General features: G+C 49.4%; 7 protein-coding genes and 1 non-coding gene across 27 annotated transcripts; 4 read left to right on the top strand and 4 right to left on the bottom strand.

The window, feature by feature from the left end:
• ZNF287 (zinc finger protein 287) lies at positions 10,579-28,821 on the bottom strand. 2 transcript variants are annotated; one of them, XM_003132027.5, is made up of 6 exons: positions 28,572-28,821; positions 27,157-27,734; positions 26,466-26,566; positions 24,959-25,085; positions 24,430-24,516; positions 10,579-19,021 (listed from the first exon to the last, which is right to left on the bottom strand). In XM_003132027.5, exons 2-6 carry the CDS (start codon positions 27,557-27,559, stop codon positions 17,457-17,459), a joined length of 2,283 nt encoding a protein of 760 aa, XP_003132075.2. In that variant the 5' UTR covers positions 27,560-27,734; positions 28,572-28,821; the 3' UTR covers positions 10,579-17,456. The 2 variants fall into 2 exon arrangements, with proteins under 2 accessions (XP_003132075.2, XP_013835769.1); XM_013980315.2 differs by lacking the exons at positions 24,959-25,085; positions 26,466-26,566; positions 27,157-27,734; positions 28,572-28,821 and adding an exon at positions 24,660-24,804.
• TRNAW-CCA lies at positions 39,737-39,808 on the bottom strand. Its single transcript has one exon. It is a non-coding gene; the product is annotated as a tRNA-Trp (tRNA).
• On the bottom strand, positions 60,600-81,110 carry ZNF624 (zinc finger protein 624). 2 transcript variants are annotated; one of them, XM_005653995.3, is made up of 6 exons: positions 80,978-81,110; positions 76,510-76,598; positions 74,249-74,314; positions 69,629-69,755; positions 68,805-68,900; positions 60,600-64,331 (listed from the first exon to the last, which is right to left on the bottom strand). In XM_005653995.3, exons 2-6 carry the CDS (start codon positions 76,540-76,542, stop codon positions 62,107-62,109), a joined length of 2,547 nt encoding a protein of 848 aa, XP_005654052.1. In that variant the 5' UTR covers positions 76,543-76,598; positions 80,978-81,110; the 3' UTR covers positions 60,600-62,106. The 2 variants fall into 2 exon arrangements, with proteins under 2 accessions (XP_005654052.1, XP_020923570.1); XM_021067911.1 differs by lacking the exon at positions 80,978-81,110 and adding an exon at positions 80,743-80,961.
• Positions 85,989-103,145, bottom strand: ZNF286A (zinc finger protein 286A). 5 transcript variants are annotated; one of them, XM_021067912.1, is made up of 7 exons: positions 103,023-103,145; positions 102,529-102,730; positions 101,513-101,601; positions 96,616-96,730; positions 95,256-95,348; positions 87,186-88,440; positions 86,182-86,320 (listed from the first exon to the last, which is right to left on the bottom strand). In XM_021067912.1, the coding sequence occupies exons 2-6, from the start codon at positions 102,554-102,556 to the stop codon at positions 87,209-87,211; spliced, it is 1,557 nt and encodes a 518-aa protein (XP_020923571.1). In that variant the 5' UTR covers positions 102,557-102,730; positions 103,023-103,145; the 3' UTR covers positions 86,182-86,320; positions 87,186-87,208. The 5 variants fall into 5 exon arrangements, with proteins under 5 accessions (XP_020923575.1, XP_020923571.1, XP_020923573.1 ...); XM_021067914.1 differs by lacking the exon at positions 101,513-101,601; XM_021067913.1 differs by lacking the exon at positions 86,182-86,320 and having other exon boundaries at positions 86,451-88,440.
• TRIM16 (tripartite motif containing 16) lies at positions 126,916-141,475 on the top strand. Its single transcript, XM_021067910.1, has 6 exons — positions 126,916-128,776; positions 133,847-133,942; positions 134,300-134,533; positions 137,585-137,750; positions 138,187-138,282; positions 140,356-141,475. Exons 1-6 carry the CDS (start codon positions 128,204-128,206, stop codon positions 140,937-140,939), a joined length of 1,749 nt encoding a protein of 582 aa, XP_020923569.1. The 5' UTR covers positions 126,916-128,203; the 3' UTR covers positions 140,940-141,475.
• Positions 143,034-171,374, top strand: CDRT1 (CMT1A duplicated region transcript 1). 12 transcript variants are annotated; one of them, XM_021067899.1, is made up of 16 exons: positions 143,557-143,977; positions 144,371-145,174; positions 146,946-147,122; positions 148,204-148,404; positions 148,492-148,619; positions 149,292-149,414; positions 150,509-150,618; positions 151,371-151,571; positions 152,062-152,183; positions 156,201-156,349; positions 157,028-157,147; positions 157,284-157,426; positions 164,299-164,619; positions 166,372-166,631; positions 167,297-167,434; positions 170,185-171,374. In XM_021067899.1, exons 2-16 carry the CDS (start codon positions 144,670-144,672, stop codon positions 171,003-171,005), a joined length of 3,519 nt encoding a protein of 1,172 aa, XP_020923558.1. In that variant the 5' UTR covers positions 143,557-143,977; positions 144,371-144,669; the 3' UTR covers positions 171,006-171,374. The 12 variants fall into 12 exon arrangements, with proteins under 12 accessions (XP_020923559.1, XP_020923557.1, XP_020923560.1 ...); XM_021067900.1 differs by having other exon boundaries at positions 143,034-145,174; positions 167,300-167,434; XM_021067898.1 differs by having other exon boundaries at positions 143,034-145,174.
• TVP23B (trans-golgi network vesicle protein 23 homolog B) lies at positions 173,518-188,360 on the top strand. Of its 3 annotated transcripts, none has more exons than NM_001281832.1 (7): positions 173,518-173,552; positions 175,708-175,790; positions 176,939-177,083; positions 179,149-179,238; positions 180,950-181,081; positions 183,199-183,327; positions 184,134-185,293. In NM_001281832.1, the coding sequence occupies exons 1-7, from the start codon at positions 173,541-173,543 to the stop codon at positions 184,158-184,160; spliced, it is 618 nt and encodes a 205-aa protein (NP_001268761.1). In that variant the 5' UTR covers positions 173,518-173,540; the 3' UTR covers positions 184,161-185,293. The 3 variants fall into 3 exon arrangements, with proteins under 3 accessions (NP_001268761.1, XP_020921785.1, XP_005654038.1); XM_021066126.1 differs by having other exon boundaries at positions 173,547-173,662; positions 184,134-188,360; XM_005653981.3 differs by lacking the exon at positions 173,518-173,552 and adding an exon at positions 173,804-175,392 and having other exon boundaries at positions 184,134-188,360.
• Positions 185,947-251,222, top strand: CDRT4 (CMT1A duplicated region transcript 4). Its single transcript, XM_013980267.2, has 6 exons — positions 185,947-187,358; positions 194,081-194,123; positions 198,468-198,661; positions 234,786-234,867; positions 246,292-246,366; positions 248,072-251,222. Exons 4-6 carry the CDS (start codon positions 234,798-234,800, stop codon positions 248,509-248,511), a joined length of 585 nt encoding a protein of 194 aa, XP_013835721.1. The 5' UTR covers positions 185,947-187,358; positions 194,081-194,123; positions 198,468-198,661; positions 234,786-234,797; the 3' UTR covers positions 248,512-251,222.

The raw sequence follows: 282,825 nt of genomic DNA, 5'->3' as shown, positions 1-282,825 counted from the left end.
TTCATTAGGCTTTCTCCCCTACAAATCCTCTGATGTTCAAAAAAGATTTTGTAATTGTGCAAAGACACCTACATTCCTGCTATTCAAAGACGTTCCCTAGTGTGGACACTCTGATGGGCGGTAAGCGACGACCTTTCACTAGACAGTAAGTGATCGGTACACAGGTCGCCTCTCTCCATTAGAATTCTGAGTCCGTGGAAGGTGTCAACTCTCCACACGTCCTCTGGAGTCGTGTCTTCCAGGTGAATTTTCTGATGATGCTTGCAAGATGAGCTTCTGCTGAGAGCACACCCTCATTCCTTACCTCGAAGGGTTCCCTGCCTGTCTGAATTCTGTGGGGTGGAATAAGATGTGTATTCTGCTTGAGATGTTTCTGCATATTTTGCACTGAAAATATTTCTCTGCAGAGGGAATTTCCTGATGTTGAATAAAACATGAATACAAGCACCTTCCACATTCATTACCATGATAGGATTTGAAGATTTGCTAGAACAGCTCACAGGGAAGCCCTCACTGATGCTTACCAGTTTATTAGAGGTTACAACTCAGGAAGAGCCCATGCAGGAGGTGGGTGGGGCAGGGCCCTGGAGAGGGTGCAAATCTCCCTCTCTGGACACACCCTGCTCCCAGCACCTCAGTGCGTTTGCCTACCAGAAAGACCCCTTTTAGAGCTCCCGTAGGAGTTCCCAATGTGGCTCAGCAGGTTAAGAACCTGAAGAAGTGTCTGTGAGGATGCAGGTTCCATGCTTAGCCTTGCTCAACGGGTTAAAGGTCCGGTGTGGCTGTGGCTGTCGTATAGGCCAGCAGTTGCAGCTCTGATTTGACCCCTAGCCTGGGAACTGCCATATGCTGTAGGTATGACCATAAAAAGAAAAAAAAAAGGACCCCGGTTGTTTAGGATTTTTATAGAGGCTTCCTGACTTTGAGATAATAGGAAAATACATATATTTGTCTCTGCCCCCAGTTCCTGAAATAGAGCTCTTAAAACTCCGGTAAATCCCTAAGTGATAAGAGCACCGGGAACACATCTTGTTCCAATGAGGTGACACTGCGTGGGCTCCTGGTGGGCCCTGGATGGGGGCTGGTCACCAGGAAGACTGAGCCATGACTAGAAGCTTGGACCTTTCAGCCCCATCTTCTTTCCTCCAGAGAGGGGCTGGGAATGGAGTCAGTAACTGGCAAGGCCTACGTGAGGGAGCCTCCATAAAACTTCAGCATTAAGGGTTCAGAGTGTTTTCAGATGGCTGAGCACATCCACATTGGAAGGTGATGCACCCTAACTCCATGGGGACAGAAGCTCCATTGCTCAGGACACTCCCAGACCTCGCCCTGTGTATCTTCATCTGGCTGATCATCTGTATCCTTTTTTCTTTTATTTTGCTTTTTAGGGCTGCACCTGCTGCACATGGAGGTTCCCAGGCTAGGGGTCCAATTGGAGCTGTAGCTGCCGGCCTACACCACAGCCACAGCAACACCAGATCTGAGCCACGTGTGCGACCTACACCACAGCTCACAGCAACACCGGATCCTTAACCCACTGAATGAGGCCAGGGATCAAACCCGAGTCCTCGTGGATACTAATCTGGTTTGTTACCACTGAGCCACAATGGGAACTCCCATCTGTATCCTTTACGTATCTGTTTATCCTATCCTTTCATAAGTGTGTAAAAGTATGTACAGACATTCGCCACTTCCACACCCAAGAACTCAACCAACCAAAGATAGAAATTTTTTTTTTTTTGTCTTTTTGAGGGCCACACCTGTAGCATATGGAGGTTCCCAGGCTAGGGGTCCAATCGGAGCTGTTGCCGCCAGCCTAAACCACAGCCACAGCAACACGGGATCCGAGCCACATCTGCGACCTACACCACAGCTCATGGCAACGCCAGATCCTTAATCCACTGAGCAAGGCCAGGGATCAAACCCACAACCTCATGGTTCCTAGTCGGATGCGTTTCCACTGTGCCATGATGGGAACTCCCAAAGATGGAAAATGTTTGGAAAAAAAATTACAGAAATTTCCAAAAAGGAAAGCTTGAATTTGCCCTGCACTGGCAATTACTTATATAACCTTTACATTGTCTGGGCAACAATTTACATAGCAGTGACACTGCAGTAGGTGCTGTACTGATAGGGTTCAGGAGGATGTGCAGACATCAAATGCAAATACCAGGCCATTTTATACAAGGGACTTGAGCATTGACAATTTTGGTATCCTGGAGAGGGGGTCCTGGAACCGACCCCCAGCAGATAATGAGGGACCACCGTATTTCTCTGAGTTCTGTGAGCTGCTCCAGCAAAAAATCAAACCCAAGGCAGAGGGTGACTGGACCCTCCCATCTATAGCAGTTGATCAGAAGCACAGGTGACAATCTGGCATCTGAAGTGTGTATGTTTGTGGTGGGCAGTCTTTTGGGGCTGAGCCCTGAATCTGTGCGATCTGACACTACTTCCGGGTAGCTGGTGTCAGAATTAAGTTGTAGGACACCCAGCTTGTGTCATGGAGAATTGCTTGATTAGAGAAAGGCCTCCACCAAAACACATTTGGTGGCCAGTAGCGAAGTGTGTGGTGTGACTCACAGGAAAGAAAGATGTAATAGAGAAGAATTGGGTTTTTCCCTACACAGGAAGCACAAAACTGAATTTTTCCTTACAACTACATAGGCATGATTGACTACATCATTGGGCTTTGGTGACTAAATAGGTCCATCTGCAATCCTCTCCCCTCCCCGGAGGTCCCCTCTGGTTGAAATTCCCAACCCTCTAATCACAGGATTGGTTCCCCTGGCAACCAGCCCCCAGTCCTTAGGCGACTCTCCTGAAGTCAACGCTTTAATATAAACTCAAGTGTGGAAGTTGCCTTGTGGTAAAGCGGGTTAAGAATCCAGCAATGCTGCAGCTCTGGCACGGGTTTGGTCTTTGGCCTGGGAACTTCCCCATGCCCTGGGTGTGGCCAAAACCAAAACCAAACAAAACTCAAGTGTTGTCATGAATAACAAAAGATGCTCTTTTCACATTTACCACTCACAGAATCCAAATGTAACAAATGACGGTCTTTTATTACTTAGGAAATTATAAGCACATCAGGAGCTCTGACAGGGAGCTTGGGGTGAAGCCCCACATATGTATTTCTTATTATATTCCAAGATCACAGATCTGTACTCTTGCATCTGGCCAACAGCCCCATCAGAGCAACAACTCTGCCACTGACACCAGGCCACTGTGGGCGGACCCATCCCTGCGACACCGTTACTGAGGGCAGGAAAGACACAGCTGCCAGGACATCAGAGAAGCCAGAAGCTGCTCTTTTTGGGGCTAGACTTTCCCACTAGAGGTGATGATACCGAAACTGACTAAAGGGTACAAAGGCCCCTCCTTGTCCCTTGTTTCTTTCTTTTTAAAAATAATTTTTAAAAATTGTAGTTGATTTACATTATTCTCTTGGCATACGGAGGTTTCCAGGCTAGGGGTCGAATCAGAGCTACAGGTGCCAGCCTACACCACAGCCACAGCAATGAGAGATCCAAGCCGCATCTGCGACCTATACCACAGCTCATGGCAATGCCAGATCCTTAACCCAATGAGCGAGGCCAGGGATGGAACACGCATCCTCATGGATACTAGTGAGGTTCACAACCCTCTGAGCCACAACGGGAACTCCTTCCCCTGCCCTTCACCCTACCCCACAATTTCTTGTTTGTAGAAAAAGATGTTAGTCTCCCAGGCCTTCCCTGAATTCCAAAGAGTGGGCACAAGCAGTCGCTAATTAGGGAAGTGAGGGAATACAGAAACCGAGGAAAAGCAGTTAAACCAGGAAAGTAATGATAATAATAGTTCAGTGATAAAACAGTCTGAGTTCCTCCCAACAATGCAACACGTATCTGAGTTTTCTGCAGGAACTAAGACCCCCCCCCCCAACAACCTCCACCCAGGACGACACTCACGGAGCCCGGGCTCACTTCCACCCAGGCTCACCTCCACCCAGGACAACGCTCAGGGAGCCCAGGCTCACCTCCACCCAGGATGATGCACACAGAGCCCAGACTTGCCTCCACCCAGACAGTGCACAGAGACCCCAGAATGACTGGAACCTGAAGCTTGATGATTAAGATTCCTAAAACACCAGCCTGCTCCCTCACCACCAACCAATCAGAAGAAAGTCACGCACGTTGAAGCCCTCACCCCACTTGCTGCCTTTAAAAATCCTTCTCTGAGAGCCACTGAGGAATTTGGGTCTCTTGAGCACAAGCCAATAGCACTCCTTGCTTGGTGCTTGCAAACAAGCACTGGATTTTCCTTCACCACAAGCCAGTGCCAGTAAATTGGCTTTGCTGTGTGGCAGGTGAGCAGACCCAAGTTCAGTTCAGTAACAATATTCACAAGTCCTGGAAATGTGGCAAAATGAAATTTCTAAGTCGATAATAAAATTAACTGTATTCTCTACTTTTTTACAATTAGCATTAGCATTAGAGCTCAGCCTAAAAGATGTGAGGAAAGCTGCTCCTTTGAACACTGCTGATTTTTACTTGCTCTTTATTCATCTATTTATTTTGGCCACCCCCACAGCATAAAGAAGTTCCAGGGCCAGGGATCAACCCTCGCCACAGCAGTGACAACACCAGACCCTTAACCCACTGAGCCACCAGGGAACTCTGCTTTTTAAGGTTGTCAGGGACACCTACCCTGAATGTCCTATACTTAACTTGGTAAAAAGACTTCCACAGACTTAAAGACAACACTTTTCTCTTAGATGAGGAGTGACTGGTTAAGCAGTGATTCCACTCCACTTCAATTCTCCAGGATATAACCATTTTCACAAGACCAACAATGCATTTTAAACATTCTCTTTGTTTTCTTAGAAGCCTAAGATCTTTTATGTGAAAAATGGCAAGTCCCTACATCCATTGCACATCATAAATATGTTGCTACTCCTTAGACTCTTCATTTCTCTGATCCTCAGGAGAAAAATACAAGGAGCATAGGGTAGCATAAATAGAAGGTTTAACCAAATTTCAATTATTTGCTTTATTTCCCTTTCAATCTCCTGGCACCCAGGAGACAGCTTCAGGCTCACTGTGTTTTCGTTTCCTGCAAACCTGCTGGCTACCAGCCTCTGGTTCATCTCCTGAAGCCTTTTGCTCACAAACCCCCTCTCCCCCCCAGTCTCAGCTTTCTGCCCAGTCAAGTCAGTGTCCACAGGATGACCAACTCCTGCTGTTTGAGCATCTCCCAGCCACCCACATGGGCCCTCACGCTGAGGCTGCGTCCAAAGACCCACCACCACCACAAAACCGCTGCCCTGGAACACCCATTTCAGGAATACGCCCCCCATTCCCTCCCCCCACCACCACCACAAGCTGGTCACGTGGTTCTTAACTACACTGACATCCTTGCAATGCCCCCAGCTGCCTAACAAAACCCACAATGCACGGGAGTTCACACTCATGGCATCCTTCTCCAGACCCACATTCGAGTGTCTGCTTGTTTCAAAGAAAACTTACACAGTCATGATAACTTGCCTCACTTGAGGAGTTTCCATTGTGGCTCAGTGGTTAATGAGGATGCAGGTTCAATCCCTGGCCTCGCTCAGTGGGTTAAGGATCCGGTGTTGCCATAAGCGGTGGTGTAGGTCACAGACACGGCTCAGATCCTGTGTTGTTGTGTGTAGGCCCGGTAGCTCCAGCTCCGATTCAACCCCTAGCCTGGGAATCTCCATATGCTTCGGGTTCGGCCCTAAAAAGACAACAAAAAACTTGCCTTACTTGAAATTCATGATCCAAAGGCTCAAACTACAGTGCCCTGAAATCCTGCTGTTTCCCTGAACTTGGCCTTAGCCACTCTCAGATACCTCTACTTCCAGGACCCACCTTTCATGTAGCAAGGGCCTTGCGGGCTTTTGTACCAAGGTACTAAACAGCACCCACACAACAGCACATCAAAAGCAGAGTAGACTTTTAAAATGGCATTTTTTTTTTTTACCTGACATATGAACATACCTTTATTTCCTTATGTACAAATTACACATTGACCAAAAAGAAAAAAGGCTGAGAACTACATAAAATGACATTTTTAAGGACACCGAGGTGAGATGTGGCTCTGAAGAAGCCTAGAGAGATTGGATGCTAGAGAGCCAGGAGCCCTCCCCAGCTGGGCAGTGACAGGCCTTCCTCCCTGGGGACATCCTCACAGGATGGCGCTTGCTGGGGTGGGTGGAGGGCCTCTGCTCGCCAAGGAGTCGTCAGTGGAGGATTTTCTTTAAAGTATGTGGTTGGCACATTGGACTGAATTCTGCAGGTGGGGGTGGGGGCTGGAGCCTGGCATGATGTGGGCAGACAGGAAAGATGGGGTGGGGGGACTGGGGTCAGCCTGGTCACACTGCAGAGAGCGCCAGCCACTTGTGGACACTCACCTCCCATGCCAGCCAACAGTGTGCTGCCAGGAAACTGTTTGCCAGCACGGAAGCCCCACCAACTTCCCACTTCTGACCTGACTGGGCTTTGATTCACAGGCTGCCTCCCTACAGGTGGAGATGCTCTGGACGGTTCAACATTTTGAGTCAGTGGGAAGCAAGGGTCTAAGGCCCCAGGCCACTCCTTTAATCTTTAAAATTTTTTTTAAAAAATTGGAGTTCCCATCATGGTGCAGCGGAAATGAATCTGACTAGGAAATATGAGGTTGCGGGTTCAATCCCTGGCCTCACTCAGTGGGTTAAGGATCCGGCGTTGCTGTGAGCTGCGGTAGATTATAGACGTGGCTCACATCTGGTGTCACTGTGGTGTAGGCTGGCAGCTGTAGCTCCAATTAGACCCCTAGCCTGGAAACCTCCATATGCCGTGAGTACAGCCTTAGAAAGACAAAAAGAATTTTTTTTTTTTTTTTAAATAAAGTGTGGTTGAGGAATTCCTGCTGTTGGGCAACGGGATCGGCAGCAACTCTGGAGCACTGGGAGGCAAGTTCCATCTCCTGCCCAGCACAGTGGGTTAAGGATCCGGCGTTGCTGAAGCTGCAGCTTAGGCTGCAACTGTGGCTTGGATCTGATCCCTGGCCAAGAACTCCATGTGCTGAGTGGAGGCCAAAAAAGAAAAAAAAAAAAAAAGCAGGAAAAAGGAAAAAAAGTGTAGTTGAATTTACCATGTTGTCAATTTCTGCTGTAGGGCGAAGTGGCCCACTCATACACACACACATACTTTTTCTCATATTACCTTCCATCATGTTCTAGCCCAAGTGATCGGATCTAGCTCCCCGCGCTGCACAGCACTGTGCTCATTGCACTCCTTTATCTGAACGGCAGCCGAGGTCCAGCTGAGACCTTTGTCACCATCCTTAAAAGAAAAGCTATTGCTGCTCCTGCTCTTCTTGGGTGAGAGGGGGAGTTCTCACCCACCGGGGTTGGGGGGTGGGTGGGAGTCACTCTGGCTTAGACACGATTTACAGCGAATTGTACGGTAATTCAAACAGCCTGTGTGTAGCCAACACACACTGTCCAGCTGCTTTAATCGCTAAAGAGAAGGGCACGCTGACCAGAAGTACAGAAGGTCCGGGTTCGAAGTAAAGGTGCAGTGCTCCCTCCCTGGGACAAGACTCCTTCCCCGGCGCCCAGGCCACGCCGACACCCCCCACCCCAAAGGGGTGCTGTGCCTCTTTCTCTTTCTTTCCTTCCTTTCTTTCTTCTTTCTTTCTTTTTGGCTTTTTAGGGCCACACCCGCAGCATACGGAGGTTCCCAGACTAGGGGAATCAGAGCGTAGCCGCCGGCCAACACCACAGCCACAGCCACTTGGGATCCGAGCCGCGTCTGCCACCCACACCACCGCTCACGGCAACGCTGGATCCCTGACCCGCTCAGCGAGCCCGGGAATTGAACCCACAACCTCATGGATGCTAGTCGGGTTCATTACCTGCTGAGTGATGACGGGAACTCCTGCTCTGCCTATTCTGACACCAGGGGAGACGCACCTCTGTGGCCTCCGACCTTTGTTCTGACGCAAAAACTGCGCTAAAAGCCCTCTTCTCGGAGCAGATCCCCAGAGCCACCGAGACACTATCTCTCGGGCCCCAGGCCTCCCTTCGGCTCCAATGAAACTCTTCCGTTCCCATTACCGATTGGTTATTGATCACCCGCATTGACAAAGGTGTGTCTCCACCCCCGGCAAAGCTTTGTGTCACCCGCAAAGCCCATGAACAACTCTCGAGAGATAAAAGCAGAATCTAGGTAATAAAATAAAGTCTAACCTTTCTTTTCCTCTGTGCTTAGTCTAGTCTCACTTGCTCCCAGGAGGCTGCGAGAAGAGGCCTCACACCTGGCCCTTCAGACCAGGTTCCCGGCGGGGAATCGCCGCGACGGCACCTCAGCTCTGCATGCGCACGACGCTCCGCCCAAGATGGCGCCGCCCTGCAGGCCGTGTGCAGAAGCGGCTCCAGCGGTGACACTCAGTCCAATATGGCTGCCGGGGGGCCGTGTGCAGAAGCTGCACGTGCTCCGGCGCGTGCACAGCGCAGCTCTGCCTTGAGAACCCTGCCCGCTCCGTGCTCTCCAGACCCCGCGAAGCAGCCCTGCCCTGCCGTGGCCAGGACGGCTGGTCCTGTCCATCCCCTGGTCATAGAATTAAAAGCCTTCCTTTGCTTCTGAACAAAGCAGAGTCTCATGCTGGCTCGAGTGACGCTGGGCAGGAGGATGCTTGTTGGGGGCCAACTCGGGAAGGTCAGGAACAGTGGGACAATCCTGCTGCCTTCCGGTTCTCTTGTCGTGGGCTGCTCAGTCCCCAAAACTTGGAAGAGGAGTCACATTGGCTGCCAGCCTGGAAATCAGTGGGCAGAGAGAGCCCACTGCTAATGTTATATTTCCTAACAACCAAATAAGAAACCAGGCAAATCCGGCAGGTTAAGAATGGACAAGACCAAGTGAACATTGGTGTTGGTTAAATGACTTTACCTTCAATACGGTTGAGATTTTTTAAATTAAAATAATGCAGAAGAGAATATAATGTTAAAAGGTGTGTGTGTGTGTGTTTGGCAGGGAAAGCTAGGAGAACCCACTCCCTCAGGTTAGAACCGTGAAGGTGGAACAGAGAAGCTGTTGAGGTGGGGGAAATCGTTGTTTAACCAAAAGGAGAGCTAAAAGTGAACTCAGGAATTTATTTACTTTTTTTTTTTTTTAATTTCAGTTTTTTACTTTTTCAGGCTGCACCTATGGTATATGGAGGTTCCCAGGCTAGGGATCGAGTCAGAGCTACAGCAGCCGGCCTACACCATAGCCACAGCAAGGTGGATTCCAAGCCATGTTTGTGACCTACACCACAGTTCAGGCAACACTGGATCCTTAACCCACTGAGCGAGGCGGGGGATCCAACCCGAATCTTCATGGATCCTAGTTGGGTTCGTTAACCACTGAGCCACGAAGGGAAGGCTCACTTTTTTTTTTTTTTTTTTAATAAAAGAAATACACTGTAAACCAGCTATAATGGGAAAAAATAAAAAATCATTAAATGAAAAAAATACATATTTCCATGGAACTGAAAATTCCAACTGCTTAGAAGTATTTAAATGAAAGCAAATCATGCAATTGCTGGAGCAGTAAAATCAGTCTTAAGTTGTCAATATCACTACTGATTGTTTATCTTCTTATTTTTACCAGTTACTGACAGGCATATGTTACATTGTCACATCATGCTTGAGAATTGTACTTCTCTTTTCAGTTTTGACACTTTTTGCAGTATATATTTTGAGATTGTTATTAAGTGAATTTCTAATTCAGAATTTTTATATCTTCCTGGTGAAATACTCCTTTTATCATTATGAAATTTTGCTCTTCATTTCTAGTAATGCTTCCTGTCTTAGAGTCTCTTTTGTCTGATATTAATATAATATCAACTTTTGATTAACGTTTGCATGGTATATCTTTTTCCATATTCTTTCTTTTTTGGGTCCTTACATTTAAAGTGTGTCTCCTTTTTTTTTTTATTAAAAAAATTTTTTTTTTTTTGTCCTTACTTTAGGGCCACATCCGCAGCATATGGAGGTTCCTAGGCTAGGGGTGAATCAGAACTGTAGCGGCCTGGCCTACGCCACAACCACAGCAACACAGGATCCAAGCCGCGTCTGCAACCTACACCACAGCTCATGGCAACGCTGGATCCTTAACCCACTGAGTGAGGCCAGGGATAGAACCCGCAACCTCATGGTTCCTAGTCAGATTTGTTTCTGCTGCACCACTACGGGAACTCCCAAAGTGTGTCTCTTTTAAACAGAATAATTTCTTGGCGTTCCCATCAGGGCTCAGTGGTTAACGAACCCGACTAGAAACCATGAGGTTTTAGGTTTGATCCCTGGCCTCGATCAGTGGGTTAAGGATCTGGTGTTGCCTTGAGCTGTGGGGTAGGTCTCAGACTCGCCTCAGATCCCAAGTTGCTGTGGCTGTGGCACAGGCCAGGCAGCTACAGCTCCGATTTGACCCCTAGCCTGGGAACCTCCATATGCCGCAGGCTCAGCCCTACAAAAAAAAAAAAAAAAAAAAAAAAAAAAGACACCCCCCCCCACAATAAACAGTAATTTCTTAAAAATCCGGTCTGACAATCTTTGAATTTGACTGGAGGTATTTATTCCGTTTATCTCCTGTGATTATAGATGTACTTGGGTTCAAATATTCCTTCTTGCCATGTTTTCTACTTGTCTCACCTGATCTATACTTCTCCTTTCTTGCCTCCTTTGAGAAACAACCTGAATGTCTTTCATTAAAGGACTAGTGGAATATGCTATCTTACATCCAAATGCAGTAATATGCAGCAGTGAAAAAAGAACTGAGGGCCATCTCTGTGATCTCCAGGGTATATTTTTTATGTGGAAGAGGTGAAGAGATGTGTATACAGGTTACAGTCTTTCTAAGAAAGGGTGGAAGGAACATACAGCTGATCCTTGAACAACACTGGTTTGAACTGTGTGTCCACCTATGTGTGGACTTTTTTTTTCAATAAATGTGTACTACAACACTACAATGGATGGGTGCTGAACTGAGGGGAGGAAGGAACTATTACAAAGTTATATGTGGCTTTGCCTGGAAGGGTTGCTGCCCCAAACCCGTTGTCCAAGAGTTGACTATGTGTGCATACATTTTCTCATATTTAAAAAATTTTAAGAATAAACTGTAAATTTTTAAAATGGTTAGCTTTGGGGAAAGAGGAAACTGTGTAGACCCTACAGGGATAGAAGTTGGATTTCTCTGCTTTGTTTTGTAGATTTTACCTTGCTGGCATGAAAAAAACTTTACTTCATTATAACGCCAAAATGCAGTAAAAGCAATCCCTGAATTTTATAAAGCAAAATGAAAAAAAAAAAAATGAAACTGCTGTATTAGTATCTTAAGACCACTGTATGGACTGAGAAACACTACCAGACAAAAGACACAGTTTCTCCAAGAAATACATTGAAAGAAAAAAAGAGAAATGTCAGAGAACTTACAGACTGAAAAAGAGATTTCGTTACGTATCAATTAATTTCAAAGGGTGCAACTTTGTTGAATCCTGAATCAAATAAACAGACTGTAAGAAACGCAAGAAGAAATTACATCAAGCAGGGGAATCTAAACATTCAGTTGATAATATTAAGGAATTGTTTTAATGCAAAAGGTATATTTAAAAAGTCTCTAAGTTCCCACTGTGGCACAACTGGATCAGCGGCGTCTTGGGAACGCTGGGATGCAGGTTCGCTCCCTGGTACCGCACCGTGGGTGGGTTAAGGACCGCCGTTGTTGCAGCTGCGGTTAGTTTGCACCTGTGGCTTGGACCTGATTCCTGGCTCTGGAACTCCATATGCCGCGGGCGGCGAAAAAAACAGAAAGTCTCCATCTTTAGCCGCGTCAACAAACCCCTCGGTCCCTGAAGGCTGAGCTCGGAAGAGGTGTCGCGGGGAAAACGTGCCTGGGTGCAGCCTGGGGCTGCGCGGGAACATCCCGCTCCCTCCCGCCGCCAGGTCCCGCCTAGAGCGCGCGAGGAAGTACGCAGGCCCTAGGCGGGGGGGCGCCGGCGGAGCCACGACAATGGCCGGTGCGCCTGCGCAGGTGGGCGCGTCGGCCTTTCCCAGGAGCGCCTGCGTGCCCGGCCCCGCCCAGCATCCCAGAATTCCCTTTACCCGGAAGCTGGCCGTGAGCCTGCAACTGTTGGGATGCCGGGGTCCCTGAGCTCTGGGTCCGGAGAGGCGCGGCGATGGTCTGAAACCCTCCCTGAAGGAGGCGAACTTGGGCTTTGGCCGTCGCCTCCACCCAGCTCGATGGCGGGCCGTCCCTGGGCGGGCGAGAGCACTGCGCGCGGGCGGACGTGCGGACTCTTGATGGGGAAGGGGCTTCCTGAGAGCTTCACGGTTAGAGTGGAAAGACTTCCTGCCGAGAAGCCACTCTCCCTGCCCGTATTTGTGAGTTTTCATTTCACAGGATTTTACAGAAAGAACCCATGGATCCAGCCCTTATTCCGTCGCTGTGTATATGACTTCAGGCATCCTGGGCTTGACTTCCCCATCCACAGAGCACCCAGTGCTTCTGACGAGGTTACACACACATTTATACACATCACTGTAGTGCACATGCTTGCCATTTTTAATGGCTGTAGTGTCCTAAGGGGGTAATAATTAAAGTGAAATAGAGCCATGAAAACAGAGAAAGGGCAAAATCTCAGTTACAGGCACATGCAAGTGAATTGATACCAGAAGACAAGAGTCAAAGAATGAATGGTTTTAAGTTTTAAAGACCAAATAAAATTCAGCAAGAAAACCTAGTACTTTGCATGAAACAGATCCTCAGAATTGAAATTTAGATCCAGACCTGCCTTAAGGAAGGTGATGGAAAGGAGGGTGATGAGCCTCTCTATACAGAAAATTAGGACATGTCAGTGTTCACACACAACATAGTAGGTGTCATACAGCTAGCTGCTAATACTCTCTGCTTAGCACATTTGCGTGGTTAACTGACAGGCTCCCTTCCTCTGGAAACGCAGTGCTGATGGCCTCAGCTCAAGACCTCTCGTGTTTAAGCTTGCGGTCTTCCTAGTCTACCTAACACTTGGGTTCTCTACAATTGAGTTGTACGCTCAACAAGACTTAGTTGTTTGCTTTCAGTCATTTGTCCGGGTGTGTAATTATGGCTCCCATTACATAATTAGACATTAGGTAACTGATGAACGGAGGGTAGAGTTGCCTTGCTGCAGACTCAGGTGAATGGCGGAAGGGCTCAGCCCACTTGCTAAGCATGTCCAGTAGCAGTGAGCATGCCTACTGCCCAGATCCTGTCTCATAAGTTTCGGCCTATCAACAAGAGCCAGAGATTCCTAGAGAAATAGCTCATCCCATCTCTGGGCATTCATAGTGCAAGGTGACTCTAAGATAGCTTTGTCAGAAGGCAGTTAAGTGCCCTAGATTAGAAGGAATGCCAAAGGGCAGAAGAGCTCCTTGAAGGGTCCAACTGGCCAAACTTGGGATAATGAGAGCATCAGAAACAAGGAACCTAATTGTTCGAGACACACTGACTCATGTGTCATCACTGCCGGTGACTCCATACTCTGAAAACTGGTAATATAAGGAAAAAGACAAGCATGCCCCTGCCTCTAGTGCATTTCCAGTTGATGAAGGAAAGTTATTTCTTACACAATGCCAGTCAATAAGTGTAGGAAAAAACAAAAGAATTACAAAGTCGCCAGTTTGCAAAACTTGAAGAAATGACTGATTCCAGCAAAGATCATCACTGGGTACCAAAATCACCAGGTAAAAGGTTCCTGGTAAACTAGCTATCTGTGCACTGCCCGTGTCAGTGCACAGCTTACCTATTAACCATTATGTTGGGAAGGCATGATCAAATTTGCCATCACAAATAGTGAGTCAACCAGATATTAACATGATGCAATATGAACTACATCTGGCGAAGCGTTAATGTCAAAAATATCTAACCTGAATACACCAAGCCTTTGGCCATAACTGCTAATTTATAGAAACTACAGGAACAAGATAAAGCACATTTAACAATCAGTTATATTCTACAACTGACTTGCGCTATTAAAAAAAAATAAAGTCCTGGAAAAAAAATCAAAGGCAGGAAGCTGCTCTGGATAGATGAGACAATCACATAGAACGTGTGCAATGTGAACAGATCAACATGGAAAATGGAAACATGGACTGAGGATTGGATACTGGGAATAAATGTTCATTTTTGAGATGTGTAAATGGTAACTGTTGTTGTTTTTATGAGATGCATGCTTAAGTGTTTTGGGGTGAAATGTCATGTCTGTAAATTACTTTCCAACTGTTCAGTTAAAAAGTATGGCAAATGTTAATTTTAAAATCTAGGTGGCAGATATATAGTTTGTTTTATTCTTTAACCTTTCTGTATATTTGAACATTTTCATAGTAAAAAGTTGTGGAAAATAAGACCATCTGTTAAAAAACATGAAAGTGTCGATCAGACAACTGTAAAAGTGGGAAAAGCACAAAGATCTAGGATTCTCCACTATTATTATATTTTATAAGGGCATCAATTGCCTCAGTGTTTCAGTGGAAGACCTTATAAATGCATTATTTACATAAAACACACAAAGGTAGGAAATACAAAGTAATGCAAAGAAAGGCGCTAAGGACTGTAATACTCCACACATTCATTCCAGGAGAAAAGTGTTGTGTAAGGTATGAAGTGGTATTATAAAAATTGCATCCTAAATACAATAGTTATTTTTTAACATGATATATGGCAGAAGCATAATTTGAGTATTATGCAACCTGGAGATAACCAGCGCTTTGTGAAGGATGATTCCATGCCATCAAGGATTAACTATTTTGAGGACAAGAGAAAAGCAACTTCCTGAAGAAGACACTCAACAACAAAGCCTTGAAGATGCCAGCACACCAGGTCCTTCGCCACCTGCCTCAGGTCTCTCCAACATCCAAATGAAGCTGCACGGTCACTAAATGCTTACATTGGCATTTATGGCACCAGAACTTATACCAGTTTTTCCTCATCTAGCTCAGAAAAACTTCCTGTGCAAAGATGTCTCATGATTTCTTTAGGAACATCCCCACTGTAAGATTTGGGGACTCGAATTCTTCACTTTTTTTTTTCCCTTTGGCCGAGCCCACAGCATATGGAAGTTCCCTGGCCAGGGATTAACTGGTGCTGCAGTTGCAACCTGTGCCACAGCTGTGGCAAAGCCAGATCTTTAACAAGGGAACTTCCAGATTATTTGTTTAGAACTTCCTATTACCAACAAATGACAAATATTTGTTAAGTATTTCTTGCACATATGCATAAAAAGTATTTTAGATTTTGTCAATTTTACTCCATGTCAGTCACTTCCACCTTACTACTCAAGTCTAACTTAACTACTTATTTATTCTTTAATTCAGCCAACACCTATTGACCACCCACCACAGGCAAGGCACTAAAGAAACAAGAGCAAGATAGGAGTTCCTGTTGTGGCTCAGCGGAAACGAATCTGACTAGCATCTATGAGGACACAGCTTTGATTCCTGGCCTCACTCAGTGGGTTGAGGATCCTGCGTTGCTGTGAGCTGTGGTGCAGTTTGCAGATGCGGCTCAGATCCTGAGTTGCTGTGGCTGTGGTGTAGGCCAATGGCTACAGCTCCAATTCGACCTCTAGCCTAGGAACCTCCATATGCCTCGGGTTCAGCCCTAAAAAAAGACACACCACACACACACACACACACACACAAGAATCAAGAAAGAATCAAGAGCTAGATAAAAAACGCCAACTCTCAGAACATGGTCTTAAAGTCTGATAGTGGGATGCTGTGGATAGTAAATACAATGGTATTTCTACCTGTTTGCCTTTCGGCCAGTTTTTTTTTAGGCTCTTTGGGACCCCACAAACTCAGTTATTACTGTTTAATAATCACTGCACCAATGATGACTTCTGCATCAATAATTTTTCCAATGAAACTTTTCTCCTGTTATTTTAAGAGTAATCTCTATTTTACTTAAACGTATGAGGAGTACCAATTTCAACTATTCTTTTGAAATCAGTCATTTTAGTTTTAGTTCTTATAAACAGGCTGAATTTTGCCTTTCTATTCAATTCGTCACTCTTATTTTCTTAGGTAAACCACATCCAGTAATTTCAGTTCTAACACTCACCTCTGTATTTTCTTTCCTCATCCTTAAGTCTTCAGTTTTTTTCCTGATTCACTTTCTGCACTAAACTTAAGCCTATTTTCCACTAATTTTCTCATGCTATTTAAACAGCTTCTTTCATTAACTTCCTTGTCTAAGATAATGTGGTTGCACTGGGCAACCTATCTTAGCAGGTTTCTTATGTTCATTCCATCACACGTGAGACTTAAGACCATGTCTTTCCCTTTGTTATCTTTCATTACTTCAGAAAGCTTTCTGTCGCTTAAATTATGTGTGGTTTTCAGCACAGTAAGTCCTGAAAGGATCCCATTAGGAAGTCTGGGCCCTAAGCATAGCAAGTACTCAAGAAATGTGTTTCCATGGAAGAAATGGACTTTCTACAGAAAGTCAGTCACAGGGGAACACTTAAGGTTATGAATTTAGGAGACAGGTGGGGAAAAAAGATTTTTTTTTCTTTTTAGGGCCACACCCACAGCATAGGGAAGTTTCCAGGCTAGGGGTCGAATCAGAACTGCAGCCAAAAAAAAAAAAAAAAAAAAAAAAAAAAGCAAAAGCAATTGTGTTTTTTGCTTCCAGATGACAGTTGTCAAAACCTAGTGAAACTAAGGCTAGTGTGGTTTTTTAAAGATTAAGATTGGGTGTTTAATTTTTGACTGTTTAACTAAATCTGTACATATGTTTAAGGGTTATATACACATTAGTTTCTCTATCCTTACAGATCATCATTAAGCGTCTCTTCCTTTAATACTTAAATACTTCCTTTCAGCATTTGAGGAAAAGTGTAATTAAACAGTGGTCACAGAGAAACCTTTAAGATACTCTGATCTATTTTTTTTTTTTTTTAACCTACTGGCTCCACATGGTGGTTATGGCATAATAGAAAAGGGAAGTAAAAAGGGGGGAGGGGACCCTTTCAATATTTAAGGCTTCAAAGCTGGGAAGAACCAAAGGCTTGAAAGCAGCTTTTTCATTCCTGTTGCCCTGGGATTACTCCTGGTGTGAAATCTCTGCTGGATGGACGCTTTCCCAAGTTACACACATAAGGCCTCATTAAGAAGTACTTCAAGCACAGAGTTGAGTTACAAATTTTTGAGTACTCTTACTTTCCTAAGCTTTCCTTCTGGAATGAACCGAACTGGTATCAAATAAAGGTTAGGAAGTGAATGTTTTCTTCTTAAATTTCACAATAAATTTAAATAGGTTATACCCACATTACTAATTCTGATGCTTCTTCTGAGTGATAGCTAACCTATATTGCACCTCTTTTGAGTAATGTTTTAAACACACAGAATACAAAAGAAAATTTAAGGTTTAAAACCTAAGTGGAGTCTCCTGTGTGCATTAATTACGGTGTCTGCCACCTGTATGGACACGCTGATGCTGAATGAGGTTTGTACTCTGGGTGAAGGTTTTACCACATACACGGCATGCGTAGGGCTTCTCTCCCGTGTGAATTCTCTGGTGTTGAATAAGGCATGTTCTCTGGCTAAAATCTTTGTCACATTCGTTACATTTATAGGGTCTTTCTCCAGTATGAGTCCTCTGATGTTGGTTAAGTGATGAAGAATAAATAAATGCTTTCCCACATTCATTGCATTTATAGGGCTTCTCTCCGGTGTGAATCCTCTGATGTTGAGTAAGGTTTGCACCCTGCCTATACGCTTTCCCACATATATTGCATTTAAAGGGTTTTTCTCCATTATGGATCCTCTGATGCTGAGTAAGGTGTACACTCTGGCTGAAGGCTTTCCCACACACACTGCACTTATAGGGTTTCTCTCCAGTGTGTGTTCTATGATGTTGGGTGAGATTTGCACTCTGGCTGAAGGCTTTCCCACATATATTGCATATATAGGACTTCTCTCCAGTGTGAGTAGTCTGATGCTGAATAAGAGTTGAGGAATGAGCAAAGGCTTTCCCACACTCATTGCATTTGTAACACTTCTCTCCAGAATGAATCCTCTGATGTCGAATCAGGTAAGTACTCTGACTAAACACCTTCCAGCACTCATTGCATTTATATGGTTTCTTTCCCGTGTGTATCTTTTGATGTTGAAGGAGGTGTGTGCTCTGACTGAATGTTTTCCCACATTCATTGCATATGTAAGGTTTTTCTCCAGTGTGGACTCTCTGGTGGTTAATCAGCGATGAGCTGTGGCTGAAGGTTTTTCCACACTCCAAGCACCTGTAGGGTTTCTCGCCAGTGTGTGTCCTCTGATGGATGGTGAGGTGGGCACGCTGGCTGAAGTCCTTCCCACAGTCATCACACCTGTAGGGCTTCTCTCCCGTGTGGATCCTCTGGTGGATGGTGAGGTGTGCACGCTGGCTGAAGGCTTTCCCACACTGGTGGCACTCGTACGGCTTCTCTCCCGTGTGCATCCTCTGATGTGCAATGAGGGATGAGACGTGTCTAAACTCTTTCCCACACTCTTCACATTCATAAGACTTCTCTTTGGCATGGCTGCTTTGGTGCTTGATGAGGGATGGGTATTTCCTAAACTTCTTTCCACACACGTTACACTTATAAGGCTTCTCTCCAGGATATATTTTTCTGTGTACGATCCCATAGGAGACATGATTGAAGGCTGCCCTTTCATCGTACACAAAAGTTTTATCATCCGACTGGGTACCAAACTGTATAATTAGGTTTGGATGCTTTTCAAAATTACTTGTATATATACTGTATTTACTAAAATACTCTTCTGTAGGATCATCTTCTTGTGAAAGGACTGACTTCAAATTGAAATCTCTCTTGGTGGGAATCCTCCTGAAGGTCCCTGTTGCCTGTCCCTCCATTGTGTTCTCATAATCATAGGGTTCTTCCAGCTTGATGGGCTTGGTTTCATCCTTTGTGAGTTTAGAAATATTTTCTGCTGGAGGACCCTCTTGGGCTTCTGTTTCCCATTCTGAAATTTAAAAAAATATACAAAGTTTTGCTCTGTTTGGAGAGAAGAAGGTGCCAAAGCAGAAACAAAATAATGAACATGAATAAAATGCCTAAAAAGGTTATAGTTCTGTCCTTATGGCATGGGAGAGGAGGGTAAAGGGCAGAGAACAGGACTAAATCGTTGAAGTGGGGGACTCCTCACCACTCAATAGGGGCAGAGAGTTAACAGGATAGGTTAGGTCAGAGCTAAGATGGGGAAATAGGAAACAAGACTGTGGGACAAGGTGGGGTGACATTTATCACACAATTATTTATACTTTTGTACACTATAACTTACATGACGGGTCATAAAGCAGGCAGGCTGTCATCACCCCTCCTTCTGATGTATTCCCCACACCCTATAAAATATTCTGAAGGCAGTTCCAAAGAGTGTGTTCCAGGCTTAAACACATCTGGGTATCTCCTGCAGCCTAAAGCAATGGTTCTTAGGGATACAGACCCCAGACCAGTGGTGTAAGCACCACTGTCACCTGGAATATACCAGGTGACAGGGCCCCTCCCAGATGTACTGAATCAGAAAACTTGGGGGTGGGCTAAGCCCTCTGGGAGGCTTTGAAGCACACTGAAGTTTTAGAATCAATGGCTTAAAGGATAAAAGAGAAAGAAAATTCAAAAATACCTCCACTCAGTATTCAGTCCCCAAATCATCTAGCTTTTTCTATTCTACCTTCTACCAAACACTTTATGTTCAGCTTAAAGTTCAAAGTTACCCACATGACACAACTACATCCTCCTACTCTTCTAATGGTGCCCCTGATCCCAGACTCCAGGCCTTCTCTTGTGACACCTTGTCAACCTACTGAAAAAGATGCTTGTGACCCATAATCCTAAATTAGGATTAGGTTGAGTCATATGAAATTGTTTCTTCTGTATGTCAATATGGCTGAATATCAAGAGTCTGATATGGTCCAACCTACTATAATATTGGGCCGATGGGAAGACCTGCCCTCACATTATTATTTCACAATTTTGTGTGTTGCTTATATTTCCAACTCAGATACAAACTCTGGAAATAGCTTATGCTTCTTTTATGTTTCCTTCAGAAATGGCCCATTACAACAGAAATTAGTGCAACATTGTAAATAAACTATACTTTAATAAAAATTTTTTTTTACATGGCCGAAGGCTCTATGGAGGCTATCTAACTGAATTGGTAAAATAAATGACAATATGTTGCAGCAAAAAGGTCAACTCAAATGAAAGTGTGTGTATGTATGTGTGCAAGCACAGGCGCTCATGTGCACACACACACCAAGAAAAACTTGGATGCCCAAACATGGCTAAAAAGCAATCATATGAGGATTTGTTGATGACTATTATGTTTCCATTATGGTTGTTTAAAACAAAATTAACTTACAATACCTTTCTCCTTTGAAATTAGGTAAGAAAGATATGACTTGCAAATATTCTGAATTATATCATGGGAGTTTCCGTGTGGCTCAGTGGGTTAAGAACCCAACTAGTATCCATGAGGATGCAGGTTCGATCCCTAACCTCACTCAATAGGTTAAAGATCTGGTGTTGCTGCAAGCTGTGGCATAGGTGGAGGATGTGGCTCAGACCTGACAATGCTGTGGCTGTGGTGCAGGCTGGCAGCCAGGAACTTTCATACGCCACAGGTACAGCTCTAAAAAGACCAAAAAAAAAGAATTACATGATGAAATGTAATCAGATATGGAGTGTATATTATAGCAAAGACAGTACTTGGACAGTTCAAAAACTTTTTAAGATGCAAATTAAAGGATAATAACTTTACAAATATATCCATTCAACAGACTCATCCATCAATAAAATTCTAGCTAGAACAGGAGAGGATGGAATATTGGTAACTGATAAAAATAACGAGGTTAAGTATATTGATAGAAAAAGGACATAGTAAGTGGGGAAAAAAAGAGGCAAAAAATGACATATAGAGAGGCCCCACATGTGTAAAGATATGCGTCTCCCTCTTCTCATCCCAAACAAGGGGCTTCTGCAGTGTCAGGCCTTCTGCAGTGGATCAGCAGTGTCTGCAGGTGTGTGTCTATATGTAAGTAAGGGAGGAAGACACATTTCTTCATGCTTCCCTGTGCTGCTTGAATTTACAAACTATTTTTATTACTTTGATTCAAATACAAAATTCAGATATTAGAAAATGCTTAGTAGTAATGTTAATTGAAAAAAAGCAGTATCATAACTAGCATAGAACTAGATATATGTTACCAAAACACTAACTGAGATTTTAGATTCAAAAAAATTTTCTGATTTTCAATAAATTGGCTATATTTCTTTTATTGTTATTTAGTACTAGAAATTACTTTTTCTGGAGGAAAAAAATTTAAAAACAACTTTCTCAAACCACGATTTATCACTTCCCCCCTTAAAAAAAACAAAATGAGAATGGTGACAGACTACATGGGAGGCATGTATATACATCCATAATATATGATCATCAGAAATGATGAGATAATAAAAAAAAATGGTTTATTTTAGAACACATAAAAAAAAAAGAAAGAGAGATATCAACTGCCTTCTTAGGTCCTACCCAGAGTTCTTTCCTTCAGCTGCAAACTGCTCTCAGCATTAAAATGACAATCAAAATGAAGTTTAATAAAAGTAACTGCATAAAAAAAAAAAAAAGAAATGATGAGATAGTACTAGAGGCTGAGTTTAGCTTCTATGTAATCAGAATCAGTCTCTGAAAGACTGTTTCATACACCTGAGAAGGAAGCACTAAAGTTATAAATAACAATTAACAAGCTCAGCGGTTTCCCATTGTGGCTCAGTGTAATAAACCTGACTAGTATCCATGAGGTTGCTGGTTAGATTTCTAGCCCCGCTCAATGGGTTAAAGACCCAGCACTGTTGTGAGCTGCGGTCTACGTCGCAGACATGGCTTGGACCTGGCATGGCTGTGGCCGTGTGGTGTAGGCTGGCAGCTGCAGCTCTGATTCCAACCTCTAGCCTGGGAACTTCCATATGCCGCCAGTGAGGCCCTAAAAGACAAAACAAACAAGCAAAAAAAGCTTAAAGTAATAAGCCTGAGCGATGCCATAAAGAAATTGCTAGTATAAGTGTACTTTTTTTTTTTTGGCTGCCCCACAGCATATGAAGTTTCCCGGGCCAGGGATCAGATCCAAGCCACAGTTGCTACTTATGCTGCAGCTGCAGCAACACTGGCTCCTTTAACCCACTGTGTTGGGCCTTGTATTGAACCTGCATCTTGGCGCTGCAGAGACACTGCTGTTCCCATTATGCCACAGTGGGAACACCACAGCCAATTTCTGCTGTACAGCTAAGTGACCCAATCAGACATATACAGACATTCCTTTTATCTTTAGTGGAATATATTCTAAGGACATGAGGAAATTCTGAACTCTACCTGAGCAGTTTGTTATTTCAATGATAACGATATGATCCTGAAATCATTTTTGTGTGTATTTTATGAAAGAGCAAATGAGTAACTATACTGATATTGGGAAGCAGGTGACTCACTGTGTGGGAAAGGAGACAGAAAATGGGTGTGGGGGAGTTCCTGTCGTGGCTCAGGGGTAACGAACTCGACTTGTATCCATGAGGACACGAGTTTGATCCCTGGCTTTGCTCAGTGGGTTAAGGATCTGGCGTTGCCGTGAGCTGTGGTGTAGGTCACAGACAAGGCTTGGATCCCATGTTGCTGTGGCTGTGGTGTAGGCTGGAAGCTGCTGCTCTGATTCAACCCCTAGCCTGGGAGCTTCCATATGCTCCCTTGTGGTGTTGGATCTGAATTACAGCTGTCAGTGTGAGGCAGGATCAGAGAGATCTTCACAAACACAGAGTTCGATCTACTGCACAGATGGAGAAGCAATGGTACCCAGAGGACTAATGCTGCCCAGATCCTGGTTTATCATCCCTAATCACCATTAAAATGACCCTTGTTCCTTAGAGAAGTCCCAGGTCGAGAGGCACAAGCGAGCCTACAGATCATCAGCCAGGAAATGCTCAAAGACTGGGGACCTCTCAAAAGGACAGTGGACTTGGTCTGAAAGGCTGCCACTGCCCAAATTTGGGATGACTGAGCATCAAAAACAAACACCCCTCCCCCCACAACTGGAATTAATGGGCTAGTAACACAATAAATTTTTAAAAATTCCATTACTCCGGAGTTCCCGTCGTGGCGCAGTGGTTAACGAATCCGACTAGGAACCATGAGGTTGCGGGTTCGGTCCCTGCCCTTGCTCAGTGGGTTAACGATCCGGCGTTGCCGTGAGCTGTGGTGTAGGTTGCAGACGCGGCTCGGATCCCGCGTTGCTGTGCCTCTGGCGTAGGCCGGTGGCTACAGTTCCGATTCAACCCCTAGCCTGGGAACCTCCATATGCCGCGGGAGCGGCCCAAGAAATAGCAACAACAACAACAAAAGACAAAAAAAAGACAAAGGCAAAAAAAAAAAAAAAAAAAAATTCCATTACTCCATAGTGACACATACATATAAAAATGGGGTGGGAAGAGACACCACGATTCTTTACAGATTATCATTAAGAAGGGACAGCAGAGTCAGAAAATCACCATCTTGCAACCAGAAAAGTAACAAAGCAAGGATCCTCAATGGACGCTAATGTCCTTAAATGAAAGGTCACCAGGGAACAGAATAGTCATGTGGCCTCTAAGCATCAATCCACAGACTGATGACATAGAGGGAGGAACTGGGTGAACATGGCACACAGGTGGGAGACTTCTGTCTGCAGAGATCTGGCTTTATATATTTTTACAATTTTTGATCTTGTGAATACACTATCTTTTAAAATAATTAGAAAATAAAAAGGAAAAGAATGAGGAGAGTGAAGGCAGGGGGCTACAGAGTTTTGTCAATAAACAGAAAAGAAAGTCAAAAACAAGTTGAGAAGGTTCAAAATTTGGGATTTTAGGGGACATTCATGTGTGTTTAAAAATGGAAGGAGGAGTTCCCTGGTGGCCTAGTAGTTAAGGAAGCAGCATTGGCACTGTTGTGGCTTAGTCTACTGCAGGGGTACAGGCTGATCATCCCTGGCCTGGGAGCTTCTGCATGCTGTGGGTGCAGCCAAAAAAAAAAAAAAAAAAAAAAAAAAAAGGAGGGAACATAAGGAAAGCCAAAGACAAAGCTCTAAGGGACAGAACAAAGGGTCATGGAGAAGCACAAAATGAGACGTTGGCGGGGGTGGGGAGTAGGGGAGGGTGTAAAAATGACATCTGAAAAATCTCTTCCTGAAGACGGCTTCTGTAAGGAAGCAATGCACAGCAGCTCAGAGTCCTCCACAGGCTGGGATGTCTCTGTGTGAAGTGACTTGGCCATATTTAAAATCATATCTCACCGCCCTCAGGACAGTAAGGCTCCTGAGCACAAAGAACGCCATCCGCTGGTGGTTCTCTCACCTGGACTAGGGCCTTCTAAAATTTCTTTGATCACCATCCACGGCTCTTCCAATATGGGAATCACAGTTGGTCTGTACACTGTAAGTCCTGTTCAGGAGGAACAGATGGAGTATTATCCTAGAGAAAAAAGGTTGTTCAAATTTTACTGCCTGACTTCTTCTTGCCAATGAGGACAGACCTCCAACAGAAAAATGGTTTGTGGATACGACCTAGTGAATGAGGTCACTGACCTTTGCGGAGCTGGGACAAAAATTTCCTGCCATGCTGTAGGACGCATGCGTAGAGATCCTGGGGGAAGTGGGCAACGAGCAAGGCCTGGTGCTGGATGGTGGCTCTGGGAGGCTGTGCACCCTAGTTTCTGATGACCTCTCACCTAGAAACCTTTCATTCGGGAAAAGGGAGTAGAACTTGGCCGTTTCTGTGCCTGACCAGGATGAGCATGCTCACCTCTAGGCCTGAGCCATTTTTAACAGCTGGTGGGTAGGCTGTTGGGGGGGGTGGGCAGGGGCCGCAGGTGACACTTGCTCACCCAGAGAAACCATGTTCCAGTAGTTCTGCAGCGTCACAGTCTTGTACAACTCCTTCTGCACAGGACGCATGAGCTCCCAGTCCTCCTGGGTGATGTCCACAGCCACGTCTTTGAACGTCATGGATTCCTGAAATATCAAACGTGACATCACTTGATTCAGGAACTAGCAGGAAGGGGCAAGTCCGTGTGTGATGGGGGAACCACAGTCTTTTTTTAGGGCCATTCCTGTGGCATATGGAAGTTCCCAGGTTAGGGGTAGAATCAGAGTTATAGCTGCCAGCCTACGCCACAGCCACAGCCACAGCAACGCGGGATTCAAGCCACGTTTGCAACATACACCACAGCTCACAGCAACACCAGATCCTTAAGCTACTGAGCAAGGCCAGGGATCGAACCAGCGTCCTCATGGATACTGGTTGGGTTTGTTACCACTCAGCCATGAAGGGAACTCAGGAACCACAGTCTTGAGCTGGTTTCAATTTTGGACCATGTATATTTTTATAGTAAACCTTTCTTGTAAGATGACCTGAGCTGCTCTTCCTTAAAATAGCAGACTCATGATAAAGCGTAACACCATGTAATTTGAGGCCTTTAATTACTTGTTAATGAAGAAAAATAATATTGTAACTATTGTTTGATTTTTTTTCTTTTTGGAATGCACCCATAGCATATGGAAGTTCGGGCGCCAGGGACTGAATCTGAGTTGCAGCTGTGGCAATACAGGATCCTTTAACCATTGCACAAGCCTGGGGATGGAACCCACACCTCTGCAGCAACCTGAGGCATTGCCGCTGGATTTTTTTTTTTTTGCCTTTTCTAGGGCCGCTCCTGCTGCATATGGAGGTTCCCAGGCTAGGGGTCTAATCGGAGCTGTAGCCGCCGGCCTACACCAGAGCCACAGCAATGCCAGATCCGAGCCGCATCTGCGAACCACACCATAGCTCACGGCAACAACAGATCCTTAACCCACTGAGCAAGGCCAGGGAACAAACCTGCAACCTCATGGTTCCCAGTCAGATTCGTTAATCACTGGGCACTATGGGAACTCCTGGATTCCCTCTTCTTTTTTTTTTTTTTTTTTTTGCTATTTCTTGGGCCGCTCCCACGGCATATGGAGATTCCCAGGCTAGGGGTTGAATCGGAGCTGTAGCCATCAGCCTACGCCAGAGCCACAGCAGTGCCAGATCCGAGCCACCTCTGCAGCCTACACCACAGCTCATGGCAACACCAGATCCTTAACCCACTGAGCAAGGGCAGGGACCAAACCCGCAACCTCATGGTTCCTAGTCGGATTCGTTAACTACTGCGCCACGACGGGAACTCCAGGATCCCCCTTCTGATATGAGGCATTCACCTACCTTAACAGGCCAAGGTGACTAAAGGAGAAAAACTGAGGCTTAGGTCCGTGATAGGACTTTCAGAGTCAAAGCAGTGAGAGGGCCAGGTTAGACAAGGTTCTCACACTCCAGGATTGCATTTTAAAATCACAGAAGAAACTGACACTCACTTTGGTCACCAAGTCATTTAGCCACCCTGCCTGGAAAGCTTGTCTTCCTTTGGAGTCTTCCTCTGGGGTTTCTTGAGAAAGGGCAGAGTTCTGAGAAGCAGCTAGGGAAGACAAAGACCATGTGGAGGTCAGTCCTGTGTGCACAGCCCAGGAAACGCTTCACCAGCAGAGGCCTACATTTCCTCAAAGTGAGGAGTCAGAAGGAAACCAAAAACAGCGTATGCCCACTTCAAAGAACCAAAGGGAAGAGGCAATGACTTATCCTAGGACATCAGCACAGGCTTCAAAACCAAGTCTGCTCTGGGCGTCTAATGAACATGTCCCAAATACACAATTTTCTACTAAATCCTCATGTGATATGAGTTTTGTGAGCTGTTGTTTTACTTAGTAAAGAGATGTTCTCGGGGCACTTTTACAGAATGGTTCAAACTCTTTAGGGAAATGTCCTGAGGGCTCCCATGGGGGTAATTTGTTTGTGTCTGGTCACTGTTTTATGACACATGTCCTCTGGGTGTGTTGGGTTCTGAGGGGGGCAAGCTGAGGGGGGCGCCATGCAGAGTGGGGCTCACGTGAAGCCGGTATCACTCGCTAACCTCTGTTCTCCTAATCACCTCCAAGGGCTGCTCCAGGACGGACGGCTGTTTTCTCCGACCACCCAGGACTCCTCCCCTCTTTGCCCCACAAGTCTCACCTTCCTCCTCTAGAATCTGAGTCAAATCCTCCACCAGAGTCACCACCTCCTCGCTGCTCCTTGGGTACTGGGACTTCACCCAAGTCCTAACCTCCCCAGGCAGGATGGTCAGGAACTGTTCCAGAATCAGCAGCTCCAGGATCTGTTCCTTAGAGTGAATCTCGGGTCTTAGCCACTTAAGGCAGAGCTCTCGGAGCTGATTCAATGCCTTCCGAGGACCAGCCAGGTCTGGGTACGGAAAGTTCCTAAAGTTCTGCCGACAGGTCTCAGTGTCACGCAAGAGTCTTGCGGCGAGGATTTCCTTCTCAGCATTTCGGGGTCCACCCTGAGCCTTGTCTGGTTTCCACGTTAGAAGGACCTGGGCACGGGAAGAACTGGCTGTCCTCTTGCCCGGGGAGAACATTGCTACAGACAGGAGAGCCAACCTGGCAACAGCCTTTATTTCTCCAGGAGTGAGCCAACTGTTTGGAGTCGAATGCTAGAGCCACAAAGACATTTATCCAGGGCTGCTGCAGCCAGGGGCAGAACAGAGTCAAGGCAGAGTTAGCAGTCTTACTTTTAGGGATGGTTAAGAGATCCTGAAACACAAGAACAGACCACAAGGTCAAGAATCCCTGGTGCTCTCTGCCATTTGCACAAACAGAAATGGACCATCCGGAGTGTACAAATATACCCGTGGTCTCCCCGCCTTATAGTCTTAGACTTGCAAGATGGATTCAATCTGCCCTTGGCACATGTTGGGACTGCCATAACAAGGTGAGGACAGAAGCAAAGACTTGAATCCTGAGCAAAATGACAGGTCAAACATTTACCTTGTTTTAACAAAGTTTTTTTTCTTTTTTTTTTACAGAAAGAAAGCTGCCGTACTTTAGTCACAGATGTAACAGAAGTTGTATCGACTGAACTGGCTCTCTAAATAACAGAGCAAACCTTACTTAAAACAAACTAGGAGGAGAGCTTCCTCCTCAAGTGCCCAGGGTTGCCAAGGGAATGGTCAGGGGAAAAGGGCGAGCCATTTACCTGCCTGCATGTTACTACCAGCCTGTTCCAGCCCATCACCATCTGAGGGCTGGGGACTGGAAAGCAGATGAGATTAGCGTAGCTTGAAGCCCGTTAAGAGCTTCCACAGGACACCATTCCTTAGGAATACATTTGAAATCAGGACTCCTGCAGAAAACCTCCTTGCAGGCCTGACCTGGAGGAGAACCAACACCACCTGTCCACGGCTACAACTCTGAGCCCTCCTCAACCCCGTCGTGTCCCCCAAAGTCTGCTGCTCACCAGGCCTGCAAGGCAGAGGCTCCCCTCGCCTCTCCTCCCCAACTGGATCCCCTAACTCCGCAGCAGGAGGGTCGCGAGCGGTTGTGCGGGGACCGCCCTGCAGCCTCCACCCGGCAGGCCGCCCGCATCCTTACCTGTGGCCGAACCCGCGGACACGCAGCGGAGCGGCCCGAGAGGCCCGGGGCAACAATGGCGGCGGCCGCGGCGCCTGCGTGGCGGGCTCGGCCCCGCGCTGCGGAGGGGCCTTGGCCCCGCCACGTCCGGTGCCAGAGAGCACCGCGCCTCGGCCGGAGCCGCCTGTCCAGCTCGGTCCTGGGAAGCCCGGCCCGGAACCCGCCGCGCCCCGGCTCTGCCGCGACCTCGCCTCGGCGCCACCGCGCATGTGCGCAGGGAGAACGCTGCGCGCCCGCCGAGCCAATCGGAAGCCGCTCCCGGCCCTCCGCACCCGAGCCGCGGACCACGGACCCGTCTCCATGGCAACCTCCTCCACCCAAAGAGGGGCCTTGCTTGTTGGCCGGCGAGGTTCCGAGGGAACTTTAAAGTTTCTCTGGGCTGGGGCAGGTCTGGCAGACGCGTGGGACGGAGGTCGGGGAGCAGTATCAGGGAGAGGGGGAGAACGGTGGAGTGGTGGTGAGAGACCCGCGCTAATCAACCAGAGCAAAACTGGTGCCAGAGTGGCTAGAGGAAGGATGGGCAGGGAAGACATGGGTTTTAACTGTTCAAGATTCTGAGCATCTCCTTAGTAATCTGTTTCTGAGACTCTCATATTGGAAAAAAGAGCAACATCCAGCATCAAGTTGTTTATAAGACACTCAAAACCTATATAAAATGCTTGAAAATAAAAGGATAGAAAACGTATTCCAGAGTTCCCATGATTTAATGCTGTGCTGTCAAACCACACCGAAGCTTAATGGTGTTAGAGAACAAGCACTTTATTATGCTCATGAATTCTGTGGATCAGGAATTTGGAAGGGGAACAGTGGATGTGGCTCTTCTCTGCTCCATTGTGTCAGGAGTCTCAGTTGAGATGATTTGATGGCAAATCAAATCAAATCCTGATTCCACTTCCAAGATGTATTTTCTACTCACATGTTGCCAGGTTGGGCTGAGGTGGTTTAAGGATGAACTCAGCTTGGATATGATCACAGTGCCTGTAGAGGCCTTTTTGGGATGAAGGACTCAGTTGGCAGCTGAAAATAGCAGCTCTGGGCTTTAAGAGCAGGTGTTCTTGGAGTTCCCTAGAAGCTTAGGGGTTAACGACGTGGCGCTGTCACTGCTGTGGTGCCACAGCTAAATCCCTGGCTTAGGAAACTCTGTATGTGGTGGGTGTGGCCAAAAAAAAAAAAAAAAAAAGAGCAAGTGTTCTAGTGAACTATAGAGAAGCTCCATGGCTGATTATGACACAGCCTTGGAAGTCACGAAGTACCACTCCCACTGTCCTCTGAAGGAGCAAAGCTTAACTTCAGGTAAGTTGAATTCTTGATCCCAGGAACTTTGCTATGCCTACATCAGGACCTTGTTTGGAGGGAGGAAACCCCGAGACTTGGGATGGGGATATTTAGATTGATGCCAAACCCTGTAAACACGTCTGACTTCTTTGGGAGGTCAAACGGGACCCGATCCTCCCAAGTCTAGTTTGAAGATGAAGCAGACGAGGCTTCTACTTTGTGATAAAACCTGTGCCCCTCTCACAATTTACTCTTTCCCCACCTCCTGATCACTAGACCAATAACTAGGGTCAAGTCACCACAAAACCCTGCAGGGGAAACATTGGGCTTGATAAGCAAGGAAGAGAACTATTCAGTTGCTGCAGGCGTGGCCAGCGTGTGCCTGTAGGAACCAGGATAGTGTGGGTCTAGATGCTGAGGATGCTGGACCAGAGTGCAGAACATACAGCTGAGTGCTGGACGGTTTACTGAAAAGGAACGCTCTCCTGTGGTAAGGATTTAAACACTCTGGTGAGGATGCCAGGAGGGGGTGCCGACCCACTGCCAGAGAGGGCTCTGGAGCCCCTGAGGAATAGGTGGCTTGGCACTAAGCAGACATGCCAGACCTGCCTGGCAAACGGTGAAAGGGGAGGTTAAAAGGCTCAGAGAAGTGGGCAATCCAGAACAGGCAGGGGGCGTAAGGCTGGAAAATGTTCCAGTTCTGTGGGCTGTCCTTCACAGGCTGAGGCTGATCTAGGGGGGTTGTTGGAAACCGGGGCTCCCTTAACACAAGGCGTCCTCAATGATTACTGAGTGAGCAGTAAGGCCAAATTGGAACGAGGTGGGAGAGCCGAAGGGAGCGCTTTACCTTCCGAGAGCGATGGAGGCAACAGAACAAGGCGGCTCGGCAGGCTTGACGCGGGTGGTGCTCAGTGTATACATTCCAGTGAGATGAAGGCTAGATGATGGAGAGTGGAGGTGAAACCTTCCCTTTACTATCAAGAAAAAGAGGAAGAACACAAACTAATCAAATGAAAATGGAAAGTGGAGACATTGTTATACACCGCAGGTAAAGAAAAGGTATTATAAGGGAGTGCTGCGGACAAGGTACGCCCACAAATTCAGGTAATTTAGATGAAACCGAAAATTTAGTTTCTGCTATTGGGTAGGCGGCCAGCCTCTCTGCGCTGCCCCATACTGGCCACAAGAGGGCGGGCGCGCGAACCCGGCCTTTCCGACCCCGCCGGAGCGCATGCGTGTTTATCCGCGGAGGGGGGCGCCGCAGCCACGTGGAGAAAAGTGCTTAGGGTCTGCTCCCATCCCTCTCCAGGGCAAGCATTCCTTTTCTGGAATGTTCCTGTGTCTTTCAGCCTGTACCTTCTCGTGTAGTATTTTATCAGGGTTTATATTCCAACAGTAGCAGCTCATCCAGGCGTTCGAACGTTGTACTCACAACATGCGGGGGTATTTTGTAACATTCAGAGACATGAGAAACGCAGACCAGGATGAAGGAAGGGACAGAATCTCCGTTCCTAACATCCTCGTGTGAGCTGGAAGGGAAAGGGGGAAACGAGCGCTCCCCTGGATGTGCTTGTGTTAATTTTTTAATGATTCATTTTCAGTATAAGTTAAAACTAGTTGAAAACAGATTGAAAAACTGGGAAGTAGGAGTGGTAAAAAAACCCCAAAACATTAAGTTTAATTTATACCAAGAGAAAACTTATTATAAATATACTTGCCTGGCTTTCTTGGAAGCAAACTCAGTAACTTTTGTTGTTGTTTTTAGGACCACCTGTGGCATATGGAGGTTCCCAAGCTAGGGGTCTAATTGGAGCTATAGCCGCTGGCCTATGCCAGAGCCACAGCAATGTGGGATCGGAACCGCGTCTGTGACCTACACCACAGCTCATGGCAACACCAGATCTTTAACCCACTGAGCGAGGCCAGGGATTGAACCCACAACCTCATGGTTCCTAGTTGGATTCGTTTGCACTGTGACACTATGGGAACTCCAAACTCAATAATATTTTAAAAAATATATTTCTTACCTTATCTAGTTTTCTCTTGAGATAATTGACATGTTTATCAGTTGTTCATGACCCAGTGACAATCTTAAACAATTGTTCATTAATTTCGGTGTTTTCTCTGGAAGGACCGCGTTGTGACATCAGTGGGCTATTTATCTGCAAAGACAAATTGAGAAACTTTCTTCATTATTCTGGGTAGACTGCCCACGTTGTCAAATGTCTGTATTAGATTTTTCAAATAATGAAAATGAGCTCTCCAGTTCACTGCAAGATGGGAAGCATGCTTATTCAAGTCCCTTCATAAGGAGTAACCCTGAGCCCAGTAGGTTGGGGGCAGGGAGGGCAGGGTGCAGGCTTGGCAGTTCCAGGGGACAGGCCCAAAGAGCCAGTCTGGGGTCCGGCCGCACTCTGAGACAGCTTTCCCAGTAGTACATCCTTGGATTGTTTCCAGTGGAACAATGATGCCCCATTGGGCCAAAGAGCAATTTTTGTGGCTTTTGCACAGAAAAGAAAGAGGTGCTCTTCACACATCTCCCAGCTTCTCAGCTGGGGTTAGGGAGCTGCGGGTGTGTGTGTCTTTCCGGATTTAGTTTATTAATCCAGCGTTTCTCTTGTAGCCTCGTCATTTGTTTGTTTGTTTGTTTGTTTGTTTTTGGTCTTTTTAGGGCTGCACCCACGGCATATGGAAGTTCCCAGCTTAGGGGTCTAGTAGCTGCCGGCCTTTGCCATAGCCACAGCAGCATGGGATCCAAGCCGTGTCTGTGACCTACACTACAGCTCATGGCAATGCCAGATCCTTAATCCACTGAGCGAGGCCAGGGATTGAACCCCTGTTCTTGTGGGTACTAGTTGAGTTCTTTATCAGTGAGTCACGACAGGAACTCCTAGCCTTGTCATTTTAAAAATTATTCTTGAATATAGAGGCAGAATGGGCTTGCATAAAAACTACAAAACCATCCCTTTACTAGATACAAAATTATCCTTAAACATTTGAAAACGCCCTGAAAAAACTGTCAGAATCCCATACTTGCGTTTCACGTGGGCAATCTTCCTGTTCGTATCAGCTATGTTTTCCTACCACATGGTTCTGAGCTGTGCGGGGAAAATACCTCCGCATCTGTTCTGGTTGACTCTGTATAAGAGGAGAGGTAAAACCGTATCCAGTTGTCTCCATGTCTCTTCTCAGGAGTAGTGATCATGAGAAGACAATACATTAAAGAATATATGATCAGGGATTTCAAGGGCCATTGTAATTGTCTGCATTTGGGAGTGAAGAATTCTGCAGACTTGGGGCAGATTGAATGAATGTTACAAGGTGTTGGGATGAGCATGTGTCACCTGTCTTTGCCTTTGAGTTCCCACTGCTCTCTTCAGCTAAATCACAATATTGACTACAATCCTAAATACTCTGCCCATGTTCCCATTTCCCTAACAGCTACACCCTGATGAGTGAGACTCTTATAAACCAAGGAAAAAGAAATAAAACAGTGACAGAATTACTACTGTACGGCAGTTCTATTTAAATGTCATGGTTATTCAAGCTCTCATATTGCTGAATGACACTGGCCAAGCATTTAATTTAATTAAAAATGTGCTAAGTGATGTCGATCATACCTCAGTGAAGCTGGAGGAAACATAAATTTTAAACCCTTGTTAAATGTGCCATCAGTGTGTTCTATATTAAGGTAGAGCAAAATCATGTTTTAAGTAACCATCTGGCAATGGTGAACGTCCAGGTGTTTTTCCAACAAAGGACTTGCCCCCCGAACATCCCCGTGTGTCCTGAACATGATCCCCGTAGATGAGGTGAAGCCTTGAATTACCTCTGAGCCTAAGTGTGGCTTGTACCAGCCTCCCTTACTTAGGATTCCTGAAGTGCCTAGTCCCAAACTCGAGGGTCCTCTGGATAAAGGGGGGTGCGGGCTGCAAGGGTCAGCAGATACCCTATCTTACCAGCCATGTTGGGATACTTAAACAGTCCTGCGGACTGCTGTCTACACCAGGCGGAGCCTCCAACCGGAGCACCACCAGCCCTGGTTGGAGCTGGGCAAGGTCCCCCTGTGAAACTCCCTGGCTGCCAGGCAGGACCCATGCCCAGCCCCCTGAGGGCCAGCTGCAGGCTCCCTGGGATGCCCTCTCAAACCCCTCTCCTCAACCACAACCCGCCTACCTCCCTTGCCTGGTCCCACACTGATCCTTTACAGTGCCTAAGGAGGTGGCAGGTCCTGTGTGGAGCTGGGCAGTCCAGCGGAGCCTATCTGGCTGCTCATTCTGTCTTCCGATTGGCCCTTCTTTTCTGAACGGCCACAGTCCCTTCGTCGTGATTCTGCAACATCCAGATTCTGCAAAACTTTCAGAGGGACCGTCCCATCTACACCCTCAAGGATGTCATTAGAGATGCCCGTGAGCCTCTCCTCGCCTGGATTGGGTACAAGGGATGCGAATGTCCACACAGCTAGGAGTCGCCCAGACTATACCGGGACATGTCTTTAATGCATCGAATGTGGGTGCAGGGAATTCAGGGATCTTCTTGAGGCCGATAGAAGGGGATATGTTCCTAGAGAGTGGGAGGGGCTCCCTCGGGGCCAGCCCCCGACTCACAACTCTTAGGAAAGGTCTGAGCCAGTGGTGAAGACGCCGGATATGCGTGTCTTCTTCCCCGTTCCCGGGAAGTGGACTGGGACTTCCTCCCTTTCTCACCCCGAGTCTCTGGACAAGCCATTGGCCCTCTCTGAGCCCCCTTAGGGAAGATCGGACCTCCTGAGGAGATGCTGGTTCAAAGGCGTGGTGGTTCGTGGTTGGAAGGGCTGAGGCAGCGGAGCATCGCTGTGGATTATTAAGCCCTCGAGGCCAGGGTCTGGGGTATGGGCAGGGCGGGTGGAGGCTGCTGCAGGCAGAGCCTTCGCCTCCTTCAAGGGCAAAGAGAACCGAGGTGCTTCAGCACTGAGGTCTGGACAGTGCCCCCCGCAAGGGTCAGAGGCACCCTAAGAAGAGTTGTCCCCATCACCTCCACCAGGCTTGAGTCTGGAGGCAACAGGCGGGGCGGGGGGCGGGGGGGAGGAGCTGGCCAGACAGGGACAGAAGGGAGACACTTGGAGATGGCGAACAAGTTACCATCCTGGTAGAGCCATCCCAGAGCAGCATGCCAGGTGGGACCCCTCGGCCCCCCAACTCCTGTGCAGATAAGAGCTCTGCTCCCCCCGCCCCCACTCCAGTCCTTCCCTCTATTGCTTACATGCAACACAGTGCTAAATGAGAATTTCTGCTAAGAATATAAGACAGTAGACAGCAGATGCCATGGTGAGAGAGGCCACCGTGCAGAATTGACTATATACATATATATATTTGTAGTGGCAGAGAACCCAGGACAGGACTGTTAGGCCCCTCAGACTGAGTGTATCAGAGGGATCCAAGAAGGGACTGAAGAGGATTTCTAAACTTTTGGAAAGAACTTCATAGAGGAAACATGATTGGGGGGAGGTTTGCTTGTTCCGTAGTTCAAACCTAGTAAGAGGTTTTAACAGGCCACCTGGACAGCCTGGTATGTGTTCCCTGGGTTTTGGGAACTCCGTGTCCTGATATATGTCTTTGTTTAATAAAACTAAGTGGGGAGTTCTTCTGCGGCACAGCAGGTTAAGGATCTGGTGTTGCCACACTGAAGCAGCTTGGGTCACTTCTGTGGCATGGGTTTGTTCCCTGGCCCGGGAACTTCTACATGCCTGTGGGTATGGCCAAAAAAAAAAAAACACCGAAAAAACTTAAGGGGCAAGAGACAGTCTGACTAGCTGTTCACCGTCAAGTTGACAGAAGGTGTCCGCACATTTTTTAAAGCACAAATTTGGGGGCCGAAGATGCGTGGATGCTTCCTATGGGCTAGACATGACCTGTGTGCATAGTGTGTGTGTGGGGGGGTTCCTCTTAGGTACTAAGGACAGAGCTGCCTGGAGGGCTGATCACATCTGGAAGAGTCTTAAATGTTGCTCCAACAGAGGGCAACCTGGTGAAATAAGAGTGTTCTCACCAGGGCTGATCGAAGTTCAGGAGAGGGAGCCTTGGCATGGGGGGATCTCTCAAAATCCCACCAAGTTCCGCAGAGTAGGCCACCTGCTGATAACACTACAGACCAGGAAGGCTTTCCCTGCACCCTTGTTTATCCTCTACCCCTGCTCTGACTCTGCAGGGGTCAGAGACACAGCTGGCAAGTTGTGGGTGGGGACCAGAAGTGCAAGGCCAGGAAGGAAGGGGCCCCAAGTTTAATTCATGTTCAGAGACTTAACTACGACATGGCATGTTTGTTGTAGTCACAGCCTGGGGAAGCGTTTCTTCCTGAAAAGAGACCAGAAAAGTCATGAAGTGTTCCTCACTCTCTTCCCTCCCCTTTGCTCCCTCATCCATGAGAAGAACTGGAAACTGAAGAGCTTTTTAAGGGACGATAGCAAAAACAAAGTCACTTTATGATCTTAGCTCACCATTGTTATACCCGATCAGAACACTCTCTGAAACAAACTTCGGGTCTCATGTGCTTCCAATCCGCATTCCTCGGAGACCATGCGGTTGGCTCAGCATCTGACAGGAGAGCCTCTCTCTCTGGTCAGGTGATGTGTCTGCAGCCTGCTTGGCTGGAGCTGAGGAAGCATCCTCAGTGGGAGAGACAATGGGCCAAGACGTTATCAAGCACTGTGTCTGTGGCAAGGCTGGACACAAAATAGAATACAAAATACAATAAAATAGAATTAAATTTCTATTTTATTGTATTTTAAAATTTAATTTAATTTTATTGGCTGCACCTGCGGCATGTGGCAGTTCCCAGGCCAGGCATCAAACCCTGGCTTGTGCCACAGGGAAACTTCCTATCTTCCTTTTTAAATAAAGCGATGCAACCAGTTTGGTGTGGGGCAGGAATGTACAAACAGATGAATGGAACAGAATAATCTATAGGAATTTTTAAAAATTAAAAATATCTGGGAATTCCCGTCTTGGCGCAGTGGTTAACGAATCTGGCTAGAAACCATGAGGTCGTGGGTTCGATCCCTGCCCTTGCTCGGTGGGTTAATGATCCGCCATTGCTGTGAGCTGTGGAGTAGGTCGCAGACTCGGCTCGGATCCCGCGTTGCTGTGGCTCTGGCGTAGGCTGGCGGCTACAGCTCAGATTAGACCCCTAGCTTGGGAACCTCCATATGCTGCAGGAGTGGCCCAAGAAATGGCGAAAAGACAAAAAAAAAAAAAAAACAAAACAAAAAATCGGATGCATTGCTGCAGGTAGAACAAAACTTTGAAATTAAATATAAGGCAGTTTTTCTATTTTTTCCTTTTTTTAAGGGCCATACCCGCAGCATATGGAAGTTCCCAGGCTAGGGATCTAACCAGAGCTACAGCGGCTGGCCTACACCACAGCCTCAGCAATGCTGGATCTGAGCCACGTCTGTGACCTACACCACAGCTCACAGCAGCACCAGATCCTTAACCCACCAAGCTAGGCCAGGGATCAAACCAGCATTCTCAGGGATACTAGCTGGATTCATTTCCGCTGCACCACAACAGGAACTCGCTCTATCTTTTTCTTTCTCTTCATCCCTGCTTTTTCTTTCAGAGAAGTGATACTTTGCCCACAAAAAAATATTCTTGCCCCAGTTTTTCTAAAAATGTATGCTGCTTTTATTTTTTCAATGTTGCGGGGGGCAAATGCTGAAACAATGAACTGAGGGTTAAACATGATGGCCGAAACTCTACTTTTATGATAAAAAGGAGATTGTAATGATAAAATATTATCTGACAATTTTATAACCTCCTTCATAATTAGGATCATGAATATATGAGAAGACAATTTTACCAATTCACATAAGAACTTGAAGGACACCACAAAAACTTTAAAATTATGGCGTTCCCGTTGGGGCTCAGCAGTAACAAACCCAACTAGTACCCTTGAGGCCTCAGGTTCGATTTCTGGCCTCAATCAGTGGGTTAAGTATTTGGCGTTGCCATGAGCTGTGGTGTAGGTAGTGGATGCCACTCGGATCTGGTGTTGCTGTGGCTGTGGTATAAGCTGGCAGCTACAGCTCCAATTTGATTCCTAGCCTGGGAACTTCCATATGCAGCGGGTCCAGCCCTAAAAACACAAAAACAAACAAACAAAACCAAAAAACTCTAAAGTTAATAAGTTTGCATAGAAATAATACTTAGACTAGAATATCTACAAAACAGACTCTTTGAATAAAATTCTCAAAAATTTCTGCCTTAGTCAAGGAGGCAAGACCCATTTAAGACATTTAAGTTGTGACCCATGCTGAAATGTAGGATCTCCGGGGTTAAGTACCGCTTTCCCAGGTTCACAGTAGTAAGGGAACCTGACAGGAGAGGAGGAGAAAGTGCCACTGCCACGAAGCCCTGGGGGACAGCCTCCAGACACTGGGAATGCGGTGGGCCCTGAGCCCCCAGCCAGTGGATCTGAGAAGGGATCTGACCCCCACCAGTGAGCAGGGAGCAGGACCATGCATTAGCACAGCCCTATCTTTGCCTCAACTGAGTCCGAACAGATTTTAGATGAGCCACAGTAATTTCAGAGCATGAAGAAGAGATAAAAGCAAGTTTAAAAAAAAATTCTGTGGAATGAGGAAAAGTGAGTAGTTAGTTCCTGACAGGAGCAAAACATACCACCAAAGATGACGAAAAGGTTCAGAATCCCCCACCACCACCACCACCAGAAAAACTGTATGAAGCTTCCTCCGAGATGTGGCCTCTTTGAAATGAGGTGTGAAAAGCCTTATGGAGCAACAGATTGTATTTAAAAGAGACACTGGGAGTTCCCATCGTGGCTCAGTGGTTAATGAATCCAACTAGGAACCATGAGGTTTCGGGTTCGATCCCTGGCCTTGCTCAGTGGGTTAAGGATCTGGCGTTGCTGTGAGCTGTGGTGTAGGCTCAGAGCAGACGTGGCTCTGATCCCTCATTGCTGTGGCTCTGGCGTCGGCCAGTGGCTACAGCTTTGATTCGACTCCTAGCCTGGGAACTTCCATATGCCCCAGGAGCAGCCCTAGAAAAGGCAAAAAGACCAAAAAAAAAAAAAAAAAAAAAAAGAAAAAAGAGAGAGGAGTCTAAATCAAGGGACACCCCATGGAAACGGAAATGACAAGAGTAGGGTCCCAGTGGTTCTGTTTAAAGAGCAGGACTGGAGTTGCAGCTTATGGAATTCCAGAAGGCAGATGGCCTGAGACAGCCCACAGAGCAGAGAAAATGTGAAAACAGGAAGCATTTTGAGAGGCGATTACAGATGGAGAGGATAGAGAAGTATTATTGTCCATCTGTTTGGTGGTATTATATGGAAGGGTGAATGCTTTCCTGGGAAAAGTGTAGAAGAAAAGCGTAGAAGAAAAAGAACAGAGGCAATACAGAGGCACACTAGAAAACTTTCTAAACTGGTTGAAAAGTATTTTTTATCATTATTTTAAATATCTTTGGCCCCAGGCTATGTTCTTGTTCTCATAGCTTTAAAGATGTGAGCAATGCTATTTAATATAAGCTTTGTGATCATAGGTTAGCCAATCTCACAGGTTACAACTCACTGGATTTTAATTTGGATTTAACTTATTATGAAAGAAGTTATTTTCATAGTTAAAAAGTTTACATTTCATTTTCCAATAGTCCTATTTTCTATTGTGCTGTCTTTTTTTTTTTTTTAATAAATAATTTTTTGGGTAACAGAGAGAAGACAGGTCCGAGAAGAGAAGTTTCCCAGCCCATCTCCCACCAGATAGGGAAATAACTCTGGAGTTTTGCTGCATTTGAGGCCGGAAATACAGAATTAAGTATTAAGCCAGCTGCGCGGTTTGCAGAGAAAATGACCAATCATGACGCCGACACGATGTGAACATGCAACCTTCTGATCTGGAGTCAGATGCGCTACCATTGCGCTACGAAGTCGCAGGGTCTGTATGACTTTTGATCTCTTAAGGCTTTTTCGTCCTGCGCATCCAGATTGCATCCCCACTATAGATCCTTCGTTTTTCGGGCGACCTTCAGGTCAAACAGAAAAGGAGCGAGAGGCCGGCGGAGGGCGCGGCTGTGAGGGTCCCTGGACCCCCGGCCCAACCCGGCTACTTTGGGTCCAGGCTAGGAAGCGGCTCCAAAACCCGAATCCCCGGCCAGGCCAGCGCAGAAGAGCAGGGAGTGGGGAGGGTGCAGGATGGAGTTCCGGCCCCGGGAAATGGCTAAAGGAGACACCTGGGAAGTGACTTTGGAACTTAGCATAAAAATAGATGCTCATGTGTCCACCCCCGTTATAAAGTTAAAACTCATTTCGAAAATTCGAACATTATGGAAGAGTGTAGATTAAAAGATTAAAATCAATGATCCCACCATTAACTGTAAACTATTTTGACGTATTTCCTTCCAGATTTCCTTACCCCTAGACACACAATTGTCCACCTGTGTTTGCTAGGCCGTCTTTACTGTAAAGTCTAGCACCATTAGGACAGCAGCCAGAGCTGACTGAAGGATCACAAACCCGGGCGGCCACCAGATTCGCCAGTCCCTGCGGAGCCCAGCACCTGTCTTCCCACCCCGCCAGCAACCAATCGCGACGTTTATGCAAATGACTTCCTTGCTTTTCTTTACATCTTTTTCTCACCCGAATGGGCATCAACAAACTCAGGAGTGGCGTACTGTCTGCTGAATATGTCATTTTTAATCCATCCCTTTCCCCTCACTTCCTCCCACTGCCACCCCAACTAAATGACGCTGCGACCCTCTTAGCACACGGTTTCAGGACGTTGGCGTTGTGTCTTGTTACTGGGGGATGTTAACTTAGATCATTTAGTTGACGTGCTTTCTGTTGTCGTCCTCCACTCTATGCTACTCCCTGACCCCCTTGGTAATAAACAAATGTTGGGGGGTGAAACTTCCGGAGTATGCACATATCCTGTTTCTCTTCAGACTTGCACACACGGATTTTAACGTCCATCTTGACCACAACTATTACCAGCGGTGTTTTCCTCGTGGTTCCTTTCTATTTCCCATTTTCCTTCTACATTTTTCATCACATTTCTCCGTGAGAAAGAACAGGTTATTCTCTCCCATTTACTTACATGTTATATATCCAATTATTTACTTGCATCAATACAGATTTTTACATTAGATGGGTTTAATCCATAGAACATCATTTAAAAATAGTTTCCAAAAATGTGTCCTTTTGACATCTGCCATCCTGATTTTAGCACTTTCTGTTTCTGGCATAAGATGTTCCAGGATTATTTTGTACTTTCCTTGCATCAGCCCCTGGAATCAATCATTTCTCCAAGGAGACTTGGCTTCTGTGGTTGGAGAATGCTGTATAGAAATCTAGATCTGGGAGCTCCTGTCGTGACTCAGTGGTTCAGGAACCCAAGTAGCATCCATGAGGATGCGGGTTTGATCCCTGGCCTCGCTCAGTGGGTTAAGGATCTGGTGTTGATTGGACCCCTAGCCTGGGAACCTCCAAATGCCCTGAGTGTGGCCCTAAAAAGACAAAAAAGACAAAAAAAAAAAATCCAGAACTGGCTGTTAGACTGTTAGGTGTGCACACGGCACATGCTATCATGACTCTTTTTCATTATTTATAACTTCTCTGAGAAACCCAGCTCTCTTTAGCTGTATACACTTATGCACATACATGTGTATATACATATACACATATGTATAATAAGTGCTTCAGAATTACTAACTTGTACCTTTGTAAGAAAATATTTACTAAGAGGATTACCTTTCATGTGCACAGTTCTTTTTTTTAGCTTTACAGTTAAAGTATTGTTTTGCAAAGTTATTTAGTTTTTCTCTTCCTCAAGCTCTTCACTCTTCGTTGTATTATTCAATAGTACAGTTATGTTGTTACTTTTATATTCCATTTCAGATTCATGCAGGCACACATTTCCTGATTAGTTTTCACTATTTTCTTTAAAGTATTGCTTGTGTAAAATATTACCATAGCTTTAAGTCCCAGAGCTATATAAAAGGGTATATTAAAAACTATGCCACTTCCTTGTCATCTCCAGTACCCAGACCCATTGTTCCCTTTTTTCTACCCCTTCACCGACCACTCCTATTGGTAAAAAATTTTTTCAGTTTCTTTCTTTTTTTTTTTTTGGTCCTTTTGCCATTTTCTTGGGCCGCTCTCGCGGCATATGGAGGTTCCCAGGCTAGGGGTTGAATTGGAGATGTAGCCACTGGCCTACGCCAGAGCCACAGCAACGCTGGATCCGAGCTGCGTCTGCAACCTACACCACAGCTCACGACAACGCCGGATCGTTAACCCACTGAGCAAGGCCAGGGATCGAACCCGCAACCTCATGGTTCCTAGTCGGATTTGTTAACCACTGCGCCATGACGGGAACTCCCCAATTTTTTCAGTTTCTGATTGATCCCTCCTGCATTCTTTTGCACAAATGAGCAGGTATATGTTTATTACATCTACTTCTTTCTTAGATAAAAGATAGCATTCTATAACTACTATTTTATACTTAGCTTTTATAGCTCAGCAGTTTATACTGGAAATCACTCCATGTCAGCTCACTGAGGTCTTCCTCTATTTTACAGCTATACAGTATATCCTCAAGTGGATGCAAGCATAGATTATTCAATCACTTTCTTGTAGTATTTGTACAGTATTTCCAAGCTCCATCCATGTTGCAGCATGTATCGACATTTAAAAAAAATTTTTTATTTTTAGGACAGCACCTGTGGCATATGATAGTTGCCAGGCTAGACGTCGAATCAGAGCTGCAGCTGTTGGCCTACACCACAGCTCACCACTGCTGGGGATCCTTAACCCACAGAGCGAGGCTAGGGATTGAATCTGCATCCTCATGGATACTAGTTGGGTTTGTAACCTGTTGAGCCATGACGTGAACTCCGATATTTCATTCTTTTAATTGCTGAATAATATTCCATTGTATGGATATACCAAGTTTTGTTAATTGACCCGTAGAATTAAAATCTCCAAAAAAATCAAATGGAGACTTTTTCAAATCAAGTGGAAATTAGATTCTCCCCCTTCACAGGTTTTGCTTTTTTTTTTTTAATTGTTTAAAGCTGTAGTAGTACATTTATTCACTGACTTTCACAAAGTATTTTTGCAAAGGCTGTATTCCTTGTTGCCTGTGGTTACTGAAGTGTCTCTGTTTCTTAGCTTCTTTATAGCTAGTTTTTTATTTTCTTTTTATGGCCACATCTGTGGAATATGGAAGTTCCTGGGCCAGGGGTTGAACCAGAGCTGCAGCTGGGGCCTATGCCACAGGCGCAGCAACACTGGATCTGAGCCACATCTTCGACCTTTGCCCCAGCTTGCAGTAATGCTGCATCCTTAATTCACTAAGTGAGGTCAGGGATCAAACCGAATCCTCACAGAGGCAATGGTGGGTCCTTAACCTGCTGAGCCACAAGGGAATTCCCTTAGCTAATTTTTTTGACAGGGATTTCCTTGAATTCCAGGTGCTTTTATTAAAAAAAAAAAAAAACAAAACCCACAAAACATCCCCACAACAAAACTTTTTTTTTTTCCTCCCTCAGATTGGCTCTGTGTTGCCCCCCACACCCTTTTTAAGGGCTGCACCTAAGTTCCCAGCCTAAACCACAGCAATGCTGGATCCAAGCCACATCTGCAACCTACACCACAGCTCAAGGCAATGCCAGATCCTTAACCCACTGAGCGAGGCCAGGGATCAAACCTGTGTCCTCATGGATCCAAATCAGGTTTGTTAATGGCTGAACCAAGAAAGGAACTCTGACCCTTCTTTAACATTTAGCCTGGCTTGTGCTAAGCCTAGGGATAGCCTGAGGTGAAATCTTAGTGTCTTCTTAAATTTGTCCTGAGTTTGTGTCTTTCTCTCAGCATGCATGAAGCTTTGTAAACTCCCCAATATATACAGTACCTTGGAATGCCATAATTTCCCAAAGGAACTCTTCCCAGCTTTTGCTCCTGGACCTTGGTCCAGGAATGGGATGGGGCAAAGGCAAGTAAAAATGCCACTGCTTTGAAGTCATCCCTTTCTTGATCCAATGTTCACTTGGTCTTGCAAACTTTTGACTGCTTTTTTTCAGTTTCTGCCATATTTGGTTCTGGCAGTTCCTGCTTGTGTTTTTGATGTTTCTGTGTGGGGATGAAAGCTTGGCGCTTCAAACTCTGCCATTTGGCTGATGTTACTCACCTGCGTTTAATTTTTTTCTCTGTCTATAGAATGCTGGTTTGACAGTTTTTTAATCTTTTACATTTTAAAGTTGTCTCCTACCTTTCTCAGTTTTTAGTTCATAACATAATGTGCCTTTTTACTTTTTATTTTCAGCAGATCACTATGTGCCAAGAATATTGACCTTTCAATTAACCTTTGGTGGGATGGCTGAACTTGTTGCCTTATACTCTGTCCCATATTTTTAAAATCAGTTATAATCCTCTTTTCTTCTACTTTTTGAAACATGTGAATCATAGCAATTTTGACTGCTCACTCCTAGTCTAGGTCATTTCTGGTCTTGTTTCTATTGACTGTTCATTCTGTTATGGCTCACCTATTTTTCCCTTTTGTGCATGTTGATTTAATTTTTTTTTTCTGGTCAATGGGGATGAAAAATATAACTTTTAGCAGTTCCAACTTGATTACACTTTCTTTCCTCTGACTTGTAAAGCCATGAGCACTGGCCCCAAAGAGAAGCCACTGTGAGGGAGACAACAGCTTTTCCCTTTGAAAACCTGAGTCCTGAGGGGAGTTTCCCACTAAAGGAAAAGGGCAGTGATGCTGTCACACCAATTCTCTTCTCACATCTCTAGATACACCTAGGTTTCCTGGCGTATCTACTGCCTGGGGATGTGGAACATCAGGATTTTCTATGGTGCTCTGTTCACATGAAGGGTTTGGAGAAATTCTTGGTGCAGGTGGAACAGCAGGAGTTGAAAGTTTTCTCTCAAAGATTTGGATCCTGCTCTCCTCAATTATTTTGCTATTCTCAAAAGCTCATTTCCTTCTTCTAGAGATTTTATGCGAGAAGAATAAGGCTTCTTTTCCGATTTGTATGGGATGACTTAGTGGAGCAAGGTCAGAAGAGCAATTAGGGAAAAGGAGGTGATGTCCAAAGTTGACAAAGATGTGGGGGCAGGAGGCACTTTCATGTGCGACTCGTGAGAGTCCAGAGCTTTTGAAGGGCCTTTGGCATGTGTACTGAAAGGCCTTACCAGTATGTGTACTTGGCCCCAGAAAGGCCATGTTTATGACCCCATGGAAAACAAGTAGGGATGTTTGCAAAGATTTTTTCCAATAGGGGTATGAAAATTCTGTTTATAATAGTGAACAATTAGAAGCATGTTTAGCTGCTCTGTTCCATAAGCAGAGTCTAGATTTTTAAAATACAAGAGGAGGAAGGAGACTCTTTCAGGTTGGGCTCTCCAGGAAGTCGACTCTGAGACGGACATTTGCGTGGAGGCTTTTGGGATCACAAGGTGTGGAGGAGAAAAGAAGGAAGCAGGACTGGGTAGAGAAAGAGAGGGGGGCTATTACGCAGTCTCAGTACAGGCATCAGCAGACCACACGATGAGCTCCAAAGTCACAGCTGCTCCAGCATTAAGTGGAAGGGCCAAATCTTTGCTTTTGTGTCAACCAGTTATTGGACGTGGGCTGTCTCAGGAACGGGGGCTGCTTGGGGGCAAGGTGACTCTCTTAAGTGGAGGACTGCCTGCCCGTGGCAGCACTTCCAGGGGCTGGAAAGTAAACTCTTCCATCCTGAGTGGGGGGCCTGGTGGGCTTGGCAGCATCCACTGCAGCCCATGACTTCATCACCTGGATTCACTTCTTCCTGAGTTTTGGCAGAGGTAACACCAGGATCCTGGTGGGCCCGTTTTCCTGGAAGAAACTTAGGAGAGGGATGAACTACAGTCTCCCTTCCCCCTGCTGTTGGTCTTAGGGCCACACCTGCATTCACTGGTGCCCTCTTCAACCTCAGTTAGCTCCTTCGCTAGCCTTGGCTTCGCTGGTGGCAAGACTCAAACACTCGTCCCTAAGGCCCTGGTCTCCATGTGCTTCTCAGGCTATGGCTGCTGTGCTTATAATTTACCACCAAATGGGCAAGAAAATAGCAAGAGATATCCTAGAATTATGGGGAATTACCTGGGTGCCAAACCTATGTCTCCCTTCTCGCATTGTGTGATATTAGCTCTGCCTTCTCCCAGTAATCAGGGTCAAAAACCCCTGTCTCAATATAGATACCTCTTGCTGCTGGCTGGCCCCTTAGCAGCAGCTCTAGTTTCTATCTCAAAAGGGCTATTGATGTGATTCCTGAATGACTTGTCTGCCTTGGGAATCAAGCCTGTAAACCTGCAGCACCTAGGTTTGCGGGATGGAGAAATACATATTCCTGAGTCAGCAAATCTCTCCCACTTCTGCTCCTTGGTTCCTAGTCTGTACATTCCATTCCCAGGAACACAGCTTCTATAGAGCTGACTTACGGCATAAGCTGCTCCCTGAGGATGGTGCCCATCCTTGTAAAGTACTGCCTTCATGCTGGCACTTAGGGTGTGCCTTCGACAGGCTGTTCCACCTCCAACATCTATCAGCCGAGCAGCTTCCGAGGATGTGGTATGTGACATGACCAGTGGAGGCCATGATAATATGCACGCTCCTTTACCCCCTCTGCTATAAAGTGTGACAGCATATGGATGAATCATTCCATAAACCCCAAGACAGTGAGTGGTTTTGTCTGAGGCCTTGCAAGCAGGAAGGGCAAATACCTAGAGTACGGGTTGATCCAGTCATATGAACTGCTGTTGCTTCCAGAACAGAAGGGGTCCAGGGTAGCCCACTTGCCATCAAAGGTCTGGCTGGTCACCTAGCAGGATGGTAACCACACTGGGGACTTAGCACTGGAGAGCTTGTTGTGAAAAGGTTGGACATTCAGCAGTTGCGGAAGATAAATGAGGCTTGGGAAGGGACAGCCCGTGAAGCTGGGCATATGCAGAGCTTCTACCTCTGCCAGCAGGGCCCCTCCATTCATGTTTGTATGGCCCGCACTGAGAGACTGAACAGAAGCTGACTGACATCCACTGAGATCTTTGACAGAAATGAAGTGTAAGAGTTGAACTTACATTTACCTGGCTTTTCCTTTGTTTATGGAGCCCAGGCAGAAAATAACACTCTTATTGTCAGAGTTGGGGTGTAGCTGGCAGGTAAGGGGCGATATCCTACAGGAGACAGCCCTGCAATTTGCATTAAAAATTCCCTCAAAACTTTAGCTGACTCCTAAGCTATAAACAGTGAAAATAAGAGCTCTGTAAAAAGCAGCACCTGAGCGGCTAAATGGATGAGCAGATTTCAGCAGCTGCCTAGTACTGGAGGAGAGACATTATAAAGACCAAGACCGATCAAGTTAGAAGCAGCATGCTGGAGAGTAAAGACCAAAAACAGACCAGCTGTAACTCAGCCTCCCGTCAATGACAAATGGGATCAGGGTGACCCACTTGTACTGTAGCTCTTTGCTAAAATAAAACTTGATCCTCCTTAGAGGAAGATAAACCAGGGGCTTCCAGAATTTTTTCACCTATAATATCTGGCATCAAATGAAACATTAGAAAGCATGCTAAAAAAAAAAAATCAGCTGACCAAATAGCAAGAAAAATAACAGATTTAGGAACAGGCCCAGAAGTGATTCAGCTACTATATAGTTAACTATCAAGAAATTCTAAATAACTATTATCAATATATTCAAGAGAGGAGAATGGAGAATTTCAACAAATACCTAGAATCCATATAAAGACAGGACAAAAATTCCAGAAATAAAAAATCTCACTAAAATTAAGACTCCAAAATGTGGGTTGAATAACAGATTAAAAACAGCAGAAGAGGTATTAGTTAATGGAATGGCAGGTCAGGGGAAAGTATCAAGTCTGATGGACAGAGAGAAAAAAGGATGGGAAATAACAGAAAAACTTAAGAGAGACCTGGACCACCATGAAAGGTCTAACCTGCATATAATTAGAATCCTAGAATAAGGGAGGGAGGAAATGGGGCAGAGGCAATATTTAAAGAAACACTGGCGGAGGATTTCCACAGCACAGTCTCAAGAAGCTCTACACGTTCAAACATGATTTAAAAACAAATAAGAGGAATTCCCCTTGTGGCTCAGTGGGTTAAGAATCTGACTAGTATCCATGAGGAGGCAGCTTTGATCCCTGGCATCGCTCTGTGGATTAAAGGATCCAGTGTTGCCCAAAGCTGTGGTGTAGGACCTGGCATTGCTGTGGCTGTGGTGTAGGCCAGCAGCTGCAACTCTGATTCAACCCCTAGCCTGGGAACTTTCATATGACCCGGGTGCAGTCCTAAAAAGAAAAAGAAAACAAACAGGAAACTCCAATGCCTAGGTACATCACATTAAAACTTATGAAAACCAAGGGCAAATATAACATCTTAAAATTAGGAGTTCCTGTCGTGGCTCAGTGGTTAACGAATCCAACTAGGAACCATGAGGTTGTGGGTTCTATTCCTAGCCTCACTCAGTGGGTTAAGGATCCGGCATTGCTGTGAGCTGTGGTGTAGGTGGCAGATGTGGCTCATCCTGCATTGCTGTGGCTGTGGTGTAAGCTGGCGGCTACAGCTCCGATTGGACCCCTAGCCTGGGAACCTTTGTATGCTGCAGGTGCAGCCCTAGGGGGGAAAAAGAATCTTAAAAGTAGCTGCAGAAAAAATAAAAATAAGTACAGAATACATAACTGACTTTTAATGGAAACTTTGGAAGCCAGAAGACAATTGAATGCTATTTTATTTTGGAACGTGAAAGAAAAAAACAGCCACAACAATGGAACACAAACGCCAAACTAGAACCCTTAGCCAGGTGAAAATATCCTTCCTAAATGAAAACAAAATAAAGACGTTCTGACAAAAGCTGAGGTAAGCCACTGAAATGTTATGATAAATACTAAAAGGAATTAACCAGGCAAAGGGAAAATGATCCTGCTGGAACAGGAACTTCAGGGAAGAATGAATCACACCAGGACGGGAATATATGGGAGTAAGTATAATAAAGGTTGCTTAAAACAATAATAGTAATATCCACTTGAGTTTAAAATATGTATAAACGAAATATATGACAACAATGGAACAAAGGGCAAAGAGTAAATGGAATTAAACTATTTGTTTTTTCATTGCTTTGAAATGTTGAAATACTAATTTTAATAGAGTTCCAATGAGCCAAAGAAAATTTAAAGGCAACAATTTTCAGACATTTCAGTATCAGGGCAACTTTCAATTTTAAAAACTATTGAGGAAACCAAAGAATTTTTATTTATGCATTTTATATCTATTGATATTTATTGCATTTGAAATTAACATTGGAAAAAATTTTAATGTTTATTAATTTATTAAAAATAACAGTATTAAACTATATATTGAAAAACCTTTTAAATAAAAACATCTACAAAACAAAAAATTAGTGCAAAGACTGATACTGTTTTAAGTTTTTTGCAAATCTCTTTAATGTCTGACTATTAATTTGCTAGGGCTGCCATGACAAAAATCCCACAGACCAGGTGGCTTAATCAACAGGAATTTTGGGAGTTCCCGTCATGGTGCAGCAGAAACGAATCAGACTAGGAGCCATGGGGTTGCGGGTTCGATCCCTGGCCTTGCTCAGCGGGTCAAGGATCCGGCGTTGCTGTGAGCTGTGGTGTAGGTGGCAGACACAGCTCAGATCACATTGTTGTGGCTGTGGCGTAGGTTGGCAGCTGAGGCTCCAGTGGAACCCCTAGCCTGGGAATCTTCATATGCCGTGGGTGCAACCCTAGAAAGACAAAAAGGAAAAAACCCCAAAACGGGAGTTTGTTTACTTACAGTTCTGGAAATGGAGGTTCAAGGTCAAGGTGTCTGCAAGGGCGATTTCTCCTGAGGCTTCTCTCCTTGGCTTGCTGGCAGTCACCCTCTTGCTGCCTCTGCACATAGTTGTCCCTTTGTGTGTGCACTGCTGGTAACTCTGTGCATGTAAGTTTTCTCTTCTTATAAGGACACCAGATTTGTATTAGGATACTCCCTAACAGCCTCATTTTAACTTATCACCTCTTTAAACGTCCTATTTCCTAAAACAGTCATATTCTAGGGCACTGGAAATTAGGGTTTCAACACATGGAAAAAACTCCAATTTATACTTATGGGAAAAATGGGAATGAAAAAGGTAAATAATATCTTAGAGTTATTAAGAAATAGTTCTGCTGCTCTAGGGTAACAAGCAAAACAATAAATGAATGTATAATTAAACCGAATAAAGTAGAAAATGAGATGATGAAACATATTTGATTAATCCAACAAAAGCAAGAAAGAAGAAACAGGTACACAAACAGGCAGAATTACACCCGGATATATTGGTAATTACATTAGATGAAAATGGATTATACCCATAAATTAAAATATAAATATTATCAGACTACATAAAGATAAGACCCAAAATATATGCTTCTTACAGGAGACACATTTTACATATAAACACACAGATTAAGTTAAAAGTTAAAGAACAGGAGAAAGACACATACCATGTATATTTGCATAAAACATTAATGTAAACAGCAGCTTAATTACTATCATTAGCCCAGAGTTCTGTAGGTCAGAAGTCCAAGCATGGCCCAGGTGTTGACTCCTGTCTGAAGGCTGAGGAAGAAGCCACTTCTAAGCTAAGAGTTCTAAGCTAACTGTTTAGCACAATTCAGTTCCTTGAAGTTACAGGACTGAGGTTCCTGCATCCTTGCTGGCCATCAGGCACAAACTGCTCTCAGTTCCGAAGGGATGCCTACGTTCCTTGTCACATAGCCTTTTATCTTCCAAGTCAGCAATGAGGAATGCCACTCCCACTGAGTCTCCCCATATTCCAAAGCTCTTTCACCAGGAAGAGCTCCCCGCTTTTAAAGGTCTCAACTGATTTGGCCTAACCAATGAAGGTTAATTTCACTTTTTTGTGTTAACTGATTTGGGGCCTTATTTATATTTACAAATCCCTTCACAAAAGCATCTATGTTAGTTGCTTTGAATAACTGGGAACTGCTTGTATATCAGGGGCTAGGTATCCAGCAACTAATTTAGAATTCTGCCCATCATGCCATGCAGACACTAACCAAAATAAAATTGTTTTGGCTATATTAACATCAGAAAAAGTAATACTTATGGCAAAAACATTACTAGAGACAGAGAAGGATATTTCATATTGATAAAAGGGTCAACTCAGTAAGAAGGTATAACAATTCTAAATTTAAATGGCTGAATAATGTACTCTCAAGCAAACATTAACAGAAATAAAAGAAAAAGATAAATTCACAATCACAGTTCAAGATATGAAGACATCATCTTTGTAGCTTATAGCTCAAGCAGAAAAATAAATCAGTAAAAATATAGAAAAATTTAAGAATAGTATTAATCAACTGGGTCTAATTACTTATAGGACAGCACATCTAACTGCGGAAATTTCAAGTGAAAAGAAATACTTTTTTTTTTTGGTCTTTTTGCCTTTTCTAGGGCCGCTCCTGCAGCATATGGAGGTTCCCAGGCTAGGGGTCTAATCAGAGCTGTAGCCACTGGCCTACGCCAGAGCCACAGCAATGTGGGATCTGAGCCTGTGTCTGCGACCTACACCACAGCTCATGGCAACGCCAGATCCTTAACCCACTGAGCAAGGCCAGGGATGGAACCCACAACCTCATGGTTCCTAGTTGGATTCGTTAACCACTGAGTCATGATGGGAACTCCTCAAGTGAAAATTCTTATTTCTATGCTATTTTCATGTGAACATGGAGCACTTACCAAAATAAGCCACAGGATGGGCCACAAAGCAAATACCAACAAATTTCAAATGACTGAAATAATATCGTGTGTTCTTTGACCACAGTGGAACTAAACTAGAAACCATTAATAAATAAACAGAAAATTCACAAATTCATTAAAATTAAGCAACATGCTTATAAATAACCCAAGGGTCAAGGCAAAAATAACAAAGGAGCTTAGAAAGTATTTTTATATGAATGACAATAAAAATACAACATATCAAAACCTTGGTCAGAAAATTTAATTAAAATGGATCAGAGACCTATACATAAAATGAAAAACAATGCAACTTTTAGAAAGAGACATAAGAGGGAGTTCCCATCGTGGCGCAGTGGTTAACGAATCCGACTAGGAACCATGAGGTTGCGGGTTCGGTCCCTGCCCTTGCTCAGTGGGTTGACGATCCGGCGTTGCCGTGAGCTGTGGTGTAGGTTGCAGACGCGGCTCGGATCCTGTGTTGCTGTGGCTCTGGCCTAGGCCGGTGGCTACAGCTCCGATTAGACCCCTAGCCTGGGAACCTCCATATGCCGCGGAAGCAACCCAAAGAAATAGCAAAAAGACAAAAAAAAAAAAAAAAAAAAAAAAAGAAAGAGACATAAGAGAAAAAAGTTCAGGACCTTAGGGAAAGTGAATATTTCTTAGGTAGGACCTAACAAGCATAAGAAAGAAATATTAAACTGATATCCTTCAAAATAAAAAGTCTGCTCTTCAAAAGATACCAGTAATAAAAGTTAAAAGGGAAGCCAAATTCTGGGAGAAAATATTTACAACACGTATCTGACAAAGGACTTTTATCTAGACTATATAATGGTCATCATCATCATCACCTAATTTAAATGGGCAAAAAACTTAGATACTTCACAAAGGTGAGATATAAGTGGCCATTAAACACATTAAAAATGTTCACCATTAATCATCAGAGAAATGCAAACTAAAACCACCATGAAGTACTACCCCACTGATTAGAAAAACTAAAGACTGACTTTTTATCTGAAAGCAACATAATATTGTAAATCTATACTTTAATAAAATAAAAAAAATTAAAGACCGACAATACCATGGGTTGACAAGCCTAGGAGTAACTGGAAAACTCATACACAGTTGGTGGGTTGCAAAATGTATTCTTTGGAAAACAACTTGACAGTTTCTTATAAAGTTATACATACATTTATCATATGACCCAGCAATTCCAAAGCGAGGTATTTATATAAATGAAAATACTTTTACACAAAACTTGTGCTTGAATGTTCACAGTTGGTTTATTCATAATAGACCTAAAGTGGAAACAATCCAAATGCCTGCCAATGCTGAATGAATAAATTATGGTATATTAATAAACGGGAATAAGGTACACAACATGAATGAATTTCCAAATTCATGGGTGAAAAATGGTAGAGAGAGAACAGTAAACACTATATAATTCCATCTCTATGAAACTCTAGAAAAGATACCTCTAATATATATTGACAGAAAGCAGATTAATGGCTTCTTGGAACCACAGAAAATGAAATTAAGATGAGAGCCTTTATAATAACATCAAAACATCAAATACATAAACTAACAAAGTGTTCAAAACTTCGATATGGAAAAAATACAAAAGTTATTGAAATTAAAAGATGTGTATAAATGAAAAGGTATGGCATGCTCACAGATTGGCTGTTTCAGTATTGTCAAGGTGTCTATTCTTCCTAAAATTAACCTCTACATTTGATGTAATACCCATTGAAACCCTAATTTTTAATGTGGAGCGATGGAAAAAATCATCACCAAAAAGTGCATATAAAAATGCCAAGAGGGAGTTCCCGTCGTGGCGCAGTGGTTAACGAATCCGACTAGGAACCATGAGGTTGTGGGTTCGGTCCCTGCCCTTGCTCAGTGGGTTGACGATCCGGCGTTGCCGTGAGCTGTGGTGTAGGTTGCAGACGCGGCTCGGATCCCGGCTCGGATCCCGCGTTGCTGTGGCTCTGGCGTAGGCCGGTGGCTACAGCTCCAATCCAACCCCTAGCCTGGGAACCTCCATATGCCGCGGGAGCGGCCCAAGAAATAGCAACAATAACAACAACAACGACAAAAAGACAAAAGACAAAAAAAAAAAAAAAAAAATGCCAAGGACCTAAAATTGCCATGACAATTTTGAATAAAAATAAAATTAGACGACATCTACCACTAGATGCTAAGATTTACTATAAATTTATTTATAGAACAATGGAACAAAATAGACAACCTAGAAAAAGACCCTCACATAATCTGATCTCTTATTTATTGCAAGGGTACAACTGCTAACCAAAGAGGAGGGGCAGGAGTTCCTGTCATAGCTCGGTGGTTAATGAAACTGACTAGTATTCATGAGGACGTGGGTACCATCCCTGGCCCTGCTCAGTAGGCTAAGGATCCAGCGTTGCCATGAGATGTGGTATAGGCCGGTAGCTACAGCTCCAACTCAACCCTAGCCTGGGAACCTTTATATGCCTTGGGTGTGGCCCTGAAAAGACAAAAGACAACAAAACAAAACAAAAACAAAGAGGAGGGGAAAAGATGGTCTTTTCAATAAATGATGTTGAATAAATTACATATTTGCATGGAAAATATCAACTTTGATCTCTACCCCACACCACACATAAATACAAATTCAGATGGATTGCAACCTAAAAGTGAAAGGAAAATAGTAGCTATGCAGAACTAAATGTAGGAAAATATCCTTATGACTTTGAGTTTGGAAAAGATTTCTTAAACTGGGCACAAGAAAGCAGTAACCAGAAAAGATTGATAAATTATTCATAATAGTTAGAGTTCAGAGATGGGATTAAGATGGTGGAGTAGAAGGACTGGAGCTCACCTTCTCTCATAAAAACCACAAAATTACAACCAACTACTGAACAACCTTCAACCAAATAGACTGCAAACTAAGAAAAAAAGATATCCTACTCCAGAAGGAAAAGAAGATGCCACATCGAGATGGGAGGAGGGGTGATTATGTGATGTAAGCAACCCCATACCCACTGGGTGGGCAGCCCACAGACTGGAAAGTAACTATCACAGAGACTCACCTACAGGAGAGTTCTGAGCCCCACATGAGGTCCCCATGCCTGGGGATCTGGCATTGGGAGAAGGAGTGCCTGAGCATTTGGCATTGAAAGTTAGTTGGGCTTGTGTGCAGGAGCTCCACAGGACTGGGGGAAACAGCAACCCCACTTTTGAAAGGTGCACAAAAGCTTTCATGTGCATTGGGTCCCAGGGCAAAACAGAGACTCCATAGGAATCTGGGTCAGACCTGACTGCAGTTCTTGGAGGATCTTCTTGGGAAAACCAGGGGTGACTGTGGCTCATTGTGGGGGAAAGATATTGGAGACAAAGGTCCAGGAATATTCATCAGCATATGCTCCTCTAGAGGTGGCCATTTTGGGAAAATCTGGCCCCACTCATCAGGGCTAAGAAGCCCTAGGCCAAACAATAATCCAGGTCGGATCATAGCCCTATCCATCAGCAAACAGGCTGCCTAAAGACACCCCAGGATCACAGCCATCTCTAATCTCACCCAGAGACAAAGCCCCACCAACCAGAGGGATAAGAATCAGCTTCACCTACCAGTGGACAGTCACTAGTTCCTCCCATCAGGAAGTCTATAGCAAACTCCTGTACCAACTTCAGCCACAAGGACAGTGAACATCAGAAGCAAGAGAGGCTACAACTCCATTGTCTGCAAAAAGGAGACCACACTAAAAATCTACACAAAATGAAAAGGCAGAGAATTATGACTCAGATAAGAAAGCAAGAAAATGAAGAAGAACCCTATGACCTTCTCAATAGATGCAGGAAAAAACCTCTGACAAAATCAAACACCCATTTTTGATAGAAGCCCTCCAGCAAGTGGGCATAGAGGGAAACTACCTCAACATAATAAAGGCCATATATGACAAACCCACTGCTAACATCATTCTCAATGGTGAAAAGCTAAAAGAACTCCTGCTGAGATCAGGAACAAGACAAGGATGTACACTCTCGCCATTACTATTCAACATAGATTTGGAAGTCCTAGCCACAGCAATCAGAGAAGTAAAAGAAACCTAAATTGAAAAGGAAGAAGTAAAACTATCACTGTTTCCAGATGACATGATACTATACCTGGAAAATCCTAAAGATGCTACCAGAAAACTGTTGGAGCTCATCAATGAATTTGGTAAAGTTGCAGGATACAAAATTAACACACAGAAATCGCCTCCATTTCTGTATGCTAACAATGAAAGATCAGAAAGAGAAATTAGGGAAACAATCCTATTTATCACCACATCAAAAAGAATAAAATACCTAGAAATAAACCTAACTAAAGAGACAAATACCTGTTACTCTGAAAACTATAAGATGATGAAAGAAATCAAAAAGACACAAAGAGATGGAAAGACATACCATGCTCTTATATTGGAAAGAATCAATATTGTCAAAATGATTACACTACCCAAAGCAATCTAGAGACTCAATGCAATCCCTATCAAATTACCAAGGACTTTTTTCACATAACTAGAACAAAATATTTTAAAGTTTGTTTGGAGGCACAAAAGACCCAGAATAGCCAAAGCCATCCTAAGAAAGAAAAATGGAGCTGGAGGAATCAGGCTTCGTGACTTCAGACTATACTACAAAGCTACAGTCATCAAAACAGTGTGGTACTGGCATAAAAACAAAATATAGATCAGTAGAACAGGAGAGAAAGCCCAGAATTAAACTCATACACACTTATAGTCAACTAATATATGACAAAGGAGGCAAGAATGTACAATGGAGAAAAGACAGTCCCTTAAATAATTGGTGCTGGGAAAACTGAACAGCCATATGTAAAGGAATGAAAGTAGAACACTTCCTAAGACCATACACAAAAATAAACTCAAAATGGATGAAAGATCTAAATATAATATCGGGTAGTATAAAACTCATAGAGGAACACATAGGCCGAACACTCTCTGACATAAACCACAGTAATATCTTCTCAGATCCACCTCCTAGAGTAATGACAACAAAAACAAATAAATGGGATCTAATTAAACTTAAAAGTTTCTGCATGGCAAATGAAACCCTACACAAATTGAAAAGACAACCCTCAGAATGTGAGAAAATATTTGCAAATGAAGTGACTGACAAGGGATTAATCTCCAAAATTTATAAACACCTCCTGTAGCTCAGTAACAAAAAAACAAACAAGCCGATGAAAAAGTGGGCAGAAGATCTAAACAGACAATTCTCCAAAGACATACAGATGGACAAAAAACACATGAAAAGATGTTCAACATCACTCATTATTAGAGAAATGCAAATCAAAACTACTGTGAGGTACAACCTTATACCAACCAGAATGGTCATCATCAAAAAGTCTACAAACAATAAATGCTAGAGGGTGTGGAGAAAAGGGAGCCCTGTTACACTACTGGTGGGAATGTAAATTGGTACAACCATCATGGGAAACAGTATGGAGATTCCTCAAAAAAACTAAAAATAGAATTATCATTTTATCCAGCAATTCCACTCCTGAGCATTTATTCAGAGAAAACCATGACTCAAAAACAGACACATACTCCAGTGTTCATTGCAGCACTATATATAATAGCTAAGACATGGAAGCAACCTAACTGTCCATCAACAGAGGAGTGGATAAAGAAGATGTGGTACATATACACAATGGAATATTACTTGGCCATTAAAAGGAAGGAAATAATGGCATTTGCAGCAACATGGATGGACTTAGAAACTATCATGCTAAGTGCAGTTAGTTAGACAGTGAGACACCAACGTCATATGCTATCACTTATGTGTGGAATCTAAAAAAAAAAAAAAAAAAAAAAAAAAAGGGATACGATGAACTTCTCTGCAGAACAGATACTGAGTCACAGACTTTGTAAAACTTAAGGTTTCCAAAGGAAACAGTTTGGAGGGTGGGCATGATGGGCTGGGGGTTTGGGAGGGAAATGTTATAAAACTGGGATGTGATGATTGTTGTACAACAATAAATGTAATAGAATTCATCAAGTTAAAAAATAATAAAAGTAAAAAAAAGTTGAAGAGTTTGATTCAAAAGACACCATTTAAAGAGTAAAAAGACGCTGATGGAGAAGTGATATTTATAACACAAATATCTAAAAATATTTATTCTTGGATCTAAAATACTTAAAGAATACTGTAAATGAATAGTTATCAATTTAAAAATGGGCAAGTCTTGAGCAGGCATTTCTCCAAAAAAATATTAAAAAAGCCAATAATGGAGTTCCCGTTGTGGCTCAGGGGCTAACGAATTCGACTAGGAACCATGAGGTTGCGGGTTCAGTCCCTGGCGCCTTGCTCAGTGGGTCAAGGATCCGGCGTTGCTCTGAGCTGTGGTGTAGGTTGCAGATGAGGCTCAGATCCTATGTTGCTGTGGCTCTGGTGTGGGCCGGCAGCTACAGCTCCGATTTGACCCCTAGCCTGGGAACCTCCATATGCCGCAGGAGTGGCCCAAGAAATGGCAAAAAGACAAAAATAAATAAATAAATAAATAAATAAAAACAAAAAAGCCAATAAACACCTAAAAGGGGACTCAACATCATTAGTAAGGAAATGCAAATTAATCCTAAAATGAGATGACATTGCACACTGGAACTAGGTTTTAGCACCTTCCCAGTCCATGGGAATTGCTCTAGTAAAGAAGCCCTGGGTCATCTCCATACCCTAACCCAATGTCCACTTCAGTTCTTATGTTATTTGAACCTGCTGACCATATTCCTTCTCCTTTCTAAGGCAAGGATGGGAGATAGGGTTTAGTTGTGGTGAGGGCTTGAAGGTACAAAGGAGCAGCCAATAGAGCTGGCATCAAGTCATGTTTCAGACCCTCAAACTTTCCAGTCAGAAAGTGGTATATTTTATCAAAAGCAGTCATATCTCTTGGTAATTGTTAATAAATTTCATTATTAAAATTCAATCAGGACCTGAATAGACATTTCTCCATAGATCTATAGATGGCCAACAGGCACAAGAAAAAAATGCTCAGCATCACTAATTATTAGAGAAATGCAAATCAAAACTACAATGAGGTACCACCTCACACTGGACAGAATGGCCATCATTAACAAATCAACAAATCACAAATGTTCAAGAGGGTGTGGAGAAAAGGGAACCTTCCTACACTGTTGGTGGAAATGTAAATTGGTACAACCACTATGGAAAATAGTATGGAGGTACCTCAGAACACTAAATATAGAACTACCATATGACCCAGCAATTCCACTCTTGGGCATAATATCAGGACAAAACTTTCATTGTAAAAGACACATGCACCCGTTATGTTCATTGCAGCACTATTCACAATAGCCAGGACATGTAAACAACCTAAATGTTCTAACTTGATCAATGAATGTTTTAAGAAGATGTGGTATACACAATGGAATACTACTCAGCCATAAAAAAGAACAAAATAATGCCATTTGCAGCAGCATGGATGCAACTAGAGACTCTCATACTAAGTGAAGTAAGTCAGAAAGAGAAAGACAAATACCATATATCACTTATATCTGGAACCTAATATATGGCACAAATGAAACTTTCCACAGAAATGAAACTCATGGACTTGGAGAACAGACTTGTGGTTGGCAAGGGGGAGTGGGATGGAGTGGATGGACTGGCAGTTTGGGGTTAACAGATGCAAACTCTTGTATTTGGAGTGGATATGCAATGAGATCCTACTGTATAGCACAGGGAACTATATCTAGTCACTTCTTTTCTTTTCTTTTCTTTTTGTCCTTTTAGGGCCACACCAGTGGCATATGGAGGTTCCCAGGCTAGGGGTCTAATAGGAGCTGTAGCTGACGGCTTACACCAGAGCAACAGCAATGTCAAATACAAGCTGCATCTGCAAACTACACCACAGCTCATGGCAATGCCAGTTCCTTAACCCACTGAGTGAGGCTAGGGATTGAACCTGCAACCTTATGGTTCCTAGTCCGATTCGTTTCCACTGCTCCACGACAGGAACTCCCTATATCTAGTCACTCGTGATGGAACATGATGAAGGATAATGTGATAAAGAGTATATATGTGTGTGTGTGTGTGTGTGTGTGTGTGTACACACATGTATACATATATATACATATGTATAGACTGACTCACTTTACTTTGCTGTACAGTAGAAATTGACAGAACATTGTAAATCAAGTATAATGGGAAAAATAAAAATCTAAAAAAACCCCAAATATATACATGTCAAAAAATTCAATCAGAAATAGTAATTTCAACTGCAACGTCAAACTATTCATTTAAAGACTGGAGACAGCTCACATCATTCATCCAACATCCACTTCCCAATGTTAAATACTTATCCTAGCATTGTGGGAGAGGTATTTGATTTTCTTCTTCATTGTCCATTGAAGTGTAATTCTATGTGCCTTGTCCTTTTTGTATATCAGGCCCACAGTCTGTTAGGGCCTTCTGGTGTCAGGATCACAGCCTCTGGGTTCCGTTTTTGAGTCCAGGACTCTTAGTATTTCCAGAACTTCCAAGCTTTTATACACGGACTTGGGAGTCTGTGGCTATTTCCGTCTCTATACTCCCATCAAACAATGTTCTGTGGGGCTGTACCTAGAAACTTTTCAGCATTGTGATCTTTCCTTTGTGCCATGTTGAAAGTGGAACTTGTCTCTGAGGATTCCTGGACACAAGTTCCAGATATTCTCGGATATGTTTTTCATTTACCTGAAATTTCTATTACCTCCTCCAAATGAAACTGAGAGAGTGGGGGGTGCCAAGATGCTGGATGACTTATTTGGGATCTAGGTGACATTGAAACCAATTTCCATGCTCTTACATCTATGACCACTCCTGCCCCGTCAATGTATATCCAGCATCTAGCATAATTCACATAACAGGTGTCCAATGAATTAGCTTCGCAAGAGAAATAGGTTTTTCATGTTTATATAAATGTTACATGCTCACGGCAAAGAAAAATTTTAAACTACACAAAAGCACAGAAAATAAACAAAACCCACTGGATTCTCCAAGTCGGAAATAATGGTTGTTCTTTTTAGAGACTGTCCCTTCATTCATGGCTTTCTAAAGTTCATACAAATGCAGTTTATACCATACATACTACATTTACACTTTTCTATTTTCCTAGTCTTTCCCCGACTCACCTCACTACTTTTCCTTTTCTCTCTTCCTCCAAGGTAACCAGTATTAACAGCCTGGTATATATTCTTCCATACTTGTTTCCATGGTCATCTATCACATAATGCATATATGCATAAATGGGCATGATCATTATCGTAACAAAAACAAAAACTTCTACATATACTTCATTTCTGTAATAAAGCAATTATTGATAAAAAATTATGGAAGTACCTTGAAACCAAGTAGTATAGATATAACTCATTTAAAAAATTACTCTCATGCTGTTCTATGGTATGGATACATCACAATTTATTGACCCATTGCCCTATTAGTTGGCATTCACTTTGTTCCAGTTGGATCTTTTGTCTTTACAAACAATAGTTTTATAAATATCCTCATTCATGCATATTCTTTTGCACTGATGCTATCATTTCTGTGGGACCAATTCCCAAAAATAGAGATGGCTGGGTCAAAGTGCTCTTATTTAAGGTTTGTAAGTAAAAACTGAAATATATATTGCTGGATTGCCGGTGGAAATATAAGCTGATATAATCGCTTCGTAAGAGTACATGCAGTTTTCCAAACTCCACTAGCAAAAGTTCTCTTAATTTTTCTTAACTTCATGAAGTGGAAGTACCATCTCACTGGTTGTTTTAATTAGCATTTCCCTGAGTATTATTTACTTACGTTCATAATTTTCATAGGTTAATGCATCTGGAGTTGTTCTAAATAGTCATCTAGTTCATGTGGATTAAAACTTAAATGTAAAAAAATAAAATTATCAAAATCTTAGAAACAAATTTTGGATCCTATATATAACCTGTAAATTAAGGGAGATCTTTTTAACAAAAAGTGAAAATCAAGAATATAAAAAGGAAAAGATGAAAATACTTCACTGTTAAAAAAGGCTTAAAATCTTACACGATATAAAAAAGTATAAAGAAATACCAGGTTAAGAAAAACATTTAAAGACACATGACAAAGGATTATATTTCAAGTATATTAAGAGCACCTCCAGATTTTAAGAAATAGACAAACGAATAGGAAAACAGGCAAAAATATATGTAGGCAATTCATTGAAGATAATTTGTTAAACGAATAAAATATGAAATTTGGATGAAGCTTCCATTTACCCTTTTTATTATGAATTTTCTTATAACTTCTATGACCAATAGCTTTTCTACATTCTTAAGTGTCTCCTCGGTGTGTATTTTCTGGCAACTTGCTCCTGAAAAATTCCATTCATAAAATATAGTTTATAAGATTTTTAACATCTGGATGATAATTTACTGTTCCCTAATGTAACTGAATTTCTCTCTGATGTATTCTCTGATGTACAGTAAGGCTTGAGCTACTCCTAAAGGCTTTTCCACATTCATTACATTTATAGGGTTTTTCTCCAGTGTGCATCCTCAGATGTACAGTAAAGTCTGAGTTAGTTCTAAAGGCTTTCCCACATTCTTCACATCTATAGGGCCTCTCTCCAGTATGGATTCTCTGATGTAGAGTTAGCTGTGATAGTGTAATACAACCTTTCCCACATTCCTTACATGTATAGGGTTTTTCTCCAGTATGTGTTCTCCAATGCACTGTAAGGTATGAACCCCTCCTAAAGGCTTTTCCACAGACATCACATTTATAGGGTTTCTCTCCACTATGGATTTTCTGATGTTCTGTGACATGTACCATCTGGCTAAATGCTTTACCACAGTAATTACATTTAAAGGGTTTTTCCCCAGTATGTGTCCTTTGATGAGTATTAAAGCCTGAGTTACTTGTGAAAACTTTCCCACATTCATTACATTTATAGGGTTTTTCTCCAGTATGCCTTCTTTGATGCACAGTAAGCTGTGATGTATTAGTGAAAGCTTTCTCACATTCATTACATTTATATGGTTTTTCTCCAGTATGAGTCCTTTGATGTACAATAAGGTATGACTTAGTTCTGAAGGACTTTCCACAATCATAGCACTTGTAGGGTTTTAGGCCAGTATGAATTTTCTGGTGCTCCTTGAGATTTACCATCTTGGTAAACGCCCTCTCACAGTCAGGACATTTATATGGTTTCTCTCCAGTATGAATTCTCTGATGTACAGTTAAGTGTGATTTTATTCTGAAAGATTCCCCACATTCATTACAGAGGTAAGGTTTCTCTTCAGTATGAATCCGCTGATGTATAATTAGAGATGAAGAACGCATGAAGGCCTTTCCACATTCATTACATTTATAAGGTTTTTCTCCTGTATGCATTCTGTGGTGTACAGTAAGGCATGAATAATTAATGAATGCTTTCCCACATTCATTACATTTATAGGGTTTTTCTCCTGTATGAATCCTCTGATGTTCTGTGAAATTTGCTATACGATTGAATGCTTTCCCGCATTTGTTACATTCATATGGTTTTTCCCCAGTATGAGTTCTTATATGTACAATTAGGCTTGAGTTACTTCTATAGGCTTTCCCACATTCATTACATCTAAAGGGTTTCTCTCCGGTATGAATCCTCTGATGAACATTAAAGATTGTTGTATTTTTGAAAGATTTCCCACACTCATTGCATTTATATGGTTTCTCTTCATTATGGGTCTTCTGATGTACACTAAGATAAGACTTATTCCTAAAGGCTTTCCCACAATCATTACATCTGTAGGGTTTCTCACCATTGTGAGTTTCCTGATGTCTTGCAAGTTTTGATTTATCACTAAAAGCTTTTCCACATTCACTACATTTATAGGGCTTCTCTCCAGTTTGAATTCTCTGGTGCTGATTAAGGCGGGCACACTGGCTAAAAGATTTTCCACAGACATTGCACTGATAAGGTTTCTCCTTAGTATGAATTCTCTGGTGTACCATAAGTGATGAAGAAGCAATGAAGGCCTTTCCACATTCACTACATTTATAGGGTTTTTCTCCAGTGTGAATTTTTTTATGTTGACTAAGATATGAAGGTTGGCTGAACATTTTCCCACATTCATTACATTCGTAAGGTTTTTCTTTAGTGTGAGTTCTCTGATGTTGAATGAGTAACGACCTATAACGGAAGGCCTTTTCACACGTACTACATTTATAAGGTTTTTCTTTATTATTGTTTTTTTCCCCTAAAGTGAGTTCTGAAGCAGGGCTTATGATTTTGCTGCCTTTTGTATCCTTGGAAATTTTCTTCCCCAAACAGGTATCTGTAATCAAATCTAAATTCTCTGTGAAAATTTCCTCATGTGTTTGGTATTTGCTGTGGGACTCTTCTGTGATAACTCCCGGTTCTAGAAAAGGAATAAATCCAAACCTAAAGCCTTTTTGAATCATGGGAATTTTCTTGTGTGTAACTATTCCTTGACTCAAATGACTCTCCTCACTATTGTGCAATCTCAATATCCTGTCACTCCATTTCCATAATTCTCCCATTCTGGTGTCCCAGAGGTCATTTTCTGTGAGTTTCTCTACTACGGTATCATGTGGAAAATGTTCTTCAAAAATATTCTCTGGTAGTATAGTATTCTTGGTTGTAGATTTGGTCCCCAACTCTGGGAGGAAAAAAGAGAAAAATCAAGTGACCCCTACTTTCTAAGTTGAGATCATACTAAATAGGACAACAAAAGGAAAGCTTGAGTTGATAATGAATATATGTTTTCAACTGCTTGCAAATTGGCGTTTTCTAGGAATAAGGAAGGTAAGGTTAAGGAATGCTGATTGAGCAGAGAACCAAAGTAGTAAATTCAAGGAGTTTTTCTCCTATTAAAAAGTTCTTTAGTGGTAAACTCTCTATAATCCAAATTTCTTAAATATTTCCTCCTTTTGCCATTCCTTTTAGAGTCAAATTCTTTAGAGAGCATTCTTTATTTAGAGAGCCTTGTTTCTCATTTACTCCACAAACCAGACATTTGTCCTCAATAATACTTTTGTTCTCATTCTTTGTTCACTAGCTTTTTTGTGAAGGTTTTCTCGAATTTCCCTGTCACAGTAGTTTTTTCAAGTCTTTGTATGTACCTTTTTATAGCACATTTATGGAAGAGGACACTCTGATTTTTCAGAAAGTAGGTTGAATAAGTTGGTCAAAATTAATATAGCTTTGAATATTACAAACAATGATTATTGTTTTGCAAACTTTTTATGGATCTTAACATTTCTGACAGCTTCAAAATTTTCTTAAAAAATATATTGTGGGGTGGTGGTCTTACAATTTGCATATGAAGCTCAACATTATTATTATTATTTGGCCTTTTAGGGCTGCACCCTCAGCACATGGAGGTTCCCAGGCTAAGGGTCGAATCAGAGCTACAGCCGCCAGCCTACACCACAGCCACAGCAACACAGGATCCAAGTCGAGTCTGTGATCCACACTACAGCTCACAGCAACACCAGATCCTTAATTAACTGAGTGAGACCAGGGATCGAACCCCCATCCTCATGGATGCTAGTCAACTTTGTTAACTGCTGAGCCACAATGGGAATGTCACATTTTACTTTTTAAAACATTTTTAAACTTCTTAAACACTTCTAATTTATTTCTGGGTAATTAATTATACCTAAATGTTTAGGAAAACTGACTAAAAATCTTGTGTGGTTAGTAAAATGGTTTTATAACTTTAAAACTCAAGGTAAGTAGAACTTTCAGTGGGTTCACAGGGCTAGACAAAGATCTGAATTCAGGGTCATCCAAAAAGACAACTCTAGATGTTCCCCTATGGCTCAGTGGGTTAGGGATTTGATATAATCTCCGTGAATATACAGGTTCAATCGCTGGCCTCACTCAGTGGGTTAATGATCTGACATTACTGCAAGCTGTGGCACTGGTAAGATGCAGCTTGGATCTAGTGTTGCTGTGGTATAGGCTGGTGCTGTAGCCCTGATTCAACCTCTAGCCTGTAAACATCCACATGTTGCAGTGCGGCCATAAAAAGCAAAACAAAACAAAATCCAACAACAACTCCAGAAAGCAAACTAAAAAATTCAGCTCATTTAAATATCTAACTAAAGAGACAGGATTTTTTTCACAAAAAGAAAACTGGAGAGGAGTTCTTGCTGTGGCACAATGGGACTGGTGGTGTCGCTGGACCACTGGGACTCAGGTTTGAGCCTGAGCCCAGTGCAGTGGTTGAGGACCTGGTGTTGCTGCAGCTGTGGCTTGCATCTGATCCCTGGCTCAGGAACTCCATATGCTGTGGAGTGGCCAAAAAAGAAAAAAAATTGGAGAGAATATGACACTAGCAGATCTGAATAAAAGAAAATACTGAAAGGTATTCTTTTGAAAATAATCCTAGGTAAAAGCTCAGAAATGAAGAAAAATGATGAGGAAAAGAAGGTAAACAGATAAATCTGAATCTATAATATTGACCGTATGAAACATTAATAATAAGAAATTTGACATATATATCATTAAAACACATAACCTCAGTATTCAGGCTAAACTGAAAAAGCTAGTCTAAGATTCTTGTATTGTGTGGGAAGAGGGAAAATTTGTATTAGTCTGCTGAATTAAGAATGCATGCTTTTTTTTTTTTTTGTCTTTTCTAGGGCCGCTCCCACAGCATATGGAGTTCCCAGGCTAGGGGTCTAATTGGAGCTGTAGCCACTGGCCTACACCAGAGCCACAGTAATGTGGGATTCCGAGCCACGTCTTCCACCAACACCACAGCTCACAGCAACACAGGATCATTAACCCACTGAGCAAGGCCAGGGATTGAACCTGCAATCTCATAGTTCCTATTTGGATTTGTTAACCACTGTGCACGATGGGAACTCCAAGAATGTATGCTTTTATCTCAAGATTAATTACTAAAAAAATAACTTAAAAATTTGTAATTACCAAGTGATTAGAGGAAGAAATAGAAAAATATAAGATGACAAATCTAAAAGGCATGAATGAGGAGAAAAAGAATATAGAACAGGCAAGAAGGTAGATTTAAAATAGACTTTAAGGAATTCCCGTTGTGACTCAGTGGTTAACGAATCCAACTAGTAGCCATGAGGATGTGGGGCTGATCCCTGGCATCGCTCAATGGGTTAAGGATCTGGCGTTGCTATGAGCTGTGGTGTAGGTCACAGATTCGGCTTGGATCCCATGTTGCTATGGCTGTGATGTAGGCTGGCAGCTACAGCTCCAATTTGACCCCTAGCCTGGGAACGTCCATATCCCACAGCTGTGGTCCTAAAAAGAAAAATAAATAAGTAAATAAATAAATAAATAAAATAGACTTTAAGGTAGAAACAACAGAGATAAAGAAGACACTTCATAATGAAAAATAAAAGGGTTTTTTTTTTTTTTTTAAATTCCTTAATTTCTTCCAACCACTGCCTCGTTTCTCGTTTCTCTTTCCCTCTTCATATGGAGGGGGATCGTTCTCTAAAGAGTCATTAAAACCATCTCCAATGTCTACCTTTCATTCACTCTCTCACATATACACATATATAATATTTGAAATATAAAAACATGTAACACATGTGCAAGTCTCCAATGGCATAATAAAATGAATGTGCAAATGATCTAGAATCCATTATTCCTTTCCATCTACAGCATCACCCTAATCAAAGTTACTATCATCTCTTGCCTACACTATTTTAATAATCTCTTTACTAAATTTCTGCTTCATGCCCTACATTCAATTTCCATCAACAGTGTTATTTGCTAGCCACTCCGCTCCCCGCTTTTTTTTTTTGCCTTTTAAGGATGCATGTGTGGCATATGGAAGTTTCCAGGCTAGGGGTCAAACTGGAGCTGCAACTGTGAGCCTATGCCACAGCCACACAGGATCTAAGCCGTGTCTGCAACCTATACCACAGCTCAAGACAATGCTGGATACTTAACCCATTGAGCAGGACCAGGGATCGAACCCTCATCCTCATGGACACTAGTCAGGTTTGTTACCACTGAGCCAAAAGGGGAATTCCTTAAAAACCCTTGATCAAAACTTCTCAGAGCATTCATGCTCACTTTGGCTAAAATTCATGGTCTACAGAGCCCTATTAGTCTATCTCCTATATGACTCTGTATCTTAAGTCTATACCAGTCTCCTCCTTATGCTTCAGTCAGGCAGCTTCCTTAGGTTTTTAGAACACATTACATTCTTTTTTTTTACTGCTTGGAATGTTCCCCTTCTCTTCCCTTGGCTGGCTTCCTCTGACCCTTCAGGTTTCACCCTCAACGTTACCTCCTCAGAAGCCTTCCCTGACTATACTCTCTGAAGGAGGCCTCTCCATCTCCATTCCCATTACTCTTTCACTTCCTCTTAGCCAAGTTATTATAACCATTATTTATCTTGCTTTTATTTACTTGTTAATTACCTATTTCTAAAATTTAATCTTCATGAGAGCAGGGACCAGGCCATCTTACTTATTGCTGTAGACACAGTACCTAATCCAGTTCAGAGTATATGGCTAAATATTAAATGTTGATTATTTAATATTAATAAATACTGGTTAAATAGATAAATATTGTATTTTGATTCTCAACTGATTCACTGTCTGTATTCTCAGTTGGTTAAGATCTTCGAGGAGAGGAAGGTTACCCTAAAATTTCAGCAGGCTTGCCAGTGAAGAAAATTAAATAATCTGTCAATAGGTTTAGCCTAAAAGAAATCAGTGGTGATCCCTAAGAAAGCAATTTTAGGAAAATTGTGAAGGCAGAGGTATCAGATAATGGTTAAACAAATACGAAAAATGTAAAGTTAACTGGAGAGGATAGAACTTAAAGGGTTATTTTATTCATGTTTGAATGAAGAAGGAATGAAGGAATGATTATTAAAATCATATTCCCAAGAAAGTAAAATAGGATGGATGGGAACTCAAAGTAGAGGACAGAGAAAGGGTGAGAGGAAAAAGGTGAGGGAAACAGAGGGAGAGAGGGAGGGAGGTGTGAAGAGAGAGAGGAAGTGGGGGGGAAACTTTTCCTCTGAGGTAGCTTTGAGCAGAGATACTCCCCAAATATTTCAGAGATTCTGCTCCATCCATGTCCTTTTAACTTCAGATAAACCCTATCCTCTTGGTTCTTACTAACTCACCTGGATTGGAGGTTCTTGATATCTCTCTCACTACCACCCACGGTCCTTTCCCATCTTCCAAATGAGATATCATGTCTGGTTTGGAAACTGCAAGCCCTGTTCAGAGAAAAATGACTAAGATTTGACTGTGCACATGAGCAAGAATTAGAGCCAAATTTAGTCTCAGATCTTGATTTTCTGTGCAGAGTGGCTACTATAAGAAGTTCTAGAGGTGTGGTGTCCAATATAGCTGCCAATAGCCACACGTGGCTATTTAATTTTGAATTGAAATTAGTTAAAATTATATAAAATTTAAAATTCAGTTGTTCAGTTGGATTAGCTAGATTTCAAGTTCTCAATAGCCACAGTGGTGGTGCCTGCTACAAGGGAGAGCACAGATCTAGACCATTCCCATCACAGCAGACCATGCTACCGCACAGCAGTGGTAGAGAGAACCACAGGAATCTCAAAGAAGTTCAACACTATGACCTGTTAGGATCTAGATCATGGGAATAATCTCAGTTTAGAAGGAACATAAACATATTTTTTCCTTTCTTTCTAGAGGCACTGATAACTCATTTATGAAAGTGAAAAAACTTTAGTCCTAAATCTGAGGGACTGTCAACAATTCACAAGATTCCAATGAAATATGTATTTCTTACTCTACAATGGACATACCATTTAGTTAAGAGCCAGAAATAGCATAACTTCCAACAACATGTCCCTAAGATTATGACATTTTGCTGCTTAAAACTAACCCCAAATTCAATTAAATACTTTAGAGGGTCTATATCTTCAGTAAATCTCATTCAATACGCAGATACATGATCAGAAGTTATCCTTACCCAAGGAGACAAGATTCCTATAATTCTCTAGCATTACATCCTTGTGTAGGTTCCTCTGTGTGGGGTCCATCAACCTCCACTCTTCCAATGTGAAGTCTATAGCCACATCTTTAAATGTCACCAATTCCTACAATAAATACAGAGATCACCTAGGGACTGTACAATTACCTGTTAGGCAGATTAATACATACAAAACTGGGAAAGAAAACTAGAAAACTAGGAGTTTCCACTGAAACCATCTTTTCTCCCTCAAAATCCTGCCTAAACTTTGTATCAACTTTTTCAGTTCTACTTTATAAAATTATGGCTTAAAAATGACATAGTTTATCATTCAGATTATAGATACAGAATATTATAAACTCTATTTGAGAAAGAAAAATGAGAACTTATGGGACTTTGGGGATCTTCTTCAGTCAGGCTATAAAATACATCTGCTCATATAAAAAAAAATCAAAGAATGAGCCATAAAATTTTCGTAATGGTTACTTATTGGAGGAAGCATGGAAGAGAGCAAAGAGGACTGGAATAGAAGCTAGACTCCTCTGAATATTTCTTATTTGTAGATTTAGCTTTTGAAAAATGTAAAAAATTTACATTATTATTAAGGAATAGTTAAATTTAAAAAGCAACTCCTGGAGTTCCCATTATGGTGCAGCAGAATGAATCCGACTAGGAACCATGAGGTTGCAGGTTTGATCCCTGGCCTCATTCAGTGGGTTAAGGATCCGATTTTGTTGTGAGCTATGGTGTAGGTCACAGATGCAGCTCAGATCTGGTGTTGCTGTGGCTGTGGTGTAGGCCGGCAGCTGCAGCTCTGATTAGACCCCTAGACTGGGAACTGCCATATGCTGCGGGTGCAGCCTTAAAAAGCAAGATAAAAATAAAAGTAAAAAATTAAAAATAAAAAAAGCAATTCCTAAAAATTAAAAGTAAAATGGTACCAGTTGACAGCATACACATTCATCAGAGAGAAACTATTCTGAGTATCTTTAAAACACAGTAATTTTCTGTATATCCCTTGTGAGATACATTCTGAGGAGAAAAAGAATTGCAAAAAAAAAAAGCAAGGAGTTCCCGTCATGGCGCGGTGGTTAACGAATCCGACTAGGAACCATGAGGTCGCGGGTTCGGTCCCTGCCCTTGCTCAGTGGGTTAACGATCCGGCGTTGCCGTGAGCTGTGGTGTAGGTTGCAGACGCGGCTCGGATCCCGCGTTGCTGTGGCTCTGGCGTAGGCCGGTGGCTACAGCTCCGATTCAACCCCTAGCCTGGGAACCTCCATATGCCGTGGAAGCGGCCCAAGAGATAGCAACAACAACAACAACAAACAACAACAACAAAAGACAAAAAAAAAAAAAAAAAAAAAAAAAGCAATACATTTTCAGTAAATAATCATATTGTTGGTGGCAGTGATAGAAATGCTATTTTGGAACTGTTGTGTATGTACTATTAGATAAAGCAAATTAGTATATTGATATCCTTGAGAGCTAATAAATTTTACACAGAAGAAAGAAGGTATGAGATTTTATAAACTTCACAGATTCAAAACTGAATTAGAAATACCCATATAAAATTATGAAGTATCTTATTTTTAAGGAAAGCACCTCACATACTTCCTAGCTTTGCTCGCTCAAAAGTCTAGAAACAATAACCAAAAGGTAGCACCATGCAGTCTTGGCTGTGGTTTCTCCATATTACTTTGCACTAAAAAGAAACCAGGGCCTGGAGCTTTCTGTACTAAAAAGCAAGGAAACCATCCAAGACTACTGGGATCACACCTAAGAATTAGAGACAACTTGAAGAGACTCCCACCGGCCAATGATGGGACAACCTGAGCATCAATAAGAATAGTAACTGAAATAAATAAATAGTAACTGAAATATATGTAATACAATTAAAACTATGATTTCATTATAAAACCATAAGGATACTCATTCATCATCTTTGGAGGATGCCTGGAAACTGGTAAATTAAGAGGAACAATCAACCCTTTGCCCTTCTTTTCCTATGCAAAATATATGTAGTCTGTACAGTATTACAAGGTAATCAGATAGTTGATAAGCAGAGGTTTCTCTTTATGGAAGTACTCCAGCTAATACCTCTAATGAATTAAAGGATCATCAGTGGTACTAACACACTGAAATGGCTTCAACTAGGCACTATGTAATTTCTGGTGGTAGATATCAGAACTATGAAATACCAGCGCCAAAAACATTTTTAAAAGTCAAAATCTGAATCTGATCAAGCCTCTAGACTTAACTAACAATATAAAGGGAATACGGGAGAGAGAGAAGCATGTTAAAAAACCCCATGGGACTCCTTGAGAATCAGAGACCTTTTATATGTGTAGGAGAATGGGGTGACATGGAAAGCAGGAGACCGAGAAATTCCCAGAGAGGGAAAATTCCCAGAGTGGAAAACTGCTCGAGGTTGGCTGGGATTTCAACTTCTAGGCTAAAATAGCCCTCCTGCAATTGAGATGGATGTTCTCTAGTCCACTGCGGTCCAATTAGAAATATGTGTGAGTTGAAGTTCCCATTGTGGCTCAAAGGGTTAAGAAACCGACATAGTTCCCTAGCCTGGAAACTGCCATATGCCCCAGGTGAGGCCCTCAAAAAAAAAAAGAAATATGAGTCATGTAATTTTTCAGCAGTCAATAACGTGAAATTAATTAATCTTTATTAAGATTAATTTAATAAATTTTAACCTAGTTATCTAAAACTATCATTTCAATATATAATCAACAAAATTCATTAAGGAGCAAAAAAAAAAAAAAAAAAAAAACCACACAAATATGGGGATGCAATCATTAAAATCCACATTGTGTGAAATTCCAAATCAGTGCTGTCAAATAGAAATATAATGCAATTTTAAATTTTCTAGTAGTCACATTAAAAATAAACAGGTGAAAGTAATTTAAATGTATTTTATTTAGTCTAATACACAAAATATTATAATTTCAACATGCAATCAATACAAAAGTTATTAATGAGATAATTTACATTATTTTTGCATTAAGTCTTTGAAATATGATGTGTACTTTAAAGTTTACAGCACATCTCGATATCAACTAGTCACACTGAAGGTGCTCAACAGCATGTAGCTAGTGGCTTCAGTACTGGACAACACAGATCTAAAATACAAACAACTTGGCTTCTTCAATAAACTATTACAAAGGGAAAAAAAGAGGGAAGGGGAAACTTTTAAATTATAAGTGACCTAAGAGACAATATTAGTTAATTATAACACATGAATCAACTGGGGAAACAAATGCCAACTCAATAATTGATAATATTAAGGCTTACTGTTAGTTTTTAATTTTAATTATGGTATTACACATATCACTAAAATCTGTTATAGATATGTAATAATATATTTAGATAAAATTATATAATATCTTGGATTTGCTTCAAAATAATTAGCAAGGGAGGGTAGTATTATATATGCCATATGACTGTCACAGGTTGGTAACTGTTGAAGGTTCAGTGGGGTTCATCACAAACCACTCTCTCTACTTTTTTATTAATATATTGCATTGTATTTTTTGGGTATTGATATGAAGGCTTTTAATGTAATGACTGAATCCTCACAATAAGGAAAGTGCTATTTATAGACAAGGAAATTGAGCCATGGACAGGTTAGGTGCCTTGCCTAAGCTTGCAGAAGATACCAAGCCTAGATTCAAATCTAGGCAGTTTGGTTCCAGAATGCAAACTCATAAGCACTATACTCTAAGATCTGGTAAAGCGGGAGTCCTAATCAGCTAACTAATCAGTAAAGGTCTCAAGTTAGATCATATTTGGTGAAGGTCTGCTCTGTATCAGAAGAAACAGATTTCCTCTGGAGTGTTTTTCTGCCGTACAAACACATATGCTTGTCAAACTGTTTAAATTTATTTGGACCTCAAAGTTAGTGATGCATGTTTTACATAATTCTGTAAAAATAAAACATGGCTAATGTGGGAGATGACAGTTCATACATTTTATTGTTAATCACATCACACATAACTCATATATATATATATATATATATATATATATATATATATATATATATACACTTTTTTTTGGTCTTTTTGCCATTTCTTGGGCTGCTCCCGCGGCATATGGAAGTTCCCAGGCTAGGGGTCCAATCGGAGCTGTAGCCGCAGGCCTACACCACAGCCACAGCAATGCAGGATCCTTAACCCACTGAGCAAGGCCAGGGATCAAACCCGCAACCTCATGGTTCCTAGTTGGATTCGTCACACATAACTCATATTACAATGAACTTACTGAGTTTATTTTTTTTTTTTGTATTTGGAGCTAAGCCCTGGGAAAAATCTAAAAAGGCCCTCAGCTCTCACCTTTGGCTATCTTGAGGCTGTGCAAGCAAGAAGTGAAATATGTGATACAGGATATTGTACCAATAGGAACTGCAATATTATCTTCTGTCAAATTAGGGCTGCCACCCTTGAGAGAAATGAAATCTGTCAAATTGATGCTACTAGCTCTTGGGTTACCACACCTATCAAGCAATATGGTATTCACTGTGAACCTACAATGTACTGGAAAATTATGAATTAGGGACAGTAAAAGAGGTACTTTCTCCTTCTCCCAATTAGATACAATGCCAAGTATTACCTTTACCAATTCTGGTTCTTCTGCTTGAAGGTGATGGCCTTCATCTGGCTGGAAAACTTCAGGACTCTGAGGGGATACAGGGTAAGATCACTCAGTGACAGGCTGCCTGTTACCTACAGCATGGCCTCAGCAAAAACCACCAGTCCACTGTGGATGCAGTGTTTATGAGATAACCTCTTTTAATGTTCTATTTAAGGTCCCACAGCAATATTCAATCATAATCTTCTTTCACCTTGTTTGAGACAATGTCAAATACACACAAGCTTCAGATTATTAACTGCAGAGTTTTTTAAAGGGGGCTTTTAATAAAGAACCTAGCAAAACAAACAAAAAACTTATAAAAGGTCTTAGATACTACATAATTTTTTTTTCATATGAAGATGAAATCTGTTTCTCAGAAATTATCTGTATTGCTCAAGAATCATATTCAAAACCTACTGACACCACTGGTTTTCTACAGTTGTGAGTTCATTACTGTGGATGGGGGTGGTGGGAGCAACTTTCAGCACTTATTCAGGAAATATTTCAGGGACCTCTCACAACACTGCTTTTTCCAAAATCTTAGATACCATATGCCTACAATGGCCTGATTGTAACCACAAAATGAAAATTTTACTATACCTTCTAGTAGTACTTATTGATTTTAGATTTTGTGCTATTTTTTAAAGTTACGGGTTATAGAAATATTAAATTTCACTGAGAAAAACATTACCTTAGCTCTTCCTTCTCAAGTTCTTATCTCAAAAAACACAAATATTCAGCTTCCAGAAAATGAACCATGATGTGAACCTCAACCTTAGATAGAGACAGGTTTGATCAAGCCAAAACTAGACAAATGGTTTAGATCCACTGATCAAGTGCAACATTTTAGTTTTCATTTATCTTTTCAAGGGTAATGTCTTAAGGACTATTTACACATTATATATTCTTGCTATAAAGAATAAAAGACTACTACTACAGGTTATATGGATAGTTACTATAATGAATTATATTTGTTGGTACTACCCTTTCTTCTGAATCTATTTCAAAATCACTGCTAAAACAGCTTTAATCACATTACTATATCCACTTCGACACACTCAAACACTTAAATGTCTTCAGGGAAACATTACAAGATTCAGATCAAACATCTAAATTTCCAGTCATATCTTTCACAAATTTCCATCTTGAATCACTAACTCACTCACTGTTTCCTGTCTCAGAGCTTTGCTTTCTCACCTGAAGTACCCTCGCAAATAATTTATGACAATTTAAATCCTACTTGCAATTGAGTACCAGCTTAAATCTAACCATCCTCCTGAGCTTTCCATCATCAATTTAGCCCACACTAACATCCATTTCTTTCTTTACATAGCACTCACCAACTTTATCACACTGCTCAGCAACTGTCAATCACCTAAATTAACTAATTCTTTTGTATGCCTTACCTCAATGAGTGTGTAAGCTGCCTACAGCCAAGCATATGTCTTAAACATCTTCTTTCTCTCCATGTCATGTATTAAGCTTGATCACTTCTTAATGGGCAGAAAAGAGAACACTAAGAGTGGGCACAAGGGGAATGGTCTCTATGATTTCAGAGTATGTATGGGAAAAAAAAAAAAAAGGAGTTCCCATCATGGCACAGCGGAAATGAATCCGACTAGGAACCATGGGGTTGAGGGTTCAATCCCTGGCCTCGCTCTGTGGGTTAAGGATCCGGCGTTGCTGTGAGCTGTGGTGTAGGTCGCAGATGCGGCTCAGATCTGGCGCTGCTGTGGCTCTGGCGTAGGCCGGCAGCAACAGCTCTGATTGGACCACTGGCCTGGGAACCTCCATATGCCGAGGGTGCGGCCCTATAAAAGACAAAAAAAAAGAGTATGTATGGATATACATGTGTTTGTGTACATGTATTTTTTCAAAATTTCCTAAACAAAATTGTAGAATTGGAAAATATTCCATTCTACTAACCTATAAATAACAGAAATTTCCTGGGAACATTACAAAGTTAACATTGTAAGTAACTTTCCCAGACTGCCTATTATATCTAAAGATAGTCAAAATATTTTTGTAAGATCATGTTTTTTGACATTTGGTTCAATATGCATAGTGAATCTTCCTATAGATTATGAGCTTTACTATGATGAACCTGATTTCCATGGTTCAAACAACTGGATTCAGTTACCAAAAGGGGTGTGGCTCAGGTAGGCAAGTCACATGACTCCAGGAAAAGTAGACATCTCAAACAGGACAACAGGGCACAACCAGAGGAAATCCCAACTTACCAGAGGTCCAGCTGAAAAAACCATAGTAGCCATAATCTCTCACTCTGGGCTACCCTCTCTGGAATGAGTGGAGTCCTGGAAAGATATACCTAAGAAGAGAAATAAGCCATGAAAATCAATACTGCCTTGGAAATCTCAGACTCATCAAGTTGGAATCTTGCTTGACATTACAGATGAGTATGACCTCTCTGAAGAACAAAAGATTAGCCCCCAATATCAGTGAGGGAACAGATTCTTACTCGTGTGGGTCTTGAGATTTCAATAACATTAAATGTAGTCACAGCTAGCCGGTCAGACATTGTACAAGGAGGTTTTAAACTACTTTCTCACTTGACCTGCACATCACCCAGTGGAAACTGTATTTCCATTCCACAGATGAAGAAACTGAGGCTTAGAAAAATTATTTACCCAAGGTCCTGTATGATTCCAAATCAGTCTAATTCCAATGCCCTCACCTTTTTCACTACATTGACTTGCTGTACGAAAGAAAAGTCTTTCCTTACAATAACCTCCTCATCTAACAATGAAATAATCTACTAATTTCTTTTTCTTTGTCTTTCCTATGAAGAGTCGATTTGCTAAAACTTTCATAGACCGCAGCTTCATGTAAAGAGAACACCATAACTTCCAAACTTAAAAGATATTAGAAACCTTGACATGCCTCTCTCAATCTCATATTCAAATAGATCTTTATCTATCCTTTCTCTTTCAGGCAAACCCAAATAGAAGGGAGGTAGGGATAACAATAACAATATAATAGAAAGTGGAATTCTATGCACAAAGCACTGACGGAGTAATTCTTTTACATTGAAAAAAGTTATATGTCTAATAAAGGTTTTAACACTGTGAAGAATCAGTGGCAGAGATCTTGTTCAGATACCCCTGGGCACTGATTCTGCTTTTCTATCTTTGTTAAAGATATGGCCTTGCTGATGCTGAGTTTGTTTTGAAAACAAGAATCTGAGGTTTGTGAACATTCTCTTAACAAGTGCATAGTTGTAGAATGATGTTGCAAGGGCATATAAAAGAGCAGTGACACAGTGAGCCTTGAACTTTCCAGATCTTGAGAAATTTTACTTTTTAATAGGAGTTTCTCTAAGGAGTTTGACAGTCTCACCACCCAGCAGGGCTACGGGGGGCCCAAAGGAATCTATGCTGAATCTGTCCCTGCCTTATATGGACAATCTGCCTCCATTAAGAATCCACATCCAAGTGCTTTGTGTTCCAAAGTGCAGCCTAAGAGCAGCAGCGTCAATGCCACCAGAGAGTTTAGGAGAAATGCAAAATCTCATGTCCACCTCCAGAATCTACTGAATCAGAACCAGCTTTTTGTTTAGAAATCCCTAGGTGATTCATATGCACACACTAAAGTTTAAGAAACACCAATCTAAAACACATCATTCCAACAAACAGAACAACCTAGAAGAAATGGACAATTTACTAGAAAGTGATGACCTGCCAAGACTCAATCATGAAGAAACAAAATCTAACAGACTGATCACTAGTAGGGAGATTGAATCAGTAATCAAAACTCTCAGGAGTTTCCTGGTGCCCTAATAGGTTAAGGACTTGGCACTGTCACTGCTGTGGCACAGGTTTAATCCATGGTCTGGGAGCCTCCACATGCTGTGAGTGTGGCCAAAAAAACAAAACTGTAACTTTATGCAATGACATGGTTTTATATACAGAATTACCTAAAAGACCATGCCAAAACTTTAAGAATTAGTAAATAAATTCCATAAAGTTGCAGGACATAAAATCAATATGCAAAAGTTTGTTGTGTTTCTAAACACTAATAGTGAACTATCACAAATAGAAATTAAGAAATCAATCTCATTTATGATTGTTTAAAAAGGAATAAAATACATAGGAATAGTTTTTTTTGTTTTTTTTTTTTGGTCTTTTTAGGGCTGCACCTGCAGCATATAGAAGTTTCCAGGCTGGGGGTCCAACCGGCACTGTAGTTGCCAGCCTATACCACAGCAACACTGGATCCTGAGCTGCATCTGTGACCAACACGATAGCTCATGCAATGCCGGATCCTTAACCCACTGATGGATGCCAAAGATTGAACCTGTGTCCTCATGGATGCTAGTCGGGTTCCTTAACCACTGAGCCATGACCAGAACTCCACATAACAATAAATTTAACTAAGGAAGTGATAGACCTATACATTGAAAACCTTAAGACATTAAATGGAAAGATATTCTGTGTTCATAGATTGGGAGAATTAATGTTACAATGTTCAAACTACCCAAAAGCAATCTACAGATTCAATCCACTATCCACCAAAACTCCTAAAGGCATTTTTCACAGACAAATAATCCTAAAATCTGTACAGAATCACAAAAGACCCCAAATTGCTAAAGCAATATTGAAAAAGAATGAGGCTGGGGGCATCATGCTTCCTGATTTCAAACTATATTACAAAGCTATAGTAATAAACACAGTAAGGTATCAGAAAAAGATGATACAGATCAATGGAACAGAATACAAAAATAAAGCCACATATTTATGGGCAATTAATTTACAACAAAGGAGCCAGGAATATATAATAGGGAAAGAATAGTCTCTTCCATAAATGGTGTGGGGAAAACTCTACAGTCACTTGAAGAAGAATGAAACTGGACCACTTATACCGTACACAAAAATTAACTCAAAATAGATTAAAGGTTTAAATGTGGACCTGAAACCATGAAACTCCTAGAAACAAAACAAAAGCAGTAAGCCGCCTGACATTGGTCTTGGTGATTAATTCTTGGGCGCCAAAAGCAAAGGTAACAAAAGCAAAAATAAACAAATGGAGAAGTTCCCTGGTCCCCTAGTGGTTAAGGATCCTGCGCTGTCACTGCTATGGCTCAGGTTTTATCCCTGGCCTGGGAACTTCCACATGCCATGGGTGCAGCCAAAAACAAAACATACAAACAAAAACTCAAACCACAACAAAAAACCAAATGGGACTACATCAAACTAAAGCTTTCACACAGCAAAGAATAATCGACAAAAACAAAAAGGCAACCTGTGGAATAGGAGAAAATATTTGCAAATCATATATTGGATAAGGGGCTAATATTCAAAACATAAAAAACTCACACAAACAGCCAAAAACAAAAAACAATCTGAGGTAAAAATTGGGCAGAGATGAATAGAAATTTTTCCACAGAAGACATACAGATGGCAAACAGGTATGTGAACAAGTGCTCAACATCACTAATCATCAGGGAAATGCAAATCGAAACCACAATGAGATACATCTCACATCTGTCAAAATGGCTATTATCAAAAAGTCAAGAAATAACAAGTGCTGGCAAAAACGTGGAGAAAAGGGAACACCTGCAACCCTGGTGAGAATGTGAACTGGTGCAGACACTGTGAAAAACAGTATGGAGGTTACTTCAAAACTTAAAACTATAATGACCATATTTTCCAGTAATTCCACTTCTGGGTATTTATCAGAGGAAAAGAAAACACTAACTCCAAAACATATCTGCACGCCCATGTTCAGTGCAGCATTGTTTACAGCAGCCAAGACATGGAAACAATCCAGGTGTCCAATGATGCATGAATGCAGAAGACGTGATGTATGCCTTTCACGGAAAAGAAGCCACAAAAAGGGAGGAAATCCTGCCATTTGTGACAAGGGTGGACTTTAAAGGCAATGTTAGGTGAAACAAGTCAGAGAAAGACAAATACCACAGATCTCACTTACATGTGGGAATCTCCAAACAAAACACCCTACCAGACTCACAGAGAACAGATTAGTGATTGGGTTGGGGGGTTGGGGATGGGGGCCTAGCGGTGGCGAAAAGGGTGAAGGTCGTCCAAAGGTACAAACTCTCCCTTTTGCAATAAGTCAGGGAGTCCCTGATGGCTCAGCGGCTTAAGCAGCCCGTGTTGTCACTGCTGTGGCTCTGGTGACCGCTGTGGCGAGGGTTCAATCCCTGCCCTGGGGAACTTTCGCACGCCGGGGGCAGCCAGGGGAAAAAAAAAGATCAGTCTTGGGGATGTGATGTACAGCACGGTGACTGCAGTTAGTGACGCCCGCTGCGTCGGGAAGCTGAGCCGGCGGGAAAAGAGGCTCCGTCGCCGAAGGCCGAGGAAGGGGCACCTGTCAGGTCCCGGCTATTGAAATCTAGCTCCCTCCGTGTCGGGTCGGAGCCCAGCACCGAGGTTCTCGCCCTCCAGGCCGCCCGTTTCCCTCGCCGCCCTCTGCCCACCCGGACCCGCTCCAACCTCCGTCCAGCCGCGTCCCCGCCCCGAACCCGCGGGCGGACCCAGCACCCAGCACCCAGCGCCGCCCGGCCGCCGTCCTCTGAGGGAGGCCGCCTGCTCGCCTCTGAGGTGGGCGGGTCCGCCTGGGAAAAGGGCCCTGCCGGGGGCGGCCCCGCCCGACGCCGCCGGAAGCCGAGTGCCCGGCGCCAACGGTGGGGCGGCGGGAACAGGGACCGGCGCCCGGGGCCCCAACTACCTGACGGCGACTGAGGAGAGGGCGCTCGCGGAGCAGGGCGGGAACGCTTCCAGCAATGGCGCCGGCGGCGGGCCGGACGCAGATGCGCAGTGCGCCTGCGCAGCGGCGGGGACTACGGAGACCAGAATCCTCCGCGCCTCCGCGGGGCTCTTTTACCTCCTCTTTGTCCGCGTTGATGCTGGAGTTGTTTGTAGACACATTGGGGGACCTCGCAAGTTCAGTCGGTTTGAGTGGGCACGACTGTGTGTCAGTCACTAGCGCTAGGCATACAAAGAAGAATGACACAGGCCTTGTCTCGGAGCACTTCCGTGTGACTAAAGTAATAAAGACTTTCAGAGAACAGAGAGCCACCTGCAACTAATTAAAACCCCGGAAGCGCGGGGACCTGCACGTCCAGGCTTCGGCCTCTCATTCAGGTTCCGTTAGGAAAAATCGTAACGCCTTCATTATAATTTCCGGGTATTTGAGCTTATTTCCTTAGTTCATCATCATCATAATACATTAAATATTAGCCTTTTTTTTTTTGGTCTTTTTGCCTTTTCGAGGGCCGCTTCCTGCCGCATATGGAGGTTCCCAGGCTAGGGGTCGAATCAGAGCTGTAGTCACCGACCTACGCCAGAGCCACAGCAACGCGGGATCCGAGCTGCGTCTGCGACCTACACCACAGCTCACGGCAACGCCGGATCCTTAACCTGCTGAGCACCGCGAGGGACCGAGCCCGCAACGTCATGGTTCCTAGTCGGATTCATTGACCACTGCGCCACGACGGGAACTCCAATATTAGCTTTTTAAAAGGTGTGTTTTCCTTTGTCTCAGTTTCAGTTTTAATGCCAAAAGGCCATAGTCTTCATATTCAGTCAAATGATTCAATGATGAGGCTTTCTCCTCTCTCATCCACTTTTTTTTCATTTTAATGGCCGAAACTGCTGCATATGGAAGTTCCGGGGCCAGGAATTGAACCCACCTCTCTGTGACCCGAGATTTGTAGTCGGATTCCTAACCCACTTTACCACAGTGGGAACTCCTCTCACCAATTCTTTTCTTGTGTGCCTTGGATTCTCTGCTGCTGATTGTGTATGAGATGGAGATCTGCAGGGAGACATAAAGTGAAACTGAACTCAGTGCTAAACTGAGCTCTTGAGCTCTCAGAGCCAATGAATACCATCTAAAGCATGCTCTAACCCAGTGACCCTTGAACTATCACAGGAGAAATGCAAGTGGGAAATCTAACTCCTGGCAGTAACAAACATATCTGAAATGGAAAATACACTGTTTAGGATGAAGAGCAGATTAGATGCTGCAAAAGAAAAGGTTAGTGAATTTGGTGACCTAGAAACACGTGGAGAAAAAAGTGGAGAATTAATGGAACCAGTGAGCTACACAGCAAGACCACGTAGGCCGTGTGATTCGAAACTGAGGAGGGATCTGTTGTGGGGCAGTGGAAACGAATCCAACTAGTATCCACGAGGACATGTATTTGATCCCTGGCCTTGCTCAATGGGTTAAGGATCCGATGTTGCCTTGAGCTGTGGTGAAGGTCTCAGATGTGGCTCTGATCTGGCGTTGCTGTGGCTGTGGTGTAGGTCAGCAGCTATAGCTCTGATTCAACCCCCTAGCCTGGGAACTTCCATATGCCACAGGTGTGGTCCTAAAAAGAAAAATAAATAGTAATAATCCTAGAAGGAGAAGAGAGTGTGAGGATGTAGAAAAATATTTAAAGAAATAATGGCTGGATAGTTTCAAAATTTGATGAAAATTACAAACCCACAGATCCAGGAAACTCTATGAAATTCAAAGAAAAGACATGAAGAAAACCACACAAAGGCACACCATAATCAAATTTCTACAAACCAGTAATAAACAGAAACCTTAAACACAGCTAAAGAATATGATGTCACTTATATATGGGATCTGAACTATGACACAAATGAACTTATTTACAAAAGAGAAACAGACTCACGAAGAAAACAAACTTATGGTTACCAAAGGGGAAAGTAGGGGAGGGATAAATTAGGAGTTTGGGGTAAAAAGATAGAAACTACTATATAAAACAGATAAACAAGTTTCTACTGTCACAGGGAATTATATTCAGTATCCAGTAATAATCCCTAATGGAAAAGAATATGAAAAAGAGTATGTATGTATATATGTACAATTGAATCACTTGGCTGTACACCAGAATCTAATCCAAAATTGTAAATCAACTATAATTCAATTGAAAAAAAAATCTGCATGAAAAGAACAAAGATAATTACTTCTTACCAGAAAAACAAAACAAAACAAAAAAAGCAAGCCAGAGATAATAAAGAAACACCTTTAAAGTACTGGGGGAAAAAAGCCCAGGGAGTTTCCTGGCTGTCTAGTGGCCCTTTCACCACTGCAGCCCAGTTCAATCCCTGGCCTAGGAACTGAGATCCCACATCAAGCCACTAAAGACAAAGACCCCTAGAAGCAACAAGAAAGTAAGGACACCATACCTCCACAGAAAAATAATTCTAATCATGGTGGATTTCTCATCAGAAACCTCAGAGTCCAGAAGGAGGTGGGACAATAGCTTTCAAGTGCTGAAAGATAAGTTAACTGTTAACCCAGAAAGATTTTGAGCTTGATCAGTGACAATGCAGCAAATATTCTTCCCCTCCTGTTTCTGCCCTTGTGCTGCAATTTAAAGGTAAGAAAAGAAAATACATTGCAATTTAATAATATTATTAATTAATTAAATATTAATTAATAATAATTAATTATTATTAATTAAAATTATTAATTAATAATAAAAATAAAATACATTACAATTTAAAGGTAAGAAAATAAAATAAGGTCTGCTAAAATTCTTCCTAGAGATGAACCAGAAACTATTTAATGATAACACTAAATGATGTAAAGCAGAGAAACTGGAAGAGAAACTAAAAGTGAAAGAACAAGAGGAAGCATGGGTTAAAATAGATGATCTAGCAGAAAAGGTCCCCCAGTTTTGTAGTCAAGCAAGTGCCTTCTTGGGTTGATGACATATGGGTCATTTTTTGTTTGTTTTTTAGGGCTGCACCCACAGAGGGGGTTTCCAGGCTAGGGTTCTAATCAGAGCCTACACCACAGCCACAGCAATGCAGGATCCGAGCCGCATCTGTAACCTACACCACAGCTCACGGCAATGCCGGATCCTTAACCCACTGAGTGAGGCCAGGGATCGAACCCACAATCTTATGGTTCCTAGTTGGATTCGTTTCCGCTGCGCCACCACAGGAACTCTGACTAATAATGACTCATGGGTCATTATTAGACAACTGACAGATGGTAAGGCAGTGCATGAAGGGGTTCTTCAGGCAAAGAAGTGGCCAAAAAAGAAAAGAAAAATTGTTTCCGCATGATTGTTGCCAGCATTAAAAAAAAAAATCTTAAGAGGAGTTCCTGTCATGGCCCAGTGGTTAACAAACCCGACTAGTATCCATGAGGACATGGGTTTGATCCCTGGCCTCGATCAGTGGGTTAAGGATCCAGCGCTACCCTGAGCTGTGGTGTAGGCCAGCAGCTACAGCTCCAATTCGACCCCTAGCCTGGGAACTTAAATATGCCTCAGGTGTGGCCCTAAAAAGACAAAAACAAACAAACAACGAAAAAAAAAAAACCAAACTTACAGATATTATTCTTTGCTTTCATGTTCTAACATAACTCACAGAAAAAAGTGTCTCAGTAATGACCAGCCACGTTATTTCTATTTCCTGTGCTCTTTACTTTTGTTAATGACATGTATACTGTGTCCTACTTCTTTTATGTACCTCCACAGCCAGATTTCCGTCTTTTGTATAGCACCAAGATTCTTGGAGTAAGTTAGTGGGATAAATTTATTTTCAAAAGATCTTTCTCTACTTTGACTGGAATTAGAATTTGAAAACTGTATTTTTATTTGCAGAGTTAATTTATTCAGACATTATTGCCCTTTAACAAGACTCTAGCTTAATAAAAAATCTCTAAGAATTTCATATTTTGCGTAAGGTTAGAATGAGATCATCTTAAGTTGTATCAGATTTTGCCTAATGCAAACTGCAGCTGCCTTTAGCAATAATTTAATGCAAACAGCTTGTTGTGCTGCGCATGACTGTGACATTCAGCTGCTTCAGTTTAGAACTTCATATGGTTCTAAGAGTTTAGGAGAATAATGATTTTTAAAAACCCTTTTTTCATTTTTAGAAAACACATTATAAACACATAAGTGAAATACAGTATTTAAGTTTTCATCACTGTTCAAATGAGGCTTATATCTCACAATGTTGCATGTATTAAGCTTTTATTTTAGATGGAATATCAGGAAAAAAACTTTGAACTTAATGCTTCATCTATTTTCCTGAGGATGGCCGCTATTTTGACTTATTTATCATGCTTGAAAGCTATCTGAGATGTTTATTGCTATTCTAAACAAGTGGTTCTGATTTCTTTTGTTTCTGGTATAAAGGTATATAACTTAATGTTAAATGTCTTGATGCATAAAAGATAAAATGTGGCTTAAGATCTGTTTTTTAAATCTAGATCTCCCATATCCATTAAAATATTGTGAAAAGTAGAGAAAGTTCCTTATGCAGCTATTGTGTCTGCTGCCAGTTGGTTTCCTTTTAAATCCATTGCCGATGTTTATTTCCTTGTGTTTTGGAGGAAGTCATTTTAGGGGGTGGTCTTATTGTGTCACAGAGCAAGAGGAAGTACTAAATTAAAATGTTGCCGCAGCTTACAGTGGAAAAGCACACCTGTGTGAAGATTCTCACACCTGAGAATATCGACAAGTACTTATTCACTTTGCAATCACTAAATCTATAATTCTAAAGTGGTTAGACGCCTTCTTCTTTGGGAAGAAAAAGAGCGTTTTTTTATTGTTACATAAAGCAGTGTCTCATGTATATTGAAATGCCATTGTCTGAACTTCCAGCTTTAGCTGATATTTGATATCTCAAGTACCTTGATCTTGGATGTTCTGGATGCTCAAAAGATTTCTGGAAAGGACATTGTTCTCCCCTAAGGAATAGTGTTTTGCTAAATATTTATTGGAACTTTTGCTTTTGTTCCCAATCCCACTACATGGGTCTTTGGCTAGCCACATAACTTATGTCCATAGATCACTGTGGCTTCATGCCTTTTCTACTTTCTTTGGGGCTCTGGGATACAGCAAAGACCAACCAACATACAGAAGAACAACAACAAATGTGGGTCAACGTGAGGCTGAGAAATGGCAACTTCTTCCGGGGGGGGGGGAAGCTGCTTGTCCTCTAGGAGTCACTGTCCCATGACTATTCCCGTATGCAACTCGAAGGTGTTCTTTGTGCCTCATGGCTGCTTCAGTTCTTCTTGACGGGGACCCTAAATGTAACAAAATATCAAACCCATCAGCTTTTCAGATTCACCACATCCCAGGGCTTTTTCTCAAAGTGACAAAGCATAGTTTACAGAGAGCAAAATAAGGTAAAGAAATGAAATCTCTCTCATACGGTGATTATAGAAAACCGAGATTTATTCAGTGCCAAGGATAAGAGGGACTTGATCAAAAACTATGGTTAAGGTCTTGACCCTTTCTCTGCTTCAGGATAACCTCCAAGGAAGTATAAAGATTTGCACAGCAGAGGGTTAACAACAATCTAAATCCAGGACCAGCATAATCCATGTGAATGTAACTCAGAACCTGCTTTGTATGTTCATCAAATGAAATACTAGTCTTTGAGGGTCAGGTGGGAATCCAAAGCATACTTTGATTCTCAAGCCTTAACTTTATATAGCTAATGTGAAATAAACAATACTGTCCGTATAGCTGGGTCTCCACTCTGGATTCAGAGGAACTCTGTGTTTGTGTGATGATAAGGCTATGAGCCCTCCACTTAACCTACCAGATGAGAACTTCCTTACTAAGTGAGATGCTCTAACAGGGCTCTGATGTGACAGAGGGGCAATTGGATTTCACAATGACTGTATTGCTAACCACTCCCAAGGACTTCTTCAATTTCCGTAAAAGGGTATGGGGGTGAGGGTTAGGGATCAATCTTTTGAGATTTCCATCTAGAAACATTCAGAATGATCAAATCAATGGATATAAGAAACATCCTGTTCATGGCTCAAGGCTGTGTATCATGCCACTAGAATTAGATGCCTATAGAATGGTCTCTCAAGCAGCATTTTATGGGTCTTCTGCTTAAACACTTGGGTATTTAACACAGTGATAAAACCAACTTACATTTCTTCACACTCAGTGATTTTTCAGGGCTGCTCTTCAGTGTGAATCTTTTGATGTCTGATAAGAGATGAACTGCACTTAAAGCTTTTCCCACATTCGTTACACCTATAGGGTTTCTCTCCAGTATGAGTTCTCTGGTGCTGGATAAGAGCTGATGAATGAATGAAGGCTTTCCCACATTCATTACATTTGTATGGCTTCTTTCCTATATGAATTCTTTGATGTTTAGCAAAATTTGAGCTCCGGCTGAAGGTTTTCCCACATTCATTACACTCGTAGGGTTTCTCTCCGGTGTGAATTCTCTGATGTTGAACAAGATGTGTGCTCTGACTAAAGGTTTTCCCACATTCACTACATTCATATGGTTTTTCTCCAGTATGAACTCTCTGATGTTTAGTAAGGGATGAGCAATGGCTGAAGGCTTTCCCACATTCCTGACACTTATATGGTTTCTCTCCAGTGTGAGTTCTTTGATGTTTAATGAGTGCTGACGAATGAATGAAGGCTTTATCACACTCATTACACTCATAAGGCTTTACTCCTGTATGAATCAGCTGGTGCTGCACGAGGTGTGTGCTTCGATTAAAACCTTTCCCACACTCGCTGCACTCATAGGGTCTCTCTCCAATGTGAATCCTCTGATGTATTGCAAGGGATGCACTTTCTGTGAAGGCTTTCTTGCATTCACTGCATTCAAAGAGGATTCTAGTATGAGTTCTCTGATGTTTAGTTAAATTAGCCCTGTGGCTGAAAGATTTCCCACACTCACTGCAGCTGTAGGGTTTTTCCCCAGTATGGACCCTCTGGTGTCGAATGAGCACTGAATGGTAAGTGAAAAGTTCACCACAATCATTGCATTTATGAGGTTTTTTCTCTTTATATGTCCTCTGCTTTTTCATAAAGGTTGATTTCTGTTTCAATCTTTTTTCAAGAGTATGAAAGGCATATGATCCTTTAGGACCTCTGTCTTGAGTGAGAAGGATTGATTTCTGACTCAAACTTTCCCAGTAAACACCATGCTCATGAGTCCTCTCTGCTGGAAGTGAGTTCATGTGGGTGAACATTTCTCTCAAGTGTCTCTCCTGATTTTCTTGCTGATTCTCTAACCAATTCTCACATTCAAGAGTTGTCCCCAAGTTGGAGTCATAGACAGCATGCCTTGTCAGCCGATCTTTTACTCCAACCTGGCCTGATTCTTCTTTAGAAAAGTCTTGCACTGAAGTTGAATCTTTGCTCTCCGGTCTTGTCTCCAAGTCTGAAAGAAATTGGAAATGCAAATTTCCTTCGTTTTCTGAGTTCAACCAAAGGCAGTTCTGTAATGAGTAAGAGTTAATGAAGGTGAGAAGCATGGCTTCAACAAGTAAGTGCATTTGACTCTTATAAGATGATTTGCAAAGAGAAGAAAGTGGAGGGAAACAAATGCACACAATATATGCACAGGAAATCAGCAGACCTGCTCCAGGAGTCAGAATGGGGTAAAGATGACCAGAAAGACAGGAGAAGGAGGAACCATAGATGAAGCACCATATCACCAGATGAGCAGGAAATGAGTATCCTACATTAGGATGGGGGGAACAACTTCTGTTAGAATATCAAATGCTGTCATAAATATCCAGGTAGTTACCATCTCAGTGTAGAGTAGTTACAACTTATTTTCCAGTCACCCAACCCTACTCAAATCCTAATAGGCATTCCATTTCCAGTTTGAAATCTTAAGAATCTTTTATAATATATCCTTGTTCAAAAATCTATGATCTCCCAAAGATAGAAATGGGATATCATAGACTTTTACATTTTATTTAAATATATTAGATTATATGTGCACAACGTTAATCATTACAACACTAAGGTAATGAAGGACCGGTAACATCTCAAATATCTTACTACAGAGAACTGATTAAACTATGGTGCATACATATAATGGAGCATGTGCAACTTAAAAAAATATGAGAATGACCTCTACATATTGCTAGAAAGTGGTCTTCAAGATATAGTAAATAAACTTAACAAACCCAGCCCCAACAAGCTATAAATGAGTGTATAGTTTGCTACTTTTCATGTAGGGAAAAGGGAAGACACAAATATATAGGTGTGTTTGGTTATATTTTCCAAGACCAAGGATGGATAAATGAAATATTAATACAAAAGACAAGGCAGGGCTGTAAACCAACCTCTCTGAACATATCTAATACAAAACTATTAGAATTATAAAGAGATAAATGGAACACAGGAGCAATTTAAGAAATAAGGTCAAGTATACATAGGAATTAAAAATAATAATACAAAGGTGGTGTTTCAGTCAGTTAACTAATTTGTTTTTCCAACAAATGGTGCTATGACTGATTAAACATTTAGAAGAAAATTAAGTTAGATCTGCCCCTCAATCCAAACAGCCTAATTAATTCTGTTCATACAGCTATTTGCTCTTCTACCCATTTATCCAATGGATGTCTATCATTTGCTAGGCTCTGGGGAAAAACACAGTCCCCATATGTACAATGAGAGAGAATTTAGTCTAACATTCACAAATATACATAAAAATGCACTGCAGTAAGTACTGAGAAATAAAAGGTGAAATCTGACTAACACTTCTGAAGAACCCTGCTCTGACAGACTGAAAGAAGGTGACTCCAGGGAGAAGTGGGAAGGCTTCCCTGAGAAGGTAAACGACTGAGCAGAAATCAAAGTGGGGCTGGAGTTCAGGTGAGTATTCTGGGTCACAGGTACAGAAGCAGGTGAGTGTTCCAGGTAGAGGGAATTATATGTACAAAAACCCCAGGGTAAGAAGGGACATTTAAGAGCACAGTAGCTGTGAGCATGGACTCTGAAATCAGAATGCAAAGATTTAAACCCAGCTGTGCTGCTTACTCACCGTGTGACCCAGGGCAAGATTATTTTACCCATCTACTTCTAATTCAGCTTCCTTATCTGTAAGATGGGGCAATAATAAATAGTACCTATTTCATGAGGAATAAAAACACCTACCTTAATGACTATTAAATAAAAAATATTTATAAAACACCTAAACTCTGACACAGCACAGCTGCTACATAAGTGTTAAATAAGTCAGACATAAATTGATAAAAGGTTAGCAAGGTAGGTAGAGGCAGTGATCTCTAAGTGTGGTCTGCAGATGCCCGGGAGTCTGTAGGTTCAAAACTACTTTCAAAATGATGCTTATATATTATTTGCCTTTATCACTGTTCTGACATTTGTGCTGATGTTGCAAAAGTAATGGTGGTAAAACTACCCACAACTTCCACACAGGAAGTTCAGGACAAGACTAGTAGTTATTGTATTTTTCCATACTGTGTACTCTCAGTTAAAAAAAGAAAGCCAGGTTTCACTTAAAAATGTCTGAGGAAACAACAAGAAATATTATGAATTTAGTAAAATTACTTTATTAAATTTTACACCTGGACTACATGCTTTTTTAATGTTCTAGATGATGAAATCATAAGTAATCATAAAGCAAGTGTGTTCACATTGAAGTGTGATGGTTCTCTTGGAGGAAAACCACTCATGAGATTGCCTGACAGCTGAACTAGCCACTTTTTCAAGGACCACCAGTTTTACTTGGAATGACTGACAAACATTATCTATGTTGGGTACCTGGTAGATATTTTCTTAAAAACTGAAAAAAAAAAAAAAAAGTCTGTAACTTCAAGAAAAACAACTGACAGTATGTAATGGGTTCATAATTGCTATTTTAAAATTAATGATCTATGGAGTTCCCATCGTGGCGCAGTGGTTAACGAATCTGACTAGGAACCATGAGGTTGCGGGTTCGATCCCTGGCCTTGCTCAGCGGGTTAACGATCCGGTGTTGCCATGAGCTGTGGTGTAGGTTGCAGATGCGGCTTAGATCCCGCATTGCTGTGGCTCTGGCGTAGGCCGGTGGCTATGGCTCCGATTAGACCCCTAGCCTGGGAATCTCCATATGCCGCGGAAGCGGCCCTAGAAAGGGCAAAAAGAAAAAAAAAAAAAAAAAAGAAAAAAAAGAAGAAGAAGAAAAGAAAAGAAATTAATGATCTAATAGTTAAAAATCTTTCTCACTTTTCATTTCTATTATAGCAGCTATTGGTAGATAGAGCCCACATGAACAAAGCTTGTTAGGGTCCTCAATAATTTTGGGAGTTAAATTAGGTCCTATGATGCTAAAACCATTAAGGGTTGCTAAGATAGGGTACAGAAATGGAGGCAGAAGAGGTATAAGGCTGGAATAATGGGTAAGGGGAAGATGTTACAAAGGTCTGTTAGGACTCAAGGATTTTGACTGTTATCCTGAGAGTAATTCAAAGCCATGGACATACTGTAAGCACAAGGGTGACACCATCGGACTCGCACTTTGAAAATGTCACTTTCACTGTGATGTAAAGGATGGAGGTGACGGGAGGAAAGGCAGGGAGATTATCAGAGAAGCCCAGGCAAATGAAAAGGAGATGGAGGGATGTTAACAGTGAAGAAAGACTTAGAATGTAATTAGCTTAACACGAGAATGAACTGGGTACAGGGGGGTGGGGACTGTAAAGATCTCTCACAGACTGCTGGCATGTACAAAGTGATAAGGCAGCTAGTGTCATTAAGATACTTACTGGGAAGGGATCTTGTTGGTGAGGGTGCAGAATTGGGGCATATAACAGGTGTTCAGTTTTAATCATGCTGTTTTGAGGCATCTTTGACACAAGCAAATGGAGAGAGCAAACAGTTACACAAACATTCAAAGAGGAGGCCTGAGGAAAGGTCTGTGGTGGAAACACAAATCTGGGATCCATCCAAAGAGAGAAGGTAATTCAGTTGTGGGAATGGATGAGACTCACCAAGGAGAACGCAGAGGCTGTAAACAAGTGACCAGTTGGACAAATCTGACCCTCAGGTGTGTTTTTTTGGGCCCACACTATTCATACAAGTTTTTGAGATCAGCTGCCAACACTTAAAAAGAGGAAGACTTGATGCAGAAATTCAAATTTTAGGTTTCTCTTAAAAAACAAAACTATAAGCATACTAAGTGACAACCAATTAGAGCAGTTTGGCAACTTCAGCCCAATGCCTATTTTCTAAATAAAGTTTTATTGGAACACAGCCATGCCCACTCATTTCCAACATCTGTGGCTGCTTTCATGCCACCATGGTACGCTGAGCAGTTGCAGCAGAGGCCAAGTGCCCCACAAGGCCTAAGTGGCCGACTATCTCCCTGCCACATGAACAGTCTGCCAGCCCTGCAGTGGGAATGGATGGAGCAGCAGCCCCTTTCTGCTGAGGCTCGTGCCCCAGCCTCCCAGTCCCCATCCTGTCCACCTCACTCATCAAGGTTACGACCTGGACCACATAGCCAATTATGATTCCAGCTGTGGAGGTGGGGAAAGTCAAATCAAACCTTGAGTAGTTCAAACATTTAAGTGTTCAGAAAAGAAAGCCAAGAAGATACAACCAAAGAAGTAAGAGGCAATTCCAAATGGATTAAGGATTGAAAGGGAAAAAAAATCAAAGGACAAAGATTCTACAAGAGGACAGAAGCAAATATTTCCATAATCTTGGAATGAGAAAGGCCTAAGTACTAATCAAAAGAAAAAATACAAGACTTTAATACATTATTTATTTATTTATTTTTTGTCTTTTTGCTATTTCTTGGGCCTCTCCCGCGGCATGTGGAGGTTCGCAGGCTAGGGGTCGAATCGGAGCCGTAGCCACAGGCCTATGCCAGAGTCACAGCAACACGGGATCCGAGCCGTGTCTGCAACCTACACCACAGCTCATGGCAACGCCGTATCGTTAACCCACTGAGCAAGGGCAGGGACTGAACTCGCAACCTCATGGTTCCTAGTCGGATTTGTTAACCACTGCGCCACAATGGGAACTCCAAGACATTAATACATTAAATTTGTACATTAAAAAGTATAGCAAGAGAGTTCTGTTGTGGCTCAGCAGTCACAAACCTGACTAGTATCCATGAGGACTCAGGTTTGACTCTTGGCCTTGCTCAGTGGGTTAAGGATCCAGAGTTGCCATGAGCTGTGGTATAGGTCGAAGATGCGGCTCGGATCCCATGTTGTTGTGGCTGTGGTGTAGGCCAGCAGCTACAGCTCCAATTCGACCCTTAGCCTGGGAATCTCCATATGCCGTGGGTGCGGCTCTAAGAAGACAAACAAATAAATAAGTAAATAAATAAATAAAATATATAAAGAACTCTAAGAAATCAAGAAAAATACGTGAGGAGTTTCCACTGTGGTGCAACGGGTTAAGAATTAGTCTGCTCGAGTCCCTGCAGAGGTGTAGGTTCAATGCCTGGCCAGTGGGTTAAAGGATCCAGTGTTGCTGCAGCTTTGGTGCAGGTTGCAGCTGCTGCTCAGATTCAATACCGGGCATGGAGAACTTCCATATGCCACAGATGTAGCCATAAAATTTGGAAGAAAAATAAAAAAAAAGGAAAAGAAAAAGATGTGAATGGCCCAATTTCTAAAAACAGGCTAAGGATATTAGCAGGGAATTTACGAAAGAGGAAACCTAGATGGCTAATAAACACAGGAAATAAACTCATTCACAACTAGAGAAATATAAATTTAAAAATTTGTGCAGGAGTTCCCGTCGTGGCGCAGTGGTTAACGAATCCGACTAGGAACCATGAGGTTGCGGGTTCGGTCCCTGGCCTTGCTCAGTGGGTTAAGGATCTGGCATTGCCGTGAGCTGTGGTGCAAGTTGCAGACACAGCTCGGATCCCGCGTTGCTGTGGCTGCAGTGTAGGCCGGTGGCTACAGCTCCGATTTGATCCCTAGCCTGGGAACCTCCACATGCCGCGAGAGCAGCCCAAGAAATGCCAAAAAAAAAAAAAAAAAAAATTGTGCATTGTACATTGTGTGTGTGTATACTAGATTCATACCAACTGTACCAACTAGTTACTTCCAGGCATAAAGAGAATGTAAAAACTTTCACAAAATCTGTAATGTTTCTTATTTCTTAAAAAGAGAAAATACCACACACTTGTAAGAGTAGCTAAAAGGAGGAAGAGAGACAACCTTAAGTGTCGAAGCTAATGAGAATCACCTACTGTTCTCATTTGTGAGTGGGAATGTAGTTGGTACAAGGCCTCTAGAAATCTGTTTGCTAAGATGCACCAAAAGTAGACAGCACCAGCCCTGATGCAACGATCCTGCTTGGACGCGTACGTCCTAAAGAAACGCACGCCTGTGTTTGTTACAGGACATAGGGAGCAAAGCACACAGCCGAAATCTGGAAACACCCATGTGCTACCTCAGGAGAATGGATAAATGAGCCAACACAGTGACAGAACGAGACAACAATGAGGGTGAACAGACCACACACCATGCAGCTACACAGACGGATCTCATGGCAGTGTTCTGGGAGGGGGCCAGACGCAAGAGCACACTCGGGATGACTCCTTAAATCAAGTCCAAGAACAGTCACGACTACTCTGGTGGGAGAAATTAGGTAAGGTTACCCTGGAAGGAGGGAGGTGACTTAATGCTGGCACGGGGTGCTTCTGGGGTGCTTGCTCTGGGTGCTAGCTACATCAATGTTTCAATCTGTGAAAATTCATAGAACTATACAGTTATGATATTTTAATCTATCTTATATTACCAAAAAGGAAGAAAAAAGGCAAAGAAGCAAATATGAGCATGTTTGACCTTGGTATCATTTTATTTCCTTGATTTTTTAATGTGTTTAAAATGCTATATACTTATTAAAAAAAATTTTTTTTTTTTAAATTTTATGGCTGCAGCTGAGGCATACTGAAGATCTTGGGCCAGGGACTGAATCTGAGCTGCAGCTGCGACCCATGCCACAGGTGCGGCAATACTGCACCCTTTGTTCCACTGTACTGGGCCGGGGATCAAACCCGTACCTCTGCAGCAACCTGAGCTGCTAGTCAGATTCTTAATGCACTACGTCACGACAGGAACTCCTAAAATACCATACAATTAAAAATAAGGTATTTACAAAATAAAAGCATTGCTGGCACTTCTAATAGTCTTTCTCAGGCACTGAAAAGTGCCCCTTCTTTAGTGTCCTGTGGGGCTTTGCTTTCTGAACACTCCCTTCTTTCTGACTCACCTGAGCAGCTGCTTTTGGGGACTTTTCTCTCAAGCATCGAAGGTTCTTTTCCATTCTTCAAACTGTAGTTGTCAGGTTTGGAAACTGGAAGCCCTGCTCATAATAAAAAAAGAAAAGGGACTCAGCTCTTTGCAACGGGCACAAAGCTCTATCCTAGAGCCTGGTCCAAACCCCTAGATCCACAAAGAACATGGGACATTATAGAGGGGGCGGGGACTGCTAAGTGAAGCTTAAAATATGCGCAGCAAGAGTCTGGGCCTGGTAAAAAGTTTATATGCATCTGAAGTGACAAATATTTCTGCCTGTTTAAAAAAGAAAAAAAAAAAAAAAAAAGAGAATTTCTCTTCACTCCTTTATTGCAGGAGTTCTGGGGAGACACTGCAGGCTAGTCCTCAGCGGGAGGCAGTTGGGCAAAGTGAGGCCCAAGTGGCAGCAACACAAGGCTGTGGCTGTTGTGACTAGTTGTTTTCTGATGTTTTCCCTTTCTTCTGTCTTCAGTTATAGGAACCTGCTTTCTTGGGCGTTTTATTACCTGTGGTTTGGGAGGAGCTAACCTAGTTCCTTCCACCCCTCATATGAACACATGTGTACACCGCCCCCAGAGGTGGGCATGGATCCACGCTGGCCAGAGCGTACTCTCTCCCTGGCTTCAGTAATCGTCTCACTGATCGACAAGTGACCCTATTTGCTGAAACTCCCAGGCAGAAGCTCTCTTTTCCCCTTAGCTCTACATGGAAGGATAAAGTAGCCTTAGAGCTGCCAATGACCTGAGATCAGGCAAAGCTATTACAATTACAACGTAACTAAATAAAAGAAACTCCTGACACTATAGCTGATTTCCTTTTTATTTATTTATTTATTTTTTGGTCTTTTTAGGGCCGAACCCACGGCCTATGGAGGTTCCCAGGCTAGGGGTCGAATCAGAGCTGTAGCCGCTGGCCTGCACCACAGCCACAGCAACACAGGATCCAAACCACATGTGTGACCTACACCACAGCTCATGGCAATGCCGGATCCTTAACCCATTGGTTGAGGCCAGGGATCGAACCCACGTCCTCATGGATGCTGGTCGGGTTAACCGCTGAGTCACAACAGGAACTCCAGCTGATTCCTTTTCAAGCAAGTGTGAGTTAGGTTTCTGTCACTTGACTCTGAAGACGCCTGATACAGAACGAGCCTAGACATTTCCCTGGGAACCTCGAGCAGAAAGAGACTCTCTCTGGGCTAGAGGGATGGACACTGGACGATTGCTGAACACAAAAGTGGAGGCTTCGTTAAGCTGTTTCCCTCTCAGTAAAGCAGTAATAGCAATAATGCCCCATCGGCAGGCTCCAGACCCACAGAGAGCACCCATCCTTACAGAGCGAGGCCAGGTTCCTGTAGTTGTCCAGCATCACGGCCCTCTGCGCAGGGTCCAGCTCCCCCCACTCCTCTGGCGTAAAGTCCATGGCCACGTCCTTGAATGTCATCGATGCCTGTGACACAAAACATACCACCATCTTTTGCTCGGTAGTCTCCCTTTCTCCCCCAGCTTCTGTGGGCCCTGGAGTAGATGCAGAGATATGTTCAACAGGCGGACGGACTATGATAAAGGACAAGCATTTGCATGTGTTCAGATGCTGAACACTCCGCATAAAGTCACTGGTCATGACTGGAGCACCAGCATGCTGCCCAAGAGTCAATATGAGACCCAAAGAAGTAAGCTTTCTCCACAGAGAGACCAGCATTGTTTTCCAGGTAATACAGTTAAAAATGAACCAACCAGTCAACAACCTACTTTAGTAAACAAAACACAGGCAGAGAAAAAAAGGCATGTTTGTATAATTCTCCTTGTGAGTCCTCAATAAAAACTTGAAAAGTCAATCGATACAGAACTTGGGACAGGACAAGTCATGGAATGAACAGACTGGTGCCAAATCCAGTGAAGCATGGAAACGATTCAAGGCAAGAAACGTTAAATTGGAAAATGACAGCAACAAATTAATTAAGGGTACAGAGACAACATATAAATGTTTATGTGTAAGTACCCTAGGGTTAAGATATATAACACCAAAAAACCCGAAAACTATATGGAAAAAAGAATGAAATAATGTCATTCACAGTGACATGAATGCAACTAGAGGTTATTATATTAAGTGAAGTTAAGTCATACAAAGACAAATACCATATGATGTCACTTATATATGGAATCTAAAATATGGCACAGATGAACCTATCTACAAAATAGAAACAGGCTCAGACATAGAGAACAGACTTGTGGTTGCCAAGGCGGAGGAGTTTGGGGGACGGATGGCCTGGGAGGCTGGGGTCAGCAGATGTAAACTATCACATGCAGAGCGGCTAAACAACGAGGCCCTGCTGTAGAGCATAGAGAACTATATTCAATGTCCTATGATAAACCATAATGGAAAAGACTATTATAAAAGAATATAAAAAAGAGTGTGTATATATGTGTGTGTGTATGTATAAATGAATCACTTTGCTGTACAGCAGAAGTTAACACAGCATTGTAAATCAACAATACTTCAATAAAAATTAAAAACAAAAAAAATATGGAGATAGACACATACTGGTACTGAACATTGCTATTTAAATAAAGCCATAAGAATGGGAATAATATTCCAGACTGTTGAAATAAATATATGCCAAATGCTATAAGTGGATAGAAAACGCCTTCTATTTAAATATTCATGAGGCATTTGTAAAAATAACAAAGAAAATGTTAATAAATTCCAAAACAGAAATGAAACAAAGCAAAAACTGATAATTGAAAAAAATCATTCAAAATAGTGGAATAAAATGCAAAAATCAATGCCAAATGGCTAAAATTGTATTCAGAGGAAATGTTTTCATGTCGTTAAAAAAAAGTAATTAAATGAACAGCTACAAATCAAACTAAAGAAAAAAACCCAACAACAAACTAAGGAAAACAGAAAGAATTACAGGATAAAAGCAGAAATTAAGGGGGAGAAAAATAAGAAGGATAAGACAGCTGGGAAATCTAAATAAGATCAGCATTACAGTAGTATACCAATGCTAAGTTCCAGGTCTTGGAAAAAGAGAATAATAAAGTGAGGTAAAATGTTAAATTTTGGAGAATTTGAATGGAGAGCCTGTGAGAGCCTTTTCTACCATTTGCTATATTTCTATTAGTCTAAAATTATTTCAAAAAAGTTTCAAAAAATAGAAATAACCGAGACTTAAAAAAATATAAGAATCATCCTTGGAAAATAAAATGTAAAAATTATTAAGTAGCCACTGAGGAGACAAGCTATTACAAGAAAAAAAATGACTGAGCCTACAATCTGCATATTTATAGCTAAACTGACATTTAGTAGGCATTAATTTCCAAACCATATATGAAAAAAATCAGAATAGCCAAAATGCAAACTACTGCACAAAAGGCAGAAAAGAAATTCAAAGAAGGAAAGCACAGTAAACAGGATTATAAAAATCACAAGGCAAGAAAAATGTGAAACATACGAGTAATCATATTCATACGAATAAATTAATTTGTTATAGCCACAACCTCTTTACAGAAAGGAGACCTAAACAAAACCCCAAAGGTGGGAGATGGGAGGTAGGGAATGGGAGGAAATATGCCATATGTCTGAATACAGTAGTGCAAGCTCAACAAAAACATATGGGAAAAATATACACCAAACTATTAGCCTCAGTAGGGAGAGGTGTGGGACTGAACTCGGGAAGGGAAGTACAGGTAATTTACATTTATATGTGTCTGTGCCGTTTACCTGGTTACTATGAGCAAGAATTAAAACTTTAATATATAAAAAATCTAGTAAGTAAAAGAAAAATACCCCAGGTAAATTCCAGTGAGACAGCTGTGATACTAGCATCAAACAAAATCTAACGTGATGCAAAAAGGATAGTTTTAAAATTGTCCATAGAAGGTGTAATCCATCCTAAAGCTGTAACTAGCCTTAAATCTAATACCAACATGCTGAAATATATAAAACATTCACCCTTCTGGCATGCGTGCCCTGACTTTCCTCTGGCTGCTACGCCTGGCCACTCTTAGTCCAGGCAGTTCAGGCAGTACTAGTTCCATCTCTGACCCATGGGTGGGATGTGCCTTTGTGTGTGTGTGTGCAGGTATATTTTCTAGTCTGATTGTTACACTCAGATTTGGCAAAAATTGGTCCAAGAATGAGCCTAAGACCATTAAAGAGTTGGCCTCAGTACTTTTCCTGGAATGACCAGAAGGGAAGATATAAACCCAAATTAGTTAGAGGCCAGCCTGCACTAGAAGAAAAGTATGCTTGAGAGCAAAACCCACGAGACAAAAGAAAAGGTCAGTGATTTGGAATGGATAAGCCATGAGATCCTGCTCTATAGCACTGGGAACTATATCTAGCCGCTTGTGATGGAGCATGATGGAGGATAATGTGAGAGAAAGAATGTATATATGTATGTGTAACTGGGTCACTCTGCTGTACAGTAGAAAATGGACAGAACACGGTAAACCAACTATAAAAGAAAAAAATCATTATTAAAAAAAGAAAAGATCAGTGAAACACAGAGAATAGGGTGTGTGTGTGTATGTGTGTGTGTGTTTTAGGGCTACACCTGTGGCCTATTGAAGTTCCCATGCTAGGGGTCAAATCGGACCTGCAGCTGCCAGCCTAAACCACAGCCACAGCAACTCAGGATCCAAGCCATGTCTTCGACCCACACCACAGCTCATGGCAATGCAGGATCCTTAACCACTAAGCAAGGCCAGGGATCGAACCCACATCCTCATGGATACTAGTCAGATTTGCTGTGCCACAAAGGGAACTCCAAGAATAGTTGTTTTTTTTGTTTTTGTTTTTTGTTTTTTTTGGTCTTTTGTCTTTTCTAGGGCAGCACCCGCAGCATATGGAGGTTCCCAGACTAGGGGTCTAACCGGAACTATAGCCGCCAACCTACACCATAGCCACAGCAAATCAGGATCTGAGCTGCATCTGCGACCTACAACCACAGCTCACAGCAATGCCGGATCTTTAGCCCACTGAGCAAGGCCAGGGATCGAACCCATAACCTCATGGTTCCTAGCTGGATTCGTTAACCACTGAGCCATGACGGGAACTCCCCAAGAATATGTCTTAATGTCACTGCTTGAACACAATCTTAGCCAGACCCGGATTTTTCATTAGTCAGTAAATATGGCTTTTTGCTTTCAGTTTGAATCCTGTTTTCATCAGCTGCAACTTAATGCTTCTTGACTAAGAAAGTCTCCAATATTAATAATGTAAGGCATTCGAAAAACCAATGGAGGCAAGCAAGTATATAAGGATCTTGAGAAATTGTTTTTACATACCATAGCAATGTGCAATGCCCACTTTTTACACTTTGGAGTCACATAGCAAATTGAGGAATCCCTGGGTTGTAGTATATGACACATCATGGGTGGTTTTCCTCCTACCCAACTGCATTTAATAAAAATTTTCAGATACACAAAAAGTTGAAAGACTAACACACTATTCACTGATATACTACAACTACCACTTAAATTTGACAATTCTTAATATTTGCCCTTGGAGAAGAGGGAAATTGGAAAGTAAGCTGCAGACTTGATAACAGTTCATTTCTAATATAGATGAGCATTCATCATCTATTTTTGTATGTTCATAACTCATTCCAGGACTTAAGGTGCTTTTTTTTTTTCTTTTTCTTTTTCTTTTTAGGCCAGCAGTATATGGAAGTTCTTGGGCTAGGGGTCTAATAAGAGCTGCAGCTGCCGGCCTATACCACAGGCACAGCAATGCCAGATCCAAACCCCATCTGCAAGGTCTATGCTGCAGTTCAGTAGCAACGCCGGATCCTTAATCCACTGAGCAGGATGAGGGATCAAACCCCATCCTCATGAATACCAGTTGGGTTCTTAACAACAGGAACTCCAAGGTGCTTTCTTAAATTTCCACTTAACAGTCATGTGTCACATAGTGGAACATACAGTTTAAGAGGTATGTGCCCTGCTGTCTTTTAAAACAGTTTCCCAAATTACTAAGCACAGAAATTAGCTAGTAGGTGATGCTCCTTCCAGGCTTGCGGAGTGACAATAAATATTGGATGGAGAGGATACCACGAGGAAGTACAAAACACTTTCCACGGAGTCTATTAGCCACTCAAGTCATCTCTTAGAATTAGAACTCTGTTCTCTAGATGGGCTCTAGCAGACACAGAAATGCCACATCAGAAAGTGGGGAGTGCGTCTGTACTCTGAGAAATACAGTGCCATTTCAATACTAGCTCACCTGGGATCTGGCAGTAAGGCGAAGGGCTGCCACTTCTCCCTCTTCTGTGCTCTTCTCTTGGGAAAATGGAGAATCCTGGGAAGACAGAGCTAAGGGCAAGAAAGCAGAAAGGAGGCGGCCTAGATCTATCTTGTGATTCAGATTTACAAGTTTAAACTTCCCGCCACCCTACTAATGATGCTCTCTACAAACGCTTCTGCTGAAGGGAGCCAGAAACAACCCAGCATGTTGCTACCTGAGGCTTCAATTCACTCAGTGGCAGCACTGTGACACATCCAGGAAGATGGCATTCTCTGGTCTGGAAATTAAAATAAGTTTTTTTTTTTTTTTCCCGAGCTTAATCTAGATTAAATTAATATGGGAAAAAGAGGCTCCATGCTTTTGAAAAATTAACCTAAAAATTTTTGGTTAAAACCTTCAGGCTTATGTTAAAGGTAAATCGCTGGATCTCACCCCCAAATAATTATCACTGTTGAGACTGGGGTACGATTTACAAACTGAACAAGTATGGGAGGGGGCGGGGTGTGGATTCTGATACAGGAGGTCGCAGACCAAACTTCAAGAAACACTGGCTAGAAGAACTGGAAGTCAGTCATTGACTCCGATGCCTATTTTCTCTGAGATAAGACAAAAATTTCTGCTCTACTGAAACCAAAGGGTTTTTGTGCAAAGTGGAACGACAAGTGTGTTAAATACTTCTGCCAACCCATAAAGCTAAACTTTCAGACCCATTGATGAGACCAGGATACGTATAATCATCACGGAGGAAGAAGGTGTGAGAGGAGGTGTGAGGCTACGCTCAAGCCTCAGAAGCTAACATTTCGCTCACATTTGGGGGGAGGCTTTGGAGGGCCACTGTGCACCAGCTGGAGTGGAAGAGGGGTGAGCCCACACCAAGCCGTCCACTCTCACTCACCCGTCCATCCCCAGACAAAGGAGCCGGACAGCTCTGACTCCCGCGCCCGAGGAAGGCTGTGGCCCTGCCCCCAGCGCAAGTTCAACACCAGCCCCCTCACCTCTCTTCCCGGGCATTTCGGTCTCCATGGTTACCACCTCCTCCTGGCCGCGAAGGTTCTGCTCTCCCGCCAGGGCCGACCTCTCAGGGAAGAAGCGTGGAAGCCCCGAGGCCCCGCGTTCCTTCTTCCCGCCTCCCCTCTGGGGGCTCCTCCAAAAGGCTTCGTTCCGTCCCGAACCGGTTCGGCCCTGCGAACCTGGCACCTGGAATCCCAGGACAGCATCCCTGAGGCCAGGAGCCTCTGCTCGCAGCTGCCCGGGGACCGCGCGGCCGGAGAGGGCAGCGCTCGAGCCGCCGCCGAAGGGCGGGCGCGCAGACCAAGCCCCCAGCCCGCCGAGCCCGCCGCCCCGCGCTCGCACCCGCGCCCGGGGGCCTCGTGCCTGCCCTCGACGCTCCTTGCTCCGGCGCGCACTCTACCAGGCGGGACGCAGACTGACGCCCCGGGGGCCACCGCCGGGGCCGGGCGAAAAGAGTGGCACCTGAGCGACAACTCACCTCCTACCACGGGCCTGACAAAGGCTACGAACTTCTCGGGCCACCGGAGTCACGCATGCGCGAGATCGGGGGCAAGGCTGGCGAACCTCCACCGGCCCGGGAACTACGATTCCCAGAACCCCCCGGGCGTGGCCGGACTCCGCTCCCCTGCAGGTGGGTGCGAGCGTGGCGCGGTTGGGGATACCGAGAGCCGTGGTCTCTCTCTATCGCGAGAGTAGCGGGCGCTCGGCCCGCGCAGGATGCCGCGCACTTAGGAGAGCGGGAAGCGTGCTTTTGCTGGGCCCGCGCTCCGTCTGCACGTGGGGCTACTGAACCGCACCCCGCAAATCACTACGGTGTAAACTGTGTTAGACCCCAGACTCAAACTTTGCTTTCAAACAGTGCGAAAGGTGTAATTTGCAGAGCGGTGTTCAGCGTCCCTAGGCCACTCGGAATTCTGAAAATTCACACACGAGATAGGTGAGTTGTAAAGATTCAACCAGTTGCAACAAATGTGAGGAACACGTTCTTACAAGCAGAAAAGTTAAGTTTATCAAAAGAGATGTTCTCTCAAGGGAGCGTGGTTGGTTAGTCCGTAATTTTGTTATGGGACAAATCTACCCACCTCAAACTTAAAATGTCTGAATTGCCCCATCGCTCCTCGGAATAGTATCGCTGCTCACAAACCCATTGAAAAAGCCAAAACCAGAATATCCTCAACACTCACTGTTTATCACCAAGCCCTGTATATTTTCTTTCCTTCCTTCCTTCCTTCCTCTTTCTTTCTTTCTTTCTTTCTTTCTTTCTTTCTTTCTTTCTTTCTTTCTCTTCCTTCCTTTCTTTCTTTTCCTTCCTTCTTTTCTTTCTTTCAATTTCTTTCTTTCAATTTCTTTTTCTTTCAATTTCTTTCTTTCAATTTCTTTCTTTCTGTTTTTTTTCGGGGTTGAGGGGGTGCAAGGGCGGCACATGGAAGTTTCCGGGCTAGGGGTGTAATTCGATCTACAGCTGCCAGCCTACGACTCAGCAACTTCCATATCCAGTGACCTACACCACGGTTCATGGCAACACTGGATCCTTGACCCACTGCGTGAGGGCAGGGATCGAACCCGCATCCTAATGGATACCAGTAGGATTCGTTTCCACTGAGCCACAACAGAAACTCCCCTTACATATTTTATTTCTTGACTTTTCAATTTGTCCATCTTTCTTTTTTCCCCACCAGCATTATTTTAGTTCTAGTGTTGCGGAAATATCGATTGCCTCTGTACAGCCATGCGATAGAAACTCTGAGACAGAGTTTGAGGAAACGAAAAAAGTAGTTTTAATTGCTAGGCAAAGAGGGGAACACGGCAGGCTGGTGCGTCAAGGACTGTGCCCCACCCTTGGAGGGGGTAGTGAGGAGTCTTAAACTGTTTGAGGAGCTGGGAGGGATCAGCTCCTGGACATTTTCCTGATGGGTGGGTGGTGAGGTCCCAGGGAGTCCGTGTCCTCAACCTTCTGGTTCCAGCTGGTCTGCGATCTACATGCTAATGGGCAGCACACAGTTGATGTCTTCCTCTTGGTGGGGCTTCAGCACCTACAGCTCCAAGGACATGGCTCAGAATATTTGTTACGGTTCTTGAAGAAGTAATTAAAGGTCCTTGACTTTGTTGAATGGCTAAACTGTTATTCTGTCTTGCTAGACTATTTTCCTTTTTCTCTGTATTTTCTTCTCTGATTAAATTGTTTAAAGTTTTTCTATAGCTAAAAAGGCAGGTGGGGGGCATGAGTAGGGTCCACTCTGGGAAGGCTTTGCAGGGTCCTGCTGGGTTACACTAGCTGCTAACATTTCACTAGGATGGTAGTACCAGCCTTATAACTGATTTCTCTAACTTCCCACCAACTTTTTTGGCCGCATTTCTGGCTGGCGATCATTCTAAAGCAAGAACGCGATGTTACTTTAGTGCTTAAGACCCTTCAATGGCTTTCAAAAACTTTGAGGCAAGGCGATTTTTAATTCCTTCAAGAAAGCACCCCTTTCTTCCCATCATCTGAGCCTCTTGTTAGTCACACCTTTGTGTAATTCCCTCCCTCCCCTTAAGTGTACTTAGGACTTGTGACTCACTTTTAACCGAGGAAAACAACAACGATGACATGATTCTAATGCTTGTTTTGCTACTCCTAGCAAAACGGTGAAGCAAGTACGATGTTGGAGAATCTGTGTAACAAGGGACTGTCAGCCAGCAAGGACCTAACGCCTGCTGACCACCCCCAGGTGGTTGGAAGTGGATCATTCCTCAGAAAGTCTTGACATGAGAACTCGGCCCTGGCCAACCCCTTGACAGCCAGCTGCAAAGGACTCAGCCAAGCTGTGCCTAGGCCGTCACCCACAGACACCGTGAGATCCTGAGTGGATGCCGTTTTGAGCTACTGGGTATGTGGTAATATTGTTATACAGAAAAGGATAATTAACATGACATCCTGACATAAATGGCTAGCTCCTTGTCCAAAACCCAACCTGAAACCTGGATGCCTCTGGAAGGAGGGAGGTTGTTGAATTGAGAAACTGTTGAAAAAATTGATTGGAAACCCTGGACAGATGGCTACAGTTGGTTCTGTGTGTGTGTGTGTGTGTGTGTATGTGTGTATGTGTGTAGGTGGGGAGGGAAGGTAGCAGTGACGGAAAGTTCCAGATGGCCCTGGACAGATGGCTACAGTTGGTTCTGTGTGTGTGTGTGTGTGTGTGTGTGTGTGTGTGTGTGTGTGTGTGTGTAGGTGGGGAGGGAAGGTAGCAGTGACGGAAAGTTCCAGATGGCCCTGGACAGATGGCTACAGTTGGTTCTGTGTGTGTGTGTGTGTGTGTGTGTGTAGGTGGGGAGGGAAGGTAGCAGTGATGGAAAGTTCCAGATGGCCCTGGACAGATGGCTACAGTTGGTTCTGTGTGTATGTGTGTGTGTGTGTAGGTGGGGAGGGAAGGTAGCAGTGACGGAAAGTTCCAGATGCCACAAGGGGACTTCTGGGAGGAGCTGTAGGGAATGAGGGTGCTTTCTAGTGTTTCTCCTTTCTGTTCCCTCCCATATTGCCCTGGGTAAATCTTTGCCTTCTGTTTCACCAATGCACAGCATAGCCTTAGAGCTGGATGGGAAGAGACTGGATGATAACAGTACAAGCAGATGTACCTCAAAGGGTCTTAAACACCTTTCTCCGACCCTGACACACACACACACACCCACACACCCACCCAGATGATTCCTGCGAAAAGGAGGTGGAGCTGGAGAAGTTTTCTGCGGGTTAAGATCACCTGTTAGGAAGAAAGTGGTAGTTGGGGAAGGGTTTTGCCCACATTTTAACACCATAGATTCTTGGTTTTGAAAACAACTCAAATCCCCCAATCCCCTGCCCCTTACACATAGGTACATATAATTCACCTGTAGCTTGTGCCTAGAAGGCCTGGGAAATATTCCTGGAGGAAGTATTTCAGTAAGAAGAAGAAAAATCAGATGCTTCAAGGTATAAAGAAAATAAGCGTAAGAGTAATGAGTGAAAAGTTAATTATTGCCTTCTTCATTGAAGAGCAGAGGTAGTGACACGGCGACACCAGCTGCGTGTGTAACGATGAGCTAATGAAATGATGATGACATTGAGGATGAGGGTGGGAAGGAGAAACAAGAAAGTGAGAGGAACTAAGTTGTCTTGTTAGAAAGGGGATTATACATACCTTCACAAGCTTAATAAATGGATGGGCAGGGTGGGAAAGAAATAGACGTGTAGGTTTTGTAAGTGAGGTACAAGTACCACAAGCATAAAAGTAGGATGCAGAACATTCAAACCAGAAGAAAGAATTGATTATTCAGTAGAAACCCAGACATGAAGAAAACACAGAAAATAAGAAAGTATGGTAAAGGGAAAAACACAGAATGCGACTTACTATTATTATTTTTGGAGTTCCCGTCGTGGCGCAGTGGTTAACCAATCCGATTAGGAACCGTGAGGTTGCGGGTTCGATCCCTGGCCTTGCTCAGTGAGTTGATGATCCGGAGTTGCCGTGAGCTGTGGTGTAGGTCGCAGACGAGGCTCGGATCCCGCGTTGCTGTGGCTCTGGTGTAGGCTGGTGGCTACAGCTCCGATTGGACCCCTAGCCTGGGAACCTCCATATGCCTCGGGAGCGGCCCAAGAAATAGCAAAAAAGACAAAAAAAGAAAAAAAATGAAAACACACACACAAACAAACCTTAAGATGCAGCAATATGGTTCTTTACAAAAGACACGTTGGAAACCAAGCTACAGAGAAAGTTTAAAAACAAAATGACAGCAAAAAATATGCCAGGCAAATATAGACTGAGAGACTATCCAGACAACAATGCTATTATTAATAAAGATAAATTCTTCTTTTTTTGTCATTTCTTGGGCCGCTCCCGCGGCATATGGAGGTTCCCAGGCTAGGGGTCTAATTGGAGCTGTAGCCGTCGGCCTATGCCAGAGCCACAGCAACGTGGGATCCGAGGCGCGTCTGCGACCTACACCACAGCTCATGGCAACACCAGATCCTTAACCCACTGAGCGAGGCCAGGGATCGAACTTGCAACCTTGTGGTTCCTAATCGGATTCGTTAACCACTGCGCTACAATAGGAACTCCCAATAAAGATAAATTCAAGACAAAAACATCATAGTGAACAAAATAGAAACATTATATACTTGTGAGACTTATGAAGATAAGTGTATTCTATTGTATTTTCCCATATTTGTGCCCTTTCCACTTTTCTTTTGTCTTTCCTGATGTGCCATGATTCTTTCCTTTATTTATCATTTATTTATTTTTTAATTTTTGGTCTTTTTGCCTTTTTCTAGGGCCGCTCCCACGGCATATGGAGGTTCCCAGGCTAGGGGTCGAATCGGAGCTGTAGCCACCAGCCTACGCCAGAGCCACAGCAAGGCCAGATCTGAGCCGAGTCTGCGCCTACACCACAGCTCATGGCAACACCAGATCCTTAACCCATTGAAAAAGGCCAGGGATCGAATCTGCAACCTCATGGTTCCCAGTCAGATTCATTAACCACTGCGCCACAACGGGAACTCCTCTTTCCTTTATTTGAAAATTTTTTTTTTATTTTGGTCTTTTTAGGGCCGCACCCGTGGCATCTGGAGGTTCCTAGGCCAGGGGTCCAGTCAGAGCTACAGCTGCTGGCCTACACCACAGCCACAGCAATGCAGGATCCGAGCCGTGTCTGCGACCTACACCACAGCTCACGGCAACACCGGATCCTTAACCTACTGAGGGAGGCCAGGATCAAACCCGCCACCTCATGGTTCCTAGTCGGATTTGTTTCCGCTGTGCCAAGACGGGAACTCCTCTTTCCTTTATTACTCATTTTTTGAGAGACAAACTTCTCTTAGCCATTCTTTAAGGATAAATCTGCTAAATGACACATTCTTTTAGTTTCCTTTCGTCTGAGAATGTCTGGATTTCTTCTTCATTCCTGAAGGATAGTTTAATTGGATAGTCCGTTCATGACTGACAGTTCTTTTCCTTCAGGTTGACAGCCCTTGAAAATGCACCGTTTCCTTCTGGAAGTAATCTTTGAAATGCCTAAAGTCCTTAGCAACTTGTAGAAATTGAAACAGGGAGAAAGAGTAATCTATTAGAGTGTCCATCATTAGAATCAGACCTCTTGAAATATGTTTGCTAACTTAAGTAATGAAGTCCTTTCACAGGGAGTTCCCTGGTGGCATAGCGAGTTAAGGACCTGGCATTGTCACTGCAGTGGCTCGGGTTCCGCCATGGTGACCTTGGGAACTCCTGCATGCTGTGGGTGCTGCCAAAAATAGAAACAAAAACCACACACAGAAAAGCAAGTCTTGTCGCAAATGTTCTTCCCCAGAGCCTGATAGCTTTGGTTGTGGAGAAACCTGTGCCCTTTCTTCAGAGGCCTCACCTATATAACCTGGTTTAGAACTAAAAACTCAGGACACATGTCCTTGAATAACAGGTTTGTCCTTGAGTGGGTGGATTGCATGAATTTGTGGCCTGCACTGTGGTGAACTGATTTAATTCTGTTGTGGTCTCAATATTGTTTGGATCCTGAAATACTAAGATTTCTAGGACAAGGGAACAAGATATTTGAAATTGGAACAGTTCCATACATTTGATGACTCTTGGACTTATAGAGCCTATTTTGTTTCGCTTTAATCTGTGTCTTTAGTAGTAGGATCTACACTTTTCCTTTTTTTTCCCTTGATCATTCTAACAGGGTGTTCTTTAAATGCTGTCCACACTTCCTCTCTTCTTGAGACTATAATTCCTCTCATCACTGCTTAAGCTAAAGCCCTGTGTGTGTGTTTAGTTGAGGCAGGATCGTGGGGTGGTGATGGTGAAATTTGGACTGTGATTTGAGGCTTTAGATAATATATTTTTTCTGATATTCTCATCTCTTTGGGGAAGGTAATCTGGCTTCTTCAGTTTTTAAGTGGTACAATTCAAAGTTTCTAATTTACTTATGGTTAAAGCTTCTGACGCTTGATTGACTTGGGTTCAGTGAAGGTAAAATGAATTTACGTTATTACGTCTCAAATCCTTCCAAGAAGCTTGGATGGTTGTCACTCATGATGAGCTCACTGAATGGTGACCCCAGGCTTGATTTGAAAACTGCTGGAAGAGATCTTTGATGATTAAAGCAGGGTATCTGCCTTTTCATTTTTTAATTGATTTTTTGTCTTTTTAGGGCCGCACCCGAGGCATATGGAGGTTCCCAGGCTAGAGGTCGAATCGAGCTGTAGCTTCTGGCCTGTACCACAGCCACAACAACGCCAGATCCTTAACCCACTGAACAAGGGCAGGGATTGTACCCATGACCTCATGGATAATAGGTTTGTTCCTGCTGGTGTCTGCCTTTTCAGAGGGGGCATTCATAATTTTTAGGTTTTTATGTTTTTTTTTTTTTTAAATTAGGAGGTAATTGACATATTATCAGTCTTCAGTTTGCACGTTAGTTCCCTTTAGGAAGCAATTTAGTTGCCATGTTTTGTTGTTGTTGTTCTGTTTTTTTCTTTTGTGGACTCCGTGCAGCATATGGAGTTCCCGGGCCAGGGATAGGACGCAATTTAAAGTGTCCCCTCTCCCCTGACCGCCGTAGTTGAAAATAATCTCTGAAAACCTTTGCCACTCATGCTCATATCCCCCACGTTTACCTGTAAAACGTGATCATTTTAGTTTGATCTGAATATCTGGCTTTAATCTCCAAATATAATATAATTCTCCCCATGGGGAAAGTAATTATCTTGTTTAGGTTTTTTTTTTTTTTTTTTTTTTTTTTTTTTGCTTTTTAGGGTCACAACTATGGCATATGGAAGTTCCCAGGCTAGAGGTTGGCTCAGAGCTGCGGCAGCCGACCTAGGCAACAGCCACAGTAACATGGGATCCCTAACCTACTGATCAAGGCCAGGGATCGAACCTTTGTCCTCGTGGATCCTAGTTGGATTCGTTTCTGATGAGCCACAACGGGAACTCCTAGGTCTTTTGTTGTTGTTGATTTTAGACAAAACACTTGTACACAGTTGAGAAAATTCATAAAAAAATAGTCTTTCTTGAGTTCCTGCTGTGGCGCAGTGGGTTAAGAACCTGACTGCAATGGCTTGGGTCTCTTCGGAGGTGGAGGTTTGATCCCAGCCAGCACTGTGGGTTGAAGGATCCAGTGTTGCTGCAGTTGCAGCGTAAGTCACAGCTGCTGCTTAGATTCAGTCCAGGTTGGGGACTTCATGTGCCTCAGATGTGGCCATTTAAAAAAAAATGTTTTTCCAGTCATATCTTGTATAACTCTTATTCACAAGTCATAGCTATTAATTCTGAGTTTGAAACATAACCCTATAATACACATTGACAGGTGTGTTCCTATACTTTATCAATTGGTATAAATTCTCTTATGACAGTAAAGCTGCTTTTCAAGGGAAAAAAATGGAGTTTTTCCATGAAACGTCATCCTTCTAGTGCCTTGGATGCACATCATATATTTGATGATTTCTGGGTATGTTTTGCCAAGAAACATGCTTATGAAATACTGTGGCTTGAGATAAACATCTTGGGGAAAATCACATCATGCTTACATTTTGTTTAAGAAGAATTCAACCATGTGCACCCCCAAATACTCAACAAATAAAAGTACACTAACGTTATCTTTTGCATATAACATTCTATTCTTATACATTTATAAATACAAATGTATAATAGCATGTATCAGAGTTATTCACAAAACTATGTTGCCGTGTTATATGAGCAAATTCAGAAACTTATAAAGGCAGTATTAATAATACCCTATTCTTACCTCCTAAGCTGATGATAGGAGATAATTTGGGTAAGAGTTCAACTCCAGAGAATCCAGAGGCAAAGCCAGTACCTTTGTGCACCAGTTACTCCCCGCCCCCCCCCGAATATTTTTGCTGTGTGTTTGCCAAAGTCGATTAGAACAGAAGAGACACCTGTGCATTCTAGTAGGCGGGTTGCTAGGATACAGCAACGTGGGGACCTGAGGAACACTTCCGGTTAATTCAGGCCAGAAAACATGTTTCCCAAAATAAAGCTAGCCTTAGGTATCTGGATAATTGCCTCAGTTTATAAGGCAGACCTCTTTAAACCTCTCCTTTAGTAAACCTAAGAAAGAAAAGCTAGGAGTTCCCGCTGTGGGGCAACGGGATCCACAGCATCTCTGCAAGGCCAGCATGCAGGTTCCATCCCTGGTCTGGCACCGTGGGTTAAGGATCCGGTGGTGCCACAGCTGTGCTGTAGGTTGCAACTGTGGCTCAGACCTGATCCCTGGTCCTAGAACTCGGTGTGCCCCAGGGCAGCCAAAAAAGAAAAAGGAAAAGAAAAGCTACCTGATTCCCATCCCTGTTTTAGAAACGCATCTTGAGAAATAAGGGTTGAAATTCCATCTCTTTCATCTTTATGAGCATGAAGTAAGGCAGAATTCAGTGTTCAGACTGCCTTTTTTTTTTTTGGTCTCTCCAAATTTGTTTCAGATTCCCCTGACAATAATAATAACAATAGCAAATACCTAAAAAGCACTATTTTGTGCTGACTCTGTTCAGGCGCCTCTATAAGCATTGCCTCATTCGTTCAGCCCAGCAGCGCTCACAGGTGTGTTATTATCCCTACCTTCTAGATGAGGCAGCTAGGCTCAGAAAGGCTAGGTTGCTGGCCTCCTGTTAAGCCATGTGGAGCTGAGATTTAAACCTAGTGGTCCAGCTTGAGAGTCCTCGTTCTTAACCTTTTGTAGGACGGACTGCCTGCCTGCCTGCCTGCCTGCCTTCCCTCCCTACTCCCTTCCTCTCTCTCTTTCTTTCCATCCTTCCTTTTCTCTCTCTCTCTCCCTTCCTTCTTCCCTCCCTCCCCCTTTTTTTGCTTTTTAGGGCCGCACCTGCAGCAAATGGAAGTTCCTAGGCCAGGGGTCAAATCGGAGCTGCAGCTGCTGGCCACAGACACAGCCACTGTCACAACAATACCAGATCCGAGCTGCCTTACACCACAGCTCACAGCAATGCTGGATCCTTAACCTACTGAGCAAGGCCAGGGATTGAACCCGTGTCCTCATGGATGCTAGTCGGGCTCGTTCCCACAATGGGAACTCCCCAGACTGCCTTTCTGCGCAGCTGCAGGCCCTATGCTAAGTGCTGGGGAAGGCAGCCGAGCGTGCCAGTCTTCTTTGGTCTTCACTTGGCCCTAATCAGAGAATAATGCGCCTCTTATGCATGTAAAAGTGAGAGTGGGAATGCCTTAGACAGTGTTCATTCCTGTATTACAGCAGATAATGCACGCTGGCAAAAACAAAAAACGCTGGAAATACAGTAAGTGTGTCGTGAAGCCATAGCTTAGACCTCTCTGCTTGTGCAGCATCGCAGTTTTTAGAGGACCCTGAATCCTGGAATTTGAATAAATACATAAATAAAAGGACTCCAGTAGCACCAGCCCAATATTAATTCTTACTGGGTCATCCAGTGGGAATGGCAAAGCCTGTAGGGGATGCTTTCTAATCCTGTCTGGAGGGAACTTCAGACATCCAGGATAGGCCTTTTGTTTTACAAACCAGGAGACGGAGGTCTGGAAGAGTCAGTGATACCCCCAAGCCACAGGGTTTTTTTTTGGGGGGGAGGTGAGTGTCACTAACAGAGCCGAATTTCCACTGAAGTTTTTCCTGCCGACGTGCAGACCCCAGTGGAGAAACCCTACAGATGCTGTGGACACAAGGATGCTTCCCATGGGGAGAATCCCAGGCTGAATGGGGCAGAAGGGGACCCGCCTCCTTAGTGGCAGGTGCTCATTGAGGCACTATGATGAGGCCATGGCGTGGGTCGATGTGAGTTCCATGTAGGGCACGTGTGCCCGGGACCGCCAGCCTTGTTATTTCTGCCTGAAGTTGGGGATTCTCTGGATAAGAATGGATTTTCTTGTTCCTGGACTTAACACTCAGAATCTCGCATCCGCATGCTAGTGAGGACAGCCCTGGGTTAGAGTTGCCTCCTGCCAGCTGACATGAGAAACTCATCCTCTAAAGACTTGCCCTAGGCTGAGACCTTTGTGAGTGAATGAATGAACACGTTTTGTTTATTCACTTTGCACTCACAAGACTCATCCTTCTTAGACCTGAGGTTCTCAGCCTGGGGCTTCGGGCCCCTAGTGGACAATTGCCAGTCTCTGGAGATGTTTTTGGTTGTCACCACTTGGGGAGAAGATGTCACTGGCATCTAAAAGATAAAGGTGGGGGATGTTCCTGAACAGGACAGCTCCCTGCAAGAATCAGTTACCCCGCCCCAAATGGCAACAGAGCTGAGATGGAGAAACCCTCAGATGGGCGACCCTCCATGGCAGCGTGTGGCCACCAGGTGGCGGTCATGCCTGCTGCTCAGATGCCAAATTAAAGGCAATGGCCAGCCCCACACGAGATGGTGGTGAGCCATCACGCTTACCTTGAAGTACACACGTTGTTTTTAAATCGCAAAAGTGAAATATTCTTTGCAATAGATTCAAGTAATATAGACTATATGAAGTGCAATGGAAGGGCTCCTCTGTTCCCCCTTCAAATCTTGCCCTTTAATCGAAGAATTAGATTTAAATCTGTATCCAGATTCTCGTGTTTGTGCATGTGTATGTGTACACACATATATAACTAGTATCGTACTGCGTATTTTGCAGCTCACGTTTCGTTCTCAACACTATACTGTGGGTGTCCTTGGAAGTAATTTAGAGCTGCCTCACTTTTTTTTTTTTTTGTCTTTTAGGGCCGCACCTGTGGGATATGGAAGTTCCCAGCCTGGCGCTTGAATCAGAGCTACAGCTGAGGGCCTACATCACAGCCACAGCAACGCCAGATCGGAGCTACATGTGCAGCCTACACCACAGCTCATTGCAGCGCCAGATCCTTAACCCACTGAGCGAGACGAGGGATTGAACCTGTGTCCTCATGGATGCTAGTCAGATTCATTTCTGCTGAGCCATGACGGAACTCCTGTCTCACATTTTAGGTGGGTGTATAGTGTTCTGGTGTATGGATGTGCTATAATTTATTTATGTATGTTCTTACGAATGGGCACTTGAATGATTTCCAATTTGTTTTCCCTGAGACAAGCAATTCTTTGGTCCTGCTGCTGTTTCTGTAGGATACATTCCTGGAAGTGTGATGAGTCAGAGTCTATGTGCATTGAAATCTTGATGAATCGGCTGATCCCTGCTCCAATAGTGCAAGAGAGGGTCTGTTTCCGCACGCTCTCACCTATGTCGGACACTCAGTATTTCACGTGTGTTATGCTTATGAATGCTTTGTCTGAATTTTAATTTTGAATCATGGGTGAGTTAAGGATCAAACAGTATTTTTCAAATAGCTGGCCAATTGAACTAAGAGCCTTTATTAAATATTCCTTCCTTTCCCGTTGTAATGAAATGCCTGCATGTCCGGGTCTGTTTGGGGCTCCGTTCTGTCTAATCTTGTGCCGGCTTCACAGTGTTTTACTCGTTGTAGCTTTGAAGCTGGTAAAGAGGGGCGGGGAGAAGGTTAGACTGTGCACTGTGGGTCACACCGACCTCGCAGGAGAAGAGACAGAGGGTTGGGAGGGGCTAGAGAGGGAACAAGGACAAGAGGAGACGGGGTGACGTTGCAGTGACGGTGGGCACAGAGCCTACTGGGCCCTGCAGGCCATTTAAAGCCGGATCTTGGAGTTCCCGTTGTGGCGCAGCGGAAACAAATCCAACTAGGAACCATGAGGTTTCGGGTTCGATCCCCGGCCTCACTCAGTGGGTTAAGGATCTGGCGTTGGCGTGAGCTGTGGTGTAAATCGAGGCTCGGATCCTGTGTTACTGTGGCTGTGGTGGAGGCTGGGAGTCGCAGCTCTGATTTGATCCCTAGCCTGGGAACCTCCGTGTGCCACAGGTGTGGCCCAAAAAAGTTAAAAAAAAAAAAATGGATCTTTTTCCTTAGAGCCGTGGAGCCGTAGAAGGATTCTATCTGGAGGACTAACATGATTAGATTTATATCCTCTACAGCTTTCTCTGGACTTCTCTTTCCACCTCGGATGCAGTAACTGATACCAGACTAGACCTCCCACCACAAACTCGATAAAACCTGACAAAACATAAAAGATGCTATGCTCAGGGAGTGAGTGACTGCAGCACAAAACTACTGATCCCTGACAGGAAGGAAAACGCACGAGGTCAGCCCCTGGCCACCCAGCTTTCGGTCTGAGAGCAATTCCCTGACCGTGTCACGAGAACTGGACTCCAGTAGAGCACAGTGGTTCCTCTAAGCTGAGGGTCCAGGAGAAATCAGGATCCAGAGCAGCTGAGGCAGCTAGAGGCTATGGGAGGAGGTACACAGAGGAGGGAGGTGTTTAAAGAAACACAGTATCCCTCTTGCAGGTACATTAAACCTCAATAAAGCTGATTTGAAAAAGCTTCACCCGGGAGTTTCCTGGTGGCTCAGTGGATTAAAGATCTGGTGTTGTGCCATCATCAAAAACTCTACAAACAATAAATGCTGGAGAGGGTGTGGAGAAAAGGAAACCCTATTGCACTATTGGTGGGAATGTAAATTGGGGCAGCCACTGTGGAAAACAGTATGGAGAGTCCTCAGAAAACCAAAAATAGAATTACCATTTGATCTAACAGTCCCACTCCTGGGCATCTATCCAGAGAAAACCATGACTCGAAAAGATACCCGTATTCCAGTGTTCATTGCAGTGCTATATACAACAGCTAAGACATGGAAACAACCTAAATGCCCATCAACAGGGGAGTGGATCAAGACGATGTGGTATATACATACAATGGAATATTATGCAGCCATTCAAAGGAAAGAAATAACGGCATTTGCAGCAACATGGATGGACCTAGAAATCATCATGCGAAGTGAAGTCAGTCAGATAGTGAGATGCCAACATCAAATGCTATCACTTACATGTGGAATATTCTTTTTTTGGTCTTTTTGCCTTTTCTAGGGCCACTCCCGCGGCACGTGGAGGTTCCCAGGCTAGGGGTCCAATTGGAGCTGTAGCCACCGGCCTACACCAGAGCCAAGCCACAGCAATGCAGGATCCGAGCCGCGTCTGTAACCTCACAGCTCACAGCTCACAGCAACGCCGGATCCTTAACCCACTGAGCAAGGCCAGGGACCGAACCCGCAACCTCATGGTTCCTAGTCGGATTCGTTAACCACTGCGCCACGACGGGAACTCATGTATGTTGAATCTTAAAAAAGGACACAATGAACTTCTTTGCAGAACAGATACTGAGTCACAGACTTTGAAAAACTTATGGTTTCCAGTGGAGACAGGTTGGGGTGGGGGGATGGGCTGGGGTTTAGGAAGGAAATGCTATAAAATTGGGTTGTGATGATTGTTGTACAACTATAAATGTAATAAAGTTCACTGAGTAATAAAATATAAAAAAAAAGGATCTGGCATTGTCACTGCTGTGGCTCAGGTCATTGCTATGGCATAGGTTCAGTCCCTGGCCTGGGAACGTCCATGGGCTGTGGGGGTGGCCAAAAAAGAGCTTCCCCTGGATGCACTGTGAAGAATGGACTGCAGGGCGTGGGGAGCGCATGCAGGGCTTCGCGTTTGGTGCTGTCACCGTAATGCAGATGAGGACAGTGGTGGCTCAGATGACAGTCGTGGAGCCTGCAGGGTGAAGGTTCTGGAGGTACTTGCAGTGTAAAATGGTGGCGGGATAGACACGGGGGGCGCGGGAAAGGGGGGGGATGCTCCGTGGGTTTCCGGTTTGTGCTGGGCGGGCGCCGGCCGCAGTCTCAGAGAAGAGAACCATGCAGCCGGCCAGCTTGGCCGTGGCGGGACCCGGAAAGGCCGTGAGTTTAACTCAGAAGGTGTTGGCTTTGAGGTGGCTGAGAAAGCCGAGTTTTCGTATTTAGAACTGAGTTGGAGATGCAGGTCTGAGCGTCTGAACCGGAGACCTCGGTTTGGACCGACGGCAACGGAGGTCTCAGGCGGGGATGAGCTCGTCTCGGGAGGGGGATTGGTTGGGAGGAGGAAGTGGTCTCGGCCTGAGCTTCAAAGAGCTTCTCGTCTTTCCTGGGAAGAAGGAGGGAGCAGGAAAAGCAGACCGAAGAGTAACGGCCGGCCTACGGATGAGGGCATTCGGGAGAAAGGGTGTCCCTTGGAGGTTGTCCAGTCAGTATCCAGTTTTCCACTACATTCTCTTTTTAAATTAAAATTTTCTTTCTTTCTTTTTCTTTTTTGGCTGCCCCCGCAGCATGCAGAAGTTCCTGGGCCAGGAATCGAACCTGCACCACAGCAGGGACAATGCCGGATCCCTAACTTGCTGAGCCAACAGGGAACTCCTACATTATCTTGTTTATAATTTAGAGTCTTACAAGAGCCCTGAGAACTGGAAAAGTGAGTTCTACCCCAATTTTACAGGTGCAGGGACTAGAGGCTCGGAAGGCAGTGACAGCTGAGGGTGGCTGATGACGGCTGGACCAGGCTGCAAACGCCTCTCCCGACCCCCAATGCCTGGGCGTCTGTGCTTGGAAGATGACCGCTGTGCTGCCGTAGGACACGTGTCAACAAACAGGTTGATTTTTTCAAGTTACTGTGTGGTGATTTTATACATAGTGTGTGATTTTAAAACCTGGAAAATCTGGGAAAGCACCAAAAAGTAACCACGCGCGATAATTTCGTGCAGATCTCTTCCCGCCGTCTGCACGTTCACCCACGTACACGAAGCTGTCCTCTCTGACCTCGTCTCAGAGCGTGCAGTCCACGCTTTGTGGATCGCATACAGAGGCGGTGACTGGCTTGCACTCCTTCTCTCAGGCCTTTAACGCTGAGTAGCTGGTTCTAGATGAGCCGTTTAGCAGAGTCTCAGCAAAGCGAGTACAACTGGCCAGAGCAAACCGGCCTCGTTGGGTGCATGACTTTCCGTCCTAAGCGGTGGCCTTGGGCCTGTTTATATACTTTGAATTGAACAATCTGCATCCTCTCCTGGAAACGAATGGCGGTGCAGGAGCTGAAGTGTGCGGCACAGCCTGGAATCCCTGCTGCTCTCAGGCCGCCCTGGAGGGCACGTGTCCTGTGCCTCAGCCTGACACGTCCCCAGGCCTGTGGGTCCGCTCCATGGGCAGGGTCTCTGGTCTGTGGGGGCAGAAGGAGCACACTTGTCCCCCGGCCCCCACATTGTATTTCAAAGATGAAACCTCAGAGGCGCCCCCTGCTGGTTGAGGGAGACAAGACCACGGGTGAGCGTGGGTGTCAAGGTCGGTGCCAGGAGGATAAAGTGCTGAACCTGACACAGGTCCCGAAGTGCTGTGGGGAACTCGTGCCCTGGCGTGGCATTTTCGGGTTCGAGGTTGGGGCTGCAGACCTGAGCCCCATTGTTACCCCGGTCCTGCGGGTCACCGGGCTGCCTCGGAGGCTTCCTGGCGCTCGTGTCTCGGGCCGGAGTCCGCCCAGCCCTGAGATGCTCAGGCAGGTGGTCGTGCTGGAGAGAGCGCGGGGAGGTCTGAACACAACAGGGCCGGTGCTCAGAGGCCACAGAAGACCCCCTCTGCCTCTGTCCGCATCCCTTCAGTATAAATTTTCCCACCAGTGTCCTCACTCGCGTTTCCTACTCACGCAGGCTTTTTGTCACCCCTGCTTGCCTCTAGCTCTTGTGCGTATTATTCCCACATTCAGGGCATTATGAATTCTCCAGCCAGCTTCGGCTGTCCCCATGCTCCCGTCACTTCCAGCTTTATCCGAGCCCAGCGCCTGTGGCTGTGCCCAACCCTGGCAGGTGCTACTTTATGACACCGCCTCTTCACCTTGCAGCTGACAGGTCACATCCCAGCAAAGTGGGAAAGCCCCCGTGCCACCCCCTCTGATGACAGCTGTCTCCACAAGAGCCCGGTTTTGCCTTTATAAATGATTCCGAATTGGTCTTAAATCCCACGTGAGTGGCTGTGTCCCCAAGTTGGCTGTGTTCACCACGGGGGACCCTGTGAGGCGCAGTTTCAGTCAGCGCTTGCCCCTCCTTTGGGGCCCAGGCGGAAGCAAGCGCAGTGCAGACCTGCTTCCCGGGCCCATCAGGCGAGGTCATCTGCGGGTGTGCTGACAGCCCGGGCTCGGGGGGCAGGGTCAAGGGGCTCCATCAGCCCTACCGCGACCTTCGCAGTCTGGAGACTGGCGGGGAGAAAGTCTCTCCCCTTTGGGGTCCCACGCTGGAAGGGTGTAGCTCAGACCTGCTACGGGTCCCTACGGGGCCCCTTTCCAGCCGCGTGGAGTGTCCACTACACAACTTGTGGCTGGGGCACGAGGACATTTCTTATCCGGGGTGACACAAGGCTGAAGACAGGCAGCTTTAAACAGCTCAGCAGTGTCACGAGGCGCTTCCCAGCCTCCTGTTCCACCGTCCTCACTCCTGACTTGGTCCTTGCATTGGTCCCATGACAGCAGAGTGGCTGCCACGGCCTGAGAAGCAGGGCTCCCAGCCGGGTCAGGCCCAATTCCAGAGATGCTGTAAATACAGGAGCGGCAGCTCTGCTCTTCACGGGCAGGGCTGTGTCACATCCTCTGTGTGTTTTGGGATCTGCACGCAGTGAATGCAGGGTGGATCCAGATGGCTGAGGGAGCCTGCCCTGGGGGAGGGGGTGGGGCACAGGCACAAGGCCAGTCTGGCCCTGGGGCAGACAGACAGAGACGCTTCCCTGAGGGGCACTTCGGTGTTTGGGAAAGAATTAAAAGGAAGTAAAGATCTTTCACGAGAGAGAGAATGTTCCCGTTTCCTCCTCTCTCCGGGAGGAGCGGCTGAGAGACGGGCAGCCCGCCTCTCCGCTGCCAGCCAAGTCCGGAGTTCCGCACATCTGCTGGCGAGGGACCGCCTCCCTGTCCACGGAGATGGAAAGTATCCTGGGCAGCCTTGTCCCTCCCCAGGACCAGCCTCCACGCAGTCGCCCCGGGGCTTCTCCTGGCTTTGGAGTCACAGCGTGTGTTCGGATCTGGACTCCGTCGTATATGAAACGTGTGACACCCAGTCTCACAAAGCCATGGTCCCCTCATCCGTAAACCCGCTCTCACAGAGCTAACGCACGCCCACCGTTCAGGGTCCCCATGCAGCGCTGGAGGTCCGCACCCCGCCTTGGAGGAGGGCGGCCCCTCTCACCCCAGGAAGTCCAGGTACGGATGTTCCGCTTCTTCCACTCAGCTGGGCGCGTGGAAATGCAGCGCTTTCTCCAACCTTCTGGTTGCAGCAGTGAGGCAGGGGTCAAAGCCATCTGAGCAAATGGGTGTGGTCGGTGGGGAAGGGGAAGCGACCATGCAGTGGCCCCAGACCCCGAGACAGCATCTTCCTGCAGGGAGGGGGCTTTGGTGCCGAAGGGAGAGTATGTGTGGAGACAATGACCCCTTGTCCTCTGACCCTGGTCACAAACAGTCCCTGGGGGCGGGGGGAGGGCAGGTTTTGGCTTTTGGGTGGAAAGTGGTCTTCCCTCACTTTGTTCAGGGATCTAGTTGGTAGTCCTTTTCCTTTTTTGTCTTTTTGTCTTTTTTGGGGTTGCACCTGCAGCATATGGAGGTTCCCAGGCTAGGCCGCCGGCCTATGCCACAGCCACAGCAAGGTGGGATCTGAGCCGTGTCTGCGACCTACACCACAGTTCACGGCAACACCGGATCCTTAACCCTCTGAATGAGTCCAGGGATAGAACCCACAACCTCATGGTTCCTAGTCGGATTCGTTTCCGCTGCTCCACGATGGGAACTCCAGTAGTCCTTTTCTTAGTTAAAAAATAAGGTAGTAACTAAGAGGAGCCGATTCCAAGAGAGCTGGAGTGTGAACCCAGTGCTATGCGATGATGCACAGTGATGCCTGTAGACACGCCCTGTCCTAGCTGGTCTTGCTGGGGAAGAAGATGTTTCCCTCAGCCCTTCGAGCTTCCTCTGCCTGGGCTAAGAATTAAACTGACATAGGAGGAGTTCCTGTCGTGGCTCAGTGGTTAACGAATCCGACTAGGAACCATGAGGTTGCAGGTTTGATCCCTGGCCTTGCTTAGTGGGTTAAGGATCCGGCGTTGCCGTGAGCTGTGGTGTAGACCGGCAGCTACAACTCTGATTAGAGCCCTAGCCTGGGAACCTCCATATGCCATGGGAGCGGCCCTAGAAAAGGCAAAAGACAAAAATAAAATAAATTGACATGAGACAGATGAACAAAAGTTTAATAGTGTATGTACATGGGAGAGACCCTGGAAAACTGTGTAACTCACCCAAATGGCTGAAACCCTCACTTTAACCATCGACTAAAGACAGAAGAGGGTGTCAGGGTGGGGGTCTGGAACTTCAAAGGGGAGGAAGGCAGTTCAGTGTGGGAAAAGTTCCTGTGTCATTGTCCTCTTTCGGTTGAAAATACTGATGATGGAAACATTTGTCCCTTCTTGAAATAGATGTTGAGTTGATGCAAGTCTTTGAAAGGGGCACCTGTAACGTTCCGCGCAGCGGAGTTCAGTTCTCATGGTGCCGGCTAGCTCTGCTTGACTCCTGGAGAGTGAGTCCCTTGGCTTTGGCTGGGAACTGCTCTTATAGCCTGTAGTTCCACTACCCGCCAATGTGCTTAATTTATCCTGTGAGCCCACCCATCACCTTGAGGCACCCTGGGTTATCCAGTCAGTTCAAGGGTAGGCTGTTGGGTTTCTCGGTGGGCTTCCTTTTCTTTCTTTCTTTCTTTTTTTTTTTCTTTTTTCTTTTTGTCTTTCTAGGGCCGCACCTGTGGCATATGGAGGTTCCCAGGCTAGGAGTCTAATCGGAGCTGTAGCCACTGGCCTACGCCACAGCCACAGCAACGTCGGATCCAAGCTGCGTCTGCGACCTACAGCACAGCTCACGGCTACACCGGATCCTTAACCCACCGAGAAGGTCAGGGATCGAACCCGAAACCTCATGGTTCCTAGTCGGATTCGTTAACCACTGAGCCATGATGGGAACTCCCTCCTTTTCTGTTTTACCTCCACTTAGGGAAAAAAAGTGTCCCTTGAAGCCAGGGTGGTTGCTGTTTGCCCTGGGGTCTATCATGTCCCTTGGTGCTGGGTACTCTTTGACATAAATCCGAAATTGGATCTGTTTCTGAAGGCGAAAGAAATAAAAGCTAAAATAAACAAATGGGATCTAATTAAACTTAGAAGCTTTTGCACAGCAAAGAAACCATTGGCAAAATCAAAAGACAATGTACTGAATGGGAGAAAATATTTGCAAATGACATAACCAGTAAGGGGTTAATATCCAACACATATGAACAGCTCACACAACTCAACATCTAAATGCCGAGGTCCAGCCCCAGCAGCCAGGGAGCGCCGAAGGAGAGGATGGGCTACAAACGGCGCGGAAAGAATTGGAGCCAACTCCTCAGCTGCCTGCTGCAGAGGACCCAATTTATTAAATGAAAAGCCTCAGTTTTTATACCCTTTCACAATCAGGTTTCGTGTAAGATTTGACATTAACATTTGATTTAAAGCCCTTTTGTTCCCTCCACCCGAGATACAAAAAAAGAAGGTTAGTTAAAACATGTTCCTTTCAACTTTAGATTTTTCCTTCAAGATTACAAACTTAAAGTTTCACACTGTATTTTTCTTAAAAGGTCAACAACAGTAGCTATTCTATTCTATATTAAGAACAAAGCTTTAATAAGTAATAAACTATGATACCTAACATTCTTTAACTAACGGTGTATGTAGTTAACAAAACGCATGAAAGCTTTGGGCTCATGACATTCTTAAAACCACGATTTATTTGGCGCCAGCAAGCTAAGCATTTAACCTATTGTGCTGATTTACGTAAGTTCCAAACCACCAATTTCAATAGAAAGGAGTATTATACCCAAAATTATCAAATGCCCCCACAAAGGATGAAAGTTACAGGTGACACTGTTATTTGATAAAAAATATATCTATTATAGAAAATAGCAATTTATAGGCCAAACAACATTTTTCCCAGCCCCAAACTTCTTTTTAAATAAAGGGACTGAAATCATAAGTTTCCCCTGTATACTCTCACAAAATAGGTGCCATAAATTGTTACTCCAAAACAAAGGCTTTTTCCATTACATTGTTTAAACAACTTCATTCTGTTTTGGTTCAAGTGTTTTACGTACCCAGGGCAAATCTTTAGCAGTAAGAAAGCTGTGAATAGAGAAAGAAAAGGAAAGATAAACACAGAAAAATAGATTAACGTATTTTTTAGGGGATATCATTTTTATTTTCCTGGAGCCGATGTCTTTCAAGGGATTGCTCTGCAATCCTTCTTCTTTCTTCAGCTTGTCTGTAGCTCTGCTAACCAGACAAGCCTCATGCAGTTGCCGACTGTGGCTTTGCTTTCTTTACTGGAGCAGCCTTATGGCTCCCGACATCTAAAGACCAAACAACTGGAGTTCCCACTGTGGCCACAGCATGTTGTCTTGGCAGCAGCTCAGGTCACTGCTGAGGCACTGATTTGATCCCTGGCTTGGGAACCTCCATATGCCGAAATGTGGCCCAAAACAACAAAATAATCAACCCCAAACAAACTAATTAAAATATGAGCTGAAGACCTGAATAGACAGTTTTTCCAAAGAAGACATAAATGGCCCACAGGCACGTGAAAAGATGCTCAGCATTGCTAATCCTCCGGGAAATGCAAATTAAAACCTTGTGAGATGTCCCCTCCTGCCTGGCCACTACCTTGCTGGGCGGCTGGGCTGCTGCTTCTCCCAGCGCACTGGTGGTGACCACACCCTGGCTGGCCTGGCCCCAGATACCTCTACAGAGGTGAGTGCGGCTCCCTGGAATGTGTGGTATCCCAGAAAACAGCAAGATGAGAGATGCCATTCTGACTAGGTGCCGAGCAGCTAACCCACTTCCAGAAAACTGGCCAAAGCCACCAGCTGTCCTTGGACCTCTGGGGTGAGCCAAACTTGGAACCCATCTTCTGCCCCGCTGGGCGAGAGGGAGCATTTGTTACCTATTTTATTGTTTTTTATTGTTTCCTTTTGGCTGCAGCCATGGGCCCAGGATTGAACCCCAGCCAGAGCTATGGCCGTTCACCTGCTGCCCATAAGGGACCTTCCTATTATATATTTTAAAAGATTTCTTCATTTGGTCTGAGTAGGTCATTTTGCCATTTTACACCTAACCCACCAAGATGACTAGAGTTTAGTGTGTAATTACTTTGGGTTTTCTTAGCGCTGTTACGGAGTTTGGACAGAGCACAGTTCAAGGACTGTGCTAACCACGTACCACATAGAATGTCATGGCCTTGGTGCTAGGCTTCATGAGGGATGATTGGAGAGTGTGGGCTGGGTCCCGAGCTCTCTGTTTCCAGGGCCTCAAAGGCCCCCCAGAGGTTCCGGGCAGGTCCAGGGGCTCAGTCTAGCCTGTGGGCCCGGGGAGCTTAGGGTTGCTGATCAAGGGAAGGTCGTACCTTGTGGACAAACAAGAGGGACCGGGAAGCCAGCCAGGGCCAGGCCTCGTGTGGCTCAGCAGGAAATGACCCGTGTGTGTCCCTGTGGGGGGAGGTTTGGAGCTAAAGGCACAGCTGAAGCTGTTCCCGCAAACTGGGGGGGACCTCTTGGTACCCTTGCTCGGGTGGCTTGGGAGGACTTTGCCCATTTGAGGGCTTAGTCCCAACAGAGCCAATGGGATGGGAGGTGAGTGATTCTGTCCCTACCAGTTCCTGCCCCACGCCGAGTAGGGGGCGAGTTCTCAAAGTTCTTGGTAGGGAAAAGGACTAAATACCAAACCACAATGTGGCCCTAACACCCCAGGTGGCAGACTTGATTCAGGAAAGAAGGAAATTGTATTTAATTTGGAGAGAAGAGAGAGACCCTTGTTTTATGCAAGGCTGAATGTTCGGGGGCGGGGGCGGGGGGGCCTGGGGGACAGGAGAGGGTGGTGTGACATCAGGGGAGCAGGTGTGAGGGGAGGCCTGGGAGGGGTCTGGACGTTGTGGTGGGGTCAGCAGCACTCCCACCTCGGCTCTGAGACACGGCAAAGGAACCAGTGCAGCAGCGGGAAAGTGAGCTTCACCTAAGGCGGGGAGGCGGGGAGCCAGGAAGAGACTGGGAATGGTGGGCTTCCGGGGGCCATAGGGAACCTGGGTTTAGGAAACCCAGGGGGTGTTAGCCCCCATCTCCTGGTACAGGAGCGCTGGACCAGGGGCTCTGGGTGTGAGGAGGTGTGTTACAGTCCCTGGAAGCAGGCTTGGCGCTCAGGCAGCTGTGTGGTCTGAAGGCGCTGCTCTGGGCCTGGCAGTGGAGGGGGTTTGGAAGTTTGTAGAATTTGTGGTCTCCAGAGGGCCAGCACTCTCCAGGCCCAGCCTGGGCCAGACATAGCCCTGTCCCCCAGGAGCCAGATCGGGACTCTTTGTTTACCAGCCCTGACTTGGGCCAACCTGCCCATCTTAGAGATCAGGACACTGAGGTTGGGAGGGGACAAATGACTTTTCAAGGTCAAGCTGGGGCTGAAAATTCAGGTTTCCTGTTTTGTTTTTGCTTTTCTTTTTCGGCTGCCCTGCGGCATATGGAATTCCCAGGCCAGGGATCAGATCCGAGCTATACGTGCCACCTACGCCACAGCTGCGGCCATGCTGGATCCTTTAATCCACTGTGCTGGGCTGGGGATCTAACCTGCGTCCTGGTGCTGCAGAGACACCGCTGATCTCGAGTTCCACGGCAGGAACTCTCAGGTTTCCTGTTTTCCACGCTTCTGTGGAATGTCTGCCTGCTCAGGGCTCTGAGGGGGCAACAGAGATGGCTGGGCGAGCCCATGGGCTGCCGTGTGGGGCCAGCAGGACAGAAGGGGAGGCGGGGGACCCACCTGCAGAGGGGTGGGAGAAAGTGAGAGCTGGCTCTGCGCCCCAATTGGCGCCTGGGCTTGAGGAACGGGCCGCCAGCAGCCACCTCCCCACCCCCCTTCCCCAGAAAGATCAGAGGCTCTCTGGCAGGTGGGTAGAACTGGTAGAGTTGTTCTGAAAAGGCGGCAGAAAGGACAGCAACCCGATTTGTTAATGTTGGAGAAAAGCCTGGGAACGGGCCGGACCTGGAGAAGGCAGCTCCCTCCTCCGGGCTGGAGATTTGAAACCATGAAAGCAAGTGCCGGGAAACCTCTCCTGGGCTGTCCTCGTCGGTGGAAGAGGGTACTGAGCTCGGGTGCTCAGGAGCCCAGGTGTATGGCAGAGGGGCCGGGTCCCCATCATGACCACAGGCTCTGTGGCTGCTGACGACAAGTGCAGACCTGTGGCCTTCCTTGCGCTTCCACGCCAGGCAGCCTCTGCATTTCCCAGCGCCCTGGTCAGGGACCAGGACCGCCCCTTGGTCTGTGGTGGGACTCTGGATCCCGAGAACTCCCCCTGGTGGAGCCATGGGGAGGGTGAGGCCTTGGACACACCCCAACCCTAATCTCGGGGGCCAGCGGGACCAGCCCCCTTCTCTCTCGGTTCGGTGGGTTTCCTAGTCCATTGGAGCACATCTGAGGAGATCCTGGGGGGAGCTGTAGAGCCTCTGGGGGCTCTGACACTGGGGCAGGTGCCCTGGGATAACCCTGGGTGCTGTGGCGCCCACCTGGCAAGTGCAAAGTGGGCCGCGAAGCCCCACCCGGTGCCCCTTTCCTCCGAGGCACTTAGGTGCTGCCCACCTTGTCCCCAGCATCTGTGGTGGCTGCATCACACCCCCCATCATATGCTGTAATGTTGGAGCCCCCAGAATAGGACTGTATTTGGAGACTGGGCCGTTTAAAGAGGTAGTTAAGGTAGCTGAGGCCCTGAGGGTGGCCCTAATGCAGCTCTGACTGCAGTCCTTAGAAACAGAGGAGCTGAGGACACTGAAGGGGGACCGCTGAGGACACAGGGGAGGATGGCCATCTGTGAGCCAAGGAGAGGGGCCTCAGCAGAGACACCCCCTCCCCTGCCAACACCTTGATCCTGGGCGTCCAGGCTCCAGGGCTGGGAGCAGGTGCATTTCTGTGGTGAAGCCGGTCTGTGGTACTTTATCGTGGCTGCCACAGCAAACCCGAACCCCATGTCTAGGAAAACCCTGGTAAGCGAGCAAAGGGGCCACGCCCCTGTGGGGCCACCGGGTAGGTGGTGCGGCCAAGGAGGGCCACTGCTTTGAGGTCTCCGTGGGAGGAGACGAGCTGTCCCCAGGCTTCCTGATCGCTGCTGAGTGCCCTTCTGAAGCCCGACTCCTGGAACGTGCCAGAAGGTGACGTGGGAAAGATGAGACTCTGTCCCAGCCGCGTCCCGTCCAGGTCCGCGAGATGGGAAGGAGGAAGGGCTGCCCTTTCGCTGAAGTCTTTACATCCGGGGCCCTTTGCAAATTGAAAACAAAACACTGAGCCTGTCAAGCGGCGCAAACCAACATCGGCTTTTGACTGCAGAGTGCAGGAAACTCCAGTCCTTTCCAGACCGACCTGGTGGCCTTTGGGGGATGAGTGACTCACAGAAGAATGGAAGTTTCAGGGCTGGGCTGGAGGAGGGGCTTGAGCCTGTGGGGGGGCCCCCTGGGCTGCCTGGAGCCAGAGGAGTCAGAGTCGACAGCCCTGTCATCAGCACAGCTCATTGTCTGAGCCTGAGCTGAGTAGTGACCGGCTGAGCCTCCTCTGGGCAGGAAACAGTTAAGTCCTGCAGCAGCTGCAGTCAGCTGGGCGCTGAGGGCTGGGCAGGCGTGGTTCTCCTGTCTGGCTGGGCTGTGGGATCCTGGGCCACAGGGCAGAGGAAGCCCAGCTTGGTGGCAGAACTTCTACATGGCTGAATTGGAGCTGATGGCCCCAGGGCCGCTGCCCGGGGTCCCCACTCACCCTCCAGCCACTCTCAGCCCAGACTTGGCTTCAGCCAGCCTGGCAGAGGAGGACTCAGCCTCCCTGGAGAGTCCCCCAGGGGAGCCTGGGGGACAGGGCAGCCTGGCAGAGGAGGACTCAGCCTCCCTGGAGAGTCCCCCAGGGGAGTCTGGGGGACAGGGCAGCGGTTCTGCCGACTCTGCCGGGCAGGAGGGCCCCAAGGCCGAGGGGGAGGAGGAGGAGGTCCTGTGTGACTTCTGCCTCGGGGCCAGCAGGGTGAGGGCCGTGAAGTCCTGCCTGACCTGCATGGTGAACTACTGCCCTGAGCACCTGCGGCCGCACCAGGAGAACAGCAAGCTGCATGGCCACCAGCTGACCGAGCCCACCAAGGACCGGGACCTGCGCGTGTGCCCTGCCCACCGCAGCCCGCTGGTCGCCTTCTGCTGCTCAGATGGGCAGTGCATCTGCCGGGAGTGCGGCCAGGGCGAGCACAGGGGCCACACCTTGGTCTCCCTGGACACCGCCCGCAGGGACAAGGAGGTGAGTGCTGGGGTCCCTTGGGGAGGGGGTGGGGAGGCCGCACGTCCAGGGAGGGACTGGGCCTTGGCCTCCTCACTCCTGTGCTTAGGGTTCACCCGGGAAGGACTTGAGCCTTGGTACCTGCCTGTCCATCGGGCAGAAATCTCTTTTGCACTTGGCTTTGGAAAGTGGGGTGGGTCCCTCTGTCCCCATCTCGGTCCTGCTGTCCCTGCGCTCTCTCCCTCTGGGTCCTCTTGCTAGTTTCCTGCTGTGTGTCACTCAGCTTTCTGTGGCTGATGCGTCTGGGGGTGGGGTGCGGAAGGTGTGGGGCTGAGCGCAGCGGTGTTGCCCTCTGGCCTGATCTGAGTGGCAGTTAGTGAAATGTAAACCTGGGCAGGAATTCAGGAGAGGAGAGCCCAAACCTCCCCCCTGATTCCTCTTTTCCCCTTCCCTAAATGAGGTCAATAGAAGGGGCCCCTCTGGAGATGTGGGTGACATCCAAGAGCCTGAAGACGCAGCACTGGAAACTTACCTGCAGGTGCAATGTTGAGGACGGCTTAACTTAGGGAAAATGAGCCTCCTTATCAGATGGGGTAGCAGGAGAGACTGAGAAACGCCGTGCGCAAAGCCTGTAACCTTAGTCCCGGCAGATAGGGACCTGTTTCTAGAACAGCCAGCTTTTCTTTGCCCTAAAGCTGAGAGCCTGGAGACTGTTCTTGGCAATGGATTTAGATGCTTCGTTTCTCACATTTTGATTTTCCACGAGCACATTTTTTTTCTCAGTGGCTGTTGGCTGTTGACTTTTGTCCCACATTTCACACGCCCAAGGTTCCTGGGTAGCTGAGGAAGTGCTTCCTGGGACGAGCTGGTTACCTGCCAGGGCCCCTCCTCCACGCCTCCATTAAGTGTAGATTTTATCCAGTGTTAGTGGGAATTGTTCTGGAAAGCTCTGTTTTCCAGACGCCAATGAGTCACCGTTTCCAGCTCTTGAATCCTCTTGCCCGCTGTTCCCAGCATCCTCAGTATCAGAGAACGTCAGGTCACTGCCGCCCATTCCCCACGTTCACAGCCACGAAGAGGCTCGGGGTCAACAGACAGGTCAGAGGACACATCTCCGTGTCCTTGAGGAAACTAGTCTTCGTCGCCAGGTGCTAGATGCTTATCATCCAAATCCCTTAATAACTCTGCCTAGTAGTGACTCTTTCCATCTCCACCACATTTGTCAGAACCTGTAGATGGCTAAGTCACGGCGCGAGGGATGGAAGCTTCTGGAAAGCCACCCCGCTGGAGGAGCACAGGAAGGACCCCAAGATCACAGTGTTATAACCTTACTTCCTTTCTTGTACCCGGACCTTGCCTCACAGGCAGTAGAGAGATGAAGGCAGACTCTACTGCTTCCCCCTCATGCAGGGTCTCAGATCGGAGTCCTCTTGTGTTTACCTGGAAAAGTGGTGCATGTACACGTTGAGAATCAGTCTCCGTCAAACACTGCAGTAGATTGTTCCAGCAGATTTTTCGGTAGATTTTCTCCCTCCCATCCTGAACCCCCTGCCTCCCTCCTCCGAGCAGGCACTGCCATCCACCCTTGCTTCTGCTTCCTGTTAGAGTCTGTGCCTCTAGCAGCATAGACACAGTATGAACTCTAAACCTAGCGTGAGCTGGTGCCTTTCAGAGTCGGAGGGTAACTGTGGTCCCGAGCAGGGAGTCTTGTGTAGCCTGTGTGCAGAGCCCCAGCTCAGACACCCCAGGAGGGAGCTGTGTAGGGTAAAATATAAACAACTGGGGAGGGACCCTGGGTGGGACGGTTCTTGTGCTGAAGGCAGTTGTGGTTCCAGGTACTGTGCGGCGGCCCCACTCCCTGGGCCCTGGCGCTGGCCCAGCTCACCACCCCGGCATGCTGCTTGCCCGGGAGAACTCCTGCCTTTCCACCCGGTGTCCTTGCGTTCAGCTCAGAGGGCAAGTTTGCTCTGTAAGCGCAGCCACACTCTGAGTGGCCATGCCACATCCCAGAGCCAAAGGATGTCCTGTAAGGAGCCCAAGAGACCAGCTCAGGAGACCTGGTGGCTGGAGGAGGCTGCAGCCAACACTAGATGAGTGTGGAAGGCGTGTCGGACACAAGTCCGGTTCTAGACGCTCAGGTGTTTCTCCATCCAGCCCACGTCTGCTGGAGCCGCTTGCTCAAGGTCACTTCAGAGCATGGAAAGGGCTAGTTACTCAGGCAGGCACGTCCTGCGGAGGCAACTGCGAATGGCAGGGCCGGCCGTGAGGATGCAGAACAGCTGGGAGCCTGTGTCGGATCCACAGAACCACGGATTTCTCCGTTCACTGGCTGAGCCCCTCTGAGGCTCCCACGGTCCCTCGCTGTGCCCGTGGGCAGAAGCTCGCTTTGGATTCGGAGGTTCTGGGGGTTCTTTGATGATGTGTCCAGTCCTGGTGGGCTTCCAGAGCCCAGCTCTTCCCCCCGGCCTCCATGCCTGAGGCCCCTTGGCTTGTATGAGGGGCTGATCTTACCTCCTCTCCCCCGCTCTGAACTCGGGCACGCTGCCGGGGGCGGGGGAGGCTGTGTGTGTGCGGTGAGAGGCACTCCTCCTGTGGCTGCTCTCCTGCTTGTTCTCACCCACGAAGTGCGTGGATTCTTTCCTGTCCCGGGTCGGGTTGATCAAGCGTTACTGAGCACTTCCTCGGGGCCAAGCGCGAGGCTGTGCCGTCTGTTTCTGGGAGTCGGGCTCTGATCGGGGAGCCAAGGCAGGTCCACGGCCTCCCGATGCCAGAGGCCTGCGGCAGCACAGAGGGCCTGCCGTGCGTGCCAAGGAGGGAGGCCCCCGGGGGTGATGTCAGGGAGGGGCTGGGGGGGTCTTGGAGGAGGGAAGGCCTGGGCTGGGCTCCGGCTTAGGTCTGGAAGTCCATTCGTGGAGGTCACTGCATCCAACCTCAGCTTTGGTTCCGGAAAGCCCGGGACTGGGTGCTGACTGAGGACACAGTGTCCAGGTCCAGCAGGAGCCCAGTTCTGAGAGCGTAAGTGTGCCTGCTTCTCGGGGGAGAGTGACCAGCACCGTTCACAGCCCGTTGGCAGCCGAAAGGTGGATAGTTTGAGTGCCTTGGACTCGGTTTTATGAAGCTTGGTTTCTTCTTAAACATTCAGCTGGGCTCCACGCCTTCGAGGAGTAGGGAGGGTGTCTTATATAACCGGGCCGGTATGCTCTGGCTTCTGACCAACAACCGAGGAATGAAGCCGGGGCCCAGGGGGCTCTAGTGCTCCCAGATGCCGACTTCCCAGAGGGAGACGCGAAGCAACCACAGCGCCTGGGGTTTCCTCTCCTCCCACTGCCTCTGAGGTTCCAACCTGCATCTCGCACCTACCGCGGCCACCACCTCTGTCTTGAGATAGAAGCCAGAGCAACTCTGTGAGCAGATTCTTGTAAAGGATTGGATGGAGGTGGCACAGCCAGTGAGGGGCAGGCCTCGGGACACCGGATATTGTACTCTTTGCACACCTGTCACTTCCTTGCTGAAGCGGCAGGACCCCGTGTCAGAGGGCATCCCGCTCATTGGCACCGCTCACTATCCTGCTTTTGTGCGGCCCCCGCCCGTACCTGAGGTGTGTCTGGCCGACGTTTTGGGAACCCCCGGAGCCAGGGTGTGAGGCACCCTGTCATTTTCTAGGAACAGGAATAACTAGAGGTGCTGGTTTCCCAAAGTGGCCCCACCTATTGTGATGGGAGTGCCTGCCTGGGGGGTGACTCACCAGGTCCTCACAGGCACTTCCGAACCCTTTGCTCCCTTCACAGCCAGCCATTGTCTGCAGGCCGTGGGAAGAAGCCCCTCCCTGATGCTCTGGGGGTCCCCCGGCCCATCAGGGGTGGTGCTGGGGCCGCTGCTGTAACCCATTCTCACGCCCACCATCCCCGCTACCGTGCGTCCTGCTGTGTCTCCACCGCCTTTAAACAAGTAGCTCCACCTGGAGCAGGTGGCTGCATAAGCCGTTCAGAGAGAACAGGGTCCTTGATCGCCCCAAATAGACCAGAGGCCCCCATCTCCCTACTCCTGGGCCTCAGGCTCTGGTCTCAGGGGAGGTCAGCAACCAGAGCCTGAGCACCCATCCCATCTCACCTTCTACAGAGGGAGGCGAGTGTCCCGCCTGCCTGCCTGGGATTCCCGAGGGGGAAACACGTCCCTGTGGCCCCCGCCCCGAGTTCTGTGCAGACACAGTGACTCACGCTGCCTCGGAAAGCAATGCGGGCTCTGTCACTGCTGTCTCATGCCCTCATGGAGGCAGGGAAGTGCCAGGGCCTTTGAAGTTCGCAGAGGCTCCGGTTTCATGCCTTGGCACGTTCTAGGCAGAAAGTGCGAAGGAGTCCCCAGAGACGAGGGCAGCAGGGTCAAAGCAGGTGAGGACAGGGCTGGGCAACGGGGTCAAAGCTGGCAAACCCAGGGGGCACTTGCCTTGGCTGCCTCCTCCAGGGGAAAATGAGATTATGGGATGGAAGGGAGTCACCAGCAACCATGGCGATGAGAAGGGCACCAGTGCCTTGACGGGGCACTTACCGTGCGGGTGGCTGTGCAGAGCCCCTGCTGGATCCCACCCGTGTAGCCACCGTGACCCCCACCTCCCCACCTCTCAGGGCAAGAAATGAAAGTGCGAGGTGTTAGGTGGATTTTCCCCAAGTCTCAGCTGCTAAGTAGAAACCCTAGGGTCCCCACCCCTGGCCCCAAGCCCCTGTGCTCCTTGCCAGGCTGTTCTGAGGCCAGATGGCCTCTGCTCGACTCCACTGACATCTGTGTGACCTTGCACAGGTGACCTGTGGAGCTATGTCTGTACCTACTGTGGGCATGGTCAGGATGGCAAGCTAATGCAGGGGAAGGCTTGACGCTGTGCCCAGCACAGCATAGTAAGTCCTCCCTGCATTTCAGCTGGTTCATCCCAGGGGTGCTGGCACACAGCTGACCATCTGTGCCTCCACCGAGGCCACCCAGGCCAGCTTCTGAGGTCAGACCCCCTAAGGAAGAAGGGCAGATGGCGCCCTTGCTCCTGGAGCCCCTCCACGGGCCCTGGGCTCCTTCCTATTTAACCCTGACCTTTCCTCTCCTTAGACTGAGCTTCAGAACACCCAGTTAGACCTGGAGCAGAAACTCAAGTTGAATGAAAATGCCATCGCCAGGCTCCAAGACAACCACAAGTCTGTTTTGGTAAGGCTGGCTGGGGCCACCTGCAGGCTTCTGCACACCTGGCTGCTGGTGCACGGTCGGCCAGGCCCACCTCCTGGACACGAGGGACAACCAGACCTGCCTGGGGCCCCTAGACTGATGGGCAGGAGAGCCTGGGGCTGGTGCTCCCTCCACCTAAGGGTGACTCAGCCCATAGACAGGCCCGTAAATACGCTCGTCCACCCGGGGCAGCTCATCCCTCTTTCCTGAACCGAGGATTCCTTTAAGAAGTTGCTCCCTGGCTTGTGGGTTTCTCTGGTTTCCTTTTCCGCGTGCTGAGCTTCCAGAAGGTTGGCCACCTCACTGACAGGGTCTCACTGCCCCTGCCGCCCGCCCCAGGTCTCCGTGTCGGAGGTGAAGGCAGTGGCCGAGGAGCAATTCGGGGAGCTCCTTGCTGCCGTGAGGAAGGCCCAGGCCGACGCGATGCTCTTCCTGGAGGAGAAGGAGCAGGCCGCCCTGGGCCAGGCCAGCGGCATCAAGACCCACCTGGAGTGCAGGAGCGCGGAGATGGAGAGGACCAGGCAGGAGCTGGACAGGATCGCTGCCATCAGCAACCCCGTGCTGTTCCTGGAGGTACGGGCGGCGCCAGGGAGAGCCTCACTCTGCTCGGGCAGCAGCGCCGTGGGAAGGGGACCGCCTCTGATAAACGGTGCACAGGGGGCCGTGGGGACAGAGAGGCAGAGTACAGGAGGGAGGACATCCCAGACCGGGCACCAAGGTCATGGGAGATGAGTGACATTCCAGGGAGGGGAGGAAGGTTTGAGGAAGCACACAGCATCTGGGGACCGACCCGGATGGGGCGTGGGGTGCCAGGCACTCGGGGATGGGAGGTGAGGCTGGCAGGGCCAGGCGGGCGTCTGGCTGTGCGAGAATCTGTCCTCCACCGTGAAGTCACGGCAGCCCGGGGCGGACCTCGGGCGAGGGGTCATGAGCTCAGATCAGCCTGCGGTGTGAAGCCCTCAGTGCTGTGCGGAGGCTGCTGGGCCGGGTCAGACCGGGGTCCTGATGCCTTTCGGAGCGGCTGCATGTGCTGGTGACTGCGGACAGCCCAGCAGAGGAGATGGGACCTTTCTTTACCACGTGCCATTCATTGTACATTAAGCCGCTTGCCATCAGAGCCGGATCCGAAGGACAGGAAATCTGCGGGGGAGGAAATTCCATCCTTCTGGATCTGTCCCTAGTTCGCTGTGTGGTTTTCGGCAAGTTGCTCAACCTCTCTGGGTCTCAGATTCCTCATTTATCAAACAGGTCGGAGTCACAAATTTCCAAGGCTCCTTCAGCTCTCATATTCCTAAATGCAAATAATTTTTTGATTGCATTTTTGAAAAAAAATTCTCTTTTAGTTACAACAAACATAAATGTTTATTGTGGGAAAAAACCTTGGAAAATACAGAAAAAATATGAAGGAACACAATCATCTGTATTCCCACCCCCCAAAATAGTCGTTGACCTGGTAACGAGTAAGCGAAAAAGAAACAAAGACTGAAGAATGTCTTTCAGTTCCTTTACTTTTCAATATCAAAACGGAGAAGCTATGAATAAATATTTGGCTTCCTGTATCATGTATTTCCCAAAGAGTATAGAAATAATTTCTGTTTATTTTTTCTCCTTTTATAAGATTATCATAAAACAGGGAGTTCCCATTGTGGCGCAGTGGAAACAAATCTGACGAGGAACCATGAGGTTTTGGGTTTGATCCCTGGCCTTGCTCAGTGGGTTCAGGATCTGACGTTGCCGTGAGTTGTGGTATAGGTTGCAGAAGAGGCTTGCATCCTGCGTTGCTGTGGCTGTGGTGTAGGCCGGCAGTTGTAGCTCTGATTTGACCCCTAGCCTGGGAACCTCCATATGCCGTGGGTGCAGCCCTAAAAAAAAAAGGTGAACATAGACTATGTTAATGTTTAATATATTATTTAATATGTATAAAATATATTTTAGTAGAAGGTAACTTACTTTGGTTAAGAGTAACTTCTTGTTCCCCAAGTTTTTAGCAATTTGAAATGACCGCAAGTATTTTCCCCCAGGGGTTTAAAATGTTACTTTTATTACATATGGCACTATATCTGTATATAGTGTTAAAACGTTCATTTTTTTTTTTTTTTTTTTTTTTTTTTGTCTTTTTGCCATTTCTTGTGCCGCTCCCATGGCATATGGAGGTTCCCAGGCTAGGGGTCCAATCGGAGCTGGAGCCGCCAGCCTACACCAGAGCCACAGCAACGCGGGATCTGAGCTGCGTCTGCGACCTACACCACAGCTCACGGCAACGCCGGATCGTTAACCCACTGAGCAAGGGCAGGGATCGAACCCGCAACCTCATGGTTCCTAGTCAGATTCGTTAACCACTGCGCCACGACGGGAACTCCTTTTTTTTTGTTTTTTTTTTTTTTGTGAAACGTTCATTTTTTTAATCAGCTCTCTCCCTTGGAGTTTTTCTTCTCCTCCATTCGTCCAGTGAGTTTCATCACTAAGTTTTCTGCTGTATCTGGTCTGCAGTTCAGTGCTTCGATTGCCTTTGACTCTTGATAACGTGTTACATCTGAGAGTGACCTTTCCTGATCACTGCAGAGTTTAAAGCAAAAGAGGCTGAAATGTGATTCTCTAGGTGAAAATGCTTTTCCAGCTCTTCAACAGAGAACAAGATTAGGGGAAGCTGTGTGTTGGATTGAATGAACGAGGAAAAGGCAGCAAGCTTTCCCATCTGAGGACTTGTCTGCAGCTCTCCCAAGGGCTTCACGGGCTTCTCGATCGCTGTTTGGCTTATGTTTAAATTACTGATAAATAGAAATTCCCATCGTGGCGCAGTGGAAACGAATCTGACTAGGAACCATGAGGTTGCGGGTTCCATCCTTGGCCTCGCTCAGTGGGTTAAGGATCCGGCGTTGCTGTGGCTGTGCTGTAGACTGACAGCTGTCGCTCCAATTAGACCCCTAGCCTGGGAACCTCCATATGCAGCGGTGTGGCCCTAAAAAGACACACACGCAAAAATTACTCACACACAAACAAACAAACAAAGAATCAAGGGGATGAACTCCGCAGGAGTGTTCCCTCCGTCTGGACTGTTGGCGTACCGTTTTGTTTCTGGTCTCCTGTCTGGACTGTGTATTGCAGCTGCTCATGGGCGTCTGGTATCTCTTGATTTTTTAAAACTCCCCTTTCCCAGTTTAAAAAAAAAAAAAAGAAGAAGAATGCTTTCGACATTGTCAGAGGCCAAGCAGACCCATTGCACGCACTCTCTTTGTGAAGTACATATCATCACCAGCCCATTTTATTTTATTATTATTACTAATTTTTTTACTGCTGTACCTGTGGCATATGGACGTTCCCGAGACAGGGATTGAATTGGAGCTGCAGCCACCAGACTGCCCCACAGCCACAGCCACACCAGATCTGAGTCCCATGTGCAACCTACTCCACAGCTTTCGGCAACGCCGGATCCTTAACCCACTAAGCGAGGTCAGGGATTGAACCCGCAACCTCACAGAGACATTGGGTTCTTAACCTGCTGAGCCACGAGGGGAACTCCCATCAGCACATGTTAGAGATGGGGAAGCTGCCCTGCTGCGGAGGGCGGCCCCGTGGGAGAAGCAAGAACCCAGGGCAAGGTCTGCTGTGTCTCCTCTCCTGCAGGAGTACTGCCAGTTCAAGCACACAGAGGACGGCGCCTTCCCCAGCGTCTACATCGGACTCAAGGACAGGCTCTCAGGCATCCGCAAGGTCATCACGGACTCCACGGCGCACTTGATCCAGTTGCTGCAGGATTACAAGGCGCGGCTCCAGGAGTTCTCCAAGGAGGGTGAGGAGCGGTGTGGCAGTGCCTCTGAGGGGCTGGCGGGGAAGCCGAGTCGGGGAGGGCGAGCGGCGTCGGGCAGTGTCTCAGTTTCAAGCCACCCTGCGGCTAGACCTCGTTACTAGCGGATGCTGACCTTGCTGCTTTTATTTTACGCTGGAGCGCGTCACACCCTGGGATCGGCCTGCAGCTCGGTGACTAGTTTCTGAAGCTGTCAATGCCCATTCGTCTAAGGCTGGTCCGAGTCAGGCTGGGGTTGCTTCTCCGCGTGTTTGACTTCATCCACTGGAGAACTGCCGGCCTTGGGCAGGGGCTCTGGGACGGGAGTAGCCTCCAGTCCCTCCTTCCCCCAGGAAGCCTGGGGAAGAGCGGCCGGGGTCCCGCGTCTCGGGTTCTCCTGCCCACCTGGACAGGTGGGCATCCGCTCCTCTTGGCGTTCCAGGGGAGTTTGACATCAGGACTCAAGTGTCTGCCATCATCGAGCACAAGCATCGCGCCTCCAGGCCCGAGCCCAGCACCAGGCCGCAGTTCCTGCAGTGTAAGTCGCCGCTTCTCTTTCCCCGGGGCGGCGGGGTGTACGGGTGATGCTTTGGAAGCAAGAACGCCAGCGTCTCACAACCTCAGGTCTAACCCTAAATGGTACATATTTAAAAGTTTAGTTTTTAAGAATTTTGAACTTTTCCTTTTGAAAAGTTTCAAACTTACCAAAACATGGCAAAAATAGGACCAAGAGGGCTCACACACCTTTCATCCCGCTCTCCCAAAGGCTGGCACCTTACACACCTGTGGAACCTGCGTCCAAACCGGGAACCGAACCTTGCTGTGGTGCCGTTAATGCACCCATGGATTTTATTCAGGTTTCACCCGGTGTTCCTCCCAGCGTCCTTGGTCCCAGATGTGTCCTCGTCTCCTCCTGCTTCAGTCAGGGTCCAGTCCCTTAATCCTTTGTCCTTCGCGACCTTGGCCCCTTCGAAGTGCCTGGCTACCCAGCGGAGGGAGGATGAGGGCAGACGCAGGGTCAGAGTAACTTCCAATGCGTCGGGGCATGGAGGGGCTCTCGTTCTCTGGGACCAGGCAGAGACTGGCAGGAGGGGGCTGACTGAGAGGTCACCAGGCTATAGTATTGGTCAGATATTTTATTTTTTTTTTTAATGATTTTTATTTTTTCCATTCTAGTCGGCTTACAGTGTTCTGTCAGTTTTCTACCGTACAGCAAAGTGACCCAGTCACACATATGTACATACGTACATTCTTTTTCTCACATTTGTCAGATATTTTAAAGAAGAGTGACTCCACTGTGGGTATAAGCATCCGTTTTCCCACACCCTTGCTGGCACCGGTGGAAAAGTGCCTGGCTTTCAGGACGTATTCGTTGTTGAATCAAAGAATGAGTCAATGAACAGATTTTATTTCTTGATTCAGTTCAGCAAATAATACCCTAAGTGCTGAGTAATTTGAGCTGCAGGAAGGAAGGAACTGGAGTGACTTCTTAAAAGGGGTCTGGGAAAAAAATAAATTAATTAATTAAATCAGGATGTGGAGTTCCCGTAGTGGCTCAGTGGTTAACAAGCCTGACTGGTAACCGTGAGGTTGCAGGTTTGATCCCTGGCCTCCCTCAGTGGGTTAAGGATCCGGCATTGTTGCCATGAGCTGTGGTGTAGTTAGCAGATGCTGCTCTGATCCCTAGCTCCGATTGGACCCCTAGCCTGGGAATGTCCATATGCCGTGGGTTCAGCCCTAAAAAGACAAAAGACAAAAATAAAATAAAATAAAATAAAAGGGGTCTGGGACCCCTTACAACACAGATCGGGGAGGGGTTGCCCCATTGTAAGCAATTCTCCGTGAGACCAGCTGGACATTCTACAGTTTAACTGAGTTCTGATCCTGTCTACCTGGAGAGGGTGTCAGAGCCACAAGATGCGTCACAAGGAGCAGGTCCCCAGGCGGCCCACAGCTCTGTCCGACTTGGGCGCCAGTCAGAGGTTGCAGTGACCCCCCTCCTCAGGCGGCTGGCGCGGCTCACGGACCTCAGGAAGGCATCTGTAACATTCGTATGTGATCAAGGACACAGGGGCGCAGCCAGGTGGGGGAGGTGCACAGGGCAAGGTGTGGGAGGGTCCTGGGAGCAGGCGCCTCTGTCCCCGTGGACGTGGGGCGGCCCCGCTGGTGGGGATGTTTGCCAACCTGGAGGCTTCCTCTCACAGGCCTGAAGGACCATCAGCTCCATCCCAGCCCCTCTCACTTCTCAGAGAGAATAGGAGTTAGGGCTGAAAGGTCCAAGCTTTCTTCTGATGGCCCCGTCCAGGAGCCCACCCCGAGTCGCTTGGTTGGGACAAAAGACACGTAGAGCCCAGCAAATCACAAGGGTTTCAGGAGCTCTGTGCCGGGAACCGCGAGGCAGAGACCAAATACATAGATTTCTTCTTATAAATCGCGGTCTCACACTGTTCTCTGCTTTCTGCTTTCCACCCACCTCTTTTCTGGGGGGACCAGCGGCTGGGCAGGCCGAGAGCAGGGACGGGGGATGTTTTCCCGTCCTTTGGAGGCTGGCCAGGTTGGAGGTGTTCAGTCCAAATCAGCTGTCTGTCCCTGACCCTCTGTGTCCCCTCAGACGCCTGTGACATTGCCTTCGACCCGGACACGGCACACAGGTACCTCCGGCTGCAGGAGGACAACCGCAAGGTCACCAACACCGCGCCCTGGGAGCACCCCTACCCCGACCTCCCCAGCAGGTTCACGCACTGGCGGCAGGTGCTGGCCCAGCAGAGCCTGTACCTGCACAGGTACTACTTCGAGCTGGAGCTCTCCGGGGCCGGCGTCTACGTAGGCCTGACGTGCAAAGGCATCGACCGGAAGGGCGAGGAACGCAACAGCTGCATTTCTGGAAACAGCTTCTCCTGGAGCCTCCACTGGGACGGGAAGGCGTTCAGGGCCTGGCACAGCGACACGGAGACCCCGCTCAAGGCCAGCCCTTGCCGGAGGCTGGGGGTCTACGTGGACTCTCCGGGCGGGGTCCTCTCCTTCTACGGCGTGGAGCCCGATGCCATGACTCTGGTGCACAGGTTTGACTGCAGGTTCTCGGAGCCCGTCTACCCCGCCTTCTGGCTTTCCAAGAAGGAGGACGCCATCCGGATTGTGGATCTGGGAGAGGAACTGGGAAAGCCGGCGCCCACCTCAGTGGAGGCTGCTCCCTAGAGGCCGGAATCCGCTTCCCGCAGATGGGACGGCAGCCTGGTCCAAGGGGGGTCCCTGCCAGTGGGAGCTGCCTTAGAAGTCGCGCGGGAAGGGTCTCTGGCTGCCACACGGCGCTCTTCTCCACGGTCGCAGCCTCCGCAGGCCCTCCGCCCCCTCCTCGTCTTCTAGCGACACTCTCCAGTCTGCTCAGGTGGACGCGCGCTGAGCCCGGAGTTGGTCACCAGGAATCCTCAGAGCGATCAAAAAGCCTGCGGAGGACTCACCAACTTTATCGCGTCCTCCCCGTGTCCCAGACACTGTCCTGAGGGCTTTCTGGGCATCACCCCTCCCTCCTGTGACCCCAACAGCAGCCCCGTTTAGCAGCTGGGGAAGCTGGGGTCCTCGGGGTTTAGGGAGCTTGCTCGAGGTCACAGTGGTCACATGGGGAGGGGCCGAGCTGGGATTCAAACCTGGGAGGGCTGACCTTGAACTTCTCTGCTGCCTTCCCCCTTAGATCAGGGGTGTCGTGTGGAGAATAAACCGCTTCATGAATGGAGTGTCTCTCGGCCTCGTTCTCTTTGCAACCCCACCCCCCCCGCCCCGCTCCCCGTCTGAGACGTGCAGAGGCTGAGCGGCAGCTCATCCGATTTGGGGACAGCGAGGACTCTTAAGAATGTCTCAGCGAGGTCCGTGTCTCAGTCCCCCGACCTCTCGGGGCGGTGCTCGCTCTTCTCTGGAGCCGCCTTGTGATGGGGACACATCTGGTGCCTCGTTCCAAGAGCAGCTCCTCACGCGTCCCCCGGGAAGCTTGGTTTCGCACCACATGTCCCGTGTTCCTGTGTGGTGTCCAGCCCTTCCGCCCCCTGATCAGGTCACTCTCCTTTCGACAGTCGCCTGCCTAAGATGAATGATGAACATGCACCAGTGCAGTTCCCTCCTGGCTCAGCGGTTAAGGATCCTGCGTTGTCACTGCTGTGGTTCTGGTTACAGCCGTGATGCAGACTTGATACCTGGCCTGGGAACTTGCGCATTCCCAGGGCACAGCCAAAACCTCTGAAAAGCGGAAAGGAGAGGACAAGAAACCCTCTGTACTCTGCCCCCCCACCAATTATTTGCATTTTTTGACATGTGCTCCCTCTGTGTTTATATACACGTTCATACAGTGTGTGTGTGTGTGTGTGTGTGTGTGTGTGTGTGTGTGTGTGTGAGAGAGAGAGAGAGAGAATGTTTTTCTGGTGGAACCTCTTGAGAACTGAGACATGCAGGCGCCTCTGAATATGTCAGCATCTAGGAATGTTTGCAGACTGTTTGCTGTGGACTCCAGGTTCTCCGAAGCAGCTGCTGATACAAATTTTGTGGAGTTTGGGAGTTCCCGTCATGGCTCAGTGGAAATCTGTCTAGCGTCCACGAGGACGTAAGTTCGATCCCTGGCCTCACTCAGTGGTTTAAGGATCTGGCGTTGCTGTGGCTGTGGTGTAGGCCAGCAGCTGCAGCTCCGATGGGACCCCTAGCCTGGGAACCTCCATATGCCATGGCCCTAAAAAGCAAAAATAAATAAATAAAAAAATAAATTGTGGAGTTAGAAGTTGGACAGTGCCTGTCATCTTTGGCCGCGGTGTCAAGGTTTTGTCTTCAGAATAGCCCCGTTGCTCTCAGTGACGCCCTGCTGCCCAGGTAACTTTGGAACATACGCGCGTCTGCTCGTAGACTTTCACTGTGTCTGTGCTCCACACGGCATTTCTGCAGATGACGTGACTTACGAACAGGCCTTTGGTCTCAAAAATGTTAGGAAGCCCAGTGGTCTCCTTCCGGGTCATCGGTGACAGCGGGGCCTTCTGTTGGGGACGCCCAGGGCCACGTACGCTCCCAGCTTTGTCTGTAATGGCCCAGTCATGACTCCTGGGGGAGCACAGGCCAGGGCTAAAGATCTCACAAAACAGATAAGTCATTTTCACGTCTTTTTTCTTTTCAAAACTACACACTTTGTTTTCTTCCCCGTGCCTTTCAGTGTACATACATGTGCCCTATAAACTCGGTACTGGACATTGATGATCGGCTGCCCCAAATAAGGATCCCAACGACAATGAGACTTTTCAATAATGTACAGATCCATTTTATCTTATTTTATTTTATGCTTTGAAAAATTGTATTATAGTTGATTCATAGTGTTCTGTCAATTTCTGCTGTAAAGTGACCTATTTATACAGACACATACATTCTGTTTCTCACATTATCCTCCATCGTGTTCCATCACAAGTGATTAAATACAGTTCCCTGTGCTATACCGCAGGATCTCATGGCTTCTCCAGTCCCAATGCAATAGTCTGCATCTACTGCCCCCAAACTCCCCGTCCATCCCACTCCCTCCCCCTCCCCCTTGGCAACCGCAAGTCTGTTCTCCACGTCCATGAGTTTGCTTCTTTTCTGTGGAAAGGTTCATTTGTGCCGTATATTAGATTCCAGATATGAGTGATATCAAATGGTATTTGTCTTCCTCTTTCTGACTTGCTTCACTGAGTATGAGAGTCTCTAGTTCCATCCACCTTGCTGCAATTTTATTGTATTTTTGACCACGCCGGTAGCATGTAGAAGTTCCCAGGCCCCAGGGATTGACCCCGAGCCACAGTAGTGACCCAAGCCACAGCAATGACGACGCTGAATCCTTAACCTCTGGGCTACCAGGGAACTCCCAGTAGTTACCATTTCTCGAGGCTAAATGTGTGCCAGGCAAGCTTTTAAGTGCTTGGCATAGTACACCTCATTTAACCCTCACACAGACTCTGTGAAGTGGAAACTGCTGTTGTCTCCATTTTGCAGACAAGAGACTGAAGCATAAAGGGTTAAGGAATGTGTCTGTGTTCATGGAGCCAGTCCGCAGCTGCGCCGGGGTCTAAACCCAGGAGTCTGGCCCCAGGCCCCACACTCTTCACGCCTCAGCTGTGCTGCTTCCAGTGCTCCTGCGTCGACGTGTTGTTGAGGCTGGAAGACCGTCTCAGGTCCAGGGACAGTTTTCCACTGCAGCGGTTTCTGGCTGGTACTCTGAAGCAGTCAAGTAACAGGTATGTGTGAAACATTTGTGTTTTCACTTTGACAATGAGTTAAGAAGATGACTGTTTATAGTTTACATTTTCAGGAGCACTATAACCCAACAGCTAGAAAACAAAGCTCCCGTCTAATTTTATACTCACAAATATTTAAAAGTCATTAACAACAATCTAAGTTCAACCCCAGGCTCCACAGTATTCGTTCCCCCTAATTTCAAAGGGGTCCAGAAGTTCCCTCATGGCTCAGCAGGTTAAGGATCCGGTGTTGTGACTGCTGTGGCTTGGGTCACTGCTGTGGCGTGGGGTCGACCCCTGGCCCAGGAACTTCCGCATGCTACAGGAGCAGCCAAAATAAAATAAAAGGGGTCCGTACATTATTTTAATTTGACTCTGTTCCTGTGGTTCTAGAAACGGGATGACCAGCTCTTTCAGAATATACAGCAACCGCCTTCCCCCTGCACAGCTCCAGGCTTAGGAGATTTACGGTAAAGCCATGTTTCCTAGGAGGTCAGTACAGAAAGCCAGACTCAACCGGCAGTTTCTGGGAGAGAGAAGCTCTCCATCCATCGCAGCAGTTTCCTTTTCCTTTGGGAGATGTTTATGTCAGAAAAGGCTCCGTCGGGATCTTTATCAGCCTCTCCTGTTCCCCTGGGGTTTGGTGGCATCGACAACGGACAAGGTTAAAATGAGCTGGTCATCTCAGGACCATGGAGAACCTGGAGTTGCGGCTCAAGAATGCCCCCTACTTCCGATGCGAGAGGGGGGACGACTCTGTCCCCGTGTGCCGGAAGTGTGAGACGTGTGTCCTGGCCTGGAAGGTCTTCTCCACCAAAGAGTGGTTCCGAAGGGTGGGCGAGTCATCGCAGACGAGGTTCCTGGTCAGCGTCCTGGTGCAGCTGGACAGCTTGTACCTGCTACACTACTTTCAAAACATCCTCCAGACCACTCAGGGGAAGGACTTCGTCTACCACCGGTCCCGGGTCAACCTCAGCAACCAGGAGGGGCGCATGGCCAAGTTCTCCTTGAACCAAAGGCTGGATAAGACGGTGGAACAGAAGATGCGGGAGCTTTTGTGCTGGTTTGGGAACAGCACTCACCAGATGAAGGTGAATTACACACTCTTGCTGATGCAGATGTGCCAGCCCAAGTTACTGCTCACCGCCGCCTCCGTCATCCGCGTCCTGTTTCAGAGAGAGTGGAGCAGCGTCTCAGGTAGGCAGGGGCGCAGGGAGAGACTGGAGGGCCCAAGGACCAGGAGTCCAGACCCCAGGGCTGCGAAGGAGCGGGAGGGGTGGACAAGTTCAGGTCGACGGGGATTTGGGGGTGTTCCAGATTGCAGAACAGAGGCCTTTGTCGGGACGCCCGATCCCACTGACCAAAGCAGAAGCTGCCGAGTGTGACTTCCTAACAGAAAATCGTAAAAGGCAGAAGGAACTTTTAACTGTCCAGCGTTTGGAAGGGATTTCTGCATCCCTTAGGCTCAGAGGTGGCTGGTCCACACCTCTGCTTCTCACTGCTGGTGCGGTTCCTGCCTTGGTTGGGGGGAGGTGTTGTTGAAGTGGGTTTGGGAGGGAGGTAAGCGTATTAGGCGGAACTGTTTTGCCCTTTAGTTTGTCCTGCCTGGAAACCAAGCTGAAAGGTCAAACCCAAGGCTTTTCCTCATTCACTCCACCGTATTTCTTGCTTGCACATAAAATCTAACCTCGAAGTTGAATTTATCCGAGACTGGAGGTAGCAAAAGGGCCCAATAGGGCTGGGCAGTGGTTCTCCAACATTGCCTTCTTCGAATCACTGGGAGGGCTTATTGAGACACAGGTGGCTGGGTCCTCCCCTAGAGCTCCCAGCCAGCAGGTGTGAGATGAGCCAAGAGCCTGCACATCTAACAAGCTCCCAGCGGATGCTGATGCCATCTGGGGCCCTCACTCTGAACGCCAGTGGTCTAGGGTGTCTGTGAAAAGGTCTTGGAAATGTTTGGCCAGCTGGAGCAGCAAAAGCAACCGGAAAGGAAGCAAGGGCCCGGGGCGGGGGTCGCAGGGGGTCCAGGAGGGGGGTCCAACATGGGAAGCAGGGATTTAGCAAGTGGGAGGAGGCTGGGACAGAGCGTCAGGTGGACAGAGTCAGCGTGTGAGCTCTTGAGGGCGGGGGACTCCTGCTGTCCACGAGCCCCGACTTGTGGTCATGTCTGCAGACGCATAGAGTCCCAGGGAATGACCCTGGGGGCAGTTAGATCCCCACGTATGCCCTTGATCTCTTTGGTGTGTCAGGGAAGTAAATGAATGACCATCTGGAATGAGGAAGCGGTGGAGAAAATCAGGGCATCTTGTAAGTTAGAGATTGACCAGTCCAACTCCGTCATTTTATAGGTAAATGGGCCAAAGTTCAGGGGGTCCGAGTGACTTGGCTGTGGTCACCCAGGCAAGGGGTTGAAACCAGGCCTCCTGTCCTGAGCATCTCCTGTGGGCAGTGCTATCTCCCCCCGCACCCCACGGGCAGCAGGCCCAGCAGCCTCATCTGTAGACACGCCCACCCCGCTCTCTGGTCCTCCTCACAGCAGGGCCCGGCTCCTTGTATTAAAAGTGAAGTTCAGTCCCAGGCTGTGGCAACCTTCCCCTTTTCCTAGGGGAGCTTCTCTCTTAAAAATTAAAATTGCTAATTTGGCTCAACGGCATTTATTCGTATCATGGAAGAAAATTAAGCAAAACTTCAGGAAGGCAGTCTCTCTTCCAGCTTCCAGCCCTCCCCCTGTTATCGCGCCATCCCCAAGTGTATAGCGCTCGGGTGGATTTTGCACTCTGGGTGCGCCGGCAAAGGCTAATGTGAGGTTTCCTGCGATTTCTGCGTAGACACTCGGAGCCCCAAGTGAAAACAGACATAACTGGCCTGGTCAGTTTTGTGTAGATCTAAAAGAAGCCGGCAGAGGTAAAACCATTTCTCTCCACCCACCTGTTTAAAGAGCCACTTGTCTTGGTCTTTGGTTTTCCAGGGACCCACCCGGACTTCAACGATGTGTTCTTCTTCCCTGAGAAAGGCCACGCCGCCCCAGGCGGGCTCCCACAAGTCTGCTGGGCGGCCAGAACCAAGCACGCGACCTTCTCGTTGTCCCAGACTTCAGGGAAAGCGAACCTGCAACAGAACGTGCGGCGGGCAGCGGCCCCTAGTGGTGGGTCAGCTCGTAGCAAGAAGGCGGAGGGACGTGAGCCGCGGGGCTGGGGGTACCGGGCAGGGGCGTGTGGGGAGGACAGACTGGGGCAAGGAACATTCCCTTGTCGCCTGCTGCAGAGTAGGCGGGGCTCTCTGGTATTTGCTCCCTCGTTTAACCTCACAATCCGGTACCAGGAGAAGCAAGGATTACCATCCGTCGTCGGTGTGACCCTAAGTCTCCCTCTGCCCCCGGCTGTGATCTCACCTCTAACCCGCCCCCCTCCCCGCGCCACTCCGACCTCTCCTTAGGGGAGGGGGAGGGGAGCACCCCCAGAATCCAACCCCCAGGAGCTGTTAGATTCAGTCTTGAGGTGGAGACGAAAGCACTAGGCAGCTGAGACCCGACCTTCACGCCTTCCTCAGCTGGTTTTTGAAGCGAGAGACGTATAGGTGAACTAATTATAGTAAACACAAAGCACAGGTCCTAAAAGGGTTTTTAGGAGCTCCTGCTGCGGGGCAACGGGATCCGTGGTGACTTGGGAGCACTGGGATGCGAGTGTGATCCCTGGCCGGTACAGTGGGTTAAGGATCTGGCGTTGCTGCAGCTGCGGCTTCGGTTGCAACTGCAGCTTGAATCTGATCTCTGGTCTGGGAACTCTATATGCCATGGGGTGGCCCAAAAAGAAGAAGAAAATGCTTTTTATATGGAGAATTTCAAAAGTAGGTAGAACAGTATAACCATCGCCCAGGTAACCGTCTCCGGCTTCAGTTATTACCAGCATCACATCCATCTGATCCCAGCCAGTCCCCCTCTTTTGAAATTGAGACTTTTGCTTGTTGGGATCATTTCAAGGACACTTCAGACACAAAGCCGTTTCACCAGCAGGCCCGTCTTTGATGTTGCCGTTGTCGCCATGGGCCGGGAAGGTGGAAAACTGCTGTGCATTTGCTCCGGGAAGTTCTGTCTTCATTTTGGCAGAAGAAATGACCCCAGTGGCCTCAGGGTGGACCCAGGGAGAGCTTTTGGCGAGGACTGGCTCTCGGCCTGGCGTCACCTCAGAGACACCCCAACCGAGCCCCTTTCTCTGGCTTCCCTCTAGACGGACGGTGGAAGAGTTCAGTCCGGTGCATTTCCGAGATGACCAGGCTGTTTCCTGAGAAAGCGAGCGAGTCCAGAGCAGAGTCGGCCCCCCGCGACGTGTTGGTGGACCCCGATGCCGTCAGAGAGCTGTCCTCTGGGCTCAGCAGCTACCGCGACTTCATCCGTCAGCTGCCCGCCCACCTCTCCAAGCACATCCTAAGTACGAGGGGACCACTGGGGCATTTCTCACGGCTCCTCCTGTCGCAGCCCCGCTGGGAGGTCGCCAGGTCCACCTCTCGTCTTCCAGGTATGCTGGACAGGAACACCCTGAACAGGTGTGCGTCCGTGAGCCAGCACTGGGCCGCGCTGGCGCACCAGGTCCGGACCGACCTGTCCGTGCACTCCTTCATCCAACACCAGCTCGCCTTCCTGCAGGTAGGCCCGTCTGGGAGGAGCCGGCTGCCCACCAGCCCGTCTCTGCGCCGAGGCTGGCCTGGCCGTGACCCTTTCCGTCCCCCACAGACCCTGAGCTGGCCTCCTGCTCCAGGTGGGCTGCCCTTTCGTCCCAACTCCCACTGGTCCCCATGTACCTCCAACCCCGGTGCATCTGGCCAGGGCGACACCTGTAGAAACCTCACAGGAAGAGGGAGGCAGGGCCTTCCAGAAGCCTCACGAAACAGGAGCTGTTCCCAGGGGCCAGGCTGCGGCTTGGGCCCCGAGACACCTCACGTGGTGCGCAGGTGTTTACCAGGCCACGAAGGAGATGTGTAGGCGAAGACGCGGTTTTCCCCAGATGGTAGCCGTCTCCGACACCCACGCTTCAGTTTCTTGCCTGAGGCCTCACCCTGTCTCCTGGGTTCTTGGTAGTTGATTTTTCCCAGCAGCGGGAAGTGATGAGAGACAGCAGCGGCCGACCCCCCTCGCTGGTCTCCCGCCAGATGTTGGTGCTCATCGCCCGTCTCAAGCCCGTCTGCACGCGCCGCTGGCCTCGTTGCCAGGCCCAGGCCGTCCTTGGCCAGAGCCTGCTCAGCTTCGAGATCTCGTCAAGCAGTCCCCCTCCTCTTGGAGTAGAAGCACTGAGACGGGCCACTGTCTGTTATTTCCCAGGGGTCCTACACCCGGGGCGTAGATCCTAGATACGCCCACAGGGTTACTATCCCCGTTCCCAAGATGGCGGACGGCGGGACGCGCCTGCGTGTGAAAAGCCAGAAATGGAAACTGAGAACAAAGGTGGGTCCAGCGGCATCTGGGGCAGGTGACTGTGACTGTCCTTTCTTGCTGGCCTTTGAAGGCTGAAGTCCAGACCCAGCCTTCACCTAAGGACGTAGGATATGAGAGGACAGAGGGGAGGACGTGGGGGTGGAGGGTGTGGGGATGGAGGGGAGGACGTGGGGGTGGAGGAAGTTTTATCCCTGAGGGAGATCAGGGTTCTATACTGTGTGTCCTTAGGCAAGTTTCTTCCTCTTCTTAAGCGTTAAACTCCTCATCTTAAATGCAGGGACCCATCTGGTTGTATCCTAGGGTTCTTCCTGACCTCAGCCCCCCAGGGCCAGGTCCTGTGTCCATGGCACCACGTCACCTGGTGGGGAGCTCACAGTCAGAAGCATTGTCAGGATGGCTGGGGTCTTCCCGACCACCTGTCAGTCCCTCATCGAGAGGCTGCCAGGGTCTGTGGGAATGGGTAGGACGTGAGGGCAGGGCCAGGACCGGCCCCAGACGTCCAGGGTCCAGAACGAATTAAGCTTTCTGACCCTCACTTCCAGCTTCGTCCTGGTTCTTGGAAGGAAGGGGAGCTCTAGGTAACCACACAGCCTCCCTCCCGTGCCGTGGCCTCTCTGCATGCTAAAGTCTGGCACGGATGACTCACCTGGGCTTCCAGTTCTGGAAGGCAGCTGGAAGGAGGGGTGGAGGTTGCAGTTGTATAGAACCTTGGACCCACAAACGCACAGAGTGTGTGGCGGTGATTCCCCCTTGTGACTTGAGTTCCCATGCATTCGCTGCGTACTGTCCCATGTACCCATGTCAAGGGGCCCTGCTGGCCCTCTCTTGTGTGCCTCCTGGTTGTGAGCTCACTTTTGGGGAAGCTGAGCCATCATCGACGTCGAAGTTCATGGAGTCGGATGTGGAAGAAGAATTCGGATCCTTGCCTCAATATTCTCTCCCTCGCGGTTCCTTTCTCTCACGGGTCCCCTCCCTGTCACCACATGGCAGCAGCCGCAGCCTGAAGAGCGGTCCTCAGCCCCCTGTGCCCCTGTGGGGAGCCTCAGGGATGCGTGTCTGGTCAAGTGGCCCCTGGGCTTTGACGGCAGCTGTTTCCCTGTTAGAACGACTACAGCCTGTGGAGCGCGTACCAGAGCCAGGAGACCCAGCAGGTGCAGCTGGAGGAGAGGAACGTCTTCTGTGGGACGTACAACATCCGTATTCTCTCTGACATGTAGGTCCTGGGCCAGTGTACAGAGGGGAGGGATCCTGAGGGCCCACAGCGGCGTCCAAGGACTGCTGTGACCCTTGGTCATGTGATGATAACAGGGTTCCCTTTCACAATAAAACATCTCAGTTTGGACAGGACGATAAGTTATTTGGTCATCCTGCATGTGTTATCTCTCTACTGATCTCATGATCGGAAACAATTCAACTCACCCTGTTTCGTTGGACTATAAGCTCACTGAGGGCAAGACTCCTCCATATCTCATTCGCCTTGGTGTGTCCCATTAGCACCTGTTGGCACAAGACTTTGCCCCTAATATATGCTCATTAACATGGCTATTTTAAGGGGAAAAAAAAGAATGAAAGAAACAATGGGACATGCAGTGGGTACAGGACTTTCTAACTGTGTTCCTCAGAGGTTTTCCATTAAAAAAAAATAAAGGTTTTCATGATCAAACAAGTTGGGAAATGCTGCATACTCTGTTCTCTCTCTTGGGAGTTTATCATACATTAGCAGAAGTTTTTAAAAGACTTTTGCCTTTTGTCTTTGGGTTCTAAATCGACTTGAATGGATCTTTGTTATGGTGTGAGGTGGGGATCCCGCAGGGCTGGTTAACACGAAGCCTGGCCTTCTGCTCCATCCCTTGTTGGAAGGCCCTGGATTTCCCACCATCCCAGTGCTGCAGGTGAGAGGCAAGCGAGTTCCCAGAAGGACACTAACTCTCCCTTCGGGGATCATCCTTTTTCCTGGCAACCCAGGTGGGACCGAAACAGAATCATCCACTATTCCGGCGGAGGCTTGTTGGCTGTGTCGTCCAATCGGAAGATCCACCTTCTGGACCTCATACAAATAAAGGAGCTACCTGTCAAGTTCCGAGGCCACGCCGGCAGCGTCCGTGCCCTCTTCCTGTGTGAGGAGGAGAACTTTCTCCTGAGCGGGAGTTACGACCTGAGTATCAGGTAGGCCGTCCAGGAAAGCTGCGGCCCCCCAGCCGCAGAGCTCTTGACGTTTGGGGCTGGTAGAGTCCTTCTGTGGGGGTTGTCCTGTACCTTGTAGGATGTTGAGCAGAATCCCTGGACCCTATGTGCTAGATATCATAGCACCTCCCCCTGCCGGCTTGTCTCCAGACACTGTCAGGTGTCCCCTGGTGGCGGGAGTCGCTCCTGGCTGGCCATCGCTGCATTAGAACCTTGATGTCACTAAAACCCTGTGAGGCAACGACTGTTATTATCATTTCCATATTATCAATGAGGAAATGGAGATTACACAGAAATCAAGGAAGTTCCCAAAGGTATACTTACTAGGTGGTGCAGGTCTTGGACTCTGAGCTTAGTCATGAAACTCTGCTGCCTCCCAGCTACCTAGTGACCTAAGGACCTCTATACTGTATGACCCCTTGCGCCCTCAGAAAATCTCAAAAGCATATTTTTTTGGGCCTGATTCCTGCAGATACTGGGATCTGAAAAGCGGGGCTTGCGTACGAATCTTCAACGGCCACCAGGGGACCATCACGTGCATGGATGTCCATAAGAACAGGCTCGCCTCTGGAGCAAAAGATTGCCAGGTAAAAGGTGAGAGCAAAATGCTGCAAGCTTTCCAAGAAGTTTCCCCCAGTCCGTGCGCTGCCAGGGGAATTGCTCAGCGCCTTTCTGTAGGCAGGCATCCTATAGACTTAGCCTTTCTTCCGTCCATCCGTGTATCCTTGGATCCAGGCACTCAGCAGCTATTTGTTGAATGCTAGATGCTGTGCCAGGTGCTCAGGGAAGAAATGAATATCACGTGGCCCTTTCGGTGTGACTTATTCCTTCCTCAAGAGTCTCGTGGTCTCCTACTGGCGACAGCTGCGGAAGTATAAAGTGGGGGATGTTGTCGTGTGAACGGTACGGCTGCCGTTTATCGAGTACTAACCTCGGGACAGGCACGAGGGTCGGTCCCTCACACACATGATTTTATTTAACTCTCGCAGGAATCCCACGGGAGGGGGGGGTGCAGACAAGGAACCCACAGCTCAGGGAGAAAAACAACCTGCCCCACATTGAAGCTGCTGAGTGTTTGGGCCGGGATTTGAATCCAGGGCTTTCTGGCTCTAAACCACAGGCTCCTATCAATGTGTGCAGCTTTAAGGGACCATAGAAATAAGAGTGAAAAGGGAGCCCTGCAGGTAGCGTGCTATTTGAGTGGGGTCTTGAGCAGGAGTCGTCCTCCACGCAGAAGGGCCGGCTCACACAAATCACAGGATATTGAAGAAAACCAAGCCTTCAGGGGATTGGCATTGCTTGGCCCGGGTGTTTGTGGGAGCTGGGTCATCAAAGGCCTCCTGCGTCATGGCAGGAAGTTGAGCTTCATTCTCTAGGACGTGGGAGGCTGGAAGTGCATTTTCAGCTGAGGGTTGCTATGATCCAATGTGCATTTGAGCAAAATTGTGCGAGTGGAAGAAGGGTTTGGAAAGGTGGTGCCAACGTGGTGACAGGGGCCTTACGACACCACTCCATCTAGAAGCTGTGATGTCTCCGGAATATCTGAGAACAGGCAGGTGCAAAGACATCAGATGGCTGGATATTCAATGACACAAACAGGAGGGAGATTTCTAGAAGGAGAACTGGCTGGACTTCACCACCAGCTGGGGATGAAAGTGAGAAAGTGGGTTCCTGTTGTGGCTCATTGGGTTAAGAACCTGACATGGTGTCTGTGAGGACGCAGGTTTGATCCCTGGCCTCACTCAGTGGGTTAAGGATCTGGCGTTGCTGTGAGCCGTGGTGTAAGTTGCAAATGTGGCTCGGATCTGCTGTGGCTCTGGCTGTGGTGTAGGCTGGCAGCTTCGGCTCCGATTTGACCCCTAGCCTGGAAACCACCATATGCTGCAGGTGTGGCCCTAAACAGGGGAAAAAAGAAAAGAAAAATGAGAAAAAAGGGCCAAGGGTGAGGCCAGACTTTATAAGGCAGGCCACTGGGCACATGGAAGTACCACGGATGGGACCGGGGACCCCCGGGGAAGGGGGTGGGTGGGCTGAGGAGGGAGGCGGAGGTGAGGGCTTCCACTCTGGTCACGTTGAGTGTGGCAGGCAGGGTAGCAGCCAACCAGAGGTGACGGCCAAAGGAACGTTGCAGATGTGCTTAAGTTAAGGACCCTAAAATGGGGAGGTTTTCCTGGGTTGTTGGTGTGCACGCGTGGGTAGTCGTGGATCCACAAAACTAGAGATGTTCTGATCTGTGATCAAAGGGAGACATGACTGTGGGAGAAACGGTTGGAGAGATGCAGCGCCTCTGGCTTTGAAGAAGGAGGAAGGGGTCATAAGCCAAGGAATGTGGTGACCCCAGGAGGCGGAGAAGGCCAGGACATGGGCCCCACCCCCAGCCTCCATCAAGAAACACAGCCCTGTCAACACCTTGCTTTTAGCCTGGGGAGGTGGTGCTTGCACATACGAAGCTGGGGGCATCTGTTATGGCAGCGAAGGGAGAGCCGGGCCAGGGCTGCAGGAGGCAGGTGCTGGCTGGTCCCCGCCACAGCTCCAGATAGGTCCACAGTGAGAGATGGCAGCCCCGGTGTGGACGCAATTTCTCCTTCGAGGCAGGAGGACAGAATGAAAAGAGGAGTTGCCAGGGCCCCAGGCACCATGTTGGGGTGGCAGAGGACAGGGAGGGGACAATGGGGTGGTGACGGGAGCCCAGGGCTCAGACCGGCCTGGGAAGCCTTGCAGGCCACCTCTTCGCCCTCCTCAACCCACTGGGAGTCTTGTTGCCGTGGCTGCTTGCAGGAGCGAATCAGAAAGGATGGAGGGTGACAGTCTGAGGACAGAAGGGAGGAGGAGAGTCCTGCAGGCCACCAGCTGAAGGGTTTAGGCCCTCACCTCTGGTGCAGGACTTAAGGGGGCTCCCAAAACCTCAGTGATCGAGATACTTATTTTAATGCAATATTTAAAAAGTCAGGAGCTCCCGTTGTGGCTCAGTGGTTAAGAACTCAGCTAGTATGCATGAGAATGCGGGTTCGATCCCTGGTCTCACTCAGTGGGTTAAGGATCCAGCGTTGCTGCAAGCTGCTGCATAGGTTGCAAATGCAGCTTGGATACCACGTTGCTGTGGCTGTGGTGTCGGCTGGCAGCTGCAGCTCCTATATGACCCCTAGCCTGGGAACTTCCATATGCCATGGGCGCGGCCCTAAAAAGACAAAGAAAAAAATAAAGTCAAAACTAACATACAAAATACACGATGAAAAAATTATCCAAACATCCTGGCCCCAGCTGCCAGCCTGCCTGCGTGGCCCCGGCTCTCCCTGCTTCCTGGATCGCTGAAATAGAACGAGAAAGGAGACAATTAGGGACCTAAAAGGTAACTCTCCACTTTAAAATGTCCTTAAATCAGGGCACCTTAACAATGAGTCTGCTAACTCATGTTTCAGTGTTCCCCTTTCCAACTCGATAAAAGGGCCAAGAGGGTGCATGAACTCAGTGCAGGAAAGCGCCTCCCACAGTGCGGGTGAATGGGAGAGCGTGGCCTCTGGACCCAGGCACCCAGCTCCGTCGGCTCAGCACCTGTGTGAGCATCAGCAGGTTGCTGAACCAACCTCTCTGTGCCTCCTCGTCTGTAATGGGGAATAATAGCAGCACTGTTCCGTGAGCCCGAGTTGATGCGCGTCACGCGCTTCGAATGGCGCGGGGCTCACAGCTGGAGGCCAGGTGTCAGCTGTGCTCGGCTTTGGTCCTCGGTTACCCATTCTGTTGCCCGAGGCAGAAAGTGCCCTGGGGGCTGACGGAGCCAACTTTGATGTTCTCACCCCTGAATTCATGGTGCCCATGTTCGGTTTTTCTTTAAGCTCGGTTCTCCTGACACTTGCCGTGCGGGAGGCAGTTGCTCTCGCAAATTCTGCGTAGAAGCAGCAGTAGCCCTGGTCCCCGCTATGCGAGCCTCTCAGTAGTAAAATCGCGAAGTTGGACCGAGGACTATTTATCTTTTTTTTTTTTTTTTTTGTCGTTTCTAGGGCTGCACCTGCGGCATATGGAGGTTCCCAGGCTAGGGGTCCAGTTGGAGTTGTAGCCGCCAGCCTAAGCCACAGCTAATGCAACAGCAACACAGAATCTGAGCCGCGTCTGCAACCTACAGCACAGCTCGCAAACTGGATTCCCAACCCACTGAGCAAGGTCAGGGATCGAACCCGCAACCTCATAGTTCCTAGTCACATTCCTTAACAACCGAGCCACGATGGGGAACTCCAACTATTTAGATGCACATAAGGACAGACAGCTCTTTTCTTTGGGGCCGGAAGGTGTGTTCAGAACACCTGGGACGAGTGATGCCAGGATTTTCCTGAAACCTGCCCCATAGCAAGCAGTGTTCAGGCTTGAGGAGGAGGCCGTGGGAGAGGAGCTGTGCAGCCCCTGGACGGAGGCTGAGTGCCAGGTCGGAGCCCAGGTCTGTGCATTGCCAGCCCTCCCAAGGGCAGGACTGGGGAGCTCTGGGCAGCAGAGTGACCGCACCTGGGCTGTGGGGGAGCCTGTGGGGGCGCCGGGCCAGGCGAAGCCTCCCGGGGTCTAATAGGATGGGCTCGGCTAGTCCTAGCTTCTGTCACCCTCTCCACCCCCCACCCCCCGCAGAGTGGGATATAGACACAGGCAAGTGCCTGAAGACCTTCCGACATAAAGACCCCATCTTGGCCACCAGAATCAATGACACGTACATCGTGAGCAGCTGTGAGAAAGGGACAGTCAAAGTGTGGCAGGTCGCCACGGCCCAGCTGCTCAAGGTGAGAGGGCAGGGACTTGGGGGCGGGCCTGGGGGACACCCACAGTCCCCCTCCACGGAGCTCCCCAGCCCACCCTGGAGCAGCTGAGTTACAGTCCCCAGGAGGGCGGTCCCGGAAAGGGGAAGGGAAGGCCCCCCAAGAAGGGGCTGTGCTGAGTCGGGGCGGTCAGGGCCCGTCCGTGCCCTGTTGCGCTGGTGGGGCGGGAGCTGTATTCTGACTCCACATGATACATGGGCTCGGGGTCTTCTAACTGCAGCACAGGTAAAGTACCTTCTCCTCTTCTGGAACATTCCACCTGATGCTGGCACGGGCTATGGGTGTGAACAAAGCCACAATCGATTTCCTCCCTGCCCTCTCATGAGTCGAGAACATTGGCTGTCTTGAAAATTACCCAAGTGTTCACACACGCAGAGTGTTCTCGCTGGATCTGAGGCCCCAGGCCCTGGTGGGCAGTGGTGAGGTGTCCCTTGTGCCAGGACACAGGATCACGGGAGAAGCTGCTGGCCTGGCTGGTGGGCTCTTCCCCCGATAGTGTTGTCACTGTGCTCTCACCAGCAGCTGCAGGCGCAGGGATGCGCAGGTGCCTCTGGGTCCTGGCGACGGGCTGGGGATGGAACCCTCGAGCCGTCCCCCTCTGGCGGCAGAGGGAGCTGGACTGTGGCCTTTCTGGCCCTTTAGGAAGGTGCCACCAGGAACAGACCCTCTTCCGGATCCCATTCCTCCTTAACTGGGGAGAGAGCTCTGGGCAGGGGTGGCACAGGCTCCACTGGCCTGGGAGCAAAAGCCAAGTCTGCTCAGGTCAGTCCCAAGGGTGCTCGCGGACTGCTGGGGTGGGCCTTTGGGATTCATCCCAAGAAGCCTCCAGCTCTGGCCCTCAGAGGAGTCACGGTCTGAGTTGAGGACGGGCTGAAAACAGAGGTATGTTCTCTTGCAGACTCTCAACGGCCACGAGGGAGCTGTGAGGTGTCTGTGCTTTGACCAGTGGCATCTCGTCTCGGGAAGCGCTGATGGCCTGGTCATGGCCTGGAGCATGGTGGGGAAGTACGAGCGGTGCCTCATGGCCTTCAAGCACCCAAAGTAAGTGCCACGGAGCCCTGACCAGGTCCTGCGCCCTCCTTTTCCTGCCGGAGCCTAGACTCAGATCTTTGGCAGATCAGCCCCTTCTGCTCCCCGCGGACCTTCTGTTCCCTCTGCCCCTCCGCCACTTCTGTTTTCCTCCTGCACCTGTTACCCAATTTCCCCACCCCCTCTCCTGTCCTCACTTGTTTCTCTTCAGAAGTAACAGTATTAGATGTGGACTTCGAAAAGTTATTGCAATTTTACACTTAGGGCACTCCTGAAAAATTTATATGTTATTTTCCAAACGAATGAATATTGGCAGAACTGTCCCCCAAATAATGCCGGTAAACTTAACTTCTTGGAATTCTCTGTCCACAAAAGCACAAAATTATGCAAGTGCCAAAGGTTTAAAAATAACCGAGGGCTGAAGGAAGGAGCACTCCTAACGTCTGTGGGCTGGATTCTGTTCCAGGACAGCAAATGGATTTCTTTTTCCAGGTCCAGTCTCAGTGTGGTGATGGTGGCAGCTTGGAGCCAGTTAAGCAGTAGTCTGAGGGCACATCTAGGCTTATTTGGAAAGTGTATTGAGGTCAATTAATGGGTTTTCCAGGCTGCTCCGGGCCGTTCTTGTACTAAATGAATGATGCTGCTTCCCCGAATGCGTGGTGGGAAATTCCAGGACACTAAGTGCTGCCCACATTGATTGAAAGAGTAACTGAGTCTTCCAGGAAGCTCTGTGGGGGTAGTGACTTAGTAGAATGTGGCCCTGGATGTCCTTGTACCCTCACAGGACCCTCCTGGGCAGGAGACTGGCCCTGTGGGCGGTGGGAGGGGGTGAGGGTGGGCATGTGTGGGATCTCTGTCCCGGGTGTGTGATGGCAGGGTTGACGGGGGGCGGCGGGGGAAGGGCCACGATTCAGTGAGTATTTCAACCCTTGGATGGGGGTCATTTAGTCTCATCGCCTGTTGTCTGGATTGTCCAAACTCAGCCTCCAGGAAGGACTCAAACTTTGTGATGTCACCTGAAAATCGTAAGGAAACGTTTTAAACACCTTTCAAGCACAATTTGGTAGGATTTCATTTGGTTCCTGGAAAATAAATTGTTCCCAGCAAACGCAGCAGCGTGTTTACCATTTCACCGACGGAGGAGCCTCCCGCTCTTCCTGGGCTCTGAGACCTTTGTGGACCGTCCCACTTGCACTGATCCACAGCCCGACGTACCGGTCACATGGTTCTTGATGCCTTGCACAGTTGCAGCAAACCCATAGCCAGTTGTAGCAGCTCTGGAGAGCATGGCCAGTGTTCTCATTTGTAGGGCCCCTCTTCCCCTCGTCTGTAGAGGTGCCGTGTGTATGTAAGGGCTCAATAAATATTTCTAACTGACGATAATGAGGGCTGATTTGCGGCAGGTTGTCTTTCTGGAGAGTTCCAATGATTGGACTGATACCCATCTCCAGAATATGATGTAGGTGGTGTTCCCATCATGGTGCAGTGGGACTGGCAGCATCCCTGGAGCACTGGGATGCAGGTTCAATCCCCAGCCTGCCCTGGTGGGTTAAAGATCTGTGGGTAGGTCTGATCTATGGCCTGGGAACTCCATATGCTGCAGGGCAGCCAAAAAAGACAAAAATAAGTAAAATTAAATAATTTTTTAAAAAAGAATATGACATGGAGTTCCCGTCATGGCGCAGCGGAAATAAATCGGATTAGGAACCATGAGGTTGCGGGTTTGATCCCTGGCCTCATTCAGTGGGTTAAGGATCCGGTGTTGCTGTGGCTGTGGTGTAGGTCGGCAGCTGTAGCTCCGATTCAACCCCTAGCCTAGGAACTTCCTTCCATATGCCACAGGTGCAGCCCTAAAAAGCATAAAGTATATATATATGTGACATAGGTGAAAAAAACAGATATATTTGCTCTCTGTCCTTCATGGAAGAAGGACCAGAGAGAAAGGGCATCTTCAGTTCCCTTGGTCCAACATTTTTTTCATCCAAAATTTAGAATCTGCATACAGTGTGGGAGAGAATGGATATGAGGAATGAAATTAGAGGACGCAAAGTAGGGCTGACAAAAATGATTCCTTTCAGTTTTTATTTGGGAATTTGTTGATTCTCTCTCTTTTTTTCTTTTTTTTTTTGCTGCACCCATGGCATGTGGAAGTTCCCAGGCCAGGGATATCAAACCTGTGCCACAGCAGTGACCCAGGCTGCTACAATGACAATGCTGGATCCTTAACCCACTGTGTCACAAGGGAACTCCTAATTTCTGCATTTTTAAGGATGGTTTTGGATGGATATGGAATTCTTGGTTTAGTTATTTTTTTTTCCCTTTCAGCACTGAACATGTTATTCCACTTCCTTCTGGTCTCCATGGTTTCTGGTGGGAAATCAGTTATTAATTTTTTTTTTTAGGCAAGAAGTAGATTTATTGAGATAGGATGCTTGTGAGAGGAGCAAGTGGGCAGGCATGGAAGCACTGCCCTGAGGACCCAGCGGGCCACAGTTTTATCATCCAAGGGGAGTGGGGTCGGAAAAAAGGACAGTTTTCAATCTTGCTGAGAATCCTTTCTATGTGATGAGCGGCTCTTCCCTTACTGCTTTCAATACTCTGTCTTGGGCCTTTCGCAGTTAGACTATTACATGTCTCGGTGGGGATCTTTTGGTGGTTATTCTAGTTAGAGTTTGGTGAACTTCTTGAGTGTGCAGATTCATGTTTTTCATCGTATTTGTAAGTTTGGGGCCATTATTTCTTCAAGAATTATTTTTCTGCTCCTTTCTCTCCTCTTTTTCCGGGAATCCAGTTGTGTGTATGTTGGTGTTTGCTGATGTCATGCAGTTTTCTAGGGTTCTGTTCATTTTTCTTCATTCTCCTTTCCTTCTGTTCTTTAGACTGTATGATCTCCGCTGACCTCTCTTCAAATCCTTTCCTTCTTCCGCCTGATTGAATCTGCTTTTCAACCCCGCTAGTGAATTTTCATTTCAGTTACGATAGTTTTCAACTCCAGAATTCCTGTTTGGATCCTTTTTTTTTTTTGTCTTTTTTTTGCTATTTCTTGGGCCACTTCCGCGGCATATGGAGGTTCCCAGGCTAGGGGTCGAATTGGAGCCTTAGCCACCGGCCTACGCCAGAGCCACAGCAACGCGGGATCCGAGCCACGTCTGCAACCTACACCAGAGCTCACAGCAACGCCGGGTCGTTAACCCACTGAGCAAGGGCAGGGACCGAACCGCAACCTACTGGTTCCTAGTTGGATTCGTTAACCACTGCGCCACGACGGGAACTCCTGGATCCTTTTATAATTTCTTTTTCTTTTTTTTTTTTTTTTTTTAGGAAAATGACAGTGCTCGTTATTTTTTTTTTTTTTTTTTTTTTTTTTTTGTCTTTTGTCTTTTTGTCTGTTGTTGTTGTTGCTATTTCTTGGGCCGCTCCCGCGGCATATGGAGGTTCCCAGGCTAGGGGTTGAATCGGAGCTGTAGCCACCGGCCTACGCCAGAGCCACAGCAACGCGGGATCCGAGCCGCGTCTGCGACCTACACCACAGCTCACGGCAACGCCGGATCGTTAACCCACTGAGCAAGGGCAGGGACCGAACCCGCAACCTCATGGTTCCTAGTCGGATTCGTTAACCACTGCGCCACGACGGGAACTCCTCCTTTTATAATTTCTAAGTCTTTATTGAGATTCTTTATTTGGTGAGATATTATTCTTATACTTCCCTTTAGTTTTGTCGGCATGGTTTCCCTTAGCTATTTGAACATATTTAAAGTAGATGGTTTAAGGTTTTTGTCTAGTAAGTCCAACCATGGGGCTTCCTTGGGGACAGTTTTCTGTCGATTGCCTTTTCCCCTGTATATGGGCCATACCCTCTAGTGTCTATGCTTTATACCTTTTTGTTGAAAACTGCACATTTTGAATATTTTAATATCACAACTCTGGAGATCAAATTCTCCCTCTTGCCCAGGGTCTTTTTTTTTTTTTTTTTCCTTCTTTGTTGTAGTTTTTATTGTTTGTTTAGTGAATCTGTGTTTTTTGTCTTGTTTGACCACTGAAGTCTCTGTTTTATTGCCTTGGTGATGTGCTAATGGCTGGAGAGAGATGGACGTGAACACCTGGAAACAAAATACCTCCCATCCTTTGCCAAGGGGCTCTGTGTGCCTGCTGAGGGGAGCTTTCGACATGTAGCAGTTTACAACTCTGCCTCAGCCCTTACTTCTTGCGCAGAATATTGCCGTCAGCCCAGACTGAGGGCTTAGGGCTTTTTAAGTTTTTCTCCAAGCATGTGCATAGCCCTGGGCACATCAGTGGCCACACAGAGTCCCAGGAACATGTCTGAGCTTTTCAAAGCCCTTACAGACGTTTTACTCCCCAGCTTTTCCTCCAGAGCTTTTTGGTTAGCCCTAACAGATACCTGTTGCCCTAGGAAGCTGTGACTAAAACATTTGCCTATAAATGTTTTCAACAAAATCCTACCCCGACCCCCCAGGTAGCAGTTCCAGCACTGGGTGAGTTCCTGGTAAGACAAAATCATGACAAGTTCTTTGAGCCACTCTTCCAGGAAGCCACCAGACAGGTCAGGTAATTCATTTTGAAGGAGACCAGTTCTTCTTCCTTGGGTCCCAGGGATGCGAGCTGTTATTTTCATGGCTACCACTGGGCTGGGGAGTGGGGGATGGACTAGGTAAGTTACATGCCACGGTTCCTGTTCACTGTTCCTGAGACTGAGCCACTTTTCTCACCTAAGTGCTCCCTGGCTTGCTGCAAGCCTTTGGTCGTTTCCCAGAATTCCAAATAGTTGATTCTGACAGTTTCTGCCAGTTTTTTCATTGCTCTTGTGGGAGGTGGAGTTTTGGAGTTCCCTCCTCCATGCTTTTCCCTGGCATCACCCTCTGCAGCGTCTTTTGATAAAGAAGGAACACAGAAGGAGACAGCTTGTTTGTAGGGCGGAGATACAACCTGAAGAGAGACTGGGTTATGCCAGGACCATGAGAACCACTACTGTGTCAGGTACTGGGCGAGTCTTGATGGATTTAATCCTGACAGTAGTCCTCAGGGGCCGTTCCCCGTTTCGTGGGAGAGAAAACTGCAGTCTGAGAGTTACGCAGTCAGTAAAAGGTGGAATCAGGTTTTTTGATCCCAGGATTTAAAAGCCTGTGCTTTTATTCACCCGGCTATACTGGTTATACTGGTATAACCACCAAATGCCACAGGAACCCATGAAACATGTAGGCCCAGCTCAGAAGGCTCAAAAGAGATTCACAAAGAGCCAGACCCCTTCCAGCACGAGGCCTCTCTCCCAGTACTGGATTCTTCTGCAGGTGGACTACTGTGCCTTTAGGGTACCAATAAAGTTATGGTATTTCCTGAGTTCCTGCGGTGGCACAACAGGATCGGCAGTATCTTGGGAGCACTGGGACACAGGTTTCATCCCCTGGCCCAGTGGCTTAAGGATCTGGCATTGCTGCAGCCGTGGCTTAGATTGCAAGCACAGCTTAGATCTTATCCCTGGCCTGGGAGCTCCACATGCTGCAGGGCGACTAAAAAAAAAAAAAAAAAAAGTATGCTATTCACATCTTGGGGAAAAAAACTAGAACTTTGTTGGGTTTTCTTACACTTATTTTATACCTTAGATTGATCTGTCTCTCTATCCATCCTGTGAGGTGGGGTTCAAGCCGTGTTGGCTTCTTTGCTATACTTTGGATGTCTCCCATCTTTCTTTCAAGGTCTTTGTGTTTTTTTGTTTTGCTAGTTGTTGGGGCCTTAAAAAGTCTTACCCTTGTTCTGGGATCCGACCAAGGCCAAGTTGTATGGGGTGGATGTCGTTCTTTTAATGCCCTGGAGCAATGATCATACTCTGAAACGTGAGTTGGTGCTCACTTTTTCCAAGAGCTATTTATTGAAGGCCTGCCATGGGGCTGGGCACTGCACTGGGTGCTGGGTGTACCAAGATGAGTAGGACTTGGGTTATGCCCAAGACACTGACAGTATACCCGAAGTTTGTGTGTGTGAGTGGGGTGGGAGGGGAGAAGAAGAAAAGGGATGGTTTTACGGAGACGGTAGCTTGTGAGTGAGGCAATGGATGGACTTGGGTGGGTAGAGATGGCAGGGGTTGATGGACTTGCTTTGCAGATAAGATCTAACAAATTGGTGGCATCAAGTTCCATTTTCAGTAGCATTAACAGCAGTGGGGTAATTACACTTCTCAGAATTGAATAGTCCACTTCTCTGGAGCCCAGCTTGGACCCAGCTGTTGTAGAGAGAATATTGCTGTTGGAATCTACTGCATCCGCTCTCTTTTCCTGCTGCTCATCACGAAAGAGAGCTCATAAATCTCACCCCTGATACAGCTTCCCTTAAAGATGTTTCACGGAAAGAATGAAAGCCCCTCATTTAAGATCCCAAAGAAATTGCTCAAATGCTGGGTTTTTGCTTCTTATAAAGATGATCATTTTCCCTTCTGTTTTTCCCCCTTTCTTTATATGATACTATTTTTACAAGATTCGAAACATTAGATAATTCTCACCACGTTTGTGGAATTCAACAGCTGGAAATCAGACTGTGAGAGGGAGCTTCTGTTGCGGCTCAGCAGGCCGAGAACCCGACTTATGTCCATGAGGATGCGGGTTCAATCCCTGGCCTCGCTCAGTGGGTTAAGGATCCAGTGTTGCCGCGAGCTGTGGTGTAGATCACAGACACGGCTTGGATCCTATGTTGCTGTGATTGTGGTGTAGGCCGGCAGCTGCAGCTCCAATTTGACCCCTAGCCTGGGAACCTCCATATGTCTCAGGTGCAGCCCTAAAAAGAAAAAAAAAAATTGTAAGAGGGAAGCATGTTCATTTATGTATCAGACCCAAAACGAGTCTTTGACATAAGCCTTTTCATTTCACCACCTCGAGGCCCTGTGACCGAAACGTAGGAAAAGTAACCAGAACGTGGGGAGAGGACCCTCGTCCTGAGGGTTCATGGTTTACATCCAGAGCTACAGAAGGACGGCCACCACGGCTTCAGGGGCAGTCACGGCCTCTCCCAGCCATACCCGACACGCGCAGCGGTCTGCCGGAAGCGGGTACTGCCCGTCGCTCTGTTCCCTTCCAGGGAGGTGCTCCACGTGGCCCTTCTCTTCCTCCGGGTCATCAGTGCCTGTGCGGATGGCAAGATCCGCATTTACAGCCTCCTCAACGGGCACTGCCTGAAGGTGATGAAGGCCAATGGCAGAGGTGATCCTGTGCTGTCCTTCTTTATTCAGGGCAACAGGTGGGTGGTCGGTGTGGGGGTCAGAGCCCTGAGCAGTTCCGTCTGGATGGGTTTTTCCCTCCTCTGGGGCACCGGGCCCGGATTTGCTGGCAGCAGGAGAGCTGGCAGTGCTCCCTCCAGTTTTGGCTGCAGCAGAGTAATAGGCTTCTGGGGGCTGGGGGGTTCTGGGACTTTGCACAAAACATAACCATCAGGGGTCCCAGCACTCCTCATTTGTTCCTCATTCATCATACCGTGGCTGAGATCTGACTCTGAGGAGGGGACCTCATGCAGCACCCCCTGCTCCCTGATCCCCTGCCCAGCCCGAGAGCTCCACCGGCCGGCTCTGTGTCTCATTTCGGAGGCACAGAGCCTTGCCGGAGCGCAGGGGTGGCATTGGCAGGTGGCCTGGTATCCAGTGGGGCAGAACTGAGCAGGTGAGTTTACAGACACCAGAACCATGACCGCATTCATTGTCAGCATACCGTGTTGTCACATGCCAGGCTCACGGCGACATGTGGAAAGACCCAACTGGACTTAACTGTTCAGTTCTACCACAGGCTTACGCAAGGCGTCACTTCATCATTTCGAGGTACTTTGCCTTCCTTTGAATTCAACGTCCTCAGTCCTCTTTGGCATCTTAAAGGAGGATGCTAATAGTAAGGCTCAGTAAATGCGTGCTTTTCAGTTATGAGGTCATAATGCCATAAAAAGGTCACCACTGACCTTTTCTCATTTGTGACATCCAAAGAGAGACGTTAGCTTGAGCCGAAACAAGTTGGAAGGCGATTTCTGATTGGTATGATTCCCCAAATGCCATTCCAGCATTTCCAATCCGAAGAAGTCACTGTTACAGAGAGTCGGTGCTGACGCGTGACGGGCTTAAGGTGACAGACTTTTGGAGCAGAAAGGGACCCACACAGAGCATTCCCATGTTACAGGAGACCTGGGAGCAGAGAGGGGACAGTGGTGCTCTGCAAACACTGAATCCTGGGATGCAGTGGGAATCGGGGGAGGCCTTGTTGGGGTTAGAAGTCTTTCTTCTGCAGCGGCACGAGAATGGGGGTTTGGAAGGATGGAACTCCTCCTGCTTTGTAAAGGACAGTGTTCTGTCTGAACTGAGAGCCCGCACAGAGACCCCGGGGGATGGAGTGAAGGGCGTGGCCTGAGCCCCTGCCCCCCCCATCAGGTTGCCTCATCCCATCACAGCAACAGAGACGTTGCATTCGAATTCTGTGCTTTCATAAAGGGATGAACCTCAAGACATCTGTGTGCAGAATTAGCTAAGCCTTCTGCCTCGGGCACCTGAGGTCCTTGGCGCTCAGTCCAGGAATGGAAATACTTTGAAAGATATTTTAGCTCAAGAAGCGAAGTAATCAAAACATGTGTGCCTTTCTCACATGTCTTTTTTTTTTTTTTTTTTTTTTTTTTTTTTGCTGCAGCACGCAGTGGCTCCATGTGGGACCTTAGTTCCCAGACCAGGGATTGAACACAGGCCGCAGCAGTGAAAGCACCAAGTCCTAACCACTAGACCACCAGGGAACTCTCTGCTCCCATTTAATTTTTAAAGAAAACAGCTACAGAGGCACTAGCCCCTCCAACAACCCACACCACCCTGTTTGCTCAGGCATTTTGGGGACACTGGTTTCTTGGCCTCAGGGTTGAAATGCGTGTTTAGATGTGGGCGGGGCGGCCCTGGGTCTCCTTTTGTGGCCAATTTGTTGCTTTGGTTCCAGGATGGTGATCAACACCGAAAGCAATGTTCTCATGTTCCAGTTTGAGAACGTCAAGTGGCAGTACCCCCCGGAACAGGCCGGACCAAAGGACAAAGCGGAGGACAAGGAAGAAAACAGCCTCACGGAAGTTCTCTCCAAGTCCAGCACTCAGATTAACAGCCCGAGGGACTCCACATCCAGCAAACAAACAGCCCGGGAGTCCCTGTTAAGCAAACCTCACAAGTCCCGTGCCCCCCTGAGGGTATCCAGGTTACCTACAGGTAAGAGAGCCTCGGTGGGACCCACCGGGGCAGGGGAGGGGGTGCCGGGACCCGTTTCCTGGTGGGATATTTCCTAGCCTTTAGAGAAAGTGGGAGCCGTTCTCTTGGATGTGATGGTGCGTTCGCCAGCTCGAGGGAATCTCCTGATAGCCAAGGCCTAAGTTTTCAGACTTGTTAGACTCTTTCTACAGAGACAAGTCTACGCTTGTCACTAAGACATAAAATAAGCAGCCACCATCCTCCCACCGCACCCCTGAACCAGACATACGGTGCACAGTCATTTCCTTAGGACAGAGGCAGGATCCATGACACTGCAGAAAACCGACCTCTGCAGAATGCATTACGGCTGGACCTCTGATCAATAGCATGTGTGCCTGGAAAACACCAGATCAACACATCACCTCCAAGCGTGTTACACCACGAATGGTCAGCTCACTCCGAGGACCGAGAGTTCCAGCTGATGCTTAAAGCTGGATCAGGTGGGTGGGAGGGGGTTCAGGAGATGATCCGGCTGGACCTTAGGCTCCAGGTGACCACTTAGTTTCATGGGACAGCAAACAAGTGATAGTTTGGGTGAAGATCAGCTGAACTGTGAACTGCGCCCCGTCTTTCATACCTAGTTGAAGTATACAATTACCACACTTTCCTCCTCCATCTTAATTTAGCAGCGCTGACAGAGGCACCTCTAAGTCAAGGGAAGCCAAAATCACCCCGAAAAGACGGCAGGAGGCAAATGGGCTGCAGGGGAGCAGATGGCACAGCTGGTGAGCAAGAGAATTTGGAAGCAAAATCCCTCACTGGAGGTAAGAAGAACGGGTAATCTTTTATTCTGAATTTGTGTGGCGACACCTCCCCCCTTCCCCGTTCAGCCTAGTTTTTCAGCAGGTCAATCAGTATTTGCTTTTTAGGGCCGCACCTGCGGCATATGGAGGTTCCCAGGCTAGGGGTCGAATCGGAGCTTCAGCTGCCGGTCTACACCACAGCCATAGCAACACAGGATCCGAGCCACGTCTGCGACCTGCACCACAGCTCATGGCAACGCCAGATCCTTAACCCACAGAGCGAGGCCAGGGATCAAACCGGCAACCTTATGGTTCCTAGTCGGAGTCGTTAACCACTGAGCCACGACAGGAACTCCAATATTTGCTTATTTTTGATTCAAAATGGATGAAACACCTGGCTTCTCCTAAGAGTGCAGGGTCTTCCCGAATTGTCCCCTTGCTAACTCGAAGCCATGCAGAGCGAGAGCCTTTCTCAGGAGCCGAGCTTCCAGCTCTTGGCTCCCAGGCGGCCTCCTCTCGCCTTCTTGGAGGATGGTTGTGTCATGGGTCTGAGTAAAGGGCACAGCAGAGGAGAGAAGAGGCAGCCAGGCTGACAGCAGAGGGCATTTGAGGGGGCTTCATGGGGGAGTTGCTGGGTTGGGGGGACGGTGCCAGGCGTGTGAGATGAGGAGGTACAGGCAAGAGGTGGGGGAGGCGCTTTTTAGAAGCGACGCTGGGCACTGTGGATGAATGTCCCTTTGTTGCTTTTGAGAGACTTTGGTGAAGATTTAAAGTGCCTTTCAAATATTTTTGGCTGATAGTGTTTCTCTGAATCGAACTTCTTGCAGAGACCAGCTTCAAGGTGAGGTCAAACAGTTGAGCTTTGGGAGGTCTGCACTAGCAGTGGGCATCCTTGTGGATACCTGTGCCCATGTACCTGTGTAGTAATACGTGTAAGGTAGAGTCCTAGGAGTCGCTGAGTCACAGGGTAACCGCGTTTAAAAGCTAGGAGGAGTTCCCGTGTGGTGCAGCGGGTTAGGGGCCTGACCTTGTCGCTGCAGTGGCGCAGGTTTGATCCCTTCTACCTGCCACAGGTGCCGCAAACAAAACAGGGCAAACTATAAGGATATTGCCGCGGTTATCCCTAAAAACTGCTGTGTCACTTTTCACTCCCACCAACAATGCATGCGAGCCCCCACTGCCCCCAGGCCAGCCCTGGGCGTTCAGCATCATTTGTACTCGCTCATTCAGTAAGTAAAAGTGGCATCTGCGCTTCCCGAAGCTTGATCACTAACGAACTAAATGCCATCAGCGGGTAGAAAGTTAGTAGGTGATGCGAGAGCCACACTAGGGAGTGTTACACAACGGCTGCATGTGGATGAGGAGCCGTGTGCGCTGCCTTGGAAGGAGGTCTGCTGTAGCTTACGGTCCATAAAAAAGACAAGTTCATGAACAACGAGGCCATCACAATTCCTTTCAGCAAAAGGAAGAAAACTCTGTTCTCTCTCTCTCTCCCTCTCTCTCTTCCCCTTTCTCTCCCTCTCTCTGTCCACCTGTCTCTCTCTCTCTCTCTCTCACACACACACACACACACACACACACGCAGAAATTTATTCTAGAATTGGACAGAAAGTGGGGAAGATTTTGACATCTTAATTTCATTTAGTCTTATATGTTTTCGTAAACTATTATTTAATTAACAAAGTAAAGGCCAGGAGTTCCCGATGTGGCACAGCAGAAGCGAATCCGACTAGGAACCATGAGGTTGCAGGTTCCATCCCTGGCCTTGCTCAGTAGATTAAGGATCCGGCGTTGCCGTGAGCTGTGGTGTAGGTTGCAGACGCGGCTCGGATCCCGCGTTGCTGTGGCTCTGGCGTAGGCCGGTGGCTACAGCTCCGATTCGACCCCTAGCCTGGGAACCTCCATATGCCGCGGGAGCGGCCCTAGAAAAGGCAAAAAAAAGACGTCTTTGCTAACTCCAGGGCCTCAGGTACCTTGGTGGTCTTGACCCTAAGGCAGTACACAAGGATGGATCGCTTGACCTTGTCAGTGGCTTTGGACCTGCTGGTCTTGTTCAAAACGTTTGGGGAACCTTTGATCAGGAACTGCCCTTGGCTGTGTGATATTTTCCATTTCACAGGGGTGACATTTTTTTTTTTTCTTTTTTCAGCCATACCTGCTGCATATGGGAAGTTCCCAGGTGGCTTCAGCCTACACCACGGCTGCAGCAATGCAGGATCCTAAGCCCAGTGAGGGAGGCCAGGGATCGAACCTGGAGTCAGGTACTTAACCCACTGAGCCACAGTGGGAACTCCCAGCATGACATTTCCTGAAAGCAGTTTTGATTCTGAGACTATCCGAAGATCATTTGAAGTCAAATGGGATTAATAAGGTTGAGATCAAACTTTGCAATACAAGTTTTATTTGAAAATATAGTCACATTATTACTGAAAATCTATAAGGCCTGCAAATGGGATGCGAGGGCCATTCCCACGGGGAAGTTTCAAGAAGGCGGGAGCACGGGGATTACCTATGGTCCTTCCAAAACACGCATAGTTAGAGGTTGATACACATTTGTACACAAGTCCTAGCACATTTGTTAAAAACTTGTGCTGACGATGTTCTAGTTTCTGGTTTCACAGAGGATTTTTTGCTCCCGTGATGGCAGCCTGCCCGCCGGGTAACCGAAGACCTTCATCGCACGGCAGTTACAGCCGATCGAATGTTCGTGCACAGGTACTTTGTGTTTTGCAGAACACTGATTTGTCTTGTCTTTTTTTTTGGAAAACCAGATGATGCAGAGAAAGTACCCAAACAAGGACAACTGGGAACTGGGGCAGACTTGATGAGTCGCCCAAAGAAAAAGTCCTGGCACATCGCCATGTCTCCTGACCAGCTCCTCCTGACCGTCCACGCCCTGCAGAAAGCCCATACCTCGGGGGAGTGTGCCTATCCCCGGAGGCCCCAAGCCCAGGTCCTCGATGCCTGGGGACCTTCCATTTCATACCCGAGGAAGGTCCTGAGTTTGAAGGGCCAGTCTGTCCAGCATGCCGTTGATCGGTTGAGACGCAGCAGCCCTCCCACAGACGTGAGACAAACCAGCGTCCCCCTCGAAGTCCAGAAGCTTCAGCCCAACCTGAAGACGTCTCTGCAGAGTCCCAGGGTCCAGTCTACCATACCCCAGCCTGTGCTTATCCGCCCCAGGTTCTCGGGCAGCTCGAAGGGTGAAGACGGGGCAACCAGCTCCACCGAGGGGACGGTGCGCAGCTCTGGACCCCTAACCAGCCCCCAGGTCATCAAACCAAACCGCATGCTGGCTCCACCCCTGGGCGGCACAGCCCAGGCTGCCAAGAAAGATCGGCCGCGCTTCCACACGGCCCTCGACCCCTTTCGGATGAACACGGAGTTCATGCTCTTGACTGTGAAGGAGGAGAAGGAGTACGAGCAGGCCAAGGTGAAGGAGAACCAGGCCGCGGAGCCCGCGGGCCGCGTGGATCCAGAAAGAGCCAGCAGAGCCGCATGGATCCGGAAGATCAAAGGCCTGCCCATAGATGATTTCATGAAGCCAGGAAAAACAGCAGCCCCTGAACTGGGACAGAACATATTTATCTGAACCAGCCTCGGGAAATTACAGTGTCTTACAGTAAACAGAAAACCAAGCGCATGCTGGTGTCTGCTCGCTGTAGGTTTGGTCGGTTTTTTCACTGTTTCCCAGCAATCGACAGAGAGACTCTTGACAATCTTCTGATAAGCCAAAGAATTGATATTATCAAAGTAAGAAAACAGACAGAGGAGTTCCCTTGTGGCTCAGTGGGTCAAGGATCTGGTGTTGTCACTGCTGTGTCTTGGGTTAGGTCCCTGGCCTGGGAACTTCCACATGCTGTGGGTGCAGCCAAAAGGGGGAAAAAAAAGAAAAAAAGAAAACAGAGGGAGGCTGGGAGAGATTGGCATCTGTATTCCCACTAAAAATCATTCAACGAGACACAGGGAAGCCATTTATTTATTTTCTTCCCCCCCACCTTTTTTTTTTCTTTTTTGGCCACCCTGCAGCATGTGGAGCTCCCAGGCCAAGGATCAGATCCAATCTGCAATTGAGACCCAAGCCAGGACTTGCCGTTGTGGCGCTGTGGTTAACGAATCCGACTAGGAACCATGAGGTTACGGGTTTGGTCCCTGCCCTTGCTCAGTGGGTTAATGATCTGGCGTTGCTGTGAGCTGTGGTGTAGGTTGCAGACGCGGCTCGGATCCCGCGTTGCTGTGGTTCTGGCGTAGGCCAGCGGCTACAGCTCCAATTCGACCCCTAGCCTGGGGACCTCCAAATGCCTCGGGAGTGGCCCAAGAAATAGCAAAAAAGACAAAAAAAAAAAAAAAAAAAAAAAAAGAGAGAGAGAGACCCAAGCCACAACTGTGGCAACACTAGATCTTAACCCACTGTGCCAGGGTGGGGATGGAACCCACATCCCAGTGCTCCCAAGATACCACCAATCCTGTTGCACCACAGCAGGAGCTCCAGCCCTGTTCATTGATGGGGATGGGGAATTGGTTTTTTGGACAGTTAATACCACTGATAGCTACCAATTTAATGCTATTTCTTCTAGCAAATGAACTAATGGGGGGAGTTCCCTTCATGGTTCAGCAGTTAACAAACCCGACTGGTATCCACAAGGAAGTGGGTTCCATCCCTGGCCTTGCTCAGTGGGTAAATATCCAGCATTGCCATGAGCTGTGGTGTAGGTCGCAGACAGGGCTCGGATCCTGTTTTGTTGCATCCTTCCTTCCCAGGGCTAACTCCTCTGGAGAGGATTAAGCACAGCCATCCTTTCTACATTAGTATCAAGTGTGTTCCAGTTGCTACTTAAACCTGCTGAGGTTGCTATCAGGGGCCAGGCAGGTAATTTAGAGCAGTGCAGCCCAGCACAGGGGCTCGAGCCTCATCCAAAGGGCTCAGCATGGCCAAAGGATGTAAACCAAACAATGCAGAACAAAACAAAGAACCAACCTCACACAACCCCACAACCCACACGCTAAGTGCGCCACAAAACCCAGGAATGGGCAGACCTGCTCACAGGCCCCCTTTGCACAGCTTCTGCTTTCATCTCCAAGTGCAGGAGTACCATTGTTTGCCAAGCTTTCTCTCTTCCGAGAACTTTTTCTCCATTGTTAGAGTATCAGGATTAAAGTAGCACTGGCAAAGAGCCATGTAACGTTGTGATTTGAATCCCCCTAATTAAGGAATCATGATTCTCCACATTATTCCATGAGCCTTCCAACAGCAGTTTGCTGTAGGCGGGGCAGACAGGATATTGTTATAATCGCTATTTCAAAGATGACTGCAAAGTCCCAGATTTTCAGGTCCTTCACCTGCAGCTTCGCACCATTAATCCTAAAACATTAATTAATAGCACCTTCTACCTAGCGGGAACGTACCCTGTAGGGATACCATTATCATCCTCACCTAACCACTAAGGAAGGACGCACAGAGAGGTTGGGTAGATAATTGGCAAGTGGAGAGAAGCTGGGATCACCCAGGGGTTCCGACTCCAGGGCCCACGCTCTCAGCCTCTCTCCCCTTACTGTTTCCCAGGGAGTTTCCCTCCCTTAATAAGACCCTCCGTGTTTACAGTCCTCCTGCCTTGTTCTTTTTACTCCTTCCCAGGAGCACATTTATGTTTTCAGTTGCTTCCAATATTTAAGGTAGCAAAGTAATACTGTACCACGATTACACGTCGTCGTCAAACATTCAAACAAAACGAAAACTATGGAATAATCAAGTCCCTGTCCCGGACCCCCGCCCTCAGGATATTCACACAGGCGGACGTAGGTAGCAGCAACACCTCTTGGAGACAGACCAAGAAGCGTTCCCAGAAAAGGAGCATCCTTTACTCTTCCACTCCTGCTTGGATCCGCCCACGCCACAGCCTGAGTCATAGCTGCTCGCCCCGCCCACTTTCTACCGCCCCGCCCACTCCGAGTAGCCCCGCCCACTCCTGCTCCTCCCATGAGGTCCTGGAAGCGGAAATGGGGCCTGGTTGCCGCTGTTACCCCGGCTCCTCCAGGCCCGCGGTGACCCCGTCGCGTCGGTTCCGGTCCCCGCCCCGCGGCTGCGGCGCTGACGTGGCTCCCGGAAGTGGGCTGGCGCGGGGCCGCCATGTTGCAGCAGGTAGGGGGCTGTGGGGGCGCTGAGAGGGCGACGGCGGCGGGGCAGGGCCTGCGCGTCCCGGGGCGCGAGCGGAGCGTCCGGGCTGCTGCCCGAGCCCGAGGAGGAGCAGGGTGGGCGGCGGGGGCCGGGAACGGGGACGGGGGCGCGAGCGGAGCGTCCGGGCCGCTGCCCGAGCCCGAGGAGGAGCAGGGTGGGCGGCGGGGGCCGGGACCGGGGCCGGGGGCGCGAGCGGAGCGTCCGGGCCGCTGCGGGAGCTCGGGGCGGGACGGGCGTGAGCGGGGGCGGGCTCGCTCCCCGGCAGCCGGGAGACGCTCTGTGTCCCCGCCGCCCTGACCTGGGGCCGAGACCCCCGGCCTCGCATCCGCGCCGAAGCGGTCGGAGCGGCTGGGGAGGTGGCGGAGGGTTGGTCCTCTTCCGTGACCACGTCTGCCCCTCGGAGTGAGTCGCAGGCCTCACGTTGACGACCAGAGGCTGGTGAGAGTAGTTGACCGCTCTCTTCCTCTTTAGGAAAATACTGTTTGTGGTGCACTTTAACCTAGCGTATCTTAGGTATGTTTTCTTATTTAGGGGTGACTGTGGCCCAGGCGCTGCCCTAGACCCCGGGGAGAGGCCGTGAGCCATCCAGACGGTTTCCGGCCCTGAACTGGAGATGGGGGCTTGTCCAGGGGTCGGGGTGGGGAGACGAGACGAGGTCCGTAACTAAGGTGTTTTCAGATGTGATGGCAAAGACAGGGTGAGGTGGAGAGTAGAGTAGGACGACCTTGGGATCTAGGGTCGGGAAGGACCACTCCCAGCCGGTGACTCGAGTGGAGAAAACCCCGCGATGGTCTGACCCCGCGCCCAGGCTGGCGGAGGCTGGAGCAACACACACGGTACCCTCGGACAGACTTAAGTTCGTGACCAGGCACCTCAAGTGACCCCTTAGTGTCACCAGGCGGTCACCGCCGCACGTCCACAGCCCCGTGGCTCCCACTCAGGCTCCTCTCCAAAAGGTCTCTCCCAAACCTTCAGCATTCCTTCCTGTCGTCTCTCAGCTGAAGCCTCGCGTCTTGTTTCTCTGAGAGAAGGAAACCAGCACACCTGCCTTTGTCCTAGCCAGTTACACGTCTGTGCTGCAGTCTTAGGCTGAGCCCTCTACGGGGCCCTGGTTTCCGACCTCTTTTGCTTGAGATGCCCCAGAGCTTTCCAGCCTGTAGCCAAGAAGGTGGAGGCCGTTGGTTTCATAGATCTGAATCCATTTTACCTTTCGAGCTTCACCTCCTCCTCTGCTCCTTCATTGACTGGGTTTTCCCCACATTGATGCTGTGTAGTGTCGTCGTCGTGTTCCCCCCCCCCCCATCTGTGCCTTTGAAGACACCTGCAGTCAGGGACCAGAGGCAGCTGGAGGCCCAGCAGGTAGACTCCCCTTCAGGAAGCCTCCCCACAGCCTCTTCCTCCCGCTGCTCCCATTTGCATTTATATTACTTCTGGCGGTGGTGATCGCTGTGTTTCCTAGGTGATAGCTCCTTTGTTCACTCGTGCCTTCCACACGTGTTGTATGTAGCCCCGGCCTGGTACTCTGCTACACCTTAGGACCTAGTTCAGAGCAGTGACAGACCTTGTCCTCCTGTAGCTTGGCGTCTAGAAGGAGGTAGGAGAGGTTGACTTGCAGTAAGAATATCCCCAGATGGCTGAGTGGACGTTTGTCCAGGTGCTGTGAGGACGTGGGAAATGGGATGACTGGGGATTTCAGGGGAAGTCCCTCACCTTTGTCAGCATTTGAGCAGAAATTGGAAAGACGATTTATCGAGTTTGCCTGATGGTGAGCCACAGAGGGGACCGGAAAGGGAAGAGCTTTCAGGTAAAGAAAACATGAAAGGTAGAAAGATGGGAGGGTCCAGAGTGTTTTCAGAGAGCAGGTGGTAGCAGTACTGCTGTAGTGCCCAGCGGGAGGGGGCGTCAGAGTGAGGAGGGGGAGCAGATCATGAGTGGTCACTGGGGGCTGGGGCTGCCATGTGGATTTTGGCAGGAGATCTGGGTGGGGCTGGGGGAGCTGCAGATTCCAGGTGGCTGTGACCACGTCCTGCTGTTGTTTTGCAGTTTGCGTAGTAGCATGCTGCCTTGCATGCAGCAGGGAATTCGATTTTACTTCATGGATGCTTGCTTTTCCTGTTAGGACAGTAATGATGACACCGAAGATGTTTCCCTGTTTGATGCGGAAGAGGAGACAACTAACAGACCGAAAAAACCCAAAATCAGGTATGAAGACAAGTTACAGGAGTTGTATTAAGTGTCTGGAGCCAGTGAGGAGGTTCTGGGCAGAGTGGGTGTGGCGAGCTGGTGAATACTGTGTATTGCTGGTTCATTCTTCAGTCTGAGACAGGATGACATCTCGCATTTTCTCCGGGAATAACCAACAAGGACTTTTACTCAAAACTGAGTTTTCAAATGGGCAAATCCAATTATTTGAACATTGGTGTTTTTAATTCTGACTTTTGTTTACCAAAAGCACCATTATTTAGTTTCTGTAGATATATTACATTTTGATTTACTGTGCAAAATTCACAGTTGCATTTTTTGTGGCAACTCAGTATGAAAACAGCAAGCCAAACAGATTTCAATTCCAAACTTAATTCTCTTAATTCGCTGAATGAAATCAAATTCTACTTGAACCTTAAAAACATTATGCTGTGTGAGAGATGCCAGTCGCAAAAGACCATGTGTTAGATGATTTCATTTATGTGAAATGTCCAGAAGAGGCAAATCTGTAGGCACCAGAAGTGCATTCGTGGTTGCCTGGGTCCAGAGGAGGGTGGGACTGGAGTAGATGGGGAGTGACTGCCCGCGGGCCTCAGGTTTCTTTTTGGGATCATGAAAAAGTCCTAATTCGTAGTGTGATGGTTGCACCATTCTGTGACTACGCCAACAACCATTGAATTACGCTTTAAATAGCTGAGTTGTATGGCGTGTGGATTATCGCAAAGGAGCTGTTAAAAACAAACAAACAAACAAAAAAAAACCTCTACCTGGTGGTTGCTTTGTCCTCTGAGGGCCTAGAAATTCTTAAGGCATGATTTTTAGACAGGTGAGAATAAGAGTCAGTCCTAAGAGTACAGCTTCCCAATTTCTTCAAACTTGGTAAAGTTTCTTGTTATGCATCTAGTGAAAGTTTATAATCAGTAAAGTGTTAAAGTCGTGTTTACGTACTGTATTTTCTGTGACAACAGGGCCTAGTCCGATAGTGGGACTTAGGAGAAGTGAGAGGTGGGCAGTTTGCTTCTTCCTCACATCACCTTTTGTTTTGACGAGACTCCGCGTGGGTCTCCTTTGGCTGGAATGTGTTCATCTGCATCCGCGGTACCTGCCGTAAAATGTAATTGCATTTCTTATTCTGTTTTGGTTTTCAGACACCCCGTGGCATCATTTTTCCATTTATTCTTTCGAGTCAGTGCAATTATAGTCTATCTGCTCTGTGAATTGTTCAGCAGCAGCTTTATTGCCTGTATGGTGACAATTATCTTATTGTTGTCATGTGACTTTTGGGCAGTCAAGGTAGGTTTGAGTGTTTTTATTTTACAATCCTATTTAATATGGTGGGATGAATGATGTATAAACAGTAAAAAAACAAAAAAAAAAAGTGACACTTAGCCTTTTGGATTGGTGTGAATTTATCTTTTTGTTATCTCAACCCTCATCTCCGTCGATGTACCAGGTGTATCAGATCACACGTGGGCTGTTAAACTACTGACTTGTCTGTGCTTTATGTTAACCTCCATCGGCTTTAAAGTAAAACAAATAAACACGTGACTAGCAGCTCCAGACCCTACATGCTGCTTCTGATCCATACCACTGGTTTTACTTAAGGTCACCTCTGGCTGTGCCAGGTATGTCTGGCTCCCAGAGAGTTTGTCCCAAATACTCAAGAAGTACCTGCCAATGCAAAGGCAGCGTTGCATTTAGAGGTATTTATTTAATACCTTCTCCTTCAGTTCCTGTGGATTATTTACAGAAGTTGATTAACTGTCACCATGAAGGAAATCTGAATAAATTCCCCAAAGCAGGAATGTTTTTCTAGTCCAGGACAGAAAAACTAGAAACTCATTAAAAATGACTGTCAAAATTGGGATTTTTTTTTTTTTTTTTTGGTCTTTTTGTCTTTTCTAGGGCCTCTCCCGTGGCATATGGAGGTTCCCAGGCTAGGAGTCTAATCAGAGCTGTAGCCTCTGGCCTACGCCAAAGCCACAGCAATGCGGGATCCGAGCCACGTCTGCGACCTACACCACTGCTCACGGCAACGCCGGATCCTTAATCCACTGAGCCAGGCCAGGGATCGAACCTGCAACCTCATGGTTCCTAGTCGGATTCGTTAACCACTGCACCACGACAGGAACTCCAAAGATGGGATTTTTTTTAACAAGAGCCATCCTGCTACATATCTTGGCTTAAGAAGGAGGTAAAAACTGTAAATATAAGGTTATTTGACCTCAGTGTTAGTGATCACCTGTACTCGGACTTTTGGAATGTTGTCTGAAACTGAATTCAGAGGAAAAAGACTGAAGGCTTCAAAACCAGTAAGCTTGAGAGAAATCAGGAGAGTAAACCAGTAATGACAAGAGCAGAAAGGATTGGAGAAATGGGAAGATGGGGAGGTTTGAGAACCTTCTTAAGAGCTGTTCCTTGAAAACGCTACAGAAATAGACCTCCGGCTGTCCTCTGTCTTCGCCAGCTCTTCGCTTGTACTTAGCCTTTGAATGGTAGCATTGCTACAAAAGGAAGTGTGGTCTTTAAGGCTCCTCCTTTTCTCCTCTCTGTGTTCCTTTCATTACCTTAGGAACGCTATCAGAGTAATTTGTCACGTTAATAAGAGGAAAGGCGCTTGGGGCCTTTGACACACTGCCTGGAGGCCAGGGCCGTAGCCATCATCACAGTCCGTTTGGGCTGAGACAGGGTGCTTTACAGACGGCAGGAATTTATTTTCCATGTTCTGGAGGCTGGAAATCCAAGATCTGGCCGCCAGCATGGCCCGCTTCCGGTGCGGGCCCCCTTCTGGTCCCAGACTGCTGGCCTGTCGCGGTGTTCTCATGTGGCCGAGAGCAGAGAGTGCAGAAGCTCTCCTGCTCTAGCGAGGGCGCTAATCCCATTCGCAGGGGTCCCCGTCGTCTCCCTAAGGCCCCACCTCCCGATACCATCGCTTGTGAGAGGTGGGGTAGACTTTCAACATGAATTTGGGGGGGTGACAAAAACCTTCAGTCTGAACGACCGTTTTTAGAGATTCATAGTTAGAAAATACATGTAGCTAGCCAGGCTACAGAGGAAAAAGTAGGTCCCAGTAGCTAAAGAGCAGGGGGGTTAGGAACATGTTAGGGGACCAGAGAAAGCACAGGACTTGACGAGGAAAAGAAGGGTGACGTTTATGGAGATGCTGACCCATCACCGCCGCCCCTGCCGGGCCTGCTGTAGCCGTGACCCTTGTCCAGGCCTGGTACCTGGGGGTCCTCAGCTGGGCGTCACAGAGGGGAAGCTGGTGATGGTGTGTGTGTGAAATGTTACTCTGAGATGTGACGTCATGTAGGTCTTTAAGTCATGTTTTTAAAATGTGTGTGTGACTCTTTCCCAGAACGTCACAGGTAGGCTGATGGTTGGCCTGCGCTGGTGGAACCACATTGATGAAGATGGAAAAAGCCATTGGGTGTTTGAGTCCAGGAAGGTAAACCGCCTTCGCTTTCGGTTGAGAGTCTTTCAGTGAATTATGTGCAGATGACACTTGAATGTTTAAGGATGAATTTCTTAAGTATCTCAGGCATAATCTCCTTGTAAAGAACTACTCCAAGTCCTTTGGCCTGGCAGCACTACAGCAGATGGCCTCCTAAAATTACTGCATCGTTCTGTGTGGTTCAGATGGGAAACAAGGCGAGTCCGGGAAGGGATCTGGGAGAGGGTTGGGCTCCCAGTTTGCACAGAGTGCTAAGCCGCCTCCCAGGGCCTCAGCTTTGGGTGGCCTGGCCTCGCAGAGCTGCCTCTGCAGCTCCTATTCTTGCCCCCAGGGTCCTCCTCCATTCATGGGCAGGAGAAAGGAGGATGGCAGCTGGATAGAAAATCTGAATTGAGGAGTTCCCATTGTGGCTCAGCAGTTAATGAACCTGATGAGCATCCATGAGGACACCGGTTCGATCCCTGGCCTCACTCTGGGTTAAGGATCTCGTTGTCGTGAGCTGGGGTATAGATCCCAGACACGGCTCAGATCCTGCATTGCTGTGGCTCTGGCGTAGGCCAGCGGCTACAGCTCCAAATGAACCCCTCCCCTGGGAACCTCCATATGCCACGGGTGCAGCCCTAAAAGACTGAGCTCTAGGGGACCCTGATCTGCTTGTTTTGGGAAGTTGGCCTGGGAGGCAGAGGACAGAATTCTTGCAGACAGCGTCAGTGAATTGCTTTCCTTCTGTTTGGAAGGGCCTAGGCTAGGACGTCTCAGAAGTCCGTAGTCCTCCATATGTTATAAAGCCCACCTGGGGAACAGCTCGCTGCCCATTCAGTTCCTGGGTATCGCTAAGACTTTATGGTCATTGTCCAGAATCCCTTGGCACCGTTCCTTTCTCAGGACTTGACCTTTTAGTCTCTGGGATGACTGTGGCCTTGATTTTCTGAATCCTCAGCTTGAAGCTTCCTTATGAATAATCAGTGTAAGTGCGAGGAGAACTGATTAGAAGCCTATTAGAGGTCACCCAGACTGTCCATTCTGCCCTGAAAATGGAGCATTCTTGATTTAAAACAAAGCATATTAAGACCAGTTCCAAAGGTCCCATCATGGCTCAGCAGAAATGAATCTGACTAGCATCCATGAGGACACAGGTTTGATCCCTGGCCTTGCTCAGTGTGTTAAGGATCCGGTGTCGTCGTGAGCTGTGGTGTGGGTCGCAGATGCAGCTTGGGTCCTGAGTGGCTGTGGCTATGGTGTAGGCCATCAGCTACAGCTTCGATTCGCCCCCCTATCCTGGGAACCTCCATATGCCACAGGTGCAGCCCTAAAAAGATTAAAAAAAAAAAAAAAAAAAAGAAAGAAAGAAAAAGACCAGTTCCAAAAGTTACAGTCATGGAGTTCCCTTTGTGGCTCAGTGGTAATGAACCTGACTAGTATCACAGGTTCCATCCCTGGCCTCGATTAGTTGGTTAAGGATCCCGCATTGCCATGGCTGTGGTGTAGGCCACCAGCTACAGCTCCGATTCGACCCCTAGCCCCAAAAAGACAAAAAAGTAAATAAATAAAAGGAAAAAAATTCACAGTCGTGGTCAGTCTGCTGTTTTGTTTGAGGGGGTGGAGGCTAGGGTGGGGCTCTAACTTGGAGTTCGGCCGTCTGTATTAATTTAAACGCTTTGCTGATAAATAGCACCGAGCGTTGCCTATTCATCTCCTTTTGCAGGCTTCCCCTCAAGAGACGAGGACTGTTTCGGAGGCCGAGTCCAGGATCTTCTGGTTAGGACTCGTTGCCTGTCCGGTGCTGTGGGTGATCTTCGCCTTCAGCGCCCTCTTCTCCTTCAGAGTGAAGTGGTTGGTGAGTGTCAGTGTGGGGCCGCCGGCGACCGTGCAGGTGGCCGATGGCTCATTGCCACAGGCAGCCGCCTGTGTCCACAGTAGGACCCATCTCGGGTATTTCCAAGTTGAGTCACCCAGCTCTGCCCTTCTCCAGGTGCCAGAGAGCAGAGTGCTGCTGCAGGTGCCTCGCAGCGCTGTGACCTAGCCCACCCCGGCCGGTGGTCACGTCATTCAACACGTCATTTGTAGGGTGTTCGGTATCCTCCTGACGTGTTTGTTGGCTGAGTCTTTTCTGGAGATACTGCTTGGTAGCTTGTTCTGGATCTATTGCAGTTGTCGTTTTGTGATCTCTCCCCGTTTCTCTGGTTCAGGGGCTTGTCTGGAAGGTCCTGGCTTCGAAAGATCTCTTTTGTCGTTGGACAGTGGCTGGGGGCTGGAAAGGCTTCTCCTCCCTGTGAGGTCCCGTGGCCTCCCCCGTGGTCTTCCCACGTGGCCAGTGGGGCTTCCTCAGCCTGGTGGCCTCAAGGCAGTTAGACCTCTTACCCGGGGCACGGGGTCGGGGGTCGCATCTCCAGCTGAGGGTGTTTCGGCTCGCAAGCCGAGTGACCTGGTACAGCTGTAGTGCTGTGCTGGGGCTGCCATAACAAAGTGCCACAGGCTGCATGGCTTAAACAACAGGAGTTTATTTTCTCGCCGTTCTGGGGGCCCCTCTCTCTGCTTGTAGACAGCCGTCTTGTTTCTGTGTCCTCACGCAGCCTTCCCTCTCCTTGTAAGGACGCCAGTCGCACTGGATCAGGGTCCACCCTGCCGACCTCATGTTACCTCAGTTACGCCTTTAAGACCTTGTCTGCAAACACAGTCACATTCCGGGGTTTGCGTGCGAGTGTGTGCATGTCGTCACTCTAGAACAGGGCTTGGCAGACTATGGCCTGCAGTCCAGTCTGGCTGGACACCTGTGTTTGTAAATGTGCATTGAAACCCAGCCCTGAGTGGAGTTCCTGTCGTGACTCAGTGGTTAATGAACCCGACCCGCGTCCACCAGGACGAGGGTTCGATCCCCAGCCTCCCTCAGTGGGTTAAGGATCCAGTGTGGCTGTGAGCTGTGGTGTAGGTCACAGACGTGGCTCAGATCCCACATTGCTGTGGCTCTTGTGTAGGCTGGTGGCTACAGCTCTGACTGGACCCCTAGCCTGGGAACCTCCATATGCTGGGGGTGCGGCGCTAAAAAGACCAAAAAAAAAAAAAAAGAAACCCAGCCTTGGCTGTTTGTCTACAGATTGGGAAGCAGTTTCTGTGGCTGCTTTGGGACTAGAATGGCAGAGTTGAGTAATTGTAATAGAACCATATAGCCTGCAAGGCTAAAATATTTGTCTAGCGTTTACAGAAAAGTCCTGGGATCTCTTCATTTTGTCCTAATTAACTTTTCTTTCATAGTATTGAAAGAGTAAGCTTGAGTTTCTTATTCTCAATCTCTCTTTTTTTTTTTTTTTTGGTCTTGTCTATGAGAACCTGTGTCAGGTTCGTTATCACTGAGCCGCAGTGGGAACTCCCCTTATTGTCAGTCTGTAATGGTCTTAGTGGGGTCACCTGTGGGGTTGTGGGCTCAAGGGAGAGACAGCTCTGCTGAAGTGCATTTCTTTCTAGGGCTCCCCCTCCTCCATCCCCCTCGTCTCTATCTCAGAAGGCAAGTGCCTCTTGGTTGCTGCCTCGAGGCCCTGGTTGCTTTCTCAGAAGCCAGTTGTCACATGCGCGTTAGCATCGAGCACTGTGCTCTCATTGTGTTGAACCTCATCTTTGTCTTGACCATTCTTTGGGAGTTCTTAGGGAAATAGTTGACCTTTGAGCCTTTCTGAGTCTCTCATTTATTGTTTTTTCAGTGTCTTTACTCACAAACCGTGGCATATCCTAGAGAGGGAATGGTTCTCCACTGTCCCCCCCAGGGCTGGCACAGAGCATGTGTTCATGGGTGCTGGCTGGGTGGTGCAGCGCATTTGGAGGGTGTGCTCTGGGCGGAGGGAGTCTCGGGGCCACGGCCCCCTTCCCAGAGTCTCCTTTTCCTTCTCCTTCCCCGGGGAGGGTGTGGGCGGTATTGGGGCAGTATTAAGCCTGTAACGGTGGGCTGTTCCCCTGTCCCAGGCGGTGGTCATCATGGGTGTGGTGCTGCAAGGTGCCAACCTGTATGGCTACATCAGGTGCAAAGTGGGCAGCAGGAAGAATTTAACCAGCATGGCCACGTCCTACCTTGGGAAGCAGTTTCTAAGACAAGTAAGTGTTTTCTGGATGCGAGAGTAATTTTGATGTGGTCAGTGACTAATGCAATGATGATTTCCAACTCTTGTAGAGCTTAATTTCTATGAAATACTTTTTAAAAAGTTTTTTCAAGGGACATATTTATTTAAATATGAGATGCCAAAGTTATTTTAATTTCTCTTTGGAGGCTTTTAGAACATTCTAGAAATGTATTGTCAGTGTCTTGAAATTATTTTAAAACCAGAGGGATTGATAGTAACTTATTTTTAAAAAATTATTTAAAGTTTAGTTGCTCTTCATCATTTCTGGTGGCCCTAAATGAACAGCTTTGAAGAATGTATTTGTATGGTTTCAGGGTTTATGTATGGTAAGAACAAGTTAGACGCGTAGTAAGACCGTATCATTAAAAGTTGTTTGCAAGTACTCAGACTGTTTTAGAAGAACCTACAGGTTTTGCTCGAGTTCTGTGATGTGCGGGCGTAAGTCGGGGTCGTCAGTGGGATAGGTGGTATTCGCAGGCACTGATAGGTGAAACCTCTTGGGGAAATTGATGGGTCTTTGTGTGCAGGACACCTCGTGTTGGTGTTCGTGCAGTAGGCCGGGCAGGTCATGGTTCAGACCATTACGGGTTCTCAGCCTTGGGCACGCGTCAGAACCGCCTGGAGGCGAAGACACAGACGGCGGGGTCCCGCCCCCGAGATCCTTCTTTAGTTGATCTGGGGCCGGGCCTCCTGAGTTGTGTGTTTACAGGTCCGCAAGTGGTTCGGACACTGGTGTGTTACGGGAAATGGCCCTGGTGTTAAGTTCTCTCTCTCTTGCAGACCACAGGAGACGATCAGACATCCTGAGGAGACGGAGGGAGCCTGCCTGTCCTTCACATTGGGAACAGCTGAGCCTTTCGAACTCAGTGCATATTGCAAGGAGGAGTGTTGGGTTTGTTTTTCCATTAGAAAATTTTCTTTCAAAAAAAAAAGTAGTCTTCATATTAAGTTTTTACTTCCTTTTAGCATTTGGGGCTTGAAGGTGTGGCGTGGCTGGAAACACTGTCGGCGTTGGGGTCATGGTTTGCACCCGCGCACAGGTGGTCACCTAGGGCCCTGCGTCTTAGGTTAACACAGTGGTTGTGCTCCTGTCTGTGTGGAATGGAGACCTTCGGCTGTGGTCTGTAGATCACAGAGGGTGTTCTTAGTCTGTCTCAGAACTGTGTGTGTTTACCTGCTATTTCTAGACATTATTTTCAGAAGGTTTTTTCTTCCATGGTAAGAGTGGGCCCTTTGGCTTATAGATAAGCTAGAAATAATTGTTTATTTTACATTAATATATACGTCATGATGAAACTTCTTAATCTAGGTATTCACATCGTAGGCAGTTAAAAACCAAATTTGGGCTGTTGGTGTTAACTACTTTTTAAATTTTTATTTTTTATTTGTAATGAGTTGTGTACTTAAGGCCCAATTAATATAAAAGGAATTTTCGTAGTTTATTCTTAAGGGATACCTGGGGATTGCTGCTGTTGTATTTATTTTTTGGATAGGTAGCCGATTTTACTTTGGAACACCCCAGAAGCTCTTCGGTGGTCCTTGGCCTAATGAACTCTTTTACCACTAAAAGAGTATTATTCTTATGTCACAGTGAGAATAATCATTTAAAATACTTGGCATTATAAATGCCTAAAAGACATTTTATCTTATCTATTTTTTTTTTCTTGCTATAACGGAGATATTGTAAATCAGTGCATTTGTATTAATGGGTATTTCTTAAAGCAATATATGTAACAGTCTGCAAACTCTTGTAGGCATCTGTAAATTCCGTTGTAGGTACTGTAAACTTTGTTTTAATCAACAGATTATTTTGTGACTGTATTTATACATTGTTATAAATTTTTGAAGATGTTTTGTTTAATTGAATAAGTGTCTTTATTGGAGTGATGGCTTTGAAGGTGCATAACTTTATATTTGTATAAAACTCTGTTTACAAAGCACTTGGACACTCGTAATCTCATTTGATCCTCCCAACAAACCTGTTTTGTGTGATGCCGGTTTATAGGTGATGAAACGAGGCTTCAGGTTATTGAGTGACTCACGGAAGGAAGCTCAGTACAGAAAGACCCATTAGGATGTATGACGATTGTAGGGAGACTTTGGTCTCTAAATGTCCTTTCCTTTCATGGGTTTGCTAAGTTGCTAATTGGGTAAGTGTTTGTTTCCCACCTTATTTATATTCATCCGGTGCAGAAAGTGGGTGTGGGGGAAAGATATTTTCATTTTCATTTAACCTGGAACCCCTGCCGTCAGTCTGTGGCGTTGAGAGTAATGGGGCACCGTGGTTCCCTTCTTGAGGTAACTTGTTACTTGCGGCTGCAGTGCGAAGCCAGGTATGAATTGCATTTTAGAAGGTGCACGTGGCAGGACCTGCTGTTTATCCCCTAGTATCCATTTCCCTCCTCGTTCCCTGCTTATTCCCCAGGATGTGGCCCTAAAGACCGTTTTCCCCAGATTTCCTTGCCTCGCCTTGGATACCCTTCCGGGAAGCCTTCTTAGAAGGAAGGCACGCCTGGCCCCTGTCTTCCCCGCTGCTGGCTGGGATGTAGACGGAAGCGATGGCGCTGGAACAGCCGTCTCGGACCTTGGGGTGGAGGCCCCGTTTGTGGACAGCAGAGGCGTGAGGCAGACGTGCGTGAGGCCGGGGAAGAGCCCACACTGCCTGTCTCCAGTTTTAAGTGAGAAATAGGTTTCTGTCTTAAGTGTAACTTTGTTTTTTCTGTTGCTACAGCCTGAGTTCCTGTCAATACAGTGTATTTTGGGCATCCTTCGTAGTTGTTTCCCTTGGCATGGTATTTGAGATGTAGTAGTTCAGCGCATACATATGTACCCTTTTCCCTGTGAAGTAATGAAGCTGGTGTGATAGGTGCTAATATATCCAGCTGTTCCAGATGCTATTGCTACTCAAAAATTCACCCCATTTTATTATGCTTACACAAGCCATGGTCCGGAATTTGGGTGGAGCCAGTGGGGACAGCTTTTCTCTGCTACAGGGTCGGGCTCAGGTGAAGGACTTGAAGGCTGGGTTCTGCACGCTGGCCCAGGGGCAGTGAACATCTGGGGGCATCTTTATGGGTCTGGAGGTTGATGGTGGCTGTGAGCCAGCTCTCCCAGGTTGCTGGTTGGAACAGCTGCGTTTGTGACATCTGGTGGTCTCTTGAGGCCCATCTGAGCCTTTGCGGCCTGGCAGCTGTGTCTTGAGACAGGCTTCCCTGGGGAGCCAGGGCAGAGCGCGGTGGTGTTATGCCTGGTCTCGGGAATCACAGTGTCGCTTGTCCCTTAGTCTCGGTTGAAGCAGTCACCAAGCTCCCCCTGAGTTCAGAGGGAGGGGATGTAGCAGCCATCTGTGGAAAGTAGAATCTGCCGCACACACTTTCATTCTTTCATCAAGATGGAAAAACTGCTTGAAAGAGACCAAGGGTAGCAAGTGGTATTTTCCCTGATGAGCCTGGAGCACAGGTGAACTGGCTGAATGGTGCCATGAAAGGAGCCCCCAGCATACCTGTTAGGTCCACACCTTTGAAAGGTGTGTGTGTGTTGAGGTGATGGCACATGCAGTCCGCCCATGCTGTAGGTACTCTGATCCTTTGAATTTGTAGAACTCTCTAGAGCTCTTCCAAAGTTCTGTCATATGTATCACCTTGTTTGCTTCTCCCCATTAACCTTGAGAGGGAGGAGAGACCACAGGTAACCTCGTGTTACAGGTGTGTGACCAGGACGGAGATGAGAGATGGTTTACTGCAAGCTGCAAGCCTGGAGCCAGCGATGTTCCCCCACCCACCCCTGGTCTCCTGTGCCCCCCACCAGCTCCCTGCTCACCTGAAGCCATGTGGTCAGCTATGGCCTATGTGACAGTGGAGGTGAGCTGTGTCACTCTTGAGTGTGGAAAGTGCAACTGATGGGAGATCCCTGCGTCTTTCTTTACTTTTGTGGCAGCCAGTGGTGCTTGAGACAGCGGCTTGTAGAGCAGAGCTCCCACCAGCTCCCGTTGGACGTGCGACGCAGGTGAGAAACGCTTGGCGTGTGAAGCCACTTGCTGTTCTGGTCCATTTGTTCTCATAACATGTCACATTGGAATAGCCCATTCTGATGAATTTGGGTGCACAACTGACAAATAATGCTCAGAAAATTTTTAAGTCCTAATTCAGTAATTTCTCCACTGCTTTGTGCCTTTTCATTTTGCAAGGAAAGAAGTTGGATTGGATTTTTGTCTGTTAAGTGCAGGGGTGCCAGTTCTCATCAGAGCAGACAGGTGAAAGTTCAACTTGGAGTGTGCGCCTCCAGCCAAAGGGACAGAACTTCTCATTTCCAGCCATTTGTTGCCACCCAGGAATGTGGTCCCTCTGTTGCTAGGGTTTTCAGTTTTTCTAGAGGAATGGAAAATCCGAATGTTTAGATGAAATCTGATCTTTTAATGCTTGTTAATTACATTTTAAAGGGAAAAAAGAAGAAAACCTTTAAAGCCCAAGTGAGTATGTTTGCAGGTCAAGTTCAGCTGTGCTAACTCTGCATGGTGCAGTGAAGCTCAGACTGGTGGGACTCTTTCCTCTAGGGAGTCAGAGCTGAGTATCTGCAATGAGCAAAGCAGAGCCGCTCTAGAGGAAGCAGGGTTGGCGGCTCTGGAATCACCCACTCAGCTCTACCAATTTCCAAGGAACCCTGAGCCACTGTTTGCAAACCACTGCGAGGAAAGCGAAACCAAAGTCTGCCTGGTTTTGAAGAACACGCTCTTCAAGTCATATGTCAAATACATTTTTCAAATAAAAATAAAGTAGAGGAGTTCCCGTTATGGCACAGCAGAAACGAGTCCGACCAAGAACCATGAGGTTGTGGGTTCGATCCCTGGCCTCGCTCAATGGGTTAAGGATCCGGCGTTGCCGTGAGCTGTGGTGTAGGTCAAAGATGTGGTTTGGATCTGAGGTTGCTATGGCTGTGGTGTAGGCCGGCAGCTGTAGCTCCAATTGGACCCCTAACCTGGGAACCTCAGTATGCCTCAGGTGCGGCCCTGAAAAGCAAAAAAAAAAAATGTTGAAATAGTATCCAGTTCTTGTGAGAAGCAGGAAGCATTCCTTGAAACCTTGATATTGTCATTCTAAAGGGAAAAGAGCAAGATTAATCATTTTCTGAAGTCATTTAAAGCCAAGAAAAAATGTGAACTCGTATGTAACCTGCCCACAATGATTAATTAAAAAATAATAAGTAAAGCACTCATGGTCAGAAAACCAAGTAGTACCAAAGGGCTGCAAAGAAACACAAGTCTTACCTTGCTCACAGTTCTGCTCCCCAGAAGCAAACTTCTTCAGCTGCTGCAGTTTTTGTATTTTGCGGTCCTTACGGCCACACTAGACAATAGGCTTATGCTGTCAGTGTCAGTTGACCTATCGACTTGGTGTATAAGCTGTTGGCTTTCTGCTGTGAAAAATGGGTATTTAACTCACTCATGGTTTGAGCACTGGTCTTGTCTGGTCATTTGTAACATTAAAGGCTTACTCTAAACCTTTGTTTCTTATTCCTTCAGTTATCTGATGTTTTATCTGTTAATTTTCTCTGGTAGTAATTTGTTCAACTGCAAGTAACAGAAAGTTCTGCACAGAATAGTGGCTTAAACAAAAACAGGGTTTGTGTGTTTTTCTACAAAGGAAGTCTGGGCACTTGTGGGTGTTGATGTGGTTACTAAGCAATTCCTCAGAAAGCTGGTTTTTGTCCCCATGCTCATTGCCTCAGGGTCACAAGACAGCTGTCACAGCTGAAGATGACTCATGTGTTTATAAGCAAGGAAAGGGAGTGGAGGTTCCGGTTGTATCTTTTGTATCAGAAAAGTGAAAACTCTCTCAGAGGTCTCGGGAGACTTGCTTCTGCTCGCCTCTCATTGGCCAGATGTTGTCAGGTGTGAAGAAGGTGTCAGGCGCCCGGAAAAGCAGGCCTGCGGGCGGGCCCAGCACTGCCTCCGGTACAAGTGAGGTTCCGTTATGGGAAAAGGGAGAAAGGACATTGGATAGGGAACCGGCGGTGCCCACCGTGTCCTTCTTGTGGGGGGCTCTGTGTGGGGACACGGGCTGCCGCCATCGCTGAGAATAGCCAGCCTTGAATCTGGACGGCTTTTTTTAAGCCAGCTTTTGATGCAAAGCCATGAAAGCACAGCTCTGTGAGGTGGTTCTGGAGGCTTCTGTACTCTTGCTGTGTATCCTTACTTTAATATGATTTTGGAGGTGGATTTAGAATGTTCAGAGCTGGAGTTCTCTTGAGCAGGTGCCCACCCCCAAGGCAGGGTTTTTGGGTAAATGTTTTCTTAGTGGTGGGTTAACACAGTGACTGGTTATTTTAGCGGGTGGAGCCTAGGGGTGCCTGGAGCTTGTAGAGCATAGGACAGTTCTGTACAACCAGAAAGTGTCCTGCATCTCTAATAGCATCTGTAGGTCTCATGGATATTTAGGTGCATGAAACTCCTGTTTGTAAAGAGAAAGGAAAAGCATCCCTCACAGCTGTCAGATGGAAGCCGATGTGGCCCTAAGAGCCAGGCTCCAGTGTTCTTGAACAAAAGTAATGCTGTACAACGGCAGCATCTGACGAGGCCACTCTGCCTGAGGGAGCAAGACAATCGTGAGTAAGGACACTCTGTCAACGTCTGTAGTCCTGTTGGAGCATCGAAGCAAGGATGCTGTGCAGATGACTAAAAATGACCAAGCACTCTGTCTCTTGCTTACGTGAGAGGCTGCCGCCGCCTGCTCAGTACAGCTTTAGACCTCTCTGTTCTTCTCCTGCCGAGGTGGAAATTACTGGGTTAGCCGCTCGGTTGCTTTCCTTTCTGAAAGCAGCCAATCCACGGTAACATCATGATTCATGGAGCCCTTCTCGAAATCACCTGACACAGGCCCAAGCTCCCACAGCACGCTTGTCGGAGACACCCCATAGTTTGTGGTCTCCCTCATGCAGAAAATCCCAAGAGTTTTTCACCACTTTGAAAACTGTCACTAGGTTTCATGTCAGCATGACTCATGGCATTTGCCCTGCAAGCTAAAACTGCTGCCGCTGCATTAGTCTGCTTTGTAGTGGCTACATTCTTGGGACCTATACGTATGTTTGCAAGCACCTGACTGTGTTTTATGTTCAGTAGTTGTGGCCAAATGGCTACGTTTTCACATTGAATTGCATATTCCTTTTATCTCTTTTATAGGTAGACATTGAATTGACTTAAAATCTGTGGTAATGAAATGCCTCTGTAAGTTTTTTAGAATAATAAAAAGGATGTTTAAAAATATTTGTATGAGGGAGTTCCTGTCGTGGCGCAGTGGTTAACAAATCCGACTAGGAACCATGAGGTTGCGGGTTCGGTCCCTGCCCTTGCTCAGTGGGTTAAGGATCCGGCGTTGCCGTGAGCTGTGGTGTAGGTTGCAGATGCGGCTCGGATCCAGCATTGCTGTGGCTCTGGTGTAGGCCGGTGGCTACAGCTCCGATTAGACCCCTAGCCTGGGAACCTCCATATGCTGCGGGAGCGGCCCAAGAAATGATAGCAAAAAAGACAAAAAAAAAAAAAAAAATTTTGTATGAAAAGTGGCTGTGGGTCTGCAGGGGTGAGACATGCTGGTCTGCAGTTCCCGACAGACGGTCTGTTCCTCAGACCCTCTGCTCAGGTGGGCTTGGAGAGCAGGTAGATTTGAGCTGATGCCCTGCTGTTCTTTCTTTTTTTTTCTTTTTTTTTTTTTTTTTGTCTTTTGTTGTTGTTGTTGTTGCTATTTCTTGGGCCGCTCCCGCGGCATTTAGAGGTTCCCAGGCTAGGGGTTGAATCGGAGCTGTAGCCACCGGCCTACGCCAGAGCCACAGCAACGCGGGATCCGAGCCGCATCTGCAACCTACACCACAGCTCACGGCAACGCCAGATCGTTAACCCACTGAGCAAGGGCAGGGACCGAACCCGCAACCTCATGGTTCCTAGTCGGATTCGTTAACCACTGCGCCACGATGGGAACTCCCTTGCTGTTCTTTCTAATGGTCTGTGTTGCTTACTGAAGGTGAATGCCATAGACTGGGAACAAGGGCTGACTTTCTATGGAATCTGAGAAGCCAACGGGTTTCTCATTTGGCTGGGATGTATAGGTGGGATGTCGACTGTTCCAGGCGAATTCAGTATGTGCTGCTTGTGTTAATTTATGAGAAATCCCAGGGGTCCCATTTCCTATGAAAGGAAATCCTGGAGAGGCATTTTGGGAATGGTGGGCTAAGGAGCTCTCAAAATCTGGTTCTCCATGAAGGCACTGATAGCGTTGGCATAACAGGTCAAAATCAACATTTTCAAACTTCAGAAATTAAACCCAGGGACTGCCCCAGGCTGAGGAACATGCATTCAGGGAAAAGTGGTAAACTATCTGAAAGGACAGTAATTTGTGTATTTTTATCTTTACTTGTTCTAGTCCCGTCCTCTACCAGCTTTGTGGTAGCCTTGAAAATTAGCAGCCTTGAACTCACACCATAGATGTCTGTGAAAACGAGCAGCCTGGCAGCCACTGTGATAGTTTGGAATTCCCCCCAAGTAGGTTTGCAGTTATCCAGGAAGCCCTGTGCTCAGAATTTTCACTATTTGATTTGTCTGGTGGCTCCTGAGGAAAATCCCAACCTCAGGTCTTACTTTTTTTGACGTGACTCAGTGAGAAAAGCCCTATCCCCAGTGAGGTGGTTTGTTGGCAACAGTGGCAGTTGTTTAAACAACACAGCTGCCCGAGACGGTGATTGTCAATTGGGGCGAACCGCGAATGGGTCGACAAACTGTAAAACATGGGGAGTGAGACGTCCATAGGAGCCTTTGAAAAGCCCCAACATGTTCCTGGGACCGTCGAAAGCCACATGCATGTGCAGGGTTCGCCTGCCCTGGGAAGACCGGGAAAGGCCTAGTCTCTGATCTCTGGGTGGTCTTGAGGCTCAGCACAAACAGGAAGTGAAGACTCAGGCAGAACCCTAAGCTGCTGGAGGGAAGGTGCACCCCATCACACACGAGCCCCTGGCCAAAGGGGGAGACATTGTTTCAGGGGCTTACGGAAGTCTGATTAGCGGAAGAAGAGGCTAACTGAATAGAACTTTCGGGGGCTGCACATGCCAAAGAATACACACTTTACAGAATTCATTCAAGAAAGTAAAAGTAACTAAAAAAGAACCCTCCACAACAAGTACTAAAGAGAAGGGGCAACAAATCTGACTTAAGGCATGCAAAGAAATGAAGTATGGCTCATACACAGGAAAAGAGCTCAACAGAAACCTTCCCTGAGGAAGCCCGGAACTTAAATCTGCTGTCTTAAATGTGTTCCAAGAGCTTCAAAGAGATGGTGGACAAAGAGCTGAGAGGAATGAGGAGCATGATCCGTCACACAATGAGGGGATCGGTAAAGAGATGAAAACCGTGACGAGGAACCAAATAGAAACTTTGGAACCGAGAAGTAGGGTAACAGGACAAATCCGCTAGAGGAGTGCAACAGATTTAAGCAGTCAGAAGAGAGAATCAGGACGCTTGAAATGAGGACAATTGAAATCATGCAGTGTGAGGAGCAGAAAGAAAAAGGAATCAAGAGTGAACACAGCCTGGGGGACAGCGAGTGCCCTCAGTCATTCCCGCCTACTCACGGAAGTCCCAGGACAAGAGAGAGGCAAAAAGGATATTTGAAGAATTGATGGCTAGAAACTTTCCGAACTTTATGAAAGACGGGAGAAATCCCCACGTGAATCTGCACTTCCAAGAAGTGCAGCAGAATCTAAGATAAATTCAGAGAGTCACATCTGTACACATCATAGCCGAATTGTCAGAAGCCAATGAGAGAATATTGAATGTGGCAAGAGAAAACCTTCACATGTAAAAGCTGCCCAACAAGTTAAAAAGCTTGCTTCTCTCATCACAAACCATGAGGTCAGATTCAAAACAGACTTTAAGACAAAAAGAATTGTTGCAAAAGAAAAAAAAAAAAAGGGAGTTCCCGTCATGGCGCAGTGGTTAATGAATCCGACTAGGAACCATGAGGTTGACGGTTCGATCCCTGGCCTTGCTCAGTGGGTTAATGATCCGGCGTTGCCGTGAGCTGTGGTGTAGGTTGCAGACGCGGCTCGGATCCCGCGTTGCTGTGGCTCTGGCGTAGGCTGGCAGCTACAGCTCCGATTAGACCCCTAGCCTGGGAACCTCCATATGCCACGGGAGCGGACCAAGAAATGGCAAAAAAAAAAAAAAAAAGAAAAAAAGAAAAAAAAGGACATTGCATATTAATAAGAGAGTCACTCCATCAGGAAGACAATTACATATGTACACTTGACAGCAGAGCTCCAAAATGCATGACACAAAAGCTGAGAGGACTGAAGGGAGAGGTAGAAAACTCAATAGTCGTTATCACTAATCCATGTGAAATATTCCATTTATTGATTAGGGTAATCCGTGTAAAATACTCAGCAGAGTCCCAAGCCTTTGAAGAGCACTCCACGATGGTAATTTAGAAAGGAAAACAGAATTGATTAGCGAGTTAAAAGTAGAGCAGTGAGGAGATCTAACCCCCTAGTTTGAGTGGCTTCTGTATGATTTAGATTCATCCACTGCACGACGTGGGGAATTCAGCTGAGGAAAAGCAGGCATTTGCATGAAAGAACGACAGTTATTTTTTATTTTTCTTAGAAAAGAGATTATCAGATTATAAGCTGGTAACTTACTATAGTATCCACTTATAGTTTTTAAAACACATCTTGTTGTTTATGTTTTTCAGATAGTTGTTGAAATTCGACAGTGCCGTGGACCAGTTCCTCAGGGTAAACGTTTGTTTTAGGGTACCACTTTTCTCTGCACACCCTTTTCCTCCTGTGCTTGTAACGTGTGCATTGTCCACTGGGCGGCAGTACACCAACAGAAAATGTAAACACGGCCACACCGTAGCAACTTCTTTACAGGTAGTGAGAAATGATAGTTTTTCTGGAAAATTAGGCTGCAAATAGTGGGTTAGGACTAAATCCATGTTTCCTGTTGTGAAGTTAATTAAAACCAGTGCTGATGAAGGAGTAGATGCTGAATGAATAAGAACAGCAATGTGTTTAGTACCCTCCATGTCCTGGAAACCGAGGTAGGTACTGCATACATGGTATGTGTGTCCGCTTTCCTCATATCCGTCCCACCTCACCCCTGCAACCGAACAGATGCAATTAGGATTAGAGGGTCCGTAGCTTTCCTAGGGTCACACAGCTAGAGAGGTGAAGCCAGGACTTGTCAGAAGCAGGAGCAGATGATGAGTTTGGATTTAAGATGGGTTAGGATTGAAGCCAGTGATCACATCTAAATACCAGAATGCAATGAAAACTTGGAATTCGACCTTAGCATTGGGCACGAGGTGTGAATGCACGAGGCATCTGTGTAAAGCTGAGCCGTGGCAACGTACGGGCTGTCTTCGGCAAAGGTGTCTGTTAAACCACAGACAGCCAAAGTGTAGCTTTCAAGGAGAAGGTGATAAGGCCGGAGGCTGAAGCGAACATGCACCAGAGGCAGACAGGCCTGAGTTCAAATCCTGGCTTCGTCCCCACTATTGTGTGGTCTCAGACAAAACCCATAACCTCTTTGACCCCTTGTGGTAACTTTAGGAGGGAGATACGACCTCCGTCTTCCAGAGGAGGAAACCTAGGCTGACAGAATGTAGGGACTGACCCAGGGTCACACTGCGTCCAGTCCACGCTGGCGCCAGGATCCAGATCTGGAGGGTCTGCCTTGGGCTCCCACAGCCAAGTACCACGTGGGATGCTTGTGCAGTCAGCGCTAGGACACTGGCGCTGGTGATTCTTTGTGTCTGTGTGCGTCTTCTTGTGTCAGGGTTCTCCAGAGACGCAGAACCAGTAGGAGATGAAATTTAGATCTCCAGATCTCTGTCTATGTGTATCTTGTGGATATAGTTCTTGAAATAAATCCCATCTTTCCATACATGTATATACATATACAATGTGTATGCACACACACACACACACAGAGACACACAGGTACACACACACAAGGAACTGGCTTATGCAGTTGTAGGAGCTGACCAGTCCTGCTCTGTGGGATAGGACAGCAGGTTGGGACTTTGGGCAGGAGCTGACGTTTTGGTCTTGAGCCAGCTTTCTTCTTCCCCTGGAAACTCAGTTTTGCTTTTAAGGCCTTATAAGTAATTGGATGAGACGTGCTCGTATTATCAAGGGCAGTCTCTTTTTACCTAAAGTCAGCAGCTTGTAGATGTTAACCACATCTACAAAATAACATCCCAGTGACACCAAGATTACAAGAACTGGGTACTGCGGCCCTGCCGAGTTGATGCCTAAAACACCACCACACTCCCACAGTTGTCTGTAAACACTGACAGCACAAGCCTCTCTTGACCAATGCTGGGCACCTAGTGGCCCCCAGTGAACTTTATTAGCATATGTACTATCCAAGGTGGACTTTCAGTGTCTTGAGTCACACATCACTTCCTTTGGGGCCCACTGGCTGGAGCAGCAGGAGGTGAAGAAAGCCTCCTGACGGCCTCTGCAACCTGGGCGGTGAGCAGGGCCACCACCAAGGGGCCGGGGTGGGGGTGCTGGGGGTGCTGTCCGTGTGCGGTCTCTGTGGGTTTCTGTTGGCACCTGTCTCCAGCTTCTGACGCTCTTTGCCTTTGAAGGCACCAAGGTTTTCAAGCAGCACAACCTGTGAGGTTGGGTGAGCATATGAATAACTGGATCTCTTAGCATCTGTGGTCGCTGAAAGACCAGTGGCCTGAAAACAGCCAAACTCATCCGATACCCCAGTTCCTAGGACAGGTGAGCAGGTGCTGAAGGCTCGTCCAGATGAAAGCGACTGTTTAATAGAGCAGGTGGTGGGGGTGGAGTACTTGCCAGGACTCAGTTGTGTCGTCCCTCCCACCCGTTCCAGGTTGAAGGCCTAACCACCAGTGCGACTGCTTGGAGATGGGGCTTTTAGGAGGTAATTAAGGTTAAATGAGGTCACAAGGATGAGTTCTAATCAGGTGGGATTAGTGTCCTTAGGAAGAGAGGGAGTTCCCTTGTGGCTTGGTGGGTTAAGAACCTGACATAGTGTCTGTGAGGATACAGGTTTGATTCCTGGCCTCACTCAGTGGGTTAAGGATCTGGTGTTATCACAAGCTGTGGTGTAGGTCACAGAGCGTTCCTGCAGCTGTGGTGCAGGTCTGCAGCTGCAGCTCTGATTCAACCCTAGCCTGTTAACATCTGTCTGCTGCAGAGGTGGCCATAAAGAGAAAAACCCAAAAAGAACAGGGAGCGTGCGATCCCTCCATGTCTGCAGCCAAGGAAAGGCCCTGCGAGGGAGGGCGAGGGGAGAGGCGGCTGTCTGCGAGCCCAGGAGGGAGCTCTCGTCAGAAGCCAGATCAGTTGGTACTTTGATCTTAGACCTCAAGCCTCCAGAAGTGTGCGAAGTGAATTTCTCTTGTTTCAGCCAGGTGGAATTTTGTTATGACAGCCTGGTAGACTAGGGCAATACTGATCATAATGACTGCTCTATTTTCAAGCTTGTCTCCTAGAGGATGTGAGACAGGCCAGAGAAGCATAAAGGAAGGAAATACTAAATTTCATGAAGTCTTTTCCAGCTCCGGGAAGAAAATCGGGAAGGGACATTCTAAGTCAAAACAATTCCTTGTGCAAAAATATAGAGCGTATCATGCAAGTGCAGACACACACGCACACCCGCACCCCCACCCACCCCACTTTGTGCTAAAACCGCGGGAGACACCTGGTTCTTGACACACGCACGGCTTTCTTCAGGAAGAGATCCTTTAAGTATTCTGAATATTTATCCCTTGTCCACGACATGTGTTGAAATATCTTCTTCCAGCCTATAACTTCATTTTTAACTTGGTTCAGGATTTTTTTGACTTAATGCAACTTTTAAAAAAATACGCCAATTTTTCAGATCTTATGTGAGTTTTTACTATTCATTTAAAAACACTTTCCTTAAGCAGTACGTGGTGCTGCTCTGTATTTTGTTTTAAAATGACAGAATGTAGGAGTTCCCATTGTGGCTCAGCAGTAAGGAATCCGACTAGTATCTGTGAGGTTGCAGGTTCAATCCCTGGCCTCGCTTATTGGGTTGAGGATCCAGCGTGGCTGTGGTATAGGCCGGCAGCTGCATCTCTGATTCAACCCCTAGCCTGGGAACTCCCATGTGCCATGAGTGTGGCCCTAAAAAGACCCCCCCCCCCAAAAAGAATGACAGAATGTGGATTTTCATAAGTAGCTGTTCGTTCTTTTTTTTTTTTTGGCTGCACCCACAGCATATGGAAGTTCCTAGGCCCGGGTCGAATCGGAGCTGCAGCTGAGGCCGACGCCACAGCCATGTCAACCCTGGGTCTGAGCCGTATCTGTGACCTGTGCCGCAGCTCATAGCAATGCTGGATCCTTAACCACTGAGTGAGGCCGGGAATCAAACCTGCATTTCGCAGAGACAATGTCGGGTGTGTGTGTGTGTGTGTGTGTGTGTGTGTGTGTGAAATCCCTGAGGTGATTGCTTTTTTGGTTCTCTGTCTGTCCAGGGTGTTTTCTTCAGTCTGTCTGGTTCTTTACACTTGTATCTTAAGAGAGTTGTCCCTTTTGTCCAGTTTTGAAACACGGAAGTGAAACCCATCCGGCTGGGACATTCTCCCTTCTGCGCTTTAGTTTAGGCGTGTGTGGGGGTGGTTGTGACTTAGGGGGACAAGCTCTATCTTCACGTACTTGGTCCCATTCTCAGTGTCCGAAGAAGGCCCGCCTTGTGGGTTGGGCCTCCACACTTTAACCTTGTGAATCTCTTCGACCCCCGTTTCCTCATCTGAAAAGTGGGGGTAGTAACACCCGCCTCACAGAACTGGGAGAGTTGGTGATAACGTGTGTGTGCCAGCAACTGGTAACACACAGATGCGGAGTCAGACATAAAAGAACCTTTGCAGAGCTCCCGGACCAGGCGTTCTCACACGTCACTGGTGGGGCTCTCAACTGGATGGGTCCCTAAAACCACTCAGAAGTAACTTTCAAAATTACAAACCTAAGTTGTGGGGACTTCTGTGATGCGGTAACAAGGACTCACTCAACCTTGCAGGTAACGTGTTGGGAGAGCTGGACAAGATACATCCAGTAACTTTTTCCCCCCAGGCATCGCACAGCAGGCAGTGCACGACTGCGGTGCCTGAGAGATAAAGGGATAAAAATGAAGTCAGCCTTACATTGCCCTGGCTTCTGCCTGGAGGCAGTTTCTGACAACAGGACCTGGGAGGAGGACCCCAAAGAGAGGCTGGCGTCCTCTCTGACTTGTGGACTCAAAGGTGATCCAGAGAAGCCAGCCCAGGGTAAGTGGGGTGATGTGAGAAAACACTGCCTGTCCTGGGACCCCTTCACTGGGAGTAGGAGAAACTCGGGGACCAGGGTGGGGGCAGGGGGAGCTGCCATGCCGTCACATCCTGGGCCCTCAGCCTGTTGAGCAGGGGTTGTTCATGTGTATGGCCCTCCCAGGAAGGCAGAATTCGGACGGCTGGATGGAAATTAGACAAAGAAGCTTAGGGCCAAGCCTGAGGAAACACTTTCCAACAATCATGACTGGTCAGGCTGGCCAGTGAAGGGACCAAGCAAGCACCGCGCCAGGTTGTTGCCGTGGGCAGGGGCTGGGCTAAATGCCGTTCAGGGCCCGGTCTCAAGATGGTTCATCGTGTGGTTTTTATAGCCTGATGTCCATAAGAGGCAGGTGACAGTGGCGTGTATTTTTTAAGCATGTTGGGAAAAGGAAAAGCCCCTGAAAACCCCACCCCATAAAAAGTTAGAGCACATAAGGTTTCAGCACAGCAGTCTCCCCACACATCATGTGAAGTTATATTTTTATTTGATTTCTCACCTCTGTGGGTTTCTGCTTGAAGGCAGGGGCCACGTCCTCCCCTGCTTGACCTGGAGAAGGGCCCTGAGCAGCCCTTCCCCCTGTGCCCCTGGCAGACATCGCTAGTCAGTCACCGAGCTCTTTTCCCCCGAGCGCCGTCTCAGCCACGGTTCTACACAGTCGCTTCTAATTAGAGCTCGTTCGGACAGTGTTTAACTATTTGCCATCCCGGGGCTGAAGGAACGCTTAGGAGTCAGTGAGGCACAGAAACATCCTGTCTCGGAAAACACGCTCTGTGTTTTCCACCAGCTGCCGGGAAGCCCAGCTGTCATCTGCCATCCAGACGCGGGAGCTATGTGGGCACTGGCGACGTGCTGGTGGTCGGGCAGAGCGCCAGGGGGGACATTTTGGGGGCAGTGAATGCTCGGGATGCCTTGTTGCTGGTGTAGTGAGAAGGCTCTTGAGCTTTGATGTGATGCCGTAGCGTCCAGGGCTGCAGCAGGTAGGGCAGCTCTTGGGAAGTGACACATCATCACACCCCTTATTTTGGGGGTGGAGCCTGATGCTACGTTGGCCTCACCTCCGGGGTCCTCGGTGGGCACCTGCAGGTGTTCTTGGCTGAGGATTATCTTCAGCCTCATCTGTGGTGCAGGAGAAAGAGGAGTGTGGGTCCCAGCTCTGCGCTCCCAATCTGTCTCTGCCCCTTAGCGGCGGGGCAGCCTGGCTTCCGCCTCTTTGAGGAGGAGGTGGCAGTGTCCACCTCAGGGGGTTAGTTGGAGATGGGGTGAGAGACCTAGTGGGGCGTCAAGCAGGTCGTATTCCCCGTGACCAGCGCTTACATGCGCTTCACTGTGCCGTGCGCGGCTCCGGGAGGTGTCGTTAACACAGAGATTAATTCATTTAATGCTCACGACAACGCGCGAGGCTCTGTGAGTATCACCCTAATTGGATAAGCTGGGGAAACTGAGGCAGAGGGTCACACAGCTAGTACCTGGTAGAGACAGGATTCCGACCCGGAGCCTGCGCTCTTAGCCGCTGTGCTTTGCTCCTCCTGGAGGCCAGTCCCCATCTCGTCCCCGTGGTCCCCATCCCACCCGCATGGCCACCAACACTTGTGGCCACCTGCTCTGTGCAAGATGCTGAGTTAGGTGCTGGGCAGGTACACGGGTTGATGAGATTGCATTTGGGAGTGAAGGAACAGGGGCGTGAGACTGAGTAGGATGCAGTTTTGGGGAAGGTTCGTAATTGGTGTGGGGTGATGGGACAGGGAGAGAAGTCCAAATAAGAGGACAGGAGGGTCCCACGGAAATGACCAGCACTCAGCGTCCTCCTGGAAATGTCGGCGGGCGGGCATTAGGTTGGTGCTGTCATCGACAGAGCAGCCTTGCCTGAGTTTGCTGGGTTGGACTGACTCCCAGGGGCTCGATTGGCCCTCGGTGAGTGGTTGGTGCTGCGCTTCTGAACCTGCACACCTGGGGCGAGATGCCCAGCCTTCCGCTCCCTCCGGGTGGCACACCTGAGATGCCCAGGCAGGCAGGCAGGCCCCTCTGTTTTATGCTGGGGTCCAGGCATTGGTGTACCTGTTTCAGTTCTCGGCATCATGAACTTTTGCCTTTCCATGCCCCCAGACGTATGTTGGTGTGACTTAGAGGAAGGCGGCATGGGGGTGGCAACACCCATGGGTCCCTTTCACCTGTTTCAGACCACTTAGAAATCTCTGCTCAGGTCTTGCTGCGAAAAGGCGGGCAGTTCCAAGCACTAGGCATTCGGCAGATGCCAGCTCCTGGTTGAAAAGAACCTTTTGTCCTGCTGGTTGATGGTGGGAAAGTGAATCCTCGGAACTGTCAGAAGGAAAAGAAAGTATGTTACTTTTTTGCTCTGAAAACAAGACTTGGAAGATTTAAAGTGGTAAATTTTGGTCTTCTGGGTAGAATCTTGGCCGTTTGGATAAAATCTTAGGGCTTTTGGGGCCCTGATGTTCCATGACCCCAGTTGAGGCCTGAACACCCTCTGTCTTTCTTATTATTTCCAGTAGTGAAAATCTAAATAAAGAAAATGCATAACTGTTTTAAAGAAGAAATACCCAATTGTTTTCACATAGAAAGTTTCTTAAGCTTAAAATCCAGTCCACTTGCAGGATATTTTTAGTCTCTTGAGAATGTTCCAGATCGCTGACTCAGTCAGCACAGGCTCTTAAAAATGCATGTTTTTAAACCCCACAATGTGACATTGTCTCAGCTCCTTGCCGTTTGAGTCGACCGTCCAGTCCCAAGTCGGCCTTGGTTTCCTAGGGGCTGTTCTCAGCCATTCTGAGCGTCCAACACCCTCCAACTCAAATCTGATGACAGAGCAAGTTCCTGGCATAGCGGGGAGAAGAGGACCGTGGTGGCGTGAGAGGAACAGAAGGTTGCTGTGTTCACGGCACCCGCGGCCCTGGGGCCCCGGAGCTGGTGGCAGTCAGCACCCTGCTGTGCAGAGGGAGAACCGAGCCTGGGAAGGAGCACGCCCAGGCCTCATGCTGCCCTCTGCCACCCGAGCAGGACAGTGGGGGGTCAGCTCCCTGGAGTCGCTGTAGCTCCTAATCTGGACTCCCTCCTTTGGTGGCGCTGGTTTGCTGGGCACGCGTGGTGCTTTAGGAGGTGGTCAGCAGGGAGCGTGACCCCATGTTTCCAAACCGGAGCTGTGCTGCAATAGTAGAGAGATCTTGGTGGTGGTCTGTGAGCTGAGTTCCTCTCCCTCTCTCTGTTTGTCCTTACCTACCGTCTGTCTGTAATGTTTCCCAGTACTCGGCATACGCAGCAGAGGGCAGGTTCGGACAGCAGCCCCACAGATCGCTTCCCGCTCAGGGGCTGGATACCACCGGAGGGACCACGTGGCCTTTTTTATGCCCCCAGAGCATCGCAGGGGTTGTGTGGGCCGTCATGGTCGCTGGTGCTGGCGAGTCCCCCCTGGAGCCTTGGCCTCTCTGAGCCACTTCAGGGAACGTCCCTCTGGGGTCCCAGGGAAACAGACGGAACCTGGTCTAGAAAGAAAAACCTTAAAATCTTGAGGTTTCTGAATGTCAGGGCGTGGATCCAGCCTGATGGAGAGACACTGTGGCAAAGGTTTAACACGCGAGACCTGTCCCGCTGCCCCGTGTGTCTTCCCTGGTGTCCTCCTGATCGCAGTCCCTTTGCCCTACAGCCCGCATCCCAAGGGAAGCAGAGGAGGCGGCTCAGGGGTCTTTCCGGCGCTGTCAGCAACCACTGTTCATGTCAGTAGTTCTCCGGGTGGGGCCCAGGGCCAGCATTGGCAGCACCTGGGGGTCCGGAGGAATGAGGGTCTGGACCCACCCTCTGAAGATGGTCCGGCGGCCTTGTCTTTATTTATTTATTTGTCTTTTTAGGGCTGAGCCCACGGCATATGGAAATTCCCCGGCTAGGGGTCAAATCAGAGCCACAGCTGCTGGCCGGCACCACAGCCACAGCAACTCGGGATCCAAGCCATGTCTGAGACCTACACCACAGTTCATGGCATCGCCTGATCCATAACCCACTGAGTGAGGCCAGGGATTGAACCCGCATCCTCATGGATCCTGATTGGGCCCTTTACTGTTGAGCCACAGTGGGAGCTCCCCAGGAGCCTACGTTTAATGAGTGGTCCAGAGGTCCTTGGCTCACTGGGCTGAGCGCCGGTGCTTGCATAACCATGAAGGAAGCCATGTTCCCCAGCTCCTTGGGCCTTCCTCGCCCTCCTGCGATCTAAGTCTGATCCTAAGCTCTAGAGACAGCAGATTGCCGACCGTTTACACATTAGCTGCGTGAGCAAGTTGTTTGTCCAGAGTCGTAAATGCGACTGAAAGGGGAAATGGGCAGTGTGGCGGTGCCTCCCCAGCCGTCAGGGGAGCCCGTGCTGTGATTTCAGGGCCGCTCCTGACCTGGAGAAAGATAGGGGCTGAGATGACTAGAACAAAGGGGAAATGGGACCAACTAAAACCCCCTCTGTCCTCCAGCTCATCGGCCGTGCAGGGACCTAACCTTGTAGGACTGCCAGCATCTCCGTCGGGGCTACATGTTTCTCGATCAGTCCCGTTCTCTGGGGCCTCACACCAGATCCTCTGGGTTCCTGGAATCTATAGAGACATTTCGGACGCTTTACTCTTGACGGCTGATGGCTGGGACAGTCTCTGAAGGCTTCCGTTGGGGCAGATTCATGCCTTGAGGCGAAGGACTCTGTCTCTCTCATGCTGCTGCGTTCCTGATGGCAGCGAGCACTTTCCGGTCTGTAATGTCGTTGTTTGCTGGTGACAGCCTCTCACATTGTCTGGCTCTGCGGCTGTCAAAGCTCTCTGACGTCGTCTCATGGAGACGGGCTACCTGCGCTTCACTCTCGTGACCCTGTTTCCTTAGCGTCACATGCCGAAAGTGGCTTGTCTAAGGACACGCTGCCCCTCCCCTTATCCTTCTCAAACTAAAAAGTGCCGGGGACCCTGGTTCTGCATCATTTCAGAAAATATGTTAATATGTGTAGCAGCGTTAGCATGTGGTTAGGACTGGTTAGTCGTTACTAACTTGTCATTCCATATGGGGCAGAGGGATAAGGTGGCTTTCTGGTGACATCTGGGCCGTCACAGAGCTGGAACTCTGACTGGGGTGACCGGCCCTCAGCCCCAGAGTCTCCCGGCGTGAGCAGGGCCTCCCAGATTTCAGCTTGTCGTGCTCCGCCCTCCGCACTTCCACCTTCCTGAGCCCGTGCTCTGCTCCACTTCCTCCCCGGGGATTTGAAGCTGGAACCCCTGACAGAGCACCCAGAGGCGTCCCTGAGCTAGAACTGCTGACAGAGCTCAGAACTGTTTCCCGAGCACATGTTGCATGCAGGACGCTGTCTGAGACTCTGGCTGGGGCAGCTGCAAACAGCCCTGCGTTTCTGAATCTAAGTAGTGCTTAGACCAGGTTTCAGCATCTGTAGCGCTGGGCTGCCCTCCGTCCTCCAGGAGCCCCGCGACCTCCCCGGCCCAGCGACTGACGTGGGCTCAGGCCTGACCTCCGGGTCCCTCCTGACAGGGGTGGTGCACTTAGAGGTTGGGTTAATGCCACCTGCTAGAAGGAGGACTGCTGTGGGGGCTGACAAAGCGGGAACCCCCCCGGATCAAGAATGAGAGACAGGAGCCGTGGGCCAGGCCCGAGGTCACCAAGCCTTTAACAGGGTGCACCTCCATGTTTGAGCATGCACCCCGACAGCTGTGCATCTATTTATAAATCTAAGCAGCTTTTACTACGCCCTTATGTCACATCTAAAACATGCACAAAAATTAATTGCAGAATGAGACAAAAAAACAGAGAAATGGAAGTTGAAACATCTGTGGCCATACCATGGGGAGGCATTTAGGACCCCCCCCCTCCGCCCCGGTGGGTGCATCCCACTGGCCAGGGTGGCGCTAGACTTTGGAGAGTTTACCCTTTGCACCAGGAAGAGGCTGGAGGAGGAACTCCGGGGAGGGAATGGTGCTAACAGACATGCCCAAGGCATAGGTCCAGAAGTGCCCAGAACACTTTAAAACTTTGCCACGATGCCCTCCCCTGTACCCACTGGTCAGCTGCCATTGGGTCTGTGGCCGGGCCATTTCCTGGTCCCAGAGTGGCATCACGCAATGATGAAGCACCCTCAGTGAAGCTTTGGGTGCAGAGAGGAGCAGCGGGGGAGGGGCCCAGGGCTCAAGAGCCCCATGGAAAGAGCAGCTGGAAGCCGGGGGCCCTGTGTCTGAGGAACGGGGTGCAGCTTCTGGCCAGGCTGGAGCAGAACACCGGGGCAACTACAGGGCCTGAGCAGGACGCAGCCCACCGTGGGCCACGGGGGCTGGGGTCCGAGGGGGCGTCGGTGGCCTGTGGTATCTCCATTCCTTCCAGAGGCTTCTCAACCATACAGGACCACTTCCTTCATTCCACTTGACATTTCCGTCCTCCTCTAGCTGCTGAATTCCACCAGGTCACACACTGCCTAGGTCATTTGCAGAGTCGTCTCGGCTTATTTTGCGGAACACCAGATTGGAAGCACAGAGCTTCACCCCTCCACGTATTTGCACGAGCAACAACCCAGCTGGAATTGGGCTGGAAATGGGCTCTAGACTGGAATTGGGGGGGGGGGGGAGTTTAAATAGAACAAAGGGAAGTAGCAAAATGAGACAAAGCGGGTTGTCCAGATGCTTCGGAAATCTTGAGCCCTGTCCTGTCCCCATCTCTGAGCACTGAGGTTTCTAATTTACGTAGGCTTCTGCTTCGAGGACTTTTCATCAGATAAGCGGAGTTCTCCCACCCAGGACTTGTGAATTGAGCTGGTTGGGGAAACTGCCAGCCCCACCCCTAAAATCCTCTCCTCTCCACTGGGCTTCAGGCTGTGGCCACCAGGTGGCGCCACCTGCCAGCTTGGGCCAAGGGTGGAGCTGGTGGACCCGCTGAGGCTGGGCCAGGCTTGCTTCTGGCTTCTGGAAGGGATTAATGACTGCTCAGCCGAAGATCCTTAGAAGAGTGAGGAAGGGAGCTGGGGCGGGAAGAGGCCACAGGAAGTGGTGTGTTTGAGCCCCTGCACCTCCAGTCCCCGGCAGGTCCGTTCCTGGTGAACGGGGCGCACGCCTGGCGGAAGGAAGCCGTGAGCCAGAGGGTTCCCGACAAAGGATGACACGCCAGGGTCCCACCAGCCCCCCTTACCCCGTGGCTGACTCCTAGGCGGGGACAGAGAGGGGAGGGTGGAGGCCCGCCCCCTCCTTCCTCTGTGTGACATACCCTTGCTTCTGAGGGTGACTAAGGCTCAGTGGACCCAGTTCCAGAAAATATCTGTCCTGCAACCATCTCGCCCCCAGTCAATGTCCCCTTTGATTTTTTTCTGGCCTCGGTGATGACAGGTGGTTACTGCCTAGTGCCTCCCAGGCTGTGGGATCCACTGGCCAGTGGGGGCCAGGCACTGGCCGCCCTGAAGGTGGGAAGGGGGCAGACGTGGAGGCGGATGAGGGGATGGGCGCCCCCCCCCCCCCCGGGCACTCTCTCCAGGGTGGGGAGCGAGGTCAGGTTTCTCCCTCCCCCTGCTGCGGCCAGAGAGGCCTTGGTGGTTAAGGTGGACAGGAGTCCTTGAAACTGAAACACTTCTGCCTGGAACCCCACCTAAACCCAGATGGGGACTTGAATGCAGGGTTTTTTAACTAGACTCGCTCATCTGGTGTCTGGACTTAACAGGTTCAGGTTCTCTATGCCTCCACGCACAAGGAACGAGGCGAGAGGCAGTGATAGGCGAGAAATAGATTTATTAGGAGAGGACGCTTATGAGAGATGCACGCTGGCAGGCCGAGGAGGCTCTGCCCCGAGGAGCAGGTGGGCTGCTGTTTTATCCTCCAGGGGAGTGGGGAGGGAAAGACGGCCTCCAGCTCCCACTCGGGAAGGTCCCCTTTCCCTTAAACTCCGTCCGTGGTCCTAAGGGTCATTGTCTGGCTTCGCTTGATCTTTCGCTTAGTGACCGAGGCACATCTCCGGCTTTTATTTGTGGTTTTACAGTTAAGCTTCGTTCCAGGACGTTCTGGCGGCTCTCTTGAGTGATTGTTAACTTACAGGGGTCTCCCAGAGTCCTCCGTTTCCCTCTCTGTCTGTGGTCCCCACCCCACCCCTGGGACTTTACGGCCACCTGTGTAACTGTCCTGCTCCTGGATCCCGCTGAGGAGGGTGGGTGTCCTGAATCGGATCGTTTTATCCTTTCCACCCGGACCCTGTTTCTGGCTCAAGCCGGCTGCAGCTGGCTGCCCCGCCGTGCACGCCTCACCCTCTCTCGCCGCTCCGGAGGGCTGTGTTTAGGCAGAAGCGTGTGGAGGAGTGTTCAGCGCCGCCGTGAGGCAGAGCCCCTGGCCGGGCCCGGCTGACTCTTCGCTGGGTTCCTCTCTGTCCCACGTTCCCAGGGGCTCCCTGAGGAAGTGTTATGAGCAGCCGGTCAAGAGGCTTCGGAGGGAAGGCGTGCTGCCGGCCATTCCGCAGATGGGACGTCCCTCTTTCCCCGGTGACACACTGAGGAAATAGAGAGCGCTGTAAGTCGTGTAAAGAGGCTGCCAGAGGCAGCTCAGGGCTGGGAATTAAATCATCTCCAAGTGGTCAGATGGAACGCCGAGTGCAGTCGAGGACAGGGGAGAAGGCTCCCGTGATCGCAGTGAACCCCAAGTTGAACGAGTCATTGGGGTGGGACAGGGATGACTGTGGAGGCTAAGAAAACCCCGATGGAAATGCTCCAGCTGCATCCGGCCTCTTCCCACAGGTTTCAGATGATGCTCAAATTTTGGTCGGAGTTGAGGGGAAATATACATTATAGGCTAAACAAATGGTGAGGTCCTTAAGGACAGAAAATTGGGTTTGCTTTATCTCTTGCATCTCTCACAAGTCTAAAAAGTTCATAATTGCGCATATCCTTACGCGTTTACAAAGGCGTTTTCACATGCGATGCTTTTTTGACAGTTTTGGAAGAATGATTACATAAATCCTAGAATGAAAATCTTGGAAGTTCAAAGAGAATCCACCATCGTAGCTATTGTATATTGTACGGCCTGGATCATCTGCCTTCCCGTTTGGATTGTATCCAATACAGATTAGGTTGTAACCTGCTGAGTTGATACGCAAGACAATTAAAAAAATCAAAATAGAAGCAGGGAAGGCATGTAGAGCCCCTTTCCTGCGGGCGAGGCCAGAGGGCAGGCTGGTTCCCGGAGCAGGAGGCCCCGGCCAGCAGAGACTCCCCGGGTGCGGGGGTCACGGCCCCGAGCAGGGCAGCCCTGGGATCCGGGGAGGCTGAGCCTCCCTGTCAACCACACCTGCCGTGTCCTCGTCGGAGGGTCCTTCCGTCCACTCTGGACCCGGACTCGCCGGTTCGGGAGAGGAGAGAATTTCCACGGGGCTTTGAGTCGTCACAATGCTAATAAGCTCGTTTCCCTGCTGGAAACTGAGGCACAGCGCCGTGGAGAGCTTTGCCTGGCCCCCGACACTCGGTGGTAGCCAAAGGGAGACCCGGATGCGCTGTCCGACAGAGCTGTGACCGGAGCCTGATGACGGTGGAGGGGGAGCCAGACGCAGCTCAGGAGCGAACCTTCCAGAGCACACTTAGGTTTTACCTCCTTGCTGTGTCCTGCTGTCATCCTGGAGGAAGTTGGCACTGAAAAAAAAAAAAAAAGAAAAAGTCCCGAACATTTGTTCTGTTTTTAAAAAGTGTTAGCCGTGGGTAAAAGCGTTTTGCACCAGGGATCAGAACCAGTTTTAGTCCCGGCCCCTCATTTGGTCACAAAGGTTAGGGCATGTTGTCTCTGCGTCCAGCTCTTCAGAATGAGGTCACCAGACTGGATAATTGTGGAAACGCTTCCCGGCGCAAACATTTGATGAGCTGGTGGTGCGCCCGCCGTGTCCTGTGGACGAGCTTGATTTGGGAGTGAGCGGTGGCTTTGGAAGGGACTGTGGTGGCGTTTACACCCCCTCCCACTCACCGAGAGAGGACTCGCGGTGGCTGCCGCTCCATGGGGTGACCCCGCCACTTCCTGGGGATCAGCACCTGTTTGGAAACTGCCAGAATGGACTTTGCAACGGCCTGTGTTCTGCTGTTGAGCGGAATCCACAGGTTCCTTATGTTCAACCTCTCGTCACCGGCTCCTCTCTCCAGTTCCTGGTTTTCCCCTGGTTCCTGTGAGGGAAATTCTAGATTTCAGAAGACTTCCTGGGACACCTTCTAAAGGACAGATGTTTCTTCTCCGTGTTCTCCGAGCGTCTCTGGGCCCAGAGCACTCAGCCCGGCATCGAGCCGGTGCGTGTGTGGTGCTTGGGTGAAGAACAGCTGGCCCCGGGCTGGAGTTTTTAACTGTCTGACGTTGGAGCCTCGAGGACTGTGTTCCCTCTCAGCCTCGCCCCCTGCCCTGGGCTGCAAAGCCACGTCTTCTCCATCTCCACTCCGTGCCCGAGTGCCGGGCACCCATGTTTGCCAACTTTGTGCCCAGCTTTGCAAGCAGGGGAGCTCTGTTGGCTACAGTCATTATATCAATGTCATTAGCATCCTTGGTTTCCTTTTTTTTTTTTTTTTTTCGTCTTTTGTCTTTTTTAAGGGCCACACCTGCAGTGTATGGAGGTTCCCAGGCTAGGGATCTAATCACAGCCACGGCCACAGCCCCACAGGATCCGAGCTGCATCTGCGACCTGCACCACAGCTCACACCAATGCCAGATCCTTCACCCACCGAGCGAGGCCAGGGATCGAACCCGCATCCTCATGGACACTAGTCCGATTCATTCCCGCTGCGGCCCAGGGGGAGCTCCGGCATCCTTAGACTCTTGATCCTGAGGATCACGTCCACCTGAGAGCAGAAGGCACAAGCTTTGCCGACACGGAGTCACATCAGGAACACGCTGTGTTTTCCACTTAAATTGAAATCTAGGCTTCTCCCACCTCCCTTGTTTTTCCAGAAAGGTGGCCGAGTCCAGTCACTCATCACCTCACATGGGCAGGGGTGGTGGTGAGGCCTCAGGCCCAGGGTTGCTGCATCAGCACCCGTACCCACCCTCGGGCATGACCTTACCCCCTTCGGGTTTCGAGTCTCGCAGCCCTGATGGCGCGTGCGTCCTGGCCCTCAGAGGTCAGGTGTGCTGGCTCTTGGTTCCCTGCTGCTCCCCTGAAAGCAGTGGCCGCCCCCTGAGCCCCGCGTCTGCAGGACCTTGAGCAGTTCACCCTCCCTGCCCGTGTCTTTACCCTGCTCCCCGCGGGGGCCACCTTCCCCTGGGAATGGAAATACGGTTGCCTGAGAGCAGCTTAGAAACTCCCTCTGGTCTGGAGGAGAGAGAGGAGAAGGAGAAGAAAAGTCTGAGGTTCCCTCCGAGGCCCCCGCACCCCCCACGAGGGTACCTCTAAAGCAGGAGGGCCCCGGGCGGGTTTGAAAGTCCAGGCTCTGCTCAGGCCAGCGGGCCCCGTGGGCAGCACGGCCGACTCCACCCTCCGCCCTCCCAGTGCAGAGGCAGCGTTTGCCTGGAAAATCCCCCCTCAGCACATCCCTCAGGAGCCACTCCCTCGGAATCCTGAAAATGGCCTTGCCCGATGCAGTTTTCATCCGGAAGGTTTTAAGTTCTCCTTCCGAAACCCCAGGAAAGTGCTTCCTCCTGGAGTGTCTGCAGTGGTAAAGGGGCTCTTCCGTCGCAAGACGAGCTTAAGGTGTAAAGGGGGAGCTTCCAGTGACCCCAGGCCGACCACAGTCACGGCTTCCTCAGTTGAGCACCCGGTCACGGTGGGCGGCTGCTGGTCATCGTCTCTGCTTGTCGGCACTGGCAGATGGGCGCTGTGCCCACAGCGGAGCGTCCTGAATCAGAGCAGCGTCGTCACGTACCAGCACCTCTCCTTCTAGAGCGTGGCTTTTCAAGAAAGGACCTCGAGTCCCCTCTCTCCTCTCTCCATCTCCCCAGAGATCCACACTCGGCACGTCGGTGGTTTAGACCCTAGCCTCTCAGCTTCGGCACCGCTGGCATTTGGGCAGGCGATTCTTTGTTGTGGAGACTCTTTGCATCACAGGGTTTTAGCGGCATCCCTGGTGTCTACACACACAAACCAGTAGCACTTCCCTTTAGCCCTCCTGCTAAACAGCCGCAAGTCCCATGGGGAGGGGCAGGGGTGCACAGCTGACCCCTGCTGGGAACCCCTGGTTTAGACAAATTACCAATGAAAGGTCAGCTGTCACTCGCGGAAGCAGTGTTCTTACACATCGTCACTGACGTTGTGGTGTCTGATAGGATCATCGGGTAAAGGAATTTATTGATGAAGTAAAAGCATGGTTTTTCTCCTTTTTCTTTTAATGGCCGCTCCCACAGCACATGGAAAGGGTCAGAACTGGAGCTGCAGCTGCCGGCCTACACCACAGCCAGAGCCACGCCAGATCCGAGCCACATCTCAGCCTACACCGTAGCTTGCAACAACGCCAGATCCTTAACCCACTGAGCGAGGCCAGAGATTGAACCCGCATCCTCATGGGTACCAGTCAGGTTCTTAACCTGCTGAGCCACGATAGGAACTTTAAAGCATGCTTTAATTGCAAGCCCAGCCTCGTCATTATCTTTTAGTCCCCACACACCCCGAATCCTGGAAATGGTGTGAATTGTTTTTGTTGCTCTAGCAGAACTCAGAATGATGTCTCTGTGTTTTGGTCTCTGTCATTAGTGACAAAATACTTTCCTTAGAAAACATAGGGATTGAGAGGAGTCATTCTTCCAAAGAAATTCAGTTAGGAGATATAAATCGCCAAATAGGGTATTTATGTTTCTTTCTTTTGGGGGGGAATCTGTTGGAAATTAGTGAATTTGCAGGCTCACTAGTCATGGTACTTACAGATTTTCTTGCATTAACTTATAGTTAATGATTATCATGTTATTCTCAGATGGGGTCGGTGTTTCCATAGCAGACTTATTCTGAGTCCACTTCTCACCCTGCTTTCATCTCTGTCCTTTCTTTCTTTCTTTCTGAATTCCTCCGGGACCTTGATCCATTTTGCGCCCAGGGGCTCCTCCACCAGACTGTCGTAGCAACCGACAGAAAGGAAACCTAAGCATAGTGAGAAATAACCTGCGAACAGGGAGACAGGGTGGGCTGCGATGAGGCAGAATTTGTCAGGTGAAAGTCAGTGAGGACGAGTGCCTGGGTGCAGGCACGTGGCTCGTCCCCACACTCCAGGCTAATGACTTGGGTTGTAGCAGGGACGAGGCGCATACTCTTCCTTTACTGTCACCTGTCACATGTGTGACATGCAGTGAAGGCTGCGTTCATTTCCTTCCCCTGGAATGGCACCGTCAGCATTGCAGCCGTCAGCCTGTCAGGTGGCCTCAGGAGGACGGGTGGCTTTCAGCCCCTTTTAGGAAAGGCTGGCTCAGGTCAGCAGTGTTGATTCAGCTGAGAAGGGCAGCACTTTATGGGACCCCCGACCCCCGGCGTCCTTCCCGAGTGGTCCAGGGACCAGGGCTGGTCCAGCAGTCGCTGCTGCCCCATCACCCAAAGCTCTGGGCAGAAAGGGGTGGGGCTGCTGCCTCTGCCCTGGCTGCGCGGTAGCCGGGGGTCAGTTTCACCAGGGGGCGAAGCCTGCCGCTGAAACGCGGGCGGACAGCTCTACAATGCTGAGCCCTGAGGGTTCGCGCCGCACAAATCCGGCCTTTTGACAAAGCCTGGTGCTCTGGGGCATGGAACAGCTCAGCAGTAGACGCAGCCCAGAGGTGGCTCTGACTGCCACCCAGGGTGGGCTCTGCACCCCTTGCTCTACTCCCTGGGCCTGGGGGGCCCTGGGCTGCTGTCTCATCCATGGCTGTCCCATCCATGGCCCCTTAGCTTCTGTGCCGGAACCAGGCTGGGTGGCAGCCCCGCAACCTCCTCCTGCCAGCTGTCCAAGGACACGAGGCCTGAGCCCCTCAGGCTGGCAGCTGCCCCCTGGCACCCCCATGCCCCTTTCTCCTCGGGAGTTTGGGGTCGTTGGTGGGGTGAGGGGTGCAGCATCACTGTTCCTTTGAGTGGCCCCCAGTGACTCCTGGGGGCCGGACTGTGATGGCTGGTTTCGCCCTTTAGCACAGGCAGGTCTGGAAGTGGGGCTGCGCAAAGTCCGATTAGGCTTCCCAACAGCAGTTCCGTGTTGCTTCTGTTCTCCAAGGGTCTCGCAGAAGGCGGAGAGGGCGGTGCGGAGGGCGGTCGGGCAGTTGGGGGCGCTGGGGTGGCGCCATTCGCTGTTAGGACGCCATCGTCGTCGTTATCCCGCCAGCATCGGTCGTCCACTGACACCTGCAGCCGTGGTGTGTAGCATCTCGTTTCTCCCTCACAATCCCGCGTGGTCCCCACCGGACACTGGAGGGAACCCAGGCGCCACAGGTCGAGTGTTGGCCCAGAGTCGAGCTGCTGATGGAGGTTCCTGGCCTCGGGAGCATCCGTCAGACGCTGACGCAATGTCTCCCTGCTCGGAAAGTCTAGGCTCGCTGACGTCCAGCTCTCACCCGTGTCCCCTGCCGCCCTAGTTTCCGAAAGTCCCTCCACTTCGGCCACGCCCTCAGGCACGCGTGAAGCAGAATCTTCTCCCTCTGCCTCCTTCCTCCCCAGCCTTGCAGGGCTGCTCCATCCCCAAGGGCCAGCCGGGGCCTTCCTGGAAGTTCCTGTGAGTTCTGCTTCCATCAGAAACCGGCTCGGCCCCGACCCTTCCCGGTCACGGAGAAGGACAGGAATGAGAATGGCCCCAAGTATTTCCTTTCTGTCCCGGGATGGACGGGCGGGCCTCCGCCGGCAGGAGGCACAAAGTCCCCGTGTCCCTCTGCTTCTCAGTCTGTTTTCCCCAAAGTGTTCCATCCTGCCCCACCCCCACTAGGGAAATGAGGCCACTACAGCCGGTGGGGGGCGGGGGGAGGCTTGACTGTGATCTCCGGTGGTCTGCGGACCTGGACCAGACCTCGGCCCTCCGGATCCTCCTCGGGAACTCCCCAGGCGGACGAGTACCCTGCAGCCTCTCCCGCTCCACGTGTTCAGATTCCTGGCACAGGGCGCTGCAGGGGGCCTGGAACATTCCAGAGGAGAAGGGCGCAGGACGAGCAGAGGGACAAGGACCTCTGAGCACCAGGCACGCGGTGCCTGGGTGACGGCGGCCGGAAACGTTGCAGGGCTCCGGCTGGGAGGGAGTGGGCTTTGCCTCCGGCTGCCCAGCTTGGAGATGTCTCCCTGCTTCAAAAGACAGTCGGCCCAAGGTGACTCAGACTTCCTGAGAAGCCTCTTATCGCAGCCAACAGGACACTGTGCCTTCCTTGGCCCGGACGCACCCACGCAGGGTCAGCTCCCCCCGCCTCCAGCCAGATCGACGGCCCCTCCCCGCCCAGCAGGCAGGGTCCCAGGAACAGCGAGAAGGCTCGGTGGCCATCCCGCTAGGATTTCTGTGGGTCCCTGCTTCACTGTCCTCCCTCTGCTCAGAGGCTCCTGGAAGCCCAGGAAGAACTGACTCTCCCGCCCCATGAACATCTCACTGCAGGAGGAACAGCCATCGCTATAGCGACCGCTTTCTTCCAGACTCATCCGGACAGGAGGCGGATGGCGAGACGGCACTGACGGGATGCGAGGACCGCGTGTTGGAAACTGGCCTCGCACAAGGGTTCGCTGGGCGCCGTGTGCCCAGAGGGAGGGGGGCGGGGTGGGTGCACGTCACAGCCAAGCTCTCCGGACCTCGGGAGCCCTCTTCTGCCAGGTAGATGACCGCACGCCTCCTCAGAGAGCATCCTGGAGGGGCAGCAGGGGGGCCGCAAGTCCCATCTGATGCTCCTTGGTGCTGGTGCTGGAGGCCACAGAGCTTTCCTGCCCGAGTCGGTTCTGTCTGGTCATCGCAGCGTTTTGAGAGCAAGTTCTCAGCAGTGTACTTCTGGAGGGCCTGTTCCTCGGCCGTCGAGCTTTGGTCTCAGAGCTGCTAAGGATCTCTGAGGCCCTTTCGTTTGGATTGAGGAAGGAAGAGTCTCTGGAGAGGTCAGTGATCCACCCCAATCCTCACAGTCTTAGTGATGTTCAGACTCAGATATGAGCGTCCCAGCTCCCAGCCCAGGGCCTCTTCCAGCAGCTCAGCCCCCCTCCCACAGAACGGGCACTTGTTATCTTCCACACAGCTCAGGTGTCAGGCTCAGTGTGATGTGATCACAGCCAGGCCACGTTAGTTTTAAACCCAGATCCTCCGATGTAAAAACAGCTCTTTTATACAAATGGCCAACAGGTACGTGAAAAAGAGTTCGGCATCACTCATCATGAGAGCAGTGCAACACCTCCCATCTCGGGATGGCTCTTACTAAAAACCCAGGGGCTACGTACTGGCAGGATGTGGAGAAAGGGGATCCTGCCTGGTGCACGTCCATTCCTTGTTGGTGGGAATGGAAATTGGTGCAGCCACTACGGAAAACAGTATGGAGGCTCCTCTGAAAATTAAAAATCGAGCTTCATATGCTCCAGCAATCCCACTGCTGGATATTTATCTGAGGAAAACAGAAGCACTAACTCAAAGATCCACGCATCCCATGTTCATTGCACATTTTTCACAGTAGATAAGGAAACAACCTATGTGTCCTTAGATGGACGGATGAATAAAGGCATTGTGGTCTGTGTACACAGTGGAATATTAGTCAGCCATAAAAAAGGAATAATGTGGCTGGACACTGAGGACATCATGCTAAGTGAAATAAGTGAGACGAGAGAGGGACAAATATTGTGCGATGTCACTTCTATGTGGAAAGTAGGAAACTGAACTCATACGGCGTTCCCGCTGTGGTGCAGTGGGTTAAGGCTCTGGCATTGTCTCTTAGGTGGTTCGAATTTGATCCCCAGCCCAGCCCAGTGGGTTAAGGACCTGGTGTTGCCTCAGCTGTGGCTTAGGTTGCGGCTGCACCTCGGATTCAGTCCCTAGCTGGGGAACTTCCTCATGCCACGGCTGCTGCCCCAACAAAGAAAAGGGAGAAAAAAAAAACCCATAAAGAAATGTTAACTCACAACACAGAGAGCAGATTGGTGGGGTGTGGAGGGAGGGAACAGCTGCAGGGGTCAGAGGTGCAGCCTTGCGGTTCTAAGGTGAGAAAGTCCTGGGGACGCGGTGCACAGCATGGAGACTCTAGTCACTCGCCCTGTCATGCGACTTTGAAAGTTACTTGGAGAGGAGATCTTAAAAGCTCTCATCACAAGAAAAAATGTGTACCTCTGTGAGGTGACGGGTGGTAAGTAGACTTACCGCGGTGACCGTTTCACAATGTGGACGATATCAAATCATGTGTCGTCCCCCTAAGGCGATTAGAATGTTATCTAGGCAACTGTATCACAATAAAACTGGAGAAAACTCCCCAGCCTTCTAAAGAAGAAAGAGAACAGCTAAGAAAAAGCTGGCCAGAGACCCCGAGAGGGGCGGGTGGGCGGGCAAAGCGTCCCCGTGGGGTTGTCTCCAGCCTGCATCTGGCTGCTGGCCCCGCTCCGGGGCGCCCACCTGCCCCAGAGGCTCCGTTCTGGGAGCGCAAACCCTCCACGAGGGCCCCTGGGAAACGCAGGAGGGGAGGCACCACGGCTGCCCTCCCTCCGGGGCTCACACTGTGGTTCTGGAGACAGACCTTCAAACCATGGATGGGCGCTCAAATCCATCCTGTGGACGGAAATGCCAGGCAGCGAGGCCCTAGCTCAGAGCAGGGGGCTGGGGAAGCCCCCCCAACAGGTCCTCGCCGGCCTGGGCCCCGAAGCAGGAGGGGGGGGTCTCTGCAGGGAGGAGCGCTGAGGATTCCAGCAGCTTCCCCTGCGGGAGCCCTGGGAGGCTTCTGCATTGCCCGGGGCCCTGCTCGCCTGGGGCCGAGGAGGAGGGCCCCCAGACCGGCTCCCTGGGCCAGGGGGCCAGGCAGCGCGGCCTGCCCCGCACCCTTCGAGTCCCACCACGCAGAGACGTGTGCGGGAGGCTCTGAGCAGAACGAACCAAACGAGACACAACCTGTTTAACTGTAAGCAAAGGAAACCGCCTTTTTAGCTTCAGAAAGCACTTACCTCCAGGGACCAGCGTCACGCAGGACTCATGCCGGCCCAGGACAGGCACGGGCTGGTCCCGTCCCCGTGGTGCTCGGCCCCCACCCCCCACACGGCCCTTCCCTCCCCCAGACCCCTGTCACGTTCGTGACGTGCCACGGCCTCCCCTGCACATCGGCTGTGGCTCCAAAGCCCACACCGAGTGGAGCTCTCGCTCCCTCCTTCGTGCCTTCCTGTCGCCCTCAGGCTGAAGACGAAGCCGCTCCAGTGGCTTCTCGTCAACGTCTGTTCCTCCCGACTTTTCCAGGCTCTTTTCCCACCCTGTGAACACGTCAGGCAGGCCGAGGGGCGCTCTTTCTCACTAACCTTCGTGGTCTCGTCGGTTTTCCCGGGCCGACGGCTGTTCCTTTCTCGTCCTCGCACACCGCCTGCTCCTTCCTTCACCTTTCAGTTGAATCATCACCTCCTCAGAGACGTCTTTTCGGACCCCTTCGATTGGGTCACATCTCCACGCTCGTGCTCCACGCAGCTGGAAGTGGTGTTTCCTCAGGACGGAGGATGCTCACCAGCAGGCTGTCCACACTGGAAGTGAGTGTGTGCGTCCTGCGCTCCATCGGGATAGAACTGGGTCTGGTTTTGCAGATCCTGCCTGCACTCAGTGCTCAAAAAAGTTGTTGCCAAGTGAACCTATAAATGAGTGAAGGGTCACCGGTGACCTGGAAGCTGGTGACTTTCCACTGAAGCTCTTGCTCCACGGCCACCGCCTTTGCCCTTGGCTGAAGCAAACAAGGCGCCGGCGTCCTTTGCTCGGGGAGGAAGGACCTGTTTGAATAATTCGGAATTTCGGAGGGAGCTGCGTGTGTCGGGGCTGTTATTTCAGATTTCTGCTTCTGCTGAAAGCTGTAAGGTCTCACTCCATCCATGATCTCATTAGGGAGGGAGCGTTTTGGATTTAAACACGTTTGGCTGTTGAAGAACCGTGGTTGCGACATGGGGTGACTTCATGCTCTTCTGTTTTCCCCTGAGAAGAAACACAGTTCTCCTCTCGTGGGGACGGCCTGGCAGAGAGTCCCTGAAGGGACAGGAGAACAGTGCTTCCGAGGTGTCTGGTTTTCACTCTCTCGGCGTTTTGTGTGTCTGCTTTTGTCGCATTCCCGCGTGTCTGCCACAGAATGCCACATCACCAGGCACTGGGTTCTCCATCTGGGTGAGGTTACCACTGTCACCTCCCTGGGGCTCAGAGGCCCACTAGCCTCTGTCTGTACGACAGTCCCATCCCGCTTGGCATGTGGGAGTCCCATAACCCCGTCTCTGTGGGCTTTCACATGTCGCTGGGATTCACTTGGCAGAGTCACTTGGTCTCGTTTCCATTCACTTATTCATTCAACAAACACTCAGAGCCCCCAGGATGACCGCCACTGATGGGCTGTCAATGACTTACCCTTCCTCCTCGTAGAGTGTAAGCCTCAGGAGGGCCTGGGTCTGTGCCCACCCTGCTCACCCGTGTACCGTAAGCACCTAGAATAATGCCTTACACACAATAGAGAACTTGTGGGTTGAATGGAAGCGGGAATCCTTTACGTGAAAGTGTGTTCTGGGCCCTGCCGGGAAGACGGCCTTGGATCCAAGAACTTTAAGGTCGTTTCTGAATTCACCTGGCAGGAAGCAGAAAGGGGCCGGGTGGGGAGGTGAGCACTTCTTAGCTCCTCACCTCAGAGTCTGCAGCCTTACCCGGGGTCTCTGCCACTCTTTCCCACGCTTCCTTTTAAAATGAGTTTTTCTACGACTGACTCACACCGGCAGATGGTGAAACAAACTACAAAGAAAGAGTAAGTCTTGGGAGTTCCTGCTGTGGCTCGGAGGGTTAAGAACCCAACGTCGTGTCCACGAAGGTGCAGGTTCGAGCCCTGGCCTCGCTCAGTGGGTTAAAGATCTGCTTCCTGCTGGTGTTGCTGTGGCTGTGGTGTATGTTGCAGAGGAAGCTCAGATCTGGTGTTGCTGTGGCTGTGGTGCAGGCCGGCAGCTGTAGCTCCAATTAGACCCCTAACCTGGGAATCTCCATGTGCTGCAGGTGTGGCCCTAAAAAGGCAAAGCACCAAAATAATAACAATAATATAAACAATACGAAGTGAGAACAAAAATTTTTTAAAATTTATTCAAGTATAGTTGATTTACACTATTGTGCCCGTTTCAGGTGCATAGCAAGGTGATTCAGTTGGGGAGATTGCTTATCGCATGTTCTAGATGGGCCTGGAACACCTTGTGGTAAGAATAGCAAGGAAGCCAGCAGAGACCTCCAGGGTCGCGTCAGTGCCAGAGAGACCCAGGAACCAGGAAGGTTCTGACCGGCAGGAGAAGGGATGTTTGAGCCTCTTGAAGAATCAGAGCTGCCGCGGCTTGAAACATTTCAAAGGCGTTGAAACCCATGGATTCGTTACAAACCCCAGTCATTTTAGTCACTCTGGGGGCGTGCAAAACATCTCACTTATTCCTTTGAAAAGTGATCAATAAGGGGAAACAGCCCAGAATCTGTCCTGCTCTTCCCCACGAACTGCTCCTCAGTGTTGCCGAAGACGTGACGCGAAGAGCCTCCAGTTAGAAGAGTTCTGGGTGAAAAACTGAGGAGAGACAGACTCAGACGGTCACCCACGAAGTAGCTCTTCTAGCCCCGGCTCATCCACAGGTGCTGCCGTCCCGGGAGGAGACGACCGGGCACTCGGTGCCCGCTGACGTCACCGTCTCCGGAACAGCACAGCTGGGCCTGGCCAAGGCCCGTTCACGGGGGACAGGGGGACTGGTTAAAGGACACCGTGCGGATGTCAGCACAGGCACAGTCCAGACCGGGGGACGCTCAGTTCCTTCGCCACACGAGGAACCAAAGGGAGTGAGGGAAGGGGGCCTACACGATAGAAGAGGCTTGAGGGGTCGATGGGCCGACGCTGCCCATGGGCCTCCCCTGGCTCTGCCCCCGCCCCTCCCTCCTGGGTTTGGCCCCTGCTGCTCAGGGCATCTTTTTAGCTGGGCTGTGGCTGCCGGTGCCAGGCCCTTCTCCTCGAGTTTCTGAGGGACCCGGTCAGCGCAGGTCCTCCCCTTGTTCCAGGCCAGGCTGCAGGTCAGAGGCTGGGCTGCGGGCCGCGGTCGTATGCCCCTCTTTGACACACTGGAGTGGGGGTGCAAGGCCGGGGGGCCTGCGTGGGCGGGGAGACCTGGGCTGGCGTTTCATGGCTGGAAGGCAACTCGAGGACGCAGAGGGAGACCTGACCAACGTCTGAGCCAAAGCCCTGATTTTTCCTTCTCAGTTTTCATGGAAGCCTGAGTGCAGGGGAGACACGTCTGAGTCTGTGTCTCTGGGGGTTGGGGGTGCAGGAGAAGAGCAAGGAGGCGGGCCTGCAGGAGGGCTGGGAGCTGGGCTCCGGGTGGGTCCCGAGCGTGTTCTCACAATGAGGTGACGCAGACGGCCGCCTGGCTTCGCCTTCTCGGTGGCGCACGTTCTGGGGTTTGCTCGTCCGGTTCTCCTCACAAGGTGTGTGTCCACGGGCCACTGAGCCCACGTCCGTGTGCCTTGGTGTCTCCACCCGTCAAGTGCGGGCTGAAGTCGTAGGACCCGCCTGAACGTTGGGTGGGTGAGCGCGTGGAGAGTGGGGCAGCACCCTGGTACGGGGCGGGTGGGGGACACCGTGGGGCCGGGGACCAGGAGCCGCGACTGACCTTGGGCCCCTAACTCTCGGCCAGGTTCACAGAGGGCCCTGGCGGCCCTCGGGGCGTGGGGTGTGGCGGGAGGCGCTGTCCCCGCGCCCCGTGTGCTCCCTCGGTCAGTCCCTCTGTGGTGACAGCCGTGGGTGGGTGAGCCCAGATACACATCGTGCTGACTTGCGGGGAATTTGCTGCCCACAGAGGAGGGAAGAATGCCTCCCCAAAGCCGACAATCAAAGGCCAGGCAGGCCCCGTGGGAGGAAAAGCACTCAGGCTGTAGATTTTCTCTGTGAGGCTTGGAGCCTCGCCATGAACAACACAGACACGGGCGTGAATAGCGTCCTGGCCCTGCGCCTCCCGTGTGCCAGCAGGTGGCAAGGCTGACGTCACTCCCCAGGTGCTCGCTAAGCTGTTGGTCTGGGGGCCTGGCTCCCAGCTGGGCCCTGGGCCCTGTCACCACAGCGCTGGGCCTGTAAGGAGCTCAGAGAGCCACTGCAGGCCCTGGAAGCCTTTAAGGGTTGTGTCTTCGGAGAGTCTTGGGAAACCGTGGTGCCCCCCACCCCCGTATCCTGGCTTTGCACCCAAAGATGCCGCAGTCCTCCCTTGGCTGGTGGGAGGGAGGCAGAAACCTTCCCAGGGCTCCTCTCCTTCTGGTCCCCGTATGCCCTGTAGGTCCCCGCACGGCCAGGCCCCGGGCTCCGTCCCTTGGTAGTGTCCTGTGTGGCGCCTGAGGACAGGGGAGAGGCAGGTCCCACTGGCACGAGGCCCTGGGGGGTCAAGGGTTCCTGGAGGGAGGGGTGGGACTTGAAGAACTAGAGTCTGGAGCAGGCATGGAGGGAGCCTTGCAGAAGGACAGCTTCCAGGAAGGGTCTGGGCCAGGCTTCGGCTCGTGGCCAGGAGGAAACCCGGGTCCAGGCTGGGGAACACTGGGTGTGCGTTTTCCTGCCACTAAGTGATGATGCTGTGATCAAGAGACACATCTGGCTCCTGGTGCTGGGCTTTTTCCAGGACGGGCCAGAGATCCTTGGGCAGAGGTGGCAGCGGGAAATCACTGACAGTTGTGAGGAAGGTGAAACGAGGGCTTGGGAACAGAGGCCAGGGGACGCGGGGCTCCAGTTGGGCAGGTTGTGGGCAGGGACAGCACGGTGGGGGGATGGGGAGAGTGGATACTGAGAGAGACACTTGGGAGGGACAAGCCGGGCGCGATGCCTCTGCGGCCGACAAGCCCAGCCTGGCTCCGGGCGGGTCCCAAGCTGATACCTGCAATTACGCTGCTCCGTGCCGGGCCCTCCTCGATCCTTGGGGGTTTTTCAGAGTTAGGGTCTCAGGTGAGGATGGAAACTGCACGCTGAATGCTCCTTTACTCAAACGTGCCAGGTCGCTGGAGTGGACTGGGGCCGGGGTGGGGTGGGGTGGTGGCTGATTCCCAAAGGTTTCTTGGTGACAGCAGTTTCTCTCTGCTGTTCATCCAAAGAGCATCTCATTTCCAAAGAGATAAGCGTATTTCCACTGAAAGGAGCTTGTCGGAGAGGTGAATTCTTGGGCCCCACCCAAGATCTACTGAATCAGAAGCTCGGGGTGGGGGTGGGGGGCCCAGCAAGCTGGGTCTAAGTCCATCCAGGTGAGACACCAGGCAGTCGGCCACTGGTCTCCACCTGGCCAGACCTGGCGCAGAGTCAGGACTTGTATTTGCTCCTCTCGGGGCAGAGACCGTAAGGAGGTCGAGTGCACAGTGCCTGGGCTGAGGTGCCCAGCGGGCGTCCCTGGGGGCTGCGGGCAGAGCTCCCCTCCCCAGGAGGAACAGATGAGGGCGGAAGATTCTAAGGCGGGAGCACAGCAACTGCTGATGTCACAACGCCCCCATTTACTCCTGGCGCCAGGTTCCTGGACGACCTGGGGGCAGTGGAGGGAGGACAAATGGGAACATGGAGCGAGGACACCGGGGCGATTGGGGCAGAAAGTAAGCCCCGGGCGGGAGCCTGAAGCAGGCATGGAAAAGCAGAGAAGCCTGCCTCTCAGGTAACAGCTGGGGGTCCTGGCTCACCCCGGGGGACAGCAGGTGTCCCTGCGTCCCTGATGAAAGTGACAAAAGCACAGACCCAACCAGTGCGGGACCAAGGCCGTCACAGCAGGAGCCCTCTGTGGATGGAGGATTCCAGAGTCTCCAGCTTCCTTTCCTTCGAGGTTCTTGATAGATTCTGGTCTCGGCGCCCCCCACCCCCAGCGCCGAGGACTCTGAACCCGCGCTGATGTCCAGGGCTGATTAACTCTGCAGAGGGCTCACCAGGGCGTGAGTTTTTAAAGAGGGTCAGGTGATGGCACAGTGCAGTCTGCAAACAGAACAAACACAAAACACACCCACGTTTCCAACTGGGTGGGGGGTGGGGGGGCTCCTGGCCTGTGTTCCCTTCACCCCAGCCTGGGGCTCAGGCCCCAGGAAACGCTGAGCCAGGACTGGTGAATGCCTGTAGGCATCCATAGGGGTTGAGACCGTTACAGCCCCACAAACAGTAGGTTCTTGAGAGTGGTGATGAATATTCCAGTTGCTTTTTTAAAAACAAGAACAGGTTTAAAAGGGATCAATAACTAAAAACAAGGACCAGTCAGCCTTGTGACCAGTGCAGGCGCAGTGTCCATGGGCGAGGGGCTGGGCCCGGAACCCAGGCCCCCAGCAGCCACTGTTGCTGCAATGGGAGCTCGGGTTTTGCACTTGCCTGCGCTGCGGGGAGGCGGATGAGAGAAGCGGCAGGGGGCGGCCAGGGCGTGGTGGCCAGAGCCCTGGGTTCAGTTCAGACTCTGCCTGGTGTCTAGGAGCTGGTCACTGACCGGCCTGGGGTCAGAGATGGGTCCTGCCCGGCTGACCCTCTGGGTCCCCAGGCCAGTCTTCCTCCAGGCACGTCCCTCCCTCCTGACAGCTGATGTTATTTCAGGGGTGTCTTCTGAGTGCTCACAGCTGGGCTGTGCAGAGTACAAAGATTGTGGGTGCTCTGGCTCCGGAAAGCCTGGGTCCACCACCAGTGTCCTCTCCTGCCCGACTGGTGTGCCATCCAGAGCGTCTGGGGTCTTCGAGGGCAGCATGTGTGCCTGGGGTCTGCCCTTTCTGTCGTCACAGTGGGGCCCGTGTGGGAATGCGGTACTCAGTGTGAGCGCATCTGTGTGTCTCTGTATGTGTGTGCGTGTGTATTTCTGTTTGCCTCTATGCACCTGTGTGTGTACATTTGTCTCTGTGTTTATGTGTCTCTGTGCCCATGTGTGCACATGTGTATTTGTCTGTGTGTGTGTATCTGTGTGCCTGTGTGTCTGTGTGCGCCTTTGTCTCTCTCTGTGTCTGTGTGTACATGTGCACATGTGTGTGCACACATGTGCCCGCCCGCCTGCTCTCAGAGCCCCTGGGTGGCCGCGCTTCGGACCTTCCTGCCCGGAGGTTTTCCGCAGGGTTGTGAGGACGGGCGCAGGCTGCTGGGCCTTGGGGGTGAGGGAAGGGCAGCAGCTGGTACAGGCGCCTTCCTGGGGGGTTTTGGCAGGAAAAGGAGGAGAAATGTCAGGGAAGCTTGGGGTCAAGGGAAGAATTTTCTAGAGGCGAGGAGACTTGGGAATTTTGAAAGCAGAAGGGGAGGGAGGTTCGGAAAATGCCAGCAATGGGCTAGGGAGAGGGGCTGATGGGCAAGCCGAGCAGAGGGTACCAGGTGAGGAGGGCACGTGAGCACAGCTGCTCTCCATCCCAGGACTGCCGCCAAGTGCCCAGCTAGCTCACGCCCAGCGTCTCTGTGTCGCCATCAGGAGTGAGCTCTGACCACCAAAGGGCAGCTGAAAGGGGCCAGCACCAAGCCTGGGCCCAGAGCTGGTCTCTGCCTCCAGTAGGCTCAGCACCTCTGGGGACTCAGGTGTGTCTGCTGCCCACACCTGCAGGTGGCCTGGCCGTGGTCCTCGCCCCTCTCCAGGCCCACCCCCATCCCACCCTGACTTCACAACAGAAAAACGAGGCCGAGAGATGTGGGAACTTGCCCAAAGTGGCACAGCTGGTAAACCACAGAACCGGAACTGGGACCCAGCACCGCCTGAGGCCAGCAGGCTGGCTCCGGGCCCCTGGTCCCTTCGGACCCCTAGACTCTGCTGTTCAGACCTCAGCGTGCCTGCCTGTCCTTTCAGACTCCCCCCCAGCGGCTGGCCCCTGCTTCTTCCCCAGGACCTCATGAGATGTCCCCTGTCCCCGTCTCCAGTGACAGGACACACATGTGGGAAGATAGGCTCAGAGGAGGGTACTGGCCACGAGGCACTTCCTCCTGCTGGGTGGGACCCAGGTGGTGTCTGACGGCCTCGGATGAACGCGGTGGGGGGCCGGCTGCAGAGACAGGACATGCGGAGTCGAGCCCGGGCTCACTGGGGCTGGAGCTGCGGGGAGAGTGCCTGGAAATCATGAAGGGAAGAGGTTTGCCCAAGCTGCGGGGAGCGCCCGCCCGGTGGACACCAGGCGTCAGGCCAGGCGTCAGGTCAGCCGGCCAGCTGGGATGCTCTCGGCCCCGCTGTGACTTTCAGTTTTCACTGTTTCCTCTGACACAAGCGTTTCCTTTTCCGTAGTCAATCCTTCGCGTTTTTTTTTTGCCTTTTGTCTTTTTGTCTTTTTGTTGTTGTTGTTGCTATTTCTTGGGCCGCTCCCGCGGCATATGGAGGTTCCCAGGCTAGGGGTTGAATCGGAGCTGTAGCCACCGGCCTACGCCACAGCCACAGCAACGCAGGATCCGAGCCGCGTCTGCAACCTACACCACAGCTCACGGCAACGCCGGATCGTTAACCCCCTGAGCAAGGGCAGGGACCGAACCCGCAACCTCATGGTTCCTAGTCGGATTCGTTAACCACTGCGCCACGACGGGAACTCCCCTTCGCGTTTTTAGGAGCATGGGAAAGGTGGTTTGGTTCTGGCCTTAGACACTGACTTGTGGCCTTAGAGAGACAGTGCTGATGTCGGTGCTGGAGCCAGGGCTCCTCTGAGCGCATGCCCGGCTCAGGCCCGGGTTCTGCACCGAGACCCTCCCCGACCCCGCTGATCCTGGCTTCCCACCACCCCGATCCGCTTCTCTCCTTCCCTCCCTGCCACTAAATCGAGTTTCTCAGGGCCTCCACCTGCGCCCCCTGCCAGGCGGCCCTGCAGCCGGCTCCGGACCCCAAGCAGCCTCCAGGCCCTGCCACTTCCCTCCCCGGGCCAGCGTCTGCTCCGTCCCTGCCCACACTCCCAGCCCTGTCCCAGTCCTGCCGTCCTGACAGCTTTAAAACGTTAAAAAAAAAAAAAAAAAAAAAAAAAAAAAAAACAACTAAGGAGTTCCCGTCATGGAACAGTGGTTAATGAATCCAATTAGGAACCATGAAGTTGCAGGTTCGATCCCTGGCCTTGCGCAGTGGGTTAATGATCCGGCGTTGTCGTGAGCTGTGGTGTGGGTCGCAGACGTGGCTTGGATCCCGCATTGCTGTGGCCCTGGCATAGGCCAGCAGCTATGGCTCCGATTGGAACCCTAGCCTAGGAACCTCCACATGCCCAAGAAATGGCCAAAAAAAAAAAAGACAAAAAAGAAAAAATTGAAATATACTTCAAGTGCAGCCAGACACACACCTTCTCTTGGTGATTTGTCACAAGTGGATACCTGGTGACAGCTGCCCAGGCCAGGAGCGGGACAGTGGGGGGCCCCTCTCCACCCTCTGCCGGCTCGTCCCTCCTCCTTAATCCTCAGAGGAACCGCTCGCCTGAAGTTACGGAAATCGGCTACGCCGTCGCTGTACCTGACCCTGCCTTCGGCCTGCTTTTTGAGCTGCATGTAAATGGACTCTCACTCCGTTTACTCCCTGGTGCCCGGCCTCTGTCCGTATTTAGTGTGTGAGGTTCAGTCGCGTGCTCACACCCAGGTGTAGCTATTTATTGTCACTTCTGTATAGAGTTCCAGCGGATGAATGCCCCGCTGTGTTTGTCTGTCTCACCCTCCATGGATATTTGGGGTATTTCCGGTTTGGGGCTGTATTATGAGTAATGCACTTAGAACCTTCCTGACGCTGCGTTTTCGTGGTACCTGATCCTGAACTTGGATGTAGAATTGCTGGGGCAGAGGGTGGTTGTCTGTTTGTCTTACGTAGGTGGAGCCCAGCTGATTTCAAATTCGTTCTCATGAGTTCCCATGGTGGTTCAGCGGAAACGAACCTGACTGGCATCCCCGAGGACGCAGCCTCGATCCCTGGCCTCGCTCAGTGGGTTAAGGATCCAGCGTGGCCATGAGCCGTGGTGTAGGTTGAAGACGCAGCTTGGATCTGCTGTTGCCGTGGCTGTGGCAGAGGCCAGTGGCTACAGCTCCGATTTGACCCCTAGCCCGGGAACCTCCATGTGTCGTGGGAGCGGTCCTAAAAAAAGACCCCAAAAAAAAATCCTTCCCACTTGCAGTGATGAGCTTCCCCATGCCCTGCATCTTTCCGCTTGTCGGCTTAGCCAATGTGAGTGGTTCACGGAAGGTGTAGTTCTGTCTCGGTTCGTCCGGACGGCTGTCCACCGGGCCCGACAACGACCTGCATTTTCTCTAACGCCCCCGGTAACCTGAGCTCCCTTCCCGCGGCTGCTCGCCTTCTCCGTGGCTGCCTCCATCCTTACTGCCGTTAACTTGATTCAGTTTATCATTTTCCCCCGGTTGCTAAACAGCTTATTACTGATCTCACTCCTCCAGTCCCGCTGGCCTCCAGTCCGTGATGATAGGGAAGCCGTGGGGGTTTATTATGATGCACAAATAACCCTCCACGTATTTGGGACTTAACACAATAGATGTTCCTTCTCATTCCTGTCGAATTCAGTGGGGTGTGGTGTGCTCAGCTGCCGTGTGATGGGCCAGGATCCAAGCGGTCCTTCCATCCTGCGGCCTGCTACCCCCAGGACCTCAGAATGCTTTGCTTCTGGCCCATGGATGGGGAAGGAAGGAGAATGAAGGGTTACATCGGCGCTTTCATGGGCCGAGTCTGCAAGTAGCCAGAGCTCAAGATACAAGGCCCTGCCTTACAGTGGACACAAGGTCGGGGAGATAGAGTGCTTGGCTGGGCAGCTGATCCCCAGCATCAAGCTGATACTGAGGACAGGAGGAGCAGGCCCTTGCTGGGCAGCTGCGGGTCTCTGCCATAGCCGTCTTTCTAAAGGGAAGGCTGATAATGCTGTTTGGAGTCATTCTGGAGTCAGCATGGTGCCTGCGAGATAAAGACCCAGCTTTTCCTCCTGAATGTTCTAGGCAGAGGAAGCTGCACAAAACCCCAAGGTAGGACTCTCCATGGCTTGGCTCCTACCTGTTCGCAGGCTCTCGTCTCTTATGCAACCCTCCCCATCACCCGCAGGCACCCCCGTGCTGGCCACAGCTTGGGAAGCTCTCTGAGTGTGTTAGGCTCACGGGCAGCCCATGTGCTGGGTGTGTTAGACTGGCTTTGCTCCTTCAGCCTGGCTGGTGCTCGCTTCGGTCTCACCTTCAGCTACTCTTGGTTTCACACCTTACACTACAGCAAAGTGCAGATTGTAACTTGCAGAGTCCCGCCACACTGCTTCCTGCTCACGCTCCCCTTTTCCCGGCTTGTCTCCCCAGGCCTCCGAAATGCCTGCTTGTTATCAGAGCTAAGTTCAGGTGCCTTTTCCTCCTCCAAGTCCCTCTGAGTCCTCCCCCTTCCAGATGAGCTGGTGGCCCCACTCAGAGCAGCAGCCGCCTGTCGAGCAGAATGAGAGGCACCCACGCTGTGAGCTCTTATTATTAGTAGGAGTAGCAGCAGCCGTTGTCATCGTAAAGGAATGGAGGGAAAATGATGGATTCAGGATATTTCTACAGGGGGACTTCACAAGACTCGATACGCTGACTCTTGAGGCTGAAGGAACAAGGGAAAAGACTCTTGTGCGTATGTGTGCAAATGGTTTGTTAGTGGTGCCACTTAATAAGATGGGGAAGACCAGTGAAGGAGCAAGTCTCGGGGTGTGTGCGCGCACGCGTGTGTGTCGGAGCAGGTAGTTCTGAGTTTTGAGCAGGGTCGTTCTGCACTTATGACATTCGGATCATTTGGATAGAGGGCAGGATATTCCCGCCTCGAGTTCCAGGAAGGGCCCGGGGCTGGAGACAGGTAGGTGGGGGCCTCGGAGCCGTGTGCTGCTGGGAAGGACGGTGCCCAGGGCAGAGCCCCGGGCCTCTCACTTCAAAGCAGAGCCCCACGGAGCAGGCCAGGCGGTGGTGCGCGTCAGGACACACAGGTGCTGTCACCAGCCTTGCCGCTGCCCCTCTGAGGACACCTGTCAGAGCTTCCAGTGCCAAAGCCGCCACCCTAGGACTCTGCGCGGCCTCCTCGAGGGCTTCCTGACTTGCAGGTTTCCTCCTACCTGTGACTGTCAGAAACCTTTAACAGGTCCGTTCAGACCTGCGTGTTCGCGGGCAGCCTGTAGGCAGAATTTTAGGCAGGGGGACACCGTGACCCAGGGACATCTTTCTGGGATCCCTGCATAGCCCTGGGGAACGCCAGTCCCTCCTCTCGGCTCTCTGGGGATAGAGGACACGGGGTGGGCCTGGCACAGGGCTTTTCAGAGATGGGTCGGGTGGGGCTCCGTCAGAGCCAGGTGGACACTGGTGGCCACACCCCGCCCAGCACACGGGTCCCCTAGTGGCAGGTGCGGCGTCCTCGCCAGGCACTCAGAGCTTTTCTCCTTCCTCCAGGAAAAGTGGCTCCTTCACAGCCCGTGCGGCCAAAGGAAGGGGAAGGTCCCAGAGCGTCCTGGGCTCCTCTTGGCCCCATGGGGCGCGGGGCGGGGGGCGCTTTGCCTCTTTGGGCCCCTCCCGAGTTCAGGGACACGTGGGCTTTTGCAGGTGGCCCTCCGGCCACAGCCCCAGCAGAGCAGCCGTGCTACGGCGAAGCAGCTGCTCTCAAGCCTCGGGCCTGCATTCCTGGGTGATGAGGGAGGGAGTCCGGGGTTGACTCTGAACAGTGTTTTCCTGTGTCTCAGCCGCCTGGGAGCTAAATCTTTCCAGATTTCTGGCTCCACGACCCAACTACAGGGGCAGAGACAGGTTGAGGGCAGTTGGCGAGGGCGGGCAGCAGGGTCGGTCCAGGCACCTCCCGTATCTAGAATTTCCACGGGAGGACGGAGGAGGGAGGCGGGGGCCGGCCCTGCGCCTTTCCAGCCCCAGAGGGCAGAGAGAGAGCCTTTCTCTCCCGACGCACAGGAAGGGAGAGCCAGCCGCGCGCTGAGGTCAGGGCTGGCCAGGGTTCCAGAAACCCAGACGTCGGGCTCCTAAGGAATCTGTGTGCTGGGCACCCGCTCCGGTCCCGGGGCTCTGCGCCGGGAGGTTTCCGAGACTCAGGAGGGCAGAGAGAGAGAGATGAAAAAACCCTCTTTTCACAGAGAACTCTCTCGACGTGAGGGCAGGAAAGACCCCAGCACACCTGGTCGGACCCCAGAACTGTGCTGGCCGGTGCCTGGGACAGCCTGTTGCTGTCCTTCGTTACCGAGCAGGACGACCACACAGGGACCTTCGGGATCCAGTGGTGTTGGTTCAAAGAGAAAGACGCCCTTCCCTCTGAGCAGTAGCCCGTCCCGCCTGTCTTCGTCCAAGAAGACTTGCTCTCTGGGGGTCCTGGGTGAAGCCCTTGCCCCGGACAGGTGCCCGTCAGCCTCTGGCCCTGGAGCAGCTCAAATCCAGGTCGGGCCGGGGGCAGGCAGGTAAAACAGCGGCACGATGGAGCTTGCCGTTAGGGTCTGGTGGCTTTCGCACAGCCGTTTTGATGTCAGAGTCATTTCTACTTGGTCTGAAAAACAAACCACTCCGTTCTTTATTTTTGTTCATCACGCAGTTAAAAAAGTGCTTTTTCTTGAAGTGCAGGTGATTCGCAGTGTCATGTTAGTTTTGGGTGTACAGCAAAGTGATTCAGTTCTGTAATATATATATATATATTCCACGTCAGACACTTTGCCCATGGAGACTATTACAGAATACTGAGTATAGTTCCCCGTGCGAGGCAGGAGGGCCTTTTTATCTTGTTCGGGGAAACTACCATCTATTTGCAGAGCATGGAAGGTAGAAAGGGGGGAAACGCCTGTTTCACAAAATCTGCCGTGGTGGCGTCCGACTACTTGAATATTTTGGAAGTGGAGGTTTAAATTATTTGTAAAATAAGTTAAACCAGAACGAAGATTATTTACTTAGCAGAAGGAAAATGTCACCAGCCAGAAACATCTCCTGCATTCACAGGATTAATATGAAGAGGACAAAACTGGGGACAGGATTTGCCAAGTCACATGGCCCTAAAAGACATTTTGTCCTCATGAGACACACACACACACACACACACACACACACACACACACACACACACACACACACACACACACACATGCGGCAGTAATGCAACAACTCAAGCCCAGTTCAAAGAAGTAAACTTTGACACAATTCTGAGTATATTGAAATCCTTTTTCAAAAGAAAGGACGATGTGAGAAGTTGTCACAGGTTGCAGGGAACTTGGCGTAAGCGGGGGGGCAGGAAAGGCCCAAACATAGCTGGGAGGTGATGAGGTTTGGCAGGTATAGTAACTACATACAATGGAAATTCCTAGATTGGATCCTAGCACAGAAGGAGGCCAGGCATGGAGGAACTGATGAAATCCAAATAAAATCTGGAGCTTGGTTAGTCATGAGCCAGTGTCACACAGTTTCTCAGTTTTGACAGCTATACCGTGGTAATACACCGTGGGGAAAAATGGGTGACGGATCTATGGAAACTATCTGTAACTACCTTTGCAGCTTTTCTGTAAATCTAAAATTATTGTGGAGTTCCCGTCGTGACGCAGGGGAAACGAATCCGACTAGAAATGCTGAGGTTGCGGGTTCGATCCCTGGCCTCGCTCATTGGGTCAGGGATCCGGCATTGCCGTGAGCGTGGTGTAGGTCGCAGATGCAGCTTGGATCTGATGTCTGATGTTGCTGTGGCTGTGGCGTAGGCTGGCAGCTGTAGCTCCGATCGGACCCCTAGGCTGGGAAACTCCATATGCCACGGGTGCAGCCCCAAGAATAACCAAAAAAAATTTATGGCAAAAATAAAATTTTAATTTAGGATAGAACAAACGGAAAACAGGTCACCAAAACTTCTGCTTTTGGAACCTCTCAGTAATGTTCGGGAAAAGCCAGGGCACCATCTCTGAATGCCCACTTACCACCTGGCCTGTCTCCCCTCCCTGCTGCCCCCAGAGCCTTGAGGCCTCCGGCCACAGCAGGCGGCCTTGTTGAAATGAGCTTTGTGGGAGGATGGCTTCACTTCTGCGGGGTTCGATCGCCGTGGATTCTTCATGCACGTCTGTTCCCTTGTAGCAGGAACTGTGTTGTCCGCCAGAAATGGGAGCAGAACGGAGGGGGAGATCACGTGGTGGGATTCCCCCCACGTCAAAGTGGGATCTTTCCTTGCAAGGTCTGATAAGGGCCTTGTAGTGGTTATCACTTGCTGTGTAACAAATGACCCCCCCAAAACTTGGCTGCTTAAAACGGACACGTGTGTTATCGCAGGGTTCTGGGGGTTGAGAATCTGAGCGGACTGGACCATGTCTCTGTCTCCAGGTCCCCCACAGTCTGGTTTTGGCTGGGGCTGTGGTCCCCTTGGAAGGGCTGGCTGGGGAGGGTCCGCTTGCTCGCTCTTTCGCAAGATTGTTGGCAAGATGAAGTTCCTCACAGGTTGGTGAACTAAGGGCCTCAGTTCCTTGCTGGCCGTTGGCTGGAAACGTCCCTCCGTTCATTGCCGCTGGATTCTCCACAGGGCAGCTGCTGTCCTCAGATGAACGTGAGGCCGCAGGGGAGAGCGAGCAGAGGGTGAAGCCCGGGTTCTCTGTCACCACCTCTGGCACAGGGTCCCGACACCTCCTCCCGTCCTGTCTGTCAGAAGTGTGACCACGTGCAGGTCCCGCCCAAGGGCGGGGGGTTCAGAGGATGTGGGGGATCCTTGGGGCCCTGTGGGGGGCTGCCTACCCTGGCCTGTGGGCCCAGGGGCGGTTGGGACTGTCTGCTACAGCAGTTCTGACGAGCCCGGGGGTGAGAGGCAGGGTTCACGGCCCCCTGGTCCCCCAGGAGTAAGATGCCTTCTCAAGGCTCCTCGAGGCCACAGTCCCGAGCTTCCAGCCCTCACGCTTAGCCTCCTCTCTCTCCCACCCCACCTCCACCCCAGGCCGTCCACGCCGGCCCTCCTTCCTCTGTGTCTCACTCTGATCAGAGCTCCGAGACGAGCCATTGTCTCTGAAATTCATCTGCTTCCGGCCACAGGTGCCAATGTTGTGTTCTTGTTACCAACACGAGCCCCGGTCACCAAGCAGAGAGGGAGATTGGTACCCTCAGTGCAGGATCCTTGGTCTCCCTAGAAGCAGACAGTAAGCAGGAGCTTACCCATCGGGAACCACTTCTCCTGAATTCATTGGATCCACGTCATGTCCCGTGAGGCAGGCGTTTCTCACGGAGAAGCTGCAGTTCGGAGGAATCGGGTACCTGGCTGGAGACTGGACATACACAGGAGCTCGACCTCACCCGGTTGTCCCTGTGCTCCCCGCCCCCCGCATCCCTTTAATATGGGTTGTGTACCCCGTCTCCAGCTTGCTCTCAGCGGGGGTCTCAAGAGAACGCTTGGCCCTGTTGGCTCATTAGGTCATTACATGGGCTGAGGACAGAAAGGGGGCTCAGCTGGGACAAGGGGTGTTGGATCTGAGGGTGGCCCAAGTGGGCACACCTGGGGACGTCGGAGAGTGACATGTGTGCCTGTGTGTGTGTGTGCACATGTGTACAGGTGCATGCTTAGGGGTATAGGTCACAGACCCCTTGTCACCCCAGGGGCTCAGGGCGGTGTGTGTGTCTGCATCTGCACAGGTGTGGCTGCAGATGGATCCAGGTGCCTCAGACCTGTGGGGCTCAGATCATCTTCAGAGATGAGCAGGTGGCAGAAGCAGGACCATTGGGACCTGAAGAGCGGGGTGGGGGATGGGAGATGGGGGAGACGGGGGAGCGGTCTGGCAGCAGCCGTGTCGGAGGAGCCCCCAGCCCACCTTCTCCCCTCCCCCTGCTCCAGTCCTGTGTGTGAATGAGGACGAGAATGCTCCAACCAGCGGGCTCCTACGTGGGTCAGGCTTTATAGGACAGTCCTGTGGCAATCCCCGACTGTCCCCGCTGTCACCCCTGTTTTACAGATGCGACCGTGGAGATGCTGGAGGTTTAAGTACCCGGCTTCAGGTCACCCTGCCAGGCAGCGGCCAGCCTGTCCTGACCACATGCTCTGCATTCTGTCCTTTTCTCCAGCTGTTTCACACGCAGCTTTGTCACCTTAGGAACTTGGGCCCTTTCTCATATTATCACCTTCTAGAGAGACTGAAATCCAGGGACAGCAAGATCACAGAAACACAGCGAGAGCAGCAAGGAGAGAACTGGCCTTCCTGCAGGACTACGGGGCTGGGTCTCCAAGGCCAGGCCTCTGCTGGGCAGGACGGCCGCCCAGCACACGTCCTGGAGGGCCCGTCCCCGGGCTTTAAAGTGTCCTGCACATCCTCCGCTCTGCCGAGGAGACACATTAAGATCTTTGATAGGAGTTCCCGTCGTGGCACAGTGGTTAACGAATCTGACTAGGAACCATGAGGTTGTAGGTTCGATCCCTGGCCTTGCTCAGTGGGTTAAGGATCCGGCGTTGCCGTGAGCTGTGGTATAGGTTTCAGACGTGGCTCGGATCCCGCGTTGCTCTGACTCTGGTGTAGGCTGGTGGCTACAGCTCCGATCAGACCCCTAGCTTGGGAACCTCCACATGCTGCAGGAAGCGGCCCTCGAAAAGGCAAAAAGACAAAAAAAATTAAAAGGTCTTTGATAAACTGCATTTCTGACTCCGCAAAAGCTCTTTGTCAGAACCTCAGAACTTCCTGGCGTGTCATGCACACGTACTTTCTACGTGGATGGCAGTTACGGTTCGCTGTTCACTATTTCTGTGTTTTGTGCCTAGAAGGAGTCATTTGAAACGAGTAACTCTGTATTTCTCCCCAGTTTCAAAAGTCCTCTTTCCCAACCTCTGGGCAATGGATCGTCGCTATTTTTCTCTTTCTTTTTTTGTATGCTTTATAGGGCCGCACCTGCGGCACATGGAGGTTCCCGGGCTAGGGGTCGAATTGGAGCTGTAGACGTCGGCCTACACCACAGCCACAGCAATGCCAGATCCTTGACCCACTGAGTGAGGCCAGGGATTGAACCCGCGTTCTCATGGATGCTGGTCAGATTCGTTAACCGCTGGGTCACGGTGGGAGCTCCAGCTATTTCTCCTTTAAGCACAGGCAACGGTTTCCTATATATTCACCTGCCCATTTTCTCCCCGCCTCCTGAGAGTCACATATTTTGCCATTTTACCTTCTCCTTCTGTGTTTTTCAGAAACCTCGTGAAATGAACCACCCCAGGGACTTGCAGAAGTTCCCATGCGGGAGAAGCGGGGACCAGCGGCCGTCAGAACAAGGTCAGCAAGCAGGGCCTTCAGTTCCGACCCGGTCCTGGGCAATAACCCAGGCCTGTCTGTGTGCTTTGTCTGTCATGCTTAGGAGGTGCTGCTGCACTTCGGCCGTGGGACGCTGGTCGCGGCTCTTACCAGGTCAGCCGTCCCGGGTTTCCTCGGCGCCTGTGCGGGCTGGCTGCCTGGTGTTCGGATTTCCAGTAATCCTCGGAGATTCCGGGGGACATTGCTGTGGCCGTTGCAGTGACGTCCACGTGCCTGTGATTCTGGCCCAAGAGCCTGGGGACAGGGCAGTGAGTGCGGTGGCTGAGATCCGTGTTCGAGGGAAGCTGCCATCCGGGTGGTGAAGAGAAAGTAAATGAGCAAGGAAGTCCCAAGAAGCGGTGGCGGGGAGGCCGCGTGGAGAGGCCGCGCAGGAGCCGGGGCGGACCGGGCTCCGACCGAGCCCTGACTCCGAAGAAGGAGCCGCCCCGCGGAAGTCAGGGAAAGCACGTGCCAGGCAGAGGAGCGGCTGGGGAGGGACCCCGGGGTGGGGAGCCAGGTGTGAGGAGAGAAGGGGGGCCGCGGTGGCCAGGGCAGTGAGTGGTGGGGCAGGGGCCCCACCGAGGCTGCCACGGGGTGGGGTCTAGACCCAGGAGAGCCTTGCAGGCCAAGGGCACCCACAGGGCTGGGAAGCCACTGAAGTGTTGGCAGCGGAACAGCTGCATGTGGTTTTTGTTCACAAAGGATCACTCTGGGTCCCCTGGGGAAGGGACTTGCGGGGAGCAAGAGCAGAGAAGAAACAGGGAGGCCAGTTAGCAGGTGTTCTGTAGCCTCAGGACTAGACGTGGGCATCCGTCGGCCTGAGGATGGAGACGGGGAGGTTCCATGACGGCAGGAGGGCGGGCGGGCTGATGAACTGGACGAGCTCGGCGAGGCGGCACGAGGAAGCCGACAGCCCCGAATCTCGGACTGGGCATTGGCTTAAGGGTGGTGCCCCTCTGGGATGGAAACGGCCAGAGAGGGAGATCCCAGGGAGCGAGGTCAAGCCTTCCGCTGGAGCCGTGGACGCACCGAGATCCTGTCAGACGGGAATGAAGGGCTGCAGGTGGCGGCGGGTCGGCTGGGTCTGGACTCTGGGGAGGGGGTCGGGAGGGCTGAGATGTGGAGCCACAGAGCCGGTCAGTGTCGCTGTGGAGCCTGCATCTGGGCGCGAGGAAGGAGGGCTTGTTTCTGCTCTGAGCGTCAGAAAGATGGTGACGCCATTGACAGGACAGGGTGGGGGACAGAGGTTGGCAGAAGTGTGGGGACACAACTGGGCCCAACTTTGGTCTTGAAGGGGCTTGAACTTAATGAAAAGACAGACACTCAGGGGAACTTTTTGTTGTTTTTTTTTCAGGAACTTGTTAGAGGGAGTTCCCGCTGTGGTGCAGTGGGTTAAGAATCTGACTGCAAAGGCTCAGGTGGCTGTAGAGGCATGGGTTTGATCCCTGGTCTGGCTCAGTGGGTTAAAGGATCCAGTGTTGCTGCAGCTGTGACATGGGTTGTAGCTGTGGCTCAGATTCGATCTCTGTCCCAGAAATTTACATATGCTGCAGGTGCAGCCTTAAAAAAAAAATTTAAATAAGCAGTTCGTATAGAGTTCCCTGGTGGCTCAGCGGGTTGAGGATCTGGCATTGTCTCTGCTCTGGCTAGGGTCACTGCCCTGGGATGGGTTCAGTCCCCAGCCCGGGAACTTCTGCATGCCATGGGCGTGGCCAAAAACAAAACAAAACAAAGATCTAGTCTCAGGGAAGGGATGGGTTTTGGTTAACTATCCAGGTTCCGGTGGTGGCTCCAGGGCAGTGATTTATTCTGACCAAACTCAGAAGAAAATGAAGTCACTCCGGATGCCAGCATGAGACTTGATAATGCGACATATGCCTAGGAGTTACTTGATATGTCAGTTTGCGGAAGATGTCTGGGTGCACAGGAGGGAAAGGGGATGCTCATTATCAACTCTGGGACCAGTGAGCCCCCTTTCACTCGGCCACTTCTCAGAGCCAGCACTGACGCCCCGAGTTCATGCTTCCTCCTTGACTGGGGGGGTGGGAGTGGGGGTGGGGTGCAGACTTCAGACAGGTCTGTTCCATGTCCTTACTTTCTTAGAAAATTCAGGGCACAGGAGTTACCGTCGTGGCTCAGTGGTTAACGAATCCCACTAGGAACCATGAGATTGAAAGTTTGATCCCTGGCCTTGCTGTGAGCTGTGGTGTAGGTCACAGACATGGCTCAGATCTGGCATTACTGTGGCTGTGGCGTTGGCCGGCGGCTACGGCCCCAATTAGACCCCTAGCCTGGGAACTTCCATATGCGGGAGTGGCCCTAGAAAAGGCAAAAAGACAAAAATAAAAAAGAAAAAGAAAATGTAGGGTGCAATGCGACAATTTCTTGGTGGCTCAGGGCCTCGCCAAGGCATCTGTGATTTGGCTGAGCCCGTGGCACTTGGAAGTTCCCAGGCCAGGGATCGAAGCCATGCCACAGCGGTGACAACACTGGATATTTAACTGCGAGGCCACCAGGAAACTGCGTATCTGTGGTTTTTATTGGGTGTGGTGATGCTGGACGGGCCTGGTTATGTGGGCTGGGCGGGGAGTTGGGCTGGCGGCCCTTCGCTAAGTCACCCGAGCTCGTCGGGCTCCTATCGGACTTGGTTTTCTTTTCGTGGTTCTTTGGTTCCCTCCATGGTCTTGCAGGCTGGGGACAGTCAGTGGGGGTACCCTGTCCCTCCTTCTTTGGAGAGGGGGTGTTGTGCCACCTTTGACGGCTCGCTCCTATGCCTGGAGCCCTAAGCACCATCCCTTGAAAGTCTGGAGAATATTTTTTCATTGATCCATTGCTGTTCCCCTGCTAGCAAATCCAGGGTGAACAAAGCATCACACAGCACAGGGAACTCTGCTCAATATTTTGTAATAACCCATGAGGGAAAACCATCATATATATTCATATATATGAAAAGAACACATATTCATATATATATGACTAGAATATATATGAATCTATTAATCTATGTGAAAAGAATATGTATATTCTCATGTATATGAGTAGAATATATATGAATATATTCACATACATGAAAAGAATATATATATGAATATATGATACATATAAGAATCCCTCACTTTGCTGTATATCTGAAACTAGCTCAACATTGTTCATCATGTGGCGTTCCCGTCGTGGCGCAGCGGAAACGAACCCCACTAGGAACCACGAGGCTGCAGGTTCGATCCCTGGCCTTGATCAGTGGGTTAAGGATCGGGCGTTGCTGTGAGCTGCAGCGGGAGGGAGTCTGGGCCTCCGTTTTTTGAACGAGGTTGTGTCGGCCCCGCGTGGAGCGCAGGCTCCTTCACTCATCTTCCAGCTGTCCAGGTGCTGCTCCTCCACCTGCAGGGCTCTGCTTCCTCTGCCTCAACCCCAAACACCCCATCTTCCTTCCGTGTCATTTCCATTTCGTAAGTCTCTCTAGGACCTAAGTTATTGCTGAGTCTAACGAGGGGCTGAGGACACATTATGGTCTTAATAGTCATGAGGGGAGTTCCCCTTGTGGCGCAGTGGTTAACGAATCCGACTAGGAACCATGAGGTTGTAGGTTCGGTCCCTGCCCTTGCTCAGTGGGTTAAGGATGCAGCGTTGCCGTGAGCTGTGGTGTAGGTTGCAGACGCGGCTCAGATCCCACGTTGCTGTGGCTCTGGCATAGGCTGGAGGCTACAGCTCCGATTGGACCCCTAGCCTGGGAACCTCCATATGCCTTGGGAGCGGCCCAAGAAATAGCAACAACAACAACAAAAAGACAAAAAAAGACAAAAAAAAAAAAAATAGTCATGAGGGTGATTGATGGATTTGGCTTGTGGTTCAGTTGGGGACAACTCACCCCAGACAGATGGGAGTTGGGGTTTAGTCGCCGTTCGGGTTATCGGTGCCCCAGGAGTTGGGCGTGATATGTGATGCGTGGATTTTCTCACGTTCCGGCATCACCAGGCTGATGGGATCCCTGAACCCTTCCCACGGCAGCAACTGGGGTTCTTTTCTTCCAGGCAGAGCCTCGCGTGCAAGGCAGCTGCTTCAAAGCAGGCGCTGGCCGGGAGCAGCCTCAAAGCGGGTGCCCGGCCACGGATCCCCGCCAGCCCTGGGAGAGCCCCGTCCCCATTGTTCCAGGGGAGCAGGACTTCCTCCTTCTGATTGATTAGACACTGGGAGGCTGCAGTTGTCACGGTCCCTTGGCTCCCGACCAGCTGTCAGGCGGAGAGGGGTCTCTGTGCACACATCTTTAAGAGCTTTTCGTGTCTGGTTTCCTGAGCGTGCGGCTGTGCGGCTGCGGGGCTGGCTCCTGCCGTCTGTCTCTCCATCGCTTCCCTACTCCCGGCCTCTCTGACCGTGTCCCAGGCCGGGACGTCGGCAGTGGGAGGTGGAAGAGCTCTCTGCTGAGCATGCTGGTGTGGCTTGTTCCGGAAATTTCCTTCAAGTGTTTGGAACTGAATGATCCAAATGAACCAATTTACAAAACAAACAGACCCCCGGTCTTTGAAAGCAAATTTATAGTTACAGACGGGGAAGAGCAAGGGTGGCGGTGTGTGTGTGGGGCTGGGCGTGTATCTGCACGGCCCGCGTGTCTGGAATGGGTGGTCAGCGGGACCTGCCGCACAGCACAGGGAGCTCTCCCCAGTGTCCTGTGGTCCCCTCTGTGGGCAAAGACTCTGAGAAAGAAGGAGTACGTGAAAGAATGAACACGCGTCCACGGATACCTGAATCACTTTGTTGTTCAGCAGAAGGTATCACAGCCTCGTAAAGCAACTCCACTTGATTAAAATAAATAGAACATGTGGAACCTGACCTCCAGACAGTGTGGCCGTGGGTGCTTCGTGCCCAGGGTCTTCCACTTCCATCGTACAGTGGGAATTTTCATACTTGTCATTGAATATTCCTCAGATTCGTCGTTTTACCCTTGTTCCTGGAGTGGGTTCGTGGAGGGTTCCTTCAGCCCCGGGCGGCGACGCCCTCCCTCAGGGCCCGTCACCGCCCCACCCCCGCCCGTCGAGACTCAGTTCCACCGTCTTCTCCACTTGAACCTCCCTCGTTTTTTCTTTTGGCCGCACCCACAGCGTGGAAGCTCCCGGGCCAGGGATTGAATCTGAGCTGCTGCTTCGACCTACACCTCAGCTGCAGCCACGCTGGATCCTTAACCCACTGGGCCACAGTGGGAACTCTTCTCCAGCCTGTTTCTTGCTCTCCCTCCCCACTCGGGCTGACTTAGGGAGCTTGCCGTCTGTCTCCTCACAGGGCTGGGCGCTCCTTGAACCCAGGCTGGGTCTCATTCTGCACCGTGTCCCCAGCGCCTGCTACAGTGCCTGGTACATGCAGACACTGGAAGTCTGTCTGCAGAGTGGCTGAGGGGACTGGTTCTGGTCTCTGGACAGGAACTGGTCTGTTTTTGTGTCTGATGACGTAGAGGACATGGATTATTCCTGTTTGATCCGTTACTGGCATGGGAAACAAATGTGCTTTGTGGACCTTGACAGCGAGAAGGGGAGTCCCCCCCAAAAAACAGGAGTGGGTGTGGACAATGCTTGGTGGGTCTGGGTGAGCGGAGGACCCACAGCTCTTGGAAGTGCAGTGTTTGGGGCCCAGTGTGTGTCTGCTGAATGCACACGCGCACGCATGCACGCACTAGTGCTGCTCGGCCCTGGATACCTGATCTCTGCCGTGTCCCTCAAAACTCCTCACAACCATCAGAGACGATACAGAGGGTGCAGAAAGTGGTGTGCTCCCCCCGTGATGGTTAACTGATGATGCCTGATCTGTGTCCCCGGCGTCAGGGGAGATAGTTGCCCCCCGAAAGAGGCGTGCTCTGTAGGAGGACAGGCTGACATCGTGTGCAGCTGGGCTTTTTAGCAGAGCCCGGTCCTGGGCTGGTTCCTCTTTGTCTTGGGTGTGTGTGTGTGTGTGGGTATGGGTGTGTGTGTGGGTGGGTGGGGGGTGTTTGGAAGAGCAGGTGGCCAGCACATGGCTGCATAGGGAGGGGAGGGAACACCAGCTCCTCCCTCCCCACCCCGCCCCCCTCTGTCTGAGCAGTTCTGGAAGTCTCAGTGCCCCCCAGCATCCATGGTGCTGAAGGCACATCAAATGAGTCTCTCGAGTGCGCCCCCTGGAGCACATCATGGTGCCTGGGGGGGCGGGTGGAGAGGTGGAGAGAGGCATGATAAGGGGGCTCATGGGAAGCCTGTGGGGGGCTCACTCTCTCCCCAGGTCTGAAGTGCAGGGGACAGAGCATACACCTGGCAGATATGCTGGGGGGCCCCTGCGGATGGAGATGGGCACAGAGGCCCCACGTGGCACCAAGTTGATTCCCGCCCGGGCCTTAGAGACAAGCCTTCCGGGACACTTCTGGCCCAAGTGGCAGCTTCCTCTTCAGCCAAAAATAACTGAGGACTGGCCAGAGGGCAGACGAGGAAACCGGGGGCAGGGGAGGAAACGGGCGGGGTGGCGGGGAGCTGAGGAGGGTACCCCGCAGAGGAGAAGGGAACTCTGCCTCAGCTTCCTGCTCGGGAGAATGTGGTTCTTCCTCTGGACGTGGCTCAGGGACCAGCGTGAGAGATGCGGAGGTGACATGATGCCTGCGGAGGAGCAGAGCCGAGAGGAGCGGCAGGGCAGGGGTTGGCTTTGCGGCCAGCGCCAGCCCCAGTGGGCCTGGCCCTTCTGGGTTCGGGCTCCTTTGGGGACCAACCTTGTGAGGCTGATTCTGGACCCAATTCTACCCTGAGCCGGTTTGTCCCTCCACCTCTTCCGTCACCACACCCTCTGATGCCCAGAATCCGCACATGGTCCCCTGGCGACGAGCTCCGTGAGGTGGCCTGGGCAGCGAGTGAGTGAGTGAGTGAAGGAATGATGGTCAGATGAGACCAGGGGCGTGTCAGCCTCCCCTGCAGAGCATGGAACAAGAACTGAGCAGACAGGCTTAACATGTCAAACGCGTCAGTTTGCAGACTCACTTGACTGTGGACAGGCTTGCCCTCTTTCTTTCTTTTTGCTTTTTAGGGCCGCATCCGCGGCATATGGAGGTTCCCAGGCTAGGGGTCAAGTCGGGAGCTGTAGCTTCCATCCTACACCACAGCCACAGCAGCGCGGGCTCTGAGCTGCATCTGCAACCTACACGGCAGCTCACAGCAACACTGGATCCCCGACCTGCTAAGCGAGGCCAGGGATCGAACCTGCAACCTCGTGGATACTAGTTGGATTCGTTTCCACTGCACCACAACAGGAACTCCCAGGCTTGCCCTCTTTCTACTGAAAACAATACAGATTTTGCTGAGTCTCCCCCCCCCCCCCCGCCCTTAAATGGTCCAGTGGGTGGTCTTTGTCATGGACCTTTTCCCCTTTAAGTGACACCTGTTGACATCCTGAGAGAACCCTGCCCCAGTGGGGCAAAGCTCAGGAAACACGGGATGAAGATAGTGCCTTGGCCATCAGGGTGTGCAGACAGCACTACTTCCCCAGCATTTGTGGGGCAGAAAGTCTGTGCAGGGCGGATTTGTGCCCACTCATCCATCGGTCCTGCCCGGAACCTGCCAAATCCTCTTGCAAGATGGTTTCCTGAGATAAGGGTGCAGCCTGTGGCCGCGGACAGAGCGTGAGTTAGTTCCTCCTCGGCCCGGCGTTCTTAGCTCGGCACTTTGAGACATGAGTCCTTTGAGCCTCGTCCCTTCTGGTATTGGTGCTCCATGGTCCTTTAAGAGGTCTACAGGCCACGGAGACGCAATCCTGAATATGTATAACGAAGGATTCCTGAATGTATCTGAGTTGAATGTGTGAATTCTTAAATCTGTGTCTGAGAACTGTGGACGGGTTGAGGTGATCTCCTGGACCAGTTTCCTGTTTCTTAAATGCGTAACACCCTCTACATCTTCAGTGGTTTTGGCTTAGGTCCTACGACAGCCGATCCCAAACCTTGCTGCATATCAGAATCTAGCTTTTAATTCCGGGGCCTGTGTTGTGTCCTCTTCTAATTAAATCACAATGTGGCAGGTGGGGGCCAGGATTTGAATTGTTTTAAAGATCTCCAGTAATTCCAATATGCAGCCAAGGTGGGGACACTGGTTTAGAGGCACTTTATGTCCTTTATTTTGGCCTCGCCCGCAGCCTGCAGAGGTTCCCGGGGCCAGGGATCGAACCCACGCTGCGGCAGTGACCACACCAGCTCCTTAACTCGCCAGGCCACCAGGGAACTCCTAGAGGAGTTCTAGGCATTTATTTCCAGGCATTCTATTAGAACGACCTTGCCTCTTGTGCGAGATGCGGGGGAAGAAGTAGCCTCATCTCCTAAGGAGAGAACGGAAGTTGTACAAAGTGAAGGGACGTGATCCAGGTCACAGATTTGCATCGGGTCCCAGGCAGGTGTCACCCCCAACTTAGGCCGCACCCGGCCTATCTGACTAGATTCTGGGGATGATGCAATAAGAGGTGGGGGTGGGGTGCGGGGAGCCCAGAGGACTGCACATGGCCCTTTGTGCCCGAAGGAGAAAGAAGAAAAGCACTTCCACTCTTAAGCCCCCTGCCCGCCGGTCAATGCCGATTCTGTCTGCCGACGGCTGGTCTGTATTTCCGCTCGAAGGGGGCAAAATAGGACCTTTGTACCCACGTGGAAGGAAATGATAAGCGCCTGCAGACCTCATGTCAGCTGCTTGTCTCCTTTTCAAACAAACAAGTCCTTCCCGAGAGTTTTGAGGCGTCTTGAACGTTCCGCCTCTTGGTTTTATAGTATCCTTGTCTCTGCATCCCCGGGTGTGAGAAAACCCACCCGTCTGTAGAATTCTTCCATCTGCCACTGAGGCCGTTACGGGGCCAGCGGGATGTGATGAGAGGCTCTGAGAAGGATGCCGTTGAGACAAAAACCCACTAAGAACTGGGCTTCCCTGAAGCTCCGGGTTCATTCACTAGCAACTCAGGAGCGGCAAGGACGAAAGGCATGATCCCAAATCTCCCAAAGAGCCCCAGCTCCGAGCTTTTCCCACCGTGTACAGGCTCGATGAGTCCTGTGGCCCACCTGCGGAGAGGCACACCCGCTTCTCACAGCCCTGCAAGGTGGAGGATGGGTCAGGAATTCCCTTTGGCGGGAGGTGGGCAGGCAGGGACTGGCGACCTCTCGGACGACAAGCCCGGGAGAAACGAGATGGAGAAATAGGAGGAGAAGAAAGACGCGTCAGCTTCCATTTCATCATCATTATTATCCCATGAAGCAGTCTCTCTAGGTCTAAGGACTATTTGAGCATTATTTCTTCCCTGGCTTCAGAGAAACGACATTGGGAATTCTTCTAAAAAGGTCCCATCATGAAAGATAGCCACTAAGACTTAGCAGTAATGACTCTGTGAGGCCTGGATCTCGAGGGGCTTTGATGAAAACGACCTTTTTTTTTTTTTTCTTTTTTCCAAAGAGTAGAGCAGCAGTGAATCTGTGGGATGTTATGTTCTGCCAGGTGTTTTATGATAAAATGCTGACATTGTGAATGATTTACTAACAGATACGTGGCATTGAAGGCTGTCCCGTCCATAGCGCCCTTCCTCCAGTTCCACAATGGCCTCACGCCAGCCCTGGCCCCTGGGAGTGACTTAGAAATGCAAGTTCTCAGGTCCCCAGAGAGCCTGCGGGATCTGCATCCCAGGGCTTGGGGGTGGGGCGTGCCCAGCTGCCCCTGTTTTCACAAGCTCCCGCGGTGCTTCCAGCAGCAGCGCTCGCGGAGTTTGAGGCACCGCCCTGGACTGACGGTTCTCAGAGTGAGTTCCCCAGGCATCGCCCCCGCCTTACACGAGAGCTCTGTAGAAGCCACCTGGACCCTCTGCCCCGGGCACTGGCGGGAGACGGTGGCCGCTCCATGGGCTTGTCAGGGGTTCACGGATGAAGCTGTGAAGTAACCCCGTCTCGGACCGTGGAACCAGAAAGGAATCGAAAAAGTTATTAACAAATCCTTCCAAATCTTTGTGGTTTCCCTCCCCACCCTGTTTTTATTTATTTACTTATTTATTTTTGGTGAAGATGCGGGGAATCGAACGTGGGGCCTCATAGCCCCTCTTGTTTTTTAAAACAATGCTATGTTGTTGAAGCAGAGTTGATTGACGATATTGCGTTCATCTCTCTGTTGTAGCGAAGTGACTTGGTTATATGTACATGCATCCTTTTTCACATTCTTTCCCGTTAGGGTTTATCATACGGTGGGAAACAGTTCCTTACGCCATTCCGGAAGACCTCGTGGTTTCTCTCTCTTACATATGCTGGTTTGCATCTGCTAATCCCGAAGTTCTTCCCTCCCTGACCCCAGCTCCCCCTTGGCAGCCAGTCTGTTCTCTGTGTCTGTGAGTCTCTTTCTTCTTTATAGATAGGTTCATTTGTGTCATAGTTTAGATTCTGCATCTAAGCGATATCGTAGGGTATCTGTCTTTCTTTTTCTGACTTACTTCACTTAGTAGGATCATCTCTAGGTCCATCCATGTCACTGCAGATGGCATTATTTTGCTCTTTTTTAGGGCTGAGTAGTATTCCATTGTGTATGTATGTACCACATCTTCTTTATCCATTCCTCTGTCAATGGACATTTAGGTTGTTGCCATGTCTTGGCTATTGTGAATAGCCAAGTGCTGCAGTGAATATTGGGGTGCGTGTGTCTTTTTGAATTAGTGTTTTTGTCTTTTCTAGATGTATGCTCAAGAATGGGATTGCTGGATCATATGGTAGTTCTATTTTTAGTTTTCTGAGGAACCTGCATACTGGTTTCCAAAGTGGTTCCACCAACTTACATTCGCAGCAGCAGAGTAGGAGGGTTCCCTCTGCTCCACACCCTCCCCAGCATCTGTTATTTGTAGACGTTTTAATGATGGCCCTTCTGCCTGGACCCACCTTGGGGTTTGGGCCCTGGTTGCTGAGTCATAGCCTCCAGGTGAGTGGACCCTCAGGTCCCAGAACCCCTAGACCACAGTTCCCATCGGGTTGCCCAGGCACGGCCGTGCCGGGCATGCACTTGACTCCTGGCAGCTGCCCACCTCTGCTACCCCCTCCCGGCAATGCAAGGCTGAGTGTGCGGCCAGAGGGCAGGAGCTGAGCCCACACACAGTAACACACCTGGGGGAGGGGAGGATGGGCACAGGTTTGAAGTGGGGACGTTTCTTTCTTCACTTTTCCCTGCTCCAGCCTCCACGCAGCCCCCAGGCTGGCCTCACCAGGGCCTTGGAAGCTCACAATCAGAGGGCGGAGGCCTGGAGGGGCCTGACCTGCGCCCTGCGCTGGACTCAGCCACCTCTGTCCCGGGGACTCTTCCTCTTCCCCGAGCCTCGGGAGAGACCCTGGCCCCGGGGCCCCCGGGGGCCCCTCATCACCTTCCCCCAGCTCTCTGCGTGGTGACCCTGACTAACGGCCATATTTCCCCAAAGGTATCTGGACCTTCAAAGTGAAGAACGCGGCAGCAATGGAGAGGACCGACGCCGGAAAGCCGAAGCTGGATGAAGGTAGAGCTCGGGGTTTTCACAGTGGGGCCCCCGCTGCGGGCTTGCTCCCCCCGGCTTTAGCTTCACCTGCACCAGGTCCAGGTGATGGATGCCTGAAGCCGCAGGTCCTTGGAGTTTTGCGTTTGCTCTGGGGAGGCAGGGAGGAACAGCCCTGTCCCCTGGGAGGCTTCCTGTGCTTTTGCTCGTGAAACGCGATGTCGCAGCTTCTCTGCTGCAGCCGCAGTGATGCTCTTGCAGGACCTGGAACCGCCCCTGACCTCTCTGCTGGTGGGTCTGTCCCCAGATGAGCCTGGGCTGGAGCCTGGGGATCACGCGAGACTCGGCATCGTCTCTGGATGTGTAGTGTTTTCCACTGGATTCAGGCTGGAGACGGCAGGAGGGACTCTTAACCCCTGCTCCCCAATTCCTATCAAAATGATCAAAGAAATATAAAATTAGGGACATAGGCACCACTTAGAAAACGGGGGTGAGGGGCTGCAGCAGAGAAGGACTGAGGCATTTGCACGAGACAGAGCAACGTGGCAAAGGAGGAAGGAGGGACCGACCTGCCCGTGACTTGTTATCCAGAAAGGAAGGGCTGCTTGGCACACCAAGCGGTCAGTTTTCTAGTAAAACCTCCCCTCCGCCACACACCCCACCCCAACACCCTAAACCTCTGGCCAGGAGCTAGGGTGAAAACTTAGAGACTTTTGAGCCCGTTAGACTTGAGTTCAAACCCACGACTTGCTAATTGTGCCAGCTGGCGGCCTGGGTCTCATCTACTGTGAATTGGGGTTAATACCCATTTTAAGGTGTAACACGGATTAAATGAAATAGCCGGGGAGACACGGCCACATGGTTCATGGTTGCCATTTACTGGTAACTTCATGCCAGGAACTGTTCTCAGAGCTTTACATACGTTATTTAATCCACAAGAAAGCTCTCTGAGGTTGGCCTTATTCTAATCGCCATCTTGCACACAAGGCAGCTGCAGCTTAGGAGGCCAGAGCCTTGCTAAAATTGCTGCAAGTTCACAGCTAAGACGGGGGCGGCGGCGGAGTTTGACCTCCAGTGGTGCAAGGACGCAGCCCACGCTTTCAGGCTCTAAGCTTTACTGTTCCACGTCCTTAACATGTTACTTGATTTGATCCTTCCAGTTGCCGCTTTTACTGGTGAAATAACAGAGGTGCATGCGACGTGCACAAAGATCTGAAGCCAGGCCTGCCTGCCTCCAGCTTTCCCGCGCTCTCCCGTTGCACTGTCCTTTCACTCACCCTCCGGGACTGGCCTTCGGCCTCCCAGGGTTGGGCTAGATTTTCTTCCCGCTGAGTACAGGGCTGGAAGGGCTGCGATGCGTAATGGGGGAAAATTCAACATGTGGCTCCACCACCCTCTGACTGAGGAATTGAATCATGTGTGCGAGCACCTCTAAATCGCCTGTCCCTGGAGTTCCCGTTGTGGCTCAGCAGGTTATAAGAACCCAGCTACTATCCATGAGGACTCGGGTGTGATCCCTGGCCTTGCCCAGTGGGTTAAGGATCTGGTGTTACCTCAAACTACGCAGTAGGTGACAGATGCAGCCCGGATCCGGTGTGGCCGTGGCTGTGCTGTAGATCAGCAGCTCCGACGCGACCCCTGGTCCGGGACCTTCCGTGGGGTGAGGGTGCAGGTGTGAAAAGAAAAAAGAAAGAGAAAATGAATTGCCTGTCTCTCCCTTTGCTGGTAGACCTCACAGGAAGCACGGGGCTCCCGGGGACTCTGCTGGAGAAGCACGACCCGTGGCCTGCCTACGTCACGTACGTCTCGCCCAAGGTGAGGAAGCTCATCCAGAAGAGCCAGGCCAGAGAGCTGGAGTGCTCGGAAGCCATGCAGGAGAGCCGGCGCGCCCGCAGGCCCAGCACGCCGGCCAGCCTCCTCCAGCCGAAGAGGAGGAAGTCGTCCAAGGTCTCGGGCCACACGACCTTCAAGGACATGAGGTCAGAGGCCAGGCTATCGGCGTGGGGCCCTTTCTCCGTGTCGGCTGCGGGTTCCACCGTGATCCACGCGGATTCCAGAGCCAGCCCCACGGCGAACTCCAACAAGATCATCTTCTCCCGAAAGCCGACGGCGAGGGTCCTCCCGGGCAGCTCCCGTCTGTCCAGCACGCAGAAGCACTCCGGCGGCTAACGAGGGCCCCTGCGGCCGCCCCCGAGCCTGTACAGCAATTAAGCTCCGTTTGCCACAGCCCCTCACCTCGGCCTTTGCCTTTGAACTTGCTCTGCTGCTGCAGGGCTTGGCTGAGATAAACCAGGCTGACTGTGGGCTTTGGTGGAGGTGGGGGTGGAAGGCCCAGGTTCTGGAGGAGCAGGTGCTCCGGGTGCATCTGTCCTGGTCCAGGCCGGAGACAGAGCCACACCTGTTGTTTTACCAGCGGTGACTGAAGAAAATTTCTAAGTAGGTAACAGAAAAGGCAGGAAGAGGGTCCAGGGCTGTGGCTGGAGGTGGCGCCTGCAGGAAGCAGGCTCGGGGTGGGGGAGCAGAGCAAAGATGCGGACTTGTTTAGAGCTGGACCCTGGAGACGGCCGTGTGGGCTGCAGCTCAGCCTTCTGAGGTTGGGCTGAGGGGCGCCTCTCTGAAGATGCTGGAGTCCCTGACTGGGCAGAGAGCTGGGGTGGGGGGAACCCCTACCTCTCAAGAGGGGGAGCCCTTCGGCTGGTGGACCCCCTGAGGCTGGTTCTGAGTGTTAGGAAAACCGAAAACTGGACTCGAATGTTTCTGGAAGGAAGTGACACTCTCCGGGTGAACGGGAATTGCTGGGGAAACAGAAAGGGACAGGAAGCGAGTCAGGAGCCAGTTCCTCCTCCTTCCTTCAGCCTCCCCGCGGCGGCCGCTCCCTCTGGTACCCCCCCTGCCAGGCAGGGCCCAGACCTAATAGGGAGAGAACAGGGATGTGAGCCACAGATTCCCGAAGCCTGCATCTCAGAGCCAGTGTGAGGGGCTGGACTTGGAGCCGAGAGCAAGGGAGCTTTGCAACCTTCCCCCGGGGGTCGGGGGCGGGGTTCCCAGAGGAGCCCCTGCAGGGTCGGTATGTGTTCTCCTTGGAGGGTTTACAAAGCGGCCCTGGGGGCCTGGCGCCCCCTGCTTGGAATGGCGGGTCGGCTCCCCTCCTTCTGTAAGGCTTGCCTTGGTGGGGCGCCGTTCCCGGCTGGCCCCCAGCTGTGGTTTGTCAGTCTCAGCTGGCGTCCGTCCACCCGGGCTCTGAGCTGTTCCCAGTTGGCCCCAAAGCAAAGGGTGCCGGACGCAGTCTGGACGCACACAGGCCTTGTCTCTAGATGCGAGGGCCTGGTCCTGACGGGCAGACCACCCGCCTCGTGCCTGTGGTTTGTCTCCTGAGCCTGGCTTCGCTGGTAGCTGCTCTGCTTTGCCCTCACCCCAGCTTCTGTGCTTATGTAGAGGTTGCAGCGCGCTCTGCTCTAAAGGCCACTTGAAGAGGCGGAATTTGCCCTAAAAATGCATTCTTTCCATCTAAGGGTCCTGCAGAAACAGTTGGGCCCTGCTCTGGCTGCTGTGGGTAGTGTGGGAGCAACTGCGCAGATCCTGGGCTCCGCACCCTTTGCTGGGTTCCCAGCTCTCGGCCAGAGTGAACTCTTGCAACGACAGAGGCGGTTTCCAGGGACCCCGCATGATGGCATTTTGGGTCTGCGGCACAGTCGTACACCTGGAAGCAGGTGATGAGTGGATCCTCTCTTCTCTCCTTTGTGGGCGTTCGTAGCGGGAGGCTGTCTGGAGACGTCACGGGTCCTCGTCGAGGGTCAGCCTCGTGGAGGGTCAGCCTGGCCGGGGGTTCGGGATCCTTCCCTCCAGCCCCTCGAGGGCGAGGCAGTCCCACGGTTTTTGTTTGGGTCTTGCTTTTAATTTCTAGTTAGCTCGTAGTTTTACAGAAGTGTATACTCTCCAGGGTGAAACGATTGTTGTATAGACAGCATTGTTCAGATTAATTCACGTCTCAGCCGATTATAACCACACAAGCCGGAGCCCACGGACACCAGCGCCTGCTGCTGTGATGGGAATGGCCGTGTCTGCCACCGCCGTCCAGACGCTTTGCTGCCCAAAGCCATTTTGACCAAAAAAGGCCCCGTTCCTTTGAACCAGGGGGCTCCGTTCACGGCCAGCCGAGCTGGGTCCCCAGGTCTGGCCTCCAGGCGGACTTGACCGGCCCCGGTTGTGCACGTGCAGGCAGAGGAGGCGGCTGCGAACCGCTTCTTCCTGGGGGACTAGCTCGGCCGGACCAGCAACGAAGCCTCGGTCCCTGCAGGAAGGAGGGTGGTCCTGAGGCCCCCAGTGCCTGCCGCTTAGATTTGTCCTCTCCAGTCCAGAGGTCCAGACGCCCCTGCGCGTGTGGAGGGGCCCGGGGAGCCAGACTTAGAGAACTCTCTTGCTGAAAGCCTGGAAGGCCCTGGAGGGTCAACGCAGAGCGGGGCAGAGACGCTGCTTCTTCTGGATGTCACAGGGCACCGGCGTGCGGGCCCCACCGCCCTGGGCGCGGCCACAAGCGTGGGTCTGCCGGAGCCCAGCCGATGCTCGGGGAGGCCAGTTCTGCTCCTGAGAAGCTGGGAGATGTTCCCGGGGCTCTGGAGCCAGCGTGGAGCCCTGCCAGGGGCTGGAGTGGCCGCCAGTGGGCGGGGCCCTCTCGGAATGTGACCTCAGCTGCCTTTTGAGCCCAGGGGCCGCCAGGCTGGCCTCCATCTGATAGGAAGCTGGCTGACCTCCTCCCGCCCAAACCAGCCACAGCCCGAGGCCCACAGCCGCCTCTTATTTACCTCTCAGCACCTGCTCGGCAGCAGAGTTGTTTCAGTTGGTCTCCCTGCTCTGGCCACAAAACACCAGAATATATCTTTTGTTGGCCTTCTGTGTTGATCTGTAACTCAGGCTCCGTCTGACACATAGTGAGTAGCTGGTTTTGATCCGGTTCTCCGGCTCCCGCGCACAACGTGGTCTTGACAGCCCTTTGCAGCGTCCATGGTTGGGGTCGAAGCCGTGGGTGTTTCACCCCAGCAACACGCTGGGCCCTCAGTCACGTGCACTCCGGGTGGGAGGGGCTGCGAGGACGCCCAGCGGTTCCATGTTCCGGGCCTGGAGCGCATCTGGAAGGCAGCTAGGCTGCCTGACAGACGAGAGGCTGCAGGAAGGTCCGGGGGAGGTGACTGCGTCGACAAAGCCTGGGGGGCTGGCGTGTGCGGGCCAGATGCTTGGCGGTGGCCCGGAGCCCTCCCCCAGACAGGGAGGCCAGTGGGGCCTCAACCCAGGGGCCTGGGGGAGCCTTGGGCCCGATGGACCGGCCCTGGGACCGGCACATCCTCTTCCTCTGCTTGGTCTGCAGGCCTTTGGAAGCAGAAGAGAATGTCAGCGTCTCCTTAGTCGTTTTGAGGACAGGGATTAAGAAACTGGGTACCCGAGGTAGGGGTTTTGACCCCTGGGCTTTGTCCCAAGAGGTAGCAGAGGAGTCACACGGAGCAGTGGGTGCAGCACAGGGGGTCCCACCCAGGGAGCAGGAATCCCAGCCCTGCAGTCGGCAGAGGTGCTAGAAGGTCGTAAAAGTGCTTTGCGGGATGGGGGTGAGCCGAGCAAACGCACTCCTCTAGACCAGGTGGTCTTCTAGCTTTAGCTGAGTCACCATCCCTAGAAGCTTCTTGGACACCCCGCCCTCCGGGAGTGGCGGGCACAGGCTCAGAGCCGGCACCTTATCAGCACCAGATAAGATGGAATGAGAGATGGGGTGGGGGGAGTAAACAGAGGCCTGGCATTGACTGCAATCCAGTGTCATCAGAGCCCGGGCGGAAGCTCAGGCCCAGGTTTACGTCTGTCAAATAATCAGGAAGACCCCCCTCCCTCTTTGTCCCTCACCACCCCTCCCCCACTGAATCTCTTCCCAGGGACCCAGGGGCTCAGGTCCTGGCAGTCACACTGCAGTGTCCAAACCATTGGGGCCGTCTGGGCCCATTGAGTGTGCTCGCCCCAGGGGTCCTCTGGGGCGTTAGGGGTGGGGGTGGGGCCCGCAGGGGATGCAGGAACACCCCCCTTTCAGGTGGAGCCCGCTGCCACCCCGTATTCTGTGCCTCGATCCTGGCCGTGGCCCGATTTCCTTGTGGGACAGGGCAGGATAGACAGTGTCATGAAGAGGACCTTGGGCTTGGTGTCGAGAACCCCCGGCTCTGCTCCCAGGTTCTCTGGTCCAGGGCAAGTGAAAATTCCCGCCCACAGAGGCCTTTCCAGGAAGCCTCTACTGCCCCGGGCCCAGCGAGACTTCAGGCATCAACCCACCTCCTCAACAGAGCCAGTTGTCCCACCACCTGGAAGCTCCCATTATTCTGGGGAGACCAGGCATATGAGAAGCCACAACACCACAGGCAAGTTAAAGCCGCTTGTGTGTGTGTCTGCCCGTGGGCCACCGGCATGTGTGTAAATACTTACACAGTCAGCCTCCTCAAAATTTTTACTTTTGCCTTCCGAATTTTGTCTTAATTAGAAAAGCTTTACAGGGCACTGTATTCAATATCTTATAATAACATATTAGAAAAGAATCTGGAAAAGAACACACACACACACACACACACACGTCTGAATCACTTTGCTGCATACCGGGAACTAACACAATAATGTAAATCAACTATAGTTCAATTTTAAAAAAGCAGTTTTTTCTTCTCTCAAGATGATAGGAAAAAAATTGTCTCATGTCCCTTTCTGGCACTTTTACAACTTTTCTCTTTTTTACTTTTTATTTTATTTTATTTTAATTTTTTAAATTACTTAATGAATTTTATTGCATTTATAGAGGTGTACAACAATCTTCACAACCAATTTTTACAGCGTTTCCATCCCAAACCCTCCCAGCCTGTCTCATTTGGAAAGCGTAGTTTTGCAACGTCTGTGAGTCAGGATCTGTTCTGCAAAGAAGTTCATTGTGTCCTTTTTTCAGATTCCACATGGAAGTGAGAGCACATGATGTTGGTGTCTCCCTGTCTGACTGACTTCACGTAGCTTCATAATTTCTAGGTCCATCCATGTGGCTGCAAATGCCAGTATTTCGTTCCTTTTAATGGCTGAGTAATATGCCACTGTGTGTATGTACCACGTCTTCTTGATCCACCCCTTTGTCGGTGGGTATTCAGGTTGTTTCCATGTCTTGGCTATTGTATAGAGTGCTGCAGTGAACATCGGAGTACATGTGTCTTATCAAGTCAACTTTTTTTAAAATGTCTCTGTTTTACCTGTGATTTTAGTGTAAAGACATGAAGGAGGATATTCAGTTGAGCTTCTTCCCCTCTGCTTGGCCAGTTTTTCCTACAACATTTATTGAATAACTTGCCTTCCCCCAAGGATTACTTTTTTCTTTTAGGGCTGCACCTGTAGCATATGGAGGTTCCCAGGCTAGGGGTCAAATCGGAGCTGTAGATGCTGGCCTACACCACAGCCCCAGCAACACCAGATCCTTAGCTCACTGAGGGAGACCAGGGATTGAACCTCTGTCATTATGGATGCTAGTCAGATTCATTTCCTCTGAGCCCTGACGGGAACTCCTGATTACCTTTCTTATACATTAAGTTATTCTATGTTTTCCAGTCTCTTTGGGGATTTTCTCTGTTGGCTCACTGATTTGTCCGTCTGTTTATGTTTCAGAATCGTTTTCTTTACTGCAGCTTTCAAATCTCTTTTACCATCTGATAAGGGGAAGCCCAGAGGGCCTTTCTGAAATTTCTGATGGCCACTGAGCCTTTTGGCAGGAGTGAAAGTGATTTTTCAGGGAGTCTGATGGCCGCTTTTCTCTTAGGTTGGCTAAGAGGATGCAGCCAAGGTGGAAGGCAGGCTCCCTGATTCTATTAACCGCCAAGCCCCACTTCCCCACTAAAAGGTCGGACTTCGTCACGAGGTGAGAGCCAAGTGAAAGCTGCTTGTATCCCTTCACTCCCGCCAACCTGCTCCCTGAGGCGCTGAAGGTGTGCCGGGGCTCGGGCGTGATGGGAAGCGTCCAAATTGCAGTTTGCAACTCACGAGCCATCTGAAGGCATGCCCTTTCCATTTAGAAAAGTTACACCCAAATAGAAGGAAAATGCAAATCAGGAAGAAATTCCTCCCCTGGCATCCTTGGAATATGACCAGTGCAGCTGATTCCGTCAAATATTCCAGGAAACTGAAAGCAGGGAGCCCGGGGCCATGGCTGTGGGGCCAGAACCGGGACCCAGCGGCCTTCCTCCACCCGGGCTGCTGCAGTTCCCGGTCCCCGACTCAGTGGGAGCTTGGAATGAAGTTAATGTCTTCAGTGGGTGCGGCGTAGGAAGCAAAACCAGATAGTGAGACATTTTTTCCTCGCCGGCTTCTTTCTCTTAGAATAGCCCTGCTTCCCCAGGAACAGGCCTCCATTGTGAGCGCCGGCCCAGGGCAGCTTGGCTGCCCCAAGGGGGCTTGCGCGGGGCCCTGGGGGGCACAGCTGGGCTCCCGGAGGACCAGCTACCAGACAGAAAGTCACTTGGAAAACCTGTTCTTTTTTCCGTAAATAAGGGGATCTGATCTAGAAAGAGCTCTGGAAGCCACCCGGCCTGTCCCTGCTGCATGCCAACGCTTGGCTTTGTTCACAGAAGGCTCGGAAGGCTCACACGGGGGCACTGGTGCATGACCGTGATTTTTGCGATAACACGCCTCCCTATTTTAGCATAAGACCAAAGTGTGTGTGGTAAGGAGGAAAGCTGGACCGATCGTTGGACTCGGTGGCTGAGGAGGTGGAAAGAGAGCAGGTGCACGTCTCATGGGACCCAGGGCCTGGGGGCTCTGCGTGGCCACCCCTCCTGCTGGTTCTTGTTATCGATTCCCTGCCCCCCACCCCCACCCCCTTCTTCGATCCAGAGGTTATCTGAGGGCAGGGCTCAAATTGTATGCGTTTCTTCCTTCAACAAACATTCCTTGAAACCTATTGTGTGCTTCAAAGGGGATTAAGGGGGGAATGAGACAAAATTCTTCTGTTGGGGACTCACAGGAGGAAGGGTGGGGGCAGCAGGAGGCAGGGCACTGTGTCCGCATCCCCAGCAGGTGCAGGGCAGCCTGGAAGTGCTGGAAGTTGAGCAAAGTTGGGGCTGCTAGGGAGGTTGTTGGAAGACACCCTCGGGGTGACTTGGGCTGTGGCGTGATGTGGGTTATGTGACTTTACAGGGAGTGGCTAGGGAGAGACCCGGCCCCGTGGTCACAGGAGTTTTGGTGGACTGGGAATTGGGGAAGGGGAGGGGACCCTGAGGCCATGGCCCAAGTGAAAGGCGTGAGATCAGAACTTCCCTGAGCATGAAGGCCCAGGCACTGCCGGCTGAGTTGAGCTGAGCCAAGCTGAGCCAGGCCCAGGGAACGCTGAAAGCTTGGGGTCCTGTAGACGCCGTGGTGGGACAGGGGAGCGGGGGTGCACAGGGCACTGTGCCTGGCCCTCCGGCCCCCTTGAGAGGACCGTCCAAGCCCTGAGGAGCTCTGAGCCTCCAGAGTGACCCCCAGCAGCTGGCTGCCCCAGCTGCTCACTAGCACCACTTGGGATATAAGCCAAGGCCCAGAATCCCTGAGCAGGGGGCCCGGGGCCAGGCCAGACAAGCCCTCCATACAGCAAACATGGTTCCTCGGCCCCCACGCCCCTCAGAGTGGACAGGGCCCCGCAAACCTGGTGCCTCGAGGGAGTGTCTGGGAACGAGCACCCCATCCTGAGGGCCACCCCCAAATGCCGGTCTGTGGGGGCGTCCTGGGAGGGCTTCTGCATCAGACCAGGGTGTGTGTGTGTCGGGGGTTAATGGAGAGGAAGGTCGCCTCTGACCCTGAAATTCTGTCCTTCTGAGCAAGGGTGCTTGCTGCAGGGCTGGGGTATTTACAGACCAAGGCCGTGAAGAAAATCAGGCTGCCTCGCTGGGCTTCCAGGTGGCCCTGCCTCACCTTGGTGCCCCCGGGGCTGGAGTGCAGGGATCCCAGGGGACCTGCCAGCCCCTGAGCCACCCCTGGGCCCCACACTCACTACCAGGACCCTCTCCTCCCCCTCGGTACCCCCAGCACCCAGCTCAGTGCTTTCTGGATGGGAGGCCCCACTAAGGTCGGGGGGCAGAGCAGGCGCCACCCAGGGCGCTGCTCCCTGCACCCCCCTCGTCCACACATGAGAACTTCGAGTCTGGAAAACGGCCCAGCACCCACTTCCTAGGGAGCGCACGTGTGAGGTCAGCAGGACCAGGCAGCTGGTGGGAAAAAGACCCTGTGAGCTCAGACTGTCCTTTCCGGGGGGGAGGTGGTCCCTGGAGCAACCAGAGCTCTAAAACATCTTCACTCGTGGCCTCTTCGGGGACCAAGAGCTGGTTCTTCCATGGGCTCAGCTTTGAAGTGTTCATTTGCACACACAGGACCAGCCAGGAGCATCGCAGCCAAAGGCCGTCTCCATCCGAGTGTTGCTTGTTTTTGAGCCCGGAGTCTCTTCCTTGGGGACAGACCCCTCTCAGGTTAGTTCATTTCCTGCTGTGTTGAAGACACTCTTTCTCATTTGGAATGAATCACAGACAGGAGAGCTGGCCCTGAAAAGAGACCATAGGTGAATCGCATGTTTATATTTCGAATGACTGTATCTGCATGGAGAAGTCACTAGCTAAATCACTGGCACAAATATGGATACACGTATAAAATATATTTTAATATATAAATGTAAATAATACATAGAGATATTATATATAAAATAATATGTATTTATCTCCTTTTTGTAATCATAGAGACCTTCTAGTGAAATTATGTGTCAAACAGGTGAAAGCTGGGTGGGCTTCCTGGAGGCAGGGAGGAGGCTGGGGCAGAGGGTGAAGGAGGGGCCCTGGGGTCTGGTTGGCCTCTCCCCCTGCCCGCCCCCCCCGAGGAGGCTGCAGGAGCCTGGGCGTGAAGCTTTAACACACCCTGGGACCTCAGTAGGAAAACCACTAGTTTTAAGAAGCCCTACAATTATGAATCCTCTAAGACATGATTTAAAACATTTTCCAAACGTAAATTGCTATTGTCAGGAGCTGCACTCCCCCAGTATTCCACGCCAGGACTTTGGACTTTAATGCAAAGCTTTTGCTACCCCTGCGGAACCAGGAGTTGGGGGGCACTGCGTGGGCGGGCCTTGATACAACAGGACCGGCGCCCTGGTGACCAGGGGACCTTGGGACAGAGAGGCCCATCTACAAGCCCAGAAGACCCTTCCCTCCCAGCCCTCGGGGGCGCTGGGGGAGACCTCTGATGGACCCTGACCTGGGCCTCCCAGCTCTGGGGACCCTGGGCCAGCATTCCTTGGGGACCCAGCATGGGGATCGCCTCAGGGAGGCTGAAACTGCCAGCCCCCACGTTTTGACGCCCACTGATCCCAGCTGCCACCCTGTCCACTGCCTGGGACACACCTGGGCCTTGGCCCCATTTCTTCGGGGGCCCTCGTGAGGCCAGGGGATGCGAGTCGGGTTTGTTACCATCCCCGCTGAGCCATGAGGTCCTCCTCTTGAGGAGAGCGGGCTGGGGCGGGCAGGGAAGGAGTGGGGTCAGCGATGCGGCCACCGTCCCCTTCGCAGGTGCTCGTGAAAGAGTTGTTGACGAACTGAGTCAAACATTAAAGAAAGATGGTTCGGAGAGAACCGCTGATGACTTTGGGGCCTGACAGAGTGCCTTTCGTAGAGGGACTGGGGTCATGGGAGGCTTGGCCCCCATTGCCCTGAAGCAGGACGTCTCTAGCAACTCCGTTCTTTGGGGCTTGCAGAGCCATCTTCATTTCTAGGTGGAAAGTCCGACGTGCGACAGCCAGCTGCCAAAACTCGCTAACGAGAGGCTCTGAGCATCCCAGGGGCCTTGGGAGGGGTGTTGGGCTGAGAGCATCAGGCTTGTTTTATGGACATGGGATATTCAGTGAATCTGGACCAACTTGAGGAACCACCCACACTTGAGGGAACTTTTTTAACCAAACTTTCTGGGATTTTTGCATCACCACACAAAAATTTCCCATGACTGTGACGACCCAGAGGGAAAACAATACTGTTTTTCATAAGTAGTCGCAGCCCTCGGCTCAGGGAGCCCCGGCCAAGGAGCCATCGTAAACGGGGCAGGTGTCGCCAGGCCTTTGCCAAGGTCAGGTACGGGACCACCGAAGCCGCTGCCTGGCACGGGTCCTGTGCGATGGCCGCCCACGGTGAAGGCACTGCCCGTCACAATCCACGCCCTCCCTGGCGGCTGAGCGTGAGTGCAGAGACATCTGGCATTCTGAATAGTTCTGGCCAGCCTGAATTTAAGAGGAAAGAAGTACTTATCTTCTGGGATGCCCCCGTTTCCCAAGAAGGGACCCTTGGGATTTTGGGCTTTTTGATGATCAGAAAAGAAAGACGCCCAGCCGCCCTCCCTCCCCTCCCCGCTTCCCTGCGCTCAGAGTGGCTCAGAGGGTGTGCACTGAAGCCACTGATCTGGGTGGCTGCTTCATGGGGTGCAGAAACCCTTTGCCCGGCCCCACTTAGGGCTTCTCTCACACCCTCCCTGGCCTAGAAGGCGCAGAGCTGCCTCAAACTGCACAATGAGGGCCTCATAAGGTCCCCCTCCCTTAGTTTGTAGGGGGCTCCTGGCATCTGTGGTGAGATCAGGTTGAGGACGCCCGTGCCACCTTCCACGTTAGGGTTGGCAGTGTGGGGTTCAGCCCTCGCCCCCCCAGCCCTTCCAACTCCAGGCCTGGCTACTTCCACTTGGATTTTCAGCTCCTGGGCCCCCACGGTCTTGACCATTTTTGATCAGGGCCACCCCTGGTCCTAACAGGTTTAGTTCCACCTTTAGGTGGCATAGGAGATCCGTCTGGGGCTGGGATGTGTCTGAGGTGTGGCCTGGGCACCAGCTGGCCCCGCGCCAGCCCTGCCACCCAGCACGTGGGGCCCGCACACGCCCAGATGCCACTTCTCTTAAAGGTTGGTTGCCCACAAGCCGGCCGTCTGGCTCCCGCTCATGTGCCCACGAGCTCGTGGGTTCTGCCTTGAACTAGGCAACTTGTGAAAGAAAATCATCAATCTTTAGGTCAAAAGGTCCTGATGTAAACATTTTTTAAAACTGTGGTAAACTACACGCACATGAAATTCACTGTCTTCACCACGTCTAAGGGTTCGGGTCGGAGGTGTCAAGTCCTTTCACGTTGTTGAGCGACCGTCACCAGCTTCCATCTCCATCTGTCTTCTTGCCAAACTGAAACTCTGCCCCTTGAAGTAATAACTCCCCTCCCCCAGCCCCTGGAACCCCCGGCCCCCTTTCTGTCTCTGTGGGGGGCTGCTGTAAGTGGAATCACCCAGGGCTTTTCCTTCGGTGTCGGGCTGATCGCACTCAGCACGGTGTCCTCAAGGTCCACCCACCTCGTCGCTCCTTCCTTTTTAAGGCGGGGTGATGTGCTGTCGCACGTGAATCTACCAGCGTTGGTGTAGCCGTTTGTCTGGGGATGGATCCCAGGTTGCTTCTTCCCTCTGGCCAGGTGTTGTGAGTAATGCAGCTGTGAACACGGGTGCAAATATGGCCTTGGTTTAAAATTGTTTAAATTTAAAGTATAGTTGATTTACAGCGTCCTGTCAATTTCTGTTGTACAGAGAGACCCAGTCTCTCTCTGTCTCACACACACATTCTTTTTCTCGTATTGTTTTCTATCTTGTTTGATCACAGGTGATTGGATACAGTTCCCTGTGGGCCTTAGGTTTTTTTTTTTAATGAAACATTTTTACTTGGACATAATTACAGATTCAGATGCGGTCATAAGAAATAATACGTGTGCGTGCGTGCATGCACGCGCACACTTAATTCTGTGTAATTTTATCACTTGCGTAGGTTCATGGATCCACCGCCAAAATCAAGGTGCAGGTCCGTTCCACCGTCACGAGGACCCCTGGTGTAGTCAGGAACCCCGAAGTTCAGCCCTGGACTGTATGTTCTGATTCTCAGGGGGCAAGAGCAAGCATAGGACTCAGCCCTCTCCTGGGGACGCCCTGACATCACAGGGCAGCCAGGAGAGCCTGGAGTTTTCATGGAGCCTCACGTGAAGTTTACACCCTCAGCCTCCAGGGTGGAGGGGGGCCGGGGTGGGGGCAGAGGCCCCTGGTCCCCAAGCCCTTCCAGACATTTAATCCCTGGTCCTGGCCCCCAGCCACCCTGGTTATGCCATCAGAATTAAATCCCAGGAAGTGACCTTGAAAATAAAATGCTTCCACTGGAACGGGCACTGGCCCGCAGGAATAAAATGCAGGCTACATATATAGTTTAACATTTTAAAGGAATCACATTCGAAGTGAAAAGAAACATATGAAATTACTTTTAATAATGTACTGTATTTAATCCGATATATACAAAATATGCTCCTTTCAACAGGGAAGCAGTTTCCTCATTTTCACCTTTCTTCATTCTCAGCCCTCGACACCTGCTGTGTGTTTCGCACTTACAGCCTTTCAGGCTGGACCGGCCGCATTTTGACGGCCCAGCGGCCGTCTGCCTGAGTCAGCGCGGACCTAAAGCAAACTGCACCGCCAAACTCGGCTCCTCTGTTGTCCAGGACCCTGCTGAGGCCACGGGTCTGAGCATCCTCCTCTCGGCGCTCAGGTGAGCCTTGGGCCAGCTGGGGGTGGGGCCATCCCAGCCTCACTCTTAGGCGTCTGTTTCCCTGGGCACCTGTCATGGATCAGTAGTCCTAGTGGCCCACCCGTTCAGTGGCCCCTACCTCAGAGCGGGTCTGGAGGGTCAGGAAGAAACACGTGGCCCTTTCGACAAGGTGGTGGCTGTGGCAGCTTTTAGAGGAACTGCCGTGGACTGAGGCAGGAGGTAGCTGGGCCCGGGGCTGAGAGCAGCTGGGACTTGTCAGGCCGAGTAAATTGGGCCTGGCTTCTCTTTGACACTTTAAGGAGAAAGTTAATGGCAGGAGCTGAGCTTTGTTGGAATAAAAAGATGAGATGACCACACCAGTCCCTCCTGGGGTCAAGGAGACTCCCCCAACTGCGCATGCGCAGTTAGACCCCTAGGGGTCAGAGAGGGAGGGGGTGCCAGGGCAAAATAAGTCCTGATACGGTCCCAGAACCCTTTGCTCTGGACTCCATCTTGGCCAAAATATGCGCACGTATGTTGGGAAGGGCCCCGGGCCCCATCAGGGGGGAGAAATAGAACCAGATAATTGGCTAAATGTAAACAGAGACCTGGAAGACGTGTGCTCTCTAAGTGATTTAAATCCCCTCGCTGGCACGCTGCTCATTCAGGGGGACGCCCGCACCCTCTCCCGTCTTCAGGGTGTGTGGTACTGCTTTGCTTCTTAACTAACTAAACAGCTCCGCGGGCTCGCCCACATCGGCTACTCTGTCTCTAGCAGTAAACTTTATACCTATTTTCACAGTCTTTGCCTCCTTGAAACATCCTTGTTTTCAACAAGGGGTAAGAATCAGGGCAGTTCTACTTTTAGCCTCTAGCTAGTAGCTAGGGTTCCTGGTTTTCACCCAGGCTGCCCAGGTTCAATTCCTGAGCAGAGAATTAAGATCTTGCTTCCAGCCATCACGCACTGCTCTTTGGTGGAGATCAGAACCCCAGGATATTGGGGGGGAGTTGGACTCTGCAAGTTGGGATCGTTGCCCTGACCCAGCGGGCAAGGGAAGCGGGTGCTGCTCTTCTGGGGGGGGGGGCGCTCCTGCCCCCCCTCCCCCCGCACGAGCACCCAGCCCCTCCAGCTCCCGTCTCCACATTCCTCCCAGGACTTGGCGCTGCCGCCCCCGTGCAGCCACTCAGGAGATGGCTGGGATTCCAGCGGCCCACGGGACTCCTGTGTCAGCTAGAAGCGCCCTGCCAATGGGAGCCTGGATAAAAAGTCCTCTATGTGCCGTAGGCGGCGACAATGTCCACCGCGGCCCACGCTTCCATTATGGGGACATTTCTCTATCAGCCTCACGCTCTGAAGAGACGTGCAGATTTTGTGCAAAGTGTATGGTTTGACGGCTTGGCGCCCTGTGGGCTTTCCTTGAACGGGATGCTATTGGGGCCTGATCCCCGCTCCCTGCGCTAGTCCCCGCCAAGCCCCAGCAGGGCACAACTTGGGCAACAAAAGAAAGACGTGTACAGGGGTCCATGCAGGTGGCATACGATGGATGCCACCTACTATCATGGTTCGTTTCACGTTTTAAATGTGGCCTTGAAAGTTTAAAGGCATCTCTGTGGCCTGCATTGTATTTCTGTTGGGCAGGGCCTCCCCGCTGGGCGCTGGCGTTAGGACGCCCTGGACGGGGGTCCTGGGGTCTGAGTTCCAGGGTCATTGATGGGCGTTAACGAACCAGAAGCCTTTGAACACATTCCTTGTCTGAGTCTCCGTTTCCTTGTCCATTACATAGGAGAGGTGCTTGGGTTACATCCCAGCCACCTGCAACCTTCCCCGCGTCTGCTTCCCAGACAACGTGGGTACGTGGGCACGTGGCCGGGGGATGGTAATGCTGTGACTCAGCCTGGTTCCGTTCCTGCACAGGGCCAGGCTCACGCACACCTTTTGGAGCAGAGGTTAAATGCAGCGTGTTGACGGGTGGATGGACAGGACGTGGCAGGCACGTTTGTTTAGTCGTTAGCCGATGATAGCCGAACTCCCCAAGGACCCTTCTCTCTTTGGAACCCCGAGCTCCCGAGTTGCAGCACAACCCCCAGGAGGTGCGAGGGGCCTGGACACCCATAGCCAGCACGCAACCGTGGGGCCCGCTTCTCAGAAACCCATTTCAGGGCCAGGGAGCAGAGGAATTAACTCTCCCTTCCAGGAACCACTTCTACAGAAATCTTTTAAGTGCTGGAGGCAGTGGCTGCCTGGGCTCCTGCGTTGTTTGTGCCTGCAGACACTGAAATGAATATTTAAGAGGAGTGGACAGAAGAGCCAGGAGAAGCCTGCACCCGGCTCTCTGCATTCCCGTCCTCTCCGCCAACCTCTCTCCCAGCAGCCAGTCAGGTGTCCCTTCCCTGATGTCACGTCCTTGCCTTGCAAACCTGGGGCTCGTTTGCTCCTTCTTGGGAATGAAGTCCAGTCTGGCGTTCTTGGGGTTCCCTTGCTGAGGCCCCGGCTCCCCTGCCCCCAGAGCAGTGCAACCCTGAGCCCTGGCCACGGGGTCCCCTCTGCTGGGAAGGCCCTTTCATCCCTCGCGGCCCCTGCAATCCCACCTGCCTTTGTGTGCTCAGCTTTTAGGACCCCAACTCCTCCACCGAAGCTCCCCTTGGCTGAGGGCTTGCTCTGGGTGCTGGCTCCATCTTAGCTCATCCTCCCAACACCCGCCCCAGAGGGCCAGTTCCCCCAGGGAGGCTGGATGAGGGCGGATGAGACCCCCTGCTCAGGAGCCCACTAAGCGGCCCGGCACTGGCCCCTTCCGTGGGGACCGATTTCTCCTCTGCACCGTTTGCCCTTGTGTCACAGCCCTGGTGGGCATCTGCTCGGGCTGCCAGAATAAGGCACCACACACCACAGAAATCTGTTTCCTCCCAGGTCTGGAGGCTGGCAGTCCCAGGTCAAGGTGCTGGCAGTCCCGGGTCATCTGAGGCCTTGCCCTTGGCTTGCAGGTGGCCGTCCTCCCGCTGTGTCCTCCCAGGGTCCCCGCTCTGTATGGCGTCCTTCTCTCAGAAGGAACCAGTCAGACTAGACGAGGGCCACCCACCCCAGGGACCTCCCCTAACCAAATACATGGCCTTCTTTGGTGGCTGGTGTTAGGACTTCCGCGTGTGAATTTGGAGACACGTTTGGGCTGCAGCAGCAGTGATGGGGGCCGACTCTGGGCCTTCGTGGTTTAGATGCATGTCTGCTCCCCTCCCAGCCCACAGAGGCTGTGTCTGCTTCAGCCCCGGCTCCTTCTGGGCGCCGAGTTGGGCTCAGCGCTTTTAAGGAGGTGCCGCCGCCGCTTCTGAGCTGGTCTGGCCCTTAGGAGCGGGTGACGTCTGGGTGCAGCAGGAGGATGGGTGCCGCCATTTGCTGTTACCTGAACGTGTCATTTGTGTCCTCAAAGCGAGGGACACAGTCACCTGCTCCACCTCCAGCTAGAGAAGGCTCTCCGACGGCCCAGGATGTGCTGGGCTTGGAAGGGGTCCTGGGTCCTGGGAAGGGGAGACTGGGGAACAGCGAGCACGCAGGGCTCAGAAGTGAAGGGGACCTGGTGGGGGTGCAGGCTGCCACGATGCCTGGGGTATGCCTGTGTGTAAGCACAGGGCAGGGAGGGCTGGCGAGTGACAGCTGAAGTCCCCAAGTGTAGCTGGGGCGAGTCTTGGGTGCCATGGACTTTGGCCTGAGGAGCTGGGCGGCAGGCGGGCGGCGGGTGGTGCTGAGAAAGGGCTGAGGATCTGGGGAGTGCCCGCGCTTTCCTCAGGTCTGCAAAGTGGAGTTTCTGGGAAGGGCCATCTTCTAGCCTCATGGTTGCTGGCTTGCTTATTTTTTTTTAATTTTTTTTTTTTTTTTTTTTTGCTGTGCTATACTGTTTTTTTTAAAAAAATTTAAAGTGTAGTTGATTACAATATTCTCTCAATCTGTGCTGTACAGCAAAATGACCCAGTCATGCATATATATGCACGATTTTTCTCATATTATCTTCCAGGATGTGGTACAGATACACAATGGAATATTACTCAGCCATAAAAAGAATGAAATAATGCCATTTGCAGCAACATGGATGCAGCTAGAGAGTCTCATACTAAACGAAATTAAGTTGGAAAAGAGAAAGACAAATACCTTACAAGATCACTTATATGTGGAATCTAAAATATGGCACAAATGAACCTGTCTACAGCACAGAAACAAACTCGTGGTTGCCAAGGAGGAGGGGGAGGGAGTGGGGTGGACGGGAGTCTGGGGTGGCGGATGCCAGCTGGTACATTCAGAAGGGATCAGCAGTGAGGTCTTGCTCGTTGCTGCTTTTCCGAAGCAGGGAAGATGCACAAGTCCTGGGAACTGTCCCAGGGTTCCCGTCTCGGGACAGGTCACTGCATGGATGCCTGAGCTGGAAACGGGCCCACAGCCCAGATTCCTGGACCTCCTTCTTCTGAGTGACTCCCTCTCCGATCTCAGCGGTCCTACCCCCCGATGACCTCATGGATCCTGCATGACCCCACGCAAGCCTCCGGGCCCTCCAGGCCCTGCTGGGGACTGGGCTTCCCGCCGCGCCCTCGACCCCACCCCTGCCATTCCCTTTGCACTCAGGGAGCAGAGACGTCCTTCCAAAAAGGGAACCATTCCTCTGCTGGAACCTTCTGGTAGCTCCCTGTGGTCTTCCGGTTAAGTCCCAACTCTGGGTGGCCTCGTTCCCCCACCACCTGTGACCACTCCACACCTCAGGCAGCAAAGGCCACTCAGGCCATCAGTCAAGAGCCATGTCCACGTCTGTCCAGAGACACACCCTCCACGGCCGCAGCCACAGTGACCGGGCGGCCAGATTCACTCAGGGCAGAAAGCACTCCGCAGCAAAGGGCCGGCGGCCCCTTGGGGTTCTGGTTAAAGGCAGGTTGGATCCAGGCTCACAAAATCCATCAACAGCACAGAAGAGCGCTCGCTCGGAAGACAGGAAGGCAGATGACTGTGAGGATAAAGAGAGAGAGAGAGGCGTCAGTTGCAGCCACACTTTGGAAGACGCAGCCACGGGCGCAGAGTAATTGACTTGACAGATGTAGGAAGCTCGTTGCTAAATCTGAGCGAGAAAGGGGAAGCCCAGGGTGCACCCCAGAACCCCCAAAGCCTGGCGAAGGGCAGCCCCATGTGCCGTTGGACGTGGGGGTCAAAGACCGTCCTTGGAAAGCTGTTTAAGAAGAGGTCAAACTCTTCCCCGCCGCCCCCCATTTCCTCCTCTGCTCTGCACAGCAGGCGACTGCCTGGCCCATGGGCGGAGAGAAAACCAGACATTTTTCCCTCGGGAGATGTTTAAGCTGCAGGTCCCTGGACCCAAGGGCACTGAACACAACAAGCGAAAGCTCAAATGGCCATTTTGGAGCGCTTCCCGCAGGCGGTGAGCTGAGTCCCGCAGGAGGGGCTGGCCCTGGACGGATGAGGAGGGAGGCGGGAGGGATGAGTCCTGGCAGAGCAGGGGCCAGAGGGCCGGTGGTGAAGGAGGTGGGCTCGGCGGTGGCAGGGAGCGGGGGATGGTCTGGGGCAGGCAGGAAGGAGGAGGCTCGAAGTGGGCTCTGCCACCACCCTGGGGCTCGGATGCGGGCAGAAAGATCCTTCTGGGTTCATGGAAACTACGGAAACGGGGCTTTAAGATCTTTTTGCAACTGAACGTCTAGGCCGAGGTCTGGAGAAGCTGGTGGCAGGGAACCCAGGAGAATGCCTTTGACGATGACCAAAGGCTGGGACGGGTGGGAAGGAAGTGAGAAGAACGCCGCAAACCCAGCGGGCGAAAGCTTATCTATTCTCGTGACTCTGCTCACTGGCTCGCCTAGGACACCGCCACAGAGATTTTTGGCAGGTAAGAATGTTAGATTTATGATGGCGAAGTCCCAGCTCTTTGAATTATTTGAAGGAATCCCAGCCAAAGGAAAAAAAAAAAAAAAGAGAGAGAGAATTTGACTTAGACAGAAAAAAACATATTAAGAGAGTTTTCAATCTGTTATCAACCTTTGTCCAGCCACGGAGCACTGGATGTTCCATCCACACAGGGGGACCATCCAGAAAGGCGGTGAAGTCATGCTTGCTGGTTCTCAGGCCTGAAGCCTCCTCCAGGTCCTCTGGGCCCCACCCTCCCCCACCCTCCCTCCTTCTCCCTCTCTTTCTTTCCTTCCTTCCAGGCCCAGCTCTCACCTCCCTGCCACTGACACTCAGCACCTCCGCCCAGGTAAGGTAGGCACACGGCACCTTGCAGGCAGTAGGCGCTCAGCGCTCAGCCGGCTGCTGCCTTCGATCCTTACGACAACGAAGAGACCCCCTCAACCCTCCTGGCACCTTTGATGCACCAACCTTTGACCTGCAGGGAAAGCAGGACCCTGAGTCGCCGGGCATCACGGGGCTGGTTCCGAGAGCACGGGGGTGGGCCAAGAATGCTATTGACTAATCTTTGGTCATCCTTCTTTATTCAAACTCCAAGAACGTCGAGTGTTGCAGCCAAGAGGCTTCTTTTGCCCCGAGTCTGCGGGGCTAGGTCCACTGTCCTGTACCGGGGAAGCCTCCCGGGTCTGGGCTGTTTTCAGTCTAGGCATGGATCTGTCACTTCTTTTTTTTTTCTTCCACTGACTTGTTTATTGTGTGAAATGCACACAGTGCAAAATTCACCATTTTAACCATTTTTCCTGGTCAGTTCGGCAGCATGGAGTACTTTCACGCGGCTGAGCAACCTTCTTTGGATGCGCTGAGCCTGATCCTCTGCCCACGTGCTCTGTGAGCAGCCTGCTCCCTGCGCCCTGACGAAAGGCCTCATTCCAGTTGCCGTCTTGAGCTCAGCAGAGGCTTGGAGAGCGTGATGCTTCTACTCAGCCATGAAAAGGAAGGAGATGCTGCCGTTTGCAGCAACGTGGATGGACCTAGAGGTGATCAAGTGAAGTGAAGTAAGTCAGGGAACATCACTTCTACGTGGAATCTAAAAAACACGACAGAAAAGATCTTATGTATAAACCAGAAACAAAGTTCCTGATTTCAAAATCAAACTTAGGGTTCCCTAAGGGGCGGGGCGGGGGGGTAAATTGGGAGGATGGGATTAACACTTATGCACACTGATATATTAAAACAGGTAAACGGCAAGGACCCACTGAATAGTACAGGGAACTCGCCTCAGTATTCGGATGGGAAATTACCAGATGGGAAAAACTGGATATATGTATGTGCGTAACTGATCCACTTTGCTGTAAGCCTGAAGCTAATACAACATTGTAAGTCAAATACACACCAATAAGATTTTTTTTTAATTTAGGCATTTTAAGAGTATATTTAAAAAATACAGTTTAGGAGTTCCCGTCGTGGCACAGTGGTTCACGAATCTGACTAGGAACCATGAGGTTGCCGGTTCGATCCCTGGCCTTGCTCAGTGGGTTAACGATCCGGCGTTGCCGTGAGCTGTGGTGTAGGTTGCAGACGCGGCTTGGATGCCGCGTTGCTGTGGCTGTAGTGTTGGCTGGTGGCTACAGCTCCAATTCAACCCCTAGCCTGGGAACCTCCACATGCTGCGGGAGCGGCCCTAGAAAAGGCAAAAAGACAAAAAAAAAAAAAATACAGTTTTAAAAAGAGATCATGTTGTTTATACCTTCAGCCAGAGGTGACCTTCTCTGCAGCCTCCTGACATCTGGTCTCAAGACTTCCTACAAGAGAGTTCCTGTGGTGGCTCAGTGGAAACAAATCCCAATAGGAACCATGAGATTGTGGGTTCGATGCCTGGCCTTGCTCAGTGGGGTTAAGGATCAGGTGTTGTCGTGAGCTGTTGCAGACATGGCTTGGATCTGGCTTTGCTGTGGCTGTGGTGTAGGCCGGCAGCTACAGCTCTGATTTGATCCCCAGCCTGGGAACATCCATATGCTGCAAGTGAGGCCCTAAAAAAGGAAAGAAAAAACAAACAAACAAAAAACAAAACAAAACAAACTGCAAGGGATTCAAGACTTCCGCTCAAACCTGCCTCTGATGGGATGTTCATCACTTGATAAGCTAGTCTTTGCTCTCCTGGGCCACTGAGCCCCCCTGGCCTCTCTGTACTGCTGCCTCCTGACCCAGCTCACTGGAGCATGTTCCAGAAGGCTCTTCTCTCTTCTACAGGAGGGTGCTTCAAATATCTGCGAAGTCACGCAGGAACAGAAGCCCCACTGGCTCAGTAGTCAGACAAACTTGAGTTTAAATCTAAAATCTATTGATGTGCCCCGGGGAATATCGGTTCCATTCTCTGAGCCTCCGTTTTCCCTTCTGTAAAATGGGGATCCTGCCATCAAGGTGTTGTGAGGCTAAGAAATAATGCCCAGCAAACAGCCAGCATGACTCGTGAAACGTGACCGTCTCTGGAAGTTGTTTTTGTTTAAAGAGAGAGAAGACCCCTCGGCCTGCACGTCCCCAGGGCCCCTTCCTTTCTCTCACGTGACCACATGTCTGTTTATGTCACGGGTCCTCCCCACTGTCGTTAGGGTTTACATGCCGCGGAGCGTCTGTCGTTCTCCACCTGCGTTTCACAACCAGTTCTGCACTGAAGTCCGGCTACGTGATGTAGCGCGTCGGTGAATTGGAGGCAGTAATCACCCACCCATCAAATGTTTACACACTGTGTCTCTGCGCAGAGTGAGAGGCTCTGGGCTGTGTTTATATAACCGTCTATGATTATTCGTGTAACAGCTTATGATTACGTAACGGCCTGTGAGCCAGAGATGGAGTCCAGACGTGTCTGCAAGAGAGGGATGGGGAGGACCCCGGCGGGTGTGTGTTCACAGGAGGCTGCGGGGCCTGCTGGGAGGGTGCCCGTCCCTAGGCAGGAGCAGTCGAGTGCGGTAAGGGTCTTTCTGATCCTTGCAAGGGAGGGGTGACTCTGCGTGGCTGTCCCTCAAGTCCACCCCCGGTCCGGTCCAGTCCAGAACATGGACATTTATCTGGCTTCGAGAAAAAGAGAGGATCTGAACATTAAAAAAAAAAAAAAAAAAAAAAAGCAGTGCTATTAAGAATGTTGACAGGAGAAAGGAAATCATGAAGCTCTGAGCAGAAATAGAGACGAAAACTGCAGTAAAAAGGATCAATGAAGTTAAGAGCTGTTTCTTTGAAAAGATAAGCAAAATCAACACATCTTTAATTAGACTAACAACAAAAAAAAAAAGACAGGGGGTTCAAATAAAGCAGAAGTGAAGGAGGAGACGTTACAGCTGATACCCCAGAAATCATGAGACCACTACGCACAGTTATATGCCAGCAGATTGGAGCACCTAGAAGAAATGAATAAATTCCTAGAAACATATAATCTTCCAAGGCCGAATAGTGAAGAAATAAAAAAATACAAATAAGCTGATTCCTAGTGAGGAGATGGAACCAGTAATCAAAAACCTCCCAACAAATGAACGCCCGGGATCAGAAAGCTTCACTGGAAAACAGTCTAAAACAGTCCGAGAAGATTTAATACCTCTACTTTGCAAACTCTTCCAAAAAGTAGAAGAGGAGGGAAACTTTCCAAACATTTTACGAAGCCAGCGTCACCTTGATACCAAAGCCAGACAAGGATGCTCTGCAAAAAAGAGAATTACGGGCCAATGTCCTTGATGAACGTAGACACAAAAATCCTCCACAAAGATCTCAGCAAACGGAATTCAATGATACCTTAAAAGGATCCTACGCCGTGATGAAGTGGGATTTATTCCAGGGATGCAAATATGGTTGGACATCCTTAAATCAGTCAGTGTGATACACTGCATCCCCAAAACAAAGGATAAAAATGGCGTGATCGTCTCAATAGAGGCAGAAAAAGCTTTTGACAAAACTCAACATCCATTATGATAAAACTGTCAACAAAGTGGGTGTCGAGGGGACATATCTCAACATAATGAATGCTGCATATGACAAGCCCATCATACTCGATGATGAAAAGTTGAAAGTGTTTCTTCTAAGATCAGAAACAAGACAAAGGTGTCACTTCCACTAAGTTTCTTCAGCATAGTATCGCAAGTCTTAACCACAACAATTAGAAAGAAAAGAAAGGGAAGGCATCCAAACCAGAAAGGGAGAAGTGAAACTGTTGCTCTTTGCAGATAACATGATTCTATGTGTAAAAACCCTAAAGAAAAAACTTTAGGAATAATAAATTCAGTAGTCACAAGATATAAAATAATATACAGAAATCTATACATTAATGAACTATCAGAAAAAGAAAGCACCCATGTGACCCAGCTATTCACTCCTGGGTGTTTATCTGAAGAACTCGAAAACTCTACTTTGAAAAGACTATGCACCTCTATGTTCATTGCAGCATTATTCATAATAGCAAGATATGGAAACAACCCAAGTGTCAATTGATGGATGAATGGATTAAGAAGATGTGAGATGTGCGCACACACACACACACACACTCACACACACACTGGAATACTATTCAGCCATAAACAAGAATGAATCCTGCAACAACATGGAGGAAACTTGCGGGTATTATGCTAAGTGAAATAAGTTAGACTGAGAAAGACAAATGTATGATTGCATTCATATGTGGAAGGGAAAAATAATAAGACAAACCAACAAACAAAATAAGCCAGGGAGTTCCCGTTGTGGTGCAATGGAAATGAATCCAGCTAGGAACCATGGGGTTTCAGGTTTGATCCCTGGCCTTGCTCAGTGGCTTAAGGGCCCGGCATTGCCGTGAGCTCTTGTGTAGGTTGCAGATGCAGCTCGGATCTGGCATTGCTGTGGCAGTGGCATGGGCTGGCAGCTGTAGCTCCGATTGGACCCCTAGCCTGGGAACCTCCATATGCCGCAGGTGTGGCCCTAAAAAGTGAGGAAAAAAAAAAAAAAAGCAAAAACACAATCTTAGATACAGAGATGAGATGAGTGGTTTACCGGAAGGGAAGGGCGTTGGGGGGTGGGGGAAAATGATGATGGGAGGTGACTGTGCTTGTGGAGGCGATCACTCTGTGGTGCCCGCCGATGTTGGATTACAACGCTGTACACCTGAAACTTACGTGATAATAATAATAATGTCATTACGATAATGATGGAACCGCGCATGGATGCAGGGTCAAGAGCCGGGGAACTACAGATGCTCGTGATAAAGCGTTGTCCCACCTGGACCCACTGCTGGTGGGGATGGGAGACATTTGAGAGGATTCGACACAGAACACGGCCCTTATGGGTGACCAGACTCAGCAGAGGTTATAATCAAAACACAAATGGCCACAAGAGGGTAGGAAGTGCCATGGGCTGGGGGCGGGGGGGAGGGGGGGTGGTCGGATAAACTCCTCTAGGAGCTCAGGCAATGGGAAGATGGCTTGTGGCAGGGCTGGAGGTGCCGGCCAAGGCGGGGTAGAGCAGGTTGTCGGGGACAGTGGGGTAGCAGACGCTGACAGCTGTTGTCCAGTGTGGGTCCCCCCAGCTTCTGCAGTCACAGAACCCCCGACCTTAAAGTGGGAGTGTGATCATCCACCATCAGACCTTACCTGGCCTCCTGGCCACTAGCTGGAGGGTTCAAAGCGATGAGGGCCAAGCTGTCACACGCTAGTTTCTAGAACTCGTCCCTGAAAGACGGGTGGCAAGCCTCTTTGGCCCGCCTTTTCTCGGTCCCTTCCTGCACCCGGATTCACGGCGTGTGCTGTGACGAGCGGACCTCCAGGCTCCGTCTGGGACCATCTGGATGATGGAGCCATGAACTGGAAGGAGCCTGGCTCCCACGCATCTAAGTGAGGGAAACAAACTCTACTGTTTGGGGTTCTCTGTGTTCCCTCACGTATCCTAAGCATACCTACCACTCTGGTATCAAGCTTGCACCAAGTTCAGTATTTATTGAATGCCCAAGAAATTTTTTCCAAGTTAATTCATTTTCAGAAAAAAAAGAAAAAAAAAGGAGAGTAGAAGATAAAGAGATTCAGCTGTTGGACAGGCTGCTGGTGGAAGGGGAGGTTGGTGTGTGTTGGGGGGGGGTTCGATAACTGGGTAGAAATCTGAGAGAGAGAAAAAGAATCTAAAAGAGTGTTTGGATTTTTAAATAAACATTGGCTTGGACATACAAGGAATGATGGGAAAATGAGGGCTTGTATTTTTTTTTCTCCATTCCTGAAGTTTGGGGGTCTGGGGTGGGGGGTGGTCAGGAATGTAACAGTGCACTTTGCCTAAACAAAGCCTAGGTTTTGTCATGGGGAGTGAGGGGGAAGAGCCCGGGGAGGGGGAGGGGCGTCAACAATGCCTTTTTCACACCCCGTCTTGCTGTCTCTGTTGAGTGGAATTTGCCAGGGAGGAGAGCCCTGGGGCCGGACGTGGAGAGCAGGAGTTAGCCCCCGGGGGCAAAGATTTATTGAGTATTCCAACTCTAGGCAGCTTTTGAATTTTATCTTGGAAATGCATTCCTTCAAATATCTAAAAACATTCCACAAGTACCTGCTGTGTGGCTGGAAAGGTGCTGAGCTTCTGGAGACGACTAGAGTGTGGCCTCAGCTCCTACCGAATCCAGAGTCTAGTGGAGAAAAGTGACTCTAAGTGATGATCCCAGGAGAATTCATAGCCAGCAATGCCGAGGGCACAGAGGCATTGTTGAAATCAGGAGAAGATGCCTCAACAGAAACCTGCAATGTAACAGTCGCGTCACAGGCTAGAAGTTTATTTCTCTTGCACATCAGAAAATGTCCAGAAGTGGGCATTCAGGCCTGGGGGGAAGGCCCTCGGACATCAGGAACCCAGGCTTTTGCCTCCTGCTCCCCCATGTCCTGTGTGTGGCTTCCCCATCCTCTGGTTCTCTGTGGACGATGACAGCTCAGCCAAGGCATCGCCCTCCAGGCAGGAAACATGAGCCCCTCCCTTCTCAGGCAGCTCTTTAAGCAGCCTCCCTTCCAGGAAGCCCCACAGCCTCCGTGCTCCCGTGTCGCTGGTCGGTTCAGGTCTCCCGGCCATACCCAACTGTGAGAGTGGCTGGAAATGATCTGCAGTGCAGCCAACTAGTTGGGGTTCTGTCACCCAGGGGAACAGGGGGATGGATGTTCGCGTGGTGAACCTGCACTCTCTGCCACACTGATCTCATTTCCTGGGTCCTGGGGCCATAAAATTCTCGTTGCTGTAGATGCCGCATCCCGCCTCTTAAAGGAAAGGGTGCCTGAGTCAGCATCAAGGCTGGGCTTTTGGGGGAGCGGGAGGGGCGGAGTGATGGGATTACAGTGGATCGTACTTCTGATGGATTGGATTCTGATGCACACGCACCCGTCTCCCCTGAGACGAGGGACACGCACAGGAGCAGGACAGAGACCCCGTCCCAGGGCAGAGCTCCCGGGAAAGCTGAATGAAGGATCCTGGACTGTGCGGCCACCACCTTGACCCATATCTGCCGCCAGTTTCCTCAGACAGACAGAATCGGGGTCTCCACTTGGCTCAAGCCAGCCTTGGAGTTCAGGAAGTGTCACCCCATTTTCAACTCTGTCTTCAGTCGGCTCTTCTGCGTGTTTCCCTTTAATGGTCTTTGTGCAAAATATGCAGCTGGTTGGGGAGGGACAGGAAGTTGCACAAACCCCTCAGCAGATGATCCCTGGTGTCTGGGGCTGGCCGGGTGGCAGAAAGGCCAGACCCGTTCTGCTTGGGAGCCTGATGGGTTTGGCCCCGATCCTGGCTGCCTCCCTCTTCAGCTGCGTGACCTTGGGTGGGCTCCTGAAACTCTGCGGCTGTTTCCTCTCCCAAAGCATTTCCTTATCTGCCTTTTCCCTGGAGTATTATATTGTGAGGGGGATCAATGAACAAATATATACCTTTCCGCCTTTGCGATGTTATCCCATAATAAAAACCCACTGAGTGTAAGTACCATGGGCTTAGTGGGCGCCTTGTATCCATAGGTGCTTAATAAATCTGTGGGTGAAAGGGAGGCGCCTTGTGGGAAAGAGATGTGAACACTCCTTTTTGTCTGTGAGGGTTTTCAGCGCTGCAGTTTTGTTTGTTTGTTTGTTTTTTTCTTTTTAGGGTCACACCTGCAGCATATGGAGGTTCCCAGGCTAAGAGTTTAATCAGAACTGCAGCTGTGGGCTTGCACCACAGCCACAGCAGTGCTGGATCTGAGCAGCATCTGCAGCCCACACCACAGCTCATGGCAACACCAGATCCTTATCCCACTGAGCGAGGCCAAGGATCAAACCCACAGCCTCCTGAATACGAGTTGGGTTCATTACTGCTGAGCCAGAACGGGAACTCCCAGTGGGGTACTGGTGCAGTGCTCTTTATCTTAGCCTTAAAACCTGCAACCATTTTCATCCAGCAATTCCAGGTCTAGAAACTTTTTTTTCTAAGAAAATAATCGAAGAATATATAAGGCTATGAGGTGCCACAGTGTTCCTAATAGCGTCCAGGACTGGCTGCTTTCTAAATGCACAGTCCTGGGGACACTGATCAAATAAAGTCTGGCTCCGTCTCGGTGGGTGCGTATCCACGCTGCAAACGCTGCCCTAGAAGCAAAATGCTTGGTTTACAAGTCCTCAGTGGCTGTGGACTTTGGCGAGGTTACTTAAGCTCTCAAAACACTAATTTTCCCATTTGAGAGTGGTTCGAATGGTGCCAACCTCACTGGGTCCGGAAAATCTGATAGTGCTCGGGACGGCTGGTGGCAGGCTGCCGGGGCCCCCAAATGGCAAGTGTGACCAAGTCACATGAAAACACAGAAAACAGCAGGTGTAGTGATGGAAGCTACAAACCACACAGTCGTATCTGTGTGTGTGACAAGCAGGCACACTTGCAGATGTGCACAGACCTAACGTGCTGATGGTGGTTCTCCCCGAGGGGGTGTTGTGGGCGGCTTTTCGTTTCATCTTTTTGTTCATTTGCATTTTCTCTTTTCTCCAGTGTGCTATGAGCATCTCTGCAATAAAAGCACCTTCGAAGGACACAGAGGGCGTCACTTCTGGAACATCTGGGACAGGATTTTTGCCCTGGTTTGGTGATTTTCCATAAAGACGGGTTACCTGATGGGCTGTTTGGTGTCGTCTGAGCAAAGTTTATCTAAGAGGCAGCTTCATTCCTTTTGGACGAATGCACATTATTTCCCCATCAAGGGCCTTGAATGCTGACCCCCAGGTGGGGCTAGGATGTCACCATGGACAGTGCTCGCTGGCAGGTCAGTAACAGCAACGCCAGCATCGAACGTTTTGCCTGCCAGGCCCTGCCTTAATTGTCACAAGCCGGCAGTACAACGCCGTCATTACCTCTATTGGGTGGGTGAGGAATGGATGCGTAGGAGGTTCAAAATGCCCACAGCGTCACGGCTGCTGAGCCTTAGGATCCACGGTCTCCCAGTGCACTGCCTCCCGGCAGACGGTTCTGACCAGGAGACCGCTTGACAAGCCCACGGGCGGCTTTGTCAGCCGGTGGGTCTTGGGCAAGTTTCTTCAGCAGTCGCATGGCAGCATTAATGGCGTCTGTTGCGAGGGCTCAGGAGCTGGTGCACAGGGAGCATGGACGAAGCCACAGTCTGTGTCCTGTTCCCCACCAAGCTGGATGTCGGGATCCTCCCCAGCAGGGCTCCGAGGGACCAAGCCCATAGAGCAGAGCTGACACAGCAGATGCTCTTATCTGTCATCTGGGTTAGCTTTTCCTAGATGTCCTGATGATGTCACTGCAAACAATGAAAATGCAAGCTCTGTGAAAATGGCTGTCCTTCCCATTCTCGTATTAAAGCGAGCTCCCACCATAACCCTTAGTCTCCTTCCCGCCTCCTCCCCAGGAGTTAATAAACGTGGTACTCAGCATCGTTTCCTTTATTTGAATACTTGTTTTTTTTCTTTTTATGGCCGCACCTGTAGCAGATGGACGTTCCCAGGCCAGGGCTCAAATCGGAGCGGCAGCTACCGGCCTGCACCACAGCCACAGTAACACTGGATCTGAGCTGCATCTGTGACCTACGCCGCAGCTCGCAGTAACACCGGATCCTTAACCCACTGAGCGAGGCCAGGGATAGAACCTGCAACCTCATGGTTCCTAGTCCGGTTCTTAACCTGCTGAGCCACAACGGGAACTCCTATTTTGATAGTCTTGATAATCTCGTCTCCTAGATTAAGGCACCCTGAAAAATTAAGATAATGGCTTTGTGCTGAGTATGTTTGACGTGGCTATGAACGCTGTTCCTTGTGGGTTTTATTTCATCTCCTCTTTCTCAAATGCAGTCTTGCCATCCATTTCACAGGTACCATTTTCTTTTCTGCCCCTGTGAAGAGGTACGGGACCATTCAGCACGGTCACCTGCTCCACCAATCTGCCACTCTCCAGGCGGCGCGTTCAACCTGGAAAAGAAGTTGATCGATCTCCAAGGAAACGGGTGGTGATGTGGATGCCCTGTTCCCTGGTAGCAGGTTCTCAGCCCACAGCCCAGACTGGAAGGCGGGGCTGTGCTCTCGGATGGATCTAGAGATGGAAAAGTCCTGGGGGACCCAGTGAATCATGCCCTCTGACTCTGGGCCAGGTGGGTGTCGCCACCTGTTGTGTACACATCGGCCTCGTTCTGATTTCCCATTCCTCTAGTGCACAGAAGAATAAGGGTCATAAAAAGAAAGTAATATGTCAAAGTCCAGTGGAAACAAGTTACGACAAAAGTGAAAGGGTAGCACTCAGAGATGTCCAGAAACTCACAGGTGAGGGGGCCTGTCATCCTAATGGATACTGTGGCATTTCGTCCCATGGTTCTTTGTCGTTATTAGTGACGACTGCAATTGCTTCTACTTTTTCAGGTCTGGAGGCCCAGAATGAGGTCCTTCCAGTGGGAGCTACCGCCTCCCCCATTTTCCAGACTTTCAAAGACAGAGGCGCAGTGGAGGAGAGAGATCTGAAAGCACACAGCTGAATTAGCCATCCCGCTCCTGAGCGTCTGCCTGGAGAAAATCATAATTCAAAAAGACACATGCGCTCCAGCGCCCACTGAAGCATTATTCACAGCAGCCAAGACACAGAAGCAACCTAAGTGTCCACCGACAGAGGAGTGGGTAAAGGAGAGGTGCTATACGCACACAACGGAATATTACTCAGCCATAAAAAGAATGGAATAACGCCATGTGCAGCAATATGGGGGAACCTAGAGATGATCAAACTGAAGGAAGTAAGTCTAAAACCCGGTTCTTAACTCGTATATTATCCGGTCTTCTCGTTTGCAACCCCAACTTTTTTTTTTCTTTTGGCTGTGTTCACAGCCTGTGAAGTTTTCCACGTCGGGGGCTCAAACCTGTGCCACAGCAGGAGCCCAGGCTGCTGCAGTGACAACGCCGGATCCTTAACCCACCGCACCTAGGGAACTCCAACCTCAGTTTTTAAACCACAGTAGGTCCCCGTTGTTCGTGGATTCTGTATTTGTGAATTTGCACAAAATGATGTCTTGCAGCCCCTGGGTCATCACTCACCACTTCCCCGGGCCTTCCCGTCTCAGACACACATGCACAGAGGGACAGACACCCGGGACGGACAGACACCCGGGAGGAGTCAGGCGTGACCAGGATTGGTTCTGCCTCCTTTTCCGGAGGCTTCCTGGACTGCAAACAGATAGCCTTTTCCCAGTGTGTTTAGAGCCATGCTTCCCACATTTCTGTGCTGCTGGCGATTTTGCTATTTAAAATAGTTTCCACCTAGGAGTTCCCGTCATGGCGCAGTGGTTAACGAATCCGACGAGGAACCATGAGGTTGCGGGTTCGGTCCCTGCCCTTGCTCAGTGGGTTAAGGATCTGGCGTTGCCGTGAGCTGTGGTGTAGGTTGCAGACGCGGCTCGGATCCCGCGTTGCTGTGGCTCTGGCGTAGGCCGGTGGCTACAGCTCTAATTCGACCCCTAGCCTGGGAACCTCCATATGCCGTGGGAGCAGCTCAAGAAATGGCAAAAAAGACAAAAAAAAAAAAAATCGTTTCGTCGTAGAGCACCAAGGTGCTGCCTGGCCGTCCTAAGTGCAAGAGGGCAGTGACGTGGAGGAAATACGGGTGTCGGGGAAGTTTTGTCAGGGAAGACTTGTAGTGCTGTCAACTGTGAGTTTCGTGACTCGAGCACGTACATTAAACAGAGTGTCTTTCGACAGAAACACACATAAAACAAGTCGATGGCAGAGCGACCATCCCAGACGCTGAGCCCTGTGCTGTCCCCGGGGCCATGGCTCAGCGTTCGCTCCTGCAGTGTTCCTGGTGACCTTGCAGAACACAACTGCGCTGAGATCCATTAGCTCAGGGACCCTCCCTCTGCGGGGCTGGGAGTCCTGTAAGGGTGCGTCAAGCCCCCTGGGACCCAGTGACCAGTGAAGGGACGCTGTCGTGAAAGCGACCGCGAGGACGTTCTGAATCACTCCAGGTGGGTCGGGACAAGCCCACGAGGTGATTTTCAGCGGCGGCATTAAACCCACACCCTGTTCCCACCCTTCCACTAATAAAAAGTTCAAGCTTCATGAGAATTATATGCCAAAGTCCAGTGGAAATGAATCATTGGAGGTGAAACACTCAAAAAACATCCCATACAAGGTAAGAAGATGGATTTACTGCCTAGGAGGCGCCTGAGTGTGTCTTACTGTATTTTGCTATTATTTTGCAAAGGCTTTGCGCCTCCTGTTTGCAGTTTGAGAGCTCAGAGCAGGTTCAGGTCCGCTGAAGTCATCAGGCATCACCGAGAAATCTTGATTTGCTGATTTGCTTGGTGGTTGGCTGGAGTCTGGCCTTGAGACAAACCACAGTTAATTCTCACAAAGAAATAAAAGCTGCAGAATCATGTTTCTAGAGTGATAAGAAAGCGTAGATGTGGATTCACTTCCTCTTGTTATTTGTGCAGATGAAGAAATGGAGGTGAGTGGAGGGGGAGCTGAGGTCTGGACCCCACGCCGTCCGTTCAAGGCTCTTAGGAGCCACCCTCTCCCTAGAGTAGGCGGAGAGAATCCTGTCTTCTTAGAAGAAAGGAAAGCTGGGGTTTCCCCACTAGGTTGGACACTAGGCCACCAGGCTGTGCCCTGTCCGTCTTCTCCGCTCTGCCTAGTGCTGCTCGGCCCTTAAGGTACTCGTGTCCAGCTAATGCCCAGGTGGTCAAAAGCGCATCGTTAATGTGGCCAGCCCCCTTCTGTGTGTGTGTGTGTGTGTGTGTGTGTGTCTTTTTAGGGTCATACCCACGGCATATGGATGTTCCCAGGCTAGGGGTCGAATCGGAGCTTCAGCCACCAGCCTACACCCCAGCCCCAGCAACGCGGGATCCTCAACCCACTGGGTGAGGCCAGGGATCGAACCCATCCCCTCATGGGCACCCTCTTAACTGATACCACAAAGGGAACTCCCCGGCCAGCCCCCTTCTGAATGTAGATGGTTAGCTCAAAATGAGACCAAAACTAGGTGCATCACTGCAAATCCCTCCAAGCTGGACAAATCTTCGGAAGCTTGATCCTCCAAATCCTGGGCAGCCTCTTCCTCTGTGGCCCTTGACGTAATTAAAGTAGGTCCATTTCCTGCGTGTGCGGAGTGCCAGGCCCTGTTCTGAGGACTCCACACGCTCCGCCACTTCATGCTGGAGAATTTCTGTCAGAGGTGCTGTCGCCCTGCCCGTCCTGAAGCTGAGGGTACCAAAGACAGAACCGTGCTCGTCGTGTTGGTGGATCTGATACCCAGGGAACACGGGTGGACCTAGATGAAAATTCCAGCTCTGCCAGCTGCTTCCCATCCAGCGACCTAAGCTCTTGGACTCATATTTTGCCCAGTTCTGAAAAGGGGCTGAAAAGACCCACACAGTGAGCACGTTTTCTGGTGCATGGGTCTCACTGGAAAGATGGAACCCGGCCTTACGATTCCTTAGGGGTGAATCAAAGGGCCACATAAGTCGTCCTGTGTGTCATGAGGGAACTGGGTGGAGGTGCGGGGCGAGTGGAGACGGAAAGGTGCCTTGCTATGGCTGGATCTACGCGTGTTCGCAAAAGAAGCCGCCCAGCTTTCTAGAGGGATCTAGAGCTGAGCAGAGCAGGAAGCCCTCAGCCGTAAAATCAGCTCTTCTGGGAGCTGCACCTCTTCTTGAGGAGGTGTTTGCTCTCCTCCTCCTTGGATGGACCGCGCTCCGTGAATTCCTGGGATAGTTTCGCTGTCAAAGCCCGCGATCGGGTACATCCACAGCCGGCTCTCTGGGCTCTGTGTGAGCTCACTCCCACTGGCTGGAATGCTTGCTGGGACTTCGGACAAAGGCCATTTTGTGGCAACTCCCTCTGTCCACTGCCCAGAGCTGGCTCTGCTGGAATTCACTAATTGCTCTGGAACAAAAGGATGCCTATGTGCCTCTCGAGTCCAAGGCCGGGCATGGATTCTTTATGGCGTTGGTATCAAAACTGCCAGTGTTTCCTCTGGACTGTCTGCTCCCAGAGGCAGGACGCAGCGGGGCCTCCTGTGCGCCCGGGAACCTGCTTGTGAGGCTGTGGGATGGGGGGGGGGGGCGGACAGCAGGCTCCGGTTACCTAGCAGCCTGGGGGAAGCGCCTTCCACTGGCCAGGAGGGTCCCTTTTGTCTGTTTGGGCATCTGTCCCCGGGGAACTGACTCTCCTGGTCCAGCCCCAGCGTGGGGAACATTCAGCACCTCGAAAAGGTGTTAAATCCGCCCAAAGGAGGGGTGTTGGCCTAAGAAGAAACAGGGTCCTACCCAGAGAGGCTTCTAAAAAGGCGACGGGTAAAGGACACACCGGGCAGGTGGACCAAACATCTGGATGAGTGTTTCTTGAAATAATAAACGCATGAAAAAAATAAGACTGGGGACCCGTTAGCCAATCAGGATGGAGGGCAGTTTTTGAAGATGGGTGGGGGGCAAGCCAGAAGCACAGGACGTTCCAGTGGAAGGCTGCCGTGCAGAGGAAATCCAGAATCTGCAGACAGAAACACAGGCTCAGGCAGGAGACCCCTGGGCTGACTTCAGGCCGATAGTGGCAAGCTGCCTTGGGAAGACCAGCTGGGTGAAGCAACCCCCTTTCCCAACTCTGACTTCAAGAAGCAACACCTTTTTTGGAGTTCCCTGGTCGCCTAGCGGTTAAAGGATCCAGCGCTGTCACTCTTGTGGTGCAGGTTTGACCCTGGCCTAGGAACTTCTTTATGCTGCTGGTACAGCCAAAAAAAAACCAACCTCAAAGTCCAGATAAAAAAAATCCCTCATTTCAAATGTACAGTGAAAAACTAATCCTAACTCTAAAATTGCTAGAGAAAATAAAGAAGCCTTAAATACATGGAGATATATGTTATTAAAAAAAAAAAAAAGCAGCAATGACTTTTGCCCACTGACTCAGAGAGTGATAGTGAGTACTTGGGGCTCAGAAGGAAGGACGTGTCGCCAGAGGCCCCTGAGGGATGACACCTGCCCACACCCAGAAAACCCTTGCTCACAGTCCCCGAGGGCGAGGCACCCAGAGGAAACCATGCACAGGCACAGAGGGAGCCCCAGCGCGCGAGGAAGCACAGAACCACTGGCCTTTCCAGAAAAACAACCCTCTAAAAGAGAACCACCAGGCTTAACAAGGGGGAACCCCCCCAAAATAGTGAAAGCAGAAAAAATACTTTAAAATGCAGATACCAGTGATCTTATGGTGGGCTAATTGCGGGAGCATTGCAAAATAGTAATGACTGATGCTCAGAAAGTACAAGAAGGAATTTTATAGATTCAAAATAGGATAATTAAAAAACCTTCAATCTATGAAATGAATCACTAAATATGAAAAATAAAGCCACGCGTCAAATGGTCAAAGCAAGAAATTCTCCCAGATATAAAAAATTTAGATTAAAATTAAAAAAAAAAAATTGTGGTCAGGAGTTCCCGTGGTGGCTCGGTGGTTAACGAATCTGACTAGGAACCATGAAGTTGTGGGTTTGATCCCTGGCCTTGCTCAGTGGGTTAAGGATCTGGCATTGCTGTGAGCTGCAGTATAGGTCGCAGA

The sequence above is a fragment of the Sus scrofa genome, chromosome 12 (assembly GCF_000003025.6).
Source record: "Sus scrofa isolate TJ Tabasco breed Duroc chromosome 12, Sscrofa11.1, whole genome shotgun sequence".
Lineage (NCBI taxonomy): Eukaryota > Metazoa > Chordata > Mammalia > Artiodactyla > Suidae > Sus > Sus scrofa.
Note: the sequence above shows the minus strand (reverse complement) of the source record. Positions and strands in the feature narration are given on the sequence as shown.

What these genes read in the sequence shown, in the direction of transcription:
- ZNF287 (XM_003132027.5), bottom strand. Translation starts at nt 27,559, where the DNA reads ATGTTCTCCCCGGGCAAGAGGACAGCCAGTTCTTCCCGTGCCCAGGTC. An exon ending in TCAGATTCTAGAGGAGGAAG is followed by an intron (nt 26,567 to 27,156) that starts GTGAGACTTGTG and finishes TGTCTTCCCTAG; the next exon opens with CTGCTTCTCAGAACTCTGCC. An exon ending in TAAATGACTTGGTGACCAAA is followed by an intron (nt 25,086 to 26,465) that starts GTGAGTGTCAGT and finishes TTGATATTTCAG; the next exon opens with GAATCCATGACGTTCAAAGA.
- ZNF624 (XM_005653995.3), bottom strand. Translation starts at nt 76,542, where the DNA reads ATGGCTACTATGGTTTTTTCAGCTGGACCTCTG. An exon ending in TTTTTTCAGCTGGACCTCTG is followed by an intron (nt 74,315 to 76,509) that starts GTAAGTTGGGAT and finishes GTATCCCCTCAG; the next exon opens with AGTCCTGAAGTTTTCCAGCC. An exon ending in ATCAAGAACCTCCAATCCAG is followed by an intron (nt 64,332 to 68,804) that starts GTGAGTTAGTAA and finishes TTTTCCTCCCAG; the next exon opens with AGTTGGGGACCAAATCTACA.
- ZNF286A (XM_021067912.1), bottom strand. Translation starts at nt 102,556, where the DNA reads ATGGAGACCGAAATGCCCGGGAAGAGAG. An exon ending in CGAAATGCCCGGGAAGAGAG is followed by an intron (nt 101,602 to 102,528) that starts GTGAGGGGGCTG and finishes TCTTGCCCTTAG; the next exon opens with CTCTGTCTTCCCAGGATTCT. An exon ending in CCCCAAAAGCAGCTGCTCAG is followed by an intron (nt 88,441 to 95,255) that starts GTGAGTCAGAAA and finishes AATTTCTTTCAG; the next exon opens with ACTTGGAGACAAGACCGGAG.
- TRIM16 (XM_021067910.1), top strand. Translation starts at nt 128,204, where the DNA reads ATGGCTGAATTGGAGCTGATGGCCCCAGGGCCGCTGCCCGGGGTCCCC. An exon ending in CCAGGAGTTCTCCAAGGAGG is followed by an intron (nt 137,751 to 138,186) that starts GTGAGGAGCGGT and finishes TTGGCGTTCCAG; the next exon opens with GGGAGTTTGACATCAGGACT. An exon ending in CAGGCCGCAGTTCCTGCAGT is followed by an intron (nt 138,283 to 140,355) that starts GTAAGTCGCCGC and finishes GTGTCCCCTCAG; the next exon opens with ACGCCTGTGACATTGCCTTC.
- CDRT1 (XM_021067898.1), top strand. Translation starts at nt 144,670, where the DNA reads ATGGAGAACCTGGAGTTGCGGCTCAAGAATGCCCCCTACTTCCGATGC. An exon ending in AGAGTGGAGCAGCGTCTCAG is followed by an intron (nt 145,175 to 146,945) that starts GTAGGCAGGGGC and finishes TTGGTTTTCCAG; the next exon opens with GGACCCACCCGGACTTCAAC. An exon ending in GCGGGCAGCGGCCCCTAGTG is followed by an intron (nt 147,123 to 148,203) that starts GTGGGTCAGCTC and finishes GCTTCCCTCTAG; the next exon opens with ACGGACGGTGGAAGAGTTCA.
- TVP23B (XM_005653981.3), top strand. Translation starts at nt 175,351, where the DNA reads ATGGTGAGCCACAGAGGGGACCGGAAAGGGAAGAGCTTTCAG. An exon ending in CCGAAAAAACCCAAAATCAG is followed by an intron (nt 175,791 to 176,938) that starts GTATGAAGACAA and finishes TTTGGTTTTCAG; the next exon opens with ACACCCCGTGGCATCATTTT. An exon ending in GGAAGCAGTTTCTAAGACAA is followed by an intron (nt 183,328 to 184,133) that starts GTAAGTGTTTTC and finishes TCTCTCTTGCAG; the next exon opens with ACCACAGGAGACGATCAGAC.
- CDRT4 (XM_013980267.2), top strand. Translation starts at nt 234,798, where the DNA reads ATGAACCACCCCAGGGACTTGCAGAAGTTCCCATGCGGGAGAAGCGGG. An exon ending in CCAGCGGCCGTCAGAACAAG is followed by an intron (nt 234,868 to 246,291) that starts GTCAGCAAGCAG and finishes ATTTCCCCAAAG; the next exon opens with GTATCTGGACCTTCAAAGTG. An exon ending in AAAGCCGAAGCTGGATGAAG is followed by an intron (nt 246,367 to 248,071) that starts GTAGAGCTCGGG and finishes CTTTGCTGGTAG; the next exon opens with ACCTCACAGGAAGCACGGGG.